Source organism: Ursus arctos, unplaced genomic scaffold, assembly GCF_023065955.2.
Source record: "Ursus arctos isolate Adak ecotype North America unplaced genomic scaffold, UrsArc2.0 scaffold_29, whole genome shotgun sequence".
NCBI classification, from domain to species: domain Eukaryota; kingdom Metazoa; phylum Chordata; class Mammalia; order Carnivora; family Ursidae; genus Ursus; species Ursus arctos.
The window spans coordinates 31029394-31317751 of record NW_026622974.1 but is presented as its reverse complement, the minus strand read 5'-3'; the positions used below and the strand labels follow the sequence as shown (position 1 = coordinate 31317751).

General features: G+C 38.0%; 2 long non-coding RNA genes, 1 other non-coding gene and 3 pseudogenes across 3 annotated transcripts; 4 read left to right on the top strand and 2 right to left on the bottom strand.

Moving 5' to 3' along the window:
• The first annotated feature begins 16422 nt into the window (after nt 1–16422).
• On the top strand, nt 16423–16528 carry LOC113261373 (U6 spliceosomal RNA). Its single transcript, XR_003318358.2, has one exon. It is a non-coding gene; the product is annotated as a U6 spliceosomal RNA (small nuclear RNA).
• Nucleotides 16529–52619: 36091 nt separating this feature from the next.
• Nucleotides 52620–170411, top strand: LOC113261098 (uncharacterized). The gene is made up of 7 exons (XR_007190134.2): nt 52620–52756; nt 53264–53465; nt 95565–95612; nt 100659–100861; nt 104847–105010; nt 108465–108656; nt 169997–170411. It is a non-coding gene; the product is annotated as an uncharacterized LOC113261098 (long non-coding RNA).
• On the top strand, nt 66954–71267 carry LOC113261097 (uncharacterized). The gene is made up of 2 exons (XR_007190133.2): nt 66954–68497; nt 69870–71267. It is a non-coding gene; the product is annotated as an uncharacterized LOC113261097 (long non-coding RNA).
• Nucleotides 118747–119752, bottom strand: LOC113260999 (glyceraldehyde-3-phosphate dehydrogenase-like; annotated as a pseudogene).
• Nucleotides 170412–181179: 10768 nt separating the features above from the next.
• Nucleotides 181180–182165, bottom strand: LOC113261000 (annexin A2-like; annotated as a pseudogene).
• Nucleotides 182166–263808: 81643 nt separating this feature from the next.
• LOC130542002 (prostaglandin E synthase 3-like) lies at nt 263809–267491 on the top strand (annotated as a pseudogene).
• Nucleotides 267492–288358: the final 20867 nt, after the last annotated feature.

Here is a 288358-nt window from a genome sequence, read left to right as displayed (position 1 = left end):
CATTTTATTGCTTGTTTTGTTATTGTTTCTGGAGATTTTCTCCATTCCTTTCTTGTTTTTGTCACTTTTGGTCTTTCCTTTCCACTTAAAGAGTCCCCTTTAATATTTCTTGAAGGGCTGGTTTAGTGGTCATGAACTCCTTTATTTTTTATTTGCCTGGGAAACTCTTTATCTCTCCTATTCTGAGTGATAGCTTTGCTGGATAGAGTATTCTTGGCTGCAGATTTTTCCCATTCATCACTTTGAATATTTCTTGCCATTCTCTTCTGACTTGCCAAGTTTCTGTTGAGAGATCTGCAGCTAGCCTTATGGGTCGTCCCTTGTAAGTTAGGGACTTCTTTTGTCTTGTTTAAGATTTTTTTCTTTGTCACTGTATTTTGCAAATTTAATTACAATATGTCTTGGTGTTGGCCTGCTTTTGTTGATTTTGATGGAAGTTCTCTGTGTCTCCTGGATCTGGATGTCTGTTTCCTTCCCCAGATTAGGGAGTTTTTAGCTATTATCTCCTCAAATAAATTTTCTGCCTCCTTTTCTCTCTTTTTTTCTTCTTCAACTCCTATAATATGAATGTTATTATGTTTGAAGACATCACTGAGTTGGCTAAGTCTATTGTGTTCCATAATTCTTTCTCTCTTTCGTTCAGTTTCATTATTTTCCGTTACTCTTTTGTATCACTTATATGTTCCTCTGATTCTTCCGTCTTTGTGTTCATTGCATCACATCTGTTTCAAATTTGTTATTTTGTTTTTCATTTCTGACTGTTTTTTTCACTCTTTTATCTGCAGTATGAGCCTCCCTGAAGTCTTCTATTCTCTTCTCCAGTCTGCTGAGTATCCTTATGATTGTTGCTTTAAATTCACCATCAGACTTGTTACTTATATCTGTTTTGCTATCTCTGGCTGTGACCTTATGTCATTCTTTCATTTGGGATGAATTCCTTCATCTTGGCACTTTGTCTGTCTTTTTCTTCTTCTGTGTGTTAAAAAGGATTGTTATGTTTCCTGCTTCTGAGAGTAATGATTCTCTCATATAGTCTCCAGGACCTGGCACTTCCAGTAGTGTGTCTGGTGTGTGCTGCATGCACTCTGCTGTTGTGTTCTTTTTTTTTTTTTTTTCAATAATAATATTTTTTTATTATATTATGTTAGTCACCATACAGTACATCCCTAGTTTTTGATGTATGCTGTTGTGTTCTGGCTGCTCTATTCTTCAGGCCAGTCAACTGCAGAAGCTCTCCTTGCCTGCAGTGGGCAATGTTTGATCCTTGACCAGAATGTGGCAAATTTTAATAGGTGTGCTCTGGTCTGCTTGTTAAATGAGACCTGATACTACTTCAGTATAGCTGAGGCCCTGCAGAACTCTCTGGTTGGGGGTCATGATGTGGGCAGGGGTTTCTGCTGGTCTTCTGGGAAAGTGCCCATCATGCTGGGACTAAGACAAACTTGACCAAAAAGGCTGGTCCCACTAGATCACAGTGGTGTTAGACTTGGTGTAAGCAGGTTAGGCAGCTAGTGTTCACGCTGTGCTGTTTATCACAGGTGGCTCCTTTTTTATGCTGGGGGGCAAGGCAGAGAGGGAAATTGCACCAGCCAGCTCCTTTGTCCCAGAGAGGGGTCTCTGTGCTTTCTGCTTTCAGGGAAGCACTCCAAGAAGAGCAAATAGTCTCCCCACTCTGTGTCCCAGGAATTTTTCAGATTGGTGTTTCCACGCTGCCCCTGGATTGCTTGCCTACCTTCTTTCTAGGAGCAATACAGTGCCCTCTGGTCTCTAACCCAGCCAAGCCTGCTGACTTAGAACTCCGGGCTTTAGGGATGTGGTGGGAGCAGGGGCCTGCACTGGTCTTCTGGGGGAGGGTCTCACCATGCTGGGACTGAAGTAGATTTGACCTAGAAGGGCAGTTGTGCCAAAGCGCAGGGGTGTGGGACTTGGTGTAAGTAGGTTAGGCAGCCAGTGTTGGGGCTGAGCTGCTTCCTGTGGGTGGCTCTGCATTTATCCTGGGGAGCGAAATGGTGGCTGTTGGCTCCTTTGTCTCTAGAGAGGTGCCTCTGTGAATGCTACCTCTCAAGGACATGCTCCAAGAAGAGTGAACAGTCTCTTCCTTGTGTATCTCAGGTGTTCTTCAGATCAGTATTTCCACACTATCTGCCCCCAGGTTGTTTGTCTGCCTTCTCTCCAGGAGTAGGGTAGTGCCCTCAGGGCTCTATCCCAGCCACATCCACCGCCTGTAAAACTCCAGTCTTTAAGCCCCACTGGTTGCAGTCCCTTTCATTTTCCCAGCCATTGGCTTCGGGGAAGTGTTCCCCTTTTACATTTCCCTGTGTGTGCCTCTCTCTTTGGACTTTTCCTTGACCACAGCACCTTCCTGTCCTCTGCAGCACCCAGGATCCTTTCTCTCCCAAACCACATCTTTGCACTTCCTACCTTCTTTGATGTGACTTCTTCTCTCCCTTTAATTGTGGAGTTTGTTCTTTTCATCTTCAGGTTGATTTCTGGGGTGTTTGGAATGATTTGATAGTTATCTAATTGTGTTCCAGGGATGAGATGAACCTAGAATCCTACGACACTGTCATCTTAGCTCTTCCTAGCCTTTCTTAACTTTATATTTCTATATATAATGGTTCTTTTTTTTAGCTGCTTCACTGGTTTTCATCAATTTGATAATTATATGTTTCAGTGTGATTTTCTTTGTGTCTTTCTGCCTGAGATTCATTGAGATTCTTGAATCTATGAATGTAGTTTTTATCAAAACTCAAAACGTTTTAGCCATTATTTTTTAAAAAATGTTTTCTGTCTCTTCAACTCAGTGAGACTATGCTCTCTTCAGTTTCTCTTCCTCCCACTCGAGCCTAGACTGTGCCTCAAGGAAGAAAGGTGGGATGGTTATGGGGTATACCTGTTTTCCCCTCTTATTCATGGATCACTGTTTTATGCTGCCCTTTGTCTAAAGTCAGTTGTTTCATATAGTGTATCCAGTTGTGTAGTTGTTTATGATGGAGAGGTAAGGTCGTCCAGACTCTATTACTGTCTTAGCTAGAGAAATGCTTTTTATCTAATTTTTTACTATTTTAGTAATTTTGAATTTTCTTTTCTTTTCTATTTATATACAATATAAATGTATGTCCATCATTTTTCTAAAAATTCAATTCAATTTACTTAACATATAGTATATTATTGGTTTCAGGGGTAGAATTTAGTGATTCATCAGTTGCATATAACACCCAATGCTCATTATATCAAGTGCCCTCCTTAATGCCCATTACCCAATTACCCCAGCCCCCTCTCACCTCTCTTCCAGCAACCTTCCGTTTGTTTTCTAGAGTTAAGAGTCTCTTATGGTTTGTCTCCCTCTCTGATTTCATTTTATATTTTGTCCCTTCCCCTATGTTCATCTGTATTTGTCTTCCTTTGACTGACTAATTTCACTTAGCATAGTACTGTCTAGCTCCATGGTGTTGCAAATGGCAAGATTTTGTTCTTTTTGATGGCTGAGTAATACTCCATCATATATATACCACATCTTTTTTATCCATTCATCTGTCAATGGACATTTGTGCTCTTTCCATAATTTAGCTATTGCTGATAATGCTGCTGTAACATTCGGTGCATGTATCCCTTCAAATTAGTATTTTTGTATCCTTTGGGTAAATACCTAGTAGTGAAATTGCTGGATCATAGGGTAGTTCTATTTTTAACTTTTTGAGGACCCTCCATACTGTTTTCCAGAGTGGCTTCACCAGTTTGCATTCCCACCAACAGTATAAGAGGAATTTGTGAACACTAAACCAGCCCTGCAAGAAATATTAAAGGTGATTCTTTGAGCAGAGAGAGAGCCCAAAAGTAAGAAAGACCAGAAAAGGAAGAGACAATCTGCAGGAACAGCAACTTAACAGGTAATACAATGGCACCAAATTAATATCTTTCAATAATTTTTCTGAATGTAAATGGACTTAATGCCCCAATCAAAAGATGTAGGGTATCAGAATGGATAAAAAAGAAGACCCATCAATATGCTGCTTTTAAGAGACTCATTTTAGACCCAAAGACACCTCCAAATTGACAGTGAGGAAGTGGAGAACCATGTATCATACTAATAGACATTTAAAAAAAGCTGGAGTAGTCATCCTTATATCAGACAAACTAGGTTTTAAACCAAAGACTGTAATAAGAGATAAAGAAGGACACTATATCATAATAAAGGGGCCTATCCAACAAGAAGATCTGTTAATTCTGTAATTTTTACACTTGGCTTATAAGTAGCAGACAACAGTCATGATCACAGAGAATGGTAAATGCCTTTTTCAAATAATGGATAATTTATTTGGTATTTTCTATGGTCTGAATGTTTGGTCCCCCCAAAATGTTGAAATCCTAACCCCCAAAGGTGATGGCATTAAGAGGTGGGGAGTCTTTGGGAGTTGATTAGGTCATGAAGGCAGAGCCCTCATGAATGAGATTAATGTCCTTACAAATGAGACTCTACAGAGCTCCCTAACCCCTTTCACTGTGTGAGGATACAACGAGAAGTCTGTGACCCTGAAGAAGGCCCTTACTCAACCATGTTGACACTCTGTTCTTGGACTCCCAGCCTCCAGTGCTGTAAGAAATGAATTTCTGTTGTTTAGGAACCACTCAGTCTGTGGTACTTTGTTATAGCAGCTGGAAGAGACTAAGACAACTTAGTCTTAATATAAACTAATTACTTATTAATATTGACAAACTAATTACCTATTAAGTTCTCTGAATTTGAAGTTTACCTTCAAAGGAGGACCTGAGTCTTTTCTAGTTCCAAAGGAACTATTAAGGTGCTATTTTTCATTTTCTTAATGCATATCCAGATTTCCTAAATGTTGAAGACCTGAAAATGTTTATGGTGAGTAACTCAGAACACTTTATGATTTATATTCCTTCTTGTATAATAATGATCATTAACTGCATTTCAAAAAATTGGGATGATGATAATTTCTTAGAAAGGGACATTGTGTGAACAAGGAGGGCTAGGTGACTACATCTGGGTTGTGAGGCCAACGTAAAGAGTTGGTTTTGACATAGTTGGTAGGAGAGGTCAGTGAGACCAGACTGGGTCAACAGGTTGAATTTTCTTTAATATGCAATTGGGAAATATTGAATGTTGGGGCAGGGGAATGGTCCAGCATGAAATGAGGGAGAAAGGGTGATATTTAATATTAGCAATTAAAACAGTGAAGCCTGACTGCATTGCTTACTTCATGATTGATTTTAGGCACATTTTTGAGAATGCATTTCACCTGGAACTAATGCAACATATTTCACAGTATTGTTATGAGAACTAAATTAACTTACCCGAAAGTACTTGGAAGTTGAAAAAAATACTGCAAATGAGTTTGTTATTATAGTTGTTATGAGGAGCATATCACAAACAGTATTTTGAGAAGACCATTTTGGTAATGACATGCCAGTTGGAATGGAAGGGAGAGGCTATGGGCTGGGAGACTATAGGATGTTTTCGTCTTTGTCCTAAGAATTCTTCAAACCTCTGTCACAGTTAATGTTTGCTGAGTGGGGGGGGGTGGGGGGGGAGAGGACTTTCAGATCTAGAGTATTACTTCTCACTCTTTAATGTCCATACAAATCACCTGGAAATTTTGTTTAAAGTGCAGATTTTGATTAAGAAGTTTGGGGTAGGGCCTGAGATTCTTCTTTTTTAACAAGCTCCCAGGTAATGGCAATGCTGTTCATCCATTGAACATGCTTTATGTAGCATGGATTCAGAGAAAGATGTAGGGAATGAAGACCCAGAGGTAGTGCAGATTCCAGGTGGCAGCTTGCTTTACTTCCAGTTTTGGTCAATTCCAGATAGTGTAAAAAAATCAAATGTCTCTCACTCTGAAGGGTTTCCAAGCTAAGCACATCAAACAGTAAAAGTTATATTCTGTCTCTTTCATTACCTTGAATTATATTTAAAAGTCTTTTCCAATTATCCTATCCCCTTTCTTTTTCCTTTCTTTCTTTCTTTTTTTTTTAATTAACTGTAATGGTAAGGAGAGAGAGCCCACAACACAGAGATGATGATAAGATAGAGCCAAGGGGAAAAAAAGCCATCTTCCTATGAGAGTAGTGTTAAAATGTAAATTAAATTTCTTCTACCTCCTAGAAATTTAATTATGGGAACACATCCTTAATATTGACAAACTAATTACTTACTAAGTTCTCTGAGTTTGAAGTTTACTTTTTAAAGAAAAAATTGAACTAAATAATGGAGCATAAAAATTGATAGTATTATTTCTCTCTGTAGATTTCAGAACTTGGCTTTGAAAGACTATGTCACTGAAAAGTGAATTATACTGACTTTATAAGTATGAGTGCTTATCCCTTCTTATTTTGCTTTGAATGTAAGTCATCACAAAGTAAATGGCTTGATCGAACACAGACTTGTAACTTGAAGGGTTCAATAGTTAATGTATATGTTGAGCTTAGGGTGACCCAAATATGATAGATATATGAAATAATCATCCACATAGCATCTCTGGAAAATATTAGAAGAGCTCGTTGTAATTATCATGCAACTAAACTAAAACATTTTCTTTGTATTAAACAGCAGTATTTGAAGGAATTAAGGACATGTTCCTGTTTTAGTTTCAGTTCACATTGTTTAATTGGAAGTTTTCTTTTCTCTTTAAAATATTTTGCAGAGTATTTCAAAGTTTTCTTTTCTCTTTAAAATATTTTGCAGAGTATTTCAAAGCTGAAGGTGGCTGGATGAATCTCTTCAGGATAACTTAGCCTATATTTCCAGAGGCTCTATACCACACCACAAGGGGGTAGGTAAGGATTTTGTAGGTTGAAACATTTTGAATAGGTAGATAATCCAAGTGGAAAAGAAGTCTCCCTCGTGATCAGGTTAATTATAAACATTACTCTATCTTAGAGATATACTTAACTACTTAAATAGTTCTTAAATGATAGAAATTTAGGCTATTTTTAGTTTTTTGCTATAACCAACAGTGCTGTACATTGGAACATGCTTTGTTTTGTACACAAGAGAATATTTACAGAATGAATTGCTAGAAATGGTATTGCTGAGTCAAAAAGGATGCATTTCAAATTTTGTCAGCTGTTACCAAGTTGTCTTCCCTATGTTGTACCAATTTTGGTTTACATCAACCTTTGCGAACACAGCATGTCATCAAACTTTCTGATTTTTGCCAATGAGAGAAGTGAAGAGTAGTGACTTTTAACTTCTAATTTGCATTTTATATTATGAGCACTCATGCTGTCAGTGAACAGACACTCAAACTCTACGATGGATTTATTGTTAATTGCCAGGTAGATATAGTTTGGTATGATTAAAATGTCCAAATTGTATTAGGAAAAATGTCAAAAATTATAAAGGGTTAAAGGACTTTCTCCTTTTACAAAAACCTTCAAGAGACAGAAGGTAAGGGGCAACCTTGAATAAGGGAAATCTTCACGCTTTTGTTTTTTCTAGTCTTTAAGCTTCCCATTATCATGTTCCGATTCAGCTGTCCTAATATTTTCCCTTTCAATGTCCTTTCTGATTTTTGCCTGTATTTTCAATAAGATCATGAGTTTTAAAAATTTGAAAAAAGGGGAGATTTTGAAGAAAATAATTATTGGAAAATTTATCCCTCATTTCCTCTGGATCATCTAGAAGGAATGAGACAAGGGGGTAGGTAAGAAACAGTACTGTTTGTTAAGCAACAGTACTATTGAGTTTATTTCCGTATAGAAATGTTATTTCATTTAATCTCCAACATAACTTTCAAGACAGATGAGGTCATCTTCATATTACATATGTAAAACCCGAAGTCAAAGGAGGGGAGCAGTTGGGTAAGGTTACTCAGCTAGGGAATGAAGCTGGAATTGGATCCCTTTTTCATGTCACTGCAAAGCCCCCTTCTTCCATGTGACACATTTTCTCTGCCTATATCATGTTACATAGAAAGGGTTTGTCAGTTTAGTATGGCTGCATTCCGCCTCAACTCAGAAAGGCCCTTTGCTTTTCCTATGGTGGTTTTTCCTATAGTGATACACACATAGACATTCTGAAAATTCAAATGTTGGTGTATATGAAAAAGTGAAGTGTCTTAATTGATTATTTTAAATATGTAAGAAAAAGAGTTTGTAGACACATGTGACTCACTGACAGAAAAACTATTTTGTTGACATTAAAGTTGCAATTGCTTTTTTGCCTAAATTTCTCAGAGGAATTTCAGTAAAAGATATCCACAAGAGTATATTTGAATTCTGTCCTGGCAAAGCAGCCTGTTGATTAATTGAAGTATTTATTTTTTTTCCCATAAGACATTTTAACATTACATGGGGAAGGATGACCCAGCTTCATTTCTCCAGGACATGATTTCCTTAGAATGATAATAAAGGTTGCATGAAAAAGGATGGTATAATTGTACGAATGTGAAAAATGACAAGGTAAAAAAAAAAAGTAGACAGACTGACTTGAGACTTTAATATCCTAACAAACACGGCAGTCTTTGGGGGATTTTGGTATGGTGAGTTTCCCAATCACATTTGACCCAGAACTTCGTTTCATGAGCATCCTGGGGGACTGATGTGCAGGAGGAATCCACTGGGAAACACTGATGTAGAAACAGCTGTTGGTAAATAAGGATAGCTACATAAGTACCAGGATATGGTACTTACCATGACCTTTAGGTTTATTGGTTTCTGAAATCTAGAGTGCCTGATTTATTCCCCAGGTCTTCAGCTCACTAAGATCCACCATTCTCAGCTTTCTTACTGCCGTTAGATGGTCACTATTCTCTCTGCTATCCTTCATGCTATAGAATAGCAAGGCCTGTGATCATCAATTGTTATATTTGCAGGTTGGCCCCTGAAACCCTAACTTGTGGTGGATAAAGGAAAAAATTCCTTCCAAAGGATTGTTATATTTTCACCTGGTAAAGTTACTGAAATGTCACTGTGACAAACGCTGTTTCATCTTAATACACATGCTTTTTTTTCTCAATTCCCATAAAATATTTTATTTTGAAGGACTAAAAGTAAATGGTGGTTGGTTAGCAGTAGGTAGTGAATTGTGCAGCGCACCACCCGTACCTCCCCTCAGGACGAAACACTCATTCTGCAAATTGCCATGTGTGCTTGGTACCAGCTGTCACAGCTGAGTGCCTCCCCAACAATTGCCCTCAGCAACAGGGAGCAGCCTCTCCCAAAGAAGGAACCAGTAATGCAGGATAAAAGGCCAGGCCTCTACCCGAATTTGACTCCAAAAGGCTAGTCCACCGCCAATCTCCCTGTGAATTCAGCTGAGTCCCTTACTGCAAATTCATTGTGATTTAACCTCTCCCTCTGCTCGCTGTGGCTTCCTGAATTCTTCTCAAAGATATTAGTCTCAAGAGCCCTGCTCTATAATCTTCTTGCACATACCTCTGCGTCTCATTCACTGTTTATTGATGGATCTGACTTAGGCCATAATATTTTTGAGAAGAATGTAGGCCTGCATGGTGGCCACAAGCATGGAAAAGAACGGACCTTGTAAAGCTGAGTTTGTACCTACCTGAGTCTATTCAGGCAAATATCTGTAGTCAAAACATGTAAAAGTGATTAATATCCGTCTAAAGTGTGGCAACCAAAATACTTCTGTAGAGGGAATTTACTCCTTGCTGGAAACAAAGAATTTCTACTTCTCTGAGTCTGGGGAGAAACCGGAGAAAATAAAACATTATAATGCACATAGAATCTTGACCTTTTCTAAGGAACTAGACTTGGTTCACATGGCCAGTCTTTTTTTTGTCATTGCACCCCAAATACCTGGCCTAAATCAGATGTGGAGAGGAAGGAGGTGAAGCCAACTTGGTTCTATTAATGTAGACTACATCTCTAAATAAACATAGTTGGACTTCTTAGAATCTACCAAATTCTTAACTACGTATCAGGCTAAGTCAAGAGTGTACAAATACAGAGAGACTCCACTAGTTTTGAGAAACTCTACGATTATGTAGGGAAGGGCCAACCTTGAGGAAAGTAGGTAAATTTAGTGATGGGGAATGAATGAAGATGAGTTGAGGGGAGGGAATGGGATTGCTTGGCCTCAGATAGCGATGGCTACATCATAATAATCATCTCTTTTCCCTCCTCCTTCTCTGCTCTCATTTATTGGGTATGATTATGTGTCAAACTCTGGGTGTATTTTTATCTAGTCCTATGAGGTAGGCATTTTATCCCCATTTTAAAAATGAAAAACTGATGTTAAAAAAAATCAGGTAAACTGCCCAAAGTCTAGCTAGCTCTAAAACCACATTCTTTCCATTATGTTTATAATGGAGAGTATGTTTTGTTTCTCTTTGTAGCAAGAGAATAAATTATTATTTGTACTCAAAAAGTTTCAGTTATTTAATCCAATAGATAGTAAATCATTCTCATTGTACCAGTTAGGTTGAATTTTGCCTAATATATTGATGAGTAGATAATTTCATACTTGGAGCTATAACTAAGAAGAGTAATGGGAAAGGCAATAAAAAGTTCAAAGGGAATTCATACACTAATAAGCATTTTTCCCCCCTTTGGAGTAACTAAATATCTTGGAAAGAAAAATGCAAATACCATTTGTCAAGTTGATAATTGAAGATTAGGTAAATTAAGTTGGCTACTATAGTTGGTGAGCTTGTTATTGGTAATTCTCTTCAGAGTTGAAAAGAAGTTTGGAAAAACTCAGAATTACTCTGAAAACTCTCCTGTTTCTCTGGGGTCAGAATATAATTACCTATGGGAATAGAAAGAAAACTCTATTATTATCTCATCTCTGTATCATTTCTAGGTCTATCTCGAGAGAGAGAGAGTTGTACCTAAAGAGAGAGAATGAGGAAAGTAGAAATATAAGGAATTTAACTTCTGTTCCCTTGGTATCTACAATGAAACCAATCAGGATTTAAGAAAACAGTTTTAAAAATAATTCAGATTCACAAATATCCAGTCTAGGATGATGTTGGAATTGTAAATTAGTTTCTTTACTTTAGGCTGAAGTATTTTATAGAAGTTATGTTAAATATTTAATGTAATGCTATTTGCGAATTAGGTAGTAAACTCGGCAGAATGAAAATCAGGAAAATGAAGACATTTATGATTGAATCTCAATTTTTAAGTGTGAGGTTTATATTACACAGGTTTCCCTCAATTAAAAGTGATGAGATAATCTCAAAAGTGTAAACAGATGTAATAATCCACCAGGATTATTAATATTGTTTATGATATCCATTTTGAAATACGTTGAGGTAAGAGGCATCTTGGCAATATAACAATCTTAATGAAAGCAGACTGGGAAAAATCAGCAAAAAATGTTTTAGTGAGACATGTTCGTCATTTCCACATTTTCAAATGGACACACACAATATATAGGATACAAGTAAACTCATTTTAGAATAGATGCTTCTGAAAATATTAGTCAAAATTGTGTTTATTGTATTTATTTATTTTTTAATTATATTTTAAATGCACTAATGGAGAGGAAACCAATAGTGATCCCTTAGTAAAATAAGAAATTTGAGATGTGAAAATTACTTTCTGAATTTATCTAGTTTGTCTTTTTTAATATACATTAACTTAAAATGAGCCATACTGTTTCATTATGATAATTTATCAAAATTTGAAAAGATTGATGTATGCACAGGTGAGGAAATACTTTATCTTGTACATTAATGTTGCAGTGGCACCTTCTTGCTGAACTAAAACCTGAATTTGAGTGACCATTTAAAGTGGTTTATTTGGTTTTGATGGAAAAAATGTGAAGAAATTACATTATCATATATTTATATACAAACATATAAAAGGTATTTTTTTCTTGGGAATAAGCATTTCATTGTGATAAGGTTTATTTTTCTTGTTTGCTATAGTAACAATGATTGCCCTACAGCTGACATTTTCTGAAACATGCTTATTTCAGCAGTTATACCTTGCGAATGCAGTTGTTTGCCAATATGACTAATTATTTGTTGACTAATGGTTCAAAAAATTTAATGCCTTGGTTTTTAACTATCCCTCATTCAGTTTCAAACTCCTAAAGTCATAGTTAGTCAGTAAATTACTCTCAGATGTAAGCACTAACAAGGAACAAGATGGAGAATTCCATGGCTTGAAAACTTGATGAAAAACTAAAATGAACATTAAATACTACTAATTTTGGCGTATTTTCATTTCTTTATTCTTTAATAGTAAAAATCTATGTCACATTTAAATATGAGTACTTCTTTTATTGTGCTGCATTTTTAAATTTTATTAACTTTAATTTATTATTAATTCATTTGGATAGAATGGCAGAAAAAAAGGAGAAACGCTACTTTTCTCATTTATCAAAATTTATGAGTACTGGCATGGAATTTTATTCCAAAAGAGACAATGGCTCAGAGCATAATATTGAATTTTATATATGTAAATATTTAAACAATACAAATATCTTTCTCAAACAGCTTTCATTTTAAAAGATGATATGTAGATAATGTTTTTTAAGGAAGTAACTAATAAAAATCTACTTTCGTAGCCCATTACAAAAGCAGGTTGTGAGTACTGACTGCAAAAGTTTGTGGCAGCAGGCATGAACTTCTCTCACAAAATCTTTCAAGTGAAGCACAGAGACTTCAGAGAGAAATGGGCTCTTACAGAATGAATAATGTGAAGACTTAGACATATAAAAAATTCTGTCTTTTCTAAATTTTCCCTCTGAAATTTCACATTGTTTCTAGAACAACTCTGTGAGATGGTTAGGGCAGCTTCTTTTAAGCCGATTTTACATATTTCTCTTCCATTTCTAATAATCTTGCCATGTTTATGGCCATAATCTTGGCTCAGGACTATATTACTTAGCACACTGGCTATGGGAATGTGCTCCTTTCTGGAGCCTGTGCCTCTGATCTATCCCCACTGCCAACTGCTACAAAAGTCATCTTAATCCAGGGCACTGAGTATGGCATTCCTTTTCTTCCAAAACATTTACTAATCTCATCCCTATCTGTATTTTTTTTTAATTTATTTATTTGACAGAGATAGAGACAGCCAGCGAGAGAGGGAACACAAGCAGGGGGAGTGGGAGAGGAAGAGGCAGGCTCATAGCAGAGGAGCCTGATGTGGGGCTCGATCCCATAACGCCGGGATCACGCCCTGAGCCGAAGGCAGACGCTTAACCGCTGTGCCACCCAGGCGCCCCCCCATCTGTATTTTTGCAAAGTTCTTTATGTGAGTTACTGGGTTTTATTTTCTAAGTGGTTTAAAATATTCAAAATTCATTAGATCCACTTGGTTGTCTGTGTAAATGACGCCAAGAAAAGAACAATAGGAAAGTAGTAGGGTATTTAAATAAACAAAACATAATGTAATACTTTAAGGAAAAAAACAAATTATAATGAGAACATTTCATATTTGATGAAAAGCTTGCCAGTATACTCCTAGTTAGGGAAATTTAGAAGTAAAATACTCAGTAATGAAATGATTGTGGCTTTCTAGAATGTTGACTGACAGTTTTTGACCTGCTAATGAAATTGGCATAATATTTTAATGAATTGTAACTGATAAAATGAGAATAATGAGACCCAGAGTTAAACTAAATGGAACAGATTACATGGGAGATAGAGTTAAATTTCTCATAAAAGATATCTGATGACAAAATAATTACCAAATACTTATGTAGTAAATTATATTTTTTTATCTCTGCCAGTGGGAAAACTCTCTTTATTTGCTAATTCACTTTAAACTTTGTTAAATAAACTTTCAGTAAAATTAATCAGCCTGTCAAAAACAGATTTCAGAAAAACTTAAATTAATATGATATACTAATATGATATACTAGAAGAATGAGGATGGATTTATTAATCATCCTAATCTACTTTTATGTTTCAACTTCCACCAAGTTACTTTGGTTGCTGACATGATTTTGTAATTTGAGTATATAAGGATATTGACCTGTCAGTGCTATAGCCAAGAATTTTGCATTTCCAAGGCTCAGGAATCTCTCTCTCTGTTTCTCTCTCTGTGTCTCTCATACACACACACACACACACACACACACACACACACATCTTGTACATTAAATAAATTTTTACAAAATTTCAAAATCAGGGAAGAGTGAACCTGACCAAGCCTAATGTTAGGATCAGTGGCTTCAACGATAATGTATATTCCCCAGGATCCTTGCTTACGTTCCTCCTTGTTTTCCCTACTATAGCCACCCTTTAGACATCCATCACTTGATGAATCCAGCTATTCATTTTCTTTGATTCTGTTCCCACCTTCAAAGTGTTGCTGGACAAATCTCCATGCTGAGTCAATAAGGTCCACATAGGTCTTATACTTTTTAGCTCCATCAGAGCTCCCGCATGCTTCTTCATGGTCTCTTCACCGTTTCTTGTCATGTTCTCTGCAACCGACTTTACTGGGTTTTCCAAAAACTTGTTCCTCTTGTCAATGGCATACTTCACCATCCCAGCGCTGCCAAGAAGAAAATATGGCCACCAGACAGGACTAGTTCCCACCTTTGCTTCTGTGCTTCCATATGACATCATACACTCTGGTCTTCTCTCCTGTTAAAAGAAGAAGAGTTGGGGTGCCTGGGTGGCTCAGACGTTAAGCGTCTGCCTTCGGCCCAGGACGTGATCCCGCCATTCTGGGCTCGAGCCCCGCATCAGGCTCCTCTGCTGGGAGCCTGCTTCCTTCTCTCCCATTCCCCCTGCTTGTGTTCCCTCTCTCGCTGGCTATCTCTCTCTGTGTCAAATAAATAAATAAAATGTTAAAAAAAAAAAAAAAAGAAGAAGAAGAAGAGTTGATTGTCCCTTCCTAGTTTAATCATTCCACTCTTACTCAGTGTGATAAACAAAATAATTGTCCCCTCAAAAACTCAACATCTTAATCTCTGGCCCCTGTAAATATTTTCCTTTATGTGGCAAAAGAGACTTTGCAGATGTGATTGAGATAAGGAAATTATCCTGGATTATCTGAGTTGGCCCAATTTCCTCACAAGACCCTTGTAAAAGGGAAATTCAAGGTCAGAGTGAGAGGAGATATGAAGATATATGACAATGGAAGCTGAGATATGAAAGAGAGAGAGGGAGATTGAGAGAGAGATTTGAAGATGCCATAGTATTGGCTTTAAAGATGGAGGATGAGGCCACAAACCAAGGAATGCAGGTAGCCTCTAGAAGCTTGAAAAGGCACACAAATGGATTGTCCCCTATAGCCTCCAGAAAGGAGCACAGACCCACGGACATCCTGATTTTTTAGCCCCGTAAAACCCATTTTGGATTTCTGACCTCCAGAACGTAAGAGACTAATTTTTTTGTTGTAAGCTACCAAACTACAGCATCAGTAGGAAACAAATATACCAGTATCTCAGTTTCCATCATTTATACAGAAATTTTATCCCATTATCTTTTCTATTTTTTCTACCAACAATTTGCCTGTTCTTTTAGCTCTTTCTTTTCAGGTTGTAAAAAAAAAAAAAAAAAGAAGAAGAAGAAGGAGAAGGAGAAGGAGAAGTAGAAGAAGAAGCCCTACATTAACCTTTTGCTCAAACTATTGCACTTATAGGTCTCCTTCCTTTCAGCATCATTCTTATTAAAAAATAGTTTACATCTTCTATGCCTGCCCCTCAAACCTTGGTAATCTACTCTCTAACTCCTGCCCTGCCCTGAATGGCTTTCCCAACCTCCTTGGCAGTTTCTTCTTATTTGAGAAATTTAAGCTTTTTTCTCACCGGAGGGATTTGCAGTTTTTGACAGTAATTGCCTGTTCTCTGATGGCTTCTAGTTATCATTTTGTTTAGCCTATCTGGGATTCTTTACAGTCTTTTTTCCCCTCTATCCTCTGACCGCTATTTATATGTTGGTGGATGACTCAAGGTCTCCTCCTTTCTCATTCATTTTTACTGTCTGTATAAACTTTGAGTGATCTGATCTACTTTCATGGTTTTCATGACCAGATACAAGTGGACAACTTCTAATCAGTGAGTCTAAACTTTACTCTTGAATTCCAGATACATTTATCTACTAGACGTGTCTGCCTATCTGTTTTCCAGGCATCCCAAACATTATTTAAACCCATAAAGATTCTTCTCATGTCAGTGTCTCATAGAAGAAATGAGGACCCACCCTTAACTCCTCCATCCTATAGATTCTTCTTTCTACTCTGCTCAGTTGAGTTTATTTCATTAATATCAAACAATTAACCCTTACACCCTGCAATGCCTCTACCATTTGAAAGTTCATCTCATCTTTTCCCTAAAGTATTTAAAAGCCTCCTAATTGGTCCTTATACCACAAACTTTCCTCACCTCCAAACCTGTTCTCATCCTGCCACCAGCATGACATTCCTAAAGCTAAATCTGATTATGTCTCTGCCTTGTTTAACAATTTCTTCTATGTTTATGTTGCCACAGATAAAGTATAAATTTCTTAACTTTGCCTCTGAGTGCTCACTTCAGCAGCACATATAGTAAAATTGGAACGAGACAGAGAAGATTAGCATGGCCCCTGCTCAAAAATAACACTGCCTCTGAGATCTATTCTAGTCTTCTGGCTAACTTCCCAGCCTTTCTCGTCTCCACATCGATACCCTGTGCTCTAAACACAGAGAGCAGCTCCGTATTCATTAAATCTGCCTGATCCTTTCTTTTTTTTTTTTAAAGATTTTATTTATTCATTCGACAGAGATAGAGACAGCCAACGAGAGAGGGAACACAAGCAGGGGGAGTGGGAGAGGAAGAAGCAGGCTCATAGCAGAGGAGCCTGATGTGGGGCTCGATCCCACAACGCCGGGATCAAGCCCTGAGCCAAAGGCAGACGCTTAACCGCTGTGCCACCCAGGCGCCCCCTGCCTGATCCTTTCTTGATTGCATGTCTTTGCATACATTGTTCCTAAAATTTGCTTATTTGCTTCCTTTTTCTTTATCTGGCAAAATCTGCCAATTTGTTAAGCTCTTTGAATCTTTTCTCAAGTAGCCGGAAACAGTCACTAAATGTATTTCTAGATCATTGTGTTCCTGTCTATGTTTTAGCACTTGCATTGCATTGTAATTATTAGTTTTTGTGTTCTGATTGGTCTTTGAATTCTTTAAGGGCAAGCTGTGTCTTCTTCATATTTGTATATTTAGTACCTAGCACTGTGCTTGACCCATGGGAAACAGTAAGTAAATGTAGCATGGATCAATGACATCATTAATTGGTTGAACAAAAGGTCACATAATGATTTTCTGAAAAACAATACTCAAAAGGTCTTTAAGTAAACCTCCATAGCATGTGAAAGAATTGATTATGAAAGTAAACATATTATGGTTGATGTGGCGGTGGAGATAACAGCTCAGAGATTTGACATTCCTTGGGAAGAATGTCCTTTACTTTGCCATAGCCGTTGCACACAGATGAATAGGATGCCATCTGTGTTCTCAAAAGATTACAGTCTGTAAGGAAAAACAGTCATGTGAACAGTTTGGTGGAATAGGGATTACAGAAGCTATGCTAGATGTGTATACTGGATACTAGCATCGTACAAAGAGAGGGTGGTAAGTTCCTTATAGAGTTAACTAAGGCTTCTTAGAGAAAATAATTAAATCAAACAAAAAGTGCCACATATTTGAGGGAAAAAAGCAAATATTACTACCAGAAATTTTAAAATTTAAAATGGGCAATGCATGAAGGGGAGTGTTGGTTTTTGTGTTCCTCTTGTAAGCCAGTGGAATATCTGTCATGCTCATGTCCATTTATACATATTCAAAAGCTGTATTGATTGAAAATTTTGTTTATTACAAACTGGTATGTATCATTGATTTTATTAAGCAACCATACTGAAATTGTGCCTGGCTAGAGGAGAAATTGAAATCTTTCAGTACAAACTCTGATCCTATTATGGTGGGAAAAGATCAAAGCATTTAGTCAGGTGAAGTGCTAGAGCTCCTGTTGGGCCTGGCATCATATTATAGAAAGTTTAGACTTTGTTCTTATTCCCACATTCTTTTGGAATGTGATCAAAGGCATTTAGATCTCTCAGGCCACACAGTTTGAAACTGACAGTCACCTCAGAGAAAAGATTCTGAAGAGTCTATGGGGACATTATCATAAAACCATCAGTCAATTATTATTATAAATTAAACAAATATCCCCAATAAAAATAATTAAAACTTATGCATATAATTAATTTAATAATTTTACTTTGTAGTTATCGAGTCCCATTAATTTTTATTTTTATTTATTTATTTTTTTAATGATTTTTTATTATATTATGTTCGTCACCATACAGTACATCCCCAGTTTCCGATGTAAGGCTCGATGATTCATTAGTTGTGTATAACACCCAGTGCACCATGCAATACGTGCCCTCCTTACTACCCATCACCGGCCTATCCCATTCCCCCACCCCCTCCCCTCTGAGGCCCTCAGTTTGTTTCTCATAGTCCATAGTCTCTCATGTTTCATTCCCCCTTCTGATTACCCCCCTTTCATCGAGTCCCATTAAAGGAAAATTTATTTACATGCTAACAGTGTATTTTAATAGTTTTTTGTTGTAATTTTGACACACAATAAGGCTAAGATGTCTACATGCATTTGATATTGATTGTTTATCCCAGGATACATCTGCCTAAGGAAAAAAGTAATTATTATACATAATGAAAATCAGGCATTTTTTACTTTGCTATATCTGGATAGGACAAGTTCCCAAAACCTATTTGTCTTCTTTAAGAATGCTTTGGCTGTTCTTAGGTTTTTGTAAATTCAAATTAATTTTATAATCAGTGGGTGAAATTTCTTTGAAACTATGTAAGATTTTTATTGAAATTGCAATTAATCTATAGATTAAGGAGAATTGAAATTTTACGTCAATTGATGAATATAGTATACATCTCTGTTTGGCTCCTATTTGTCTCAATAAGGGTTTAGATTTGTCTACAGAAAGGTATACAATTTTTGTTAAATTTATTCCTTGGCATCTATTTTTATTACTGTTATTGTTATTACTATAAATGGTGTTTTGACCTACTTCACTTCTTCCTTAGTCACATGATCTTAGCCAAAAGGCCAAGCAGCAATCACTTTCACCTTAGAAAAGGCTGCCTAAGGATTCTCCTAGAATCATTATTTTTCATTGCAAGGGTGACTGGAACTTTGTATTTATTGACCAGAAAAAGTATAAATAAATTGTGCTCTATCCATACAATGGAATATGGTACTTAAATTAAATTTGAATGAAATATAGTATATACAATAATAAAAGTAAATCTTAGAATATGCTACTTAAAAAATTCAGGGGGCTATATTAAATATATAGCTTTTATAAGCTCAAAAATAAGCAACTTGAATATAAAATGTTTTAGCGCTACTCACATATATGGTAAAAGTGTTTTAAAAAATAAAATAATCAACTCAAATTAATGATAACGATTACCTTGGGGATGGTAAAAAGGAGAATAGGATTAGGGAAGAATAAAAAACTTCAAATGAAAAGGCAATATTCTAGCTTTTAATTTGGATGGTAGTTCATGTGTGTTTATTTTATTTTTACACTTCATTAGTTACATACATTCTTTTGTATGCATCAAATATTACAGGCTGCTTTTTAAGTAAAGGAATAGCTCAATGACTTTTAAAAATGGTTAAGAATTCACAAATAACAGATCACTAAGAATTACTGTAAATCCTTTACTACTAACTTGTAATCCTCTTATACAAGGCCTGTGAACACCAAATCCTTGGAAAGAAGCTTTTTTAAGCTTTGTATGTATGTAGTCTTAGACATAACAAGAAATATGTTTTCTTAATATATTAAAGTGATTCTGATTGAAAAATATGATAGTCTTTGAAATAAATAAAATATGGCAGTATATCATTATAATATTGGTATTATAAAATTACTTTCTTCAAGTCTTTACAAAACTATCATCTATTCAATGAGGCCTACGCTGACTATCTTATTACTGCAAACTGTTCTCCCCATACCCTAACCCTGGTCTTCTTTTTCTTTCTTCTAATTCTTAGCACTTAGCATCTTTGACCATACCATATACTTTTTTTATGATATTTATTGTTCAATGTCTATTTTTTAACACTGGAAAACAGTATGGGAGCTAGCTTTCAAGATGGCCCCCTACATACCATTCCCCTTAGTGTTTGTGTCTTGATGTGGTACTCACCCACTTTGAATCACGGATGGCCAATGTGAGAAATAAAATACTGTAGGGGTGGTTTTGTATGATTCTAAAAACTAGGTCATAAAAAACATTTCAGTTTCTACTTTGCCCTCTCTCAGATCATTTACCTGGGTAAAGCCATTCGTCATATTACAAGGACGCTCAAGTAGCCTTGTGGAAAGGGACACATGAGAATGAACTGAGGCTCACGGCCAACAACGACAAACAATTTGCCAGCCAAGTGAGTGATCCACCTCAAAAGTAGATTTTCCAACCCCAGTCAAGGCTTCAGGTAACTATCTCTGGCCCCCATTTGACTATAGCCTCATAAGAGACACTTAACCCAAATCACCCAAATTCTCAGAAACTATGAGTGATAATAAATGCTTTTTTTTTAAGCCAGGAAATTATGATTTAAAAACAAATCATAAATGTGATAAATAAATCCTTTGTTGAAACCTCAGAAAGATATAAAGTTGTAACTCAGAGAACTATTCAGTTAAACAATGAGGCTTTGTTCTCGTAGCCTCAGCTTAGCCCAAAGGTAGAAAACATCTTGAAGATGCCTCTGTGTGTGACTTTTACCAAACAAAATGAACCCCGATATGATTTGTAAGGGACCAAAGAAATCTTAAGAGAATTATACAGACAGAAATACTGCTAGCTTGATTAGAAAGGGACAGAAAGAGTGCAGAATAAAAAGAGGAAGTTGGGTCCCCATTTTACATACAGGAAGCAAACTGATAACATTACTCAGCCGTAAATACAGGTTACATTGCCTGACAAAAAAGAAGGACTGGAGGGGCAGAACTAAGGGCCCAGAGTGTAGAGCAAAGAACCACAACCTGGCTTTTAGTCTTAATGAAAGAACTAGCAACATGTGCCTTGTGGGATTTCAGATTTGCTGAGGACCAGTGACTCCTATAAATCTCCCATTGTCTCTCTTTTTCAATAGGAGATTTTATAATCTATACTTTTGTGTATACCAAGCCAACTACTGAGTATTGACTAGGTGTCATATATTATCATATTTAATCCTTACAATCCCATAGCTCCATGCTAAGAAATGGAGGAAAATGGGACATAAAGAACTTTAATTGTACTAGTTACTGTCAGAGACATAATTTGAACTAACACCACAGAGTCCAAAAACTATGTTCAGTGAATATCATCCATTCACTATGCTATCCTGCCTTAGATTTCAAGTCTAACATCCTGATTTTAGATGGATGATCTTTTTTTTTTTTTTTTAAGATTTTATTTATTTGACAGAGAGAGAGAGACAGCCAATGAGAGAGGGAACACAGGCAGGGGGAGTGGGAGAGGAAGAAGCAGGCTCCCAGCAGAGGAGCCCGATGTGGGGCTAGATCCCAGGACTCCGGGATCACGCCCTCAGCCGAAGGCAGACACAATGACTGAGCCACCCAGGCGCCCCTAGATGGATGGTCTTTAAATGCAGTAAAACCAAGAAAGATTTCTGGGGCATACATGCTGACTTATATTCTGAAGATGTCATTGTCCTTGGCATGTTCTGAAGTAGAAATTTTGACTTTTCTTTTTTTTTTTTTTTTAAGATTTTATTTATTTATTTGAGAGAGACAGAGAGAGCATGAGCAGAAAGAGGGAGAAGCAGACTCTCCGCTAAGTAGGGAACCTGATGCGGGGCTTGATCCCAGGACCCTGAGATCATGACCTGAGCCGAAGGAAAACGCCCAACCGACTGAGGCACCCAGGCGCCCCTTGACTTTTCAAGTAGGCCGCACAGCCATTGTGGGGCCCAACATGGGGCTTGAACTCATTACCCTGGGATCAAGACCTGAGCTGAGATCAAGAGTTGGACACTCAACCAACTGAGCCACCCAGGTACCCTAAAATTTTGACTTTTAAATAGAATGCCTTTGTTGAAACCTCAGAAAGGTTTACCTGCTAATACCTACTAATATTTTACAAAAAAAATATGTATTTATTTTAATATTACATATAGTTGATGACAAAAATAATCCTCCTGGGCCAATTAACTACAAATTAATTTCTCATTTTGTATATAAACAATGGAACAAGAACAGGATATCTGTAATAAATCCCACAGGAAAAAAGGAAAACTGGATGGCACGTAGCAGTCACTAGTCTGTAAGTAATTCTGGAATCCCATTGAAAAGACATTTTAAGAACTTTTTTTTTCTAATGTCGTGTTAGTCACCATACTAAGAACTTTTACCCTGAGGGGGCAAAGGTTCCTTGATTAAGTTTCTTGTTCTGCTCTGAAAGACTTCCTGTATCTGTTGTTCTCCCTATTCTTTGGCTAAGCCTTCTGTGATGTTTCTTCTTTTCTATTATACTTGGTTCATCTGAAATAGGAATTGGAAACTATGCTCAATGAAAAGCTTTCTCAACCAATTTTCCCCCATAACTTTGGAGGTCCACAATATTTTCTTGTTTGTTTATTTAAGTCTAGAACAATGCAAGATATTCTATAGTCCAAGCTTATAAGCATTCCTTTGAAAATGCAGTAGACTTCTGATTTATTTGCTTCCAGTCAGTTCCATGAATTATGATTTTGGAGTCTTTACTTTTTTTGTTTTCTTATTCCATGCATCTCCCCCAAATATTGGAAGCTAACTTGAAGTTCTCTGCAACGTATATGTCAGCTATACCTATAATCTGATCTTTTCCCTAATTCTTTTTATTCAGTAGAAAAGGTATACTGGTTTTGGTCTCTCAAAGTCAATTTCATACCATTCGCCTATTGTCAGAATCTGAAAATTCTGTTTTTCCAATCATGCAAGGCCCAAATTTCTGTTTGTAAACTGGCTAATTCTTTCTGCACTGATCACTTTCTCATAATATGTTATGAAACACAGCCAATACCAATTAATATACATCCTTTCCCTGGAACTACTGTTGGTTTGAAAATTGGCCCCTGGTATCCCTAGGGTAAGAAGAGACCAAAGAAAGGCAGATCACTCCAGTTTGGTAGGTGGCAGATTTAATAAGCAAGGAAACTTGCATACAAGGCTTGTCTTCAGTGGCTACAAAATGACCAGATCTCCTCACCTTCTTGGCAGAATCTTAAAAGTTTATTTATAGAGGCCTAAATTGGGTTCAGTCACATACATTATGAAGATGGGTTCAACAACACCTACTGTCAAGGCTATGTCCTTGGAACGACTCCCACTGTGGCAACAGTAGGCAGAATGTATATTCCAAGGACAGGGAAGGGGGTGAGGAGCCTCAGTTGCTCAGGTATAGCTCACAGATCAACTGGAGATCATGTCCTCTCGATGACCTCCTCTAACAATTACAAGTTAAGTAATAATGGTCTTTCTTCTACTTTATTAGCATTAACAAATATAGAGCCTGTACCTAATCACATAATCATATCTCCATCTTTGCTGCTGCTGTTGGTCCCCTTGCTTTGTGACCATAGGTTAATGTCAATATTTTAGGCTTTGTTACACCAGAAGCACATTTCGTGCTGTATCTGTTGGATTAAATGATGTTAACTTCCACGGCAAACAAACCCCAGCATCTCAGTGGTTCAACAGAACAATTTTTTTCTTACTCATACTTATTTTCCAATATGCAAGATGGCAGGAGAAGGCGATCTGCAAGTCACTCAGAGACCCAGGTTGTGTGAGAAACCATGGTTTAGTAGGTCGCTACAGGAAGAGAAGAGAGAGATGGAGGGGGTGCCTTCATCTTAAGAGCTCAGCTGAGAAGTAATGCATCACTTTCATTCATAGTCTACTGACTATAACTAGTCACAGGGCTCCAACCTAAGTACAGGGGAGTCTGGAAAAAATGGAGAACCACATAGAATAATAAGAATGTAGATGAGATCAACTTTTAGGTCCTCTTAACTCCAAATTTTTATGAATCTGTGCTTAATAATCTATGCTTTAACAGTTTCCTTATAGATAATATCTTCAGAATATTAGAGGAAATATGATCTGTCCCATACAGATTACCTATTCCATTTTTTAAAAAGATTTTATTTATTTATTTGAGAGAGAGGACAGAGCAAGAGAGAGAGAGCGTGCACGCACAAGCTGGCGGGGAGGAGGTTGGCTGAGGGAAAGGTAAGAGAGAGGGAGTGCACACATTAAGCAGAGAGTCCAATGAGGGGCTGGATCCCAGGACCCCAGGTTCATGACCTGAGCTTAACCGACTGAGCCACCCAGGCACCCCTACGTATTCCATTTTAGAGCAATGAGTAGTCCTTCTCTCTCCACCACTCCCCTGTCCAAAAAGGTCCACACATTTCTGTTATGTTTCTTGAGCAGTCACTCTTTTTATTAGAAAATATTTAGAAGGCACTTTTGTGTTGCTTCCATGGACAATAAGGCAGGTTAGAGTAAAAGCAAATGAAACAAAATGGCCAGCAATTTTTCCCCATCTAAAAAAAAAAGCTAAGTAACAACTAATATAATAGAGTTTTTATGAATTCAGGGACTAAATTTTCTTCATTCAAACTCTGTGTTGTGTTTATATTTTAATCAAAATTGTTTATTTTGAGGAAACAGTAAGATTATCATTGTTATAACAAAGGCTAATTTAAATCTTTATTTCTATTTTCTAGTGTTATGTTGATATAAAAGAACAGTTTTCGTCACTTAAAATGTGACGTTTTGTGTTTTCTACAGAATGGAAAAATATTTTGTGTTCTCTAGCTGGTGTCTTTAACTGTATTTAGTTTGTATTTCTTATGGTGATAAATTTTTTAATTCCAGTTTAAAAGTGGGATAAAAGAGGCAGAAACAGAAACTTGCCTTTAAATGTTTATGCACTTTATACAGTTTGGGGTCTGAAACAAAGGGGCCAATTTCCAGACTGATTGATTGTGTATGTGTATGTGTGTGTGTCTGTATGTGTCTGTGTGTATAACTGAAATATTACCTACAAGCAAAAAACATTCCATTCTAAATAAACTAGAACAAAATATAAGTGCAATAATTTCTCCTGGGACTCAGACACAATTACTATTATTAATACTATTATTTATTTAGGTAAATATTTTTTAAATATATAAATTTATAAGTGTGTAGTTTGTAAGTTATATGGCAAATTAGGATTACTTTATGAAAGGGAAGGCCCAGGACAGTGTGCTCGTCATCTACAGAATAAAGTCCAGATAACTCAGCAGGACGTGTTCTGGCTTGCCAACTTCTCCAGCTCCCATCTTCAGCTCTCATCGTATCCAGCCTTGTGCGCTAGCATTATTGATTAGCTCGCAGTTCCTCCAAAATGTCATGCTACATAGGAACTCCATGATAATGTCTGCCTGGCATTATTTTCAGGTTTTTTTTTTTTCTTTCTGTCTAAGGAAAATGTTCTTTACGTTAAGGACATTTGCTCAATATATCGATATATATTTATTAGTGTGATTACTTGGCTCAAGACCGTTTCCCCAAGTAGAATGTGGGCTCTGTGTTTTGAAGGACCCACTAAATTTGATTTGATCATCACTGTGTCCCTGTGGCATTGTGCTTGTCACATGGTAGGTACTCAGTAATTGTCAAATGATCAAAGGAATGAACTGTATTGTTATCTATCTTTGAGTATGGAACAATGAAGAGCTAAAAATAAGATTACTATGGGAAAGTATAGTTGCCAGTTTCTGAGGGATCTGTTTTTAGTTTTTAGTTTTCTGCTTTTTAAATAAATAGGAGAGGCGTTACTGTTTATTAAGCATTCATTATATGCAAAGTGTTGAATTGTGTTTGTACAGCTGCAGGAGGATTTACTCTATCTTTTCCTTTGAGGAAATGACAATCCAAATAATGGCCAGGATCAAAAACATGAAAAATACACAAGATAAACATAAGTTTCCAAAAACTGAATTTTATTTTACTGCCAAGGCCCAAACCTGAATAGTCTTTTTCACTGGGTTTTTATTCAGTTTTTGTTTGCCCAAGGGCATTTTATGGTATCTGTTTGGAATGGTCCCTTCTAAAGACTACCTTGGAAATGTAGTTTTATTTCGACCTCATTCAGTGAGAGAGAAATCTAGAACATGTAGTTATGATGCAGAAGGAAAATAAAAAGAAACACCCATTAGGAGAGCTTCATGGTATATTTACTCCTAATTCTAGACGGGCCTCCTGCCATGTCATATCCTCACCATGTATCTCTTGTCCTTCTTACTCTTTACAGGAAGGCAGGTTCAATTTCAGCAGTCACTGTCACCTTAGGGCCATTTTCTGAACCTATTTTGGTTTTATTGACTAAACATTTCTTTAGTAAACGTGAAAGAAATGTGGGCAAATATGGTGAGTAAAGATAAAGAAGACTTTGACCACTTTTCCCCAAGTAAGCCCATAACTGCAATGGGCAAAATTTGACCAAGAATTTACTGACCCTTTCTACTGTATGATTCATTCAACCACAAATATTTTTTGAGTACAACAAATATTTTCCAGTACCAAATACTGGAACTGTTCTAGGGAACAGGGATGTAGCACGGTACGGACGATAATCCCTACCTTCATAGATCTTATGTTGTAGTGGAGGATTTTGCTTTCTAGTGTCTACTCTGTACACGAGACCAGAGCATTGCTGAAAAAATTACTTTTCATGCAAAACCCACTTCTTTTCATGTTTTGAAGCAAGCTTCTCTAATAGCCTAGCAGGCATGCGAAGGCCTATATAATTTGGTCTCTACTTACCTCTTTAACCTTGTGTTAGTTTTCTGAAAACAACATGGATTTATTATCTCACAGTTCTGTAGATCTGAAATCCAGGTTGACTCAATTAGTTTTTCTGCTCTGGGTTTCACAAGATTGAAATAAGTGTTACTTAGCTCTTCTCTGGAGGCTTTGGAAAGAATCCGTTTCCAAGCTCATTCAGGTTGTTAGTTGAAGTCAGATCCATCATGGTTGTAGTAAATGTCAGGATTCCATTCTCTTTTATGGCTGAGTAATATTCCATTTTATTTATATGTCTCTATCTCACAGCTTCTTTACCAGTTCATCTATCAGTGGACACTTGGGCTGCTTCCATAGTTTGGCTACTATAAATAATGCTATAATAAACATAGGGGTGCATGTATCTTTTCAAATTAGTGTTTACATATTACATGGGTAAATACCCAGTAGTAGAATTACTGGATCATATGGTAATTCTATATTTAAATTTTTACAGAATCTCCATACTGTTTTCCACAGCGGCTGCTCTAGTTTGCATTCCTACCCACAGTACACAAGGGTTCCTTTTTTCTCTACGTCCTCACCAATGCTTGTGTCTTGTCATTTTGATTTTAGCTGTTCTGACAGGTGTGAGGTGGTATCTCATTGTGGTTTTGATACGCATTTCCCTAATGATGAGTGATGTTGAGCATCTTTTCATGTGTCTGTTAGCCCTCTGTATGTCTTCTTTGGAGAGATGACTGTTCATGTCTTCTCCCCATTTTTAATTTTTTTTTGTATTGAGTTGTATAAGTTCTTTATTTCGGATTCTAATCCTTTATTGGATATATCATTTGCAAATATCTTCCCTCATTCTGTAGATTGTCTTTTAGTTTTATGTTTCCTTTGCTGTGCAGAAGCTTTTTATTTTGATGTAGTTCCAATAGTTTATTTTTGCTTTTGTTTCCCTTGTGTTAGGGGATATATCTAAAGAAATATTGCTACTGCTGATGTCAGAGAAATTGTTGCCTGTGATACCTTGCAGGATTATTATGGTTTCAGGTCTCATATTTAGGTCTTTAATCCATTTTTAAATTTTTGGGTATAGTGTAAGAAAGTAGTCCAGTGTCATTCTTTTGCATGTAGCTGTCCAGTTTTCCCAACACCATTTGTTGAAGAGATTCTTTTACCCATTATATATTCTTGTCTCCTTTGTCAAAAGTTAATTCACCATAAAAGTGTGGGCTTATTTCTGGACTCTATTCTGTTCTGTTGTTCTACATGTCTACTTTTGTGCCAGTACCATACTGTTTTGATTACTATAGCTTTGTAGTCTTTCTTGAAATCTGGGATTGTGATACCTCCAGTTTTGTTCTTTTTCAAGTTTTGGCTATTCAGGTTCTTTTGTGCTTCCATACAAATTTTAGGATATTTCTGTGAAAAATGCTGTTGGTATTTAATAGGGATTGCTTTAAATCTGTACATTGCTCTGGGTAGTATGGACATTTTAATAATATTTGTTCTTCCAACCCATGAGCATGGAATATCTTTCCATTCGTTTCTGTTATTTTCAATTTCTCTCAATGTTTTATAGCTTTCAGAAAGCAGGTCTTTCACCTCCTTAGTTATATTTATATTTATTCCTATGTATTTTATTATTTCTGGTGCAATTGTAGGTGGTATTCTTTCCTTGATTTCTCTTTATGCTGCTTCATTATAAATATATAGAAATACAAAAGATTTCTGTACATTGATTTTACATCCTGCAACCTTACTGAATTCATTTATCAGTTTAGTAGATTTCTCATGGAGTCTTTAGGGTTTTCTATGAATAGTACCATGTCATTTGCAAATAGTCGAAGTTTTACTTCTTTCTCACCAATTTAGATGCCTTTTATTTTTTGTTGTTGTTGCCTGATTGCTGTTGCTAGGACTTCCTGTACTTTATTAAATAACAGTGGTGAGAATGGAGGAAAAGCTCTCTGTTTTTCCCCATTGAGGATGATATTAGCAATGGGTTTCTCATATATGGCCTTTATTATGTTGAGGTATATTCCATCTAACCCTACTTTGTTGAGGGGTTTTACCATGAATGGATGGTGTACTATGTCAAATGTTTTACCTGCACCTATTAAAATGATCATATGGTTTTATCCTTCCTCTTATTGATATGATGTATCATGTTGACTGAATTGTGAATACTGAACCACCCTTATATCTCAGGAATAAATCCCACTTGATCGTGGTGAATGATTTTTTAAATGTATTGTTGGATTTGGTTTGCTACCATTTTGGTGAGGATTTTGCATCTATGTCTATCAGAGATATTGGCCTGTAGTTCTTTTTTGTAATGTATTTATCTGGCTTTCTTATCAGAGTAGTGCTGGCCTCATAGAATGAATTTGGAAGCTTTCCTCCCTCTTCTACTTTCTGGAATAGTTTGGGAGGAATAGTTATTAACTCTTCTTTAAATGTTTGGTAGAATTTGTCTGTGAAGCCATCTGGTCTTGGACTTTTGTCTGTTGGGACCTATTTGATAACTAATTCAATTTCATTGCTACTACTTGGTCTATTCAAATTTTCTATTTCTTCCTAATTCAATTTTGGGAGGTTATATGTTTCTAGGAATTTATCTGTTTCTTTTAGGTTGTTCAATTTTTTGGTATAAATTTTATAAAATTCCCTTAATAATCCTTTGTATCTCTGTGGTGTTGGTTGTTATTTCTCCTCTTTTATTTCTGATTTTGTTTATTTGAGCCCTCTTTTTGATGAGTCTGGCTAACATTTTATCAGTTGCTGGATAGTGTATTCTTGGCTGGAGGTTTTTTATTTTTGAGCACTTTGAATATATTATGCCACTCTCTTTTGGCTTGCAAAGTTTTGCTGAAAAATCAGCTGATAGCCTTATGGGTTTTTTCCTTGTATATAACTGCTTTCTTTTCTTTTTTCTTGCTGCTTTATCACTACCCTTTGCCATTTAAATTGCTATGTGTCTTGGTATAGACCTTCTTGGGTTGATTTTTTTGGGAGCTCTCTGTGCCATCTGTGATTGGTTCTTTTTATATATTTTCCATCTCTTTCTTGAGTATCTCCCTGAGTTCCTCCATTTTTTTCTCAACTCCAGTGTGTATCTTTATGACCATTATTTTTAATTTTCTTTCTTTTTTTTTTTTTTTTTTTATTTATTTGACAGAGAGAGAGACAGCCAGTGAGAGAGGGAACACAAGCAGGGGGAGTGGGAGAGGAAGAAGCAGGCTCCTAGCGGAGGAGCCTGATGTGGGGCTCGATCCCAGAACGTTGGGATCACGCCTTGAGCCGAAGGCAGACGCTTAACGACTATGCCACCCAGGCGCCCCTATTTTTAATTTTCTATTGGGCATATTAATTATCTCCGTTTCACTTAGGTCTCTTGATGTGATTTTACCATGTTCTTTCATTTGAGATATATTCCTCCATCTCCTCATTTTATCTGATTCTCTGCATCCGTTTCTATGTTTTAGGAAAGTCAGCAGGTATCTTGCTGTTGATAGTAGTGGCCTTAGACGAAGACGTCCTATAGTGTCCTGCAGTGCAATGTCTCCTATTCACCAGAGCCTGGCTTTTCAGAAGTATCTCCTGTATGTGTTGCATGTGCCCTACTCATGCGGCTGAGCCACATTTACCTTCAGTTCAGTCATTTGCAATGATTCTCTTTGCCTATTAAGGGCAGGTTTTGGTCCCTGCCAAAGGGCAGGTTTTGTGCTGTTAAGAGGCCAGTCTGGGCCCACGTTGGGCTTCAGTGCAATCAGACCAGGCATTTGCCAGAACTGTGGTGGCACTGAACTGCAGGATGCTCTCCCTGGATTTTCTCCTTTTTTAAAAGATTTTATTTATTTATTTGACAGAGAGGGAGAGAGAGAGAGAGCACAAATAGGGAGAGTGGGAGAGGGAGAAGCGGGGAGCCTGATGCAGGGCTCAATCCCAGGACCCTGAGGTCATGACCTGAGCCGAAGGCAGTCAGTCACTTAACCAATTGAGCCACCCAGGTGCCCCTCCCTGGGTTGTCTCCCAAGAGGCTTTTTTTGGTGGGTGGGGCTTGCAGTCAGACCACCTGTCTTCCCCTATCCCACTGCTGAGTCACAGTCGAACTGGTGTGTGTGGTTATCTTCCCCTTTCTCCAGAGCAGGTGTCACTTTGGAGTGGTGCTGACCCTTGTTGCGGCTGTTTGCACACTGTCACCCTTATGGTGGTGCTTTGGATGGACTCCACCTGTGGGATGAAGTGGAGAGGGTTGGTCCATAGGAGAGCATGGGAGTAGGAAGTTTTGTTAACAGGCTAGATGGAGAGTGTTTGAGCTGGTTCCTGCAGGTGTCCATGCATCTAAGCGGGGGGGCAGGGGAGGGAAGTGACACCCACCAGTTCTTTTGTTTTTCAAGTCTCCTAAAGATCTCTGCCCCTTCCAGCACATGCTCTGAGATTAGTAAATAAATCTCCTATATACCCCAGGCATTTTTCAAATTGCTTCTTCTATGCTGTATCTCATCAGGGTTGCTCTTATGTTGTCTCATTAAGGGTGGGAATTCAGTTTCCTATTGCCCTCTGGTTCTCCCAGAGCTGAGCTGCTGATTTTTAAATTTCCCAGTGTTGAGCCTCACTGATTGTAAAAATTCACAAGTTAAGCTCCTCTGGTGTTCAAAGCCAACTATTATGGGGGTTTGTCTTCCCAGTGTGGATCTCCTGTGCCTGCAGTACCTGGTGTGAAATCTGCTCCTCTCCCTTTACCATGCTTGTGGTGTCCCTCTCTTCCGTGGACAGTCTCACAGGTCATTTTGTGTCTCTGCCCTTTCTACCATTTCTGACATGGCCTCTTCTCTATGTTTAGCTGTGGAGAGTCTGTTCTGCCAGTCTTCAGGTCATTTTCTGGGTTATTTACACTGATGTGGGTGTTATCTTGGTGTATTTATGGAACAAGGTGAACTTAGGGTCCTCCTGCTCTGCCATCTTTTCCAGAATTCCACCACTGTTGGTTTCCTGAATCAGCCTGTTCAAGGAAGTGATGTTGTCCTAAGTGTCTGCGTCTCTAATGCCGACCACAGTGTTTAACACCTGTAGTGGTTCAATAAAATTTACTGATTAATTGCAGCAAAAAAGAACACTTGCTTTTTCATGGAATAATCAACTAGTAAGTCAACTGTTATCAATTTGTTGATTTTATGTTAATGAATACAATTATAAAGTAAACATTTTGAATGTTTACTTAAAGTTCATGAATTTAAATTCAACTTATCTAGAAGATTTCTAGGCTTAAGCTTCTACTTTATTATTAATTCAACTCTTTGGATTTGGGTATAACTTTTCTCTCCTTAGAGTTAAGTCCATTTCTGTTCATATTTGCTATACTTTCAGTTATTTTTTTCCAAATTTCCATCCTCATTTTCTTACACAAAGTGTTTTAGGTTGGCTGACTTGTTTTATTTATGTTATCGTGTCAAACAATGCATAGTGGATCCATTCAATTATAGAGTTCTGTGCAACCAAACAGCTCACATCTCATGTATATATTTTGTTGTTGTTGGATTACTTTATTTATATATAGAATAAACATTCTGTCGTTCTATTTAAAGTTACCCTTAGCTAATACTTCTTTGTGTTTCAGGTAACATTAATCATAATTATTAAAAGTCACAGATGGATCTGTATTGCCTCTGAATGACTAAACAAATGTAAACTTTGCATAACCAATATTTTTTGTGTCTGTATTGTATCGATTTTGTGAAAATTAGAGAGCCATGTATTATGAATGCTATGTGAACTCTGGATTAATAAAATTATATACAGGTTTCCCCTACTGTCCAAAAGTTCACTTCTTTCCACTCTGCTTTTATGAAAGACCTATCTTGGTACCTGTTTTCACTAAGTGAAAGAAATCTAAAGAGTATTTTCACTTTTATGAAAGTAATTACTTCACTTTACACGATTTTGGCTTGTAAAGTTTTCATAGGAATGCTCTACTTTTGGGTAGTGGAGGAAACCTAAGTAGCATAACTATTTGCTAACTATATAGGATAACAGACTTTGCGTATTTTTAAAAAGTAGTATAATTGTTTCATCTTAATGGCTTTTCCTATTCACCCAAAATTGTATCTTCAGTTCACCCAGATTTAGCAAGAGATTGTTCATACTTTGATACAGACTCTAAAGGTCCTTAGAGATCACTTAGTCCCTTCATTTGTGGCCATTATGTACTCATTGTTTCAGGAAAGGCACACAAGAGCAAAAAGGAAAGGGAAGAAAGTGTCTTTCAGGCTGTTTCACTAGCCAGTGGAAATGGAAATAACTTAAAGAATAAACAAATGAGAAGTAAGCATCATGAGTAAAAAGAGAACTTCCTCAAACCTAACTTAGGCAAAATTTCTCTTTCTGCAGGAGGGGGAAGAATCAGGAAGCACAAATTTTTGTGGCCCTATAGGGAGTTTTCTGTGATCTGCCACCTGGGCCAAGTTCCAAAGAAGGCCAAATGGCAGTTTGAATTTGAGGTTGCTGATAGCAATGAATACCTGATCTCCATTTCTCTGGGTAGAGCTCCCAGAAGCTAGCTATGAGGCATCAACAAGAAAAGGCCTGTATCATGAAACCTCCCAGAGTTCCACTGGCCCAGTGTGGCCTGACAATACAGCAATGATTCCACTCCGGCCTTGAAAGGCATAGAAGTGGCCAGCAGCCTCTGGACTAGAGATAATCTCATGCATACGAACAAGTGAGGTCTTACAGCAAGCTAGGAGGGCTAGTTAACAGAGACGTACATTTAGAAAAGAGTGAGAGTAATTAAAGACAATTTTTGGTCACCTTGCATCAAGATTCTGATGTGTCTGTCTGTTGAATGTTGGTGTCCCTACTGGGTTTGTATTTTGAGTCCTATATCCCCTTGTGATGGTGTTTGGAAGTGGGGCCTTTGGGAGGTGATTAGCTCATGAAGGCAGATCACTCGTGAGTAGGATGAGTGCCCTTGTGAAAGAGACCCAAGAGAGCTTCCATACCCCTTCTGTTATGTCAGAAGACAGCCATGTGTAAACCAGAAAGCAGAATTTCACCAGACACCAAATCTGCTGGAGCCTTGATCTTGGACTTTTCTGCCTTCAGAACCGTGAGAAATAAATTTCTATTATTTGCAAGCCACCCACCCACTCAGGTATTGTGTTGTAGTAGCCCAAATGGACTAAAATATGGCCCCACATCATGCTTTGCCCCAAATCACACATACACACACAGACACAGACAGACAGACAGATAGACACACACACACACACACACACACACACACACACACACACCCCGTGACTGGATCTATGTAAGACTTTTGGAATTTAGGTGCAACCTGGGGGAAATTGAGAGGGAAATATACAAATATATTAAGACTACATTTCTGCTAATCTAGTGAAATAGGAATTAAACTGACTTACAATAAACAAATACATAAAATTATATATATATATATTTTTAAGATATTATTTATTTGACAGAGAGAGAGGCAGTAAGAGAGGGAACAGAAGAAGGGGGAGTGAAAGAGGGAGAAGCAGGCTTCCCGCTGTGCAGGGAGCCCGATGCAATGCGAGGCTTGATCCCAGAATGCTGGGATCATGACCTGAGCTGAAGGCAGACACTTAACAACTGAGCCACCCAGGTGCCCCTAAAATTATATTTCTTAGACACATAAATCCAAGGACTTTGATTCTTACCTATTGCATTAAAAAAGATGTTAGGTAATTAACCAAACGTTATGCTGCAAAAAAGTGAGAGATTCAGGTAAGAACCTAAATTTCTGACTTTTACTTTAATGCTTTTCCCATGACACATCACAGACACGGTTTCAAACCGTGAAGGTAAAGCTAATTTTTAATTGTAACACAGCCATCAGACCTCTTGGGTGACTTTATGTTTCTAGCATTAGGTGCATGAAAGTTTTTCATCTCAGTTTACTTATCTAACACCACGTAGCAAATCTGTGGAACAGCCCATATGAGGATATGGTCAAGAATATCGTCTAAATTTAATATTTACTTTTCTAGAGATAATCAAAGAGGTAAGGTGAACACTTCGATAAAGCTTCTCATTATGTATGTTCATTTCAAAAGTAGAGGTAGCCTTTTAGTTTTTTGCTTCCATTTGTAGTTTGTGGTTTATTTTTTCAGGATTATTTATTGGTCAGTAGAATGTACATGGCTACCAAATAATTTAATGGGAGATCTCATTTTATGAGCTACCTGGGCTTTCGTTGCGTAGGGAAAGCAGAGTTCCAAGTACCCGCTGCAGTGGAGAGGTCCCTGTTTCCAAAGACCTATGTCCTGCCATAACCTTTCTACAATGGTCCCAGAAAGTTAAAATGGAACATATTCCATGTGCTGCAGGCCTGAAGTAATTATATTGGTTTCAGATCGTTTTGATAACTTGAGAAAGGCAGAATGTCAGAAAACATACACTGTTTTCATTTCCATTCAAATACCATGTCCAGTAAGGTTCTCCCTACATTGAAATTCTTACCTGAATGGATTATATTTTGATGTATCTGTCGATAGAAAAGAGTAATTCCACAGAGATCATAGCAGCAAAATAAAAGCTCTAAGCTTCTCAGGACAGCTAATGTGCAACTGTGACCGGAGTTCCCAAAGGAGTTTAAGTCGTCACTTGTACCCATTCATATGGCATTCAGTCTCTGTTCTTTTAAACTCCCGAGGCCCATTGCCTTAGCTCATATTCCTACATTCCTCTCTTCTAATGTATACTTCCTTTGATATCTGACAGAATTAACAGTACAGTGTTACAGGCTATCTCCACACTAGCTTCATTCAAAGGCAAAATTGATCAAATGCTGTGTGTTGAACTTTCTGAGGAAGTGAAAGTAGCAGCCACTTGTCCTGTTGATGTTGTTTTCTGAGTGAAGAGGCAGCAGACCAGTCAGTCCACAGGCTTCTTCCATGTGCTTAGCGCCGTTGTGAGCGAGTGGATGTAGAGGGAGGATTTAAGAAGTGAGAGCCTTAATCCTGTGTTCCTATGACATTTCCAGTCTCCTTGTAGTCACAGGACAATCACACTTAACAAGTATTGTCCTCTTGGACACCATGGACCAGCAGTGAGCTCTGCCTATTTAGAAAGGATTAAAACCAGTCAATACATTTGTAAATATTAAAAGAAATATGTTGAATCACTCATCATCAGGGAAATACAAATCAGAACCACGATGAGATACCACCTCACACCTGTCAGAATGGCTAAATTCACAACACAGGAAATGGCAGATATTGGCGAAGATATGGAGACAGGGGAACCCTTTTACAGTCTTGGTGGGAATGCAAAGTGGTGCAGCCACTCTGGAGGACAGTATGGAGGTTCCTCAAAAAGTTAAAAATAAAACTACCCTATGATCCAGCAATTGCACTACTAGGTATTTACCCAAAGGATACAAAAATACAGATTTGAAGGGATGCATGCACTCTGATGTTTATAGCAGCATTATCAACAATAGCCAAACTATGGAAAGAGCACAAATGTCCATCGACAGATGAATGGATAAAGAAGGTGTGGTATATATGTACAATGGAATATTGCTCAGCCATGAAAAGGAATGGAATCTTGACATTTATGACGATGTGGGTGGAGCTAGAGTGTGTTCTGCTAAGTGACGTAAGTCAGTCAGAAAAAGACAAATACATATGATTTCACTCATGTGGAATTTAAGAATGAACATAGGGGAAGGGAAAAATAAAAAAGAGAGGGAAGCAAACCATAAGAGACTCTTAACTAAGAGAACAAACTGAGGGTTGATGGAGGGAGGTGGGCAGGGGATGGGCTAGACAGGTGATGGGTATTAAGGAGGGCACCTGTTGTGATGAGCACTGGGTGTTGTATTAAGTTATGAATCATTGAATTCTATTGATGAAACCAATATTACCCTGTATGTTAGCTAATTAGAATGTGAATAAAAACTTGAAACAAAAAAAATAATAAAATAAAATAAATGTGTGAAAACTTTTTCCACTTTCTGAAAACATTACATTTTGGGTTAATAGTATGGTTATATATTATCCAAAGAAGCCAATCAACAGTACTTTACCTTTCTTTGTCTTACCACTATGTGAGAAATGCTATGAAAATGTGAGCTATCATTATTCTGGTATTCTTATTAATAACTATAATTAACTTCATGCTTGAACCCATTTAGTGGCTTCCCATGGATTAGAATAAGATCTGACTTTCTTACAGTAGCCCACATGTCTCCCTACATGATCTGGTCTTTGCTTCCTTCTGAAACTGCCTGTTGGGCCAACATGCTTCAACCCTTCTCCCCTTTTAGGTTCTGAAACTAAATTGATTTCACCCTTAGTGCCTTTGCAGCTGCCTATTATTCTGCATGGAAAACTGGACTAGTTATTCCTAAACCCTTTCCAGGGCTGGTTCTGTCTCTTTCTTCAAATCTTAACCTATGGATAGTAAGTAGCTACACTTACAGCGAGCATAGTATAACATAGCATAACAGCACTATGTTGCAATGAAATTCATGTAACATTATGTGTCAACTGTACTTCGGTAAACACACACACACACAATCACACGCACAATCTCAGCCTAAATATCTCATCAGACAGACCTTCACCAAATTATTTAAATTAGAATCCTCATTATTGTCTTAATAGAGCTCTCTGCTTACTTTTATAACGATAATCTAGTATGTAATTATGCTAGCCGTTTGGTCACCTGTGTATCTATAGTACCCTCCTGAATCCAAAGCCCCCGAGAAAGCTGGGACTTGATTTTATGCTATAGGTGACCCAGTGCCTAGGATAGTGTCTGACACACTGTGGGCTTCTAATATTTGTTGAATGACAAAAAAATGAATGAATAAGAAAAAGGAGAAAAAGAAAGATGAGGGAAAGAAAGAAGCTAGGAAAGGAAAGAAGAAAGGAAGAAGGGGGAAAAAAATCCTGCTTCTTTTCCAAGGTATGGCATAAAAGAGAAATGAGGAAGGAGAGGTTTTCACTCCATGAAGCAGGTTCTTTGCCTTTTTTATACTGGTATCTCCAGCACTGTGTCTGGCATTTAGCGAGGGCTTGAAAAAGGTTTGTAGAAAATATGAGTAAATTAATAAATGAAAAACTATGTTGCTATTTAGTCTCTGTCTAAAAGAAATACAATCTGAAAAAAATCAGGCACCTTTCAAGAAGAGACCCTGCAGAATGTACACCATTGTTGGAAGCCGTGAATTTGAAATAACTTCAGTTCCTATGAAAAATAGACAAAGCTGTGTCATATGTGACTTTGGGGGCTGTTTCCATCTGAAGTTAGATTTTCGTTTCTGATTTAATCTGTGTGTGTATAAGCCTGTTATGATTTGGCCCAGATGAAGAAATACACATTTAAATTGCACCCTTTTTGAAAAAAAAAAAAGTAAAACTTTTGAAAAGTTTTTTTTGTCAACTTGAGGGCAATTTCAGGCTTGTATATCTCCAAATAACACTAAAAATATGGAAATAATAAAACAGATGGAAAAATTACTGAGATTGTACTTGACATGTTAGCTTTCGTTCTGACTTGGTCTCTAGATGTTAGCTCAACATCAAAAACTGACTGGCATTTAGACAAGACATCCTTAAGTTCTTTTGGTCCCCGGGGTTACCGTTTCTTCCAGCAGCATAATACTACCAGCTGCATATAAATTGGTGTCAGTTTGTGAGAGAATTCCTGGAGTGGTTTTGCTTTTTATATTAGAGAAAGGAAGTTTTAAAATACGAGTAAAATAACTTCCGAGACATACCTTGCAGACAAACTGGCATTAGAAATGCCCATGGCACCGATAAACAGCCCTGGTTATTTTGTGGGGGTCTTCCTTGTCCCTTAGCCTAACAGTCTTCTCTTGCTACTCTGAGTCTGAGAGAAAGCTCGCCCTTTGATATCCCAGCGGCATGCAAATTCCTCCCCTCACATTGTTAGTGAGGCAGCAGGAGGGTGCTGTGTCCACATTCACCCACCCATGCTAGTAGTTAGGTGGCATACACAAAAATGACACCCACCAGCCTCTCTGCCTCCAGGGAGCTTCAACCGTCCCTGCCCCTCCAGAAGACGTTAGATTATCAAATGAATCTCCTTCACAAGTAGTCCAGGCACTTCTCAAACTGCTGTTTCTTCACTGGTTCTTGGACACGTGAGACGGCCCAAGAGCCCTTTGAAAGAGGAGCCTCGGTTTTCTATAACAGGTTGCATCACTTGCATGTCAGCCCCATTAGTTTTTCAAGCCAGACATTGCAGGGGTTCATCTCTCTGGTACAGATCCCAGGGGTTGGGATGCCCAAGATAGGGCACCAGCCTCTTGCTCCTCCAACAGAGCACCGGACTGGTGAAATCCCTCTCTGTTGTGTGTCAGGGTTGGGGTTTTGGAGCTTTTCTCCATGTGATTTTTATCCTTCTTTGTGGAGGAGCTGTGCATCTAGTTTTCAGAGGGAAGTGATTCATACGTAGCTATAGATTTGGTGTGTCTGTGGGAGGAGGTAATTTCGGGATCTTCCTACACTGCCCTTCTGCAGAAGTCCAGAATGTTAGTTTTTTTTAAAACCTATGATAACCCACAGCAATATTTCCTTACTGCCTTACAAGCTCTGACAAACTTTTATACCCAGGTCCTCCACTGTCCAGTCCTGCATTGTCAAATCAAGTTATCTTCTTCTCATATGTCTGGGAAAATACTTAGCTTTCGTATAGGACTATATATATTATTAGCAAGAGGAGTCTTACTTGGAAGACCCAGGCCTCTATCTACTATTAAAACTTTGATCCACTATTAAGGTCCACAAGAATGCATACTGGTGGTAAACCAAAGCACTGCGTTATGAACAGTTCTGTGCAAAAGATGGGGGTGAAAGGTCTTGTATGGGGTAGAATTGTTACTAAATCAGGTCAGTTCTTTGTTTCTCTTATAAAGAGAATGGCTCTGGTGTTGCTGGCACTGAAAGAAGTCAGAAAGGACACATAGAGACAGCCAATCAACTGTCTCCAGAAAAACACTGCATAAAGAAAAATAGTGCACAATTAGTAAATAACCGTGGATGTTAAAAGAAAGATTCTACATAATAACAAACTTCATTTAATTGCACGCAGAAGCGCACTGCTTTGCAACTTGTTACAAATGATTTAGATAAAAGGAATGACCATTTCAAAAGATAGCGTGGCAAGAATAGGGTCAGGTGTGGGAAGATCAATTGAACAGAAGAATCTAGCCCTGTTTGAATAAGGCAGGCTAACAATTGGTGGTCCTGTACCATATCTCACCCAAAGGTGCGCTTTGTTCGGCTAGCATAGGTTTGAAAACTTGAATATAAATGTTTTAATGTGGCACTAATACTCCCAGTTTATTATGTCACTTTCCACGATCATATATTCATCCCATTTATACACTTACGATGCTTGCATGGCTCCTGTGTGCATTTGAACTTGTGACCCAGGAGGGTATTTTTAGATGTTCCTTGAGAGGAGAAGCGAAATGCTTACATCAAAGCATCGCTGATATGCTTTGTAGTTGTCCTATGTAATTATGCTTTGCCCATCATATTAATAGTGAACGGTGCATTGTTCTTAAATACATTCTTCTGCTATTTTAGATACATTCTTCTGCTATTTTATAAAGTCTCCAGTTAAAAACCCTTTCAGATATTGGTTGTTATATGTATAATATATATGTGTGTGTGTTCATATATATTTATATATAATTCATATATATATGAATTGGGTATACCTTAACGATCATTGCAGTTGAGATGCTTTCAAATAATCCTCAATCGTGAATGCCATCTTAACTATGATTTGTGAAAGGTTCATTATACTGCAGAAAGTAACGCCTGTGGTTCTTCTTTTCTTCCTTTTTTCCCCCATTCTTTTTTGAGTCCAGCTTTCGCTCTGTCACCAGTGTGTTTCCTATTTTTCATCATAACTGAAGTTATTTCAGGGCGCCTGGGTGGCTCAGTGGGTTAAGCATCTGCCTTCGGCTCAGGTCATGATCTCAGGCTCCTGGGATGGGGCCCTATCTCTGGCTCTCTGCTCAGCGGGGAGTCTGCCTCTCTCTCTCACTCTCCTTCTGTGCTCTTTCTCTCTCTCTTTCTCAAATAAATAAATAAATAAATAATCTTAAAAAAACAGAAAACAAAAACCTGAAGTCATTTGTCCCTAACTCTGGCTAACATCCTATCCTTCTCAACAGGGTGAGCATCCCTTCCCCAAGGAAAGATTTATTCAGGGGCTAACAAGTTATTCCAATTTTTTGTTCATTAATTATGTCATGGGTCACTGAACCTTTTTTGTGAAATGCCTCCTAAGAGGATATATACATACACAAACACATCCACAAAGATATATACATAAATATATGTATACATAAATCTATATACATAAATATATATGTGTGTATATGTGTATGTGTGTTTATATTTTATCCTCCATAAGCACCCTTCATCGAGAAAGGTCTTTTGATAAGAGCCTATTTTCCAGGTGATTTATCTGCTCAACACTCACCACAATTCTATCAGCTGGGTATTTTAATTTTTAAAAATAGTATTTATAATTGAGGAACTCGAGGTTGGAACAGTTTCAGTATTTTCCCAGGTCACCTAAGTAGTGACTAGCAGAGCCAGGATGTGAATGTCTAGGTCTATTATGTTTCTATTTCATCCTACTATTTCATGTCGATCACTGCAGCACAGGGTAAGATGGATCAGATTTCACTTCTCTTTACACTAGAAAAACAGAAAACACTCCACTTGGTTATATTGTATATATTTATTTTACTATCTAAACAAAGAAATAAAAACTCTTTCAAGTTTTATTTTGTCATTAATGCAAACAAAGGGTAGCGAGATGTTTTGAATGATTTTTGCTTAGTTTAATAACTAATGAAATTATAATCCGTATCTGCCTAGGAAGAGAAATGACCTTACATTGAGACACTGTGCATCTAGTGTATCTTAGAGTAACAATCCTTGTCGTATCTCTGAGACTTGTCTTGTCAATCATTAGCTGTCAAGAGTTCATCCTGTCACTTTGATTAAAGGTAACAAAACTTGTTTGATGGAAATACTTGACTTCTCTTGAAGAAAAATGATAAAAATGATTTGTCCCTGTAAACAAGAGAAAAATACTTGTCATCATTTATCTTGGCAAAGTATTGAAATATCTTAATTGAAAATAACAAAGGGAAGAGGTTTTTTTTTTTTAATGTTTATGAATTTTGCATGGAGAAGAGAGTCCCTGTGGAGTTATTCTGCTGGATATTCTTTTTGGGCACTTGATTTCTTGAATCCAAAACATAAGTGAAACTGGCATTAATTTACATATGTTTGCTTATTTTTCAAATCAAATATGTTAGAAATTCATAATATTTATGTCCTAGTTCTGTTGATTGATATATATGCAACACATGGATTATGTAAAAGTTTGTTGTAAAATAATTTAATAATATAATTACTTTGTTCCTTATCCTTTATGCCAAGAGAGAAAAGAGAAGAGGAGAGTACACAGTCAAGCATCAGAGCATAATCTTTCCTCTGTTTGTGCTGGAAAAGATAGATTTCCATGATGTCACTGTAAGTATTTTCAATCTGTATCTTTGTGTCATATATAGACAGGGTTATAGATTTATGCTTGTAGCAATTCAGTTAAAAATTTTCCCATTGCAAAACACCAACGGACTGAAAAATTGTGGCACACAACTTTTAAATTACCAGCTTGTGCTTGTAAGAATGGAAGAATATCCTTAGTAAAAAAAGAAGTAGGCAACTATAAAATAGTTTAAAAATCACGAGTGAACACCAGGCTGTCTTGAGGACATTTGGCTATACCAGGAACTTAGATCTTTGGGTTTTAAAGTCTTTGAAGAATGGGGCACCTGCGTACCCTCCAGCTCAGGTCTTGATCTCAGTGTCCTGGGATCCAGCCTGTGTCTGGCTCCCTGCTCAGCAGGGAGTCGGCTTTTCCCTCTCCCTCTCCCTCTGCACCCCTCCAACCCCGTTCATGCTCTTTCTCAAATAAATAAATTAAATCTTAAAAATATAGTCTTTGAAGGGTACATGAAAAAATACACTTTGGCTCAAGCAGAGGAGGGGAAGGGGACACTTACTATATGATGCTTATATCCAAAGTCTACAGCTTAGTGAAACTGAAAAGACATTTGCCAAATAACAAAGGGAGATGCTAATGGAACTTGTCTTTGCCAGCAAACCACATGCTTTCCCTCACGTAACCAAGGCAAAACTTTGTCCTATGTGACCCAGAAAATCGCACTCTGAGAAATAAATTCAGAGTGGTCCTACTTTAGTAAAGCTCTGTTAAGCCTGCCCAAAGCTGACTCAAATTCCCATTGGAGAAATCGACACTCAACTCAGGCCTCTCTTGGTTCTCATACATTGAGGTCATACAAATATCAGTTTTATACTTCAAATTACAAAGCAGATGAGAAATAATACACCATAAGCAAGAGTTAGTAGAAACAATAAATAGCAGAACTGGAAAAAGATAATTTAAATAATTGGGACTTATCAAATTTAAAATATGAAATAACTATGATTAAAATTTAAACAAATAAAAGAGAATTGAAAATACGATTGAGGAGACTGAGGCTAACATAGCTTATCTGGAATTGATTTTAGAGAACGAAATATGTTCAGAAATAAAAATAATGCAAATTAAAAACTGAACGGTATCGAGAAGCAGTAAATTAGACACAAGTAGGACAAAACTAGTGAACTGGATCTTAGATGAAGAAATTCTCAAGAAGCAGAGAAGAGATATGAAGTGGATTAACGTAGAAGAAAGGTTAAGAGACATAGTGGGCAGAATAAAAAGGCCAGTGCTCTGTCTTGTCAGTTACAGGAGAAGTGGGAAAAGCCAATGGTTAAATACATAAATGCTATTATCCAGAATCAATAGAAGATACAGAGTATCAGATTCAGGAAACATTATAAAACCTACAGTGAGATAAATATAAAATAATGGACACGGGCACATGTTTATGTATATCAAAATCAAAGAGATGTTTCATGCAAGTATTTATTTATTTTAAGAAGAAAAAGAGAAAAGACAAATCGGTTACAAAGGAACAACGATTAGGATGACATGAGTTTTAACACTAAAATATGTCACAAAAAGTGGAATAATATAATTGAAGTACTGAGAATAAAAATAACTTGGTCTTAATCCTATACCTAACTGAACTTTCAATAAAGAAAAATTTCAACCTTTAGTGTTTGTGGGCCCTGCTTCTGGGCTCCCAGGGAAGCTATAGTTTAACTTTTGCCAAGATCGGAATGACTTAACCAGACTTCAAAGCGTGGGATCCATTTCTGCCGGGGGCACACATTATATATTGCTTCATTAGCAAATAACCTAAAAGAAACATTTCAAACTAAAGGTAACAATAAAAATCTCCTTAAGTTCCCATACCTCTGAAGCCTGTAACCTTGTAAGTACTAAAAGTATAAGATAAAGTTTGTAATTTTCTGGACTGTCTTCTGTCATGATGATTTGTAACTTTTGATGTAACAAGAAACGTGTGTAACACTCCGTCTCCAGAGCACCCTCTTCTTTGTGAAGAATATGTCTCCCGGCAGCTGTTCTAACTTGAGCTCAAATAAAACTCTTTTCCTTTCTCTTTAAAATTTCAAAAAAGGCTTGTTCATTTTGCATCTACAGTTTCACTTAATAATAAGGATGAAATAAACATATTTCCATAAAAATGTGAAGAGAGTTTGTTTCTACTAGACTCTTGCTGAAGGAACTTTCAAGATTGTACTTCAGGAAAAAGAGAAATCTGAAAGAACTGAGAGCAAGAAGGAATGGTAAACAAAAAACCTGGTAAATATGGTTATTTCTAAATAAATATTTTTGTATAAAAATAATATTGTTGTAAAACATAGGGGATAAAAACTAGAGAACTAAATTATTTGAATAGTAAGGCAATTTGGGAATTAAAGCCCTTGTGTTGCCGAGAAGAAAACTGAGATTTTCATTAACTTTGGGCTTTAGGAAATATGTACATATTAAAAGTCAAGAAATTGCTGAAATAAAAGAAGTAGCGTATAGCATTTCTATTATGGAAGTAAAAAGGGGGAGTGGTAGAAGAATTTAAAAATCCAAAAGCAACGAAGCATTAAAAAAAAGAGCATATGTAGAAAGAGAAGTTTAAATTCATCAGGAATATAAACCATTTATAAACTTCAATGTACCTAATATAGAAAATACAGAAATATATTTTCTCGAAATATAGAAAGCAAAAATTGACAGAACTACTGGGTTGGTAAATCCACCAAGAGTAAGAGATTTCTAAAACAAAATTCTCAGTAACTGATAGATTAATAAGGTAACAATATATAAGGATATAATAGATTTGAACATTTTTTTTGCTTTTTTTCCCTCAGATAATAACTTATCTTGAACTTTCTTCAGTCTCTACCCAAATTGTACCTCCTGAAAGGTGTTATCCAGCATATCTAGTCTTCTTTCCCTATTCCCATCATTCTTTATCCTCATCATTCTTTATTCTCTATCCTAGGTTAATTTAATAGCTTTTTTATTAAATGACCATATGCCAGTATTTATTTGTATATGTTCTTTTCCCTTTACTCCTTATGTTCCATGTGCCTAGACCACAGCCTGTTACATTGTAGGTGTTTAATAAATACTTGTCGAATAAACGGACTCGAGGTCTTGGCAATGTTGTTCTCTCTACGGGTAAACTCCTACTTGTCTTCTTAGCGTTCAGCTTTCAGATTCCTCAAGAAGTCTTGGCTTGCTTTCCCGGTCTAGGTTAGATCCCTCTGTTTTATACTTCTATAACGCTTTATAATGCCCTTTTGTAAATTCACTCAGTCATTCACTCAGCAATTATTTGAGCGCCAGCTATGTTCCAGTCCCTGGTTTAGACCTTAGGGATGCGGTAGTGAACACAACCGGCATCATCTCAGCTCTTGTGGAGTTTACATCTAGTGTGGTGGGGTTGGAGGGCAGACCAGAAGGAAACAGGTAAGTACATAGTACTTCATACAGTTATGAGTAGTGTGAGGAAAAATGAAGCAGGATGAGGGAGATGAGAGGGCCAAGAAAATAGTAGACGTGGCTCTTTTATATACAGGACCAGGTAAATCTTCATGCATTAGATGTTTTAGAAGATAATCTGTAAGTAAACAAAAGGTTAGCTCTGAGCATAAGCAGGGGAAAAGTGACCAGGTCAGAGGAAACAGCAAGTGGGAAGATCTTGAAGCAGTAGTGTTTTTAAAGCGTTCTGGGAACAGCAATGAGCCCAGTGTGGCTGGAGCAGAATGAACAAGGAAAGGGTTAGTAAGAGATGAAATAAAAGAGAGACTTTTTTGGGACTTCTTTGACAAGTGATGTCATTTTAGTTTATAGAGTTCTCAATGGGATGGCGTTGGGGAAGGGAATAGGGAGATACTCATAGGAAATCCAGATTCTGAAGGTGCAGCCTCAAGAACAGCCGCGAGGTGGCGCCAAGCTGCCCAGGCCGCACCTCGATGTTCAGGGCGGGGAGCTGGGAGTCTAGGTGATTCCAGGGAACTCCCTCCCCACAGGGCTGGTGGGGCCGGAAGCCCCCTTCTTCAAAGCCCAGAGGGGTTTGCTCCAATCCAAGGATCCCAGTCCCAGGGGCCGGGCCCTGGCCTTGGTGGCCCCCTTTTATTCCGGGTGCAGTTCGGTGGTCACAGCTCAAGGACTGGGGGCAGCCTATCCAACTTAGCAGGAGGTCACTTAGATCCTTTCTATGCTGCTGGGGGATCTGAGCAGGGGGCCCCCAAGCAGTGAGGTCCCCACGCCAAAGCTCTGCAGCCAGAAGCTGTAACTGCAGCTGCTGAGGGCCGTCTGGGCCACCTTCTGGAAGACCATGTGGACTTTTTTTGTTGAGCCAGACTCAGCACTCCAGGTAGGCACTGCGCTTAGCTAAGGACTAAAGGATGAGGCTAAAACGTGCTATTTTAAGGACTTTGGCTTTCACTCTTAAGATACTACAGCCACAGGAGGGATTTTAGTTTGAATAGGCTCTCTTGTAGGGGGTAAAGTTAGAGGGGAAATTAGTTAGAAAGTAATTAAAAGAATGCAGAGTCAGAAACGATGGTGTTTGGGATCTGAGTAGTAGTAGGAAAGGTAGTGACAAGCGGTCAAATCTGGCATGCATTTGGAAGACTTCGCCAGCAGGATTTGAGGAGAGATTGAATACAGGATGTGAAAGAAAAAGCAGTCAATGATGAATCAGGGTTCTGGCGCAAGTATGGGAAAAGATGAAACTTCACTTTACTGAGACTGGGAAGACTATAGAGGAGCATAGGGAGGGAGGGGGGCTGTGTCCACGCAGAACACAGAGTTTGGACGTATTGAAATATCAGACACCCAAATGAAGAGTTTGTGTTGGAACCTGTATATAAAATTCTGGAATCAAGGGGAAAAGTCCAGGATGGAGATACGAATAGGGGAATTATCAATATAGAGATGGTATTTAAAGCCATCTGCAGGAAGGGGGGGAAAAAACCCAAAACATGAAGTTGGATGACTCAGCTGTGGGTAATTCCAGCATTTAAGAACTGAGATAAGAGGAGGAGGAAGCACTAGCCAGGGAGGAAAACCAAAAGAGAGCAGTGATCAGAAGCCAAGTAAATGAGTGTTTTAAGAAGATGGGAAAAACATATTTTAGGGACCATATGAACAACTTTTTGGAGAATTTTCACTTTTTTTTTTTTTTTTTTTTTTAGAACTCTCAAAGGCAGCAGAGAAATAATATTAGCTGGAAGGAGATAGAATGATCAACCTGCTTGATACTCCTGTTTTTGTAAAAGTGGTAAGGCTCACATGCTGTGGTAACAGTTATGTCTATCCTGTTGACTACTTTTCGCCTAGTACAATGATTGACCCAAAGTAGATAGGCGATTAAATATTTCTTGAGCAAATAAGTACCATTTCTGTTAAAATTATGATCCCCAAATTGTTATGGTTTAACAATAATTTCAATAGATGTTGCCTTTTCCTTTAAATTGGAACAAAAATGCTCATTTTAACTTTGGTAGAAAAATGATTACAGATATGATCATACTACATCTACTCATCCAGTTCCCCAACTGACTTAATTATGCTAAGTAAGCACTACATATTTTTATTTCAGAAAAACTCTGCAGTATGACAAGTTAATTTGCTAAAAATATTAGGTGCAGTTAGCTTTAATTATCTATAGCAGAGTTTTTCAAATCATGGAGAAAGGAAAGTAAATATATTTTTCTTCAGCAAAGTAGACTGATTTAAGTTCAGAGAGCATCGGGGAACCATTAAGTCTTTTTTTTTCCCTGTAAACATTTTTATTTTATTTATTTTTTATTGAGGTGTAATAGACGTATAACATCATATTGGTTTCTGGTGTATAGCGTAATGATTTGATACTTGTATGGATTGGGAAATGATTGCCACAATAAGTCTAGTTATAATCCATCACCACACATAGTTACAGAATTTTTTTTTTGTAATGAGAACTTTTAAGATCTGCTCTCTTAGAACTTAGAACTTTCAAATATGCAGTCCAGTATTGTTAACTATAGTTGCCATGCTTTACATTATTCCCCAAGACTTATTTATTTTATAACTGGAAGTTTGTATCCTTTGACCCCCTTCACCCATTTCACCAGTCCCCTATTCCCTGACTGACAACTATCGATCTGTTTTCTTTATCTATGAGTTTGATTTTTTTTGTAGATTCCACGTATAAGTGAGATCATATGATATTCGCCTTTTTCTGCTTTTATTTTACTTCACATAATGTCCTCAGAGTCCATCCATTTTGTCTCAAATGACAAGATTTCATTCTTTTTTGATGGCTGAATATTATTCTATTATATATAAAAAGAAAATGTGATATCTATATCCATGCATCCATTGATGGACATTTAGATTGTTTCCATAATGTAAATAATGCTGCAGTAAACATAGGGGTGCCTGTATCTTTTTGAGATAGTGTTTTCATTTCCCTTGGTTAAATACCCAAAAGTGGAATTGCTGGATCATATGATAGGTCCTATTTTGAATTTTTTGAGAAACTTCCACACTGTTTTCCATGGAGACTGCACTGATTTACAATCCCACCAACAGTGACAAGAGTTCTCTTTTTCCCACATCCTTGCTAACACATTATTTCTTGTCTTTTTGATAATAGCCATTCTGTTGGGTATGAAGTGATATCTTATTGTGGTTTTGATTTGTATTTCCCTGATGATTAATGATTTTGAACATCTTTTCATGTGCCTTTGGGCCATTTGGATGTCTTCTTTGGAAGAATGTCTGCTCAGTTTCTCTACCCATTTTTTAAATTGGATTGTTTATTATTATTATTATTTGCTATTGAGTTGTATGAATTCCTCATATATTTTGGATATTAATCCTTTATTGAATATGTGGTTTGAAAATAATTTCTCCAATTCAGTACGTTGCCTTTTTATTTGAATAATGGTGTCCTTTGCTGTGCAGAAGCTTTTTAGTTTGGTGTAGCCCTATTTGTTTATTTTTGCTTTTATCACCTTTGCTTCTGGAGTCAAAGCCAAAGAATCATTACCTAGACCAATGTTAAGGAGCTTATCATGCTGTTGTGATTACTGTAGCTTTGAACTATAGTTTGAAATTAGGAGGTGTGGTGCCTCTAAGGTTGTTCTGGCTATTCAGGGTCTTCTGTGGTTTCATACAACTTTCGGGACTGCTTTTTCTATTTTTCTGAAAAGTGCCATTGAATTTTGATAGGAATTGCATTGAATCTGTGGATTGCTTGGGATAGTGTGGACATTTTAACAATATTAATTATTCCAGTCCATGAGCATGTACTATCTTTCCATTTATTTGTGTCTATTAGACATTCCACAATGTCTAATAGTTTTCAGTGTACTAGTCTTTCACTCCTTTGTTAAATTTATTCCTAGTTTCTTCTTTTTTATGCAATTATAAATGGAATTATTTTCTTAATTTCTCTTTCTGATAGTTCAGTGTTAGTGTGTAGAAGTGTGTTCGATTTTGTGTATTGAATTTGTCTCCTGCATCTTTACTGAATTTTTTTTTATTCGTTCTGATTGTTTCTGCTGGCGTCATTAGGGGTTTCTATGTATAGTGTGATGTAATCTGCAAGTAGTGACAGTTTTATTTCTTTTCCAGTTTGGAAGCCTTTTGATCCTGTCTCTTGTCTAATGCTCTCTCTGGGACTTCCAATGTTATGTTGAATAAACGTGGAGAGTGAGCATCTTCATCTTGTTCCTAATCTTAAATGGAAAAGTTTTCAGCTTTTCACCATTCGCTATGTTATGATGTTAGCTGAGGACCTGTCATATATAGACTTTATTATATTGAGGTACATTCCCTCTACAGCTGCTTTGTTGAGAGGTTTATCATAGATGGATGCTGAATTTTGTTAGATGCTCTTTCTGCATCTATTGGATTATATGATTTTTATCCTTCATTTTGTTAATGTGCTGAATCACATTGATTTGTACATGTTCAACCACCCTTGCATCCCTTGAATATATTCCACTTGATCGTGGTGTATGATCCTTTTAATGTATTGTTGAATTTGGCTTGCTAATATTTTGTTGAGAATTTTTGCATGAACAATATTACTAATGCAACCAAAATTAGAGAAAAATACTTTTCTCATGCATACATGAATCATTTATGAAAACTGACTATGAATACTACATAAAACAAATTTCAATGCATTTCAAGAAATGAATTCCAAACAATCAGTTATCACTGATCACAAATCATCTCACTTATAAATAAAAGACAAAAAAACTAAGATTAAAGTATAAATACATTTCTAAATAAATTATAATGTGAACTATGAAATACTCAGAACTGAATGATACAAAAGTACAAATAAAGTTGTAGCATGCATCTACTAAAGCCCTTAATGAATGTATAATAAATTTTAAAAGGGTAAAAACGAGGAATTAAGCTTCCAAAAAGTGAATACTGTTTCTGAAGAAACAAAAGAGAAAACAATAATGATAAGATCAGAAACTCATAAAATATAAATGTACAATAGAAAGAGTCAACAAAGACAAATACTGAGGGTTAGAAAAGACTAACAAAATAGACAAACCTAAGGCAAAATTGATCCCCAAAAGAAGTAACAAATAAATAAATATTGTTATTGTACAAGTGATCATAACAGATATAGCAGATATTAAAAACAAGAGAATACTATAAGTAACTTTATGTCAGCAAATTTGAAAACAGGTAGAATTGACATTTTCCCATAAAAACTAAAATTTATCATCGCTAATTCAAGAAAAATGCAAAACTGTGCAATTCTGTGACAATTAAGGAAATTGTATCAGTGGATTAAAGTCTGCTTACTAAGTCCACTCACTCCAGATGATTCTAATTTTATACAGACTATTCCAGAGGTAAGTAAAGTGAAATACTTTCCAACTCATTTTATGATGCTAGTTATAACCTTGCAAAATCATATGTGAATTTGTATAAAAATTAAAGGTTACAGGTAAATGTTATTTACAATAATAAATGTTGGTATTTTTATAAAATTTTATAAAAATGTTGGTAATCTGAATCATGTAACATGTATCTGAAAAAATACTGGTAACACATTATTGTGGAATGATTTTCTTCAGTAGTACAAGAATATTCTAACATGAAATTCCAAGTTATTTATATTTATATAAAAATGGTGATGTAATACTTAAAATGTATAAAAATGAAAGATATATTTTTTTCCTTACCATCACAGTGGCTCTGGCCAGCATATTGGAAAAAAAAAAGGCAAACAGATCTTATTCAAACACAATATGAGTATTACATAGTAAGCCCAGCACAATATTTGAACTTGACAAAAATTTAAGATATTTGCACATATGAGATCTACATATACATACACACCCACCAACTATGTTCATATATTCCAGCAATAAACGTTTAGGAAATGTAGTTTTAAAAAGTATTTAAAATATCAACGACATAAAAAATTAATTGGAATGCACTTAACCAAAGTTGTGATCTTTATGGAGGAAATGCAAAATTCTATTATAAAAAGATGTAAATGAATAAAAGTTATACCATAATCATGGATAGAAATACTATAGCAAAGCCATCAGTTTTCCATCAATTGATCTATATTTTAACAATTAAAATCAAAATTATGTCAAACAGAATCCTGAAAACGTCTTTAATTTCTATAAGACAATATGGGAACAACAAAAACCAAATAGAAAAATGGGCAATGTATAGAGTAAGAAGCAAAAATGGGCAAAAATATAAGAAAAAAGTTCAATATCACCAATAATTAAGGAACTGTAAGTTGTAGTCACAATGACATACCATTTCAGGCCCATCATGTTAATAATTAGTAAAAATTGAAGTAGGATGATAGTATGTGGTCCACAAAGATGGAGAAGCATTTAGAATTCTTACATATTCCTTGGTTAGTATAAATTAGTTGAGTTGCCTTGGAGAACAATCTAGCTATATCCAGGGAGTTGGTATCATGTGTACCCCACTATTAAGCAGTGCTACTAACGGGAATATGTACAGGGTGCTTATGTGAGCATTGTTTTGCAATAGCAACAAATTAAAAACAATCTAAGTGTAAATATTCATAAACTGGAGAATGAGTAACTTTTAGGATACTCATGTAATTGAATATTATATAGCATCAAAGTATAAATGAAGGAGAGATAAATATATCAATATTGATAAATCTTTCCAATAGAATATGAATGAAAATAAATCTATGAGTTGCAATTCCATTTATAGAAAATTTTAAAATAGGTGGAACAACATTACATATTGTTTAAGGATATATCCGTATTAAATAAGTATATAAAGAAATGCATGGAAATTATAGACAGGAAGTTGACTACACACAGATGTAGGAAGGGAAAGGAAAGCCATCAGGGAGGGGTAATGGGGGGCTTCAACTGTACTGGTAATGTTTTATTGCCTAAGTGGTGTGGTGAGTATATGAATGCTTATTTTATTAGTCTCTATACCATTTTTATATGTCTTAAGTGTGTGTTAATGTGTGTTTATATTATAGGAAAAATGTGTACAGGAGAGAGGAAGAATGTGAAAGAAAGGGAAGGTAGGTTGGAGAGAGGTCACAAAGGGGAAAGAGGAGGGTAGAGAGCCGCGAAGAGCACCAGCTTCATACTTCTGCACAGATTCTGGTGGCAGTGAGACTTGAGTTTGAATCCCAGCTGAAACATGTAGTAGCAGTGTGATCTTGGGCAATTCACTGGACCTCTCTAAGCCTCGCATTCTCATCTGTAAAGTAGGGGAATTACAATATGTACCTCATCAGCTTTCTGTAGTGATGAAATAAATACAAGTAAAGCATTTAGCAGAATTCCTATTAGATATTAAGCACGCAGCAAATCTTAGTAACTATTATTTTTTATTTTTTAAACCACCACTCAAATAATATCTCCTTCCTTCAGCAATACCTTCTTCCATTTGGCAGGTAAAGCAAGGTCTGTAAAGTATTTTGATAGTTACCGATCCATATGGCATCTGGAAACATAGGCAGAAAAGTATCCTGGAAATGAAGTGACTTGTCCACAGTCTCTTTTATGAACTGAACCTTGAACTCACTCTCCACGTTCCCAAACCAGTGTTCTTTCCAGTCCTTCATAGCGGTCACCCTTATAGGTGATGATTTCCAGGTGGGTAGAGTCTATTCCTTATTCTGTTTTGCTTTGTATTCGCTATCGCAATTCCCTTAGAACTGTTCAGAGCGTGTGCCCCACCAAAATAGAAGTGATTGATGAAAATAGCATTAAACGTTTTTATCACGGTGGATTTTGAATGTTCCTCAACTCCCAGTGCTTACCAAGAGTTTTAAAGCAAGAATGAAAACAGGGCAAAACTGTGCAACACTTGTTTGAGGCAAAAGGTTGTGTTATCAGTAGCGGGTAAGGTAAAGAAAGGGCGGGCTCAATAAACTTCAGGGTTACATACGTATGTTTTTATGTCTATTTCTCCCATCTGTGGGGTTTATCTGCTCTTCTAAGTCAGCAAAAATATGTTTGGGAAATATTAGAAGTGAATCAGAGATGTAAGGCAAAGATTAAAATATTGATTTGGGCACTGAGAAGGAGGCTGGCCACAGTGTGAAACACAAGGACAAGACCCATTGCACTTTGAACTGATACAAAAGGCTGCTTTGCCAGTGAAGGAGGAAGGAAAAGACCAGAGCTTCTGGGTATTGCAGGAAATCTCTCACAGAGGAAACAGCCCTCACACAGCCCGACATGAGACCCAGGTGCAGGCTGATGTGTGCTTTCTTCAGTGACTCATTTGTTATTGCAGAAAAAAATGGCTTCCAAAACAACACCCAAATAACCACCGTGTGATGATAAAACCTGAGAAACAGGGGCAGGCAGAAGACTTGAAAGACAAATTACTGTCCCTAAGGCAGCCAACCAAAATGTTCTTTAAATGACAGTGATGGAGATTAAGAGGCTGTGGAACCAGGGCACAAGCAAGGACAAGAACCAATTCACCCTATGGATGCTTTTCCACATAATAGAGTAGAATCTATCTGCAGATGTCTTCTCAGCCCCCAAAATGGGAGTGATACTTAGCAATTTCTTTACTTCAGAAAGAGTATTATTAAAATAGAGTATAAACAAATCATTAAATATATGTTGAAAAATTATTGGTATTTTTCCATTTTATTTTCATAGATGGTGACTGCTAATGGCGACATATAAATGTGGATAACTGAAAAATTTGTAACCAAAATTTTTTAAAGATAATACACATACCGCATACTGTGAATGAACACAAAAATATTATAAAATGTTCAGACTCTAGTCTTCTCTAAAGATTTTCACATATCATTGGCATAGTAATTGGGGTTTCTTATAGACATGATTAAAAATTTAGGGATTTCAGGCTAGAAAAATATTTTTGTTGTACAGAGATTTCTGTTGTAACGGCATATTTTGAAATGGGATTTGACTGGCATGAGAAATAGCTGCTATAAAGTCATACCCTGAATCCAAACACTGAAGAAGAGAATATAATTCTCCCATGTTGAGTAAGAGCAATCATTCATTTTACTTTGCTTTTCACTGTGAAGGGCTCAAATCTCAACTGAATGAGAACTTCCATGGAAACCTGTTTGATAGGGAATCGGGGCTCTTCCGCCATATTAAATGCCTGGTTCCTGAGGGAGATATCTATCTTCTCTGCTTCAGAAATCAGCCGACATCTGTAAGTGGGTCTAGACCTGCTGGCTGGTTCCCAAAGCTTTCATTCATTTTTCACTAAGGAAATGTAATATTAATGTAATTTCAGGCTACATGAAACGAGTGAAATAGAGTACAATAGTGTAGTATGCGTATTATTGGCATTTCTGTTTGGTGATATTTCTTTGCCCTAACTTTAACCTCATCTTCTTACTACTACTCAACAAGATCCAGCACTGTGAGAAGGAAGTATGAATCACCTACCTCCACATTGAAAATATGGAGCTGTTCTTGATGTAATGAAAAAAGTATTGTGGGGAGAATTTTTCTTAGCTAACTGGTAAGGAACTTGAGTTTCAGAATGGCAAAGAGGCTTGCCCACTGTGGAAATTTTGGAAAATGGATTTAATGAGGAAAATCATTCATGGTTCTACCACATGAAGCTAGCTTTCATTAGCATCTTGGACATTTTTTTCAAATTGGGAAATAGCCTCTTGTATTTAACAATAATCTGCGTTTTAATTGAGTTCATAATAAATATTTCCTATTGTTCTTCACAAACATGACTTTAATGGTTTCATAGTGTTCCATTTTATAGATTAACGGTGATTTACCAAATGAGTCACTCTTTGTTGTAAGTTTAGCTTTCTTCCCGCGTTCTACTTTGCAGTAGTAACTGTCTTTTTACCGAAATCTTCTTGAACGTGTCTGAATAAATTTTCTTTGGTTGCCTTAGGATAAATTTTTGAAGTGAGATGACTAGATACAAGGGTACAAACATTTCTAAATATCACCAATACACATTTTGAAACTCTACTGATTTGAAATATTTTTATTACTGTATTTATTCATGTATTTTTTTGTTTCTTTCGACAGACATATATGAGGTCTTTTGATGTACAAGATACTGTGCTCCATTCTAGGAATACATCCCTGAATATGATACTATCTCTTACATGTAGGAGTTCCCATTCTACTGGGAGAGACATAAAAGTAAACAGCCAATTACAATTCAGAAAGATAGCAGCAATGTTAGGGTATCATTACCCATGAGAGCAAGTGGGTAAATATAAATAGTTTTAGGCCCAGTGTTACAAAATCACGAGAAACAGCCTTCATGTGAGGGGAATTATGATCCTCAGGGAAAAGGCAGGTTTTGATTAAAGAGATTAAGAAAACAGAAGTTTTTCTGATAATAAATTATGAATTCCAGGGGGCCCAGTGAAAGAGTTTCAAGATTTGAGGAAAAACAGAAGAAAGGGAGAGATGGTACAGCCTTTTTTGTATAGAGAAGGAGCGATGAGGGTGACTTGAGAGTCTGTGGGTTTTTGTGTAGCAAGATAAAGAGGATCAAAGGGTACAAAGAGGGGCGCCTGGGTGGCACAGCGGTTAAGCGTCTGCCTTGGGCTCAGGGCGTGATCCCAGCGTTATGGGATCGAGCCCCACATCAGGCTCCTCTGCTATGAGCCTGCTTCTTCCTCTCCCACTCCCCTGCTTGTGTTCCCTCTCTCGCTGGCTGTCTCTATCTCTGTCAAATAAATCAATAAATAATCTTTAAAAAACAAAACAAACAAACAAACAAAAAAACAAAACAAAGGGTACAAAGAGATTGGTTCCAGTGGTGAGCATACTGTGATCGTTATGCTTCTGTGGAAGGACTCCCTGCATCTCTGAGGAGAAGGCAGTTTTCTTTAAAGCACATTAAATATCAGAAAAACAAGAATATTTCATGAAAATTTAAAAATTAAAATATTCTTTCCTTTAGGATTCTCTCATCAGTATGACCCCTCTTCCTATGGTGTAGTATCTAATTTTACTGCATTTGGAGGCAGCTTGTTGCTCTGGGTTTAAAAGAGAAAGAGAAAGATGCTGGCTGAGCGTCAGACTTGATTTTGGCTGGGGTCATGATCTCAGAATCATGGGATCAGTCCCCGTGTTGGGCTCTGTGCTCAAGGGAGAGTCTGCTGGAGATTCTCTCTCTCCTTCTCTCTTTGGCTCCCCTCCGCACCTGTGTTGCACTCTCTCCTTCTCTGTCTCAAAATAAATAAATGAGTCTTTTAAAAAAATGAAAGAGAAAAGTTGTTCAGTGGGAGGAGAAACCTCTGCTTCACTTTCACTCTGGGATCCTTGTTCTACCAGAATTGTATAGTGCAAAGATGACTCCCTCTGATGAAGCCCAGACCTGCCCATTTTTCACTCTATCTATCATAAACACAAACAGAGGCAACAGTGGCATGACTGAAGTCCCCAGATGGGATCAACTGTGGTCTATGGCCAAGGAAGGGCAGAGTTTGGCTTATAAAAATATCCAAGAAGTGAGCAAGATTCATACTGATGTAACTGTGTTGTTAATAAAAATTTTTTTTTCAGTAATGAACTTTTTTATACAATTATCAATATACCATCAAAGGTAGGAAAGGGGTACCAAGAGATGTCCAATGAATCATCTTAATGTCAAACATAGTTTTCCCTGTCCCCATTATATAATAATAGCTCTACAACCTCCTCATGATTGGGGTCAATTTTCTATGTCAGGATGTTACCATTCCTTGTATGTTGCCCCCTTGACTGCTGGACTCTGGCTGCCCATGGTAGAAATGTTCCCTTTGGTGAGTCAGGTCCTTCATGGCTGTAGAACATAGAGTTGTGAGGATCGGAGTCCAAATTTTTTAAGTAGGCCGCAGAGAGCGAGGCTAAGCAGGGTCCCTCCAGCCTCCACCTCTTGGATCCTGGACCTTTGTGTTATACCTAATGGTAAAAAAAGAACCAAACCAAACCAAAACCAAAACAGTTGTTGATTCAGGATACATGCTGTATCTTGGAGGGTATTTCGTTATGTTTGCATGGTATCTTCAAGCTGGACCCTCAGCTGTGCCTTTGAAAGGCCATTGCATTACTGTCAGGTGATGTGGCAAGTTATGGGACAAGTTGACCTCATATTCGTATGCCCACTGTGGACCTTTTCTTCTGTAAAGTGATTACTTTGTCAGTGTTAGATGGGATAGAATATCAGATCAAACACTCTCTAAGCCCTGAGACAGTGGAGCTGCCTCAGTGACTATATGGTAATGAATCACTCTCTCTTCCAAAGCGGAAGACATCCAGTGTAATCAAATGGACATCGAGGGGCTATTGACTACTAGAGAGATGGTGCCATTTTGGGAATTCTGTGTTGGTCTCTCCAGATGACAGATTGGACATTTAGCAGTGGCAGCATTTATATACTTCTTGGTGAGTGGAAGTTCATGTTTTGGGGTCCAAGTATATATCCTCCAACCCTACTCTCATGATTATTCCATTGATATTCATTCATAAGTGTTAGAGTGGATGATGCCAGAGGTTAACTAACATCAGATGTTTGAATCATTATGTCCACTTGGTTATTTAGTGGTTTCTCTGGTGGCAGATGTTCTCTAGAGGGAATTACCTATGACACAAAGATCTTCACACCTTGCTCACTCTCATTGCTTATTCACGTGCTTCTTGTCTCCAGTCTTTGAATTTTTTTTTTTCTTCCAGGCCTCTGACTAAAAAGCCAAGCTATTCTCTATTGTCCATAAATCCATATATATATATATATTCTTATCTCAGGCCACTTTTCTATACACAAAATTGATGACCAGATGCACTGCCCAAAGCATTGCCCTTTGGGAGAATTGCCCCCACTCCTGTCTTTCGGGGACACAACTGAATAGGACTATAGTGTGGCAGTACTTAATTTTTGGCAGTACTTAATTTTTGGCCTACAGAATCATTTGTGAGCCAACCTTGCCCTTTTCCCTTCTCCATCAGTTGTGAACTGAGGGAGAGAAGCCATGGAAACAATAGATGACACAGGGGTTACTGCAGTTTACTTGTGCTCTCTGGTCCCAGTATGCCTATTTTCTTTTGTACCATTTCCATTTTATGATGGGTTACTACTGCCCTGCCCAACCATATGACTCGATAGGCCTGAAAAAATTCAATGAATACAGTTCTGGCTGCTTGATCTGTCTACCAGGATCCGATAGTATAGCAGTAATGGTTTATTCAGTGGTGTATAATTTCTGTTGAAGACGGCATGGTCTTGCTCAAGAACCCTTGGGGCCTTAGTTGTGATTCTGCCATTTATTTCCATAAATTCTTTGCAAAATTTTTCACTTCTAGCGTTTATAAGACCATAGGGTCTTCTCATTCATATGGCTCATCAGAAAAGTTTGCTCACATTACAGTTTGGACCTATTGCAGAGTATCTCCTTGCTTTGGGCCCCATTAAAAGTGAGCAGCCTTCCATGTCACTTGGTAAATGTGTTAGAGCCATATCCCCAAGTGTCAATTATGCTGCTTTCACTATGTGAAGAGGCCTACCAGGTCTTCTGGTGGTGGAAGATACCAAATGAGATAATTTGAACTTTACTTTGAGAAGGGCGGTTATGGTATGCCCCTGATGATGGGCCATTAAATATTCATTGATGTGACTGGCATCTGAATCTTTGTAGAATTTATCATTTACCCTGTGGAGTGCATTTATGTTACCAAGGCCTCCAGGATACCTCATTTATTCTTCTTCTTTTCTGATTAAAATGATGTCAGTGTGATGTTCTGGAGAAGGTCCAAGATAGATGGTCTAGGGAACTTTGGACTATTTAATGACAGAGGATAGGAGCATTAACATAGCTTTGGGACAAGACTTCGAATGTATACTGTTGTTTTTTGGGAACTCTGGTTTTCTTTCCTGGTAACTTTGGAAAATAAAGCATATAGAAAAACAAATGCCTCATGTTATACTCCTAAGACTGTGTCAATCTGCTTTAACACAGATACCACATGTGTACAACAGCTGTAGTTGAGGTTACAGTTTGTTTGAGTTTGCAGTAGCTGGCTGGCTCTCACCCTCTGGGATCCATCTGGGTATTGTAGAGGCAAAGAATGGTGAATTAGATGTGATGACTATAGGGCACACCATCCCAGTATCCCTTAAGTGTTTAAGAATGGCGTTAATTTCTGCCATTTCTTCTGAGATATAATATTGTGTTTGATTTAGTACCTTGGCCAAGGGGTGAGCTTTCAGTGGTTTCCACTTGACTTTCCTGCTAACTCTACCTGTTCAGAGTAAGAACCCAATGTGGGAATTTTGCCAATGATTAAGTGTTTTCATTGCAAACATATATTTGGAAATTACAAAAATAACTACCAAGTAGGTCTGTGGACCTAAAAGACCCACCGAGGGCTGGGTCAGTACCAGGAATTCACATGATTTCCATATAAACCCTGTCTGCCCCCTCTTCCACTACTCTAACAAAGGGCCATGGTGGCATTTCAGATCTTTTGGTCAACTTGGACCATATCTCCAATAGTTTTTGAAATGTCTGGGCATTCTCCATTCTACAGCATATGTTCAACCAAGGAAATGTCTATAGTATCATTCGTGGAAGGACTGGAAGAGTTATCATGTAAAATTTCTCTTGTGGTCTAGGGTCCTTTATCCTGAGGACTTGTACTCTCCTTTAGTTAGTGGCTTCCAGGTCTAAAAACTAGCCTGAGTCTAGAAACTGGGCAAGGAACATGACATCTCATTGGAGCAGCTACTCTCAGACTTCCAATTGTTTATTGATTTCCATTCATTGTATAGATTAAGAATTTTCTGGTTGATTGCTTGTTTGCTTTACCCCGGAACACGGTGCTCTGTATACCATCTACCATAGCTTTGAGTGGGTCTGCACCTCCGCTGCTACTCCAGTCTTGCTGCTCATTAAGATAATTGCATCTACCTTGCTTGTAATACTTAAACACACCTAGCTGGCCTCTAATATTTGATGATGTTATCCTCATTGCTATCCAGAAGCATTTTCTTAGATAGCTCTTGATGTGATTCCAATGTGTTGTCCGGTTTAGGAACCATTGATTTGACATATTATATGATTTTGACTTTAGATATGACATTGTGTCTTGCTTGCATATGCCAATGGAAAAGACTGTCTATAAAATTGTACTAATTATTTTAGATCAAGTGTTTTAAAAATAGTCCCTGATTCAAGACTTACCACAGAGTTACCTAGTTACTGATCAGGAATATCTATTTTGGATTATGTTTGAATCATTACACGTTTTTGGTTCAGTTTGTTACAGTAGGTAACTTTATGCTAAATAATACAAATTGCAAACTAAAAAAGAAACATTTTTGGTCTCTTTCATAAGAGCTTTTTTCCTATCAGGTTCTACTCCTTGATGTATGTGTATAATACATATTTTAAATGTAAATAATTTTATGACTTTTGGTTCATTTCCTTCTATCATATTTAGCATTTATTTACCATCTGTTATTGAGATTATATGAAAATATATATTTTGCTATTTTATGTGTTACCTGTTTCTCTCAACTTCGGGTAATATATAAGTTAGGTAAATTCACCTATGCTTTTCTCCATTTTCGTTGATGATACTGTTGAACAGGAAAGGGCCAGGGGCAGAACCCTGCAGTTTACCTCTTTCACAGTGATAAAGATCCATTAATCAATACTTTTGGGCTGTAATTGCTCAACCAGCATGATCCACATAAATTGTTCTGTCATTCAGCTCACATTTATTTTGTCCACAGGGAATCGTAAGAGAGTTTGTCAAACTCACTGCTGAAACAGAGAGATACTATGTGTACAGCATTTTTTTTTTTTTTGGCCGCATTAAAACAATCCTAATAGTTACCCTTTGATAAGGAGCTTGCTGAGCACTTTACTTCAATTATCTCATTTAACCGTCATCACATTTTTAGAAATTAATTACTGCTATTATATTCATTTTATACATGAGGAAACTGGGGGTAAAGAGGTTTAGTGATTTGCCTATCATAGTTCAGCCCCTGGGTCCTTTGGGATCCAATGAATGTTGCCAGAATAACAATTGTATCAAAAAATTAATTGATAAGTAAAAATCTCAAATCATCATTTTGTGCAACTTAAAGTTACCGCTGTCATAGTACCACACCTTTTCTCTATTTTATAGTTCTAAATTTCTGAGGTCGTTTCTAATTTACTTATATTCTTGAGAGCTTTAGAGGGAAAAAATAAAAAGTGGAGGTTCCATTTAGTTAGTGCCAATATTTTAAATAAACCATTCAGAACGACACCACTGGAAAACAATCTTCCAGAGATTCCTGAGACCGACTGGAAATTCCAGTTAGAATGAAATAGACTTATCTTTATAAATATTGCAATACTAACAACACTTCTCTGAATATAGGCACTGCTAACAGATTGATGACATTCCAGTGACTTTGTCTTGTGTATTAAAAATTAAACATTTGTCACCTTCTATGTTATTTTTATTAGGTATTTAAAGGCAATTTTATAATAATTTCCATTGTTTAATTCATTTAACAATTATAGGATAGACTATAGCATTTCTTCCATTTATTTTTATGGAATTGTTAAATCCTGTATTCCTGTTCAATAATATATGTTTAGTCAGCATCTTTTCAAATAGACAAAAAGGATGTGGAGAACTGGGAACAGGTTTAATATGTTTTTGTAGTTCTCGTATCCTATTGTACAATGCTTTGCCATAAGAACAATTAATCGTATGAATTTTGTTTGGGACCACATCTGTTTTTTTGCCATATAAAAGTTTATCTTAACTTAGTAGTTGGAACGCTTTTTAAAAACATAACAATCAGGGCACCAGGGCGGCTTAGTTGGGTAAGTGTCCAACTCTTGATTTCACCTCAGGTCATGATTTTAGGGTGTGAGATTGAGCCCCACATCTGCTCCGGCCTGGGATTAGAGTCAGTTTAAGATTCTTTCTCTCCCTCTCTTTCTGTCCCTCCCCCGGGGGCTTGCGTGTGCCGCATGCACTTGCGCTCTCTCTCTCTCCTAAAAAAAAAAAAGAAAAAGAGTGACATCATTCTGCCTGAATTCAGTATGGGGGGGGGGGCGGCTCCATAGTATTTAAACATTTTTTAAAATTTAACATTGACTGGTAAGAGCAATTTATTCTGTATAGAGTCAGACATAATCCCTAGGTTATCATGAAGTATATTTCATAAAATTGAGAAGACATGTATGCAATTGTAGTGTTAGATATTTTAAAGGGAAAATATAACTAAATAAGGATTCAAAATTTTGTAAACTAACTTCCAAAACTTAAGAAGTCCAGGTATTAGGGGAAACAGGTAAGCTTAAAAAGTCAATTCTCTAATAAATTCATATATAAAGAAAATCGACACGAAATGTGGGCAGGATATTTGCTATAGTATTTCCTATAGCAGTATTCATGAAATTTGGAAGTATATTTATTTTCATGCCTGGGCATTTTAGGACAGGACTTAATGGATCCTTTCATATGCTAATACACAGTGTAACTTTCTCGGAGCAGTATATAGTATGAGGTAATCCTCATATTTATTTGACTTTGGAGATCTTATTCTCAGATAATTTTTACAGATCAGTGGTCCGCTTTGGGGAATGCTGCCTTAGTGTGACCATTCAAGACGACATGAATGTATAAGAATGGTGTCAAGACGGTCACAGCACATACATGTGTAACAACATAACCGGCTTTAATAGATTACACAGACAAGGAATAACAACAATGGAGGAATAGGAGGTTCCGGGGTCAGGCAGTGAATATTAAGTGACATTAATACTCATATTTTATCACTGCTGCTAGTAAGCGGTAATCTTACATACATTACCTACAGGAGGAAATGGAAGATCCAGTAAAATTAAGAAGTTTTTAAAGAACATGGACTTTAAAAGAATTAAATCCTGGGACTTTAAAAGAATTTTGGGATATAGTCTTGGTGCTAGTATTGGAAAGTTTTGAAAAATCATGAAAAATATAAGAGATGAGACGTGGTTGCAAGCAACCAAGTGAATTTAAGAAAATGACATCGTATAAGTCACTTAACCTCTCTTGGCATTAATTCTGAAATGAAGTAATTACTCTAAACGATTTCTAGAGTTTCTTCCAGGACTGACATTCTATGTTGTTATGTTTCTAAAATTTCTGTAAATTCCTGGCAAGAATTATGATAACTTTTTAAACAGATGGAGCCTGTGTTTGTGTGAGTGTGTGCGCACTTAGAAAGGCGTGTGGGTGGGTGATGGGGAATTTCTGGGTTAGTGTGGTGCCAGACTAGACAAGCATGTTCTTCCAAATTTTCGCTAAAATACACATGGAAACACACATAAGGAATATAGCAGCAAGAGAACTTGGAAATTGCATAAAATGAATATTATACACAAAATCCAGGGATAGTCCACTGACTAGATTAGCAATGTAGATGGATTTCAAAACACAATCTTGGACTCCACAAAACATATACTCTTAATCTTTTAACCTAAGTAAGATGAATGACTTGGCAAAAAGTTAAGCAAAATATGAGGCTGTCTACAAATGGCCATATAGCTCAGAGACACAGGTGTTATATTAGGTAGATAATTACCTGGCCATCTTCTAAATCTTCTGATATTACCCTTGCAGCCATCCAGACAGAGTCATGCCACCATCATGCGCTTCTCTCTATGTCTCTTTTAGATTCTTCTTTCACAATACAAGACCTTTAGATGTGGAAGAGGGAAGGAGGGACCTAATTGTATTATAGGATTTTATTTTAGTGAAGGCAAAAGTTAAAAGCAGGAGCAGAGAAAAAAAAAATCATTGTATGCCACAGATGTTTTCACTGGCCTGTGTCATAGATCTTCGAAGGTCTTGCACCCCATGTTTAAGACTTTTAAAGAAACTGAGATCACTTCTTCTATTACTTGAAACCCTCCTCTTTATGCTTTTTATCTTTCACTTAAACAAAACCACCTCAGATATAGTAATTGGGATTAAGTATCATCCCCTTAATGCTTTACCAGGGTTTTGATATTTAACTTTTCTAAGCTCAATACCTGTCAGTTAGAAGAATTAGGAAGAGATTTTTTTTTTCTTTTTTGCTCCAGAAAAGAGAGGAGGGACTAAAGGACTATACATTCAACCCAAAATGAGAATGAAAATTCTATCATAACTTTCTAATAATGGAACAAGTTTATAATGTCTAAGTCCCTATCACTGGGTATTTTTATTTGAGGATGGATGGCTTATCAGGCTGCTAGGGTGATTCCTGCAGTCAATGAGACATTCAACTAAATGATTCCAAGACCATTCTAATTCTAATAGTTCAAGAATCAATAAATGGCCTCATAATTTTGTGTGTCGTTCCTTTATGCTTCAAGAGTGCAGAAGTTGTCTGTTAGAGAGTGTTGTTTGAAGCTAGTTGAGTGTCTGTGGAGAAGACTAAAAACTTACATGGCACAACTGTGACCCATCATTTAAACAAACCTCAAATCTACTTAGTCTGCAGACCTACACCCAGAGTGTACACAACAGTATCCAATCAGTGATATTTCCATTTCAGTGACAATCTAAATATCAGAGATATTTAATTGAGAAGAGAACTACAACAGATCCATCAAGAGCTAAACATTGGATGTTGGAAGACAATTGCAAAAATGGGACGGGCCCAGTCCGTGTACATCAGTCCTGAGTATGATGACCCACAGGCTCTAAAGCCACATGGCACATTCAGTATATGTGGATGCAAACAGGAAAGTAGGCGAAGTATGTTCTTGCCAAGATAACATGGAATAAGGTCATGTTGTTAATGTATTGATTCACAGGACTGTGATAGACAAGTGCTTCTTAGTATCAACGAGGGATAGGTTTTAACAATTTATCCGATTTGATTTTCCAGTGTTAACTGTGACTTTGTAGAGAATATAGGACTGCAGTTCTGGTTCTGTGACAAATCAACTGAAGGTTGGGAGAGTTGGTTAAGCACTGCTGCCTCAGTTTCCTTAATTTTAAACTGAAAGAGATTAAACTTGATCAGTAATTCATTTTCTGCAGAATATTCAAAGTAATATGATCCACTGAAAGGAAAATAAAAGTTTCCATGATTAAATAAGTAAAGAAATTATGTAGTGTATGTAGTGGAAGACTAAGATTTTCTTAGTAAAGAAACATTTTAAATGTTGTTCCTCAGACACATTGACTTATTTGGCAGCTCTCCTTTCTGCTCCCCATTCCTCCTCTTCTTCCGCCTTCTTTTTCTTCTCTTTCCTCACACCCCCTTCTCTTTCTCCTTTTATCTGTATTTTAATTTTCTATTTTCTCTTCTTTATTAACATCCTGTTTTCTTTGAAAAACCTTTTGGGAAATTTGAGAAATTTACAGTTTCAGATATTGGTAGTATGTAGTGTATATTCCAAATCTCTGAAACAAAGCTCCCATGAGCCTAGCTCCATACTGCTGTGATACAGGACAAGATGTAGGACTTGAAGAATTCAGAATTAGTCTTGATATTTGAAATTTACAGTGGGACGGGTGCCTGGGTGACTCAGTCAGTTAAGCATCCGACTCCTGATTTCGTTTCAGATCATGACCTCAGGGTCGTGAGATCGAGTCCCACATCAGGCTCTACACTCAGCATGGAGTCTGCTTGAGATTCTCTCTCCCTCTCCCTCTCTCCCTCCCCCTGCACTCTCTCTCTAAAATAAATAAATAAAATCTTTAATATTTACAGTGGGAGAGTTTGCTGGAGCACTATTGGAAGTAGTGGAGGAAATTCCTGTCCAAGTGCTGCACCTAAATTGTTCCTACAGCGTGGAGACCAGTGAGCAATAAGGGAGTCCCACAGGAATACATCAGGACATAGCTTGTATGGCCACATAGACTGTGAAGTTTTTAATTTTAATGAAGTCCATCTTAACAGTTATTTCTTTTATGGATCATATCTGAGGCCAGGACCTTAATTCAATTCTTTGAGAGTGTTTGGGCCAGAATTTTTCTTATCTCTGGGCAGATTGATGAAGAAATCCTATTCATTTTCCTAATGCTATATTATATTATATTATATTATATTATATTATATTATATTATATTATATTATATTATATATTATGTTATATGATTAATTCCTGCATGCCCCTTTCTCTCTTTGATAAAATGAATTACCATGTATCCCTACTCCCTCAAAAAATAGTCTGAGTAATTGTAGCCAAGACACCAGCTATATGGTTAGCGTAGTTCAGAGAATGGTCCAAAGGGACTAACAAGATCAAGGTTTCCTGTTCCATAGAGCAGAATACAGGAAAAGTAATGCAGGTGTGTTCATGCTCGTCTTTGAGAAAGAAATGCAAGTCAAAAGTTGGAAACTAAATTCAAATGCTAACTTCATCAAAGGAGGTAAGAGCAGGAGCAGCTGATGCAAAAACTCAAGATTTCTCCTGAATAATTGGTTACCGTAATGTCATTTTCTTCCTTCTTCTGGCATGGGAATGGGCCAGGCTACCTTCTGTAGTGAGGACTGGAAGTCATGTATAAAATGTATAGTTGCATGATATGTATTTAAATATACATGACGTATTGGTATGATTATATGAGATGATTGGTAGAAATACATATGGAATGGAGTAAATGTCGAATATATGGATTGTAAAGCCTAGTGTACTAATTTGTTTGAAACAGGAAGTCATAGGACATGAATGCACATTTGGGATTGAAAGGACAGTGTTAGCAAATGCCAATTAAAGGAGGGAAAAGTCAACTGGAACTTGCAGAACAATTTTTTTCTTTGTCTTGGGACTCAGTCTTTGTGATAACTGAAGAACATTAAGGTTTTTTTGAAATATAAAAACATCATGGGTATAATAGTTATACTTTATTATTCAGGATAATGTTTTATTTCTTATAACATAAAAAATAAAATCATTTGAACGGGGCACCTGGGTGGCACAGCGGTTAAGCGTCTGCCTTCGGCTCAGGGCGTGATCCCGGCATTCTGGGATTGAGCCCCACGTCAGGCTCCTCCGCTATGAGCCTGCTTCTTCCTCTCCCACTCCCCCTGCTTGTGTTCCCTTTCTCGCTGGCTGTCTCTATGTCTGTCGAATAAATAAATAAAATCTTTAAAAAAAATCATTTGAACAGTTCTCAGCATGGTATGTTAATTTTGAGCAGGGAATAAACACAGTAGGTAAATACACGCATATGTTATATAATGTAATTCTATAGAAAATTCACGGTTAGATGTATTTGATTATACAAAACAAAGCAAGATAATACCACCCGAGAGCTTCTTATTTAAAAACACAGTAAAAATAACATTCTCATGCATTAAACATTGCAAACTAAAAGTAAAATGAAATAAAATTTGCAAGGGCTACAATCAGTGAAGCAATCTAGAGGAAAAATTCCTGTTAGAATACAAGTCTATCCTGACATGCAGTCAACACATTCATCTACTCTTTCTGCTACAGAAATGATCTGGAATTGGTTCTTTAATCATGATCTATACACAGTGAACACAAATTGTGTTTGTTTATTGCTGAACTGCTGATAATAGCTACGTTAGTTGATTGCTCACTTTGTATCAGCCCTTGCTTTCTGTCGCTATTCACAGTAACCAAATGCAGTGTTTCTTCCTGCGTTACAGATGATAACACTGGGGATTCCACAGGTTCCGCACCTGCCGAAGGTCACAGAGAGTAAGTGTCAAACTTGTCTTGAAACTGGTCTCAATAGAACATTGACTCTTCACATATACTTTGTATTGCTCTACTCTTTCTATTACTCTAGCAGCAGTTTTAAAAATTAAATGAAAAACTGGGGTTCCAATTACAAATATGTGTCTTTATCTTGGTAAGTAGCAAGGAAATTTGTGGGATCCTGATGATCATATCAGAATAATTCAGAGTTTGTCTCATACAGGATAGACCTTATTGCCTCTCTATGACACTGGAAGCAACAATGCATTTTTAGGTTTTTTAACGGTAGTTTAATTTGTTCTCACTGTCTAAATTTCTAGCTTTTGCCGTGACGTCACTGGCATTCCCTTCACGTAGAGTACTATTTTCCTCATCTCTTTGGAAGTATGTCTTACCCTTCCTTCAAAGTCCATTTTATTTTATTTTATTTTATTTTATTTTATTTTATTTTATAAAAGGTTGTATTTATTTGACAGAGAGAGAGAGAGCAAGAGAGGGAGCAAAAGCAGTGGGAGCTGGAGAGGGAGAAGCAGGCTCCCCGCTAAGCAGGGAACCCAATGTGGGACTTGATCCCAGGACCCTGGGATCATGACCCAAGCTGAAGGCAGATGCTTAACTGACTGAGCCACCCAGGCGCCCCCAAGGTCCATTTTAGATACCACTTTCTCCATTCAAAGTCCCCCTTTACCTTAAATAAATGTAAACTTGTCTCTTCCCCAAATATAGAATTAGTACTTCTTTCAGTTTTTTATTTATTTTTTTAAAAAAGATTTAATTTATTTAAGAGAGAGAGAGAACATGAACATTGGGAGAGGGAGAGAGAGAGGGACAAGCAGATTCCCTGCTGAGCACAGAGCCTGACATGGGACTCTGTCCCAGGGCCTTGAGATCATGACCTGAGCTGAAGTCAGATGCTTAACTGACTGAGCCACCCAGGCACCCCTTCCTTTCAGTATTTTAAATTAATTGTCTATACGTGGCAGGCATGTGCTAGAGGCAAAGGATTTTTTTAAAAATTGAAAACATGGTCTCTTCCCTCTAGGAAATTGCGTGTTAGTGGAGAAATAGATACATAAACCAAAAAATGCAATAAAATGGCTTGTACTAAAATTAAGGTGACATTAATTGCCCAATCTGGGTCATTTTTGAGAGTGAAAGGGAAAATGAATAATTATGCTTTGACGACAGGCATGACCTGGGTCTATCCCGGCAAACCCAAATGTATGCTCATGCTATGTTTATGAACCTGTGTTTCCAGTGAAGGTGCTTATACAAAGAGGAATAGCTAAGCCTAGGGAGGGAAGCTTGTGATGTTTATTGCTTTCTGTCTCATATTACTTCCATTATGCATGCACCTTATTTTTACCACCAGACTGCAAGAATTTTGAAGGTGGGCTCCATATCCTATTCATCATCTCACATCCCACTGTGCTCACAGAACACTGCCTTGTAGGTGGTCACTCAATAGGTGTTGAATGGATGCATTAGTCTTCCTGTCGTGTATCAGTGCTCTCTTCCTGCCAGTTTTCGAAATGTGCAGTCATCATTTTCAGGTACATTTCCACTGTTTGTGCATTTTGACCCTCACTTGCTTTTTAAATTCGTTTCTTTATTTGCAAAGTCATTTATTTATAATGTTTATTATTTAGTTCCTTATAAATTCTCTAAGGTCTGTTTGCTGCTGATTAACTGTGTGTGGAAGAAACAGAAGAGAACCAGAATCACAAGTCAACAGATGGTGAAAAAAATAGTCAGATGAGGGGGTCGGAGAATCAATTGTACTTTGTGAGAAGGGGAGAAAGACACTAATGGAAGCTCGAACTCCTAATTTTAAGCTTGAGGGCGAGTGACCACAACAGTGGACATCCCAAGCTCTGTGACAAAATGGGGAGGAATTTGTTTTTCTCATCCTTTCCCTATAGCTTCTGTGGGAACTGCCACCTGTTTGGAACAGCCCACCTTCCCATCTTCCTGGGTGATGAAACCTGCTCCATGTGGAAAGAGATGGAATATGAGATCCGTGCTGGAAAAAGCTGTAAAGATGACCCAGTGCACCTCTTCATTTCCCTGGAGTTTCGTGGGCAGCAGGGGCTGGTAGAATTGGAGTCAGACAGGGGAGGTGACACAGCTAAAATGAAATGTATGGTTTCCAGCAAACAAATCTTGAGAGGAATATTACAGATTTATAAACATATTTTGACAAATTAGTAAAAATATGTGTTGATTTACAATCAGTTTTCTATAAATAATGACTGTAGTTTAAAATCTGAAGAGCATTAATATTCTGTCAGGCATCCTACACCTTTTTGAGCCTGTCTGCGAGCAGAACTCGAGCAGAACTCTATGATACAGAGGATTAAAGTCTGGATCTGGTCCAGCATCTTCAGCCTTGATTCTGGGCTCTGGCAATGAAGGGACGCACCTGCGTTAGTCAGGAAACACCGAGTGTCTGGACTTGGATTCTCATTAAATAATCAAATCCAAGAAGACACACTTGGGCAAGGGCCAGGATCAGGAGAAGGCAACTGAGTAACACATGCAAATGAGCTCTCTATTGTCGTTCTCTAACCAGAGGCAGTGACCAGATGGACAGAAATCGTTGTGGGTAAGAGCCTGGTGTCAGGCTCAGGTAGACTGAATTCAAAGCCTGACTGTGTCAAGTACTTTCTGGAAGCAACCTAACCTCTACACTTTAGTTTTCTCATTTGTAAAACAGCAACAGTATTTGTACTCATAGAGATACTGTAAATATTAAAGTACATAAAATGCCTAGCATATAGTAAGCACTCAATACACACCATGGATATGAACATTATTGCTCTTAATGCTACTACTTGGTGTCCCGGAGAAGTTTTCTAGCATAAAGAAGGAAGGGTAAATCAAAGCAAGGAACATACACAACCTAGGAATTAATAGATCGATTCTCATATCTGTTCTTTGTACTTATTATTTACCAAGTCTTAAAAGAATGCAATAGAATTGTTCCTTAGTATCTTTTCTTGATTGTAAGAAAGACATTATTCTGGCCCTGTTAGTGAAAAGCGGTATCATGAAATAAGAAATGGAAAAGCTGCTTAAAAATGATAGTACATGGAAAAACAATTTTAAAAAGTTAAGCGAGATAAGCTGTCTTTTCGTAATTGTGCTCTTTCATGTCTAGAACTGTCTCCACTTTGGAAGTTACAGATCTCTTATTTTCAGAATCCTGAGGGTTTTTTTTTTAAAAAAACTCTATTCGTCTATGGAATAAAAGGGGTGCAGCAAAATTTGCGTCAATTAATGTTGTCAAATTGTTCATGCTGTAAAGGCAGAAGTAATTGGTGCAATTCTGTAAATCTAGTCCAGTGTCTCGGACAAGTAACCATTCTTCCTTTTGAAGATTAAAGGTTAGCTTCTCAGCAAATTCACTTAGTGGAACCAAGAGGATTAGAGATCAAGTACTATACAACTGGTGTTATTCGCCAAGGCTCACATGGACACTGGGGCCACCACTCTTGGTGTCCCTCCAGGTTAAATCTTGTCAGAGCAAATCCCATTATAACAAAAACATCAGAATAACCAAAAGTCACTGGAGCCAGGTGATGGCGCTGTTACTGCAATCCTACCGACAAAGGAGGAACAGCAAGGGAGTAAGATCTCAGAGTTTGTGGTAAAAGGATTGAGGGATTGAGCTACATCCCACTGCATAATTTAAAATGAAAATGGCGGAGAAGCGACCACGAAATAGCGAAGTGTGACATGGAGGCTGCCATTCCCTTGGCGGCAAGAGAGGAAGTGGCTGCTTTCATGTAGAAGAGCTCAATGGACCAGCTGCTTAATCAGTGTCATTCAGGTACAAATTCTGCAAATACGGGTAAAGGGTTCTGATAACATGACATTGTAAGTCACTGAAATCACAATGGTGTTAAAAATGTATGCTGCTGGCTACAGCCCAACAACTTCAGAAATCAATAGTCTTGAGCAAGCACTTTCCGAGACATGGATAACCTAGCTTTAGGGCAACCCACTTCTAAAATCAAGTGTGTTCATCAAGAGAATAAAGAATAGATTCAAATAGGAGATGAGGGAGCAAGTTAGCAACTTGAAAACATTATGCAATCTACTTGAAAAATTGCTATAGTCACCCTCCACTGGTGATAATTTAGGAGAAAGAAGGAGGAAAAGAAAGTCCAACTGAGAGGATAGAATTGAATATATTTGCTATGATAATGAAAGTGTCTTTTGATAACCCACGGGAAGGGTATTCACATTATCAAATCTAGCATTACCTGAAGTCGTTTCTTGCTGCTTGGCACCTTTCCTGTAACTTCAGTTCTTGGCTGGTGGCCCTAACAGGTGGCTAAGAGCAGAGGGGATGTCACTCAACAGTCCACAGTTCTTAATTAACAGAAGCCCTCTGAGGATACTCAGTCTCTCGCTGACAAGCGGATTAAAAATGAGTTCAGGATGTAAAGCAAAAATGCTGCTTTTTTGGGCTTCAAGTATTTTCCTAAAATACTAGGTCTACTTTTGGGGCAAAAGAATCCTGTGTTAATTCTTGGTGTGCATTTTTTGGTTTTGTTGAGCACAGCCTATTCATAATCAACAGACAGTGTATTCTCATCAATAAGCTTTCATGAGATAACCATTCTGCGCAAGAGGTACAATTAATAATATACTCTAAGCCCTTGCTATTCCGATGGGTCTGCAGATAGCCCATTGGCATCAGCCAGAAGAGAAATGCAAAGAAATGTAAGAAATGCAAAATCTTAGGCCTCAGACTTAGTGAATCAGCATTTTCCAGGACTTCCCTTATCTTGATTGATGCTTATGCACATTAACTGGAGAAGCACTGCTCTGATGTCATTAAGGCTTTTCTCTAATTAATTTATGTACCTTACCAGCTTACTTGTTTAAGATATTCAGGGTTATGCCTCAATGTTTAGAAGTACATTAGAATATTTTTATAGAATTTATTTTTCTGATTTTTACTTAACTTGTAGCTTGAATTATTTACCTTTGAAACTTAGTTCGAATGTATCTTACTATAATTTTAACTTTTTCTTTTTTTTTTTTTTTAAGAGTTTAGTGTTTGATTTGTTTTTTCTTGCTTGGGTGTAGGAAGCATAGGTAATTATACTGAGTAAACACAGAGTGAATTGAGGAAAACCTGAACCAAAAAAAGAGAAAAAGTATGCCAGTCTTTTAAGTGCCGTTGCTTACTCAGCTATTTCAAGGATGTAGGGAAGACCTAATTTCCTCGAATGTTTTCCTACCTAATATTTTAGACTCATGCCTCAAGTTTCTCATTTGTCTTAAGATACTTATATTTGCAAATGTACCCTAGCAGATGCTATAGGCAAATAATTTCCAAAGTATATTCTGAAGTCAGAATGTGTTCTTAGCATCTCACTTTGAAGATCAAGAGTTTAGAGTAGACTCAATTCTAATTCTTTCTTAGAATGGTTCTCTTTGGAATACCTAATCTATTAAGCTTGGAATCTGCTTCTGGGTATGGACTCCTCTTTGCATGCACGTTAGCAATTTAAAGACTCTGGGAAGCATTATATTTTGTTCAGCCCTACATTAACCAAACCACTTATCGTATCATACTATTGAAATCCTATGGATCTCAAATAGAAAAAACTCTGATATATGTTACTATGGATTATTTTTACTTGATTGTTAATGAAGGGTATGAGAGTGAGTTTTGATGAAAGGAAGGGCAGTAGTCACTTGAGCAGAAGGAAGGGATTTGAATTGGTGGGGGTATGAGCACAGACAATATGAAGGTTAGGTAACCAATTTTACAATCTAGAGCCCTGTGCTTTGGCTTTGTATGTAAAATGGAGTTTAAGATAGGTGAATTGTGTGTGTGTGTGTGTGTGTGTGTGTGTGTGTGTGTGTGCCTGTGTGTGTGTATTTCATGTTAAGAGAGATAGATGAGCTAATCAGAGAACCTGCTACTTGGGGTTAGTATTTTGTTTATTTTTACTGACCCAGAGATGAGTGCCTATTTTCCAGAATGTCTGTGAGGACGTAGGTTGGCACAGGAGAAGAATGTCCTGAGAGGAACTGTTTACTTAGTGAGCATGAATTGGGGATTCTGGAAATAAAACGATGTGTATTGGAATCTAATAATCCGAGACCTAGAGTGGTGGGAAGAGCGCCGGCTTCCCTGAGCCAGATCTGGTTTGCATTCTGCATCAACAACGTCTGAACGGCGCTGGACAGGCTTCAATGTCTCCGAGCGTCATTCTGTCATTGGTAAAATGCAGAAAACGTCAGAGTAATGGTGAGGGTTAGAGACCATAAAGATAAACCTCCCGACACATATCAGGTCATATTAGGCGGTCAGTGAATGGTAGCATAATCCTTTGTTCCGCCCGAGCCCAACCAGGGACCTGGGCCAGGAGCCCTGTGTTGTATCTGGGGACTTAGACGTGATGCTGGAGATGTCACTGTGTGCCACTGATAATTTTTCACAGATTACTGAGTTAAAATAATGCAGAGCAATTTCATGTGTGTTCAGATGAATACTTAAAACGCTGTTTCTTTTTCAACCAGAATTGAAAAAAAAACCTTCAGTTCAAAAATCGTATTAGGGCTCAAAGAAATATCTCTATTTATAAAATCCAAATTATTTTCAACCCTTTTACCCTTCCATGTTTTCTTAACTGAGAGCTAAGCTAAAACATTTAACTTGAAATACTAATTTTTTAAATTCTTAAAATTACACAAGCACATCATTGAAAGAATCGAGGAATTCATAAGGTTTACAGTTAACTGTCTCCTTCTCTAGGTCTTAGTCCCTCTTTTCCCCACTAAAAGTTTTTGACTATATTTTCAAAGATGTTTTATGCACGCGTCATCATGTACATTTATTCTGTATACATTCTTTTTTTTAAGATTTTATTTACTTGAGAGTGAGCACAGGCGTGGCACAAGCGGGGGGCGGGGCAGAGGGCGAAGCAGACTTCCTGCTGAGCCAGGAGCCTGACTGTGGGACTCCCCTCCCAAGACCCTGGGATCATGACCTGAGCCAAAGGCAGACACTTAACTGACTGAGCCACCCAGGCGCCCTATTCTGTATACATTCTTAATGCAAAGGTAGTATGCCATCTACCGTAATTTATTTTAATATATGTTGGAGATGCTGTGCTTTTCAATGATGTTAAAATCTCATTGTATGTCCTAACTAGTACCCAGTTAGTCATTGAGATTATTTCCAATCTTCTACTACACTTAACAATGCCACAATAAACATCCTAATAAATACTTCAATTTGCAAATATGCAACTGTAGTGGGAGAGTAAATTTCTTGAAATACAATGGCTAGGACTTGAGTGTGCATTTTTATATTGGTAGTTAGTGCCCAGCTGCTTTCTGAAGAGATCTGTCCATTCTACTAGCAATGTATGAAGTACCTTTTCTCCTACAAAGCATTATCAATTTCCCACCAGATAGGTATGTTATTATAGTTTAAATTTGCTTTTCTTTTATTGTGAGTGAGACGTAACATCTTCGTATGTATTTAAGATATTTCAGATCTTTATGTATTTTCTTTCTGCGAACTGTCCAATCATGCTTTTGCTCATTTTTTCTTATACCGTCCGTTGTTTTGGGAGATTCGTAGCAGGTTAATTAGTCCATTATCTATAATGTAAGTTGTCAATATGTATTTTATAGGTTGACTTTGTTTACACTGCTTTTGTTTTGTGATTGCTTTTTATATTTAGGTAGTCTCATTTGTCTATCTTTTCTTCCACATCTGAGTTTTGTGTCATAGTAAGGTTTTATTCTCTTGTGATTTCTTGTAGCACATTTACAGAATGTTTTCAAATGTTAATTGTTGACTCATCTGGATTTTGTTTTGGTGTAAGGAGTGAGAAGGACCACAGTATTTTTTTTTCCCAAATACCTTTCCAATTTTCTCAACACAAGATTTGACTGGTTCCTTTTTCTCTGCCAGGAGGAACAGCTGGGGTCTAGGCAGGGACACAGAAATCACTCTAGGTATTACAGACCATTTATGTAGGGAATGTGTTACACAGGTGGAGGAAATAGGGGTACCAAATAGAGGGCAGAGATTAGCAACAGCGAGAAGCTGATACCATGCCTGCTATTGTAGTGATAAGGCAAGAAGTTAGTAATCAGAGCCAAGAAGTCAGTGCTCCCATTGAGAGACAGCCATTTCAAGGGATGTTCGTTGGGAACGAGATCATGGAAGTAGCAGCTGTCCCACAGGATCAGGAGCCATGGAGACAGAGTACCTGAGATAAAACTTGGATTTTTCCCCCTTCCTCCCTGCCAACCTTTGCCAGTGCCTTTTGTTGCATGAACCCAGGCAGAAGACTGAGGTCAGAGCACAGAAGACTACATACACAGAGGAGTCTGGGAAATGTAGTTCTATGCCATTCACACACGAGAAAGGCAAATGTGGGGATGTGGGGCTATCAGAACAAAGACTCAGTTCACCAATATGCCATCTATTTTGCTCTACTAATTGTCTACCCATTTAAGTGTCAGAACTACACATTTTTGTGGCAGTTTTATTAAATATTTTTTCCATCTCAGAAGACTAATTCCTCATTATTTTTCTTCAAGTTGAATTTGCCTGATTTTTCCCAAGCTGTTTTTCCAAATGAAATTCACGATCAGCTTGTTTACTTCTAAAAATATCCTCTTGTAATATTATTGTATTCTTATTAAATGCATAGATTAAGGATAATTGATATTTATAGGATGTTAAAAATTCATGTAGAGAAATGGGGTATATCTTTCTATTTATTCAAGACTTGTTTGTGTTTCTTGTTTGGGTTTAAAGTTTTCTTTGTATAGATTCTACATGTTTATTTCTAGGAATCTTCCCCTTTGTGTTTGTTTTATTACTATTGTTTTGGGATATTTTCTTCCATAATATGTTTTTATCTGACTGTTGATGACAATAGGAGGTTTATGTTGTGTATAATCATTTTGTGACTACATCACCTTGAATTGTTGGTAATAGTCTTAGGCTTTTTACATGTCTACTGTTACCAGCTGCAGACAACAGTTTTTTTACTTTCTTTCTAAATTTTATAATTCTTATTTCCCCTTTTGTCAAATTTTGTTTGCTAGTTCCTCCAGAACAATGTTCAAACATTTTGCTGATAGTGGCCATCATTGCCTGGCTCTTTATTTGAATAGGAGTGATTTCTACATATCAAACACATCATCTCTGATGGGTGTTTTTTTCCCATTTCTCTCCACTGGAGCAATTCAGAAATCATCTGAGCTCAAATTCTCAAATATTTTTTTTCCATAATGATGTTGCAAAATAATCCGTATGCAAAACCTTTTGTAGGGTAGGTCCCTGACAAAGTTCTTTTTTTTTTTTCTATGTTAATTAAATAATTTAGAGTTTCTTACATCTTCTGGGAATGATTTTGGTATTTTGTATTTTTTCCTGGAAATCATTTATTTTCATGTATGTTTTGAGGTTCATTTGCATACATTTGATCAATGTGATCTCAGATTACTCTTCTGATTTTCTGTGTCTGACATTATTTACCCGTTGCCATTTCTTATTTTGTGTACTCATTTTCCTCCTTACTTCTATGAGTAAATTAACAGTACTTTCAATAGATACATTTTTTAGACTTTTTTCTTAGTTTCACTTTTTTTTCTAATTTATTAATATCTGCTTCAGCCTTACTTATATCCTTTTCCTATTGATTTTGCTCTCAGAGTGGTCAAAGCTTTAAAAATCGGCTGCTTTGAGATCTGCACTGCCATATACAGTCTCTGGATGACCTTACACCCCATGCATGCGTCCCTGTAACTGGATCCTTTTCTCAAATTCTCTAGTATAGGAGTACATGTGTCTGCTGGATTTGACAAAGATGAAGTTTGTCTCTATTTTATTCTACTTATTACTTTATCTCCTAATTTTGCCAAAATGGCTTGTCTATCTGTTTCTTACTATTCTAATTCTTTTGGTATGATTTACCTTAGTAGAAGGGAGCAGTGAAATTTTTCACTGACACCCTACACCTGGAAGTCTTCCTCTGATGTGTAAATGTTAATGTTTTTGTCTTTGGAACCGCTTAGTTCTAAGTAGTTTTCTTTCACTATTTCAGAACCACCCCTAAGCAACATTTCTGTTAATTAAAAATTTCAGAATTTATTTTTTTTAAATAAAGCTTTACTTTCTTCATGAATTTTTGGAGATGTTTTGAATTTGTAAATAAATAATTTAAAAATGTATAGTGGATCTTATTAGTTCCATCAAATGCTAGGGTTCTGGTCTTAGGGGGAGAATTTAGATGATTAAAATATCATTGGTAACTATTTTATCTTTCTGAAATTTAGGATTTCACCTTGATGAATTTTTTTTCAGGATCAAACCAGACGTTTACTATTTAGTTGAGTGATATTTCCTATAAATATCAAGATAATTTGAATTTTAGAATATTATTTTTTGCTTATGTAATAGTTTTGTGATTGAGCTCAGAAAATGTCCAATTCCATAGGTATTGGCTTTGAGATCTTATCAAAGTTATTTAAATATCCTGGGCTTCAGTTTCTTCACACCCTGATGAAAACTTACGTATCAAAATGTTTGTTCTTCGTTAAATCCTGATAATGAGTTTTGGAAATTTTGTTTAATATTATTTATCTAATATTACTGTGTGCCAGAGACTCCAGTAAATGAAACAAATCGTTTAATCCTCACTCCAACTTTATAAGTAGATATTTATTTTTGACAGCCAGTGGTCATTTATACCTTGAATATCTAGCAACCCCTCAGACTCAGTATATTACAAACTGAATCCCAATCCCTGCCCTTTGGAATCTGCTTTCTTCCCTCTTGTGTTCCTTTTTCCTTCTAATGGTATTACCACACCTCCATAATCGAGGCTCAAAATCTAAAAGTTAATATAAATACCCTCTCTTCCACCACATACAAAGTATATCATATTTATGCTTTTTTTCCTTAATTGTTATCACCATCATTATTCTTCAGCCTCTCCACTTCCTGCAATTATGGTGACAGCCTCAAAGTGTTCTATTCATCCTTTTGGAAGCTCAGTTCTCATCATGGTATTCCTCTGCAAAGAAACTTTCAATGTCTCCACACTTCCTGTAGCATTAATTCAAAATGCCTTAGGAAGGATCTCTGGTCCATCATGACTGGTTCTAGTCTAATTTTCCAACTTAACTTTCTGTCATTTTTCTGGTAAGCATCAGCTACTTTAAAAAAAATAATACTTCTCGAAATCTCAGGGAGGAGCAATCTTATGTAAAGATGGAGATTAAGAAAATTATTATGGAGTTTACAGAAGACAGTCTTTATCCCCAGACTCGGCATGGTGCAATTTTTAACCTTAGCATTTAATTTATTCAAGCCAACACTTCAATCTCAAAGCCTTCCCAGATACCAATTTACCCTAGAATCAAGGCTATTATAAAAAATCTTCCAGAAAATACGCCATCTATATTTTTATATATTAACTTTGCAATGAGAACTTTGTGCTCCCTTGAACAAAACCACTGTGTACATGTATAAAATTCTGTTCATTTTACCTTAAAGCAGATATAATATAGTTGGAGAAGATCCAGGCAAGTCCAACTAATCAAAAAGATTAGATATTTTTCATATGAAGACAGAACAATAAAGCTGGAATTCTTCAATGAGGTAGGGGGAAGGTGGTGAAGTGTTTAGACTGCAGTCTTTAGCCTTCTGAGGGGTGTAGGGAGAATGGACATGAGACTGATTATTGGATATTGGAATGATGTAAATAAAAGTGTCATCTTGAATCAAGAAAGAGGTAATTTTATGGCAAATGCATGCAGTTATTAAATAATGGTGCTCATTAATCCCGGAGGTGGTAAAAGCAGAAACAATAAATAAATTCTAGAGGGATTTTGATCCATTCATTGATGATAATGACAGAATTGATGTATTAAGGTAATCTAGCTTGAGGGACTTATCAACTTCATCATGTAAGAAATATTTTTCAACACCTACTATATAGCAGAGTCTGTGCTAGGCACTGGTAATGAATAGGACAGCCAAGGTTTTTGTTTGGTATATAAAGGAGACAACAATAATACAGTAATACGATGTGATTAGTAAAGGGAAACAGGAGAAATAAAGGGTAAGTAGGTAGAAAGGAGAAATAAAGGGTAGTCAGGAGGCACATAAGAGGGTCCCATTGTCTACACCTACGTCCTCAGAGATTTCCTTTGAAGCTGCATTTGTATGGACTGCAGAAATTTTTACCTAGAATTATGTGTTTTTATGGGAAGTTTAAGAAACTGAAGGAAATGATGAATGTGGTCAAGTGAGTCTAAGATAGCCTCCGATGATCCCTGCCTCCTGGTTTATGATCTTGTGGAATCCCTTCCCCTTGAGTGTGGGCAGGACCTATGGCTTGCATCTAGCCAATAGAATATCTCAAAGATGATGGGATGCCACTTTTGTGAATCTGTTCCTTAAGATTCTGGCCTTCATCTTTTATCAGACTCTATCCTTTGTTGGTTCTGATGCAACAAGCTGCCATGTTGCATGCTGCCTTATGGAGTGGATTGCTTGGAAGGTATGGAGAACAGCCGCTGACTGGCAGTTAGCGAGGATCTAAGGCCCTCCGTCCAACAACTCAAAAGAAATCCTGCCAACAACTGCATGGGCGTGGACACAGATCTTTCCCTCACTGAACTTGCAGATGAAACGTTTTGATTTTAGTTATAAAAGCCTCGGAAGCCTAGAAGTCAGCTAAATCATACCTGATTTTGACTCATACACCCTGTGAGATTACAAATTGTGTTGCTTTAGCTGTGAAGTATGTGAGAATTTGTTAGGCATCAACAGACAGCTAACACAATGAGGATGACAAAGTCCTTCCGCAAAAAGCACCACAGCCAATCTTGTGGTGCCACAGGTTAGAAAACATTTGTGCCATTTTAGATGAGAGATCATTGTAACCAAATGATGGTGGGGTTGTCAAGAGAAGTAGATGTATTTGAGAGAAATTTAAGAGAATTGGGAAGATACATGATGAGAAAGTTGAGAGAAGGGAGATGTTTAAGGTAAAACTCAAGTTTGGCTTCAGGCACTGGTCAAAACAATAGGGCCACTCAGGGACAGAGAAACAAGGCAAGGTCAGTAGCTGGAATTCGAATCAATGTATTCTCTCCTCCAGTGTAATGGTCTTTTTTTTTTTTTAAGTACATCATGTTATATATTAGGAAACTGATACAGAATGGCATTGCTTATATAACTTATATACAAAATATCTATAAAATACAAATCATATTTGGAGAAATAGTGAAAGGACTGTCACCGAATTGGCAAATTCTGAGATCTTGAAAGTGAAACACGAGATAATTGAAAATGTCCAGAAACTGTTGAGGGCACGGTGGCCTTATCTGTAGACCACAGATAGGTATGTATCTTTGCGTGCTTCCAGTCTACACCAAAATGTGGGAATGCACATAACGATTAGGGGAAGCACATATCAGAAATACATGTCATAACTTAATCTTTTTGTTATTATCCTACCAAAATGTGCATTTAAAAAATCATGTACTTGATCTTCATGGAGCTATGTGTTAACACCAGAAAGATAGGATCACATAAACGGAGAGATGGCCAAGGAAATCTCAACTGTTTCCATCATAGTAAGTGAATACAGAGTAGTGTCCTCCTCTGTTACAAGATGAAACCCCAGGAATATGCTCTGTACGGCGCCCTCCGAGCTCATTCTGCCCATGTGCAAACAGTGCAGGCACTGACAAAGACCCATACTTGTGTAGGTCTAAGCATCAGCCACTGTCTTCATGCAGTTCAATATGTTATTAGAAGTCGGTTTTTTGTTTTGCTATTTCCTTGTTGTTTTTTTGCTTGATTGTCTTGACAGGGTGTACGGACAGAGGCAACTAAACATCAGAGCTATGCAACTGGCATGACAGAAGAATAGGTTCAGAGGTTCTGGATTTTATAATTGCACTATTGAAGCTACTTTTAGGTTCTGCATTTATGATAGCAGTAGAGTTTTACCTTCAGGTAAAAAAAGAGCTATTCTTTTTCAAAACCTCTTCATAATAACCTTGAAATATTAAATTCTGAGTGACAAATCTGTTCATTCAGTAGGTCAATTTCTTTTGTGTAACACATTCACTTGATAACAAAGCATAATTACTATGATTGGAGTGAAAATTTGGAGATCCTAAAATACAAATTATGCTTTTATAAAGTAGAATTATCCAATTTTTATACTTTTTTTCCGCCAAATTCGAACATTCTCAGGCCTGTCAGATATATTTATTTTTACAACTTGACACAGCTTCTGGCTAAGGTTGACTTTCACTGGAAACTTCAGAGAGAATAAATAGTCTTAGACAATAACAATCTGTATCACATAGGGTATATTAAAAATGATTTCAAAAGGATGATTATATTCTTTCAAGGGGCATCATGTCAATATGTCCTCAAAGAAAAACACGTCTGAAAATTCCATAGTCAGTTCACTATATAGTCAACACTTGAACTCTGTAGAACTTTTCAATTTATTCTTGCAGGGAATGGCTTTTGCCATAGCTTTCTGCCTCTGTTACAAACAAATTGGACTGGAAAATAGTGTATTCCAGCCATAACTTTTTCTCCTCTAAATCCCAGGCCTATTTCTTCAAGGACAATATCTTCGAGAATAGAATAGTCTTGTAGAAATGTAGAAAGGCAGTATTTATCTAGCTTAGAAGGAGTGGTTCCATTCAGCTCGGTATTACTGAATGTTAAATTTCGGGTCATCCGTTTTAACCAAACAATACAGAAACCAGAGTCTGTCTGTCTGTCTATCTAACATCTGTCATCTATCATCGCCTACTCTTTACCTTCTAGTGATTTGTCAGGAATGCCCTTCCCACCCTGTTGGCCTGGCTCGCTTCTGCTTACCCTTGAACTTTCGGGAGTCTCTAATGTTCCCTGAGCCCACAGACTCTGCTAAGTACTTTACTCTGTATGTCAGCATCATGGGCACGTGCTTGTCCTACTGTAGGAATAGTAGCTGTTTGTGACTTTGTCTCTCCAATTAGGCTACATTCCCTTGATGATAAGGCAATATGTCATCTCAGTAGCCTGTACTAAGAACCAAGCACAGTTCTTGACACCCAGTCAGTAACTGTTTGCTGATCAGATGACTTGAATAACATTATTTGTATATAGCTAAATAGGTTGTAAGAGAAAAAAAAAAGGAAAATGCAGTGAGCAAAGCAAATCACATGCTAGATACACCAATCCCTGCGAGCTATTCAAGAATCTCTCTCCCTGAGAGCTGCTCCCAGTACTTCCCATCAGCTACTCCTTTTTATTGATTAATTGAACGTCTTCATTGATAAAGCAAATGCCTTTTGAGGAGGTTAGCGTGTTTGGATACTCTGAAGAATACATATGAATTTGTTTCTCAGATTTATTGTGCCAAAGGCAAAAACAAAACAAAACAAGAAAACAAAAAACAAAACTTGATGGGAGAGCCAAATTTTGAAGAAGGAAATGGGTTGGCAGAGAGAGAAATCTTGGGCTGGCCACTGCAATAACCAGAGCCAGGGGCGGTGTGAGGGAGGGGCTTAATGATGCACTTTTGTTCAAACTCGTCGGCACAGGAAGCTCCGATAAACCAGGGGACTGACTTTATTGCTCCAGCCAGAGACTCTGTGCATCTGCCTCTGGGCAACAAAGCACATCCCTAGAGCAGCGCCTCTCGGAACCAGCATGGATATTCCCTTGCTCCAGCGCACAGCCCTGATGGTGTGGGTGACAGTGAGCGGCTCCACCTCCAAGTAGAGCTGGTAAGAAACGTGAAAGCTTGTGATAGAGCCAAATGATGTTAGGACATTTACTCTCTTCTTTCCCAGCGTGCCTTCTGTATACGAGCCTGTCTTACCACTATTCAGTGTTTTTTCACTGTCCACCAAAATAATCCGTGACCACACGAGGTCATGAACTAAAACATCCACTTTTAGAGAAGAGAAAAATGGAAGAGACAGAAATCTGACACTCTGATGGATCTGCCTTCCAGGCTGTGCAATTCCAGTCTGGTACAAAAATGCCATGGTCCTCTGCTTTCCCATATATTATACAAGCAGAGTCCAAGCTCCTCTCTAAAGCATCCCTCCACGTATTCACCGAATCACTTTTCACTGCTGGACGTTTCAGCAATTCCTTCCTCTCTCTCATTATTATTTTTTTCTTTTTCTGCCAGATCTTTTCCATAAGTGTAACTGTATTACCATTTCTTTCATATCAAAAATTTGCCTTCCCTTGTGCCCACTTTCTTAAACATCTGCAAAACCTAATTTTCTCATCAACGTCAAACCTTTGCTAGAATATCACCTTCTCGAAGAGGCTTTTCTTCATCGCACTGTTTAAAGTTGCCACTCCCATCACTCATCACATTTATTCCGTACCTATTTTTTCCCATAGCATTTATCATCCTGTAACTATGTGGCACACTTACTTATTTGGCTGCTTTATTTTGTTTGGTTGTATCCTCTTACTTGAATAAAACTGCATAAATAAATAAGTAAAAAAAATTACTTCCTGATATTAGTAGGTGCTCAGTTAATGTAGAATGAACAAATTCATAGATGATGACACATTCATTTAATTTTTTAAAAAAGGTTTTATTTATTTATTTGAGAGAGAGAGAGCACAAGCAGTGGCTGGGGGAGAGGCAAAGGGAGAGGGAGAAGCAGACTCCCTGCTGAGCTCGAAACAGGGCTTCTTCCCAGGATCCTGAGATTATGACCTGAGCCCAAGTCAGAGGCTTAGCCACTAAACCACCCAGGTGCCCTCATTTCATTTTTTGAGAGACTCAGTCTTAAGGTTTTCACTATAAAAATAAAATTTCTTAATTAAGAATCATCCTATTGCTGTTAAAAAAAAAGTTAATTTCATTGCTTATTTGCGTTCACCTTTGCTCCACAGAGCCCGATTCACTCTTGGTTCTAGAATTTCCGTGTTTTCTGGGTTGTGTGCTCTCCCAGGTATTTCAGGGAGAATATGAGAGGCGTCTAGATCAACAAAATTATCTACTCTGGACCTATTATAAGGCAGAAGAAACAGTTCTATGAGGACTTTTAAGAAGGATCTCTTTTGCACCCAGAAGCACTCATTCAGAGATTCCTCCTTTCCAGGTGCTGTGTTCTCCTTTGGACTAGGCATTGATAGAGATCTTAATACAAAGTAATTGTTCATGAAGCTGGCCGTCATGGTTAAAGGAAATTACCAGTGTGGTTTATATTTGACTTGAGTCTGTAGTAGATCTTCACTAATTCTTGGTTAAATTGAATTCAATGCACTAATGAATTTCATTCATTAGCTAACAGGGCAGAAATGCTTGAGACAAGACTAGAAAGAGTTGGTGAAGGACTTGGGGGAAGGTTATCTTAATGTGATGAAAAGCTCCATCTTTTGTAAATTTCTTTAAATGGAATATGGGACTAAAACAGAAATATGAAGGTAGTCTTAGTACACAGTCACTATTTCCATAAACTTCTTCTTTTTAAACCATTTGGTGTATTGCTTTTTAACGACCTGTGCTGACTCTTAATTGCATCTTTCCCCCTCTTATGACAGAAATTATGCTTTACTCTGTTCGATGTATGTCTCCACCTGGCTGTAGAGTTTGAAAAGTCCTCTTTTTACCCATCACTACATGTGTGTGGCTGTGCGTGCTCTTGCGCATACACGCACATGAAAACTTTGGATTTTCCACACATGGCCCTTCCTTCCTGACTTCTGCGAGATTTAAGAGAGAGTTCTTTTAACTTGGAAAATGGGGATGGGTTTCTGTTTTTAAGATATTATGGAAAAATAAGAAATCATACTTTGTTTCCCCCAGACCCTGTTCTCAACCCTGTTTTTACATTAAAACTATCTGAAAAAAATTTTTTTTTTAAATACCAACTCATGGGCTCCATCTCAATCCAATTGAATCATAGTCTTACGAAGTAGAGCCAGGCACTAGTGCTTTTTAACTATCACGATTCCTGTTTAATAAATTCCTCTTATTAATGGACTATGTATTTCACTACTGGTAAGAGTCTGATTTCTGTACCTCTATTACTCACAACTTGCTGGAACGACTTGCTATCATATTGCTTCATCTGTAAATTTTTAAAATTTGCACACTTTCTCAAAGATAAGAGAATATCTTGAGGCATTTATTCTAACCATTATCTTTATTATAATTTTCTTGGAAAAGCGTGGTGGCAAACAAATGTTCCTTGAAATGATATTCAGAATCCTTTTGTGGTTATATTAAACTTGCAATGAGATAGAAGTCTGAAATGCTGTAAGTTATTTATACAAAGAAAAGAAAAAGGTTACATGCTTTCTGTCTTGTTTAAGTAATTGGCTTATCCACTCTATATACCTACTTGCATTGCCAAGCTCAAAATAGAGAAATATAATCTCTTAGGGTATCTACTAATTTCCATGCATCCATGCATTCTTGTGTTATTTTTTTGAATGAATAATCACACTCTCTAAAACTGCATTTAGATTCTAAGAAGATAAGAATGGTAAATCATAAAGCAGTGAAGTACCCAGAAGAAAAACTATGCTTAAAAATTTTGTATTGTCTCTTTTTTAAAGCACGTGATGTGGTGAGCACTGGGTGTTATATGCAACTGATGAATTATTGAACTCTACATCTGAAACTAATGATGTACTATATGTTGGCTAATTGAATTTAAGTAAAAAAATAAAGATAAGCTACCAAGGGAGGGAATATGAAGGTGTGGAAATGCTGTGAAGTTTAAAGTAAGATAAACAAGTTTGAATCTCGTGTTTTTCACTTAAACTCACAGCCAGTGCATTGGCAAGTCTCCCCATCTCCATGGCTACGGCTGTCAGTTGAGGTAGCAACATCAACCACCTGGATTCTTGCAACAGCTCCAGGCCCTCTCCCACCACAGAGTGGAAGTCCTTTCATATTTTGTCGTTTAAACCTTCTCTATGCAGTAGTCAAAGTAATCCTAATTTTTATTGTTGTTGTTTTCAGCTTTATTGAGATCTCATTGACAAATAGAAATTGTATATATTTAAGGAGTACAACTTGATCATTTGATATATTTTATACATTGTGAAATGATCACAATCAAACTAATTAACATATCCATCGTCTCACGTAGTTGCTTGCTTTTTCCTTTCGGTCTGTCTTTCTCTTTCCTTCTTTTCCTTTCTTTTCTTTTTCTTTTCTTTTCTCCCTCCCTCCATCTCTCTCTCTCTCTCTCTCCCTCTTTCTTTCTTTCCTTTCCTTTCCTTTCCTTTCCTTTCCTTTCCTTTCCTTTCCTTTCCTTTTTTTCTTTCTTTTGGTGAGAACACTTAAGATCTACCAACTCAGGAAATTTCAAATATATAAATTGCTATTGTTAACCATAGTCACCGTGCTGAACATTAGATCTCCAGAATTTATGCATCTTGCATAATTCAAAATGTATACCCTTTGATGCTTCTCTTCATTTCCCCCTCCCCGCCGTCCCTAGCAACCACCCTTGTACACTTTGCTTCTGTGAATGTGACTACGTTAGATTCCACAGGTAAGTGAGATCACACAGTATTCGTCTTTCTGTGCCTGGCTTATTTCATTGAACATAATGTCCCACAGATTCATCCATGTGGTCATGAATGAAAGGATTTCCTTCTTTTTTAAGGCTGAAATTCATTTAAAGCGTGAGTCTGACTGCCTAAAACCCTCCTTGCTTCCTGTTGTAATTAGAATAAATTCCACAGTCTTCATTCTGGCTCTAAAGTTCTGATCTCATCTTCCACCCTCTTCCCCTTGCTATGTACACTTCAGTCACACAGTTGTCTCTGGAATTGGCTGAGCTAATTCTTAGGGTCTTACACAGATAATTCTAGAGCAAGGTAGAGATGAAAGCAGGGGCTTATCTCATGCTGTCATCAGGCAATGGCATATTTAATATTTTGCAAATCTGTTACCTCTTCTGTGAAACTTTTTTTCTTTCATGAGATCATGGGAAAGTTGTTGAAAGTGTCAAGAAATGATTGAGCTATACAAGCTAAGAGAGTAGAGCTGTTCATTCTCGACATTGGAAGATTATTAAATAATTGATAATCAAAGATAAGGTGATTGAATTCTTCATCACAACCAAGATTACAACCACTATCAAGCAAATACAATATACCAGACACTGTACTGAATATTGTAGATGATAAAAAGCAGATGAGGATAAAACAGCCGTTGCTCTTAATTGCTTCAACTCTGGAAGTGAGAGTAAGGCAAGCACAATGATAATTCTACTCCTGAGCAGAGTGTGTGTCACTAGAGTCCGACTTTAAGGGGCAGGGGTTTTACCAATGAGGGTATAATAGGTCTGATTCCACTGTAAGAAACAGTGGTTTAATAGTTTGCTTATCTGCTCCCCAATCTGTTAGAATTGCTCTCCTTAATTGAATTGAAAAATAAGATTAGTTAGGTTTGGGGATCAAGAAACTGAGGAAAGCTTAATAAAGGGGTTGGCATTTGAGCTGGACCTGGAAAATGGGGGACATAATAGAATATGTTTTTATTATCTCTTTCTTAATTTGGTCATGATTTTTACCAAGAAAATACAGTGAGCTTTGTGATTTTATAGAAGTATGCTTGCTGAATGTTACTTGTCTACTCTTCCAATATTTTTTAAGCAAAATAGGACTCCAGTCTCTGGAATGAGAAGTAAACTGACCTGAACCTTCCTTCCTTAGCCTGTAAAATGTCCAATTTGTATGACTATTGTAAAACTTGGAATAATGTGAAATATCTGACATATAAGTGCTTAATTAATGCTAGCTTCACTTTTCCTTTTTAATAACTGGAGAAACTGTATATTACAGAAAGTAAGCAGAACTGTGGAATGGTTAAAAGTGTGTACTCTGTATTGACCAGATGGCCTTTGAATTCATTCTGGCTCTTCCACCTCATTTGCTTTGGTCTTGAGTTAAGTAACTTAACCTTGCTTTGCCTCACTTCTTTCATCTGTCAATTGGGGTTAGAGTGTATCCTATCTCAGAGGGCTGTTGTGGGGATATTACATGAGATAATTCATACAAAATGTCTGGTATGCTCAATAAATATGTACTATTTTATAGTAATAATTACTATTTATATCTTTAGTATAGAGTTGTTAATCTGATGATCTCTATCACATGTCTCCACATGCCAGGTGAATTACTTTTTGATGACAGATTATTCTCAAAAAAGCTTTAGCTAATCAGATATACAGGCACAGTGCATTATTTTGAAGAAGTTGCCATTTGTTATTCTCATTTTATTTGACTCTCTCACCAGTAGTTTTTGTTTGTTGGTCGGTTCGTTGGTTTGTTAGGTGTTTTTGTTCTTGTTTCTTTTTACTTATGTTTTTATGACTCACTATTTATCACTGGTATATATATTTTAATGGTAAGAGAGGGTAAATTCAGGAAGTGATGGGAGTTATAGTTCCTGATTTCATAACAGCTATAGAGATGACTACAAAGGAAAAAGTAATCTTGTTAGAAGAGAATGCCTTCAGGGGTTCTGGAGAATTAAGGCTAGAATTTTTCTGTTTTGAGCCAAGCAGAAATAAAGAAGTGAAGACTGGAAAGTGGAGAGATTGTTGCCCATGAGAGGAATTTCTTGCTTGACTGTTTCCTCTTAAACCTCATTATATCAGTTGACTGATTGCTTTTCCCCAAACTCAGATTCAGGTCCTAAGTATAGAAGAGCAATTCTAGTGAAATACTTGCATGTAATCTTTTAGAATAAAACATTTTATTTCTATATGCTTATAATTATTTTCTGGCTTACTTAGAATAGTGTGTAGTTTGAAAATTCCGAAACTGAAATTCATATTCCCTAAGGAAGGATGAAAAAATATTTGGTCCACTTCAATAAGAAATGAGGTTTATTGATTCAGCTTTCCCTCAGCCTGCCTGATGAGCAGAAAGACTGTCACCAGCAGAATTTTGGAAGAGGAAGATGTTACAACTACTCTACCTAGATTTCGTATCTAAATGCAGCATGGCAAAGATCTGCCTGTTTGCTCAAGGGAGGGAAGAGCTACACCGCTCCCTTCAAAGACTCAGATTGGCTTTTTGCTTACCTTACATGCCCGAAGTTACCTCTCTGTCCTTTTCAGGTATTCTGCACTCCAGCCAGATTGAATAACTATCTTGTTGCCTCTGTTATTTCCCAGGAGTTTTGAGTTTGTATACACAGTCACCTCCACCTGCAGGTATCACCCCCATGTCCACATACCCAAATCTAACCCATCATCTAATCTCAGTTGACATACAGCCTGTCCTTTGAAGCCTTTCCAATTTTCAACAAGAAATGATCCTATACTTTACACAAGTCTCCTAGCTCTTCCTCAGGACTTCTAATATGGCATTTTACTCACCACATTTATTGCGTACCTACGATATGCCAAACAGTGTTAGGGATGTGTCAGTGGCTAAAGCAGTCAAAAATCCTTGAAAAGTTAATAAACAAGTTAAAAAATATGTGTTAGTGATTTATGCTAAAAAGAAGAATGTAGAAGATGAGGAAAATAGGAACTGGAAAGACAGTGATTTTATATGGCCAGAAGAGTCCTGACTGCAAAGGAGACACGAGAGTAGAAGACTTGAAGCATGACACGTAGACACGTAGAAAGAGCACTCAGGCAGAGGGAAGAGCAAGCGTGAAGACTCTGGGTGGGATGCAGGGTGTTGTTGGGCTAGGGTTGGAGTGGCCAAGAGGGAAAGGAGTCATAGAGGTGAGCAGTGGGCGTCATAGAGGAGTGTGAGGGAGAACAGGCAGATCGTAGAGGTCCTTACAAGGAATGACTTTTTCTCAGGATTAGATGATTGAACCATAGTAGGGGTCTTGATCACCACAGAGGAATGATAGAACTTTCAACAGGAGCAGCAATGCAGCAGTGAGAGCACGTGGATGCTGGAAATACTCTGAAGATAGAACCTACTGAATTTATTGAAAGATTGACCATCAGGAAAAAGACAGGAGCAAGTGTGACTCAAAGGCCTGGGACCTGAATAATTGGAAATACGGAGCGGAAATGGAGAAAGCTATAAAAGGAACAGGAAAAGGTGTCAGACATTCTGGTTTGAACATGTACAGTTTAAGATTACTGACGTGTCTGTGGTCCGTTGGATATATAAGTTGGAAGTTTCAGGGAGCAATCAGGAGCAATTAAGATCGGTGATACCCATTTGGGAGTTATAAGTATTTATTTTGCTTCTTTTTGTTTTTTTAGTCTTTTTTATTCTTTTGAGAAATTTCCATACTGTTTTCCACAGTGGTCACGCTGATTTATGTTTCCATCAGCAGTGCACAAGGTTTTTCCTTTCTCCACATTCTCACCAGCACTTGGTATTTCTAGTATTTTTGAGAATAGCCATTCTAACAGGTGCGAGGTGATTATCTCTTTGTGATTTTGATTTGCATTTCCCTGATGTTTAACGATGTTGAAAACCTTTCCATATACCTGTTAGCCATTTGTATGTCTATTCAGGAAAAATGTCTATTCGGGTTTCTTGTTCCTTTTTAAAATTGGTTATTTGGGTTTTTTTTGCTATGGAGTTGTATGAGTTCCTTGTGTATTTTTGATAGTCACCCTATTGAATATGTGCATTGCAAATATTTTCTCCCATTCCATAGGTTGCTTTTTCATTTTGTTGATGGTTTGTTTTGCTGTGCAGAAGCTTCTTACTGTGATGTAGTCTCACTTACTATTTTTGCTTTGGTTACATTTGCTTTTGGTGTCAAATCCAAAAATTAATTGCCAAGGCCAATGTCAAGGAGCTTACTGCCTATCTTTTCTTCTAGGAGTTTTACAGTTTCACATCTTAAGTCCATTTTGAGTTGATTTTTGTGTACGATGTAGGATAGGGGTCCCATTTCATTCTTTTGTATGTTAGGGTCCAGTTTTCCCTACACCATTTATTGAAGAGACTGTTCTTTCTTCATTGTATATTGTTGGCCCCTATGTCAGAAGTTAATTGACTATATATGCATGAGTAAGTCTAAGCTCTCTTTTCTGTTGCATTGATCTATCTGATTTCAGTATTTATGCCAATACCGTACTGTTTGATTACTATGGCTTTGTAATACAGTTTGAAATCAGAAGGTGTGGTGCCTCCAGCATTGTTCTTTCTCAAGGTTTCATTGACTATTCAGGGTCTGTTTGGTTTCATACAAATTTTAGGGTTGATTTTTCTATTTCTGTGAAAAATGCCAGTTTTGGTAGGGATTGCATTGAATCTGTAGATTGCTTTGAGTTGTATGGACATTTTACTAATATTAATTTTTCCAATCTATAAACATGGAGTAAGTTTCATTTATTTGTTTCTTCTTCAGATTATTTTATCACTGCCTTATAATTTTCAGTATAGACTTCTTACCTATTTAAGTTGATTCCTAAGTATTTTTTGATGCAATTTTAAATGGAATTGTTTCCTTAATTTCTCTGATAGTTCTGTTGAGTTCTGTTAGTGAATAGAATAAAACTGATTTTTGTATGTTGATTTTATATCTTGCAGCTTTTCTGAATTCATTTATTAGTTCTAACAATTTTTTGATGGAGTCTTTGAGTTTTCTATATAGATCATGGCATCTATAAACAGAGACAATTTTAATTCTTCTTTTCCAATTTGTATGCCTTTCCCTCTTTTTTTGCCTAATTTTTCAGATAAGGACTTCCTTACTATGCTGAATGAAAATGGAGAATGGGCATCTGTCTTTTTACTGATCTTAGAGGAAATACTTTCAGCTTTTTACCATTGAGTATGATTTTACCTATGGGCTTGTCATATATGGCCTTTGTTATGTTGAGTTATGTTCCCTTTGTACCCACTGTGTTGAGAGTTTTTTATCACAAATCAATCTTGAATTTTGTCAGGTGCTTTTTCTGCATCTATTGAGATGATTATATGATTTTAATCCTTCATTTTGTTTATGTGGTGTATCACAATTATGGGTTTGCATATGTGAACTATCCTTGCGTTCCTAGAATAAATCCCACTTGATTCTGGTGTATGATGCTTTTAATATAGTGTTGAATTTGGTTTGTTAATATTTTTTGAGGGTTTTTCCATTTACGTTTGTCAGAGATATTGGCCTATAATTTTCTTTCCTTCTAGTGTCCTTGTCTGGTTTTGGTATCGGAATATTGCTGGCCTTCTAAAATGAATTGGAAAGTATTCCCTCATCTTCTATTTTTTGGAAGAGTTTGAAAGGGACTCATTGTTTTTTTTAGCATTGATAGAATTTACCAATAAAGCCATCTGGCCATAGACTTTTGTTTGTGGGGAAGGTTTTGATTACTGATTCAATCTTCTAGTAATTTGTTTCGATTTTCTATTTCTTCATGTTTTAGTCCTCAATAGGTTGTATGTTTCTAGGAATTTATCCATTTCTCCAAGGTTATCCAAATTATTGATATATAATTGTTCAGAGTAGTTTCTCATGATCCTTATTATTGCTGTATAATCAGTTATAATGTCTCTTCTTTCATTATGATTTTGAGTCTTCTCTCTTTTTTTCTTAGTGTAGCTAAAGTTTGTTAATTTTTTTATCTTTTCAAAAAACAAGCTCTTAGTTTTCTTCTTTTTTAATCTTTTCTGTTGTTGTTTAGTCTCCATTTCATTTATTTCTATTCTGATCTTTCTTATTTCCCTCCTTCTACTGACTCTGGGCTTATTTTGTTCTTTTTCTAGCTCCTTGAAGAGTAGTATCAGATTGCTTACTTGAGTTCTTTTGTCTTAATGTGGGTGTTTATTCCTATAAACTTCCTTCTTAGAACTGCTTTTGCTCTACCCCTTAATTTTGTTATATTGTATTATCATTCAATTTGTCTCAGAATATTTTGGGATTTTTCTTTTGATTTCTTCTTTGACCCATTAATTCTTCAGGAGCATTTTATTTAAGATCCACATATTTGTGAATTTTCTATTTTTCTTGTAATTGATTTCTACTTTCATAGCATTGCAGTTAAAAAAAAATGCTTGATATGGTTTCAGTTTTCTTAAGTTTGTTAAGACTTGTTTTGTTGCCTAACATGTGATGCATCCTGGAAAATGTTCTATGTGCTCTTGAGAAGAATGCGTGTTCTGCTGCTATTTTATGGAATGTTCTGTATGTGTCTATTAGGTCTATCTGGTCTAATGCGAAGTTTAAATCCATCACTTGCTTATTGATTATTATTGTATTGTGCTTTACTTCTTGCTTTAGACCTGTTATTATTTGCTTACTATATTTAGGTTCTCCAGTGTGGGGTGCATAAATATTCATAATTGTTATATCCTTGATGAATTGACCCCTTTATCTTTATATAATAACCTTTTCATCTCTTATAATTTTTGGCTTATGGTCTATTTTGTCTCATATGAGTTTAGCTACCCAGCTTTCTCTTGGTTTCCATTTGCATGGGATATCTTTTTCCACCCTTCACTTTCAGTCTATGTGTGTCCTTAAAGCTGAAGTGAATTTTTTGTAGGCAGCATATAGTTGGGTCTTGTTTTTTATTCATTTAACCATTCTGTCTTTTGATTGTAGAATTTAGTTCATTTACATTTAAAGTAACTAGTGTTAGGTGTGGACTTACTGTTGCCATTTTGTTCATTGTTTTCTGGTTGTTTTGTAGTTCCTTTTTTCCTTTCTTGCTCTCTTTCTTTGAGATTTGATCATTTTCCATGGTGCTATGCTGATTTCCTACTCTTTACCTTTTGTGTATCTGGTATAGGTTTTTGGCTTGTGATTATTATGAGGTTTATGTAAAAAATCTCATAGTTATAACAAGCCATTTTAAACTGAAAACAATGCCAAATGCATATGAAATTTTTACATTTTTGTGTTTTTACACTTCCTCCCAGGGCTCCATGGGAGGAGGGAAATTTAGGGGCCTTTTAGTTAAGGTATATGCTGCCAAGTTTCTTGTTTTCATAACTTAGACCATTTATGTAGAAGTTATTAATAAAAGACAACTGCTACATTGAAATACCAAATATTGAATTATACTCTGAATATATAATTATGTCATATCTTTGAACAATTCTTTGCAGTTCTGAAGAGCTCGTGACACCAGCAATTCATCTGGCAGTATATGCAAAGTGAGTTCATTAAATTTGGCTTAGTGTTGTAAAAGGCACATTTAGTTGTTTTTCCATATCTATTTTATCTTTTATAAGACTACCAGGGATATGTTGTGCTCTAAATTAATGTACTTAATTTTGTAATACAATACTGCAGTGTCATTAATATATTTTAATACATTTTATATTAATTTTAATATTGAAATCATGTTTTCTTTAAAAGGACAGAATTCTCACAAAGATATATGAGAGCATATAATAATCACATAAAAGGGGGTGCCTGGGTGGCTCAGTCGTTAAGCATCTGCCTTTGGCCCAGGGCGTGATCCCGGGGTCCTGGGATCGAGTCCCACATCAGGCTCCTCCGCTAGGAGCCTGCTTCTTCCTCTCCCACTCCCCCTGCTTGTGTTCCTTCTCTTGCTGGCTGCCTCTCTCTCTGTCAAATAAATAAATAAAATCTTTTTAAAAAATCACATAAAATATTTTAGTTGCTTATGCAATACTATATTTAAAAAGAGTGTAAAATATTTAAACGTTTAGCATTATATGACTTTTCTCTTTGGTTCAAAATCAAAACATTTGCACCAAGTTATTTTTTAGTTTTATGATGCTGCAGATGTAAAAAGATAAAATAAAAAATGGATTTATTTTATCTAATATGGAAAGAATGGATGAGGATGGAGGCATTATGACTTTTCTAGAGCATACGTTCACCTAGATTATTTGCGATTAGATGAATAAAATTATATGGCTAAATCTATACACTAAACCCGTTAAGTACATTTTACCTTCATATTTCTAAAGAAGTAGCTTATTCAGTCATTGAATTAAAGAACTTTGAGTTTTGGATCCAAATGATACTTCAATCATCTCTTTGTCAGACAATTTGAATTCTATAATTGGGTATAAAATAGCATTCCTGACAGAGACTCTCATGTGCAAAGCCTTGCGGCAAGAAGTACTGAGGTACTTTTGAAGAACTTTTAAAGAAGTCCTAATGGCAACCATCCTTAAGTGGTGTGGAAATGTGATCATAATATATTGTTACATGACAGGCGAAGGTTATGAAACACACCTATAATATTTTGTTGTTTTTTTGAACATCCATAGCTAACTGCCTTAGTATAATGGTTGAAAGTGTAAAGTCACACTGCTTGGGCTTACCTCCCAGCTCTGCCACATGTTGGCTGCATTACCTTGCACAAGTTACTAATCTAGTATGTGCCTGCATTTTCTAATCTGTCAAATGGAAATACTAATCATATACCTTTCATAGTGCATTTGGGACAATTATATGTAATTATGTGATTAAAGCATTCAGAACTGTGCCGCTATAGCCCTGAGAGTTCAATAAGTGTTAACTATTATCATATTATTTGTAGGACCTGCTAATAGGAAAGACACGTAAACACGTTAATGCTATTTTTTGTGCATTGCAAAATTGAAGTGAATCCTAATTTTATACCCTTTATTACGTGTACTGTATAAAATGTCTACCGTGAATTGTACACTGTGGAGTTCCACCATGAATTCTACCTACGTTTAGAGAATAGATTACTAAAGTAGGTTGTCAGTGTTTGAGTAAACTAGTAGGCATTAACTTTTTATAATTTCAATCTGGAAGAAACATTTGAATTATTCCTTTGGGGGTAGTAATTCTGCTCTTAACTTATTAAGTAAAGTATGAAAAGGATACATTTATTGAATAAAATATGGTCAAAATATTTATGGGTAGATATCATTGATTTTATAATTGTAGAGAAGAACTAAATGTTTGTTAAAAAAACCCATATGATAGGTTTTTGTCACTTTTTTTCCTAGTGATTTGCTGTTTAGTTTGTTCTCAGTGGGTCTCTTCTGTGTGTTCATGGGTGACTTGGCAGCGCGGAGCAGGACTTCACATGGGGATTCTAAGACTGAATGTTCTATGTAGTTCTTCTAAGTTGTGGTAATCTGTGTGACCTTGAGCAAGTCACTTAATATATCGCCAATCCCTCTTCTAAAAACTGAGGAAAGTAGTGTCTGATCTGCTGTAGATTTGCTGTTGCGGGGATCACGGCAGTGCTACATATAAAAAGTACCTTGAAAGCTTTAAGTCCCTAAACCGATGTGAACTCTGCTTAACCTTGCAAGTTTTTAAAGTTTAAAACTTTGCTACTATAATAAATATGATTGGGCATTTCCCAAGGACTTTACTGTTAAGATAAAAGAATACAGACTTGAATTCTGCAATAAAAAGCATGCATTCCTTAACTTCTGTGTCCAGCAAAGGCAGATCAGATTTTTCAGGCCCATCGTCCCAATGGGGACAAAGAGAAACTCTGGAAAAAATTTATATTTAAAAAATTCTGCCTGAAAGCATTGGAGAACCAAAAATACAGTGAAGAATTATATGTCTAAGATCATTTAGAAGAAAGAAATACAGAGAGGGAAACTTGGCACTTGGGGCTGCTTTCACCTTGTATTGTCTGCTAATTTCAGGGGAAGAAAAAAGCCACTTTTTTTTTCCCCATGGAAGCGGATATTTTGCAGGTCTAAGGGGACAAAAAAAAAAAAGTGGAGGAAATGAATGTCCATAAAGAGAAAAATGTAGTGAAGTTTTTATGCTTTGTTCTGAGATCATAATGGGGATAGGAAAAAGAGAAAAGAGGAAATAGGATGGCTCCTAGAAGTTGAAAACTCATATCCTCACAAAAATCCGCACACAGTTGTTTATAGCTGCTTTTGTCATAATTGTTAGAGCTTAGAAGCAACCGAGATGCCCTTCAGCAGGTGAATAGATAAATGAAGTGGGGAACACCCAGACCATGGGGTATTATTCAGCACTAAAAAGAAATGAGCCAGCAAACCATGAAAATATGTAGAAAAAATTAAATGCATATTACTAAGTAAAATAAGCCCAATCTGAAAGGCCACTTACTGTATGATTCCAACTATATGACGTTCTGGAAAAGGCAAAACTGTGAAGACAGTAAAAAGGTTAGCGATTGACAGGAATTAGAGGAAGAGAGAAATGAATAAGCGAAGCACAGACAGTTTTTAGGGCCGTGGAAATAGTCTATATGATATTATAATGATGGATACATGTCATTATATGTTTGCCAGACCCATAGAATGTACCACACTGAGAGGGAATGGTAATGTGAAGGAGGGACTTCGGGTGATGATGATGTGTCAGTGTGGGTTCATCAGTGGTAACAAAGTATCACTGTGGGGGGTGTTGATAATGGAGAAGGCTGTGCACATGTGGGAGCAGGGGCTATCTGGGTAATCTCTGTACTTTCCTCTCAATTTTGTGGTGAACCTAAAACTGCTCTAAAAAAATAGTCTTTTTTTAAAAAATGGGTAGCTGCGGGGCGCCTGGGTGGCTCAGTGGGTTAAGCATCTGCCTTTGGCTCAGGTCATGATCCCAGGGTCCTGGGATTGAGCCCCACGTAAGGGCTTCCTGCTCATCAAGGAGCCTGCTTCTCCCTCTCCCTCTGCCCCTTCCTCTGCTCCTCCCTCTGCTTGTGCCCTTCCTCTGCTTGTGCTCTCTTTCACTCTCTTCCTCTCGTCAATGAATAAATAAAATCTTTAAAAAAATAGGTAGCTGCTTTGCAAAAGACTACTCACGTGATTTTTGAAAGTAAAATAAATCACACATAGAAAGATTTAATCAATGAGGGTGTAATAACACCTAAACATTCTTTATTTTTTTATAGAATTATACTAAGCAGTTAAATTTTCTTATTTAACATGCATAAAAACCTAGGCGCTAGACATTATTAACCTCATTTTGGAAACGGGAAAACCAAGTCTTACGCAGCATAAGTAATTTTTTCAAACATTGGATCTAGGATTTGGAAGTAAGCAGCCTTATCCAGAGTTCATGTTCTTGATATACAAAAGAAGCTGAAACAATTGCATAAAGAAAATTTTCTATTAAAGATTTTCAAATCATGAAAAGTTATAGTAACTGATGTTGAGAAAAACTGACTGTCATATCAGCAAAGAATCATAGAATTTCAGGATTGAAAGGGACCCTACGTACATCCTTCTATTTGAATGCTTTCCATCAAGTGGTAATTACTCTTCCTTTTGGGTACCAATAATGATAATTAGCTCTTCGTTCTAGTAAAGGTACTACCATTAGAAACAAATCGTCTTTTTGTAGAGGTGAAATTTGTGGGGTTTTGTTTTAACTTCCAATCACTGACCCTAAATCTATCCCTATTAGTTCAGAATAAGTAATTCAGATTATACTAAGTAGTTTTGAGATACTTAGATAAATCTATCAGGTTATGGGTAAATTATTTTTCTTCTTTAGGCTAAGTTGGGCATACTTACTTAGTATTCCCCAAAAAAACTGGGAATATATTTTCTTCTTTTTCTCGTATGGCATAATTCCTGATAGCTTTCCTCGGGATATGCTCATTTGTCTGTATCCCTTATTAGTATAATGGGGAAATTTCATAGGATAATTGCAGATAAAGAGAAATAACTTATGTCAATATCTGGGATGTGATAAAATCTTTTTCTTTCAAATTTTCTTGAGGATTCAAAGTGGCGATGTTCTTGGTTTCTCCTGTTTACTAGAATAGGTCCTCTTAGAAACTGCAAAAACTTCATTTGTTTTTAATTTACTAAAATTTCTCTACTCTCCTTTTTGGGCTCAGAAAATTAAGTTATACAGCAGTGCTATCCTTTTTTTTTTTTTTTCTGTTCAATGTAAGATTCATTCTTTCTTTCTTTCTTTCTTTCTTTCTTTCTTTCTTTCTTTCTTTCTTTCTTCTTTCCTTCGAGCCAGTGCGGAAGGGGCAGAGGGAGACAGAGAGAGAATCCCAAGCAGGCTCCACACTCAGTGCAGAGCCCAATGCGGGGCTCCATCCCAGGATGGTGACCTGAGCTGAAATCAAGAGTCAGATGCCTAACCGACTGAGCCACCTAGGTGCCCCTGTAAGATTCCTAGCAGAGGGATTGCTGGACAAGAATTTGTCTTAGGGAGGATAGAGGCTAAGTTGCTGTAACAAGGAAAATTCCAAAATACAAGGGCTTGAATACAATAGAATTTTATTTCTTTCGCAGAAAACAGTCTAACCAGCAGGGCAGCTCTGCCGCATGAAATCTTTTAGAGATGGAAGAAGCCTCCATCTCATTCTTGTTCAGACATTGCCCTCGTCTTCATGACCAAAACTGTGTCACTGATCAAGTCCTTGAAGCCTAAAGGAAGCAGAGCAGCAGTTTAGGACAAGCAGCTTGACTTTTAAATTGGAACCGACCTGGAAATCGTATGTATATGAATTTTGCTCTATTTCCTTAAAGAAAGAGAATGGAGTCCTGTAGCCAAGCTGGTTGCCAGGGGGGCCAGGAAATGTGGTCCCTGTCTGTGAGGCCATGAGCCCAGCTTCAGCAATTTTACCATGAAAAGAACGAGGAATTAAAAATGGTGTATATTCATCTCTGCCACAGAGATTATATACTTTGTTTTTATGAATCTGAAGATATTTTTCAAAATTGTTCTACAAACTGCTCATTAATGGAGTTTATTCAAAATGTAAGTAACCACAGTACTCTGTAACGTAAACAAACAAAAGATTGCAACTACACAAAATCGTTAATCAGATCAACATCAACAGGTCTGGGAAATAATTGACTCAGGAAGCCAGCATCTCCTATTATTGAAACAGAGGGTGTGGGCATAGTACAGATTTGTGTCCTGGCCACAAGCACTTACGGGGTCAGGGGCTTTGGTGAATGTCATCCACGTAAAGGACAGAGAGCGGGACTTCAGCTCGTAGGCTGCTCAGAAGAGTCGTTTCACATCGTTTCTGTCGTACCCCCTTCTCCGTGGCACTTGCTGTTTTGGTCGGAACGCCATCTCACCAAACATCCACTCAAAGCTGTAACCTAGTCATAGTACAGTGATAAAATAATTCACATTCTCACGGGTGCTGATATTTTTCAAATGAATATTGCTTGCACTGGCCAACCATTTGCTAATTTTTCACCGCTTTATCAAAAACAGTGTTTGCGCATACAAGATAAAATGATTAAGTGGAACCCAAAATTGGCATATGTGTAGTAATTTTTGAGGACATCAAAATAGATTGTACCACACATTAATAAAGTAACCAGATGAGATCGGGCATGTTCAGGGTGGCATGGCCGTGGACGTTAATAAAGTAACCAAAACCTCAGTCTGCACTCCTTCAGTTCCAATCATAGGCAAAGGAAGCTTTTGCTATTCATTTCTGACATGCTGGACTCTATTCCCTCTCAACCTATCTTCTGTTCATATTCATCTTTCTAAGTTTGGCTTCAGGACCGTCTCATTGAACTGCACAAATTCTGAGGGGAGAAGACAACACACATAGAATTTCAAATGCGTCTCCACCCTGAAGCTTGAGATGGCCGGTCCACAGCCATTCGCTAGAACTTCCTCTAGGAGAGCTCTGTACTGGATACAGTCCGTGGGAGGGAAAGAGTCTCCAACCTCCAGGATCTTACATGTTAGTTTGTGAAGATAAAATATACTCCAGGAAGCAACCATTTACCAAGCCTAAATTTTAAAATAAGCCTTGACTCATTCCTTCCCCCCACTCCAACATCCAGTTAATCGTAAATTCTCATGTTTTAATTTCTCACCCCCACAGGTACTAGTGTATCATCCTTCCAACAGCATTCTCCCTCGTTCTGCTGACTGCGGTTTGTTTATCCCCCCCCAGTCCACTCTCACTGAGAGAGAGTCCCTCCACTCTTCACCTTGGTGATGGCTCAGTCCACATGCACATAACCCATCTGTGGATCAGTCAGTGCACTATCCTGCCTCCTTTCTGCATGTTCTTATGGAACACACTTATTCTGTGCCCTTCATAAGAGACTGGACACCCAGGGTTGAAGTCTGATTACGTCATCCCCATTCTCAGTTTAGAACCTTTAGCTATGCACTCAATATTCTTAAAGTTGACACCCTCTTTTTTTTTTTTTAAGATTTTATTTATTTATTCGACAGAGATAGAGACAGCCAGTGAGAGAGGGAACACAAGCAGGGGGAGTGGGAGAGGAAGAAGCAGGCTCCCAGCAGAGGAGCCTGATGTGGGGCTCGATCCCAGAACACCGGGATCACGCCCTGAGCCAAAGGCAGACGCTTAACGACTGCGCCACCCAGGCGCCCCAAAGTTGACACCCTCTTACACTGACTCTCGAAATTTTTGATGTGGTGTTGCCTTGCTCTCTGGGTTTATCTCTAATCATTACTCTCCTCACGTTCTGAAAGCTGCCATTTTAAACTAGTTGTCGTTACCACACTTTACACCCTCTCTTGCCTCTAGGCTTTTGTACCTGCTGTTTCTTCCCTGGAAATAATATCCCTTTCACTTTTCTTGTAAATTCCTCCTTTCCTTCCACAGCCCCAGTCTAAGAACTAAGGTTTTCTCTCTTAAATGCTCCCATAAAAAACTGTACCTCTTTTATCATGACCCTGATAGAATTGTATTGTTATTGCCAACTTATTTGTTCGGATTCCCATGGAAACTCAAAGTCCTTGAACACAGGTACTCTATGTATTTGTCCTTTTCTGCCAACTGGCTAGTACAGGATTTAACACATAACAATGTACAATAATTGTTGTTAAATTGAAATTCATAAAGAAACAATGTATGGTATAGATTAAATGTATTTGTGCCAGATTAAGAAAAAAAAAAAAAAAGCTTTACTGTTTGTGAAATACTTACTCTATGCCAGACTTTGGTGATAATGTGGTGAACATGATAAAACTCCTGTCATCCTAGAACTCAGTTTAGTGGTGTAGTTCCTTTTTCTTCTTTTCTCCATAAATCGTACTTAACTGCCGCATTTATTACTATCACCTTTTTAGAAAATACTTGGGAGAACCCCAAATTTTAACCCAAGTCTGCCCTACAAATAATAGAGTTAGAGAAGACTGGAATTTATTATTGAAATAAAATTTCCATGAATCTAGTAGAAGGAAATTGATTGACCTTTCAGGAGAGATACATAGCATGAGAGGGAATGCGGAAAGACTCATTTCACAAAAAAATGACTAAGTGGCTTGGCTGGAGTAAAGACAATCTGAGGGTTAAGTACAAGATAGGAGGTCTGAGGATTGTAAGTGAGATCTGAGTCATAGAAAGGGATTTGGGGAAATGGAGACCTGAATGATTAAGCTTTGTGTGAGTAGGAGTTAACGTTATCCTAGTAGACTGACATACAACACGGGGGCGGGCGGGGCTACGTGGTGATGGGTATTAAGGAGGGCACTTGTGATGAGCACTGGGTGTTGTATGTGAGTGATGGATCACTAAACTCTACTCCTTAAACCAATATTACACTATATGTTAACTAACTAGGATTTAAATAAAAACTTAAAAAAAAGAAGATTGATATACAGCAACAATATAATAGATGATTTACAAATAAGGTATGTAATGAACATTTTTTTAAGCAACTGGGTTATATAGAAATATAAAATGAGAAGCTTTAAATTATAGCGAAAATTTGGAAATGCATTAAAACATCTCCAACAGTCTCTAACAAAGACAGAACATTTCAGGGCCTAGTAATTTTAGTCCTTAAAATATTAGTTAAATGCCCATGCTGGCATGAATAACTTTGGCCTTCAATAGTTTTGTTTAAAAGATTCAAAAATTGTCACAATCTAGAACTTTGTGAGATTGTTATATTTTGAACATGAGAACATTTTAAGATATACATCAGAAGTGTCTTTAGAGGCACCTGGGTGGCTCAGTCAGTTAGCCATCCAATTCTTGATCTCAGCTCAGGTCTTAATCTCAGGGCCCTGAGTTCAAGCCCTGCGTGGGGCTCCATGATGGGTGTGGAACCTACTTGAAAAAAACGTGTCTTTATATATTTGAAAGATATCTGAAGAGGATGGCAACCTCCTCATCTACATCCTCACTGAAAACAGAATGAAAAGAAATGTGCCTTCACTGTGTGAAAATGCATAAAAGAAACCTCACTTAAAATGCAGTGGAGAGGCCGTGGTAGGGGAGCTGTCACACACTAGTTACAGCTTGCACGGTTCCGCGGGACGAAGGAGGATTTCCTCCGAGCCCAGCAACAGCAAGCTGCCCTTGCCTGCAGCCGATGAGAAGACCCACGCTTGGAACTCTCATTCTCCTCCACTGGACTTCTGAACAACCCGTCCCAACTCCCCTTGTTTCTCTGTAAAAGAATGCTCCTTTGTTTTCTAGACTTGCTTATGGTTCACCATAGTTTGCTTGTGGTTGTTAGGAGTGAGAGACAGTCTGTGGTGTGCGAATGGAGGTCGATGTCCTTGGATTCCCTGCGCAAAGACTTTGTGAGGATCCGCCCTCAGAATAAAGACAGCCGGAAGGAAAGTAGCGAGCGCAAAGCAGTGTATTAAAGCGAAGGACACTCCCAAGGTGGGAGAGCGGGTAGGTGCCCCCAGGTTGTTTTGGGATTGGATATTATTGGGTTCTTCTGGGCTGGGAGGAGCTGTGACTACAGTGGGGTGCTCTCTAACGGTGGAGGCTGTTTCCAATCATTTGGGGGACTCCTCCCACAGGTAGGGGGGGGCTTTTGACCCTGCAAGGGTTCTATCAGAACCATTACCGCAGCCTTTCTCCATCCGTGGCTGTTCCTGCAATACAAACGCATTACAATGAATATGAGGGTTACCCTGGGGCAGAGGTGGAAAAGGAGAATGTGTGCTCTGCACCTGTGGCTCTCCGTCTGTCAGGACCAAGGTCTTGGGAGCCACAGCTAAGGATGTAGAGCTCTTGGGTTTATAATAGGCAGGGTTTTTGTTGTTTTGTTTTATTTTGTGTTGATCCCTTTCCTTGCCCCCAGCTCAGGTCTTTCCCATTCCCCTTCAGGGACTTGGGGCTCTGCCTCGGGGTGTTCCTTCCGCTGCTCGTGTCTAGCTTCTTCCTAACATCCTGAACTGCAATTACTCTGCCATTCTTGAATAAACTCATTTTGCTGACACAGTAACTGGCTATTTTATTTTTTAAGTTGACAACTGAAACAGAAGAGAGTTGGGATGGATACAAGAACAACCTTGCACACATTAGACACTGCTAAACACATTTACTTGGACTCTCAAAGAGGAAGTTTTTAAAAATTAATACAAATGTTGCAGTATATAGTTAAAAATGCTACTCCTATTGACGCTGGATCATCGAGCCCAATAGTGAAGAAAGAATTCTTGAGATGCTTTCCAGGGCAAAAGGGTGATTTTATTATGGCAGGGGGACAGGACCTGCCGGCGGAAAGAGCAGCACTGGGACGGTGAGGAGTGACCGATGATGTCCTTTTTAGGTAGTGGGGGTTAGGGAGTAGCTTAAGTCTCTAAGGAATTTGAAAGCAAGGCTTTCAGGACCTTGAGGGGCCAGCTGCTTATGTTAAGGTTACTTTTAGCCTTTGAAGATTTATTTATTTATTTTATTGAGAGCGCACAGGAGCGAGCTGGAGGCGCAGAGGGAGAGGGAGAGAGAAACTCAAGCAGGCTCTGCACTGAGCACGGAGCCAGATGTGGGGCTCGGTTTCACCACCCTGAGATCATGACCTGAGCCAAAACCAAAAGTCGGACACCCAACCGACTGCACCACCCAACTGCCCCAGGTTACTTATAGTCTTTAATAAAACATAAACAGTGGGGCGCCTGGGGGGCTCAGTCAGTTAAGCATCTACCTTTGGCTCAGGTCATGATCCCGGGGTCCTGGGATCGAGCCCTACATCAGGCTCCCTGCTCAGCGGAGAGCCTGCTTCTCCCTCTGCCTGCTGCTCCCCCTCTCTCCCCTGCTTGTGCTCTCTCTGTCAAATAAATAAATCTTTAAAAAATAAAAAGAAATAAAACTTTAACATTAGGACAGTAAGGCAGCCGTGAGTTCCTTGAGGAATGTCAAACTCTGCATGTTTCAGGTATCTGTTGGTGGGCTGCAGGCTATAAGATTTAATTTAAGCTACATTTCTCTTGTCTTTGTTTTCCCCATCACGATCATTTTCAAGAGAGAGTAGTACAAGCAGCTATCATTTTGCAGGAGAAATTATTTAATGTTTATTTCCCATTTGAGAGTTCATCTTAGTCCCTCCAAGAAAACCGAAAGTCTTGGAGTTCGACTAGTAAAGCAACAGATGGTTCGTTAGAGTCATCTTTGAACATTAGCTGTATACAGAGCAGCACGTAACTTTTTAAACTTAAGTTCTACTTAGTTAACACACAGTGCAATATTGGTTTCTGGAGCAGAACTCAGTGACTCATCACTTACATAGAACACCCAGTGCTCCTCACAAGTACCCTCTTTAAAATCCGTCACCATCTAGCCCATCCCCCACCCACCTCCCTCCATCAACCCTCAGTTTGTTCTCTATCATTAAGAGTCTCATGGTTTGTTTCCCTCTCTTTTTTCTTTTCCCCCTTCCCATATGTTCATCTGTTTTCTTTCTTAAATTCCACATATGAGTGAGATCGTATGGTATTTGTCTTTCTCTGACTGACTTATTCTACTTAGCATAATATACTCTAGCTCCATCCATGTCGTTGCAAATGGCAAGATTTCCTTTTTTGATGGCTGAGTAATATTCCAGTGTGTGTGTGTGTGTGTGTGTGTGTGTGTGTGTGTACTTTGGCTATTGTTGATTATGCTCCTGTAAACATTGGGGTGCATGGACCCTTCAAATCTGTATTTTTGTATCCTTTGGGTAAATACCTAGTGGTGCAATTGCTGGATCATAGGGTAGCTCTATTTTTAACTTCTTGAGGAACCTCTATACTGTCCTCCAGAGTGGCTGCACCAGTTTGCATTCCCACCAACAGGGCAAGACATTTCCCCTTTCTCTGCATCTTTTCAACACCTGTTGTTTCTTGTGTTGTTAATTTCAGCCGTTTTGCCAGGTGTGAGGTGGTATCTCATCGTGGTTTTGATTTGCATTTCCCTGATGATGAATGGTGTTGAGAATCTTTTCATGCGTCTGTTAGCCATCTGGATGTCCTCTTTGGAAAAGTGTCTAATCATGTCTTCTGCCCATTTCTTAACTGGATCATTTGGTTTTTGGGTATTGAGTTTGATAAATTCTTTGTAGATTTTGGATACTAGCCCTTTATCAGATATGTTGCTTGCAAATATCTTCTCCCATTCTGTGGGTTGCCTTTTAGTTTTGTTGATTGTTTCCTTCGCTGTGCAGAAGCTTTTTATCTTGATGAAGTCCCAGTAGTTCATTTTTTTCTTCTGTTTTCCTTGCTCCCAGAGACCTATCTCCTAGGAGGTAGAGCACCACTTTAAAACAGTACATACCTGCTTTAGGTAGCTAGTGATAATTTTATGAAGGGTATTTAAAATAGACTTCCCGGTTCCTGAAAATTTTTACTTTGAGACATACATTTTAATTCAGTAGACTGAGAATCTTTCTAAGGACGGTAGGTCAAAGGAAAAAAAATGAGTAGAAATGAAAAAGTCAGAGAATGGATAAAGAAAGAAGAGGAACGGGGAGTGGGTAAAAGTAATAGAGGTAAAATAGGATAACACAAATGTGAAGAGACAGAGGAGATGAAGGAATGCAAAATGTATGTTGTGTACCCGTTACACTGAGACTGGCCAGTGTGACCGACAAGCTATCGTGACTGACAAGAAATCTCAAATTTCTTTGAGACACCCACATCGGCCTCAGTAGTTTTCAAAAGGTCTCCATACCAGAAGCATCAGTAGCACCTGGGAGCTTGTTAGACTTGCAAATTCTTGGGTTCCCGCCCAGAATGCCTGGCTCAGAATTCAGGGGGGAGGGGGCTGCACAACAGTCTGTGTTGTAACAAGCCCCTTGGGGGTGGACTGAAACACCCTCAAATTGAGCACCACTTTTATTTCTTGCTCATGTAACTGTTTGTTGAAGATATTCAGCAGGTGACCTTCAAGAGTTCAAGACTCAGACTCAGTGGGATCCTTCTCTACCTGCCTCTGCACCTGCACAGCCCTTCCTCATCGCTCTGATTAGACCCCGATTCTGCTCTTCTGAGAGGCACTCCCTTGCCTGGCGTTCTGAGAGCGACTTCCATGTTCATCCTCCTCCTTGGCCAAATCTTAAGTAAGTAATGGGAATTACGCTTTGTCTGTTTCATGCTTTTATAGAGTAACAGCCCACGATCTGTTCATGCCGTTTTGGGGGACTGAATGTTATTTAAATATCCACATAGCCAAATTTTGTTTGTTTGTTTTTATCCAGGCTTATGGTTTCATGGGCAATATAATTTCTTCAAAAATTCCTTATGTAGTCTGATTAGATACTCGATTTATTCGGCTTCTAAGCTATCCTATATGCTGTTGTGCCAGTAACTATACCCAAAAATCTTTACTAAGCAGAATTCTTAAGACTGATTACTCTTTTTTTTTTTAAGCCTTCTTCCACATGTGTTTCTCTCTCAAGTTATTAGTGGCTACTTCAGGGCTATCTGATTCAGTGTGTTTAGGTAGAGAAGCCATTAGTCTGAATTTTGCTACATGGCTGATTCTTTATGTGGTTTTGTTGCTAAATCTTTTCTTAGTCTTGTTTTATACTGCCTGAGGTATAAAAGCTGGAGGTGGTTGTTGTTGTTGTTGTTTTTAACTCTGTGAGACCTCATTTCTGAATTGTTTCTTCCTCCCCTCCCCCTCTCCCCCTCCCCTCCCCCCTCCCCCCTCCCCTCCCCCCTCCCCCCTCCCCCCCTCCCCTCCCCCCTCCCCCCCTCCCCTCCCCTCCCCCCTCCCCCCCTCCCCTCCCCTCTCCCCCTCCCCCTCTCCCCCCCTCTCCCCCCCTCTCCCCCTCCCCCTCTCCCCCCTCCTCCTCTCCCCTCCTCCTCTCCCCCTCCTCTCCCCTTTCCTCCCCTCCCCCCTCCCTCTCCCTCTCCCTCTCCCTCTCCCTCTCCCTCCCCTCTCCCTCTCCCTCTCCCTCTTCCTCCCCTCTCCCTTTCCCTCCCCTCTCCCTCTCCCCCTCCCCCTCTCCCCCTCCCCCTCTCCCTCTCCCCCTCCCCCTCCCCCTCCCGTTCCCTCCCCTTCCCTTCCTGCAGACTGCTTCTTGTTTGCCTGGGGTTATCTACTCCTTCTGTACTGCTAATACTAGCCAGTAGAAAACCTAGTGTTGTTTTCCAGCCTCTTTGCTCTAGAGTTACAGGCATAGGGTTTCCTATTATGTTAATGCGGGTGGCATATTTGCCCCATGTTTACCACAGCATAGTGCGGCTCTCCGGCTTTCCCGCTTCCATAGCAGTTTTCTTGCTAATAGCCAGTCCTCACTAAGTCAGTGCAACCACAGCGTCTCAGTTCGATTTCTGCACAAATTAAAGTAACGTGAGGTAATGTAAAAATAATCCCTATTCTTGGTGGCTTTATACAAAAGAACTCTATTTTGATTACAGACAGTTCAATGCTGGTGTTCACAAAGTGTGCGAGGACTCGGGCATCTTTCATCTACGGTTTTGAATCTGCCCTCCCCCTTGTTCTCTGAGTTGTGTGCAGCCAGTGAGTGGAAAGAGAGCAGAGAGTGACATCAAAGCGTCTGTGGGTCAGAGCTGGAAATAGCGCTTTTCACCTCGGTCTGCCTTCCATGGCTGCACCGGACTCCCAGGGGAGTGTGGGGTGCGGTTGAGTTGTGAGCTCACAGGAAATGGGAAGAGTTTTGTTTTGTGGGGGAAGATCTTTCCGGCTCTGCATGTCAGAGAGACATGGCAAGCAACGGTAAAGGAGAGTGTGGAAGAAAACATGTTAACAAATGAATAGAAGACATAAAGAGAACGGGAACTTGGGAATGAGAATTTATCATTTCATCTTTAAGATTGTGAACTGTATGCACTATATGTCTGTATTTCCTTTCTTTATAGATTGAAACAAAACCCAAACTGAGGTTTCAAGAGCCTGATAACTTACCTAATTTCACACAGCCAAGAAAGGTTGTTCTTAAATTCAGATCCAAAGATGTCTGAAAAGAAAGTCCATGATCTTTCCACTGGCAGATACACACATACACGCACACCCATTAATATCCAACAGCAGATTATACCCCACGAAGCCAAATGATATTTAACTTTGTACTCAGAACTTCATTTATTATTCCTGAAGTTTTTCTTTATGAGAAATGTAGCAGCCATAGTATGCTTAATAGTTGTTAATAATTTGATTAGTTAAGGAAATATGATTAACTAATTTAACCTGAGTATATGTTAGTGACAGTACATCACCAATAATCAAGACTTTCATTAAAGATGTAAAATAGTAAAATGCTTTTCAAATGAAGAGCTTTACCCTTTGAATCTACATGCCTAAATGTTCTGACATTGCTCATTCAGTAAAACACACAGCAGTGTATTTAATTACTATCATTTGTGTCCAAAAGCAAATATTTACAAACTACATGAATTCCTCAAATACTCCGTAGCTTTTAATATGAACTGAGAAAGCAAGCTTCAAACTGATGGCTTTTGTTTAAAAAGATCCAAATGTATGAATAAACATAAATGATTAATTTTTATTATTACACTGGAACAGAAATAAATTCTCTTTATTCAAACCATTTTTCTCTGAAACCTTTATCCAAGAGCCACGGGAGATGTGGATGTGAAGCAAGCTGTTTTTGTTTGGTCCTTCAAAGAATGAAAATGTTCCCAAGCCCCACGTAAACAAGGCTTTTATATCAATTGTGTATATTATTGTCATATGTAAAATTGTAAGCCTCCTAACAGGCCATTTATTTTTCCATATAAACAAAAATACAGACTTCTATATTTTTGACATACTATGGTCTTTGGAGAGAAACTCATCTCTTGGATGTAGCCCGCTCAGACTGGACTCTTTTTAGAGGACTGTTCATCAGTCTTCTTATTCTAGAAAATAGAACCTTATTGTAGTTCTATATAGGTCCCTCTTCTTTATGTGCAGAACTCTGAAAATAACCCAAAGGTTCCATTTTAATTTTGGGAGACATTGAAGTGCTAAAAGATAAACCAAGGCATTTAAAAAATTTAAGTTTATTTGAGCGAAAATCAATCTAAATTGGGCAATGCCAAATCAGAAGTTTAGAAGTGGTTCCTCAAGGAGCTGGAGGGAAAGACATGGAGAACGTTCAAAAGCAAGGAAAGGAGATTATTTGATTGGCTACGACTTAAAGCCCAATTAGCTGTTTGTGATTGGTTGTCCCTAGTGTTCTGATTTTGTAAACTTGAGGCATTTATAGGCTTAGATTTTGGTTTGCTTACATAGGCTCCCACAGGCATTAGAGCCACCTCAGTCTGATGGCTTCCTTGTTTAGGTAATTTAGCAATACAATGAAAAGAATTTAGTTGAGGGGCGCCTGGGTGGCTCAGTCAGTGAAGTCTGATTTCAACTCAGGTCATGGTCTCAGGGTTTTGAGATTGAGCACTGGGTCAGGCTCTGCGCTCAGCCTGGAGTCTATTTGTCCCTCTGCCTCTATTCCTTCCCCCACTCTATTTCTCAAATAAATAATAGAATCTTTTTAAAAAAAGTTTAGTTGAGAAGGTTGATGGAATGAATTATTATTATTTATAGATGAATAAGATTAAATGTGTATGTATTATAGACTGTGAGTACTGTTTATGTAAATACACACTCTAAGTGGGGTCCTGCCAGTTCCCATCCTCCCATAAGATTAAATTACATATGTGTGAATTCATCCAGTTGTAAGACTAGACTCTACATAGCCCATAGGCTCCCTGCAGAAATCCATGCTAGATTGACCGCATTGCACAGAGAGAAACACTAGAATTGTCACTTGTCTTAGGTTTTGTATTCTAAAAGCAGAAAATTTTTATTTGCTCCTTCTGCAGATGACCAAACCCCCTGATTCAGAATGAGTCTTCATTCATTATTTTTCTATAGTCTTTTCTATTTCATTTTCTATTAGCCATGACACAGACTGAGTGATGTGGAAACAGGAGGAAGCAGGGACTTTGCTATGATGGTATGTTTTGCAAAGTGCTGTAAAAGTTGCCGGTGAATCCTTTGATAGGTCCTTCTCCCTTATGATCATGTCAGTGAGAGGATTTATTAGAAACTGAAGTATTTGTTGATAGGAAAGTCTTCTAGAACTCTTCTTAGCCTTCACCCACTATTCAACAAAACATTATTTTGTATTCATTTCCTCTGTTACATTAATATTCTTCTCTGTTGAGATAAATTTTTGCCATTTAAAGCCTTTCTTGCTCAGATAGCTGAGTGTTGTTAAAAGATAAACCGAGGCATATTAAGAATGTAAGGGTTTATTTGAGAAAAAAAATTGATTTGAATTGGACAACAGCAAACTAGAAGTGGTTCGGAGCACTCCCTCACAGAGACATTTATAGAGAAAAGACGGATGCAAAGTAAGGAAATTATTGATTGGCTCTTGCTTAAAGCCTAGTTAGCTGTTTGTGATTGGTTGTCCTTATAGCATTTTGGCTTCATAACCCTGAGGCATTTGCAGGACGAGATTTTGGTTTGCTTACGCAGACCACCATGGCATTAGAGCCGCCTCAGTCTGATGGCCTCCTTATTTAATTAACTTCACAGTGTATTGTTAACCTTAAAAATAAAATAGCCAGTTATTTTATTAGCAAAATGGACTATTTAGGGATAACAAAAAATTGCAATTCAGGACATGCAAGCTACGGCAAAACCGTAGCAAGTCTGGAGAACAAAGGAGAGGAATGTTCTCTTATAGAGGAAAGGGAGGAATTGGGAGAGGTTATTACGAACAAAAAAATAATTTGGAGTAAATTGGGAATTCAAAGTGTAGTGGCTTTTCATTGGCTGAGTTGTGAGAGTGTGTCATTGGATGGGCTGTTGCCGGGCAAGGAAGAATTCTTTCTAACTCCATGCTGGAGCGGTAAAGTATAGGCTTCTTGTTGCGAATGCAAGGCACCTGTCTTCCTCTTGGGGTCTGGGACTGATGAATGGTAGTGTGTGAGAGCGCCCCCTCTGGCCTCCTAACTCTGTTTTAAATGAGTTTTCCTTTATTCAGTTTCATGGTGTAATCAAAGATAATTTAAATTTAAAGGGACCTCAAAGACTTTCTTGTTCACTGTCCTTGTTGTGTGGAGGAAGAAAAAAAAATCTCAGAATCATGTGACTTGCCCAAGACTAGTCCACTCTTGAAAGTCAAAGAATGCTCTGGAACACAGACTTGTGGTTCTAATTCCTAATTTTTTCCCCCACTAATTCTTCCTGACTATCCTCTCTTAGGTAAAAGGAGATACTTCAATGTTGTTTCTCTAGACACTTGATTCTACTTAAGAGAATTCAAGGTACACATTGGATAATTAAAAGGGAATTTTATGGCTGTCAAATTTAAACATAGATACCCAATTCCAAAATATAGAGGCCCCAGATGAATGGCAAACAATTATTAAATAATCCTTAGAACAGTCACATTTCATTTCTGGCAGTGCCAATTCTTGCTAGCTATGATATTAACCATCAGGTAATGTAATATAATTGATACTATAAATAACTTTCAGATATCCAGCCTTGTGGATACAGTCAATAGGGTCAGTTTGTGCAATTCATAGGTATATTTGGTAGTTTGTAGGCAAATTTTGATGGAAAGATTGGTTTTATGTTATAAGATTCATGACTGAAGAAGGCAGTCAAAGCAGATCAACACAAGGCACTACGTGAATTTACAGCAACACATATTATCAGGTGCTTGGAATTGGGTTCTTACTGCATTAGAACAAAGAAATATAGTTGAAAGAGTTAAAAACATATTTTAGAAATACTCTGTTTTAAAATAAATACGGAATATAGCATAACTTGAATGAGATAAAATCTTTATAATACTTTTAAAAGAAGGTAGCTGTAAAATGTTCCTAGCCAAGAGGAAAATAAATACATTTTTTTTTAAAGATTTTATTTATGGGATGTCTGGGTGGCTCAGTCAGTTAATTGTCTGCCTTCAGCTCAGGTCATGATCCCAGGGTCCTGGGATCAAGCCCCGTGTTAGGTCCCAACTCAGTGGGGAATTGGCTTCTCCCTCTTCCTCTTCCCTTCCCCCTGCTCGTGCGTGCTCTCTCTCTCCCTGCTCTGTCAAATAAATAAAATCCTTTTAAATAATAAAAATAAAATAAAAGATTTTATTTTTATTTTTTATTTTATTTATTTATTTGAGAGAGCAAGAGAGAGAAAGAGCACGAGGAGAGAGAGAGAAGCAGGGTCCCCACTGGTCAGGGAGCCAGACTTGGGGCTCAATCCTAGGACAAGATTATGACTTCAGCCAAAGGCAGCTGTTTAACTGACTGAGCCACCCAGGTGCCCCTAAACACATTTTAAAGTAAGAACAAAAGAATATAATTTGGGGGATATAAAATGTTAGCTTTTCTCCGAGTGTGAGGAGAAATGAGAAGAAAATCTTCACTATTACATTAAATAATACTCAATTTTTAAAAATGGAATTAGTTAATAGAAAAGATAATTTCCTTGACATTTTAAATATAACTCATAGAACTTTATAGATGCTTTATAGAAAAAAAAATGACCTTTTTCATTGACAGTTAATTATAAAAGTACCAATTTATAAAATAGTGTGTTTTTTGTATTGATTTTGAAAGGAACATGAATATCAGTGTAATGGCTTATTAGTCAATCACTGGTATTAAGAATTAGCTATTAACTGTGAAGTAGATGCTAAACATATTATTCAAATAATTCTCACAATAGAATTTTCATTTGGGGCTCCCAAATGAGGTAACTTTATGTGAATGTCTCAGTACCGACTTAATTATGTTTTGTTCTGGAAATAGTGTCTTCATAAATGTCTATCTACCTTAGATTGAATAATATACTTTAGTGAATATTCCAGTGAAATATTGCTAACTATGTTGTAATATTAAATTCAGTTCAGTGTTCAGTGATTCCTGTTTTTTTAATTCACAGTCATCAAAAAACAATACAAAATCTAAGGCAAAAGTAAATTAGAAAGTTAGAAAGGAAATTGGAGGACAGGTATTTATCACTGTTGAAATATTAGCTAATTTATAACCAAATATAGAATGAGAAAATGAACTAGTTATGATATAAATTAGAAAATAGATGCTTCTGTGAGAAGGCAAAACCAGAACTCTGTTATCAGAGAAGCTGAGTGCCTATGCATGAATGGTAAAGGAGAAAGAATTTTTATATGTTGAGTAAGTAAACAACGTCAAAAACTAATTTTTTTTTTTAGTGGTAGAGAAATATATTTAATTCTTCAACAATCTAAAGGTGCCACTTGTGAGTAAAACACCAAATAAATATTATTTCCTTACAGTTGTGAATATGTACAAAGGTTAAAAAAAAGGGGGGGGGGATTTCCAAGGTGTTTCAGTGGTCTATTCCAGATGTGAACTCACCTGGAGCCTAAAGATGTCAATTAGAATCAATTTTTCAGAAACTGTCCAATTAATCTATTTCCATGTGCTTTTTTCCTTAACATTTGTCTTGTCTTTTCCATTATTAGCAAAAAGGAGAGACAAATGACTTTGGAGTCAAAATTAGTTGATTTTATGTAAAATGCTAACCTGTCAATGGAATATTACTAGACCAAGAAAGGAATGACGTATTGATACATGCTACAGCATCAATAATTCTTGAAAACTTTATGCTAAGTTAAAAAAGCAAGTCGCAAATTGCCCATATTGTATGATTCTCTTTATATATTTTTTAAAGATTTTATTTATTTATGAGTGAGAGAAAATGAGTTGGCGGGGGAGAGGTGGTAGAGGGAGAGAGAGAAGCAGGCTCCCTGCTGACCCTGGGATCATGACCTGAGCTGAAGGCAGATAATTAACCGACTGAGCCACTCAGGCACCCCTGATTCTCTTTATATTAAATATTAAGAATAAACGAATTTATGTAACAAAAAGGAGATTAGTGATTAGTGCTTACCTAGGGCCGGGGTGGGGGGTGGGGTATGACTATTAGTAGGTGGGAGATTTCTTTTGGGAATAATGAAAATATCCTAATGTTGACTGTCGTGATGGTTATATAACATTGTGACTATGCTAAAAACAATTGAATTATATGCTTTAAATGGCTGGATTTTTGATATGTATATTATATTTTAATAAAGATTTTTTTTAAAGAAGAAAATGATATCTCAAATCTTGTAAGAATTCCATTTAGAAAAAGGCAATAAATGGACCGTTACATCTAAAAAGATGAAGGTAACTGGTTCCATTGATAAAAACAATTTTATTGGCTGGTAAGGATGAAAGATATTGTGATTTTTATGGAAGCTTAATTGTGCAGGCATGATCAATTATTAAATCTACTCCCAGTTCCTCTCCCATCTCTGAAGAATGAGGTGTGGAACTGAAAATTATAAGCTTCCAATCATAGCTTGGTCTTTATAGTGACCAGTCCCCATGCAAGAACTACCTCTTTAGAACAAAGACACTGCTATGACCCAAGAAGTTCCAAAAGATTTAGGACCTCTGTGTCAGGACCTGGGGTAAAAGACTAAATTACAGAACAAAAGATTCTCCTAGCACCCCTCTTTACAAGGGGTATTTGGAGCTCCGAGCCAGGAACCAAGCAAGGGTAGAAACCAATATATGTATTTCTCATTCTTTCACACTTACAGAAATTTATTTTCTCACAGTTCTAGAGGCTAAAATGCAAAATCAGGGTGTCTTCAGGGTGGGTTTCTGGTGAATTTCCCTTACTGGCCAGCTTCTTGCTATGTCCTCAATGTGGCCTTTTCTGTACAGAGAGTGCTCTCCTGTGTCTTCCTCTTCTTATGAGGACTTGTGTCCTTACAAGGACTTACTCTTATGACCTAACCTAACCTCACCTCTATTTCCTTCTTATGGGCCCTATCTTCAAATATCGTCATTCTAGGAATTAGGGCTTCAACATATGAAGTAGGGATGGTGGGGGCACAAAGTAGTCCATAAAGCAGGGAAAAGTATATTGTAAAAGGTTTACGGGATTATATGGTGAATGGCGAGTGCCTGTCAGAGGTTCATGATCATAATATTTAAGTGACATCATTCAGCACGATTCTTTTTTCGAATTTCCCCAGCAGTACTGTAAACAAGTAGTCGAACTTAAGAAGTACTGGTGTTTTTCCAGCAATTATTGCTGGAAGATGAGTGAATCAATGTAGAAAATTATTTTAACAAGGGTGTAAATTTCTGAATTTTCCATATCCTCATCAACACTTAATATCATCTGCCCTTTTAGTTATTCTGTGTGTGATGGTTTTGATTTGTATTTTCCTAAATAACCAAAGATGTTGAGAATCACTTCATATTCTTAAGGGCAATTTCTTATGTTTTTCTTTGGAGAAATGTCTATTTAAATTCTTTACTTATTTTTCATTGGTTTATTGTCTTTTTATTATTAAGTATTTAGATTTGTTTATGTATTCCAAATAAAGGTTTCTTCACAGATATATGATTTAAAAAAAGACAAAACAAAGCTAACCTGAATTCTAGGTTCAGTTGGGGATTGAGAAAAATCTCTTAAATAGAGATTGGATAGCCCTTGAAAATTTCACTTCTTCATGTATTTTATGCCTGAACAAACTACTTTCAATCCCTTTGTATACTTATACCTTGCAATAAGAGGTTGTTAAATAATGCCAGAAGTACACTGCAAAAATAAATTTTCTTTTCAAGAAATATGAGTATATAGTGATGGACAAATGATTTTTCTGATACTTTACAAATTAAATTCTTGATTAGCTCTATTGTTAAACAGTAAAGTAAGGTATTTCCAATTCAATTCAGTAAATTGTTACCTGTTAATAGACTTTGGGTTCTGAGGGTTTTTTTTTCCAGATATATTGATTTTATGTAATTCATATCAGAACTACCTTTTTTTTTTCTCTATAGATGACTCTAAATTAGTAGTATTTGAACAGGAATTAAAATGCTGTCCCTAATTTGCTTCCTAATTTTCTAATTTACTGTGTAGGTAAAATTTCATTATATTTATACTTATATTTTTTATTAATTTATTTATTACCTGGGTACAGTATACTTTATTGATGGTACATGACGAGGTATGGCTCCCCAAACTCCTCTCCTTCTTCAGGGGGTCTGTGATGGAAACTGTGTAGAGGTCAAGAGATTCTCAGTGTGTTGGGGGATGAGTTGGAGTGGGGACTTCCCACCAGCTAAGGGCATCTGTCTTCCTCTTGCTCCCCCTGGGGCTGGTGGTCCAGGGAGCTCTTATTCCTTGAAGGCAATGTGGACCATAAGGTCCACCACCTGGTTGCTGTAGCAAAATTCATTGTTATACCAGGAAACAAACTTGACAAAGTGGTCTTTGAGAGGAATGCCAGCCCCCGCGTTGAAAGTGGAAGAGTGTCACTGTTAAAGTTACAGGGAACAACTTGGTCCTCAGTGTAGCCCAGGATGCCCTTGAGGGGCCCTCCAGTGCCTGCTTCATCACCTTCTTAATGTCATTGTATTTGGCAACTTTCTCCAGGTGGCAGGTCATATCCTTGACTGACCTATACTGTTTGTACAATAAACAATAATTTTAAAAGAATAAAAAATATAAATGGTCTGTGTTTCTAACAAAATGGGGGTGAGGACACGGAAGTCCATGCCAGTGAGCTTCCCATTCAGCTGAGGGATGACCTTGCCTTCAGCCTTGGTGGTGCCCGTAGAAGCAGGCAGCCCCTCAACCATTGCACCACAGCTTCCTAGAAGGGCTGTCCACAGGCTTCTGGGTGACAGTGGTGGCATGGACTGTGGTTATGAGTCCCTCCATGATACCAGAATTGTCATGGATGATCTTGGACAGAGAGACCAAACAGTTGGTGGTGCAGGAGGCATTGCTAACTATCTCGAGGGAGTTGTCGTACCTCTCATGGTTCATGCCTATCACAAACATGGGGGCATCATCAGAAGGGACGGAGATGATGACCCATGCCCCCCCCCTTCAAGTGAGTCCCAACCTTTTCCATGGTTGTGAAGACCCCAGTGGACTCCACAACATACTCAGCACCAGTATCACCCGCATTTGATGTTGGCAGGATCTCACTCCTGGAAGACGGAGATGGGCTTTCCATTGATGACAAGTTTTCCGTCTCAACCTTGACCATGCTGTGGAATTTGCCACAGGTGGGGTCATTGACGGTGACAGTATCCACTTTGCCAGAGTCAGAATAGCCCTGGTGACCAGGCACTCAATATGGCCAAATCCCTTTACTCCAACCCTCACCTTCATGTCTCAGGGACACAGCTGTCACTGTACCAGAGGATGTGGCTGTTTGTCAAAAGGAAAGGAGCAGAGAACCATATTTGAAAATATTTTTGTATCAATGACAAGAGGTTGATAGTCTTCCCATCAGTAAGCAATGACTTTGAAAGTAATGGAAGAATATAATGAATATCCACATTAGTAATTATGAAATAAAAATTCAAAGGAGTGATATTAAAATAGATAGCATTTAAACCTTGTCTTTTACTCTGTGTAAACTATTTGATGCTTTCATGGAGTATTAATCATTTATTATGCCAGCATAATGGAAGATCAACGGTCTGGATAAAATAGTGGAAAAGGTAGATTTCAACTTTCCATTTCAGTCATTTTTAAGCAGTGACATGCAGAGTGATCTGCACAGTCATTTTCAAGTGATTGAAATGAGTTTGTACAATAAACAATAATTCTAAAAGAATAAAAATTTTATAAACGGTATGTATTTCTAATAAATTAAAACTTCCATTCAGTTTGATAAGCAATCTAAGATTTTAACACTCCTTTTAATACTTTTGCCCACCTTGGAGTTTACTATTTTTACCCAAATTTTTACTGTATTTAATGTATTTTTTTTTCTGTATTTAATGGGTTAGGCTTCTGCACAAAAAACCATCCAGGCAATCAACCATAGGTGTGATGAGCATTTCAAAGAAGACAAGAGATATGTGCACTTGTGAATTATCTGTTCAAATTCATTGCCCATTTCCCAGAAGGATTAACCTCCTCTTATTTGTTTGTAAGAGATCTGAACAGACCATCAGCCCCTTGATAATATCATGTAATAACTAGACACCTAGGTCTGAGCCTGACAGTGTGAGCTCAGATTCCAACTCTACCATCTATCTGCTAATTCCATGGACCAATTTTATTAACACGTCCTCACTATTCTCATCTATAAAATGAGAATTATTTCTCAGTAATACTACCCACGTTTTATTATTGCTAGCAAAGTTAAAGGTTTAATACGTGTAAAACATTTAGAAACTTTGTTCCTAAATTTCTTCTTGCATGAAATGAGGACAATCATCATGCCATTTCATAGTGCTATTACGAGACTAAACGCTTTTATATATGTAAAGTGATCTGAATGGTGCTTTGGCATTCGGTCACTGCTATGTAACTCCAAGTGCTATTAATATTTTTCCTTTATTATCATGATTATTCTATGTCCAGTGTATAATAACCCCCTGTTATTACTATATAGTGCAAACAATTGGGTTTATAGTGTTTTGTCAAGTTTTGAAATTTTATGCAACAGTAACATTTTATAGACCAATGGATGCTAGTCATGCCATTACATTCTTTACATGGCTGTCTTGATCTGCCTGGGATGCCGTAACAAAATTCCATAGACTGAGTGGCTTAAACAACAGACATTTATTTCTTATAGTTTTGGAGGCTGGGAAGTCCAAGATCAAGGTGCTAGCAGACTCATTTACTGGCGAGGGACTTGTTCCTGACCTTAGATGGCTGTCTTTTGGCTTTGTCAGCACATGGAAGAGAAAGCGGGAGAGCTCTGGGCTCTTTTTGTCTTCTTATAAGGATACTAGTCCCATCGGGGGGGAACCCTACTCTTAGGACTTCATCTAGACCCAGTTCCCTCCCAAAGGCCCCCTGTCCACAAATATCACATTGGAGATATATGAATATGAATTTGAGGGGGTTGGGAACACAAATATTCAGTACATAATGATAATTGTCTCATTTCAATCTCATTGTATCTTACAGGTTTAATGCTTTTATTACCCCATTTTACAGATCAGGAAACTACTCTGCTCCAACCTATATTTGGAAAATTGTTTTAACTTTCATTATTGGACTTCAGATTCATCATTGTTACATTTTATAGGTACATTTATAAATCTCCAGTAACATTTTTGTATATATGTAGTATTCTATTTCTGTAGTTTGAGGGAGAAATGATGATTAAAATAATAAAACAAAGGACATCATATTTATCATGTTTTATTGTCAACAAAAAACATTAGTAAAATAATAAACAGAAAAACCTAAGGATATAGTTAAGGTTCCTCTTACCATTTGTCAGAATAAGCACACACTTTATTTAGTGGAAACTCTCTATTTGAGTGTGTATATAATTCCTATGTCAATCTTCAACCTTAATTTATTTGATCTTTTTCAGTTATTTTGTTATTGAAATGCAACTTACATAAAATATTCCTAGTCTATTAGCATCCAAACATTTTATCGAAATGTTTCATTATAGGAGAATAGTCTCATATATCAAGACATCGTTTTTTTGAAGATATAAACCAGCAGTATGTTTTGCTTTATCTCTGATTTTATTGCAAAAAAAAAAAGAGGGAGGAGTGTTTGGATATAGCTGGTGATGGTTGTGGAACTCAGCACGTATAAACCCTTCCAAGGTGCCCTCTGGAACTGTTGCTCGTCATTAACAAGGTTCTAAGGGCTGAGCTGTGTCTGCAGAATGAAGACTTTTCTGTTTTGTTTTGGTTTCATTTCCAGGCGCCTGTGGCCAGGAAGTGGAGTTGGTTTCTTTTTTTCTTCACATTGGTAATTCCAGATAATTTTTCTTCTACTCTCTCTTGCCAAAACTTCACTATTCTTTTTGATATTCATTGATTTGACTAATCGCTTCCCTTTCTCTGTGAATTTTCCTTCATTCAGTAAATTCTTTAGTTCTTGACTCAAAAATCCCTTTCTCCACCTCAGTCTTACTATCATTTGAGTCCCTCCAGTGGTATTTTATCCCAGTTCCCTTCTGTTACTTGCTAAAATGACTCCTTAGCCATCGCTATTCCTAGAAACTCTGAAAGTGTGACTTAAATATCTTGCTTTCCATCCCAACACCCCCTATCATCCAGTTCCACTGATAGGATTCCTCAGTCTTGAAGCTGCTAGTCCACTAACCCCATAATTTTCTTACTAACCATCTTTCCTCTTTGCACCTCATTCTACTCTTTGCTTAGTTTATATTCCATGGTCCATTTGGCCTTTGCAAAAGCCCTGTCATCTCTGAGCTCTGATGTTCTCCACCAGTGGTGTTCCGACTCCTACGAAATCCAATCACCCAGCTTATTCTCATCTGTACCATAAACAGCTGAATTTTACACAGAAAAATAACATCATTCAGGATGGCTAGTTTAAATATTTGTGTAACACTGGCAGGAAATTCCACAGTGCATTCCTAGTAAGCTTCAAGTCTCTCTCTCCCAGATCTGTGCTCCTTAAAGTGTTTCCCAGAAACTGGTGCTCTTTTATAACTATTTATTAGTGGTCCATGACAAGTGAATTTGCAACCTTTTAGAGCAATTTCAAGGAATAAGTTTAATTCTCCTTCATCTAACGTTAAACAAGTCTTGTTAAATTTTCTGGTATTTCATTTTTATTTTATAAAAGTATTTGTCCATGGTGGATTGGAAATTTAATATAAATGGTCTATTACCTTGGATAATTTGAGAAAACTATCCTGGATGATTATTTCATACCTTCTCCTCTCTCCTAAAACCTCTCTTTACCTTCCTCACTGTCTTGCAGAAGATACAGCTGTCTTCTACTTCAGTGAAAAAGAAATAGAAGCTGTTGTAAGGGAGCTCTCTCACCTTCTCATTACCATGTTGAGGATTGTACCAGCACCTGCCCTGTTGCTGTCCTCCCCTGTTCAGGTGGAAGAGACCCCTTCCTCCCCTGCTCCCTCGCCTTTCACCTGTGTCTCAGAGCCCCTCGTCTTTCTTACCTTCTCAGCGATTTGCTCTGCAGTTTTCCCTTTCCTCACCAGAATTAATCTCTTTCTATGTATAATTTCCACAAATCCTGCAAACATGCTATAGTGTCTCTCATCTGAAAAAGAAAAGAAAATGAAAGAAAAAAGAAAAGGCAGGTATGTGAAGTTCAATATTCCCACAAGGCCCTTCTCCATTTCTCTGCTTGCCCTTCACGGCGGAAGTTCTCAAAAAGACTATGGGAAAGCTGATGACTCTAGTCTAGAGAAACTCCCTAACTCTGGCAAAATCGAGGTGGGGGCACCCCAGATTCCAGTTCCTCGTTGTAATGGTCTGCCTGTCAAGTGGTAATGTGTGAGTTCCACACACATCAAAGGAGAAATTTGGTAATGGTTTATTTGATGGTGCAGATAGATGATAAGCCTCATTGTCCACACTTTTTATTAAGCATGTCACTGAGTTGTCCACAAACCTCTCAAGGGAGCCGACTAGCGCAACTGCTGCAGGGCCTTTGTTAGCTCCTCTGATGGCCCCAACAGAGTGTGAGCCACAGCAAGCGCTTGCTGCTGCGGGGGAGTTCCTCACTTTTCAGGCAGGGTAAGTCTAGTAAGCGTGTTTCTCTGAACACTGCTTGTCTTTACTGATTATTTCGTATTCATCCCTCTAACTCCAGTTGCAACAAGCCTTCATGTATCAAGAACTCAGCAATGTTTCTTGATGAATAAATCCTGCAAAGGAAGATTAATCATAATACATCTATGGGGAAAAAAAGATGTTCATTAGGGGGGCGCCTGGGTGGCACAGCGGTTAAGCGTCTGCCTTCGGCTCAGGGCGTGATCCCAGCGTTCTGGGATCGAGCCCCACATCAGGCTCCTCTGCTAGGAGCCTGCTTCTTCCTCTCCCACTCCCCTGCTGTGTTCCCTCTCTCGCTGGCTGTCTCTGTCTCTGTTGAATAAATAAATAAAATCTTAAAAAAAAAAAAAAAGATGTTCATTAGGTGTCTACTACATTCTAAAATTAAATGTTTGCAAATATGCATAACCAGCAATAGTGAATAATGTGCTGTTTGGTGAGAGGATAACCTAGAGAGCACTGATGAAAATTCTCATGGGGAAATAAATCTCTTTCTGGTTAGGTGAAGGAGAAAAATATTATAGTGTTGTGTAGATAAATACTTTACTCCCTTCCATTAATGATCATTATTAGATATTGTTCAGTGATTTCATTACATTAATATCTTAAGATAATTTGTTTCTCATTGTCCAGAATGAAAGTATATTTTGGCCTTAACAGAAAAATAATTTTGAAGTAAATTAAACATCAGTGAAAATTGTAATATGAATACTGGTTTTTGCTGGCTTTTTATTTAGGTTGGATCATGGTTTTAGTGATCTCCTAAATAGCTATCTATATGAGAGCCCCTTTTTGCTTAACATTACCTTTCCATCAAAGGATATGAATTCTTTATTAAGCTCAATAGTTTTCTTAATAGACAAAATTCTAAGTGATTTTGTTTTATTCATCAATGACTTTATAGCATGAAGACAGAACACTTAAGAAATGCAGCCATTGCACTATATAGTCTTGGGGTGATCTTCTTTCATTCCTGGTTCCTCGAATTACATAATTACAAAACAATGCTACTCGATAATTAAGGAATACATTTTTAGAATACTAAACCAAAGTGAAACTACCATTTTATCATTTGTGTCAATATATAAATGCCGTTTTATTGCCGATTGCAAGTTTTTGTAAGTTCTGACAGTGACCATCTATTATTCGTTGTCAAATACAGCTCTTCTGCACCCCTATTCCAAGTCTAATATGTGCGTGTGAGGGGTGCTGCCGTTAACCTTCTGCAGCCGACCCAGTCATCCTTTGATCAGCAACAAGTGAATACTTAATCTATGGAATGACAGTAAGAGCACTTAATAGAATTTTTAGCCTTGGTGCTAAAGTGAACATCAGCCATTTTCTTGTGGTAACAGAGAAAATGAAGGCAACATAGAGCAAGAAGCAGAGATGAGAATTGGAGTTTGAGTCCAGTTTGCCTTGGATTCTTTGGTTTCAGTGTCTTTGAACTTGATTGCTTTTCTTCCTCCTAAATTAAAGAACCAGTAAATTCTTCCACCTAAGGAGTTTGAAATAAGTTTTGACATTTATAGCTAACTGATCCCTAATTCTGTCTGGATTCTAATTTTATTCTCTAGCAATGTACATCTCAGTGAAGAGAAGTGTGTTTACACTGGTTGGTTAAGTCTTTTTAATCAATACCTTGGTGGCCAAGCTACCCGTCCTTGAAGAGGGGCTGTTCCTTTGAAGTAACCACTGGCAGAAATCTGTTGGGAAGCAACGATGATGATAAACATAGAGCTAGCTCATAAAATATCTGTGAGAAACAGTAAGTCTTAGTGACTTTTACTGTGAAATTTGGAACTCAGTACGAACTGAAGAAAAGATGTCTCCCTTTACAAGGGGCGTGATCATCTGTACAAGTGCTATGAAATTATTGTCAGCAGTCTAAATGTAAAAACTAAGTTGTGGCTGAAAATATCCTTCTTACAGTAAGGACGTATGAAAATTTCAAGTTCTACTCACGGCAGAGAGGAAATAAAGGCATGGTATTGCATTGATCTGTTTTTTACGCTAGACTTATACAGTGAATAATCATAAAACTTGAGATCATACTTTTTTCTTATTCAGAAGGCATATAATTAGATATTAAAGACTATTTCATTTCATGATTAGCAGGACTATTTTTCTGCACAGAAGCTTGAAATGTCGCAATTGCATTGATGAGTTATATGTTCCTATTTCAGAGATCCACCCTTATTCTTCAAAAAGAGCCACAGTAACACACTGACGTAGTCACATGGTATGAACTTAGCACTATACCAGCTCTTTTGGAAGATTTAAAAAAAGATGTGTAAAATGCTCTCACCCTCAAGGATATTTGGTAAGGATTTATAATTAATTCCCAGGGAAATGATAAAGTCCACTAAATGGTGTTTCTTACAAATACAATAAAGTTTTCTATAAGAGATAGGTCAGTTTGGGAATGAAACCTATCACTGGGGATAGGAAGGTTTAATGTTGAGGAAAGTGAAGTTTGGAAGGGATAATAAAGATCACTTTTGTCAGAGAAAAGACTCAAAGTTTTCAAGGTGTACAAGTGGAATGGGCTATTGTGTGGGGGAGGCTGTGTGGATATTAACTTGAGTGAATCTGTTGAGAAATAATTAACTTCCTATCTATCTTGCCACCATGGGAAAACTCCCGTACATATTTTCACCAACTTTGAAAGGTCTATATATGAGGGTGTGATTTAAAATAAAACCTTTTAAAAGTATACACTTTGGAAGTGCTGTGGGAATATGGCAGAGACAACTGTTTGGAGGCAACTCCAAAAGAAAAATAGAAAGGCAACATCATGGATGGATGCAAAGGCTGTCCATTTGGAGGTAGAAAGGGAGAGGCAAGCTTTCTCAAGAGCAACCGAGAAAGGCTGGGGCACCTGAAGACAGATATCTTTGAGAGCCTCTAACACTGCAGTTGAGTGAGAGGCCCACATGGTTACCAACCATGAGAGAAATGCTTTCATAAACAGCTAAAAGGAATGTAGTGGGAAGAATACTTGGCTGCCAATTAGAAGAAAAACACCAAATGTATTAAGATGTCATGGAAGAGGAAAACAGCGATCGCATTATGTAAGCCTCAACTTGATCATGCTGTAGAATCTAATATTGATTTAATAACTAGAATATCTTCCTAAATAAAATTCTGAAATGGGAAGATGAATCTAAAACCATATACTTTTCTTTTTTTTTTTTTTTTAAGATTTTATTTATTCGACAGAGATAGAGACAGCCAGCAAGAGAGGGAACACAAGCAGGGGGAGTGGGAGAGGAAGAAGCAGGCTCCCAGCGGAGGAGCCTGATGTGGGGCTCGATCCCATAACGCCGGGATCACGCGCTGAGCTGAAGGCAGACGCTTAACCGCTGTGCCACCCAGGCGCCCCTAAAACCATATACTTTTCTAATTGTCAGGTATCACTGGAGAAAATCATTAAAATCCCAGAGTTTTTGAGATGGTTACTAATGCTGTAACGGTCAGTATTTAGATGTATTAGACATGTATTTTGAACCAGCAAACTACTGTGCAATCAAATGACATTAGTGATTTTTCTGTACCTTATTTAACTAAACTCTTTTCTCAGAAAAGGTAATGTAACCCTACCAATGCAAACGTTCCTTTGGTTGTCAGCATCCATCCCTGCCGAAACCCGCTGCCGAGGTCTGCTAGACCCCATTCTCCAGTCATTAGACCCCTGCTGTTTATTCCGTGTTATTCTTTTCATAACTGAAAGGCATCTCTAGCCTACCTTACATCAGTGTGCAGTAGGATAAACTTTAGATGCTCTCCTGCACCTTTATAGATCTCTGATAGTTTGGAGAGGAGTGGTATTTCAAGCTGTATGTCTGATTAGAAGTATTTTACCACAATTTCAACTCCACTGACGCTGCACATTTTAGCACTGAGTGTTCCATGAGATTACATCACCTCTGAGTTCCATATAGGAAGTTGGGCATAAACACCCTCTGCTCTCTGAACCCTTAATCTAGCAGTTTCTCTTCGCCTTTAGTATCGAAGTTATATTAAGAATTAACAGGTGATGGGCGCCTGGGTGGCTCAGTCGGTTAAGCATCTGCCTTCAGCTCAGGTCATGGTCCTAGATCCTGGGATCGGGCTCCCTGCTCAACGGGGAGTCTGTTTCTCCCTCTCCCTCCAGCCCCGCCCCCTCCTCATGCCCTCTCTCTCTCAAATAAATGAAATCTTAAAAAAAATAAATAAAAGAATTAACAGGGGTGGGGTTGTTTACTTTTCTAGGAAACAACCACCACTGACTCATTTTGTGGACTTATTTCACAATTCTTCCAGAGAATAGAATTGTCCCCTGAGAAATGGCCATTCACTAGCACCCCTTTTGTCTAACTGGGGCCATGTGACTGATTCTTGCAGAAAAGCAAATGGAAGACATTAATTTTCTTTCCAGACCCTTAAGGCCGTTAAGGGACAAGTGTACCGTCTTAACACTTTCTCCTCCCTCCTCCTGGTCAGATGTCAGTATCCATGGTGATATTCAAAGACCTATGCCTAAAAAATCCAAATCCTCCATCAGCCCAGTATCCATGAATGAACACAGGGACCATAGCTGCACTTCATGTCGCGTTCAGCTACCAACCAGGAACACCCTCGTTGTGCCTTCGTACATTCAAGAAACAAACTTCTGGGGCGCCTGGGTGGCACAGCGGTTAAGCGCCTGCCTTCGGCTCAGGGCGTGATCCTGGCGTTATGGGATCGAGCCCCACATCAGGCTCCTCCGCTAGGAGCCTGCTTCTTCCTCTCCCACTCCCCCTGCTGTGTTCCCTCTCTCGCTGGCTGTCTCTCTCTCTGTCGAATAAATAAATAAAATCTTTAAAAAAAAAAAGAAACAAACTTCTGTGGCCTTAAGCTCTATAAACTTGGAGCTTGTTTGTTACAGCAATTAGTATTACTGAAACTAATACATTTATTTTTCGAGTTCTACCTAAGTTCTGCTTTTAGTATTTTTCTCTTCGTATTTAAAATCAAGTTTCAGAAATGCAACAAAGATGGCGTTTCTGTCTTAACCATCTGGCTTGTATACACTAAATATAGTTTGTCATTTAAGACTATTTTCTTGCCATAACTCTAAAAAGCATAATATTTTAGAACATTAATCCAATATATTTTTCATAACTACCCCAACCCCCCTATGGAATAGATGTCTAGAAAGGTGTTACTTCTTCCTAAATGGTAAAGGAGAAGAATAGTAGGGAAAAAGATATATGGGGGTAGAGTTTGAGAAAGAAGCTTCAGTTAATTAGCTGGTCCTCAGGTATTATAAAATAACATTGAGTACAGTGAGTACATTTTCTGCTGGGAGCTCATGAGTGAGTAGCCTTTCAGTCCCTACACAGCTACATTAGAGTAGACGTGGGCCCGGAACATTTCCTTGCAGAAAGATAAAAAGCCCTTACAGCATAAGCTGGATATTTCTCTTTGTTTGGAATTATCTTTCCCTGTTCCAGGCCTGAGGTGTACTTTTTCTGTTCAGCTTTAAGTATGTGCTGAGATGGTTGCTTTTTTGGTTCTGGTGGGGAGCAAAGGGGCCTTTCACCTGCAGGACAAGAAGGATGCGTGCAGACCTTCTCCCTGTATCAGCTGTGGGATGAGATCTGCTGTCCATGGGGTATCGATGCTCACTATTAAAGTTGGTCTTGCTCTGCCTCTCCTCTGTGTGAGAAAAGTGGTATTCCATCCATTGCCTGTGTGAGTCGTGTCTTCTTGGTGACCCCAACACTAGCAAACCATGCAGTGGGTTGACATCCTGGGACTGTTGCTCCTGATATCCCTCCCTCAACATTTTCAACTGAGGGCACTAAAGCACTCTCTGTTTTCTCCCTGTGATACAACTAATTCTCTAGAACTACCCTTTTTTTTTTTTTCAGATGTTTGCATTTTCTAGCAAGCACCTGTGTCAGCATGATTAATAATAAGTCTCAAGGGCAAATAATGGGATTTCTAGATACTAATATTCACTGGGTTGTTTCTGAGCTGATCAGCTCTCTATATAGCATATGCTGTAGGAATGTGTGGAGAACAGCAATAATTTTTTTGAAATGTGTTCTAGTTAGAAAAAAATTATAAGACATGTAAAACACTTATTTACAGTTCAGAATTATTTCAGTCATTGAAAAGTATTGCAAAGCCAAAATTAATTTGTTCAGTGTTTTTACTTTAATTTTCACCTTGTGCTTGGGACTGAAGATAGGAGAGAGTCAGATTTGGAGTTCTAAATGTTGCCATAATCTTTTGAAAATATCTATTAAATAACTACTTCTGATAAACCTTGCTTCCAGCATATGCCAATTGACAAAGTCAGAGTGGCCAATAGATGCTACTGTGTGCTGAAGAGCAGGGAATAATCAAATCAAAGCAGTGTTTTAGAAATAATGATGTGCCTTTTTCTAATTTAGGCTGTACTCCTGGACTGTGTTCTGTATCAGTAATTTAGCTCCTGAATATAGTTCCTGGATCTTGCACTGAGATGGGTGTCATTTCAGCGGAAGATGGCCACATTTCTAGAAAAAGCATGGTAGCACAACATTGTTAACATTGAGGAAATCTGACTTCATTGAAGAATTGACTGTTCTCTCTCTATATATGTCAATATGCCTATTTGCAAAATCAAGTAACTACAGTCTCCTAGTATCTGTTGTCTCACAGTGTAATTAGGGCTGTAAGTTCTATAAAAGATCAATTGTGTGCAAACAGACATAAAGATCTTTCAGATGACCCTACGAAACTCAAGTAGATCTGATTCACTACAAAAACAAGGATCATAGTTTTTATGGCCCCTTGTCAATTTGCCTATTCAGTGAATTCATTCATTCATTTAAAAAATATATTGAGTCCCCATAATGTGCCAGTGTTTGGCACATAACACTGTTCCCAAAGCTGGGGAAACAGCAATGATAAGACAAATGAGGTACTTGTCCTCCTGGAACTCACATTCTAGTAGAGGCATCGAGACAGAAAATCTACAATAACAATAGCACTAATTAAAATAATTTCAGATTGTTGTAAGAGCTATGAAGAAAGCAAAGGTTATGCAAAAAAGAATGACTGTGGTCCTGGGTGGGGTGGGCGATGGGGGAGACTTCTCTGAGGAGATTACGTTTGAAATCAGAGTTTAATAACAAAGGAACAGCTGTGAGAAAATCTAGTTCAGAGCATTTCTGGTAGAAGGAAGAGGAAGAATTAAGAAACTAAAACAGGATTGAGGTTGGGCACGTCTAGGGAAATCAAAGCTGATAAAGACAACTGTGTCATGTGAATAAGAAGTACAGTGGCGCGGAGGGACATCCGCTGGGGGAGTCAGGATTTAGGTGATAAAGGGCTTGTGAGGCATATTAGAGGATTTGGTTTTTATACAATGCACAAAAGGAAACCATTGGAGGTTTAAGCATGATCTGGTTTATAAGACCGTTTAGGCTGTTGTGTGGGTCATGGATTATAGGGAGGGAGACAGGAAGAAGTTTGGAGATTATCACAGTAGTTCAATAAAGAGATTACGATGGCAAAACTGGGGTATTAACATTGCAAATGAAGAAATTAGACTGATTCAGGATAGATTTTAGATGCAGAATTATAGGATTCTGTAGACTGGATGGATGTTATGAGGAAAACTGAAAAATCAAGGAGGCCTTTTTTTTTTTTTTTTTTTTTTAGAGAGAGAGAGTGAGCACAAGAGTAGGGGGCGGAGCAGAGGGAGAGGGACAAGCAGACTCTGCACTGAGTGTGGAGCCTTATGTGGGGCTCAATCCCATGACCCGGAGATCATGACCTGAGCTGACATCAAGAGTTGGATACTTAACCAACTGAGCCACCCAGGTGCCCCAGGGAGGACCAGTTAGTTCTTGGTTTAAGCCACTGAATGAGTGGTTTTCCATTTACTGAGATACAGCTGACTGGATAGGAATGGGTCTAGGAGATCAATAATTCTAATGTGACCGTGTTTTACATGACGATTAGATCTTGGTGTGGAGAGGTGAAGTATGCGACTGGTGTTAGTAGTCTGGAGCTCAACTGGGCGTCGCGATACACATGTAGAATGAAAGTAATAAAAATGAAATGTAAAGCCATGGGACCAGAGGAGAAGAAAGTTAGAGGTGAGCAGAGATACACTCTAACACTTGTAGCTCAAACGAAGGAGACACAGTGAGCAAAGTGACTAGAATGAGTAGTGAGTGTGACAGATGAGTGCGGTGTCAAAGAAGCAAAAGGGGAGTGTTTCAAGAAAGAGGGCCTGAGCAGCTGGCCAACTATCTTGCAAGCTGTTAAGAGATGGAGTAAGAAAAGGGTAGATCTAGAGGCCCTGGGACTGGTGATGCCTTTTTAGATAAAATGCCAAAAAGCAAGATCCATGAGAAAAAGAATTGATAAACTGGATTTAATTAAAATAAACTGTGAGAGATGGTCAAGAGAATGAAATGGCAAGCTGGAGACTGGGAGAAAATATTTGCAAAAGACATCTGATAAAGGACTATTATTCAAAATATACCACATCTTCAAAGATGTATATATAATGGAATATTACTCAGCCATCAAAAAAATGAAATCTTGACATTTGCAATGACGTGGATGGAACTAGAATGTATTATGCTAAGCTAAATAAGCCAGGGTAAGACAAATACCGTATGATTTCACTCATCTGTGGAATTTAGGAAACAAAACAGAGGAACATAGGGAAGGGAAGGAAAAATAAATTAAGATAAAAACAGAGAGGAAGGTAAACCATCAGAGACTCTAAACAATAGAGAATAAACAGGGTTGATGGAGGGGAGGTGGGTGGAGGGATGGGGTAAAGAGTGAGGGGCATTAAGGAGGACACTTGCTGGGATGAGTACAGGGTGTTATAGGCAAGTGATGAATCACTAAATTCTACTCTGAAACTAATACTACACCATATAGTAACTAACTAGAATTTTCTAGAAGATTTATTTATTTGAGAGAGAGAGTGTATGCAAGTGGGGGGGGGGAGAGGCAGAGGGGGAAGGGAAACAGACTCCCTGCCGATCAGGGAGCCCAGTGCATGCCTCCATCTCAGGACCCTGAGATCATGACCTGAGCCAAAATCAAGAGTCAGACTCTTAACTGACTGAGTCATCCAGGTGCCCCACTAAATAGAATTTAAATAAAAGCTTGAAAGAAAAAAAAAAAGGACCGTTACACAAAATATACAAAAAGCTTTTAAAACCCAGCAATAAGAAAACAATCTGATTTAAGAAAATGGTCCAAAGACCTTGACAGACACCTCACCAAAGACATAAAGATGGCAAATAAACACATGAAAAGATGTTCAACATCGTATCTCATGAGGGGAAGGGAAATTAAACAACAGTGAGATGCCACTAAAACACCTATTAGAATGGCCGGAACCTGGAACAAGGACAACAGGGAAATGCGGTGCTAAAAAGAAATCAACTATCAAGCCATGAAAACACATGGAGAATCTTAAAAGCATATCACCGGCAAACAGAGTCAATCTGAAAAGTCTACATACTGTATGATTCCAACATGCAGTTTGTGATATTCTGGAAAAGGCAAAACTATGGAGACAATAAAGAGATCAGTGGTTGCCAGGGGTTGGGAGGAAAGGGATGACTAGACAGACCTCAGAAGAGTTTTAGCCCAGTGAAATGTGCTCTGTGCTACTGTAAGGATGGATGCGTCGTGATCCATTTCTCCAAACCCACAGAATGTACACCACCAAGAGTGAACCAGAATGTGAACCATGGCTTTTCAGCGATTATGATGTGTCACTGTAGGTTCATCAATCATAAACATACCACTCTGGTGGGAAGATGTTGGTAGTTCGGGAGGTTATACACATGTGGGAGTAGGATGTACATGGGAAACCTCTGCGTGCGCCTCTCAATTTTGTTGTGAACCTAACATTGACTAAACAAGTAAAGTCTAAGGACGCCTGCATGGCTCAGTCAGTTAATCTGCCTTCGGCTCAGGTCATGATCCCAGGGTCCTGGGATTGAGTCCCACACTGGGCTCCCTGCTCAGTGGGGAGCTTGATTTCTCCCTCTGCCTGATTCTCCGCCTGCTTGTGATCTCCCTCTCTCTCTCTCTCTCTCTCTCTCATAAATAAATAAATAAATAAATAAATAAATAAATAAATAAATAAATAAAATCTTTAAAAATAAATTAAAAAAGGTAAAGTCTTAATTTTAAAAATTAATTAGAAAAAGAGGAAGTAGAGAGGTCACTATTGATTTTGATAATAGGGATGTCTCTTGCTTCTGCGGAATGGTGAGGATAAAAGCCTGATTAAAAGGAACTGGGTGCATGACAGGTGAGAAAGAGGAGCTGGTGAATATGAACATCTATTTCAAGAAGTTTTGCTGAATGGGGTGTAAAAAATGCAGTAGGAGCACAAAAGGGCATGATGTTCGGTGAAGTTCATTTCCACTTATAAATTATGAATGGAATAAATTTATAAAACTGGAGTTAAAAGTAGGAATCAGGATGGGAGGAAAATGAGAACATGGGAGAAAAAGGGGAAAATGTAAACGTAATTTACATTTAAAATCTTTTTATTAAATGAAAAACTCAATTTTTAGTTCTTTGAGTTTTGTTTACATAAGTGCAAACAATTTGGTCTATATTACTATAAAAATCTTAATATTTCTGAAGTTTTCGTAAGTTCTGTTTTCTAAATATTTTGGTTATTTGACCTGAAAGTGACAATAAGATGTGCTCTTAATCTCGAAAACTCCAGTTTTAGAGTACTTTCATAAAGATCAGTACAAAACCCTTTTTGTATATTTTCACACATATTTTGGGCATCCCTAATCTACCATTTAATTGCAGAGTAGCAAAAGTAATAGTGTATGGGAGAAATATGAAGGCAAAAAAAATAAACATTTTTAGCCATGATTTATGACTATACACGGAACTAACGAAGTTGAAAGATACAGAAATCTGTTAAGTGGAAGATACGGCAGAGAAAAGGCACACTCGTGTTTATTGAGAGTTCGTGATGGGTATAAGTGAGCCTGAGATATGTGGTGGCCTGGGAGAACACCTCATGGTTACCTGGGAGGTGAGAGACCATGGAAATTATTAGAAATTAATGATGGAATCAGGTTTGACCAAAATAGAACAGACAACACTAAATCTGACTTTCTTGACCCTTGCTTGTCCAGGATGCCAGAATTTATCCTACTGTATTACCAGAAAGTAAGCCACTTAATAGTCAGTCTCATATCCATTTTTGGTCAAAGTTTATGATTTATGTATTTGCTTTTATTGAGTTGTTCTTGCTAAGAGTAACAAAATGTTTCCAATTTGTTTTCAGAAAATTTTATATTCAGGGAACTTAAGTTGTGGCTCCCCCCTCCCATTTAGATATTGAATAATCAATGACTCATTGATCCCTGTAAATAACTTTGGCCACACTGGTAATTGAAAATCAAAGTTTTCTTCATGATGCAAATACCCCGAAGGATCACATCACTTCTAGGAGCTCTCTTGATCTGAAATCTAGCGCAGTATAAATGGCTGGATGGCTGGCTGGACGGACGGACAGAAGAGGACAGTAGCTAGATGGTTCCATACATGTGTACTGCACAACTCCAGACCTCATCCAGAAGGTTTGCTGTACGGAGCACTGGTCTCACGTTTTAGTGTTATTCTACTCATTTGCTTATGAGGTCTCAACGAAGTCATTTAGTCCCCCTGTTTTTGTTTTATCTATTAATTTGGGATGATGCTACCCTTGGGATAAAACATAAAAGGCTTTGAGAACAGTAGAGTGCTAACTATTTAAGTTCATCTACCTGGTTGTGTTCCATTCTTCTGTTTCTGTATCAGTCGAGTGAGAAGACTGGACGAGCTCCTGTCCTTCCCTCTCCCTCAACTCTTAGAACAGTTGCCCTGTCTAATGACAACGATTGGTCTTTTCTCAGCTTCTGAGTTGGAGACACGGCTGTCTGACCTTGTTTCTCTCCTTTATTGTGCCGTTTCGTAGCAGTGACTGCCAAAGCACACATCCACTTGGTTCTGTTTATTTATACTCTCCAGAACAAAATGACATTTCCTCAACTCTGGGTTTTCAGTTGTGGCAGGTAAGCAAAATCTACCAGATTTTCACTCTGCTATGAGAGATGGCTTTTGGAGTCTGGTTTTATTTATAGATATTACTTGTTGAAGAGTCATTAATATTTAAAAGAAAGGCCCTATGTGGCAATTAAGTGAAATTTATGATTTTAAGAGAATTTTAAAAGCCAATTAACATATCAGTAGTTTCCAAAGATTAGAACTCAGTCCCAGGGAGATTATTATGAAGACTTAATAAAAAGGGAAAAAAACCCTCTAAACATTTTATATATGTGCTATATAATAAAAAAAGATATTTTACCAATAAATGAAAAAGAGAGGTGTTGCTATTTAATGCCACTATTGCTGTTAGGTTTTTTTTTGTTTGTTTTTTTTTTTGTTTTACTTCTCTCAGTAATGAAAACATACATTTTTGGGGTTGAAAAACACGTATTGATTTGTTGGCCTTTCTTTTGATTTACGAAAAGATGCAGGAAATGCCTTATTCTTATGTGATTGAAATGAGCTTTAAAACACAGAGTTGACAGCTCTTAAAATGAGTGGATTCATGGGCTTCTTTTCTGTGAATAGTGCGTTCTGAGAATCATCAGGCCCGTCTCCTTGAGTGATACGACAGAAGTGTTCTGACAGTATGATCATTCGATGATGTTTTTGGGTGAATTTTGAAGCTTTCTTTTCACTGAAATTTAGTGATATAGTGTGTGTTGTGTTTCGATCTTTGTGACACTTTTTCCTCTATAATAGTCCTTTTTTTCCCCTTTTCCTTCCTTCATTCCTCCCTCCCCCTCTCTCTCTCCTTTCCAAATATAAAAACAACTTTGGGCTTTAAGAGAACTGTCTTGCACAATACGACTATTGGAAGCAGTGATATCGCATGACTCAAGAGAAAGCTAGATGTCTCCTGTATGCAATGCTTTGTATTTCCAGAAGGATCACCTTCAGCCTCACCTTGGAGAAATGTCCTTTATGTTGCAAATGAAGTGCCTTGGGTTTTGAGCGGGCAGACACCTTCCGAGAGAACAGGAGTCGGGCTCCACGGCAGATCTTAGTCCTCCGTAGCAGGCTGCCCCGTGGTGCCTCCTGTCTTGATTCTTGAAGAATCCCCGCGCATTTTTCTCTACACAGGCAAATAGCCTCTGGCGATGTGTTTTTGAGGATATGGGTAGGTTATAAATAGGCAGACAGGAGCATTCCTCCCCTCATTCCTCTTCTCAGGATATTTTCTGCTTGTACTGAGTCTGACTTTTTTCTTTCTGTTGCCCTCTAACAAACATGCAGACGTGTTGTGGGAAGAGTTTGGGGCGTGTGCCAGGGAGACCTGTATTTGAATTCCCGGCTTTAAATTTATACGCAGTATGAACTCTTCGCTCTTTCATTTTGTCCTGTGTGAAATGGAAAGAATGATGGCACTCTCCTCATAGGGCTGCTGCTAGAGGAAGTAAGGTATCAAACAGGAAGAGCTTAGCATTTCGGAGGCACATGAGAAGCGTGTGATACATATGAACTCATATACTCGTTCTGCCTTCCTCAATCCTTACCTGGTTCTGGATGGAAGAAGATAGATTAATATTTTAAAGCATAAATTCAACCTTGCGAGTGAGCCATCAAGGTTATGTTTCTTTTTCCCCTGTCTAAAATGTCCTCCTCAGCTTTTCCCCATCATTCCCGCATAGATGATGAAAAGCTGAAGCCTCCCCATCCTCGAGGCCTCAGCTTAAATGCCTCTTTATGTTTTGTTTGACTAAGTAAGTTTAGGTCTCCTACTATGGGCCCCCATAATGCTCTATACTTCTTTGTATGCTCATTACAGTGATAATTAATTGGCAATTAGTCCCCTCTACTCTATCAGCTCCTTGGGAACAGGAAACTATCTTTCTCGTTGATCGGTGTATCAGCAGGGCCGAGCACATTATGAATTGGCGATAGGTATTTGTTGAGCCAATGTCCTGAAAAGGACAGTGTCAGGGTCTCTGCTTTTCATTTGTCCATGCAAAGGCTCTAGAGTGGTATCCTGTGGTATAAGGGTGTGTATCCCTTACATCCTCTACCCTCTACCTCATTTCTTCCACCAACTGGAGTGATTCCTCTTTTTATCACCTGGGATAAGTAGATGGGTCTCCAACCCAAGCATGCTTCTATTCTCACTTTGGAAAGGGCTTCCTATGGCCTGCTTGCTAGCAAATTTGTCAAAGTCTGCCTATCCTGGCATCTTTTCATCTCACCATTTCTCCCTAAATTTCTTCCCAAGGCCTCATTTTTTTTTTTTTTTTAAGTTGTCAGTGTAACAGAAAAGGTATTAGGGAAAACAACATGGAGCTAGCTGCCAAAATTCTCTCCATTTCCTCCATATCTGACTCTTAAAAGTGGAAAGGAGCTGACTATGTCTCCACGATCAGTTCTTCCCAACTGTAAGTAACATGTGGTCCCCAAACCCTCTCTGGGTAGACAAAGCCTGTGTTGTTGGACAAGTCTGTTCAACTTGCTTCTACAAATATCCTCAGAGTCACCATGGTTTGCAATCACATGCACATCATTGATCCAGAAAATTAGTTTCTAGATTCTAGATGCTTTCTTAGAAATTGCTTTTTTTTTTTACTCTCAGAATGTGCAGCTCTTTTCCTCCAGAGGCAGAAAAATTTAGAAGTGGTTGGGTGGCAGAGAGGGTGGTAACTTTTAACCACATGTTAAAATCGGTTGCTAAGACTGGTTAATGGTCTTAACTTGATAAGATTGGCGAGCGCTTTCACACGGTGTCCTGCGTTTTGCAAATTACACACTTCTTCATCTTTGCCGTGTCCAAAACCCTCAGCGCTCTCAGACCCAGGGGAAGCGTCCGTGCCATTGACAAACTCAGGCTTTTCACTGAGGTTGAGGAAGGAACTAAGGTTCAGTTACTTCCTGAACTCGATCACTTTCAGTAGAACGGTTCCTTTGTAGGTTTTTACCACCAGGCAGTGAGGAGACTACGTTTTAGAAACTACATTTATATATATTTCCTTTATATATTCTTTATTTATATTTCTCGGTACGATTCTGCCATCTGGGACAAGAGAAGGGTGAAGGACTGGCTAAATTGGGATATGCTTAGGACATAATCAGTTCTCCTATCTCAGCTTTACCAGTTTTTAGCTGTGTGAACTTGCACAGGCTACTTTTCTGTGCCTGTTTCCTAATCTGTAAAATGGGGATAACAGTAGTACCTATTCCATAAGGTTATTCTGGCAATTAGAATTAATAATTAATATTTAGAATACTTAGTGCCCAGTAAATACTAGCTATCGCAATTAATGTCACTGAATTATGAATATGTTTTCTTCCACAAAGGATTTGAGTAGCTGTGTGCTTACTTGGTATTTTCAGCCAAGTGATTACACAACTACAAGGGGATTTCATGGCAGTGTCTAATATACTCCAGCCCCAGAATAGTGATGATTCTTTTATTTAACCACAATTTGTACTAGCAATTTTAAAGCTACCTTATCAAAATGTTAACTGATGTCAATAAGATAACACAAGGTTGTTGTCAAAGTAACAGAACTTATTTTAGCCAACACCTTTATAGTGCTTACAATGTGTCAAGCACTGTTGTATGTTCTTTGAAATAGTAACTCATTTAATTCTCACCATGACACTGAGAGAGCCACTATTATTAGCCCCATTTTCCATACGAGGAAGCTATGTGTTAGAGAAATTAAGTGGCTTTCCAAGGTCATCCAGTTAGTGGCAGAGTTAGACTACCTGGAGCATATTGAGAAGCATGATGGCAGAGTTGTTGGACGATGGACTCAAGTCGCATGACCTGGGTTTGTAGCCCTACCTTTCCCATTGTTGTGGGGAGGTCGACTTATCCTCTCTAAATGAGGGCAATGAGCTATATGATATCAACAGTTCTGGGTTTAGCCTTCTCGAAATAATTATTCTTTTAAAAAGTAATCCTAATTTAAAGAGGAGACGCAGAGTAAAGAAGCTAGGGAAAATTGAGTATACGTGCGTCACTTTAATTTGATAAATCATCTTTGAAAGAACCACAGCAACCATGCAGGTGCTGTATGTTAGATACGCTCAGTATGTCTGCTGGTTACGAGCAGCCGGCCAGTGACATCCGCACCATACGTGCAACCTCGTTACAAAAAGGAGACTCTAAGAATAGCACAAATGGACACGTTCTGTTTTTTGAATCCTATTTATTTTATTAATTGAAGACTGTATCTCAAGGCATACTATCTATCAAGAGAACTCAAGCAATATAAAAATAAAAGAGATCTATAAACTCTGAAAATATTGGCAGAGGAAAGTTGATTCTGTAATCCACGTTCTGCCTGTTGAATGATAATCTTGAATTTTTAGGCACAATATTCATCATTGCAAGTGGGTATCTCTGATTAGTGTATGAAAAAGGACTTTTAATTGAAATTCACTTGTAAAGGTGATATAGGTTTCAAGGGAAAGATTCAAAGTGTATGGCAAATAATATTAAAATTGATATGTGGTGCTATCTCGCCTGTTTAGTTTTATGGTAGGGACACATGGAAATAAGATAGAAAGTGGAAAATTGAATTTTGAGTTCTATGATGACAACGCAGGTATAGACTATAATGGGGTTTCTGACTTTTTGGTGAGAAGAAGCCTTCCCAATGTTTTTAAGTAGAGAACTGGGAGAGTTACCAATAGCCAAAATACTAATAGAGAAAGAAGCTTAGCTACCATGTCATCTCCCCTTCCTGATGAAAAACCCATCGCAAAAGAAGCAGGAGGGTGGTGGTCATCAGCTTGGAGCGGGAAAGGTAAGGCTTACACGTATTCTCAGAAATCTTTGGAATAAAACTAGTGAACTTTTATTTAAGTGTCCAAGTGCTGCAGCTCTCTTTTTACTAAATCCTTTCTCTGTGTTGGGAATTTTGCTAAATATGCACTTAATACCATTATTTCATTAAGTCTGCACAAAAACCATATGAATCAGATGCTTTTTAAAGTCCCCATTTTGAAGATGAGAAACTACACTTAGAATTTAAAGACTATTAATCATAGTTGTTTTAAATTTATTGCCTGATAATTCCAACATTGGGGTTTTTTGCGTTGGATTTGATTTGATTGCTGTATCTTAGTGAATTCTCCTTTCCTTATTTTTTGTGAGTCTCGAATTTTTATTTTTATTGATTCTGGACATCAAGGCAGCACAATACAGACTGAGGTAAATAGCCATTTTTGCATGGAAATGTGTGTGTCTCTTCTGCTAGACTGTTAATGTGGAGACTTGCGTCAATCTAGTCATGAGTGGGATTATGTTGTTGCTCTGATTACCATCAGTGTATCACCACCTTCAAATTCTTCCAACAATACATTAGGGTAGACTGGGTGTCATAGTGTTTTTCTTTAAAGTTTTTTTTAAAAAAATTTGAGTGTATTTGACACACAGGGCTACATTAGTTCAGGCGTACAACTTAGTGATCTGACAGGTTTGTACGTTATGCTGTTTACTGCGAGCGTAGCTCCTGTCTGTCCTGTTACATTGCTATTACAATATTATGGACTATATTCTCTATGCAGTGGCTTTTATTCCCATGACTTATTTGTTCTATAAGTGGAAACTTATATCTTCCACACCCCTTCATCCATCGTGCCCATTGTCCATTATATATATTTTTTATATGCATACATATATTACATATATTACATATATATATGTATATGTATATATTAGTGCTTTTGTTTTCTTTGGGTAAATACCCAGTAGTGGAATCATTGAATTATATGGTATTTCTATTTTTAATTTTTTTGAGGAACCTGCATTCTATTTCCATAGTGGCTGCACCAATTTGTATTCCCACCAATAGTGCACAAGGGTTCCTTTTGCTCATATCCTTGCCAGCACTTGTTATTTATTAAGAGTTTGATTTTAGCCATTCTAGCAGGTGTAAGGTGATATCTCAATGTGGTTTTGATTTGCATTTCCCTGATGATGAGTGATGTTGAGCCTCTTTTCATGGGGCGGCCATCTATATGTCATTTTGGAAAAATGTTTGTTCAGTTCCTCTGCCCATTTTTAAATTGGACTTTTTTTTGATGTTGCATTGTATAAGTTCTTTATATATTTTGGATATCAATCCCTAATCAGATATATCACTTACAAATATTTTCTCCCATTCAGTAGATTGCCTTTTTGTTTCGTTTATGGTTTCTTTTGCAGTGCAGAAGTTTTTTATTTTGATGTAGCCCCAATAGTTTAAGTTCGTTTTTTTTTTTTCCTTTGTTTTAGGAGACATATCTAGAAAAATGCTGCAACAGCCAATCTCAGAGAATCACTGCCTGTGTCCTCTTTTAGGAGTTTCATGGTTTCAGGTCTCACAATTAGATCTTTAATCCATTTAGAGTTTATTTTTGTGTATGGTGTTAGAAAGTGGCTCAGTTTTGTATTTTGCATGTAGCTGTCCAGGTTTCCCAGGACCGTTTATTGAAGAGATTGTCTTTTCCCCATTGTATATTTTTGCCTCTTTAGTCACGGATTAATTGGCCATATAATTGTGGGTTTATTTCTGGGCTCTCTATTCTGTTCCATTGATCTATGTCTCTCTTTATGCCAGCACCATACTGTTTTGTTTACTACAGCTTTCTAGTCTACCTTGAAATCTGGGATTGTGATACCTCCAGCTTTGTTCTTTCTCAGAATTGTTTTGACTGTTTGGAATCTTCTGTGATTCCATAAAAATTTTAGTGGATAAGGAGAATTAACAAAAACAGTCTCTGGTTCAATTCTCCTTATCTTCCTCAGCTTCTAGCCTTCCCTTTTGCTCTTGCACCTGACAGGGGGTCTTCCTATGTCCTTGTTCTCTCTAGTGGTAGATTGGTAGTATTTATCACTTTGTGTTGTGATCCTGGTTTATGGGGCAGGGGGATTTTCTCTTGTTTTGGTCCGGTTTAAAACTTAGGTGAGCTTGGTCTCAAGTTTAGAATTCCCTTAGTAAACCTGCCTTGCTAGCCCTGTAAGCCAAACTCTGCTACAGATCACTAGGAGGTCTTGTGTGAGAGTTTCCTGCCCCTCCCCTAGTGGTAGGAGACCTCTAATGGTCTGGTCCCAAGACAATTTCCTATTCCTACTGCAGAGATAGAAGTTATTATTTTTACCTTTTCCCGGCTTCATCTTTAAGTGTGCCTGGAGTGGTGATTTATGCTGTAACTTCCCAGCAATTTAAGGCTTTTGTTCTAAATGGGAATTGATGCCTTTCCTCTGTGTTGGATACTCTCCTTACCTAAACCTGCCCAATGAGAGGGTCTCTCTTATTCCCAACATGCCCCATTCCCTCTTTGAGCCCTAGCAGAGGTCTGTGGAGGACAGCCTGTGAGTAGTATGAATGTCCCTGTGTCTGTGGCTCCCACGGTTCTATACTCTTATGCTAGCCCATATTCAGATTTTATAAATTCATTTAAAAAATAGCTAAGTTCTTTTTAGCCGTCTGTATGACACCGGCGTCTCTTTTTCTCATGCTTTGCCATGTGTGTTTCAGTGTATGTGTCCTGTCTGCATGGAGCCATCTTTCCTGGGATTCCAAGCTAATTGGTTGCCCTGAGATCTCAGTTCTCTGATGGGTTCAAGAAAAGTCATGATTTTGTAGTTTATCTGGCATTTTCATCTTATTAGTAGTGGGAGCAATGCTCTTTCCAACTTCCCACATCATAGGTATAAGTGAAACTCCAGTTGCTTCTTAAACTAGTATTATATAGTTGTCTTAGGGTAGGTTCCTACAGATGAAGATAATGAGCCAAAGATTCAAATACAGGTGATTCACTAAGGAAGTGCCCCCAGAAAGAACAAGTGGGAATATGGTGGAAACAGGAAAAGGGAGAAGGCCAGAAAGGATACAATTTTGGTGACATCTCAGACTGCTCGATCATTTGGTGAACTCTGTAGCATGAATTGTACTTCAGTGGGCATACTGACTCACAGCAAAGGAGCGGAGTTTTTAATAGTCCAGTAACTAGCTGAAGGCATCCCTGGGGTAGAACATAGACCACCAACCACTTCTGATTCTCTGCAAGAGTTAATTTGCTACCGTGCTCAAAGGCAAGCCACTAAGGAGGGTAGAAATGACTGATCTGCAGCAAAGCAGGCAGACGTTGAAAATGAATGGCTGTTACATATTCTACTGCTTTATTGATACTAATGATTTCTTAAATGCTATTTTATTAATTTTTGTTTTGGTTACTTATTGTTACACTTTTTATATTTTTTATTTTCAACTTTCTTATATACTTGTCTTATTTTTCTTGTGAGTAACAAACACCAGACTGTTGTTCATTTCTTCTAATTTTATAATCTTGATCATACAGTAGATGAATTTAAAATATTTTCATTAATTGTGGTAATTGATATATTTTAATTCTGCCTGAATTTACTGTTTCTCTTTGCTATCATTTCTTTTGCACTTCCCCTCCTTTTCTCCCTTTTATTGAATTCTATAGGCTATATTTCTATGGTAGAATTTTTAATTACTTTATAGTTGACTATTTTCTCTGCTAAATCTAGACTTTCAATAGTTTTCTCCTCTTCGAGGACTTGAAGTCTTTTTCATTGCAGTTAACACATATGTTATATTAGTTTCAAGTATACAACATATTATTTGACAAGTTCATACCTTTTGCTCACCACAAATACAACTACCATCTGTCCCCATACAATGTTATTATAATACCATTGACTATAGTCCCTATGCTGTACCTTTTATTCTCATGAGTAAGGACCTTTAGTCTTTATTTAATAAATACTTGTTAACCCTTCCTATGTTACAAACACCAAAGCTTACATCCCAGAGAGAAACAAAATCAGCATAGGACTTGCGTTCTCGTAGAAATGGCAAAGTTCAGTTATCTTATTTTTAGTTAGTAGTTATTTAAATTAAATGATGTGTTTTATCTATTTCTGTACACAGTGATATTCTTATATTCTATGCCTTTCCTCCATATTAACTTTATATAAAAATTAAATACATGCTTTGCTTGTTTGCTTGGTGATATTCTATGAGTTGTAAACTCTTAACATATGTGTTTCTGCAGTATTTCTTGATTTTGCTTGATTTCCTGGAAGATAGTTTAGTCGAGTATAAAATCCTACACTGAATTATTTTTCTTGAGCATTTTGATGAGACTGCTTCATTATTTTTTGGCACCTGTTGTGGTTGTGAAAAGAGTTTTTGTTGTTTGGATGTTTTTCTATAGGTAACGTGTCTTTTCTTTCTGACCTTTAAAAATGCATTCTCTTTAATACTATGTGCCGTAGTCTCCCTGTAATATGCTCTAGGTTTGGGTTTATTTATATACCCCCTCAGTACACAGAGTGCAGTCTCATGACTTGGTTCTCAAAAGGTATCTCTTTGTATGTTTCTGCTGGGCCATTCCCTTCAGTTTTATCTTCTTCTGGAACCCTTATTAGTCAACTGGGTGCCTCTCTCAAACTGTTTGACCTGTCTTATACTTTTCTCATATTAAAAAGAAAATTATTTATCACTTTGTGTTTTGTACTGAGTGAATGTCCTGTATTGTGTTCCCATTCACTAATTCTCTTTGAGTGCTGGCTAGATTTTAGTTTATCTCATGGTTTCGGGTATCATTAATCCATGGCTTATAATAACTACTCCCCTTGGCCCCCAAACAAACTTAACGATTGAAACCATCATTTACTTCACGATCCTTCAATTTGGCCTGTAGTGCACTGGGTGAGTCTTGCACTAATCGAACCTGGACTCACTCTTGCAGGTTGACTCAGCCCAGCTGGGAAGTGTGTTCCAGATGGTCTCATTGACCTGTCCAGCAGCTTGATGACTGTTGTTGAGTGCCCTGCTCTCCAGCTGTGTAGCCTCTCATCCTCTAGTAGGTTACGTTTGGCTTGTCCATACGATGAAGGAGGCAGTCCAAAAAGTTGAACTCAGACGTTGCAAGGTCTCTTAAGGCCTTGACTTCAAATTTGTACTATTTCATTTCTCCCACAGTTTATTCGTTAAAGAAAGAACAAGATCAGCCCAGAATCGGGGTGGTGGAAAACTAGATTCCACCTGTCAATGGGAGAAGCTACAAAGATATTTCGGGAGAGTGTGGAGAGGGATAGGTGTTATTTGCAGGAGGGAGCATTATGGAAACAGTCTATATAATACCCATCATCTAGACCAAATGGCTCATATTTTCCCACATGCAAAATATACTTAGTTTCTCTCTATAATCCCACAGTTTTATCTGATCATGGCATTATTCTTTGCCAACAGGTTAGGTGATAACTGGGACTCCTCATCTACATAGCTCTTCAGCTAGAGCCACTTATGATCCAGAGACGTATATAATGGAAAAGGCCTAGTTACTCATACACTATACACTCACATACAGTAGTAAGACAAGGACAGAATAATTACAATAGCCATACTCAATCAAGAAAGCCAGAAAGGGGATGAGGCATATAGCAATCTCTAGTCAACAACAATTCTGAAATCCAGCCATACACATGTTGTCAGAGCCTCCTTTTCCAGGGTAAGGACATGAACCCTATTAAGGGTTCAGTTATTTTCTGAAAGGCATTCTTAGCCTATTTCCTGGCCATAGAAATTTGGGATCCCAGAGGCTTCTTTTTATTTTGAACTCTCTCTATTCCCAATAGTTGGGCCTGTTATAACTCCCTTAAAAATATCTTGGACTATTTATAAATCTAATTGAGATGTCCTCAATGTGCCAAAAGCCACACCCATAGTTCTTTAGAAATAGACTTCTGTTTACTTTGAGCTATATGTGAGGTTGTTTTTAGACAATACTCTTGAAATTCTTGGAAAGTCTTTGTCTTCCTATGAAGGTTTACTGGGCACTCCCATAAATCTCTCTGTGCTCTTAACTAAAGGTCTCAAAGCCACAAACTTGATTTGATCTTTAAGACCAGAGCTGGAAAGTCTAGAAATATGAAATGGTTTTATTTGTAATCCACCATGTCTAAATTCTTTATATTTCCTCTAAATTCTGTTTGCCCAATGAATTGTTCTCTCTTTAGCTCTCTCTCATCCTGTATTTATCGTAGACAGACACAGACAGCCACTTGTCAATTTCAGCATTAGGCCTGCATATTTCTTTGGCCAGATCTGTCAGTTCATTGAAGGCTTAAGTTATTGAAGGCTTAAGTTTTGTCTGTGGTTTTGCATCACTGATCCCCATCTTTCCAGACACAATGAATACTTTCTCATTGTTCTTCTATTTAATACCGATAATTTCTTCACTGTCTTAGAGCATCTACCCAACACCCATAATTTTACTTCATGTGGAGTGAATTTATGTTCCAGTTGTGGATTTTCAGTTGCTTTTCTATTGATGTGTTCATCTTTCTTCCAACAACTCAAAATTCTGGTTTATAAGTTCATTCTCTCTCTCTCTTTCTACCTCCCTCCTTCCTTCCATCCTACTATGTGATTTTTCACTAAAGCCATGTTTCATTAAGAATCAGCATCTAGAATCAGGTTTATCATTTTGGTTTTTTTCTACCTTATAGATCTGGTGAACCCAGCTTGTTACAGAGCCAGACCTGGTTTCTTATTTATGAAATGGTGTTTATATCCTCCTATTGCTTCAGCACACATGTTCATATGAGCCCTTGCCATGGGTGGCTGCCAGCAGCAGTTGTTCTTAGCTTCTTTCTTAAATGAGGCCTCAGGCATAGGAAAGGCTCTTCTGGTCCCTGTTAACCCCCTGTAAGTAAGTTTCAGTCTGCTATTACCTTCTCCTCAACCTGAGATTCAGCAAGACTTTGGCTTCATTCTCCTCACTGCTTTGTACTTATAATTCATTTCCAACGTACAAAAAAGTTTATCCTTTACTAGAGTATTATTTGTTCTTTTGCTTTTCTTTTTCAGGTTTTATTTATTGTTACTATGCATATATAATTAAAAGGGCACAAAAAAGCATGGATATACTAGACCAGTTTTGCCCCTTTTGTTCTTCATACCTCCCTAAATTTAGAAAAAAGAAAATACATGTTACACAAGTGTAACCTATTATTTAAATCCTGAACTGGGGCACCTCGGTGGCTTAGTCAGTCGAGTGTCTGACTCTTTGATTTTGGCTCAGGTCATGATCTCAGGAACGTGAGATCAAGCCCCGTGTTGGGCTCTGCACTGAGCGTGGAGCCTGCTTGAGAGTCTTTCTTCCTCTCCCTCTCCCTCTGCCCCTACCCCCCCTTCTCACGCAAACATGCTCTCTTTCTCTCTCTCTAAAAAGAAATCTGAGCTGACATTTTAGTGAAGAATCGAATCGTCTCTTCAGTGATATGTTAAAATAGCACGCATTCAATGCCTAATGGACAAAGCTTATGGCACTATCAGAGTCTTCTAAAAATGTTTCAAACTGAATAATAATTGCATTTACCCTTCTCAGGGATACTCTCATTTTACACAAAATGTCCTATAGTATGTATTTTAACACTGTACCTGGTGAGGGAAGTCCTTAGCGGCACACACAACCCAGATACTGTGTCTAGGGCTTGAGAAATGGAACTGTGGCTACTAAGACTATGAAAGAAAATCCATTCTTTCCAACCACATTCTCCTCTCAGACACTTAAGGCTTGGAAACAATCCAGGCTGGAGGCTGTATTGTATTTATGCAAAGGGACTGTTGTTATGTGTCAATGTGATTATATGGTTGTAATCCTCCATCTGACTTTTTTTATTTTTTTGAAATGAAACAACTCTATGACATCACTAGGAGCCGACTGGGGCGATCACTAAATGGAACTGAACAGAGGAGCTTATGCCCCCAGACATATGAGAGCAGAGCAATGGACAATGTCATGGTTGTTAATCTTAGAAGTCTAGTTACCTTTTGCAATTTACTATTTGTGTTATATTCTTGTAAGTAAACTGACCTTTGGTGTATCATTAGAGTAAGAGAGAAAGTGGCTGTTTTCACTTTCTTTTGGGCTTTTTTCATGTTGTTAGGATGGACTATAGAAGAAAAGCTAGGTTTCCCTAAAATGTGTCCAGGCAAAGTCTGATTTCTATCTTACTGAGATTCATGGCAAAGAAACTGGAGGGATATAAATTTCCTGTTCTCCTGTCTACATTTTAAGAAAGGTTGAGTTAGGAATATTTAGTAACATGATAATACCAACAAATTTGCTGACTTGTGGCTATACACATGTTACTGAAAAGTTATATTAGAAAGTTGTTGTGAAGATATTTGGAAGCTTTAACAAAAATTCCAGGAAATTAGTGCCTTCTGAGCAATCTGACATTTTCTATCCACCTGTATGTCAGATTGACTTTATTTGGTAATGTAACAAAATACTATTTTGCAATTGTGCCAACCCCTAATGCACCAAAAAGGATAGGTTGGGAGAGTAAATAGTCCTTGCATTGAGATTTTTAAAAAAATACAGTAATTACCTATCCTTGATCTTCCCATAGGAACATGTTCAGTGTCAAGTTTGATAAGAGAACATTCTCTACATTGGTCTTGGAATTTCTTTGATTTTCTTTTTTTTTAAGATTTTATGTATTTATTTGAGAGAGAAATAGAGTGAGCGAGAGAGAGAGAGAGAGAGAGAGAGAGAGAGAGAATGCACACAAGTCAGGGGAGGAGCAGAGAAGTGGACTCCCCTCTGAGCAGGGAGCCTGACCTGGGACTCTGGGATCATGCCCTGAGCCAAAGGCAGATGCTTAACCGACTGAGCCACCCAGGCGCCCCTGCTTCCTGGAGTTTCTCAAGCCACTAATAGCCCCTTTTTATATATATGCAGGATTTCCTCCTTTCCTCAGACTTGCTCTTGATTGAGACATTGATACATTTGCTATTTGATTTTCTCATTATGTCTTTCTCTGGGGGGGGGGATACAATGGGTTTATAGATCAGTCCCTTTTGGCAACATTCAGCGTGCCAAATTCTATTACTTGAACAATATAGTTTTTAAAAAATGTATTCTTGAGGATTATACATCTAATTGTGCGATGGAATTTATTCTATTTTCTGTTTGTAATTTTAGAAGTGTGATGCTGTTATCTTCCTTCTGGCTATCTGGTAAATTTCAGAATGAATTGGAGACACTCTGGGGGTTAGAAATCTTATTCTTACATATTCTTACATTAAAAAACTTAAGTCTTGATTCTCTGGTGTCCTCTCATAATGCAAACTCAGTTTGTAATATGATGAGTTTGTACCAGAAGTATGATGTTGAAATAAAGAATTCTAGATGAAGTAAAAGTAGTTTTGAAACTTATATGTTTTTTTCTAACTTTTAAAAGGACTTTTAACATAATCATTGAGAAATACAACATAAAGAACTATAAATTTCAAGTATAAGATATAACCCGTATTAAATACATTTATGGAATTTATCCATAAAAGCTACCTTTTTTTTCTACTTCTGCATGTAACTATCTCAGTATACTGGGTACTCATACTGTGTTTGGAAACTCCTCGAAAGATCTTCAGTTGGGGGTTGTACTTCCATTTAGGACGTAAAAAGCTACAAGGAATGTTACTCCCACCTTAACAAGAAGGAAAGGCTAATCTTCAAAATTATAACCTTTTTTTTTTTTTTTAAGTTATAAGAGCTGAGGTCTCAAGGTAAGCTGGTCGACTAAATTCCAGAGTAGTAGGCCCTTTTGAGGAGAGATGGCACAAATGAACTGTTTCCTCTTTGGCAGAACATAAGAAGAGACAGCCACTATAAAATCAGGTAAGAAGAAAACAGTCACAATTTAATATATTATTAAAGGTTAGGTTGGGGCTAGCACAAAAGTTTAGAACCTTTGGGAACTCCAGCCCCAGTGGGAGTATGCATTCACTTTCCATCTCTTTTTCATAGGCTTCCACTGTCATACCCCTGACTGAACTCAAGATACTCAGGATTAGGGACAGGGCAGGAAAGAGCTACCCTCAGTGATACATGGGCACAAAATCTTGCCCATGTTTTGAGCCTTTCCATTATATGATGCAAAAGCCTCAAGCAGCTTGAGGATATAACCCAGAAAAGATCTGTTATTTGTGGGGGGAAGTTAGAAGCAAGTCATCTGTTCTGGAGGAAGGATAGGAGCAAAACCTGTCTCCTTTTGAGAGATGAAAAGAAAGCCCTATGGCCCACCACAAGCCATGCAGTAAGTAGGAAGAATCAGTAGTCACCAGTTGTGGAAAGACTAAGAAATTCTTCTGAGCAGGGTCTCAGGCAAAGGCCCGTTGCCACCAAGGGGGCAGCAAAAGCTCTGACCCAGAGGACAGAGCTTGGACCGAGAATGTTACCCTGGTAATAACCAGTTCTGCTATGACTGAGGAAGAGATAGAATATTTTGTCTCAAAACCCTGCAAGGAAGCATTTGGATGAAGTGGGGTAGACAACGAGGTTTTTACAACCCAGTACACAGCATCTGACCAAGACTAAGACTGGGCCAGGAGAACTGAGAACTGTCACCCTCTGCTCCCACCATGAGTTTTTTTACCACAGGAGATGTCACGGTAGCTGACCATTGAGGAAGCAAAAGAGTTGTGGAGAAAATCTCTGCGTTTCAGGTACGCAGGTCCAGCTGAAAACTGAAGGTGGAGCAAGAACTCTGAGACATCTTTTGACAACCTAGGTGTGGCACTAAGCACAGACACCAGCAACCCACTGCTGGGACAACTGGGAGCTTGTGGTGTTCTGAAGGAATTTCTAGCAACAATAAATCAACTCAAAATCAACTAATGATTAGGTTGACTCCACCGCCATACTAACGGCTGACATAATTAGATACACAAAAAAGCAAGAATCAACACCCATCGTTAACAGTAAAGACATAGCAGAAGTAGACACAGAGGTCTGTGAATTGAAGATGACTATGACTAATAAGCTAACAGATATAGTAGAAAGGGTGTAAAGTGTGCATACAGATTTCAGTAAACAGAACTCCATGAAAAAGTCCAATAGAAATGCTACAAATCGAAACAAATGATCTCAGAGGTGAATAATTCTTTTGATAGACTTATCAGCATAGTAGCCCTAAGAGAATAAAGAACTAGTAAACTTAAAGGAAAGATTAATAGAAATAATTCAAACTGAAACCAGAAGAACAAAAAGGGCTAAAAAACCAAGCCAAAACAAAAACCACAATTTTCACAACATGGGGAGCGTTATTATGTGGGCTAATACAAGTGTCAATGGCATCTCAGATGGGAACAGAGAAATAATAAGGAAGGAAAAAAAGTATTTGAAAAGAAAATTGCATTTACAAAATTAATGAAAGAGAACAAACCTCAGATGCAAGTTCAGAGAATCCAATCAAATATACTCACAAACAGAGACTCCCCTAGTTACTTCTTAGTAAGACTGCTAAAAAAAAAAAAAAAAAAAAAAAAAAAAAAAAAAAAAGCAAAGATAAAAAGAAAATTATGACAGAAGGAAAAAAAAAGAAATATACACAGATAAGAATTGCAACACACTTCTTGGCTTAAACTATGTAAGACAGAATGAAATGGAGTCGCATCTTTCAAAGTCAGAAAAGAATTTAAAATTCTGTCAACCAAAAAGTTTATATTGAGTAAAAAATATTTCAAAAAATTAAGCTAAAATGAAGAAGTTTCAGGAGAAGAGGAAGGAGCTGAGGGATCTTACCAATAGACTTACACCAGAAAAAATGTTTGAAAACATTTGTTCAATCAGGGGTATGACAATTGAGGGAAACAGATCTAGCGTATAAATAATGAGTGCTAGAAATGGTACAAATAAAAGTACATATAAAGGCATTTCTTTCTTATAGTTAACCTCTTTTAAAAATAATTGTCTAAAAACCAAGTAACAAAATAGATAGTTGGGTTTATAGTATTTGAATAAGTAATGTGTGAAGAAAAGCACATGGATAACCTGGTGTAACTTTTTACATATATTTTGTGGTATGATATTATTTTTGAAGAAGGATGTAACAAGTTAATGATACATCTTGTAAAATTTAGAGAAATTGATAACTTTTTAAGGAAGTGGAGCTACAAAGCCAATAATGGAGATGAAATTAGATTAAAAAATAGTCTTAAAAAATTCAGGAAAGAGGTAGGAGAACAAAAAACAATTGAGAAAAACAGAAAAAATTGTATGCTTAAATCCAACAATGTACAATTCTATCGAAAGCAAATGGTCCACATGGCCCAATTAAAAGACAGAGCTTGTCAGATTTACAAGGAAGATCCAAAGACATGCTGCCTATTAAAAAACAAAAACAAAAAAAACCCAAAAACCAAAAAACAAAAAAACCCAACAACAAAAAACCATATTACACATAATGACAAAAGTGGTCTAAAGTAAAAGGATGAAAAAGATAAACTATGAAATTATGAGAAAACCAAAGCTGGAGGTGCCATATTAATATCAATTAGACGACAGGACAAGGAAGGGATGAAGGGCGGCACTTTATAATGACTAGTGTGTCAACTCAAGAATATATAACAATCCTAAATTTGTCTGTAGCTAACAACAGAGCCTCATCTTAATGGAACCAAAAACGAGAGAAATAAAGATCAAAACAGAAAATTAACAGTTCTGTAGTTATTAAATTAAAGAATCCTGTAGTAATCCAGTAAGCATTGCTGCCCTGGAAGAGTTTATAATCCACTAGGGAAGACAAAACTAATACACATGAAACAATTAATAAATTCCTTAATAGATCCCTTCGGTATCCTAGCACTGGTCTAGGTCGTGGGTTATCAAAATCAAGACCAATAATAACCACCAATTCTTACATGTTACGCATATACACGTACATGTGTATGTCTATTTGTTGGTATGTATGTGTCAATCATTTGCTAGGGCTGATATACAAGATACCACCCCTTAGGTGACGTAAACAACAGAAATTTATTTTCTCACAGTTGCGGAGACTGGAAGTCCAAAATCAAGTTGCCATAAGCAAAGGATTTGTTCTATCACTCTCTCATTTGGCTTGTAGCTGCCCTCTTGCACCTCTTCTCATGGTTGTCCTTCTGCGCACCCAGGCCCCTGTATCTCTTCTTATGTCTAAGTTTCCTATTCTGATAGGTACACCAGTCAGATTGGATTAGACCACCCTAACAACCTCATTTTAATTTAATTTAATTACATCTTTAAAGACCCTGCCTCCAAATATAGCCATCTTCTGAGATACTAAGGGTTCTTCAACATATGAACTCTGAGGGGAGACAATCCAGCCTATAGTAACTATTATAAAACTGTTATTCCTTTTACTATTAAATTAGATCGAATATTATTATAGTCGTTTCACAGATGAGGAAACAGGGGCTTTGAGATATTACGAAAAAACTCACTAATGAATAGTTCTTATAATTACATTTTCAAAAATTATATGTTTTATTTTCACTGATACTTAGTTTTATCCTCCCTTCTGTCACCTTTATCTTTAAGCACAACAGCTAATCTGAACAATTATTTTTCACTTATACTTATTATTAACCAAAGTATATTGTAGATTCAGAAAAGAAGGGAGGGTTAAGGTAATAGGCCATTAAACAAAATAAGAGAGAGAACCTAATAACGTAGCCTGGTTGTTATTTTATGTGTTCTAAGAAGCAGTTACTATATATATATATATATTTTTTTTTTTAATTTATTTGAGAAAGAGAGAGAGAAAAAACAGGAGTGGGGGGGAGGAGCAGAGGGAGAAGGAGAAGCAGATCCCTGCTGAGCAGGGAGGCTGATGCGGGCTCGATCCCAGAACCCTGAGATCATGACCTGAGCCAAAGGCAGACACTTAACCGACTGAGCCACCCACGTGCCCCTAAGAAGCAGTTCTTTGAAAACAGTGTTTCACACAAAATATATCTTGATGTTATAAAAGATAATTTTTAAATGTGTTCAAACCAATGGCCTAAAAACCTAACATTTGCATGGGAGAATTCCACAAGGAATTCTGCTTTATTAACTCAAATTAATTAAACATGTATCTTGACATTTGAGGAAAATAAAAACTCAAATACGCTCTCATTAGCCTCTTTGGCTTTGGAGTCAGTCTCAGTTAGAATCAAAGCTCTGTCTGCTACAAGCTATTTTGGGCAAATCTGTTAACATCTCTAAAGCTTAGTTTCTTAATTTTAGAATGTGGTATTGCTATTTGATACTGCACGGACTGGCTGAGAAGATTAAATGAGCTAATTTACGAAAGCACTTAATTCATTGTATGGCAATAAACATGTGGAAATGTATTAGCTGGCATTATTGCCACCACATCATCAACCATTACTGTTCCCATCATCATCATCACTATTGATGAAAGAAATATTTTGCGTACCATCCGTGTTTAAATTTCTATGAGTATTACATAAGCTGCAATGGCATTCACTTAAAAATTAGATAGCAGTGTGAAATGTAAAGGGTTACATCTAAAATGCGAATTTATTGATATGTGAAACTATAATGTAAATAGTAAACTTTTCTATCATCTATAAAAATGTAAAGCTACTGAGAGATTAAGAAAACCAGATAATTAATTACTAAAAAGAGGTATTATAGAAATTTGCACTAAGTGGGGTGCCTGGGTTGAGCTGAGCGCAGACTCTTGGTTTTGGCTCAGGTTATAATCTCATGGGTTCTGAGATCAAGTCCCGGGTCGTCTGTTCAGTTCCCCCGCTCAGCAAGGAATCTGCTTGATATTCTCTCCCTCTGCCCCTACCCCACTCGGGCACACTCCCTCTTTCTCTCTAAAATAAATAAATAAAATCTTTTGTAAAAAAAGAAATTTTTACTAAGTATGTCCAACTGGCATTTTATTTTCCATCTGAACAACTCCGGAGACTTGTAAGCTTAGGGAATACATTGTCGATAAAACCTAAGGGAGTCATAATTCTACTCTGCTTTACTATAGACCTTTAGGGGAGAGAATTCTCAGACTTGTACAAAGCTCCATGAAAGACAAAACTAGGCTAAAGGGGAACTTCATAAAACCATCATTGTAAATAACATGGATTTTTATGTTCTTATTTAAATGTAACACACTCGTCAGGGGCAACTATGATGATGATGACATATTTATGAGTGACTTTCCAGGGGAGTCTTTTGGTCTCATAAGTTACAAAATATGACTCAGTTACTTCCCTGAGGGCTTTCCATCTGAACTAAGATAAAATAAAATAATCGAGATATTAAAAAAACATAACTAGAAGGTTCTCAAATAGTATCTCCTAAGGTCATCACAATATTATGTTTCCAGGAAAACGATCCTGACTGTTCATGAAATCTTTTCAAATGTTATCTTATTTCTAAAGCTAGAGGCATTGGAAGAGCTGTAAATAGGAATATAAATTCATAGCAAATGCATATTGGGGTTTTATTTTATGAAGCAAATAACTAGTAAGACATATTTCTTATTTTTTATTACCAAGAATATGTTATTGATATTATCTATTGATTCCACTTGAAATAATCCCACAAATACTTTCTAAAAACCAACTAGGTGAATTGACATTGAGTAAGATGCTTGGGAAATAAAAAGATAATTGAAAATTGGCCCTTCCTTCTCTGGATTTACAGTTTAAGAGACATAAACACAAATACATTGCACAGGGGTAAATGCTTACAGAGAATTGAATGTGCTTCATAATTATACAGTATAAAAAAAATCTCAGTTCTGCCTATTGAAAACTGGGTCGACTACATCTATTAGGCAATTTTTAGTGGAGGACATTCAAGGCAAAATGAATGTTTTCCAACAGACAGAAGAGCATCAGAGTATGTTCAGGCAATACTGAGAACAGTAAAGCAAAAGCACTGAAACCCTGGAGGGAGACCTCTAAGAAATACAGTTGGAACTAAGACTAGAATTTAGGGTGGGCTGGAATACAAGGGGTCTTAAATGTCAAACTTTAGCAATCCATCAGAAACAACTCTATAGAGACCTAAAACGATGAGACATTCAAAAAAGTCTTCTCCAGTGAAGTTAGGAAAGGCGGGCTGGGGTTACGATTCATAGTCAGGATTAGGAGGCAATTTTAATAGTCTAGGTTAACATTCCTCACACTTAATTGTATGTTCGTATAAAAAAGACACCCTCCCTCCACCTACCAATACATGGATATGTACATATATTTTCTACTGACCTATGTACATTGTAAAATCATTCACAATTAGGAGATGAGAAAAAATTAAATAGAAATAGAAGTTCTATCCTGTTCTTAGTCCCAATGGATCACGTGATACACCACGGGGATGTGCAATAAGACAATGTGATGATGAAACTTAGAAAGTGGAAAGTGGAAAATGACACGTACACCTGTGATTGTTCCTTCTGTACAAAGGACAACACCTGGGTCAGCCTGCTTCTAATTTCTGGGGCATTGACTGTTTTTATTTCAGATGATCCTTAGATTTAAATGAGAGAAGTTCTCCATCTTTAATTAGTATGACCCTTGATGGTACAGCATGGAAATCTTCTGGGTCTTTTTAGAAATAAAACACCTTCTGTTAGAACTGTATTCGAAGACAGATGGGAGTAGAGAGGTTTATGGCTGGATGGCATCTCCAACGATGTTTAAGTCTTACAGTATGAGATTAAATACCTGTGATCTTTGCTCTTCTCTTGAGCAAACATACCCGGCCAGATCCAGATTGGAAGCCAGAGGTTTTTCTTTTGTTTATGCAAAAAGGTAAGATTTCTGTAAGAAATCTGCTTAATAGCAGATACATCAAAATGTATCATTTCATTGAACACCTGGTGGGCAGGAGAAAATAGTCTTTTCTCCCTAACCAAGCTTACTCTGTAAATTGCTTCCTTGGATAAGAATGGCTATTAGGTCAGCAGGAATGGGCAACGTGCCAGAGCAGTGGGAAACTTCTTTTGTCACGGGTGCAACTCTGTGAACACTCTGTGGAAGGATATATTGAATTTACATGTTATCCAGAGAATCAAAGAGAAATTGGCTACAGTTAAAAATAATTTTTAAAAGTCATTCCCTATGGTTAAACAGAGTAGAGAACAGGAGTGAGTTCCATAAAGTAGAGGTGCACTTTCCAAATGAATGTTCTCTTTCACGTCCCTTCAGGATTTTTCATACCCTCCATTTATGTAACTTCTCTGTATGACCAGTTAGAATCCGTAAGATTCATCAGTACACCTCAAATGTCCCGCATCTTCCTCTTAAAACAATTCATGCAACCTAAAGCACAACAAAAGATGAACATAAACGAAACAGTGATTTTAAGACTTTGATGCCTTTCTCTTCTAGGCATATCCAATGCGAAAACTCTGTTTTACCAACCCAAATAATTGTCTTGCTATTTCAGTTTCTCATGGTGAATCAAGAAATTTTCAGCCCAAATGTTTTTCAAAGATGTTTCTCATTATTGGAAGAAACATTAGGTGCTAAATTTACCAGTTGACTGTTTATTTCTAAGAACTCTCATATGCTTAGACCAGAATAAGCAAAGTATGTTTATAAGAATATATAAATATTGTTAAAATCTTAACTAGAAAACACTTATTTGGCAAAGTCAGATGTTGAAAGCCACATCCTAAGATAAGAGGGATTAGAAGGTAAATACCTGAGGAAGTGGAAGAGAAAAAAACACAATAGAAATCTTCAATTGTAAAATCTGACTTTATTCACTGAGTGTAGTAACTAAATATAAAAGTGTAAAATATAAAGGAGCAGGACCAGAGGTGCCTGGATGGCTCAGTCCGTTAAGCATCCAGCTCTTGATTTCAGCTCAGGTCATGATCTCATCGAGCCCTGTGTCAAGCTCCATGCTCAGCATGGAGTCTGTTTGTCCCTCTCCCTCTGTTCCTCCTCTCTCTCTCTCTCTCAAATAAATAAATAAATAAATAAAGTCTTTTTTTTAAAAAAAGGAAGAGGACCAAATAGTTGCTGTTAATTCAGTGAAGGATGAACAATCTGATTTCAAGAACATCAACAGAGAATCTCCTTAATGTTTTCCTCCCACTGTGTTAATCCACGACTCTTGTACTGATCACTAGCTGTGGTACTTAAGGTCTGGCCAACCATGGGTGTTGAAAGAAATGGACTTTCTTACGAAGGAAACAATGACTGTTGAAGCAAACAGACCCTGGAGTAAAGACCTGTATAATTTGTCTCGTGACCTAAAAATTGCTGCCTGGCCTCTAGTCCATAGTGAGACAGAGGGGCCCAGGTACATATACAAGAGTGCCTCTGTGTGAGTGTGTGTTATTGGGCTCGAAGAAATAGAATATGACTGAGTTCAGAGTGGGGGCAGGGAGATTACGGAGGGCTTTAAGTAAAAAAGGAGCCCTTTGAAAGAAGTAGTTTATGCAAGTACATGTTTTAAGAAGAGTATTTTGAGAAATTCAGTATTGACTGGGCTAAATACAGAACTATTAATTTCAGTAGCAATGGGAACATATCAAACATATAGTATGAAAAGCTGCACTTTGCAATTTTAGAAGTGGAGCAAAATAATTCTACCCAGTAGCAAAAATGCAATATTATAGTCATATAAACATTTTTTCCTAAATTTCTGCTAAAACAATTTTCCTTTTTGAGTGACACAGAAATAATATGAAGATTTTTATATGTTATTATATATATTGCATTTAAAGTATTAAAAAAAAACAGGTAAATGAAAGAAGAATTTGGCTTACATTTTTACTTTCTTCAAAGATGTAACCCTAAAACTTACTGCTCTCAAAGCAGTGATGAAAAAAGAGGAAATTGTACATTGTAAAATTATAAATCAATGAAATATGACATTCTTCTGCTTTTTTCCTATCCTTTCTAGCTACTCATTCTCAAGCCCTTTCAATGCTTTCTGTGAGCTCATCCACACTTAATACCTTAAAAATGGTGTTCTTCAAAGTTCCACTCAGAGATCTTCGTTTAACCCTTATACTTGGTTTATACATCTGCATTTACAAACCATCCATGCTGACTTCCAACCTTGTGTCTGTAGCTAGGATTTCCTTTATAAACTTCAGGCCAGTACTTCTTACTGTTTACCTTCCATCTTTGCCTAGACATCCTATGCACTCAGGATATCTAAAACAAAACTCATTACACCCCAGACTGTTTCTCATATAATCTGTATTTTGATGAATGACCACCACCTATGCCATCCAGATACCTATGCCATTAGCTGACCAGTTATTTTATTTTCCTTCCTTTGTCCTAATTTTTATGTATGATTAATTACTAATTTTAGTTGACTCTACCTCCTTAGCCTCTCCTGTATCTTCTCTTACTTCCTGTCTCTTACCTTTATTGCCTTGGTCAGACATGTTTTATCTATGCCAGGTATTGCAGAAAAATGAAAAATTAGACATGGTTTTATTGATAGAACACACTCATGGAGCTCATTGAATGTAGAATGAAAAAACAAACTACACCACGCTGAAAGTGGAATGATCAGAGTAAAAGTAAACTCTCAATGTTATTATTACTGTAAACCCTCTCTGTTTTCCATCATTTCTACCTGGATATCTCACCAGGATCTCAAATTCATTGTGGTCATTTATGAAAGATATTACCATCCATCCTGTAGCCCAAACAGAAAACTGTGCCATTCTATAAAACCCCCTCTTATTTTAGTGTCATGTGCTATCAAATGCCAAATGATACATCTCCTGCATATTTCACAAATGCTTCTTTTTCTCCTTCTGTACTATCACCATTATGCTAAACAAAGTTATCGTTATTATTAGCTTGAGCAATTGCTGCATAGTTTTATTTATCTCTGTTGAGTAGAGTCAAACCAACCTATTATCAATTTGGTAGAAAGAGTTAGCTCATAAAAATGCTATTATAGGGACATCTGGGGGTGGGTCGTAATAGAATGGCTAGAAACAGAATTGCTCTCCTGCTATTAACATCTATAAAACTATTCAGAATATAAGAAGCAACTAATGAAAGGGATTAAATTAACCCAATAAATGGCTCAGAAACTTGAGGTAAGGGAAGCACACAGCGTTCTTCCTGCGGGGGGTTTCATGCTGTAATGCGGAGAAGCGAAGCCCAAACAGACAGTGTTGATCTCAGTGGATGAAAGAAATAGAAGCTGAGTGGTAGATACCTGGGAAGTTGAGGCTGCAAGTTTGCTGGAATTGGCAGGTCGGGCCACTGGAAGCAGAGAGATGAAGAGAAAGAGCTCTACAAATCTTAGAGTTTTACTCATGTCATTGTCCAGATATTCTGTGGAACACACTTTGGGAAAATCCCTTGTGTAATTTTTTTGGTTTTGTTAACTCCTGGTTTCCGTAGAGAACCTCAGAGAGGGAGAGTAGCTTGCCTAGGATTAAGTGAATAGTGAGTGACGGATACAACCGCGGATCCAGGAACACGTGATGCCTGGAGTCAGAAGTCTCAGGTGTAGACCCAGCACCAGTGCAGTGGCAGGATCACAGTCTGAAAGAGTACGACCAGAGACACATCTCTTGGCATCCCAGATACTGGTGCATGTGACTCGCAAGACTGTATTTCCATTACTTAAAAGTCGGTAGTCTTCGTATGTTCTTCTTCCTTGCCTATATTGCATTATGGATTGGTCTCACGTTTAAATGGAAACACTGAGCAATTGCTTTTGTTAACAAGAGAAAATGCCTTTTAGAGATCCAATGTAGCTTTGACTGGCTGATAGGATACCGATAACCTTAAAGGCGAAGTAAAATACAACAGCGGATATCTTTGTTTTTCCATCCTCTCTAATACATCATCAGGTCTCATTAAATTATTGCAAAGCTGTACAAAATGAATTTGAGAGTTAGATCTGTTTCTAGTACTGAGAAAGTAGTTTTCTCAAATAAAATTTTAATATTAGCCGGAAGTGATTTCTGCTGCTTCAACTCACTGTGGACTGCAGTAGGAGATTCTGGAAAACAGGTGGTTTTTTTGTTTTTGTTTGTTTGTTTGTTTGTTTGTTTTGGTCAAAATGAGAGGCTCAGATTAACCCCTCTTTTTTTTTCCTTTGAAAATGAACGGCATTCTTTCCTAAATGAAATTTCCTCGTATACCATGGTTTATACAAGATGACAGTTAAAATAAAAATACACAATGTTTTATGCACTTGAGATATGTAGATTTAATTTCATTCTATAGTGCTATTTCAGGGAGCTGTTTTAAAGTTCTATTTAAAATATGATTTGGGGTGAATATTTGCCGTGTCCTCACAGTTAATGGTAAATGAAGTAGCTCAATTTTTACATTATTTAACTTATTTTTAAAATTCTCTTCAGGTAACATGTAGACTTTAAGATCATAAGAAACACACACAGGCTCCTGGGTGGCTCAGTCGGTTAAGTGTCTGCCTTCCGCTCAGGTCGTGATCCCAGGGTCCTGAAATTGAGCCCCTCATCAGGATCTTTGCTCAGGGGGAGTCTGCTTCTCCTTCTGCCCCTCCCCCCTGCTCATGCTCTATCTATCTAATAAATAAATAAACTCTTAAAACACACACACACATACAAACATGCAAAACAGGGAGCTTGAAATCAATTATTGCAATAATGGTTTAAGACTCCAAACTAATACTAACCTATGGGTCATCTTTGTTTGGATTAAAAAAGATGGCCTTTCCCAAAGATAGTTACCTCCTTATGTGTTAGGAAAATTGCAGTAAAATTACACATCTACGATACATACATCGTGCACACAGTCTAAGTGCTTGCCGCTGTTGAGCACTGGAGAACCCATACAAGCATGGACAGTTGGAGTTACTTATTTTCTACCCCCTTAAAGCCAAATTTCACACGCTATTTGATTGACTTGTACTCACTTTCTACCTTGTTACAGCTTTGCTTTAAGAGTGTTTTCTTATGTGAAGCAATTTGTGTTTTACTTTTTGGATTGGCCATTGTTCTACCCTCATTATCAAAGGCCAGCAGTCAAATGCCTTTTTTTCATCACAAAGTTAAAACTCTGAATTCCCAGCATTCCAAGTAGTGTCCTAGATAGAGAAGTCTGTAAAACAAAATAAAATTACAATTTTACTTGGAACAAACACAAGAAATCTTAAAGGAAGAGATCCAGATGGTTCTTCCTGGATGTGATCACGCTTTAAGAGACTGTTTCTTTGCTTTGCACACTTTATATTTCAATAGATACATTAAAAAGCCTTTCACAGTTGCCTACAAAATCTAAATATTTCAGAGAGTTACCAAATATGAATAGTCCTTTAGTCACTACTTTCAGGTTAAAAAGAAACAGTGATTGTTATTACGCTATTCTATTACTTATTCCAAAATTATCACGGCTTATAAATCCATCAACAGTTGTCAAGAGCCCCATCAGAAACCACCTGTAATTCGTAAACCTAAATATAAATTTGAAGGCCCCTCGGACATACTCAGTTTGACTGAGCAGTCGTGGAACTGGCTTGACATTCTATCCCACTGAGATACCTCCTTTCACAGTCCCATATGAAACAGAGAAAGAGAATGAACTTTAATAGACATTTTCTGACAAAACCAATGATCTCTTATGTGTGATGGGAAATAAACTGGCAAAAACCACTGAGGTTTTAAATGCATGCAAAATATACTACCACTGGGCTGAAACCTCTTTAAGTCTTCATGCTAAAAATCATGCTAAGTTATTTATTTATTCATTCATTTATTTTTATTTTTTTAAACATTTATTTCAGAGACAGAGTGCGGAAGTGGGAGGGGCAGAGGATGAGAGAGAATCTCAGGTAGACGCTGTGCTGAGCGTGGAGCCTGACGCTGGGCTCGATCTCACAACCACGAGGTCACAGCCTGAGCCAAAACCAAGAGTTGGACACTTAACGTAAAGTTATATCACAAGTGTACAAACTTTTCTGGAAGCAGTTTAATTTAACAAATATGTATATCAGAAGCAAGTTTTAAATGTTGTAGCCTATGAGGGAACAGCTGAGTGACACCGCTAGTCGGCGTGTTCCCTCAAGCAAGCCGTTAACTTGATCTTGGACGAAACTGTTCTCACCTGTAAGAAGAAATCACTAGGCTCGAAATGGCCTACTCTAGCTCTAAGTTTCTATGAATTAAAGTCTTTTGTACTCTCTAGCTAGCAGCTCAATTGGGGGAAAAAACTAGGATGTTTGTGAGGTTTTCTCTTAAGAAGGTACTGGATGGTCATTTCCACTTGACTGGGGCAAATGGCCGCAGAGGCAGATTCACTGAACTGTAGGATTTTATTTTAGGGATCATTAATCCACTGCCTTCATGTTATAGACAAAGAATGAAGGCCAGACTGGCTGGTGGCCTACCTGACTCTTTTAGGATCTCACGTCTCAACTTCCAGGCAACAATTAACTTTAAACGGAGGTGTGTGGGTGATGGCTTTTGCCTAATAAACAAGAATAATCACAAGATTTCCCTCTATAAACGGCATCACCCCAACCTATTTGGTCTGTTTCTCTTTGGATCAAGAAAAAAAATCCCATACTTATATTTCTGTCTCTTTAGGAGATCAGGAAGGAAAATTAAGATCTTGCATTAAATTATATCTAACATCTCCAGTGTGTCAAAAACTTGTAGTATGGGAAAAAGTCACTCTCTCCATGTAGAGTACAAAGAAAAAGCTTTTAAGTTTACCATGTGCAAGGGAGACTGAAACTCTGGACTAGGAACCATGACCTTTAGAATGCCATAAGGGGCACCTGGGTGGCTCAGTTGGTTAAGTGTCTGACTCTCGGTTTCAGCTCAGGTCATAATCTCATGGGTCATGAGATTGAGCCCTGTCTCAGGCTTGGTTCCTAGTGGGATGTCTGCTTGAAGATTCTCTCTCTCTCTCTATCTCTCTCTCTCAAATAAATAAATAAAACTTAAAAAAAAATTAGAATGCCATGGAGATTGATTTTTTCAACGTTCCCAAAGAGATCTCGGGATCCTAACAGTATATTTTAATTTCCTTCCTCCACTTATCCTACCATTTAGGAGTGAGATAAACACAGTATTTCACATCTATTCTTATCTTAGTGTCCAAGATAAAAGTCCCTGGAGCCATTTTTCCCATTCACTAATTCTTTCTCTACTCTGGTAATGGAACTTAATAGAGGCATTCTGTTCTCTTTTCTTCTCATTTGTGTTTTTGATTCAATGTACTCAATGCTCAAGGCCCTATCAATTCTATTATCTTTCTCCAGTATTTTAAATGTTTTATTAATCTACATGGAAATATACTCCACTCTTTCCCATACTACAAAAGGACTTTTCCTTGACCTCGTGCTACTACTCTCTGACTACTGCTCTCATTGACACTAAACTCCTTAGAAGAGTTGTCGCTACTCAGTATTACCTATTCCCAATCTCCGATTCAGACTTTTTCAATTTTCCTATTTTTATCTGGGTAATCTTTAAAAAGACAGAAAATATAGGTTCTAATATAACAAACACCACGTACCAAAAATGAAATCTAACAATTGTTAATTTTTGTTGTTTTCCTCATACGTGTTTTTCCAGAAATTCATTATGGATAGATCTTCTTTATGCTTCTTACTGATTACATTTTCCTTTCTCCCTTATTCAAATATCAGTGTTTATCCTTACCATATGTTTATTTTTGACTCAGTATATATGCATGTATTACTAAATTGTATATGCATGTATATAAATGTATAATTGATTTGCGTATTTGTAACATTTACATAAATAGCATCATACTTTTTATCCATCTGCTTGTGTTTTATTATTCTTGGACATTTCTTCCACTATGGATTTTGGCAACAGCTTATCAATTCTCATGAAAAAAAAAAAAACTCTGGATATTTTTTATTGGAATTATCCTGAATTTATAAATCAATCTGTAGTAAATGAACATCTTTATCAGCTAAATTCCTGAGTACCTTCCTGGTTTTCTTGCCCTTTTTAAAGGGAATGTTTTCTAGGCTTACATTTACGTGGTTGTTGCTGATATATAGAATGCTATTGACTTTTTTACAATGACTCTATATCCAATAATTTTGATTAAAAACATTATTAGCTCTAATTTGCTGTACACTTTCATGGATTTTTCTATATAATTGACCATACTGTGTGCAAATAATAACAATTTTGTTTTTTGTTTACAAGTTCTATATTTCTGTTTTTGGAGATTGATTTTTTAACAGTGATAGAGATGTTTGTATCCATTTTGTAGTCAATTTAAATAACTTTTTTTTCTAGAAAAAGTGTCATTCTTTCTAATTCTATTAAATTTGTTCAGCTTTCTTTCTCTGACTTTTGAGATTAGCACAAAGCTCATTTATTTTTAGTCTTTATTTTCTAACATTTCACATTCTAGGCTGTGCATTTCTCACTAAGTACTTCTGGTTAACAACATCCCATGGATTTTGTAACATAGTGCTTTTGTTGTAGTGCAGTTCTGAACATTTCCTAAATTTCAATTAAAATTTAGTTTCTAGCCCATGAGATAGATATTTATTTTGTTTTGAATGTATGATTTCAACTTTCTTTTTATTATTATTATTATTATTATTATTATTATTATTATTATTATTATTTATGTTAGTCACCATACCGTCCTTCATTAGTTTTTGATGTAGTGTTCCATGATTCATTGTTTGTGTATAACACCCAGTGCTCTTGCAATACGTGCCCTCCTTAATACCCATCACCAGACTAACCCATCCCCCCACCCCCACCCCCTCTGAAACCCTCAGTTTGTTTCCTGGCATCCATAGTCTCTCATGATTTGTCTCCCCCTCTGATTTTCCCCCCCTTCATTTTTCCCTTCCTTCTCCTAATGTCCTCCATGCTATTCCTTATATTCCACATATGAGTGAAACCATATGATAATTGTCTTTCTCTGCTTGACTTATTTCGCTTAGCATAATCCCCTCCAGTTCCATCCATGTCGATGCAAATGGTACGTATTCATCCTTTCTGATGGCTGATTAATATTCCATTTTATATATGGACCACATCTTCTTTATCCATTCACCTGTTGAAGGGCATCTCAGCTCCTTCCACAGTTTGGCTATTGTGGACATTGCTGCTATGAACACTGGGGTGTATGTGCCCCTTCTTTTCACCACATCTGTATCTTTGGGGTAAATACCCGGTAGTGCAATGGCTGGATCATAGGGTTGCTCAATTTTTTAACTTTTTAAGGGACCTCCACACTGTTTTCCAAAGTGGCTGTACCAACTTGCATTCCCACCAACAGTGTAAGAGGGTTCCCCTTTCTCCACAACCTCTCCAACATTTGTTGTTTCCTGCCTTGTTAATTTTTGCTATTCTAACTGGTGTAAGATGGTATCTCAATGTGGTTTTGATTTGAATTTCCCTGATGGCTAATGATTTTGAACATTTTTTCATGTGTCTGTTGGCCATTTGGATGTCTTCTTTGGAGAAGTATCTGTTCACGTCTTCTGCCCATTTTTTGACTTGATTATTTGTTTTTGGGGCATTGAGTATGAGAAGTCCTTTATAGATCTTGGATACCAGCCCTTTGTCTGTAATGTCATTTGCAAATATCTTCTCCCATTCCGTGGGTTGCCTCTTTGTTTTGTCAACTTTCTTCTTAATTTTTGTTTTTATGACAACATGATTATAAAATGAGATTTATATACCAATTCTTAACTATTTGAAACTTCTTTCATGGTAATTTAACAAATGTTTCTTGTGTGCTTCCAAATAATGTGTATTCTGGAATTAGTGGCTGCTAGACTGTACATGTGTCCATTCTGTCATGCTTCTTGTTTGTGCAGTACAGCCTTTTCATATATTTAGTGAGTTTTTTTTTGCCAGCTTAATCTATTTGCTTCCGAGAGGACTGTGTTGAAATTTCCCAATCTGAGTACTAATTTTTCCATTTCTTCTTGTGATTCTGTTTTTGCTTTATGTATGTTAACTGCACACAAGCTTAGGAATGTTAATCCTTCCATGAATTCATCCTTATATTATTAAATAATTAACTCAGAAATGCTCTATTTTGGGCATAGAGCCAGTTTGATTAGGTATTAATAATACTAAACCATATTCTTCCTGCTATTTTTAGTGTTAATGGTTGTGTTTTCTAGTTACTATGCACAGAGGTATATAGGTAAGTGTTTAAAATCTGGTTCTCTGAAACAAAAGCCCTGATTTGTAGCATTTGTGTCTTCCCCTGGTGTAAATACCGTCAACATGGCAGACTGGAAGGCACCACGGTGAGGTCTGCAGTTGAGGGTGTAAAGAGTTGCGTGTGGCCACTGCTGAGAGCTGGTGAGACTGAGCTGGCTCTAGCATACCATTCATAGAGCATCTTCTTTGCCCTTTTTCTTGTTTTAATCGTAGTTCAGTACAGTTGACTCACAATGTGACATTAGTTTCAGGTGTATAATACAGTGATTGGACCAGTTTGAACATTATGCTATGCTCACCACAAGTGTAGTCACCATCTGTCACCAGATGACACTATTACAGTATCCATGGGTATTCCCTATGCTGTGCCTTTCATTCCTGTCTCCCTGTCCCCTCCACCCATTTCACCCATCCCCCCACCCCCTCCCAGGCAACCCAGGCAACCATCAGTTTGTTCTCTGTGTTTATAGGTCTGATTCTGCTTATTGTTTATTTGTTTATTCATTTTTTCTTTTTAAGATTGCACACGAGTTAAGTCATGTGATATTTATCTCTCTCAGTCTGATTTATCTTACTTATCTTTGCTTCTTTTTTGTTTGTTTCCTTCCTTTTATTGAATTAACCAGATTTTCTTATTCTCTTCTTTCCCCTCTCCTGGAATGCAAGTTATATATTTTATGTTGTTAACTTAGTGATTATCCTTGAATTTTTTAACATGCAGATTGATTTAATAAACTAATCAATATGCCTGTCTTCCTCTTGAATAAGCAGTCTTTGGTTACTTTAATTCTGATCCCTTTTCCCCACTTTCATGTCATTTCTGTCTTGTATTTTAGTTCATGCTTTTTAAGCCTTTCCAAATTAGTCAAAACATCATGATTGAAGAATTTTACACTGTATTGTCCAGTGCCTACTTGAGTTGTCATTATCATGTATATGGCAGCGAATTTCAAACTATGTTCTGTGTCCCATTGAGATCATAGAGGTGTCTTGGGGGCTGCTGATATGGGTATGAGAGAGGCCACACAGGCAGTGTGCCATGTTTCCATCTCAACTCTAAATGTCTGCCTCTTTTTGTCTGTGTTTTATTCCTAATAGTCTTTTTTTAAATTTAAGTATAATTAACATATATAATACAAATCAGATTTTTGTATAGAGTTTTGACAAATGTATATACACCCATGTAACCACTACCATGTAAAGGATGAAGCCACCGTTCAATATCTGAAACACACACACACACAACTGAACTTACTGTTTTTTTAAGGTGGGGCAGCTCTGCTGGTCAACCACCGTCTTTCTAAGCAGAGCAGAATATCAGTCTTATATAGCAAGTTTGGGAAGCATGAAGTTCAGTGATAACTTCACTGAAGTTTGGAGACAGGAGTGATTTAACATTACTGTACATAAATGATTATTTGGATAAAGACTGTTGTCGATTGCCCAGCACTTAGAATCATGTTCACGGGCATGTATCTCCTCCTCGTGGGCTGCCTTTCGGAAGGGAAAGCCTTCTGCTGGTTTGGCTTGTATAACTACGTTTACTGAACTGAGTTGACATTGGTTGATTAAGCAAATTTAAAACTGGCTCCGGTGGGGTTTTTTTTTTTTATTTTTGTTTTTGTTTTGGTGTTTTTGTTTTTGGTGACTAGAAGGCTGTCACTTCTTTATTAAGCAAGTTAGAAATGAGTCGTGATTCAACTATCGTTCAATAATAAATTTTTTTAGATGAGTTTTTGTTGCTCTATTACCTTGGCAACAGAAGATCAGTGTTTTTCTAGAGTGTAGGAATTTTTTTTACTCACGGTACCCCTTTTGGTTCTTTCACAGCCACCTGGAGTGAAAACCATCATGACTTGCTCAGATCTTCACCACTGGTGTCGATTCTCCCTGACAACGAGATGCGTTTGCAGATCTTTTACGGTGAGGCTTGTTTGTGGAGGTATGATTGTTGGTGTGACTATTGATCAGTGTGATCACATGTGCTTTTATCTTTGTGCTTTTTGCTGCATCATCTATTAGGGCAGACACTGCATGCAAGCACTTACATTTATGGACAACAGATATCAAATAACTACAAGAAAAACAAAAATAACCGTGGGGCAGAAAGGTACCGTAGAATCAATCCATGGTTTTCCAGGCTTGATTATGAAAGCAGATTCCAGTGACTCCCTAAGTCTACTTTATTTAGATAGCCAAGTTGACTTTCTTTTTCACTTATAGATTCATTTCATGAGTACTTTTAATTCAGATACAATAAGATATGCTAACAATGGCATAAATTTTCTCTGAGTAGCTAAAAGAAAATCCTATATTATCCAATTATTTGTATAAGGAATTTATTTTTTTAAGATTTTATTTATTTATCTGAGAGAGAGAGAGAGAGAGAGGACAAGCAGGGGGAGTGGCCGCAGGGGGAGAAGCAGGCTTCCCCCTGAGCAGGGAGTCCAACATGGGACTCAATCCCAGAACCCTGGGATCATGACCTGAGCTGAAGGCAGATGCTTAAATGACTGAGCCACCCAGGTGCCCCTACATAAGGAATTTCAACTTTTGTGTGATGTCACTGATTAACAGCATTCAAATTATGTACCAAACCTTTTGCCCGTGTTGAGTTACCTAACTCCTCTGTGATCTGTTCCACTAGCTATTATTTTTCCACAAAGGATTTCATACCTTTAGGCTCTTTGTAATACTAAAATTCAACAGGAGATATTGGGGAATCATCTGCTTGGAGTAGCCTAACTGATCGTTGTGCAGGACAAAAGACTTGGCTCTGTGTGAACATTAAAGAGCCTTTATTTTCTCCCGGAACAAAGAACACAAGAGCTTCACGAGAGAACAACTTTTGTGTAGCTGTAAATATGTTGTCTTTAGGATTTTGTTAAGACAGTCAGTTTGGCATACTAAATATATCCCCTTCTTCTAATGCTCTGTGTATTATCTATAAGAAATTCATTATTAATAAAATCAGTGTAACACACACATATACATACATATATACATTTCAAATTGGGTGACTAGCAATAGCTTGGAGGAACTATTAGAGAGTTATGGTGGTGATTGACTCTAGGAAATCTTAAATATAAACAAGTTTGTATTATTATAAGGGAAACAGGATAAATCACAAGTATATAAACTTAAACTTGTAAGGAAAGAAATACAAATAAAAAGGTAATGAACAAAAGTATGCAAAGGAGAGTATAATATTCAGTGATTTGGGGTATTTCGGAGGATTTGCTTCTGATGGTCTTGATGGTAAACTCTATAATCTCTATAGCCATTGCTTATTCTGAGGATCTTGGGTCAGCAGGAGACATACGTGGGGTTTTCTGAAGCTCTCCTGTTTTTCACACTTGATTGGCATAACTTACCCATTCTGTTAAGATCCTTTCTGCACTTCTAGAGGTTTCACCATAATGAAGACAGTGAATGCTTTTAAGCAAGGGACAAGTCCTTGCAGAATTCACGAATACCTGTGCTGATAGAATGAGCCCTTTCTACTGGATGGAACAGTTAGACTGTTTTACATAGTGAATAGGATACTCAGTATCTTTTAGCTACAGTCTGTACCGCGGCTGTTTTAACAAGGGAATGTTCCAACTTTCCAGAAAGTAATCATGCTATTATTTGTAAATATACATCAACCAGAGGGAAGTCATTATATAAAATTCAGTTGAAAATGCTTAAATATGGGGTGCTTGGGTGGCTCAGTTGGTTAAGCATCTGCTTTCAGCTCAGGTCATGATCCTGGGGTCCTGGGATTGAGCCCCATGGCAGGCTCCCAGCCCAGGGGGAAGCTTGCTTCTCCCTCTGCGTCTCCTCCCCCACTCCTATATGCTCTTTCTCTCAAATAAGTAAATTAAATCTTTTAAAAATGCTTAAATATTATTTCGGAGCATGGTTCCAGTCTTGCCTTGCCTTTACACTTTTTTCCAGGATTATTGAAGCTACAGATGAGGCTATATTTTGTTATCCTTATATATTTTATCTACCAGTGTTTAATATTGTAGTCATTTTGTCTTTATTGTGATGGATCATCTCACAGAAGATTTTGACAGCTGTTCAAGTTTTATCAGATCCTACCAGGTGGCCATCCTGGCTTTGCCAGCTCATGGCCATATGGATCTTTCAATACGATGGTTCCCAGTGTTTCTTTTCAGAATTTGGGACACAAATTTAGGATATCTCTGATGGAATTTTGAACCTCTCCGTGGATTTGATTTTATTTTCTATAAGAGGCTCTTATCTAATGACTGCTAAAACATGTCCTCCGTGTCCTGTGTGTGTATGGGGTGGGAATTTTTCCTTTAGGACAGTGTTTTTGTTTTTGTTTTGTTTTTCATAAAAGCCTTTTTGTTTTGGTAGCATTTATTCATAGTGGTTGGCAGCGTATATATTTACCATTATATTTTTAGTGATTTGACACGTCCTGGAGAGGACTGCCACTGGGTTACATGAATGGATTTGACTTCTGGTAAAGAATTGAACCCTACAAGATGGAATAGACTTATTATTGTATGTTCAGCTTGATCTTGTTTTAATTTTAAAAATAAAGCAAACCACCACTAGGACAGCAATAAGAACAAAAACAGCAAACCAGGATTTGATTAGAAAATGTGTCCAAATGATCTGTTCTTGCCATGGAACACCTAGAATTTAGATACTAATCATGAGATTTTCCTTCACTGGGCGGCGTGAAAGAATTGCTGGACTGAGGAAGTTACACCAGTGCAGGTGGTACCATTATATTGAAAGGGGATCAAAGTATGGCGTATGAAGATTTCTTTTACAGACTTAAAGGCCGTAATTTCTCTAAGATTAAAATGTGTCAGAGTTTAAGAAACTAATAACTTAGCCCAGAAAGTATGCAGAGAATGAGTATAAATGCATGTGATTGGAACGATACTCTGTATATATACCTTTCATTGGAAATTACATCCTAGTATGTTTAAAAGAAATTGTAACAGGTCCCCATAGTCTTCTGTTTAGCAAGAATCCCTAGAACATAAAGTAAACAATAACGATACTCAGAATGAGCTCACCAACCTCACAGATATATACAAGTATACAAACATACATAGTGTTTGATAACTGAGAAATTTTTTCTCATTTGCTGTTTGGTTTCTTCAGGAAAGAAACATATTTTCTACTATTAATTCACCTCTCATGAAATTGTAAAGAATTGGGTTTTTTTTTTTTTTAAGATTTTATTTACTTATTTGAGAAAGAGAGAGAGTGAGAGAGCAGGAGAGGCAGGAGGGTCCAGGGGAGAAGCAGACTCCCTGCTGAGCAGGGAGCCCGATGTGGGACTCAATCCTGGGACTCCAGGATCATGACCTGAGCCAAGGGCAGTCGCTTAACCAGCCGAGTCACCCAGGCACTCCAAGAATTGTTCATACTGTGGAGGGATCGCGTGCTCCTGTAGCATTTCACCCACACGTTCGCATGAATCCTTGCTCTCCTTGGGAATATGAATAAACGTACAGACTTTCTAATGAAACTACTGTAAATCTCTGTTCTCTAACTTTAGTAAATTTTATATTTTAAATTGTTAGTCTTAGTTAAGAAAATTACATATATGTATGATAACAGTGTACATTTTCAATATGAGAGGGCTTGAATTTTTTTGATATGCCATATTATTTACCCTGCCCCCCCCAACAAGAACAAAATAAGTGACAACAACAAACACATAAAGACTAAACTGTTAAAGCAGTTTGGGAAAATAATAGCCATTTATCTTTATAGAAAAATTAGAAAAATCATCATAATTTGTAATGCAGGAGTTCTACTTCATAAAGCCTATATTTTTATGACTAGTATATGAATAATTCTAATTCTTCCATTGCAAATATATGCTTCAGAAATCAATAGCAATGATGACTTAATGTCGAAATGTGTTAGTGAAACAATGTCATCTTATCATAAAAGAAAATTTGGGGGGCGCCTGGGTGGTTTAGTCGGTTAAGCGTTTGCCTTAGGCTCAGGTCATGAGCTCAGAGTCCTGGGATGGAGCCCTGTGTCAGGCTGCCTGCTCAGCTGAGAGTCTGATTCTCCCTCTCCTTTTGCCCCTCCCCCTGCTCATGCTCTGTCTCTTGCTTTCTCTCTCTCCCAAATAAATAAATAAAATCTTTAAAAAAAAAAAAAGGAAATTTTTAATATTTTCAGTCATGTAACTCAAGATTTCAGGATGTTTTACCCTGAAATTCTTAGTGTCATGGAGAAAATATGATCTAAAGGCCTGACTGTGCTGCCAGAGGTTGTGGGGGGGGGATGGCAGGCCTCAACAGGGGAGCACAATTTGAAAGACATTGGTCCAAAATGTTCAAGCCTCAGCTAAGAGGAAAATGCTGCAAGGATAAAGTAGTGTTAGCAAAAGTTGCAGTGCTTGGAAATTATTGCTGAGGCATCTATAATTCATTAGGAAAATTTTTAAATTTCAGTAGCTTATGCATATGAGGGAATTGTGATAGAGGAGGGAGACAGAATTTAAAGGAGTGAGTTTTCCTTGGTGCAGACAGAGTTAATTCATCATGAGCCAGTATCAAATTTGCACAGTAAAATTCGTAGACTGAGATCTTCATACCATATCCCAAATCCTGAGTTATGTTAGAGTTCCCGACTCCTCCCGCCACCAAATAAAATTCAACAAGTGATTTAGTATCAGTGATTAGTTCCCTTACTTGAAATTGTTTCTCAGATTACTTGGCACGTTGCCAATTGCTTGGCATAGCACACGTTCGGTAAATTTGGATGTCAGCTCAGATATCAAGGTGAAAAAAATGGCCTACAGGGCATTGATGGCATGTGAGAAGACAGGACAGGGGCGGGGGATGGCAGTGCAGGGGAACATCACAGTGAGAGAGTTCAGGCAGAAAAGAGAAGTCAGCTCAGTAGAGCACAATGGTTACAGCGCAGCGGGGTTCTTGGATTCAAGAAATGTACCTTGGGGGGCGCCTGGGGGGCGCAGTCGTTAAGCGTCTGCCTTCGGCTCAGGGCGTGATCCCGGCGTTCTGGGATCCAGCCCCACATCAGGCTCCTCTGCTGGAGGCCTGCTTCTTCCTCTCCCACTCCCCCTGCTTGTGTTCCCTCTCTCGCTGGCTGTCCCTGTCAAATAAATGAATAAATAAAATCTTTAAAAAAAAAAAAAAAAAGAAAGAAAGAAAGAAATGTACCTTGGGCTATTTCCTACTTGGTTCCTAATGGGTAAAACAAAATGGGGCTAATAACTACAGCAGCCCTGTAGGGTTCTCTTGCGAACACAGAATACAGACAGTGTGAGATAGCACCTCTCTTAAGGCTCTTACCCACAAGGAAGGCAGCAAGACCAACAGGACTTGAGAGCTTTGGAGATAAATCTCACTCACTTTGCAATTTTGTTTGGGCCTGACTCAGTCCCAAAGCAGAAATACTGGAGAATTCTGTTTTCTAATATCACGTGCAGTGGGAGAGGAGGCAGAAGAATGTGGAACTGATCTAGCAAAGTTGGTGGATGATTCTACAACTTGAAGATAATTAGGAAAAGAAAAGACAAGACAAGATCAAGAGTCTGTTCAAAGGAACCAGAAAAAAACTAAGTGCTTTGGTGGAACTGAAGCACCGCCACCGAGATATGCGTACATTTCTATTTCGGAGGACTAATGGTCAGAGCTTTAGATTAGGACCTCAGGATGTGATAAACTCAGTAAACAGTTGCATAGGGCATCAGTCTCCTGAGAACCGTGGCTCCAGGCTTCCGCGTAACCTCTGCAGTAGTGTTTCCAAGTGTCTTTGGTACAGAACCCAGTGCCTGCTTCCTATGACTGCCCTTCAGTAAAATCTCTTAGAAACTCATCATGGATACAGATGTGTTTCCCTCAGAAAACATTTGCATGTTACTTATGAACTCGTGATCTACACTGGGATCAAAGAAATATTTGATAAGTCTGAGATAAGAAGTGTTATGGCACATGGCAATGCCAAGTTCTTCATGGCTTTGTTATTAAGAGATGTCTTAATTTGTTCAATTTAAGAGGTCATCTTACTTAGAAAGTGATTTAAATCAATCCTCATTTCTTCTCTATTCTGAAAAGTCCCCAAAGACACAAAAGGTAAACCTGCTACATGAAAAATTAGCTGTTCAGCTGTAATACTATTTTTTTAAAAAACTTGTATAAGGTTGAGCTAAAAGAAAATATTCAAGCTCATTTCCTCTGGGAAACATGGGCTTGAGCTTAGGTGCAAAGGATTGCAGGAAATGTTTAGACTAATTTTCCCAGCTGGTAGGGTTTACTGGACGCTGGGCACCAGTTTTCTGCCCTCTAAGCCGCTATAAGTCTGCATTGTCAGAAGGAAGCTCTTAGGCAGTGGAAAGTTAGAGAACTGCCTAGCATCCATTCTTTAGTATGACCACACTGATCTCTTTTTTCTCATACACAAAAATCCTCTTGTAAAATAACAACAACCGAGTTCCATTGCAGATTAGGTATATTTAATGTTATCACCAAAATGCTAAAATAATAGCTTTTATTCTAGGAACAAAACTTTGTAAAATTTTGTACATTTAGTGTTATGTTTGGAAAATCACTAAGGGTCTGCACCTTGCTACATTTTCTTTGGGAAATGGTCAACTTCAATGATATTTACATTTGGGGAATCTATGAAGGCGCTTGGGTAAAATGCTCACAAATGCCAGAGTTCTTTTCCTTTTATCTTTAGTATATGTGCTGCTGAGGCAAACACAGATATCCTTGTTTTGAAAACATCAGATATGATGCAGATACAATGGTTTTGTTTCTTGAGAACACAAATATATATCTTGAAGGCACACAACAAAAACCACAAACATAAAAATCAGTATGATCAGTTAAATCAGACTTGTGGTAAGACAATTGAAAATTGTATTACTGTTTAGGAAAACTATTCTGCTTGACAAGAGAGCTGGAAAAAGCTACCATGGGTGGGTAGGGGGCAGGGACTCACAGAGCCATTCACTTTAGATAGTTGACCTAAAAAGAAATACATTCTTAGGGTCATCTTAGGGATTATGGCGGAATGAGTCTACCACATACTTGTTCTGTTCAAAAACACAAAACTTGGATCCTTGCATATTTATTTAAAAACTAGTCACCCTTCATACAGTTAAGTGCTTATACAGGTGGTTCCTTGTGAGCAAGGGTTTTGTCTTGTGTCCTGTAACCTCCCTTATCCTCAGATTTGTACTTGTTGTATACGTACTTACGTACTTTCTGATTTAAGACTTTATGACACCTTTCACCATTACTCTTCTTAACTCAGAGAGATAAAAGTACTGATTCTTCTTTTCCTTCAAGGACATTTTTCCTTTAAATACATCAACTTATTTGTACTATTATGCGTGGCAGAAAATTGATCATTCTCATTGAAGCATCGCTTGTGCCACAAAAATTAAATGAGTTCCCTTAAAGAATCCTAGAACTAGGTATTGATTGACAAATGACAATAAAGAAAAAGCCTCTAGATCAATGAAAGAAATCAAAATGTAAGACTCACAGCTGTCATACTGATTAGAATATATTTTATATGAAAAATGAACTCCAGAGGCTCCCTCAGTAGCACATACAAGTAGCCACCTTGACAAAAGGAATGACCCAGTGGTTTCCAAAGAGATTTCAAAGAAATGAAAGTTTTCAGACATAGTTATTTTATTCAGAAAGAAGGGAAAATAACTTCCTTTTCTACTCCCTGGTGTCATCATAGGTAATTAGAAGAAGGAAGAATGAATATATTAATCTAAGATTGTACATAAATACCTTGCTTCTCCATTCTCTCTCTCTCCTTTCTTCCCTCCCTTAATTAAGGTGGTGTTCTGGAATGAGGGAAGTTAATGACCCTTTAAAAATAAGGTGGGGGGGCGCCTGGGTGGCACAGTCGTTAAGCGTCTGCCTTCGGCTCAGGGCATGATCCCGGCGTTCTGGGATCGAGCCCCACATCAGGCTCCTCCGCTATGAGCCTGCTTCTTCCTCCCCCACTCCCCCTGCTTGTGTTCCCTCTCTCACTGGCTGTCTCTATCAAATAAATAAATAAAATCTTTTAAAAAAAATTTTTTTTAAATAAATTAAAAAATAAAAATAAGGTGGAAGGTATTCAAAGCTTCCCTATTATTTAGGTGCTAGAAGTTTCTTAGGAACAATGATATGAACCATTTTCATAGTCTACCTAAATGGATTGTTTACCATTTAGTGGTCAGGATGCCTTAGTAATTATCCTCCAAATACCTACACTTGTATTGCGACATGAGTGAGAAATAAATTTTACTGTAGTGATTATTTGTGGTTGTTCATTATAGAAGTTAACCTCTTCACACTATTATACATGCCTACTATGTGTGAGTCACTGATCTAGGACCTAAGGATAGATCAGAGAAAAAATACATCCCTCCTTTTATAAAACTTGCAGTCCAAAGTAGAGGGGAAGATAATGAACAAACAAATAAAAACAGGCACCAGATGCAGTTAAATTCTAGAAATAATAATAAAGCAGAGTTAGTGATGTCTAGAAGCAATTTTATATTTGAGCAGAGAACCGAAGAAAGTAAAGAACCATGCATTTATGTGGAAGGCAAGGGGGACGATTCCAAGGTGAATATTAACGACAGATATGCTGGTTTGGAAGTGAGCCTATGTGTTTGAGGAGGAGAAAAGAGATCATGTTACTGAGGGATCTTTTTGGAGAGAGAGATTGACTAGAAATAAAGCCAAAGAATGAGTGATGTGGCCAGGTCCCTTAGAACCTTCTAGCCCATTAGAAGGACTTTATATTTTGCTCTAGTTGAAACTGGAAACCATTGGTCTTCAGGAAAACAATGGCAGGTTCTGCCTTAGGCTTTAGGGAAATCACTCTGGCTGCTTAGTGGAAAACAGAATAAAAGGAAACAACAGTGGAATTGAAAGGTTCCACTAAGAGACACATTCCCCTACATCAGATTTACTCTCCACCCTCTTCTACTTTATTCAATGCCTATGTGCCCTCTACGGATCACATCAAAAGGCTCTATTGACAAATGGCCTCAGTTTGGCCTCAGCCAATGGGGAGCATGAACAAAGAACTGAGATAGAAAAAAAATGAGTAAATTCAGGATATATATTTTTTTAAAGATTTTATTTATTTATTTATTTATTTATTTGACAGAGACACAGCCAGTGAGAGAGGGAACACAAGCAGCGGCAGTGGGAGAGGAAGAAGCAGGCTCTCAGCGGAGGAGCCCAATGCGGGGCTCTATCCCAGAATGCTGGGATCACACCCTGAGCCGAAGGCAGACGCTTAAAAACTGCGCCACCCAGGCGCCCCTAAATTCAGGATATTTATTCCTCAGTCTTCCCTCCCAAGAGTGATTGCCTCCAGCTGGCTGAATTCCTAAGTCAAGGTCGAAATCCTGTCAAGCACCCCTCTTCAATCCTATAACAGCCTCCTTCCTTTCCCTCTTCAGGTTGAGGAACGGATTTGAGCCTCATGTTAGCCATCTCCTGGGTAGCTCTATCCATTGTGTTTCCCTACATTCTTCCAACCTCTTGGTCAATGGCTTGGACTAGGGTTATAGTGATGGACCTAGTGAGACGTCATATTCCTGACATGTTTTGGTGAAAGTATAGTTGGCAAAATATCGGATGAATTGGATATGGTATGTGTGAAAAAGAGAATTGAAAAGGTAGAAAATATTACAAAAGGAAGTTCGTCTATTAAAATATCATTCTCATTACTACAAAAGAAGGGAATTATGGTGGTCTTTAGCATTCAGTGAAATGTTGTTGGGGAGGAAGGCCTTCCCCTGCCCTATGGTCCTTCTAGTTGGACTTAGAACAAAATTGACATGAGACAGATTAACAGGAGACAATAAAATTTAATAGCATACATATAGGGAATCCACACAGACATAAAATTCCAGAGAAGATGAGGCAACATGTAACTCACATGAGCTAAGGAGAGGGAGAGGTTCTGAAGACACAAAGGGGAGGAAGCCATTAGCAGGAAGGTGAAAGGATGTTTTCAAAAACAAAGTTTGCCCAATTATGCAGGTAAGTTTCTTAGGTAAAGTAGAGTCTCTGTTAATAGCTCTCTTCCTGGTACAGGCTCTCCTTACCAATGTAAATTTAGGCAGTTGAAGGACAGCAAGAGAGCTTTTACTGCATCTGCTGGGTTTTGATTACTTTTAACTCAATAAAATGTTCATGCCACAGTGGCCTATTTTGGGGCAGGCTGTCCTTGGTCCCTACATTGTTTGCCTGAAAACAAGCCCAGACAGATTTCATTGATTCATTTGCCTTTTAATGCTATGTTATTAACTCTTAGCTGGCCAGTCATAACTCTTCTGGTCTAGTATTTTATTTAATGTGAACCTCAGAATATTAACGCAATAGCATTTTATTTATTTTTTATTTTTGTAAAGATTTTATTTATTTATTCGACAGAGATAGAGACAGCCAGCGAGAGAGGGAACACAAGTAGGGGGGAGTGGGAGAGGAAGAAGCAGGCTCATAGCAGAGGAGCCTGATGTGGGGCTCGATCCCATAACGCCGGGATCATGCACTGAGCCGAAGGCAGACGCTTAACCGCTGTGCCACCCGGGCGCCCCAACGCAATAGCATTTTAAAATAAATGTTTATTACACACATCTTATATGTGTATACAATTTATTGTATATATAATATACGTATGCATACATGCATGCACATTTTACGTTTATTTTCTTATAAAGTAAAAATCCAGGTTATTCATCTGTTTATGACACAGTACACAAGAGGCAAAGTGTTTCACATCATAGAATGCATTGCCAACTCCTTGAGATGTTCATTTCTTTGGCTAAAAGAAAAGACTAGTTGTGGGAAGCAGGCGTTGCTTAGGCAACCGAAATAAGGATGGGGAGGGGGCAGTGCGAACATCGTCCTCACAGGGAAGGGCACGAGGGGACTGTTAGTCACAAGCTATTTTCTAGAACTGTGAGCTGGAAACAAAGGAGCGCCCCTCCTGGATGCTCATGCTATCGTGGGCCTCAGTCATCCCCACCAGACAGGCAAAAGCAGTGCTTTCTGGTAGTCGCCCTTGGTAGACTTGCTGGATACGGTAGTTCAGGGACTTGTCATACTCTCTCTTGAATTCAGACCTAATTTTTAACATGTCCACTTCACTGCAAGAGACCATGATTCTAATCAGGACTTTACAGCAAGTCTCTTTGCCTTTCATGGAGTTGTACAGTCGGTCAGCAAAATATAGGGACTCTTTCTGAATGCACTGGACTGGTTCAGGAAAGCATCTTCCAAGTCTCCTTTGACCTCCTTCTTGATGCCCTTCAGCATGTCATAAGGGCTGTAGCTCTCATACCTGCCAAATACTTTTTGGAGGTGACACACAGTCTGCTCAGTCATGATGCCAATCGGCTTGGGCACATCAGTTCTTTTCCTCGTCACCCCAGCATCATAGAGATCCCGGGCATCTTGGTCAATCTGTTCATAATCAATGACAGAGCTATCTTCTGCTCTTTTACCCTTTGCGAGGACAAGCATCAGCTGGCAGAAGTCATCAGATATATCAGAAATATGTCCTTCTCCAGATCAGTCTTGTACATGGCCTTGCAGACTCTGTTAATTTCCTGAAGCTCCTGGTTGGCTTTGAGCAGATGATCTCAGGGAGGGAGTCCTCATCAGTCTCCAGCCTCATGGAGGCTTTTAGTTGAGGAGCATTGTACTGAGCAGATGTTTTCAGTAAGCCCAAACTATGGTCTCCAGGTGGCTGGACAAGGCTGACTTCAGTGGTGATGCAAGGTCCTTTTTGGTCTTTCTCTGGTAGGTGAAGGCAATATCCTGTCTCTATTTCTGTGGTGGGTCAAGTGTCGACAATGATGACCTCATCCACATCTTGGCTCTTGATGGCCATTGCAATGTTCAGAGAATCACACTCAGCATTCCAAATTGGTATATGCTTCGACGCACCCGTGTGCACTTGGGCCAAAGAACCTGGGCCAGGTGCTGACAGCTGTGAGCATCCCAGCTGTGGAGCCACACGCATGTTTACTTTTATATGCGTATTATATACATACAACATAGCACACGATGTAGAGTTAGTATATGTACATACATATAGAACACTTATACACTTCATACATCTACGCACACACGTCTGGAAATGTAGAACAAATAGAATGTACACAAAAAATACACATTTCCCAGGAATGAGAAAAAAATGTAGTATTTCTCTATGCAACACCATGGATGTGTCTCCACATTATTGATGCTGGGCATACAGAACACATGTGCCATGCTCCCATTTAAATAGAGTTCAAAGAAGACAAAACTAATCTGACTTCTATCACCACACACTGATGGATGCTATTCCTTTGCATGATTAAACTACAACTTATTTATCCATACCATTATTGATGGATGTTTGGGTTATTTCCAGTTTGAGTTATTACAGAAAATGCTTGTATGAACATCCTTTTACATTTCGTATGGTGATTATGTATAGCCAATTAACTTTCCTAAATGGTTGAGCCAATTTACGCATCTACCAGCAGTGCCTGAGAGTTCCAGGTGTTCCAATTCCTTGCCAATACTCCATCTTATCAGTCTTTTAAATTGTAGCCAGCCTGGTGAGTGTGTATATTTCACTGTAATTTTAATTTGCATTCCTCTGATGGCAAATGAGATTGCGAATGTTTAATATGTATATTGGCTGTTTGGATAAACTGTTTTGGGAAGTGCCAATTCAAGACTTTGCTTTGCAGATCTATAGCTTAGAAGAGAATAAAGGCCCTAGGAATAATTTTATGGAAAATTTTGTGGCTTCTCCTCAATGGATCCTTCACCGGCATTATTCTGTCCCCCAAACTCCACCTATTTCGGCATCCCCAAATCGGATTTCTTTTTCTTCTACCCCGTGATACCACCATTCCACGTGGCCTCTATTTTCCTGGGCCATATTCGGAAATATTTTCAGGGAGAAATCCTGGGTGAATATGAGCTGATATTGTGCTTTCTACCTTTCATAATTCTTAGCCCCGTGTTGGTTGCCATCCATTGCCTGACATAGTTACATATTTTTGTACAGATATAATGGTAGTTTATGGTGAAAGGATGAGTCTGATACTGGTTACTCTATTGTGGCTTCAACCAGTGGTCTTCTAGTATTTTTTATTATTCTATTTGTTCTGATTTTATTTTTATTTTTTATTTTTAGTTTGTATATTTTTTGGCTATTTTCTCAGGTTATCCTGGAGATTCTAACATTAATCCTTAATTTATGAGCATGGAATATAAATTAGTATTTTTCCATTTTATGGCAATGCTTGAGCCTTCAACCTTTAAATTACATTTATTCCTCTCTCATCTTTATGTTATTGTTGCCATGCATTTTCATTCTACATACAGGTTTGACTCCATGAGGTTTAGCAGTACTCTTTAAAAAGTGAATGATCTTTTATACTTGCCCACATATTTATACTTTCTAGTATTATCTTTTTTCCTGCAATTCTACTTTTTGATGTAAGATTATTTTCTTTCTCCTGAAAAAAATCCCCTTTGGTGTTTAATTTTTTTTCAGATTTTGATTGCCTTATTTTTTCACAGGATAGTTTCACAGGGTGTAACCCTTTAGGTTGGCATTGACCTTTCCGCATGTTGAAGGTGACATTCTGTTGTCTACTGGCTTCCATTTCTTCTCTTACCATCGGCCCTGTTTTTGATCTGGTTTCTTGTTATCTGGTGGCTTATAAGATTTTATCTTTTAAAAATTTTTAAACATTTTTACTATAATGTTTCTAATCTTAAACAGGATTTTCTTTTTATTTATCCTACTTAGGGTTCCTAACTCTTCTTGACTCACTGGCCTAACTTCAGGGGAGTTTAACAATGTAACTACTAGACGACTTCTGTCCGTTTTGAAGAAAGCTGATCCACTGTGTCTTCAAAGCTTCTTCTCTGAAACTCTTTCTGCCTCACTTCTGAAATTCCAACTACATGTATGACCTTCTTCTAAAGACCTTTTCATGGTGTCCCATATATCCTTTATTCTCTTTTATATATTTTCCGTTATTTTACTTTGTGTGTGTCAGTCGTAACGTTTTCTGCCCTCGAGTTCACAAATTCTTTTTCTCAGCTGTGATAACTGCATGCATTGATTCTTAAAATCCAGCCAATTTATTTTTAAGTTTTTAGATTTTCTCATTTATTGTGCTTTCTATATTCTAGTTCTCCGGTGCATTATTTCAGCTTATGGTTTTTTTTTAACTTGTTAACCACAGTTATCTCAAAGTCTGTGTCTAGTAACTTCAATAGCTACATTATCTGAATTTATTTCTGTTTCTATTATCTGGCTTTTCTCTTTGTACTGTTCTTTGGTATTACCAGTAATTTTTTTAGATTGAATGTTAGACATTGTGTATTTAAAATGTCCTCGTTGCCTTGAAACCTTCTGAGTGACTTCAAGGAATTTTAGCAATCTCACCATCAGATTCTTGACTCCTAACTTTGCAAATATAGCTTATAAAGGAACACAAATGTCAGCCTCGTTGTGTATGAATGCCTTTCCATTATATATTGCTTTACATGTGCTTCTTAATGCATTATTATTCCGTATTAGCTTTATTTCTGAGCTGGATGACAGAAGTTTTTTCCTTTTATTGAAAGCTGCTTCTGTTCATCCTGTCATTATCATTCCCCTTATGAAGTTTAAGTGCAGCCAAAAAACCAAAGCAAACCAAACCCCAAACAGAATGTAGAACTTGAGAAGTAGGAACTGACACTTGACTTATATCTCTTAGGCTTCACAAACTTATCAGTTTATACTGCAGACCTCTTTTTCCCATTCCCTTTCCTTTAAAGATTATTTTACTGTCCCAGGGCCATGATAAACAGATACAAAGAAAATTAACAGGATCTTTTTACCTTTCATATTCTTCAAAATCTTATAACATTGTGAGTTTGGGCTCCATTGTATGTCTACTGTATTCAGTGAATCAGAAAATTAGACTTTCTCTTCCTGGCTAATGCCAGTCTTATGCCCGTCAGAGAGAACGTATTTTTTTTTTAAAGCCAGATTTCCCACACACACACAAAAAAGGTAGATTGTCTTCGTTGTCAAATGCAACTTGTTAAGATGTATGCCTGAGGAAGTCGTGTTAAGCAACAGTTATGACAGGGATGATGGGTTGTCAGCCTGCTTGGAATAATTTTTTTAAAAAAGAACATTTGATAAACTCTCAAATTAATGTAAACACTGTATGTCTAACCCTCAAAGGGTATTTGCTAAAGATGCTTTGCAGGAGGGCTTGACATCAAAAAACCATCTAAAGAACAGGAAACCAGAAGGATGTGTGCAAGGTGCAAGGTAAGCAGGCCATCCCAGATGTACAGATTCAGGACGTAATTATTTCGATTCAGAATGTTGTAGGGAATCCCGTTCCTCTCTTTGAATTGTCCCCATCTTGACTAGAGCAGATCTAGGGCCAAAATCCTAATAAAGAATTTGCAGCAAAATAGGCCTTCAGAACTGATTTTTCTCCTCGCTGCATTGAATTTCAATGATCTGTCCACCACTGCAGAAGTGTGATTTTCCAACTAGCATTTCACTGAGAATGCCAGGGGACTACAGGGGAAAGAGAAGGATGGAGAGCCATCTTGATCCTTTATCACTTAAAAAAAAAAAAAAAACACAGACAGAGAAAGATGAAAGTAGTTCAACACCTATAATCCCTTGAGAAGACTGAGGACCTGGCTGTCAACTTAAATACCACCTGAGAGCACACAAAATAAATGAAAGGATGTAGGTCCTCCTGTGAAAGTCAGTGTCCCTGGAATTCAAAAGGTACATCAGACATGCTGTCCTTGAAGCATGACACAAAGGCTGGCATTGAGAAAGTCCAGCTCACAAGACAGCAGAGACAAGGTTTGAGACCCTGGGGCATCAAAGAAGATTTAAAATATCTGAATTTCCAGAATTGTTGACTGTGAAGTTGTTAAGGTTCCTTCTGTCTGCAGTGCCCTTTTCTTCTCTTTCTTTGAGAGAAAAAGTATATAGTTTAATCCCTACAGGATCTCTCCTGGCACATTGCTGAGCACATTAAGATGATGAAATGTGAAGTCAGACAGACCTGTGTTCAAGTCCCAGCTCTGCTACTTGCTAGCTCAATGAATTGGGTCAATATGCTCAACCATCAAGAATCAGCTTCCTTAATTGTAAATTCCTACCCTACTGGAATGTTACATCTATTGGCAATGGAACTAAGCGCTGTGGATAAATCTATAGACATTTTAAAGAAATATTTGTAAAATCAACTTTTTGCTTTTGGGACTGAGATTATGAAATATAGGCTGGCTAAAACTGAGCAATCTCTTGCACTCTGCCTTGGCTAGTAAACATCATTTCATTCCATTCGCATGGGTATAGGATGGAAGGCAGCAGATCTGAAGTGGTCCATATAACAAGACACTAGTGTGAACACTGTGAAAGCAAAGCTGTTCCTATGCATTCTTTAATACACAATTATCACCTTCAAGAAAAATTTGTTGGCACCTGCTACATTTAGGGCAATGGGTTGGATGCTGGGAATTCAACCCTCTTCAAGGTCCGCCAAAAGCTAGACATCTGATTAGCACTGAATTACAACTATACCTCCTCCCCGCACACATACACAAGAATTGCCATTACTAAATTATGTTTAGGTGTGATAATATCAGATTTTACTGACAGTGTTATAAGAAAGCTCCATAAGAAATTTGTTGAACTGTGACAATGCTATTTACTAAATCAGAAAATGTTCTCCTTACAAAGCCCCCCCAGCATAAAATTCTGCCTGACTCTGGTTTAAAGACTAGTTGTAATTCTCTTAAGCAATTGATTTATTTTTATCCAGTGGATATTGTGATTCTTAAGTGACAAGGATTCCTTCTTTGCAATTGGTTCTGGAAAATACAACAGTATACTATGGCCCAATCATGGTAAAAATGTAGGTCACAAGATAATATTCATATTAATGCTTTATGATATATGTACTTTTGAAAATCTTCTGAAATATTTTCTGAAACTGAAGGTACAAATAAATACCTAATAAACTGATTCTGAACCATTTTCAAAATATTGCCTGGGAGAAGGATGGCTGGTACTCTGACTGAGCTGAAATGGTATCTACAGATGAGAGTCAGACTGAAGAAAGCATTTTGTGTCCTATCACATTCTTCTGGTTTTTCTTATGCCTCAATGCTGCACCAACATTCCTATGAAAAGAAAAGTAGAATCAAGAGGGAAAATGTGCTGTCGGCCACAGAGTAATTCTGGAAAACCTGTCCATGCTGGGCTTTCAGATGGCAGCTCTGGAATGGGTGTCATTTCATGAGTATCTGCTAGTGGGAGAACCAGAGGTAAGGCAACAGAGGACCTAATCCCATGCTTTGAGGCACAGGCTCTAATTCCTTTCCAGCTGTAAAACTGTGTCCCAGTTATCATTCTCCGAATTGTGTTCGTACATGATAAAGTCAAATTATTTAACACAAAACAATTAGAGGTATAAGCTGCAACAGCACTTTCAAGCTATGTTGGTGTTGGGAACTCCAGACAGCTATGAGCAAAAGAATAAAACTGGACCACTTTCTTACATCACATACAAAAATAAACTCAAAATGGATAAAGGACCTAAATATGAGACCTGAAACCATAAAAATCCGAAAGGACAACATAGACAGTAACCCCTTTGACATTGGCCATAGCAACATCTTTCTAGATATGTCTCCGGAGGCGAGGGAAACAAAAGCAAAAATAAATCATTGGGACTACATCCAATAAAAAGCTTCTGTGCAGCAAAGGAAGCAATCAACGAAACTAAAAGACAACCTGTTGAAATGGGAGAAGATATTTGCAAATATCATTTGCAAATGACGTATCTGATAAAGGGTTAGAATCCAAAATATATAAAGAACTTATATAATGCAACACACACACACACACACACACACACACACACACACACACCAATTAAAAGATGGGCAGAAGAGGTGAGCAAATATTTCTCCAAAGAAGGCATACAGATGGCCAACAGACACATGAAAAGATGTTTAGCATCACTTATCATCAAGGAAATGCAAATCAAAACCATTATGAGATACCACTCCATACCTGTCAGAACGGCTAAAATAAAAAACACAAGAAATAACAAGAGTTGGTGAGGGTGTGAAGAAAAAGGAACCCTTTGCACTGTTGATGGGAATGCAAACTGATGCAGCCACTGTGGAAAACAGTATGGAATTTCCTCAAAGAGTTAAAAAATAGAACCACCTTATGATCCAGTAATCACACTACTGGGTACTTACCCAAAGAATGCGAAAACATTCATTTGAAAGGATGTATGTACTCCTGTGATTATTGCAGCATTATTTATGATAGCCAAATTATGGAAGCAACTATGTAAACATTGAGAGGAGAATGGATAAAGTAGATGTGGTATATCTGTGTACACACACACACACACACACACACACACACGGGACTATTATTCAGCCATAAAAAAGAATAAAATCATAAAATCTTGTCATTTTCAACAACATGGGTGGAGCTAGAGAGTATAATACTAAGTGAAATAAGTCAGAGAAAGACAGATACCATATGAGTTTACTCATATGTGGAATTTAAGAAACAAACACGGGAAAACAAAGAAACAAACCAAAAAAACAGACTTTTAACTATAGAGAATAAACATGGTTACCAGAGGGAGGTTGGTAGGGGGGATGGGTGAAATAGATAAAGGGGATTAAGCGTACACTTGTCTTGATGAACACTGAGTAATACATGGAATTGTTGAATCATTTTATTGTACACCTGAAACTAATGTTACACTGTAACACACTGGAATTAAAATTGTAAAAAAAGACTATGTTTCTGAGATGCATAATTTACATGAGCTGTTAGAGGATAATCCACAAATTAAAAAAAATTATGATCAAATATATTTAAAATACTTTTGGCTGACCAAAGATTTTTTAAATGTTTGTTTTGATGTATAATTTCTCTTAATATACTTTGTAAATATTGAGGGGAGGATATAGTAAAGTAAGTCATTTTCCCAAATTATTTGCCCACAGAACACTTTTCCCTAAGTACACACCATCTCACAGGAATGTAGGGTTCTATGGAATACACTTTTGAAAGTAATTGTTTCTGGTAAGAACAGTAAGGTACTTTGAAGTTTTAGTGAACTACAGAAAATGCATCATTTCTAATAAGAAATTTAAAATGCAACAAGAACTTAAAAACTTTAAAAGGGCTAAACTATACAGTTGGGCTAAATATTTTATGACAAATCCTATTTCATCCTAAATGTAAAAGTTATTTTGAAAGAAATTTTTGTGTGTCTAGCAAAATAATTGGTACCACTTTAATGCGACTTCCTCCTAGAAATATACACAGACCTGCACACGCGCACACACACACACACGCGCGCACGCACACACACACATAGTGTGTCAGCATTCAGACATGTACAGAATACTTTAAAATGCTAAAGATATACAAGAAGACTTAATAAGACTCAGGTTGAAGGGATAGTATTAATCATAAATAAATAGCTTAAGTAAAGTAATTCCATTTATAATAAAGTTTAAATTCAGAGAAGAATCAAAAGGATAATGCAAATGATGGGTACTTTTGAAAATACGAAATACATTCAAAAAAAATTTTTTTTAAAGATTTTATTTATTTATTTGACATGGAGACAGCCAGTGAGAGAGACACAAGCAGGGGGAGTGGGAGAGGAAGAAGCAGGCCCCCAGCAGAGGAGCCTGATGTGGAGCTCAATCCCAGAATGTCGGGATCACGCCCTGAGCTGAAGGCAGATGCCCAACCACTGAGCCACCCAGGCGCCCCATATTCCAAAAATTTTTAAGCATTTCATTTTATTGTCCCTATACTCAATAGCCCATATGACAGTAATTTTTTTCTTTTTTTAAGAGAAAGAAAGTGAGCATGAGCTGGGAGAGGGATTGGGGAGGGCAGAGGGAGAGAGAGAATCTGAAGCAGGCTTCACGCCCTTTGCAGAGCCTGACACAGGGCCACGGGGCTCGATCTCACGACCCTGACATCATAACCTGAGCTGAAACCAAGTTAGGCGCTTAACTGACTGAGCTACCCAGGCACCCCAACAGTGATTTTTAAATGATAATGGACATTACACAATCCTGGGGAAAGACTTCTGATTCAAGATGTCAAACTAAGCTCATCCATTTACCTCTCCTTCCTCCTAAAACTATAGTAAAATAATCATAAATTAATATAGAATGGCATACATACCAACAGAAATGAAGAATATAAAAGGGGAATATCAGCAGACACAGAGTCCAATAAATTTCTAGTAGATGTTTTGTGATCGGCAGAATCATGGCCCACAATGATGTCCATACCACAATCCCCAGACCCTGTGGATATGTTACCTTACACGGCAAAAGGTGCTTTGCTGATAAGATTGAGGTTACACATCTTGAGATGGGATGACTATTCTGGACTATTCAGGTGTACCCAATCTGATAAGTCCTTAAAAGCAAAGAATCTTCCTGGCTTTGGACACATATATATATAGAGAGAGAGAGTAATAGAAGAGAGAGGGAGAGAGAAAGAGGGTAAGATGCAACTTTGCTAGCTTTGAAGATGCAGGAAAGGGTCATGAGCCAACAAAGCTGGAAAAAAACCAAGGAACTGAATTCTCCTCCAGAGCCTCCAGAACTCTATTGACACCTTGATTTTAGTCCTGTGAGACACATGTTGGACTTCCGATCACCAGAAATAATAAATTTCTGCTGTTTTAAGCTACACCATTTGGATAATTTGTTACAAAAGCAATAAAAAATGAATATACAACTATCAGAGGGATACTGGTTGATGAAGCAAGACAGAGAAAGCTACAATCAGCACTTGCCAGCATGGGACAATGGCCAAAGGGGGGGGGGGGACTAAGTTTTAGAGGATCAATAACATGTCCTGATACCAGACTACATGAAGTCCAAAAAAGAGAATATAGGACACAAAAGACAAAAACTATCAAAAGAATGATGTAATGAAGTTTCCAAGATTGAATGAGGATCCAAGTCTTCAGATTAAAAGATCCAGCAATTGCCTAACACGAATGAATGAATGGGAATCCTACCACCCAAAATGGTACTGTGACGTATCCGAGTAATTTCCGAAATGAGAAATGACGCTAAACATCTTAGAGAAGAAAGTAAATGACCTTGAGAAAGTAGAGAAAATAGGGTTGGCAAGGAAAAGCAACATCCGATGTTGAAGGACAACAGGAAAATACACTCAAAGTTTTGAGGGAAATAATTTTCATTCGTGAATTCTGTACAAAGGCCAAATTCTTAATCAAATGTGGGGGCACATAAAGCTTCTCAGACTGACAGGAGCTCCGACAACTTTTCTCGTGGACATTTTCTTAGAAAGTCCAGGAGAATGAAACCGTAAACCAAGAAATACAAGATCTGGAACAGTGGCAGCAACCCAGAAAAGAAAGGCCGTCCCCGGACTACAGTTCAGCCACAGCCTGGCAGAACCACAGACCCACCCCCGAGCCTCAGCTGGAGGAAGGAGACCTCCAAAACGCACGAGTGGAAGGGGCGGGGCAGGAAGGTGGAGGGGGTTTAGATAGGTTAGATCTCCCTCCATCACCGCAAGCAGTGTTTTTTAAAAATGTCCGTGTCTGCGCAAATAATCATGGAACATTGCATCAAAAACTGGGGATGTACTGTATGGTGACTAATATAACAAAATAAAAATTATAAAAAAATGTCCATGTCTGGAGTCAATGCCAACGATTCTGATTTTAGTCCCTGTGAGGTGGAGCGTAGAGATACGCCATTTTTTAAAATAGGTTAAAAACAATCTTGCATCTATTCTTTGTTTCAAATTAATATCAAATAAAATGGACTTTTTGACGAACAGGTCTATGAATTTTGACACGTGTATTGGAGGGGGCGGGGCATGAAAGCGTAGCGCTAGGGTGTGGTTGGGATCCCTGAAACGGTTCTGCGTCCTCGCTGTGGTGGTGGTTACGGAGATACACTATTTCAAGGAGCGCTGCACACATTTTTAGATGGGTGTTCTTCAGGCTGTACTTTGGGCAGCATTATTCTCATAGTTCTTTATTAGGTCTTTTTTATGCCAAATTCCAACGCCGCTGCGCAGTCCATAAGCCCCTCATGACCGAGCGCGCTTGAGCGGCTTACCTCCCTCTCCTGGTACGCAGGGAGGCTCTCCTTGGACCCCGCGATTAGTCCCGCCCCTGAGCCTTTGCGCACGTTGCCTCCCCTCTGCAATGCCCCTTCTTCTTTGCTCTCTCACCAAATTCTCTTCTTCCCGCAGGCCCCAATCCACGTCTTACCTCCACTGTGAATTTTCTCAAAGGAATCCAAACAAACTTAACGTCTTTTCCCATTTCTCAGTCATATTCTGCTGCATTAATTCTCACAGTTCAGTTCTTAATTGTTCTCTGATTAGTTTGTAAGTTTTAATTTTCTCCGCTTAAGGTAAATGGAAAGCTCTGAATGCTTTCCTTGCTCTCCAGACCCTCCTGCAGTGCCTGGCGCAAAGATGTGCACACAGTAAGTGGTCAAAAACTTACTATTGATGGAACAAGGCAGTTCTACTTAAGGTCACGCCTAGGGCACAATACAGCCGAAGGAGCAAAGAGTTCGGAAGGTGCAATGGAAGTGTTGTAACTAGTACAGTGTTCTTTAAGGCAGGCATTTGAAAAAACATTTTTGAAGTCAGAGACCTGGGAATTGATGGAGAGGAATGCATAGTCGAGGAAATGTCTTTTAAATGGTAGCGGATTTCACACAGAATTGGAAAACTTGCAGAACACAGGGTATGTTTTCTGCGCTGGCAGGTTTCCAGTGGCCATCAGGACCCCCTGCGGCATTTGGAAAGACATCTAATAAGAGTTATGGAGCATGGCCTCTCTTCCTGCTATTTTTCAAAAGGTAAAGTAGAGAATAAGAAAGGTTTCTGGAAACGTGGAGAACTGAACATTACCCGTTGATATGGTATGTCACAAAACACAGTCCAAGAAGTGAGATGAAGTGTAGGGAGGGTGACACATAGCTCTGAGACTCTAACGCAAATTGGCTAGGTGACCCCCAGGACCTCTGCTTCCGTCTGCCCTTTGGTACGAGCAGGGAAGAGGGTCAGGTCATGGACAAGCATGCTTTAAACTCTGCCACGATTCTAGCTTCCATCATGTTGATTCTTGGAATTTTTGGCAAAACCATGGGCAGAGTACAAAACAAAACAGTTTCTGTTTCCAGATTGACTTGGGCAGAATATCCACAGCACCTTATATGTTAGCTCTGAGCATGGCATACATTCAGATGAATCCCATCTCTTCACAGAGTAAATCAGTTTTTCATTTCAATCTTGTCGATGGGTGCCTGACTTCATTTAGGAATTAGACTTTATTTCACTCAGTAACATTGTATACGTTGCAGATTATTTCCTTCAGGCCATTTCCAACAGGACATGGGTTCTGTAAAAAAAAAAAAAGCCGCATATTCCTAATTGCCTTGAATCAAGGTTTTATTTGTGTTCTAAGAACACAGGCAGGCAAGAGAAGCACAGCTCACCATTAGACATGGGAGCGAGGACTGAGAGGAGGGGAGAAGGAAGGTTGTCCCTGACGTCAAGGAAGTAGACTAGCCCGCCGGTGTGTTGACTCCGCAGCAGTACGGGGGAGAGAGAAGCTGACACCAAGGCACACGGGGCCCGTCGCCAACTCCGGATGGCACAGCGAGCTCAGTAAAGCAGAGTTGTCGTTAGAAAGCAAGCTTAGGAATCTTATTTGATCTAGAAGGCATTGTAGAGACTTGAGACTTCTTCAAGCCTGTTCACCCGCATGCAGTCGTGGTGCTGTGCACTCACAGGTAGAGCTCTTTATATCTTACTTCTCTCACCCGTGAAAAGAAAGGTTAATTGAATGTAGGTCTGCAAGTAATGAGATCTCAACTTTAGTTACACGAGAAGAGCGTGCAGCACAGACTACTTTTCACTGCATCTGCTACAGGGGACGGACTTGTAGCAAGGCTAAATGAAACACTGTGTCTCTGAATAACACTATATCTTCTGCCATGTTTGCCGTTCATGGAATACCAACAGCTTCTACAGCTTTAAGAATTAACAAAATCGAATTTAGTGCTACAGCATATTATAGTCTCAAGTAAAGTATAGGCAGGTTCCCTTTTGTGCAAACCGACTACTGAATAGTCAAACGTACAGTGAACAAGCGAAGGCATTTTTCACTTTTTTTTTAATGATTATAGTATCAGTTTAATTTTTTTTTGGAAGTTACGAATGCTATTTTTTTACAATAATATTTTTTATTATGTTTTTCACTTTGTGTTAGGATTTTCCAAAAGGCCGAGCAAGGCGAGGCCACCAGATGGGGGCTGGAGCTTGTTCTGTTAGGGCTCAAGGAAGTTCACACCGCGCCTACCTGAGAGGGGTCCTGGTGACGGAAAGTGCTGTCGTGAAGCTAAAGCGCACTTACGGTCCACGCAAAACTCCCCGGTAGCCGCGGAGAGGACCGGGAGAGCCAGGAGTGGCGCCAGAACGCGGCCAGCGCTGCTGAGCGGCTGGTTACAGATGTCCGCTGCTTCTCCTTTTCTTTCTCCCAGCGACGACTTGGGAGAAGGAAGCCCGGAAAGGCGGAGAATGATTCCAGACACCAGATACCTACAGAGACTACAAGATGGTGGAATGAGAGGAGGGGGAAGGAACTGGCCATGCCGCTATAGAGCCCCTGCCCAACCAAGAGCCCGGATCGAAGATGCGGGATCTAGACGCCAGCTCTTGCAACCGCACTGCCACCTCCCTTGCTCAACGGTGTCAAATTCCGCTGAAGATAACGAGATATTTCAATTACTGTTTAAAGCCACCTCAAGAGGGAAGAAGAGGGATAGCCCCTGAGAAAGAGATAATAGGAAGGATTCGGGTAGAAAAGAACAGAGGTCTTAGGGAGAGAATACTGAGGAGGGTATGGCGGACCAGCAGTGCCAGGGTTAAGAATGGGAACTCTGAAATTACACCGCCCAGTTTTGAATCTTCCACTATCAACTGTTTGACACCTCTGTTCCTGAAGCTTCCTCATGTCGTAAAATGGGGCTAAGGTACTAGCCTCCTCCAGAGCTAGCGTGAGGATTTACGGTATTAGTATGCGTAGGGCGCTTAGAACCGCACCAGCCTAGAAGAAGGAATTCAGAAATGCTAACGTCCACTATCATTACCCGCGAGAAGAAAAAAGTAACATCCCAAGAAAGGGAAGAGGCACTTCACACCCTAGACTGAGACCAGGTGGGTGAAATCCATTCACAGGTATACAGGAGAAAATGAGACAGGGGTGGGGAAAAAGCAGGGAGGGCTTTCCATCCGCGGGGCAGATAAAAGAGAAGTACAATCTGCTGCTTTATCTTGGACCAAGCTGAATTGTCGTCTACGCATCAGTGAACAGAAGGAGAGCAAAACACCATATTAAATACGCTAAGTGCTAGTTGGATTGTGATATTTGAAGTCATTTGTCACCTTAAGAAGCTCTTTTCTTTTTTTTTAAATTTCAGTGAGATTCATTTCTGTGAAATGTTTCTCAGATGACTTAGACTAATGGATTAGCAGCTAGTATTTGGCAAAGATGTAAACCTTTGAATTTCAACAAATCATCCCCTCCCTAATTCCACTAAAAAAGGGAGGGTGGTAAAAAGATAACGGAGTCATGAAACACAGGTTTCTTAGGCCTATTGAAGCTGTTTTCTTTTGGGGAAGAATTTGAGCACTGTTGCTGAAGTACCAGATCTTACGCTATTCACTTGTTTGAATAGAGAAGTAACTAAAACTTGGCTCCACCAAGGCTGTAAGTTTAGAGTGAGACTAGCTTCTACCCGAGATGGTTGGGATGGTTGTGGATCATGTCCAGAAACTTTGTCATGTTACATAATCCCGGAAATTAGCTAAGATTCCCTGTCGAAGCTCTTTGAGAAGAATCAAAGAGAAGACTGACTTGGTCTCTCTTAGAGAGCACTTAAAAGACAGGGTTTTCAACATTTGCTGGTGGGAGGGGAGGAACTGATGACTGAATTTTTGTTATTAGTTTTAAAGCTGAGCGGGTATGAAAAGGTTGCCAGATCAAAAAAATCGAGGCATTGAAAAGTGGCATATAAAGGTGGGTCGTCATTAAAATAAACTATGTAAGCTGGTCAAAATATTAATGTAAGGGTTCTAACATGAAATGTGAAGATTATACCCAGAATCACGTTGACTCTCAGAAGCACAGCTCTGTGCATGACTCCCAGGCATGTTTATGAGGACGAAGTACTTTCTGCGGGAAGAAAAAGGGGCACCTCAGTGGAGACAGAGTTCTTCCAGATTCATTTTCCAAACGCTGGTGCCCTAACACTTATCAGTGATACACCGATAAGCAAGGGAAGGTGCATTTCTACATGCAGTGAGACTCTGAGTTTTCACTTACAGAGTCACTTATCTGACTGCTTGGTTCTGGTGAAACCGCAGTTTCACACACAGAAATAACTCTTCTCACATAAACCTCTGGTTTCACAAATGCATATGCAAACTGTATACTTAAAATTTTGTTAGGATGGTAGATCTCATTGTTAAGGGTTTTTACACACACACACACACACACACACACACACACACACACAAAACGCCTAGGAAGGACCACTTTCCTCCCCGAACCCCAGCTCTACCACTTCTCAGGTGTATATTCCCTTCTTTTCAGGGCTCTCTCACTAAACTTTTCCTCTTAAATTTAAAATTATTAAATATTTTTTTACAGCCCAATTATATTTATTTTTATAGTCAGACTTATCAGCTTATAACGTTTGAAAGCGTTCAAGGTCATTTGTCTTATGTTAATTTCCAGGGATAATACTTTGCTATCTGTTGTGTATTTAATTATACATGTGGAAATATTTTATATTCTTGTCACATAGCAAAACCTCAAACATCTTCCTTGTGACTAGAGTCAGTGCTATATTTTTAGTACCCTATTTTTACTTAACTATGAAAATGACATTCAGCTTGGGTCATTTCAAATGGTTGTTATTTAAATATATAAGCATATATATCTGAGTGTGTGTGTGTGTGTGTGTGTGTGTGTGTATGATACAGAAAAAAAGAAATTGATTTCAAAGTAGAATTGTCATGACACTTCCCCCCCTTTTAAGGTGTGTATGGCTGAACTTTTTCTTAATATTAATCAAAAGATCAATGTGCCAGTATTTTATTCCAGACACATCATGCACTGAGGCATTAAAGAAAACAATGTCAGTTTTCTGTCCCCGTCTATACTTCTGACTTAGCTGATTTTGAGATTGTGTATTTCTGTGAGCTCTAGTGCCAATTTTGTTGCTCTGTGAGCTGTTCCGCACAAGAGGTGGGGGAAGAGACAGTTTGGCATGTTAGCTATTCTTCCTCATTTCCTTCCTTTAATAGTAAATGTGGGGTGAGGTGGGGGGTGCTTGACGACGGAGTTGGGCAAATAAGTTCCTTGGAGCCTGAGAGCAGCAGAACTGGGTGTGTGTGGGGGGGCAGCTCTCCCGTCTTCAGGGGTCAGTGGGAAGTGCTAAGGAGATCTAGGGATGCCATTTGTGCCCACCTCCCAAAAGCTTAGCAAGAGGAAGTTTGGGAACATGTAGGCATGGTTTATTTTTCAATTTTTTAAAAAATAAAACCTTAAAAAGAATGTGTTCAGGTGCTTTCTGGACACATTCCTTCTTCTGTTACTGAGGTTGAGATGGGAGGTGAAGACAGGGGAGGTAGTAGCCATTCTCCACAGTGTTCCCAGAAATTCTCATCCCCACACAGGGCACATTAAATGGCACAAGTCCTCTGAGTTCCGCCACAGGGTATCAGGCAGCCAGAAGGCAGTGGGCACATGGGGAACTGAGGGGAAAGACAACAGGACCAACCAAAGGGGGGTTAGGACGAGATGGGCAGTGCCCAAAGATGGATGTAGGGATCCATCTCCTCTCCTTGTTTTTTCACTAAATCTTCCTGTACGCTAAATCTGATTTCTTCATAGAAATATTTGAAAACATTTTAAGGATCTTATCATAGATAGGCACAGAGATGAATCACAAGCTTGCTGCACTTCCAGATTGTATAAAATGGGTTCAAAATGGACAACAAACCATGTGTTTAACACTGAAAGTTAGCAGATTAGGGTGTATCTATGGAAGAGGATATTATGCAAATATTAACATACAGGTTGTGAATATATTTGGCAACATGAAAATATTTACAAAAAACAGTACGTTCAAGTTGATCCCCTTATAATATACAGTGTTCCAGTTTCTACACTGACATGCAAAAAACTTAAAAGTCATCCATTCCACCTTCACAACAAGAAAAAAGCTGAGCAAACTGAAAATCAACAACTTTTCTTAGATCTGCCAGAGAATTGAGGTCACAGAGCAAATTCTCCTCCAAACACTGGAGAGAGGAAAAGATAGCAAGAATCACAGCTTACTAGGAGGAAACCAGTCTTTGGAGCCAGTACTGGTGGGAACACAAACTAATTAACAAGGCTTAGTATGAACAGGTTGAGAGTCAAAAAACCCTGGGGCCCAGTCCTCGGGCACCCCTCCATATTTCGTGAATTTTACCTCCAAGAGTCCTACCAGGCTCTCCTAATGAAGATCAGACAAAATTCCCTTCGTGCTTCTAGCAGGGGGACTGGAAAAGCCACCATTTTGAGACATGCCCCAAGAGCTCTGTTCTCCGTGACAAGGCCTGAACTCAAGCGAAACTATTTTAGCAGCAGCTATCTGATCTGAGAGAAGGGAAATACCCACTTCCATCCCCCTGTAGCCTTTGACATGAAGAGAAATGCCCAATTTCAGTCATGTCTAGCCTTCTTGTCTCCCATAAGGAAGGCAGGAAGCTGAGGAGCACTTCTGAAGTTGACAGCCGGGGAGCAGAGGTTCACTGAAATACTCGGACCTAATCCAAGGTGATCGAATACTTTCCCTTCCTCCACACATTACCACCATATCAATGGGGCTCCCACATTAAGACTGTGGATTGTAGCTAAAATAATTACAAAGCTCAAACCCTATTTTAAGAAGGAGTCTAAGAAAACGAAGAGATGGCAGTGGACACAAAAACAAGGGCATCATATTATCCATTAGTTTAAAAAGTTTCAGGAGGACCTAACAGTTTTCTCTGGGTGCTAAGATGAAAGATTGTTGTCTTTGAAATTCTCCCAGGATAATCTCATTTTGGAGAGGTTTGTTAAGTGTTCATTAAAAAGTAAAATTCAGGGTTGCCTGGGTGGCTCAGTCAGTTAAGTGTCTGCCTTCAGCTCAGGTCATGATCCTGGGGTCCTGGGATGGAGCCCTGAGTCTGGCTCCCTGCTTAATGGGGAGTCTGCTTCTTCCTCTCCCTTTACCCTTCCACCTATTGTGTGCTTTCTCTCTCTCTCTCTCTCAAATAAAGAAATAAAATCTTAAAAAAAAAAACAAATTTAAAGAAATAAAAAGTAAAATTCTCAGGAGTAACACATTACTGACTTTATAGGGATCACTTTGTCAAAAGCCAAAGAAATGCATAACCAGCTAAAAGGTATTTATGTTGGAAATGTGACGCTGAGGCATTGCTGAGTCTTACTAGGCACTAGACTGATGGCAGCCGGTGTGGAGTAGAGGGTGTTCAAGGAACTGGGTCAGAGAATGGACCCACACACATACAAGATGATTTTGAAAGCAGAGAATAATCAGACCATAATTATTCCATAGGGAAATAAACATTCTCATGATTTTTTTTACAGAAATGAGCCACGTCATACGGAGTAAGCTCTCATCAGCCCTTGTCCACGCTCAGCATCTGGATAATAATGGACATGAATTAGATGCTGACGTGCTCCCTGCTCTTAGGTCCTAGGATTCGAGCACTGACTTACAGAGAAGTAGACCACTGACTATTGGTTTTCTATTGCCACCGTAGCAAATTTGGATGTAGACATTTGTGGAGGGTCATTATTCTGCCCACAGTCTATCCTCTAGGTCTGTCCTCCATACAAAACACATTCTCCCATCCCAAACCCCCAAGAGGTCTCCTCCCATTACACCCCAGCTTTGAATCCAGAATCTCATCTAAATCTCATCTGAAGTCCTAGATCTCACTACCTGAATCATCTAGATCAGCTGTGGGTGAGGTTCTGGGCATAATCCATCCCGGGACACAATTTCTCTCCATCTGTAGTCCTGTGAAACTAGAAAACCAGTTATCTGCTCCTAAAGTACAATGGTGGGATAGGCATAAAATAATGGTTATAGACATTATGGTTGGAAAGGGAAGAAAATGGAAGACAAAAAGAAAGAGTCATCAGTTCCAAGCAATTTCGAAATATATCCAAACTTCATTAGGTTTCAAGAGCTGAGAGTAATCCTCTCTGGTACCTGGCTCTGCCCTCTGGGCTCACGCCTCCACCGCTTGGGTCATTCTTCCCTTTCGTGACGGAGAGCATGTGTTTGCTGCTAAGTCAGTTTAGCAGCCTACTTCCTGCCTGTGGAATTTTGAGAGTTCAGTAGCCTCCTTTCACTTAACGCTAACTCTGTCCTAGGTGGTCCAAACTGGCTGTATTTTTGCTGGCTTAAAATTCTCAAGCACCTTGTTTTCCCATGTCTATCTCAGGAATTCATGCCATTAGATATGAGATTTTTCCACGAATTATTCCTAGTCGATCCCATCTCTAATTTTGGCTTTTGCTGAAATGGCTGAGGAAGAATGCCCTTAAAAGTAACTGAGGGTTCTTTGGTTTGATTGAGGGCATCTGTGAGTCATACCTTGAACGCTTCAAAAAAGAGCCTTTTGTGTGAATGAATACATTGTCCTTTCTCATGCTGTCATAACAAATCACTACAGTGTAGGGGCTTAAAACAGCCAAATTTATAGTTCTGTAGGTCAGAAGTCTGATACAGGTTTCACTGAACTTGAAACCAAGGAGTCCACAAGTGGCGTTCCTTCTGGGCTTTAGGAAAGCATATGTTTTGCGTGTCACACAAGTTGTTGGCAGAATTCAGTTCCTTGCAGTTCGGGGACTGAGACTACCATTTTCTTACTGTCTGTAAACTAAGGGCTATTCCCAGCTCCTAGAGTCCATATGTTCCTTCGCTAACTGCCTCTGTATTCATTCTCTAGGACAACCATAACAAAATACCACAGAATGGATGGCCTAAACAACAGAAATTTATTTTCTCACCATTCTGGAGGCTAGAAGTCTGAGAATAAGGTGTTGGCAGGATTGATTTCTTCTGAGGCCTCTCTCCATGGCTCGCAGATGGCCGTCTTCTCTCTGTGTCTTCACATGGTCTTCCCTCTGTGCATGTCTGTGTCCTAATTTGCTCTTAGCGGTGGAGGCGTGAGCCCAGAGGGCAGAGCCAGGCCCCCAGTCATATTGGATTAGGGCCCACCTGAATGACCAGATTTTAACTTAATTGCATCTTGAAAAGCCCCATCTCCAATACAGACATATTCTGAGGTACTGGGGTTAGGACTTCACTATATAAATTTGGAGGAGACATCCTTTAACTCATAACAGCCCCCTTCCTCCATATTCAAAGCTAGCATGGTTGAGTCCTTCTCATGTTGCGTGTGTCCATCTCCCTGTTCTGCCTCCATCTTCTGCTTTTAAGATCTCATATAATTAGGTTGGACCCATTTGGGTAATCTGAAATAATCTCCCTGACATAAAGTAAACTGATTAGCAACTTGAATTTCATTTGCAACCTTAATTCCCTTTTGCCATGTCATGTGACATATTCACAGGTTCTGGGAGTAGGATATATATAGCTTTGGAGCCATAATTCTGTCTACTACACTAACCAAAAACAGAATCCACCCCTACTTTTCAATACATACCCATTTTTTCTAAGGCCACCTGGGGCCAAATTCTTGGGGGAAATTTTCTCCCTCTTCATATTTGTCCTCTTTCCACTGAGAAGAGGACTCTTGCTCCTTCCCCACGTGGGGTATATTCTTCCTCATTCTTCCTTACAGAAGCAATGCTCACCAATCCGACTTGTCTGAATCCAGGACAACCACTGGACAGGTTGGGGAAGGCTGGCGTTACTGTGTCAAGGGCAGAAACTTCATGCTTCCTCTTACCCTTGATGTGGATTAACAGGGAGGCCAGGAACTTTGCCTCTGGTAGAGGCACCTCTTCTCCAACTTTCCTATTTCCCCCTTTATTCACTACATCCCGCTTGACTATCTCCCTTGTCTTTCACGATGAGTAAGTGAAGAAATCAGTTGAGACTTGCCTCTACACGCTTCTGTCTTCTCTTCAGTGCAAGAGAAAAGAGCCGTGCTTTGTCCTCACGTCTCTCACATTCTCCAATCCACTTTTTATCCAGAGTCCTTCTTTGAGATTATTAATTTCGCAAGTGCCCCATAATCTCAAAGCAGGACTCTCTAGACAAAGGGCATTTGTAAAATATTGCCACCCATATTTTCCTTCAAATTCAGCGCATAATTCTCCTGTGATGTCTGTTAGTCAGCCTTTAGAGAGAAGGAAGAATAGCATCTTGAAACTCAAATAAGACCGCCTGTTTACCTCTAGTAACGCTGCTGTGTGGAGCTCAGAGGCTTATTTGAAGTATTCGAGGGTTATCTGTAGGATCATTTGACAAGGAGGCTGCTGCAGAGGATCCCCCACCTGCCCCGACTTTATCCTTAAAAGCTCAGTTTTTATCAGTTTGCGTTTCACGTAAGCTTTTAGTTGAACAAGGTGACCTAGTGCTAAAAGCACTGTGTTAATCCGTCACACTGACTTTGGTAAACGACCCTATCGTGATGTCAGCGAAGGTTGGTACACATTATATAGCAGTCAACTTTTGCTAGTTGCCTGCAAGAGCAGTGCAGAAAATCCTATTAAATTTGAAATAAAAAGAGCTTATAAAAAGTCAAAACTTGATAATACATCAAAATCCTAGTTTGGTAGACATGTTGTTGCAGCTCCTTACCGAGTCTCCCATCTTCTGCTGACAGTACCCTGATTTTTCTCTGCCCCATCACTTTTGCCCCAACTCTAGGCTTCAGGTAAGGCTTTGGGCAATCATAGGGCTCAAGTCTGTCCAATCTGCACATCTAATTCTTCAGCTGTAATGATTGGAGTTAGAATAGATGTGTGATGAAATCAAAGACAATGAGACAATGAGATGCAGTGAGACTTTTTTTTTCTAGAAATATTGGAGGAGAGGTGCTCGATCTTTCCTAGTGTCTTAGACCTGGAAGGATGTAAGCCTGAAGTTCCCAGCAGCCATCTTGCCACCATGAGGAACTGAAGAATGAGGCCACATGGAGGATGGAGAGGCTAGAGACAGGGTCATGATAATATTTCATTTAAACTTCTAAAACCAACCTTGCCTGTAGCTAACCCACCCCTTCAGCTATTCAGTTGGGTAAGCCAATGAAGTTTCTTTATGGTTAAGGCAGTGTAAATTGAGTTTTCTGTCTTTTGAATCAAGAGACCTAATTCTTGACTACTGCCAAGTTTTATGTTCAATAATGACAACTTAAACCCATCTCTGATGAGTTCTAAGTGATTTTCTGAAATACAAATATAACTTTCACTGTCACTTCCACAGATATATAATACAGCAGACAATGTCAAAATGCATAGTTTAAGAAATGATGTGTAAATATGCCAGATTATTAAATATGTGGATTTTTCCCTTAAATATAAAGCTTAATACACATTAGAGTTTCATATTCTCTGAGCAACTCAGTGCTCCCAACAGAATTGGTCCTATGAATATTCTGGTTGTTTTGAGAACTGTAGAAATAGCCTTTCTTTCAATGTAGTATGCTCACAGGTTGCTCTGTTTCTTAAAATGCAGATAAATGACACAACATATTAGAATCAAAGCTTATATTATCCTTTCGCTTTATTCTTGAGGAAATTAAGACTCAAAGAACTAAATAATTTGTGTACAGTCACCTTGTTGTTAATGACAGAGTGGAGCGCAGGTCTCTGGATTTCTGCTCTAGGATGTATCTCTTTTCCTCAGTTCCTGATGCAGGCATGACCATTATTTACTTGCCACTTAAACTTTTCATATCAGAGCAGAAATAATAAATTTGATTGGAATCAAATTAATACCTTCTATATATTTCTATGTTAGCAAACTAGTCTTTTTAGAACAAAGCTAACTACCCGTGAAATTAAGCTTACATAGCATGGCCACAAGTGACCTAAATAGCTTTTTTTTTTTTTTTTTTTAAAGATTTACTTATTCATTTGAGAGAGAGAAAGTGTGTGTGCATGCAAGCGGTGGGGAGAGGGGCGGAGAGGGAGAGAGAAAATCTCAAGCAGACTCCCTGCTGAGTATGGAGCCTGAGGTAGGGCTCCATCTCATGACTCTGAGCTCATGACCTGAGTGGAAATCAAGAGTCGGACACTTAGCCAACGGAGCCACCCCGCTGCCCCCCAAATGGCTTTTCATTCAAATAAGTTCATTTAGTGCCAGAGTTCTATACAATCATACCTGAAAGGCTACTGTTATATGGTGAAAATCAGAGGAGTCTGACGTTTATATGTCATGTAACAAACTCTTCCAAAACTTAATGCCATAAATAAGGCAACAATAATTTTATTTTATCTAGTGATTTTTATGTACCAGGAATGCAGTGCAATTCTTCCGTGCGTGGTATTGACTGAGTCACTGTCTGCTGGCAGGTCTGGAGGGTCCAAAATGTGTTCCTTCACATGCCTTCTGGTGCCTTGGGAGGATGGAAAAAAGGTGAGGCTCTGTCCGTAACATCTCTCTTTAGCTGCTATTAGGGTTCTGTGTGGAAGCACGCCTGCCAACACCTTGACTTTAGACCTCTAGCTTCCAGAACTGAGAGACGTATGTGAGACGAAGAATTTCTGTTTAAGCCACCCTGTCTCTGGTTCTTTGTTACAGAAGCCCAGGCAAACTAACAGAGCTGGGTAGCTGAACTTCTTATAAAGTGGATCGGGACTGTCTCAAGTTGCGGGGAAAAGCTGTCTGAGGTAGGCTGCAGACCTGGCATAGTGTTACTTCTGCTCTACTTTCATGGCCAAAGCAATCACAGCACATCTCAGATTCAGGGGAGGAGAAAGAGACCCCACCTTCCGGTGGAAGGAATGTCAGGGAATTTTCAGTTCTTTTCAGTCTGCCACAATGAGAGGACAGATGAAGATATAATGAGAGCTCTGACTTTAGGGAACTTATGCCAATAAGAGCATCTGTTTTTATTTTGGTAAGAAATTTTAAATTATGTATTGTCTTATTAAGCTTATGATGTTTCAATCCCAGTAAATGCACATCTTCCCACCAATGACTGGCATTCAGATAAAGCAAACCCGCAGACTTGATTCCTTCCCTTAGTCACAGCCTTACAGGCAGTTTCTCCAGTGACGGCCGGTAGCACTGAACCCTGCCTGGAAGGGCTTAGAAAACCTGCTTCTAGGTCCAAGCCAGTTTCTAACAAGCTGAGATGCCTTGGGCAAATTAACCTACTACTTTCTACTTCAGTTTCTTCATTAGAAAAAAGGGAACAAGGCCATCGTGAAGGCCTTTTCCAGCTATGAAATGGTACGACTCTTGGTTAATTTTGTCACTGTATCATAAGGATTTATTATTACTGAAAATTAAGATTTGCATAAAGGCTTTTCACTGAATTTTTCTAAAAGTTTTCATTCACTATTCCTCCAACTCGCCGCAACTTTGAAGAGTTGTAGTATCTTAGCTCACGTTAAATATTTGTCATCTACTTTATCTGCTCTACTGTGCCTGCAAACGAGAATGGCCTCCATCTACTTTAGTTCCAGGCCTCCTTGCTGAGGCTTGAAAACAGGACTATTTGGGGCAAACTGTGCCAGGAACTTGGACCACATGCTACTTGTCCACTAAACTCCCAACAAAAAGCACACATTGACTTCGCGGCTCATGTGTATTGAAGGTGTCTCTGAAATTGCCCTTACCAGGAACTGTGACTCACAGATAAAAAATCCTGTGGGTAGTGAACTCTCCCCAGAGCCATCCCATCACAGAGATAGAGTGCTTTTGTAACACCCACATACCTGATATTTTATGCTACAGATGGCATTTTAAGCTTCCACTTGCAAAGAGTCATTGTCAAGCTCAGAGGTCAGATGCACTGAATAAAACAGGTATCAATTTAATGGGAACTAGTGTTTGAAATACTTTCCTACTTTGGTAAATTCACTGAGCCCTGTAAGAGCCTGTAACAGGTCCAATGGAATGACCTCTTTAAACCACCGAAAGCTCATTTACACGCTCCTTGTAACTGATCCTTTAGTTCGAGAATTCTTTGAGCAACTGCTTTCTTTGTACTAAGCTTCAGAGCATACATTCTATCAAAGCTATTTAAAAGGTCTGACATTTTTGAAGAAAATCAAATGCAGAAATCTCTCTGCTGACCTCATGGTCAATATTCTGCTTCAAAATGGCAGAAGGCTTATCAATGAGATGTGAATGTTCTGCTTCCTTTAGGAGATTAAGGATCAGAGCTCTTTATCCTTATTTTACCGGAGCACCTAGATCCTGTCTATGGATTTCCTGATGACAGAAGGGGAAAGGTTCCATAAAAACAGCACTATGATTCATGATCCTAATTCCACTTCTCCTCCCCTATAGCTCACTAACGAACATGTGTGAACTTCCCTTTCTTCTTCGTCTCATTGGCATTATGTGTTTTCTGGGTGAAGTTTAAAGACTGATGAGATCTCAGCAAGTAAGGGCCTTCTTTTATACATAGAAGTCCTTTTCTGTAAAAGTCTATCCCATCGCCTTTCTATACTAACACTAGACCACAGCCCAGGCACAGTGTTCACTGAGCTCAGGCGAAAGACACTCCAACACAGTCCACAACAGTTTGCCAGCCTTGTACTCCTTTCTGTCCACCTTGCGCTCATTCATTTTTAATTACATGCAGCTCCTGCCAGCTCCTGTCCCCAGGACTTCATTTTTGAGCTTGCTCTCCCTGTGTTTGACACTACATGGTTCTCAGTTGGGCTCAGCTTCATATTTCTGGGAGTTTTTTTCTCAGGACAACATCTTGTAAAACAATTTATTCCAGCTTCAGTCCTCTGGGTTCAAAGTCTTGGTCATGGTTCCTTTGGCCAGCAAATTATATATTCCCAGTGTGTTGAGGGAAGGGATTTAGCAACAGTTTTGCACAGAAGAACATTGTGCCCACGCTTCCAGTCTTTTACACCCCATCTTCGCTTCTTCTGTCGGCCAAATTTAAAGCTACATTGACACACAGAATGATGACAGTCTTTCAAGAGCCCAGGCTTTATCTCTGGGCTGGGGAATCAGAGCAAAGATTGCTTCTGACTGTGATACCTAGTGCTTTATTGTAGTGGATACTGTTGGCTGCCGATAGCTTAGCACTGATTTCCTCTGGGACTTTCCCTCTGGCTGAAGGAAGCTGCCTTATCCAGATTATGCTTCTGCTACAGGGGTGTCCAGAATCCTATAGCTGGTGGATTTGGGGATACAAGATCCAGCCTCTTTGCCTCAACTTAGAACCACTCTTTAGGGCTAGCCCAGCTTCCCACCCCCTTAGTCTCTATTGCTGCTACCTTACATTTCAGCTTCTCCCTCTGCCCCATCCTGTTTCGTTTGCTCCCTGGTAAATATTGTTCCTTCGAGTGAACACTCTGATAAAACCTGGACACACAGCTCTTAATTGGAGTATATTCCTAAGACAGTGGTGATCTTTCCTTGCAATATAATGTTCATTGGGGCTGTTTCTGAAAACAAGCATTTCAACAGGATATGGCATCTTATGTAAATTCATATGTCAGTGTCATAACAATGGAATGAGCAATGCATGTTCATAAGCAAACATGACTGGAAAAGAGCTGTATTTACATGCTTTCTAGAACAGTAACACTACAACAGAATATATAATCAGCCGCCTAGCGCCTTGGATATTGAAATTACTAATATAAATGATTGCATTTTGAATGGGTCTCAATAGGCAACCTCTTAAAACATAAAGAATCCTCAGTTTTCTATAAAAACATGTCAAAAAGAAAATGTTTCCCACTTTGGTAGGTCAAGTGCAAGAAGCAAGACACAAGTCAGGACTCTTACCGCTAAATATAATAAGTAAACTTTTCTTTTTTAAAGTTTAGAACCTGGTTAGAAACTATGAAGAAATTGAGTTTGTATATAGATAAATTCTCTCTAACTTATTTTTAAACTGCACACCATATTTGGAGAATAAGTATGTGCTTTTGGGGCAAGTGTAGGGATTCAGGCATAGAAAAATTTTAAGATAATAGTTGCGTGCTCTCATAGTTTTATAAATTTTAAAATAGAATATAAATATTTCTTAAGCCTACCCCACACAGAGTTAAAATCCCCTTCTAAAAATGTCTATGGATGACTTGTCTCTGTCAGTTTCCCTATCTGTAAAATGAAGAGAACAATATCTACCTTCCTCATAAGTGTGTTGAGATGATGAATTTCCTAATGTGCATAATACGCTTTGAAGATGAAAAGCTTCATAAAAATGTGAAGTGTTATTATTGTGCATAAATTTATGAAGTATCACAGGTGCATAATTCCAAAGAATACATTATAGCTAAAATTCATCATGAATAATCTTTGAGGTTGTACACCTGAATTAAATAGAAAGGAAAAAGGCAACCTTTTAAATGCTCAACACAGATGGTACTGATTTTGTTCAGATTTTCCTTGTACATAGGTTGGTTATACAGTTAGATAAAGAGCTAAATAGGCATAAATTAACTTTTAAAAACAATGTGATGATCAGCTTTCAAAGCTTTGTCCATTCCCAGTAAAATTCTCAATTATAAAAGTTTAATAAAAGAGTGTCTCTTTTCATTTATTTTGTGACTTTGGGAATTGATTGGTACAACATAGGATATCACTCCAACTCATCAACAATAAAATTTTGGCAAAAAGGCGTATGGTTGAATATTCTTGATCCTTAAATGGCTTTCCTCATTGCCAAAAAAGGTATAATTTTATTCAGTATGCTACTTCTGCCTCAGGAAAAATAAATCCTATCTCTATGGTGAAGGCCTTGTTGAAATTCTCTTGGGTTCAAAAGCTAAGTGACTTTTGCACATTTCCTGACTTTCGAATAATGTATTTCAAGGACAGATAAGAGACGCATTTTTGCTTAACTTGTGGCATGTGACATTTTATGCCAGACAGCTATCTGCCTGGATTATTGTCTATTTCTTCTTGGCTGTGTCCACAAATCCAGAGGGACCTGGGCTCAAAAGCCAAAGAATGAGCCCAGCACGAATGTCGGTGGCAGGCACCTGGCCACTTATTCCACCATCTCTGCCCTGGAGCCTCGTCTGCTCAAAGAGAGTTACAGAGGCTCATGAGAAGAAATATTTGTCTTTTTTAAACTTTCAAAGGGGGGAGGTGGGGCAGTCTGTTCTAGACCTAGTGAAGCAATAGTCCACTGAAGACTCCCACAAATCAGCACCCAGACCTCCTCTTGCTTCATTTCACTCTTAAGGAATTGTCATCCGTTATAATCAATCTCTGGTCCAGAGGACATTCAGATCAGTGTCGCATACACCTGACTAACAGCGAAAGGTATTGTTCTCCCTCTTAAGAATAGCGTTAATTTGTTTTAAACGTGAGGGCTGCTAGCTAACACAAGAAGCAAAACCCTTTACCGAAATAGGGTTTCATTGTCGTGAAGGCTAATCCTTGTCTCGAAAGGATGGAATTAACTCCATGCTTACTGGAAACATCAAGTCTGTATTATAAAGTACTTTAAAGAAGTTCAAATGCTAGTAACATGAAAGTTAAAGGTGGGTTTTTTGTTTGTTTGTTTGTTTTTTAGATAAAACATTGGTTTGGCCAGTGGAGAGCATAACTATTTACTTTGAAGGCTGCTTTTTTAGGGCAAGATCAGAGGTGGGTGTTCACTCCCTTATCCATTCAACTGATTTTTATATTGAGTAGGTCTTGTGTGTCAGGACTGTGATCCATGAAGAAGACAATGAAAACTAAAATGAAATCCTTGCTTTTCCAAATATTGTCTAGTAGAAGGAACCAAACAGCTGAGGGGATAAAGAAAGGTTGTGCCTATCAACAGGGCAGGTCATCCTATGTCTTGACCAGAATGGATTATCTGGGAACAGGTAGAGAAAAGGAGGTAAGAAAGAAGAAAGGAAGGGAGGGAACGGGGGTAGGGAAAGGTAACAACAGCAAAACAGCCTAACTTTCCTCATAATACAAAGCAAAATCTCAATAACAACAACAATGAAAGATAATTTTACTGCTAGAAATTCAGGGCAGATGCTGGGGAGTCCCAAGTGTCCACATCTACAGGTTTCTGACTCCTCCCCCCGTTTGCCGGCTGTTTTGGGAGACTCCAGACCTGCTGCTCTGTCCTTATTCACACCTATGATGAGTCAGGGGAAGTTGGTGAGGACCCTATTCTAAGAGAGACTTTCAGACAGATCTAATTTTAAAACGCATATTATTATAGGGCATTTTATTTGCAAATGAAGATACTTTTTTATATAAACATTTCATTTACATGGAGGAAATGAGAACTCATTTAAATAAATCATATATATTTTCTTTTTTTTTTTTCTGAGAGACGGAGTGCGTACACACACGCATGTGAGAGAGGGAGAGGGGGAGGGGGAGACAGAATCTTAAGCAGCCTCCACGCCCAGCACAAGCCAGACAAGGGGCTCAATCTCATGACCCTGAGATCATGACCTGAGCCGAAATGGAGAGTTGAATGCTTAACCAACTGAGCCACCCAGGCGCCCAATCATATGTATTTTCTTTAACCTACTAGGCTAAATGTTTTTCTGGTTTTTTAAAAATATCAAAAGTGAATAGAATAAAACAGATTACCTTGTCAAGTACCTACCAATAAGAAAACCAATTTTAGGAGAAAAACATCTATCAGAGATTACATATTTTTTGGCCTTCCTGTATATTTTCCTTTATTTAAGATGGAAATTCTGAAAGGAAAGGACCATGAATACCTATGATAATTCTCCTTTACAACCTATAAATACCTAGAGCTTGGGTGAAGAAATCATTAAGCACATCTCACCATCCGCCTACTTACATCACCGTGATGGTCAGCTGCTGTCATGTCAAGAGGTCTAGGTTGTCCCTCCCTCCTCTGCCTTCTTCTAGCCATCCACACCCACGCTCCCCGACCACCGCTAGCCCCCCGGCCAAGTTCCAGCCCCGACTGCACCTTAGAATCCTGTGCAGAGCTTTTAGAAAAATCTAATACCCGGGTCCCACCCCAGAGTTTTAAATTTGATTTATCGTGTGTGCGGCCCAGGCAGCGGTGTTACTTTTAATCCCCAGCTGATTCAAAAATGTAGCCAGTGTTGAAATTCACTGTCCTTTTTTTTTTTTTTCTGTTTTCATTGTGGTATTTTATTGCTTCCTACTTCTTTTTTTTTTTTAATGTTCAGTTAGCCACTATATAGTACATCATTAGTTTTTGATGTAGTGTTCAGGGATTCAGTAGTTGTGTATAACACCCAGTGCTCATCACAACACTTAATACCCATCACCCTGCTACCCCATCCCCCTACCCACCCCCAAAACCCTCAGTTTGTTTCCCGGGGTCCATAGTCTCTCATTGTTCGTCTCCTTCTCTGATTTCTCCCCCTTCAGATTTCCCTCCCTTCCCCTGTGGTCCTCCTTGCTATTGCTTACGTTCCACATAGGAGTGAAACCGTATGATCATTGTCTTTCTCTGCTTGACTTACTTCGCTTAGCTTAACCCCTCCAGTTCCAGCCATGTCAATGCAAATGGTAGGTTTTCATCCTTTCTGATGGCTGGGTAATATTCCATTGTATATATGGACCACATCTTCTTTATTCCATTCATCTGTTCAAGGACATCTCAGCTCCTTCCACAGTTTGGCTATTGTGGACATTGCTGCTATGAACATTGGGGTGCACGTGCCCCTTCTTTTCACTGCCTTTGTATCATTGGGGTAAATTGCTGGTAGTGCAATTCCTGGGTCGTAGGGTAGCTCTATTTTTAACATCTTGAGGAACCTCCATACTGTTTTCCAGAGTGGCTGTACCAGCTTGCATTCCCACCAACAGTGTAAGAGGGTTCCCCTCTCTCCACATCCTTGCCAACATTTGTTGTTTCCTGTTTTGTTAATGTTTGCCATTTTAACTGGTGTAAGGTGGCATCTCATTGTGGTTTTGATTTGTATTTCCCTGATGGCTAGTGATGTGGAGCATTTTTTCATGTGTCTGTTAGCCATTTGTATGTCTTCTTTGGAGAAGTGTCTGTTCATGTCTTCTGCCTGTTTTTTGACTAGGTTATTTGTTTTTTGAGTGTTGAGTTTGAGATGTTCTTTATAAATCTTGGATATCAGCCCTTTATCTGTAATGTCATTTGCAAATGTCTTCTCCCATCCTGTGGGCTGCCTCTTAGTTTTGTTGACTGTTTCCTTTGTTGTGCAGAAACTTTTTATCTTGTTGAAGTCCCAAAAGCTCATTTTTGCTTTTGTTTCCCTTGCTTTGGAGACATGTCTTGAAAGAAGTTGCTGTGGCCAATGTCAAAGAGGTTGCTGCCTATGTTCTCCTCTAGGATTTTGATGGATTCCTGTCTCACATTGAGGTCTTTCATCCATTTTGAGTTTATCTTTGTGTATGGTGTAAGGGAATGGTCTAGTTACATTCTTCTATATGTAGCTGTCCAATTTTCCTAGCACCATTTATTGAAGAGACTTTTTTCCATTGGATATTTTTTCCTGATTTGTCAAAGATTAGTTGACCACAGAGTTGAGCGTCCATTTCTGGAGTCTCTGTTCTGTTCCATTGGTCTATGTGTCTGTTTTTGTGCCAATACCATGCTGTCTTGGTGATCACAGCTTTGTAATATAGCTTGAAGTCAGGCAACATGATGCCCCCAGCTTTGTTTTTCTTTTTCAACATTCCTTTTGCGACTTAGGGTCTTTTCTGGTTCCATAAATTTTAAGATTGTTTGTTCCAGCTCCTTGAAAAATGCCAATGATATTTTAGTGGGGATGGCATTGAAAGTGTAGATTGCTCTGGGCAGGATAGACATTTTAACAAGGTTTATTCTTCCAATCTATGAGCATGGAACGTTTTTCCTTCTTTTTGTGTCTTCCTTAATTTCTTTCATACGTGTTCTGTAGTTTCTAGAGTATAGATCCTTTACCTTTTTGGTTAAGTTTATTCCTAGGTATCTTATGGTTTTTGTTGCTGTTGTAAATGGAACTGATTCCTTAATTTCTCTTTCTCCAGTTACATTGTTAGTGTATAGAAAAGCAACTGATTTCTGTGCATTGATTTTGTATCCTGCCACATTGCTGAATTGCTGTATGGGTTCTAGTAATTTGGGGGTGGAGTCTTTTGGGTTCTCCACATAAAGTATCATGTCATCTGTGAAGAGAGAGAGTTTGACTTCTTCTTTGCCAATTTGGATGCCTTTTCTTTCTTTTTGTTGTCTGATTGCTGAGGCTAGGACTTCTAGCACTATGTTGAACAATCGTGGTGAGAGCGCGGACATCCCTGTCATGTTCCTGACCTTAAGGAAAAAGCTATCAGCTTTTCCCCATTGATAATGATATATGCTGTGGGCTTTCGATAGATGGTTTTGAAAATGACTGTCCTAAACTTTGCTTTCTCTGCTCCTTTGGAACTCAGTCTGTTATCATCGGATCCCTTGTGTGCTTACCTATCTCTTTGAAAGTTTCTTTGTTCTTGCTCTGACAGTCACCAGGCTGCTTCCTGACGAGACTGCTTCCTCTGCGGGCTTCTACTCCCTCCTTAAACCTGCAGCATCTCTTCCTCTTACCCTCAGCTGATGACCTTGACTAGATTATTTCTCAGCTGAAAGTAAAAGAGCAACCAGAAGGAAATCTCTCATCTTCCCACCTCCTTGGATCTGGGCCTGTCACTGGTCGCTGCTGGTAAAATGATTAACCTGGCCCTGCCCGCGCCAGCTTCTCCCCTACCCAGGACTTAGATGCTGCAGTTAGCTCCTCTTCCCTCTGTCACTACACTTTCCCTGTCTGTTGGATTCTTCACATCAGCACGGACGATATTTAGTTAATAGCAACGTAAAGCATGAGCACTGCTGACTCCTTATGGGAACTGAACCACCAGTGCTCCCGGTGACTATCATGTTTGCTCATCAAGGAGTTGGTATGTTTCAGTGTCATCCACCTTAATAAACACCTCCCGTTGGTGGCACAGACACTCCAATTACCATCCTCCCCTGCTCCCTTTATTGCAAAACCCCTCACATTGTTGTCTCTACTTACTGTGTTCTCATCCCATTCACTTTTGCACTTTCCCTTCTTAGGCCATCACCTCGCCACCCCAGTAAAACATCTTTCATTAGGATAGCAGTGTTGTCCACACTGCCAGGTCCCAGGCTCCACCTGACTTGCTACCGCAGCAGCACCAGCAATTACTCTCTGTTCCTTGGAAAACCTGCATAATGAAATCATGATGGAATTGATGTTTTTGCACTTATGTAAAATGCCAGTTGATACACCATACTCATTGTTTTGCAGTAACAATTAATATGACTCAAAGCTTAAAAGAAACTATTTGAGGACCCCTGTAAAAATGTCAAACCACGGAATAGTGCTTCCTAATGAAATTATGTTGGTTAAGGCACAACCATTTGCTTTTCATCTTTGAAACAAATAAATGCATCCAAAAAGCTGACTGCGGGACTGAGAGCGTGTAAAACAACTAGAAAATGGTTTATTTTTGTGTTTGGAGAGTCATGAAATGTCTGACTGTCTAGACTGATGAAAATAAAAATTTAAGTATGTCTCGAGTAGAACAAAATATGGAATGAATCTTCCATAATTCAACTTAAGATATGTTAGACTTTTTTTTTTTTTTTTCACGAAAGGGAAATAGTTTGACATTCTAAACCTTAGGGCCAGAACACATGAAAATAATATGAGTTTACCGAGAGAGTATATTATAGAAATCCTGTGTGTTGAAAAGCCTGTGTGAAGTCATGATATTTAAAGTTTGTGCTGTGGCTTACGTGGACAACCTGGTCTTCAATAATAAGGAGATAAACTGAACTTCACGAGACTGCGTAACCCTGACATGATAGGGCCCCATCAGCAGCTTCTGTTCTTTCTCTGCTCGTATCTTAAAGATGGCTGTGCACTTTAAAACAGTTCTAGTACCAGATTCAATTTGATATACATTAAAAGGAAGCAGGTTTGTTTTTTTTTTTCCTCTCTAGAGATTCGGTAAGGATGTGAGGAAAAGAACTCCTTTGAAATGTCTCCCTTGTTTCCCAGAAAGTGGCTCTCTCTCCCTGGCCAGTCACCTCATTTCCTCTCTCTCTCTCCCCCAGCCAAAGTGTTCAAAGCTCTTTGCTGGTTCTCTCTCCCTGAACTTCGAGAACAGCAGTGGCAGCCACACATGAGTTAGCCCCTGGCCCCTAACTATTCCTCACACACATCAAGGCTTCATTGTCGTCCCCCAAGTGGCTCTTCAAAGTATAGAAATGACAATCTACTACTAAGAAAATGAAATTGTCCTATGACATTACACCACCCTAATCATTTGTGCTGAATTGCTAACATTTAAAAAAATAAGAAACGGGGCTTCCTTCAACTAAAAGTCCCAATAAATTAACCCAACTTTTCCATTCACAGTTGTCATGAAAGGGCTCCACACTTGAAGTGTGGAATAAGTTTGTACCGGACCTTATTTGTGCAGAACAATCTGGACTTAAGACTATGTTGTAAGAAAGAGCTAGAAGAGCCATTTCCACTGAAAAGACATTCAGGGTGCAAAATGTAATTTAAAAGGGGTTGAGAGGTATTCTTTCTACTTTTGTGAGGAATGCAGAGTTAATTGCTTCAGAGTCTGGAGGACTCCTGAGAACAAAACATCAGTTTGGCACCTGAGGGCCTCCGGCTCTGGCGGTCGGGTTCCGGAGGGTGCTGGCGGAGCGCCGGGCGCTAAGGAAGCCGCCGCGAGCGCGGCAGTGCCTGCAAGAGTAGGTGAGGCGCAGCGCGGGAGCGCAGTCGGCCTTCTCTAGGCCCTGAACCCGTAAGGAGGCCTTCTCGTAGCTGGGTCCCGTGCTAGGTGCGGGGCACTACCAGAGAACAAGGCCCCAGCCCCTAGCCCTCTCCGACATGGAGTGAAGAAAATGGGCACCCAACAAGTAATCACACAAATGATTACTTAATTCTAATTTCAGTAAATACTCAGAAGTTCAGGGGTTATGAAGAGACATACAGTGGAGAAAACTAATTTACTTTGGAGGATCGAGTATAGAGGCCTTAATGGGAGCCATGTCTCCAAAGAGAGCAGAGCTAGAAGACAGAACAAAACCACCATTCTATTGGTAGATGAGCGGACTTGATTGGGGTTACGTGCGATATTCCCACTGTGAATTGAGGGTTCAGTCTTGCAGTAATAGGAGAGGGAAAAAAACAGTGAATTATGTGTCACTGTATCAGTGATTTTAAATTTAACCTCAAGTGTAGATAGCCTGACAGTGTTCCTTACATGTCCTGTTGAGAGGCATATTTGGGTCCCAGTAATGAGAGATCTTCAACTAGATATAAAATCCTGAGCCTACCAAGTAAAAAGTACAGACCACCCGGGTGTCTTGAACAACTTTAGTAAGTCATATGATGATGGGTATGTTCATCTTTTCATATATTCTTGTGTGCATACTCAGTTTTTTTGAAATTATGATGAGTAAATGCAAACCAACCACAATTTAGATACGATGGTCACTCTAATTTGTATCTGTTCTTTTTTGTCAAATTCAAGATGTTAGAAACAGAAGTGACCTTTGAAATCTGGTTAAACCTCACATTTTGTTGGGAATAGCAACCCAGATAGTTAAATGATTTCACAGTATCAGTAACCAAACTAACATGAGTTTGCAACTTGGTGAGTTATAGAAAGAAACTGCGTCAGGTGGAATCGTCACACAACGGAAACTTTATTTGCAACAAATAAGGAGATCACCAGGAATAACTTCCAAAGCCGTAGCTCCCCAGGCACGGGTGAGTGGGTTCCTTTTATTTAGGGTTAGGATGAATATTTAGATAGGAGAGCCTTGTCATCCTATGGAGAGGTGGGTATAAGGTCACACCAGAGCATTAAGGAAATAGGCGTATACACACATTGTATGTTATGTAAATGAGGTTTGTACTCCTCCTGGAGTGGAGATTTTAGCATTATAATGAGGTAAAAGGAACTGTCCTTAACTTCAGGGTCCAACTGCATAGATGAGAGTTGGGGGTTGAGCTCAAACTGGTCTGGGTGGTCTGAGCCACCAGAGTTCTGCATCAGGGCAGTCATTATTGTTTAAGGGGTCGGTTCGGTTTCCATCACGGGATCCTATGCCCATGGGGTCTGAGTTAAGAGGTAAGCTGGAAAGAAGAGCTTAAGGAAAAAGGTGGGACACAGCTCAGTGGGTACAAACAGGTGAGCAGTAAAGGTCAGGTCTTGGCGTCTTGTTGGTCTGGACAAATCTACGGACCGTAGTTAAAACTCTGCACAAGTCTTGCCTGCTAGGACTTGACTCTGCACTGCTCCATTCCAGAATGTTATTAGCTCGCTTATAGTCTATTTCATTTATTAAAGTGTTCTGGAAAACTATTTTTTAATTTTCTGGTTTCACCACTTTTTTTTTTATCTTCATTCTTTTCTAATTCTTTCTTGTTTTTTTTCACAATTATTTTGCATCTCTTTTTCACCTTCCAGTTTCTGATTTTATCCATTTCACATTTACTTACCGTTATATAAATGAGTGAATGCAAATAAGAGAACAGTTAGGGACAGATTATTATTAAATGTAAATAGTGAGAAACAGCACAAGAAGAGAACTTGAGGAAAGTGAGAAAATACAGAAACTGAAAAGTCCTAAAAATCAACTGCATAAGGATCTTACATCAGGAAGACATGTCCCTATTTATTGTATTATAATCAAAATGATCACATCTTTTGTTCTAAAAATGTTAAAAGAAGTAAAATTGTACTTAAAGTAAAAATTTAAATATAATAATAATGTAAATTAAAGTACATGTTTCAATCTAGAAATTAAAAAAAATTTTTTTTTAAAGATTTTATTTATTTATTTGACAGAGAGAGAGACAGCCAGCGAGAGAGGGAACACAAGCAGGGGGAGTGGGAGAGGAAGAAGCAGGCTCGTAGCAGAGGAGCCTGATGTGGGGCTCGATCCCAGAATGCCGGGATCATGCCCTGAGCCGAAGGCAGACGCTTAACTGCTGTGCCACCCAGGCGCCCCTAGAAATTAAAATTTTTATATATACTTTCAAAAATGTTTTTTCTTATCATATTAAAAATTAAATGGAAAAAAACTTAAGCTTAATAAACACTGAATACTAAAAATTATTTAAATAAGTATTAAAATTTAATTTAAAATTTTATGTTTGGTTAAATATTTTAAAAAAATTATTTTCCAATTCTAATGCTCAATATCCATCTAGTTGCAATAACAAGAATGATGTTAAGACATATTTTATATATACACCTATACTTGTACAAATCTAAGAGAATTTTAATTCTTTAGCGAGCAGAATATTCCTCAGATGCCTTATGCAGTGTGTCAAATACCATGTAATTTGTGAGTACCTCCAGAACTATACTTTGGAACCAAAAGAGAAATAAGAAAATGACTCTTCGCACAACTGGGAAATGAAATATTGTTATGTCAGAAATTGTTGAACTCATGCTAAGTATTTTTTTCCTCTTACCTAAACACTCTGTTGCTTAGATCCCCCTCCCACTCTGAAATAGCACTATTCACAGACATTTGTGACATTTGAGAGTAGCTAGCTGCCTTTTACTTCAAGGATATAGAACAAGAGATATGGAGAAATGTATTCTTAGTGTCTGGATACTGTTAATCAGAAGAGCAATTATTTAGGACAGTGTGCCACATTAAGTGCAGAAGGCTGCATGGCAGAAGTGTATGTATGTCTGTAATAGTATGTGTGTCTATCTGTGGGTCTATCTGCGTCATCTGTGGGGTCCCCTGGAGCATAGGACTCAGAGCAAGGCATTATTTCGCCTTAATCATAGGGTACCACTGCTTAGTTAGTTCATTTCAAAATGAATATTGACCACAAATGTTGGCTGGAGTTGCCTAGTGGAAGTATGCTTATCAATGTTCATGGCATTCTCTTAACATTTAAAAATGTCAACAAAAGACACATATATTGAAAAATAATTCATGACAGAAAGATCTACATATATGAACAAATATATATCTGTGTATATATGCATGAGCAAGTTTTAATAATTAGGATTAGATTTTGGGACACCTGGGTGGCTCACTCCGTTAAGTGTCTGCCTTCGGCTCAGGTCATGATCCCAGGGTTCTGGGATTGAGTTTCTCATTGGACTTCTTGCTCAGTGCGGAGTCTGCTTTTCCCTCTGCCTGCCTTTCTCTTTCTCCCTCTCACTCTAACAAATAAATAAATAAAATCTTTTTAAAAAGTAGGATTCAGTTTGGCTATAAGTAAGAGAAAAGCCAAAATAATAGTGGTCTAAATAAGATGAAATTAATTTATCTCTCACACAAACAAAATCCAGAGGTAACCAGTGATCCAGGACTGATGTGGCACGTATGCTCATGAAGTCTCCAAAAACTCAGGATATTCCCAGTTCGCCACCTTGTCTTCTGTAAAGTGTGGCTCTTGACACCGTGGTCCAAGATGGTGGTATCTGCACTCCAGGGAGCAGAATGATGGAAATTCTGAAAAGGAGACAAAGAGAGGGGCACCAACTGAATCATAAGGAAGTTTACCAATAGCTGTCGCATGACACTTCTGTTTAAATCTCATTGGACGGAATTAGTCACATGGCCACATCTAACTGCAAAGCTTTCTTCTGGGCAGCTAGAATGTGTCCTCACATAGAAGAAAGGAAAAACAACTACTGAAGGATAATTAAATCACTTTTGCCACACTTATTTTACTTACATAGATTATTGATAACGTATAATACATAATACCACAAAACAATTTGTGTCCATAATTGTTTTTCTCCAGGATACTTATAAAAAAATTTCTGCCAAGAATATCTGGAATATCTGGACTATCTTAGTCCCACATGTTTCCTCTCCCATCTGATCATGTACACTCACTGTGTGTAATTTATCTGACAGCATGCCTGTGCCAGTTTATTCTAGATAAGCCAGTTTCTTTATTCAGCACTGATTAATATACTGGTTGTAAAAAACGTAGTGTCTATATTTGCAGCTGTGCTAGGTTTGCTTTTTAAATATCCCAACTGCTTCCTACTGTTCTGTTTCATTTCATTGAAGTATTAAAACTTTGAAAGTATGACACCGCGATGCCTTCTGCAAACAGCATGCCTGCCAGTAGTACTGTCCTGTCATTGTGGTGGCAGAGCATCTGGAGTGCGCTCTGACTTTAGGGCATACGACATAATGTCCGGTCTGATTATTGCCTGAAAGATTTTGACATCACTAGATTCCTTCACCCTGAGATTAGTTCTTGTAATTCATTAATGGACAGTTCCATCTCCAACAAGCACAGCTATAACAGTGAGGGTGAAAATTGTTATTGTTTAATACATATTTTTTGGATTTTACAACTTTTATTAACACTTAGCACATTTCTTTATTTGATTATGTTTGGTGATGGCTGGTGAATCGTATGTCTCTTTCCAGATTCTAAATTACATATCAAAAAAGTATGTGTTTAACACAGTGCTTGGAACATAGAAACTCAAAAATATGTATTTAATTTATTAATTAATGACGTATACTACATGTCCATTAACAACTAAATAGCTTTGATAACATTTGAAAGAACATAAGTTTTTATTTCAAAAATCTTTATCAGTTTTTATCAAATCAGGAAGAATCAAGTAAGGCAAAGTGACAGAAATAAACCACTAACTATATTGGAGATAATCATCCCCATTTGAAACTTGACTCAAAATGTAAGAGAATTGAACAAAAGCAGGGGAAGTATAAGTTTCTAACATATATTTTGGATAAACACTGGAATTTAAATTCAATGGAGAGGAAAAATTATAATTCCTAAAAATCTTTAAGAGAATAATATAAATCAATCATTTTGAAGTACACTTTTTTGCTTTGTAGTATTTCAAGAAGTTAGGAAATCTTTTCCAGCCTTGTGATTCTGCTAAAGGTATCTGGAAGCATAGCCTCTTATCTAGTCCACATCAGGCAGTCGAGATAAAAGGAAATCTTAAATGTCTAGCTTCCGTGGGTTGGCAGGTAACAACTTATGTCAATTACCAAGATCATTTGTTTCCGCTGAGAGGGATATAAACATTTCCACTTAGCAATTCTATTGCCCATTTCATACCCCATCCTATATGTTGTCCTCAAACTCCTCACCCACATTTTCTGCAAGTGCATCTTGGCAAAGAGCAGAGGAAATAACTCTATGCCTCCAAACCTTGAAGTTGCCATATAATTGCCATGCTGAATTGCATCTATACCCAAGGACAAAGTTTGAGGTAGATCTCTATTTTTGCTTCATTTGCTTGGTTTATGAAGCCTGGATTTCCTGTTGTTCAGGTACAAGGAGTTTATGATGATAAGTATGTCTAAAGGAACGTATACATTGAATTTCGACCATAAAATATTAGGATGAGTCAAGGATTTTTCAAATCAACAGCACTTCCACACTTTTACTGCATTGATTTAGGGAATAAATGAAATCAAGTGTGAAAAAGCAGTTTTCTGAACTGCTATAAAATTTTCCCAAAGATAAATATTTATTTTGTTATTCGTTTCCTTGAGAAATTAAGAGTTAGATGGTTAGACTTTCAATCCCTAATTTATCGAACTCAGCATCCCTACAGATTTACTACTTACTCATAGTTATGGTATAAACCAATAGGTCTTAAAGGTTTTTATTAAACATCAATTCTACCCAAACTATCATATTTTTTAGTTATCTAATTATACGTGTCTTATTTTGTAATTAGAGATTTATTTTGTCTGAAATAATGAAAAAGTGATTTGTTTCTCCTTGCTTATAAAAGGCCCTTGGAAAAATTATCTGCAAATGAAAAAGAGGTAGCAGTTTCTAAGAAATGAGTTTTTAATTTTAACAAGGACATCGAACTGTTCAATCTTCAAATGGCTTCAGAGCCTTTGTTGACTAGTATTAGCTTTTGAGGATAATATCTATCAGAGGCAGATGCTGATATATTAGGAATCTATGTTTATTGTATATGGATGACTCATTAAAGGCATTTAAGTTTTTAAATTTTTGATTTATTAATATGGTATATTTAAGACAATTCAAGTGCTTATGATTTAAAATTTTGTCAATTTTAATGTTTTAGTTTAGAGAAATTCTTACTTTAAGTTTCTTAAAATTATGACTTACAGTCTTTCTGGGTTATCTGGTATTCAGTGAGGAAGCTAGAACAAAAAGTGGGTTCAATCATCCTTAAAGTCATATAAGTATTAGAATTGTTATAAAAGCAAAAGTCAATTACAACATGATTGATTGATAACAATGTAACATAAAGCAAGTTGGCTGAAAAGATTAGCATTCAGCTCTTTAAGAGACTTGTTAAAGAGAAATCTCAGGCACACAACTTATAATCAATGTCAAGATTTGTCCAAATCTGTCAGTTGAGTTTTCTGTTATGTTCTCAGAACACTTAAGAAATGTAATTAATAAAAAATAGCAGAAGACTGTTACTGGCTTGCTAATTGGCGACAACTTTGAGTAAAGACTACATGTAGAGAAGATAGAGAAGTACTAACCACTCCACTTGGCGACTTGGTCCCACACAATTACGTGACCATCCTTACCCACACCCACAGGGCCTCTTGTGGAGTCCTTCAGTGAGAGGTTAGAAAGGAGATATTATAGGTTTGGGTTTTGAAGGTAGTAATCTGGGGGGGAGTCTAAAGAAGCAGAACGTCTTTCTGGATTGCATGCTGTCCGGAACCTGGGGTGATTCTATGATTAGGTATCTCAATAAATCTTACGTATAGTAAGTGACAATGCTGTACTGGTGGGGAAGCACCTGTCACTCACAGTAGCTGGAAAAGACAGAGATTCTATATTTTGCTGGTAGCAGAGACTGAAACAGATACTGGTTTTGTCTCACTTGGAGACGATCTCAGAGTCTGAGGTTGGTATTCTGTTCTGTTGTTTATACCCAACATGAGAACCATATGGACTAGTTGTGAATACCAGACAAGTTCTCAGATGTCAGGAGTTGCTTGTTTTTTTAGTTTGGTTTTAGTTTGTTAGTTCATTTTTGTTTTTTCCTTTCTCACCGGTGACATCATATTCTAAGGCATTGCCATCATGTCTGTTTTCACAAGCTTTAATATTTGTCTGAGAGCTTTGACTAAATCTGGACAAAGACTAATTTCCTTGGAAAATAGGTTCCAAAAAAATAAGCAAAAGACATATTGGTCAACCAATTATATTTCTAAAAAGTTCATATTTCTATTGGAAAAATGCCTACCTCTAGTTATTACTGGGGATGATTTCTCTTTCTTATTCAAATATTAGAGATATCCTTTGGGTATTTGCTCTGTCTTTCCCAGCTGAGGGACACAAGCCTCAGTTGGCCTGGCAGAAGTCAGTGCTGTGGGCTAGGAACATACCGAATGTTTCAGTGGGCTGTACCAAAGAGGAAAATACAAGTGAAATAAACCAGACAGCAACAGGGAAAGGATTGTCCCTGCAAAAATGCAGAGCCAGTCAGATCAAAGGTCAAGCGCAGGGAATGGAAATCAAGTCCCAGTGAGGCAGCAGGACCCAGAGATGCTTCAAAACAAGGAACGATAATGAGGTGCCTGGGATCAGGGTCCAAAAAGTGACCTTCACCTAAGGAACTTACTGCCTCTGGGGCATTGTTTGGTTCTTCCTGTCTTGCAGGTGAACCACATCTGCCAAAAGTGGCCATGTCTTTGGGTGGTCACCTGACCCAAAATACGCAAACGAGAGAGAATATAAAAACACATATATACTCAGGAGTAATTTTAACAGAAAACACATGGACCCATTAAAGATGTGCATCTAAAACTGATATGGCTGATAAGGGTTATTTTCAAAAGACCATTTTCCAAAGCCTCAAAAAAAGGAAAAAGAAAAAAAAAAACCCAGAAACAAAACAGAAGATGTGTATTAAGGGCTGAGATGTATGACGTGCTTTGAAGGTGGTGCCTGACATCCAGAAATAAAAGCCTTAATTGCTGGGGAAAAGAAGCTGGCCGTCCAGGCTGGGGCTTTCCCACCCGCATTGCTCTCCAGGGGTCTCTTAGCCTCCCCTCATGTCCATCCTCCACTAAGCAATCGGGATGACTTTTTGCTGAGTAAAAAATGGGTTCATATTGTGTCCCAACTTAAGCCCTATTGTAAACCCTAGGCTCCCTGTTTTGTGTGGGAGAAAAGAATGGTTTTCCGTGGATATTTTTAACAGTTGTTAAAGGGCACTCCATTTTTTAAGGTTCTTTGGGCAGCTAAGTTAGAACACATTGATTCAGGAGTGTTCAAGAGGCTTCTGTACCGCCGGATCCTCAGAGCTGTTACTCAAATACAGCACTCAGGATTCGTGAGCTCCCTCTTGTCACGCTGCACACATGAAAGCCGTGAGGACCTGGTGTGCCACTGTGAGAAATGTTTCTAAGAAATCCAAAATCATGTATCTGGTATTATTATCCAGTCCCCGCCAAGCACACCACTTCTGTCCCCAAACCTGTCTGTTCCACACACACTTCCCGTGACTTCTTCAAGGTAGCTTAATCGCTCTGGCCATTGCCTTTATGCCCCCTGCGTATATGTTCATTTTAGTGCTGTGCGCTTATTTTGACAGCTGTTTTATTATAGGTCTGCCCCCTCCCCCTGGAGGACGAGCTCCTTGAAGATGGGCTTCTGTCATGGGTCACTACCCGTCTATCACAGCGCCTGGCACGTAGTAGGTGCCTAGTCAGTGTTTGGGGAGTGAATTCTACTTTAAATAAAGGGTTTCTCCTTCAAAATACCTGCCTTTTGGTATTGACCTTGCCTGATATTTATTGCATGGAGAGTTGTTTTCAGAAAGAGAAAGGGAAATAGATTTTAAGAAAGTATTCTTTCCTCCTTTATCATGAACCACTCAGCCAGAAATATCACAACACTTTGTGGCAGTTTCTCTCCAAAGACTTATACTTAGTCATTTGGGTTAAAAATGGCCTCACGGATACATGTCTGGCATGCTAAGAGCTTTGTGAGAGAACACAGAAAACGCTGCCAAGACACAGAGACACAGGAACCAAGTTCTATGTATTTTATTATTTATTCATTTAGCTATTGTTCCAAGGTTAAACACTTGACTGATGAAAACCATATAGAATCATGGGATTTCAAGAAGCTTTGAAGCAATTTTAGAGGTCATTTGGCTTATCCCTCTTGAATGCCGATATTTTTGCTACTAAGTCGATGTGGATCTTCTGTTTAGACGTGACAATTCCATTGGTAGGGAATTACACTCAATCTCTCTTCTGATACATCTGACCAGTGTGACAAGTATTTCTATTGATTGGGGAAGAAGTAGAAGAAAAAAAAGATATATGTATATATAGCTCTACCGATAATCCTATTGTTGTCCTAAAAGGCCGCATAGAAAAATTTTCCATCCCTTTGCCACACAGCAACTCCAAATAGTTACTATCACTGTGTCCCCATGCATATACCTTCTCTAAAAATAACCAGCCCAAATCCTTCAACTCCTCTACACATTTCCCCTATTTAGCAGTCCCTTGCTTCCTGTGCTTTCTTATCTCAACAATTACATTATTTTGCAACTTGAGAGACTGGCATACCAAAATGAATCCTGAATTCCTTTTTGTGCCATCACTGGCACTCAACAATTAGAAATACTTTCATCCTAGGTATTATATTCCAATTACTGTTAGTTTTGGACAATGGCATTTATACTCTTGACAATTGTAAGCTTGTGCTGTCATCTAAAACCCCTTTGGCCGTCACTTAATGCACGCAGTTTGCCAAACCATGGGCTCCATTATGCAGTCGTGAATTTTGACCTTTGGAACCATATGTAGAAACTTAATTTTATTCTCCTAAAATTTATCTTTTGAAACATTCCTTCCCTAAACTATTACTAAATTCTATCATGGTTGTTTGATATTAAACGTGTACTGAGCATCTAAAATGTACAGTAAGATCCTGTGTTAGGTGGGAAGGATGCAAAATCTGATGAGACAGATTTCCAGCCTTCCAGATATTAGAACCACTTAAGAGAAGATAGATAAGAATGTCAGTAGTTACAGGATAACATGGAGACACCTTTAGCCAAGTTATTGGCAAAAATATTAAGCTGTCAAGAAGGATCGTAGGAGCATGCCAGTAATAATTTCTCTCCAGAAACACTACCAGTATTCTCTACATACATGTTTACAAATGTATCTTGAAGTCTGCTTTTCTGGCTGCAGCTGAGGGGATGGATGCCCTGAGGCCACTGGTTGCTGTGGACTAAATCACAAGGGAATGTTACCTACCTAGAACAAGCCTGGATAACATAGTAGATGAGATTTTATGTATAGTTACCCCATCCAATTTCTTGTGATTAATTTTAATTCTTCTTGCCTAAGTTTACAGTTATCTTCCTATTAATCAGGAGGAAGTGATCCAAATCTTCTCGAAAATGATGGTCTATGTTTCATTAAATAACCATGTTTTATTATTATTTTCCCAGTAAATGGAACACGTCCGGTTCCATGAACCTTTTTTCAAATACTTTATTTAATGAAACTTGCCATTTTATTTATGACACTAAAAGCAGTTTTCTATTATAATATCAAAATATAATCTCAACATAATACTTTTAATGAGATCTGATAAATGACAAGTGGAGTGGAACAATTCTTTTATTTAGATAAATATGGAATATATTTCTTTTTAACAAGCACACTTAGCTAGACTATTTTCTAGAACTTCTTCCTTGAGGTTTACTCATTGTTACAGTCCTTATTTTTCTTTTCTCATCTACTTCTGTGAACCACCATTGGAAAGGAGCTGGGGGAGGAGGAATCAAGAAAGGCCTTACCATTAGCCTTTCATTATCTCAATTTAACAATTTTAGATCATTTCTTCAATTTATTAAACTAGTCACATTTTCATAATTTTCTCTTCTTTGCTGGAAGTTAAATGAAAGATTTTGCTAAGTTCTATGAACACAAACCTGCAGGATATGTATGGGGTGAATTCTAATTGTTCTAAGTCAAGGAGAGATTAGTCTGACTTTATTCATAACGCTACATTTAGCATCGTGCAATTCAGGTGGTCCTCAAGACTATCCTCAGGTTCAGTAATTCACTAAAACGAATCACAGAATTCAGAAAAGCTATTATACTCACAGTTACAGTTTATTGAAAGCATACAAATTAAAATCAGCAAAGGGAATCAACAAAAAGAGCCTTTGGGCGGAAGTCAGGAGGGAGCAGGTGCGGAGCTTCTGGTTGTCCTCTGCCAGTGCAGCACTTACGTGGACAGCACTTTTTTCTCCTACAAATGATGTTTGACAATATGTATAGAAGTCAGGAGCCAATCAAGTGCTAAATCATTCTTTGGACAAGACTGATCCTTTATATATCCGATATGTACATCTGATATTATACAGCTGATATATCACAGAGAGATTCTGAATTTAGTGTATAGAACAGGTGGAAGAGAATAAATTCATTTTGCCTAAAATTGAAACTTAGAGACTATAATGGTATACTTAAACTTGGCAAAGCTATATAATACCAGAGATTCCTTGGAAGGTACTCAAAGCTTTAGGGAGACAGGATTGATAGAGTAGAATTATCATGTGAAACTCAGTCACCCACTCTCTAACCGTGTTTATTGAGAGGGCTCAGAAAACCTTCTCATAGCTTCCACATATTCATTCTGTTCTTTTATCCATTAATTTATATCTAGGGAATGCAACCATGAGCCAGAAAATATTCCAACACTTGGGATTTACCAGTGGGCAAAACAAAGCTCTATGCTTTCTTACATTCTAGTGGTGATGGAGGGAAGGAGAGACATACTATAAATAATAAACAAACATGACAAATCAGTAAATGCATAATATGACATAAGGTGATAAGTGCTATCTAAAAAGAAAGAAGTGGGCCAGGAAAAGTAGGGTAACAAGTACCATATTAGTACATTTTTCAAATATTAAATGCACATTGGTGAGATAAGCACCGTAATATTTGAAAAGAAATAGATGGGGGATGTTACCATTGAAATGGGCTCTCTGATTTGGTGGAAATAATGAGACATCAGATTATCTGATGCCAAATGACAGCACTTAACCACTCAAGAAAAGATGACAGCAGCAGGGCCAAAGAGATCATCAAAAGGTTTTGACCACAAGGCATCATTAGCAGAGGGCTGTTATTCATGGGGACATTAGAGCTAAAATGAATAGACTCCCTTCAAAGATCCTACCTGATCTTTATAACTGAAAAAACAAAACAAAACAAAAATCTAGTTTTGGCATATAGAGCTCGATTGAGTTAGAGTCATGACCCCTCATTCTTTTCCAGGCCTTAGTCAATAACAGACTCACTGCACCTTTCATAAAGGAAGATACAGGAAGGAGGAACTCTGTTAAAATCTTCCTTTGAATCTTGCCCAGATATACTTGTGGCCATCTTCCAGGATAGCATTATAATGAGGAAAAGGAAATACCAATAGGGTATTGTTTATTGGACTCTCGATCTGAGATAACACTTATTTCTGGGATCCAGACACCCACCACTTGTCCACCAGAGTGGGAGTTTATAAGGGCTGTGTGATTAGGCATAAATGAATTTGGGCAAAGTCTATGTTACAGTATGGTCAGTGAATCAGTAAGTTCTTCTGCCATTATTTTCCTAATTCCTAAGTGTATAATTTGAGAAGATATGTTTAACAACTCTCAGAAACCCTACATTGACTCCCTATTCCATGGAGAGAAGTCCATAGAAGGTCAAATTAATAGAAAATGCTTCCTATGGTGGGTATTAAGGAGGCAATAATTTCCTCATTTCTTTGAAATGCTATTTTTATTAGATAACAAATTCCCATGTTTACGTGAACACCCTTATCCATTGCACCAATATATTTCTATGTACATGTATTTCATTGAATATATATTCATTATATTTAATTGTATCTGTATATATAATTTATTATTATTATTATTATTATGCTTTAAGTACTATAGCTATGTAGCATGTTTTGTCTTCTGGTAAAACATATCTATCTCCCTCTTTTTATTCCTCAAAATTGTCTTGGCTATTCTTACATTCCTTTTATTTTAAAATCAGCACATCAATTTTTGTTTAAAAGTTTTATTGAGGGCCGCCTGGGTGGCACCGCGGTTAAGTGTCTGCCTTCGGCTCAGGGTGTGATCCCGGCGTTCTGGGATCGAGCCCCACATCAGGCTCCTCCGCTGGGAGGCTGCTTCTTCCTCTCCCACTCCCCCTGCTTGTGTTCCCTCTCTCGCTGCCTGTCTCTATCTCTGTCAAATAAAATAAATAAAATCTTTAAAAAAAGAGTTTTATTGAGATTTTAGGGTGTTGTATATAGTTTAAACAATAGTTTGGAAATAACTGCAACTTCACACTTCCCATCCATGAGTATATGTCCACATTTTTTGGCACATCATTTTTATCACGTTTTGATAGTTGTTAGAAAAGGTTTTCCTCATTATCCTACTCTTTCAGCATCACATAAAGGTTGATACACCTGCATAGTTTTAGTTTAGAGAGTGAGGCCATGTCATGAGATGGATTCTTAGATTTAGTCATCTCTGTCCCAGTTGTCTCTATTCCTTTTGGGTCTCACCATATGGGAATAGCTGGCACTACTATGTCTTTCTAATTCAAGTTCCCATGCTCATTGTTTCCATCTACAGGCAGACCCCCCCTTTTGCTTCTTCCTAACCCAAGATTAGCACTACATATGGGAGTTGACTTGCCTGGCTTCTGTAATGGTATCTTTGCTAATCATCCTGTGTGTTGTTCCTAAGTCATTTCCTACTCTGAGGAGCCATCTTCTGCAGGTACAGAACATTCTTTGAACAAAGCACTCCCTTCTTGATTAATACTCTCTTGTTTCCTATTTTATTTTGATTATTTTTTTTAAAGATTTTATTCATTTGTTTGTCAGAGAGAGAGAAAGAGAAAGAGCAAGAGAGCAGAGGGTGGGGGGGGGGCAGCGGGCAGAGGGAGAAGCAGGCTCCCTGCTGAGCAAGGAGCCCAGTGTGGCACTTGATCCCGTGACCCTGGGATCATGACCTGAGCCGAAGGCAGATGCTTAACCTACTGAGCCATCCAGGCTCCCAACAGCCATTTTCTTATTAGAATAAACCGAGACTCAGAGAAGTTAGTTGGCTTCAAGTGTGAAACTATAGGGTCAGGGTAGAATCCGATTAGCAGTATCTATTAGACTAAAAGTTGGTAATTACTCTCTTTGTGTTTTAAGCATAATTAGGTCAGAACTATTTGGGTAATTACTTCCAGGATGCATGCATATTTGTATGTAGATCACAGATGATTATCTATAAGACGCTAGAATATGTCTCACTGTCTATATTCACTATACTATGGATTAGATAACTAGGATATCTACTATTATTTATCTACTGGTTGCCAGTTTATATCTTTAAACATCTATAACATGGTAACCTTCATTTTACTCTGTTTTTATGAGTTTGGCTTCTTTAGATTCTACATATAAGTAATATCATACAGCATTTGTCTTTCTCTGTATGACTTACTTCACTTAGCATAATGTCCTTAAGGTCTATCCGTGTTGCTGTAAGTGACAGGATTTCCTTCATGGCTGAATAATATTCCATTGTGTATGTATACCACATCTTTTTTTAATTCAATTAGCCAGCATATAGTACGTCATTTGTTTCAGATGTAGAGTTCAATAATTCATCAGTTGTGTACAACACCCAGTGCTCATCATATCACGTGCCCTCCTCCCAATCACCATATCTTCTTTATCCAGTCATCTGTTGATGGGCAGTCTTTAATTGAATCCTACTTAATTTTCTTCCCCAAAGGATTCCTTGACCTCCTCTAGCTCATCAAGGGGTTCCACTTTTGTTTCCCCATGTTTTTATAGAGTTTTAAAGTCAATATTATTTAATGAGTTTTCTTTTAATTTTTATGGATATGAGGAAGGAGAAACTGTACTCAGTTTGACCTTTTGAAACAGAAGTCCAAAGCATACTTTTTTTACATACATACTTTTTTTACATACTTCCAAAGGATGCAGCTCTCTGCAACTTAACATTAGGAAGTAGGAAAACAATAATAATTCACTCTTATCTTTTTAAAACAGCAACTATTTCTCTTTATAAAAGTAATATGTGCTCAGTGCAAAAAAAATCTTGAAAAACACATGTCAAAATCAACAATAATCTCACCATGTAAATATTATTATTGTTGTATTCCTTTTTCTCTATATGAATATAAATAAATATATATGGATAGCTATATATAAATATGCTTTATATATAGAGAGGTAGCCAGATATATATGTTTGTATTTTAAATATATAATATTGTCACTGATGAATATAACATACATATTTGTGTAAATATTCTTTATGAGATAATTTGTAATTGTTATATAGTATTCCATTATAAACATACAACATAATCTCCCAAATCCTTGTTATGCTGGGATATATTATTGGAATATAATATTCAATATATATATTGAAGGACATTTAAGTATTTCTAGTTTTTTACAATTATAAATAACATAGCTCTGAACTCTCTCCATGAATCTTTGCATAGGATTTTTATGAATTCCCTAATAAGACATTTTAAGTAGTGGTATTACTAGGTTCCAAAGAATTCACACTGCAAGGTTTAATATATGTTCTCAACACTGTCCTCAAAAAAGGTTGTACCAATTGACCCTCCCCTTAGCATTATAGGAGAGTATGTTTCTAAATATTTCATCAACACTAGGTTTTAATATTCTTCATATTGATAATATAAAAGGGAAAAAAGTTTTCTCATTGTTGCTTAATTTGTGATTATTAGGGGCTTAAACAGTTCTCTTATTATCTGCTTTTTTATTTTGTGAGGAATTGCCTGTTCATCATTTTCTGGTTTGGTAATCTTTCTTTTCCAATTGGTTTTTTTAAATCTTCTAAGAATATCAGCCATATTTTGCCATGTTATAACCATTTTTCACGGTTTGTGTGTTTTGCCTCTTAACTTTATTCACAAAGTTAAATTTTTCTAATCTAATCATAGTTTTGTTATAGTTTCCACTTGTGGAGGCAAAGGAGAAGAGGTAGTCTATACAGGAGATGAGTTTTTTGTTCAGTTGTTCATTCTTCATATTCTGAATTAGTTAACAGTGTAATATAATAAGGTAAGAGAGAGGCAGAAGATCTGAATTCAGATGTCTTAGTCTGGACGGTCCACCCTACTTTAACTTCTTGCATACCGTAAGCCTGCAAAACATGCTGAATGGACGAATGGCTAGGTAGATAGATGGATTAATACTGGGAACTGATCTAGAAGCTGTGGGCAACAATTTCATCATCAGCTATAAACATAACCATATACATTCCATTGTACAATTCCATGGTAATCAACGTCTTGGTAAAATCTGAGAAAGACCATGAGAGAATCTGTAGATGCCGTTCATTAGTAATACCAGAAATGCATACACTTATCTTTATTTAAGAAAATGTAAACAAAGGGAAAACATTTTCTGTGGAATAAGTGACGAAGAATTTCATCCGAATCACTGGCATTATACCCACTAGCCTACAAACATGCTTTAGGAATTCTATCTTCAAATCCTCTTGCATGACCCCTCTTCCACTTCCTTTAACACTTCTCAAAAGTGATGCCATTAACAATACGCCATTTGAAATCCACTCATTCAAACCTCTGAAGTCCAGAATCTGTTCCTACCATTACCTTTGCCAAGGCCAGCGATGATCTGTAGCAAGATCACCATTGCCAAATCCAACAGAAGCATTTCTGTTCTCAATATAGTCAACCTTTTAGAAACATTTACGTTAATCAAAGCAGTCTTCTTGAATCATATACAGCTCTCAGCCATGACCTGCCCTTACAAACTATTGGGGTTATTATTGCATCTTAATTGAATTCCTATATTAGTTTTAGAAAATTGTAGATTTCTAAATTTTTAAAGGATAAGCATTTCTTGTATTAGTGGTTATGATAAATTACACCATTTTTTGTTAGGTCTTCATTATTAAAATATTGAAAGCCTAAGTTAGCACATCGGTTCCTTATTTCAACAATCTAAGGAAAAAAAATGTGTAAATATTGTATATGTGGAAAAAATGCATAACCATGTGGAAAAAGAAAGGTATGAATGGGGAAGAGAAGAGATACTAGGAAACACTAGTTTTCCTTTCTAAGGAAACATCATATAGTTGTTGATATATATTTGCTTTTTAATATGATCTTGCTTTTTAATATCATAAAGAACTCTATATCATGTGCAAATTTTTGGCTGCGTTTATCTTTAAGTAAATAATGATCAAAATTGGATATCAACAATTGATTTTTAGAATTCGAAACTAGAGCAACTATCCCTAATGCTTTGAGATTTTTCTTGTATTTTGATGCAGTACTTAATTTGGTCTTTGCTTTTTCATTCAGATTATCCCCGTAGTGAGAAGACTGTAAAAAGGATCCTCCATATCTTCTTCTTTTTCTAACAGATGAATATAGTTTATTTCTCTTAGGGATCCTAGTTACTTGCTTCTGTTTTCTCTTTGCAGTGGGTAATTTTTTCACATAAAGAAATAAAGCACTAGATTAGTTGATTTATCATATTCCCTAAGCTTGTCTCTGCCAGTTCCAATTTAGGTAGCATGTTTAGATCTTATTACGAAGCTTGGAGCAGCATTTAGTACCCTACTGGTTTTTTACAATAAATAGAAAGGGAAAGTTGGAGCTCTTCTAAGTTTGTTACAATGCCGGTAACAAATTTGAAATTCATTTCCCACATTGTGTTTTCAGCCCTTTTTTTTCAGGTTACCTCATTCTCTATCAGCCCTTTTTCAAGCTCTTCTTCCCCTTTCGTCCTTCAAAGTCTTTTACTCCATGTATCTGTCTTGGGTGTAATTTGCATCTCATTTCAAGCCTCTCTTTTGCAATCTCATTCACTCTGCTATCTCTGATTTGCAGAGTCTACATCAACATTTCAAGTTCCAGTCTCTTTCATTTCAAAATCCCTTCAGCACAACTCTCCCAGCACTGACCAGTCACCTAAGTCAGCATGTTTACAAAGCTAGTATAATCATCCTGTTCCTCCAGATATATTCTTGCGTTCTAGGTTCCCATTAACGATACCACCACTCTTCTGGTTGTTCAAGCTGGAAAACTGAGCGTCATCCAGATCTATTTAGTCTTCTGCTACTCTGATACCCAAGAAATTAGAAGTCTTGTCCAATTTACTTCTGTTCTTTCATTCTCAAATCTGTCCAGCGTTTTCCACCATCACGGTGACTACCAGGATTTAAATAAATATTGTCCCTCTCTTGGATTATTGCGGTGACATCTAAACTGATCTGACTTCCCTCAAATCTATTGCCTATCCCCCCACTTAAAACTATTGTTCAATTCTATGTTGCACTTAAAGTAACCCCATTATCGAGGCTCAACATTTCCTTTATGATGCCCTTTCAGCTCTTGAGGACCTTCCTCTTGCTGTCCCCAGCCTGGCACATTTCGACAGTTTAGACCTAACCACTTAAAAATTTCCAAACAGGCCATGTTTTTTTCTTGACCTCATGGCTTGTCCACATGCTTCTTTATTCTTAGAACATCTTTCCCAGTCTCAGTTTGCACTATAATGCTTCAAGTTTTAGTTATGATATTACTTCTTCAAGTTTTAGTTATGATACTTCCTCTGGAAAACCTTCTATAAACCCACCTCCCACATCACCCTGTTTCGGTTTAATCCAAAGTCTACCATTTAGTGTCCATAGGCAAGATCACTCCTCTGTCCTCAGATTTCTTATCTGTAACATGTGGGAGGGCATTTCTTAGGGTTGTTTTTTGGATCGACTGAGATAGTGTATATAAGTAACAGTACAGAACTTAGAAATCAGCAAGTGTTAATTGCTTTATTATTTTAATGTTTAAAATTACCTTTTCAATGTCTTCTCAATCTTAGCAGAGAATAACATAAATTCGTTATTTATGATTATATGCCTTCCATGTAAAAGCAGGAGCTCAAAAGTATTTGTATATGAATGGATGAAGAGATATGAAATAATGGAGGATAAAAGATTTGGAAAATGTCACTTCATTATACTGGTTTTATTATTTCTACCACGAGAACTCCAAGGTCATGTAGTTAATACAAATTGAGGATAAATTTTACAACTTGAGCCAGATTTTGGATTTAAAAATGTCTTGATGCATCTCTGCTTCTGACTTTTGATATTTGAGATAATCTTTAAATTTTATACCTTAGTTTTATGTCTTAACAAATTATAACTCTTCTGAAAATTATCACTTTTTGAGTGTACCATGAAACATTTAAGTCCTAAATAGCTTAATTCCTCCCTTAGAAGCAACTTCCTTCACCACAGATATTGAGGCACATTAGGCAAAATGTACTAGAATGTTTCTAATCCATAGTCATGGACTCCCTAGGAGTTCCTAGAATCTCCTAGAATCTTGTCTTTTTATCGGATAGTATTTCTGCGCAGGAAAGAGCTATTGCTTTCACCACATTTCAAAGGCTTTCAGAATTAAATGAAAAAAAAAACTCTTAAAAGCTCAATGATGGATTAAAGATCAAATTAGTCTCAGATGAAAAGGTATAAATGAACTGGAGTATAGACCTGAGATCACTGAAATGCAACATGGAGTGGAACGAGGATACAAAATACGGAAACAAGACATATAGATAATGGAGTCAAAATGTCAGACTAAGAAGGAGAAATGAAAAGGAAAGGGGAAGAGGCAATGAATAAGAATTTTCCAGATTTCTGGAAAGACTTTTATATTCAAAATGAAGAAACACACATAATTTGAAACACGATGAATAGAGAAATCTCCAGTGAGACATAGAGACAAAGCGTAGTGAAAACGCAACACACACACATATACACAGAAAATCTTAGAGAAGTCAACTAAATATATTAGGCAGTCCCTGTCTCTGTTCCGTGCGCATGCACGCGTGCATGTGTGCGTGCACGTATGCGTGCGTGTGTGCGTGTGTGTATAGACGTGCTTGCGTACAGGTGTGTATGCCTGTGTCTGTGCCTGTCCCTCCACTGGCCATCAGCTAGAGCTTGAAAAATTAGCACAGCTTGAAAATGTAAGACTTGAGAAGCAAATCATGGAAAGCTCCTGCACTTTACCACACTATGTTGCACACAGAGCCTTTTATTTAAAAATCTCTGATATGATGTATTTACTTTTAAATTTCTTAGAGACCGTGTTTAGTCTTTGGCAACTGGTCTATCTCTGGGCTTCTGTGGAATATATCGACATAGCACACTTTAATGTATTACTGTAAAAAGGGAGATTTTTCTATTTTCCTACATCTGACCTTGCAAAATGTATAGATGTTTTGTTTTGCTCTTCAACCAGCTCATCCCATGCTTGGTGATGACTGGCCCCTCCTGAAATGCTGGTGCTGCTGACCGGCTCCCAGGGCAGGTTAGATTTCACTTGTGATTGGACATATTTTTGTCAGAGGTGAGTAAAGAGTTGCCATAAAATACAGTTCACTCTTTCAGTTCTTAAAAGTTTTTAAAACAAAAATAAAGTATTTGGTCCATCCATTTTGGTTATGAATGATTTTCTTATAAATGAGTGAACACTCATTTAGAACCCGACACTCATCAGATCATGTTATCATTATAAAGAACTTTTATAGTCTATTAAGCAGTAATTCTTCAATAGCAAAGGAATGCTACAGCTCACTTCCATCATGATTTACATTTATTAAATGCTTCACTAATTTTACGCACTGCTCTTGAAAATAAAATGGACTCCATCAGTGCTTTAAACCCCCAACAAGGTAAACATTAAAGTATCAAGTAACTACAAAATAACAGGGTAAGGAGCTCCATGGACTCTCTCTTCAGTGGAACAATTGTATCTGGTAAAAATATTCATCTAGACATCTGGAAATTGTCCTTAGGGAATGCATCAAACCAAGATACATTTATTCAAAGAAATCTACTCAGCACGGAAGACAGTGAGAATCTGTGCCATTTATACCACAACCCAGCTCAACATGACAGAAGCTCCAGTCACAGCAGGTGGCATCCAAGGAGGCGGGGCTCCCTCTCTCCCCTGCTCCCAGTCAAGGAATATAGTATCTGCCCAGAGCAGGGAGGCCAACATTTCCCATCCGCTCTCCCCCCAGCAAGGCTTTGTGTTGCAGAAGATTTGTTCCAGAAACAGCCCCTGAGAGGTCTAGTCTGGGGTTCTCAGGCTCTTCCCAAACCCCACTGATAGAATGGAAACCTTAACCAAGTGTGGGAGTCAAATACTGGGCCCCACTTAACTCTTACTCCAACTCTCCTGTAGGGCAGAGATTCCAGCCTGGGAGGCACCAGCGGAGAAAGCCAGAGGCTTCTGCCCCTACCTGGCACCCTTCTAAGGCAGAGCTATCACTGAGAAAAGTGGGCCATTGCCAGCCCCCAGCTTCTAAGCAGCAGCTCAGAGATTTTGCCCAGGGACAGAGGCAGGCCATCAAAACAGACTGGTCTGAAGCTCTCCTGGAGGGAATTTATTTCAGAGCATGGGGAAGGCCAAGCCTAAGGGCACCCTTGAAAACAATGACATTTTGGTAATAAGTATTTAAGGGGAAGCTGGTAGCTCTAGGAGAGAAACACACTAAGCGACAGACCAGCCACAAGTTCGCCAGAGAGAATCAGGAAAAAGAAACAGGGCAAAGAATGGCTAAGAAGAGCCCTCCTAGGTTTAGAACAAACCTCAAAGACCAGCCTGCAAAAGGACTCAAATTTAATTGGATGATTAGAGAGCAGTTTATGCCCTGGAGCAATGTTAAAAACAATAGAGAAATCAACCAGCAGATCCCCAAGGCTAGCAGCTGCGTGGGGTGCGTCCTGAGGCTGTCAGTTTAACAGAGATGAGGGAAAGAGACAAGGCAAGCCCCCCCCCCCCCCCCCAGTACTGCTGCCAGGGTGACTGGGAATTTACAGAGCAACATCAGAGGCTGCACAGCGCAGAGGAAATAGACTTTAATAAAACATTCCAGCCAAGCCACGAAACAAACAACAAGCAAACAAGTCCCAAAGAGGAGGTGGAGAGGGAAATCAGCATCTTGAGTTGCTACGATGTATTATTTAAAATGTCCAGTTTTCAGGAAAAAAAAAAAAAAATTGAGACATGCAAATAAACCAGAAAGTGTAACCTACACACAGAGGAAAAATGCAAGCAACAGAAATTGGCTTTGAGAAGACTCAGTATTATAAGTATTCAAAGTAGGTATTATAAATGTTTTAAGATTTTATTTATTTATTTGAGCTAGAGCAAGAACGAGAGATAGAGAGAGAGAGAGGGAGAGAGAGCATGAGCCAGGGGAGGGGCAGAGAGAGAGGGAGAAGCAGACTCTCCACTGAGCAGGGAGCCTGACAGGGGGCTGGATGTCAGGACCCTGGGACCATGACCTGAGCTGAAGGCAGACGCTTAATCAACTGAGCCACCCAGGCGCCCCTATAAATGTTTTAAAAACATCAAAGTAGGTATTATAAATGTTTTAAAAATGAAATATCATGATGGGGCGCCTGGGTGGCTCAGTCGGTTAAATGTCCAACTCTTGATTTCAGCTCAGGTCATGATCTCAGGGTCATGAGATCAAGCCCTGTGTGGGGCTCTGTGCTGGGCATGGAGCTTGCTTGAGACTCTCTCTCCCCCTCTCCCCCATCACTCACACATACACGTTCTCTCTCTAAAAAAAATAAATAAATAATAATAAATAATAAATATGATGAGAGAAGGAAAAGGAGGGTATGATGCCAGTGTTTCAAAAGAACATTAATTAAAAGATAGAAATTATAAAAACAGAATCAAATGTAGATATTCTGGAGAAGAAATGTACCATAACTGACACAACAAGAATTTTTCTCTCTTTCCTCTCTATTGCACGAAGGGAAAGTATCATTTTATTTACATAAAATAATTAGCAATAGTTGTTCAATAATTTCTAAATTTATTTTTCCATTTATTCAATTATCTATTCAACCCTAAGTTTACAGTCAGAAGAGCTATCTCGAGCATTATGTATGTATTTTAATAATGCATGTCTGCATATTTATGGTAATTGGAATAGCACCATTTTTCTTTAACTAGAAAGAGCAAAAGTCAAGTAAACCAGGTGGGTAAGCAGAGGATATTGAACGTGGGTAACTCTAAAGTACAGAGCATGAATTCAGTCTTCTATGAAACAGCTTTTTTAGTACATTAAATGCAATATTCTTCAATTTCCTGCATTTCCTACTGAGAGAATTGTTCCATTCCCCTTCTTATATTGAAAACCCAAAGTTAAGAAAAGTGTTTTACAAAGTCACCTGATCAGTGTTAATGTTAGGGGTCAGGACTTTTTTTTTGCCATAAGCATTATTTTCCAAGTGTTTTGTTTTAGTAAGAAAGAATGTGTTTACATTTTAGAAACCAAATTAATTTATCATTTATTGCCTTTGACATTCAGATTATCTTGATTAATTTTCTAGGTAAAATTAATCTTGTTATTAAATGTTTCCAAATTTCCACAATTTTTAAATTTAATGTAAATATGCAGTCTGATACAATAATATTTCTTACTTTTATTATTATGTGATAAGCTTTGTCAGAGAAGCTTCAAATTAAAAAATAAGAGCATTAAACTTTTGAATATATATATTTGGCACCCCGTAATTTAATGGGCAATAAATTCTATCCTTTTCCTCTATAAAGAATAGATCTGGGGGCGCCTGGGTAGCACAGTGGTTAAGCGTCTGCCTTCGGCTCAGGGCGTGATCCCAGCGTTATGGGATCAAGCCCCACATCAGGCTCCTCCACTATGAGCCTGCTTCTTCTTCTCCCACTCCCCCTGCTTGTGTTCCCTCTCTCGCTGGCTGTCTCTATCTCTGTCAAATAAATAAATAAAATCTTTAAAAAAAAAAAAAAAGAATAGATCTGGTTTGAAAAAATATGCAGTGAGGAATATAATTATGCTCACAGAATTATTCTGCAAATGATAAAACAGAAAGAACAGATCCTTACCTCTTAGTATCTGTAAGATCTTATATATAAAGTGGAGATAGTGAAACTTTATCTGAATTACATTCAGCATCCCTTCTTCCTTCACTTTCCAAAGAGCTTTTCCATGTGATTATTCTAGTCAGTTTGAGGTGATTGGCATCTCTATTCTTTTTAAATCTAGTAAGTGTTATATACTTAGAGATGTGTCATACCACCTATAAATTTCTTCAAAGCATTGACCCATTTTATATTGTTCTTTTATTCATGCCTAAAAGTATTTTGTAATGAAATGAATTTCTTCATTGTAGTGGTTAAACACGTGTACTTTGAAGCCAGATTCAAGCCCGGTTTCAAATTTTAACTCTACCTCCTAGTCTTCATGCCTCAGTTTCCTCAACTGTAAAATAGAAAGAATAATAGTCTTGATCTCATAGAATTATTATGAGAACTAATGTGTTAATATTGAAAGTGTTTCAGGCAATTACTGGTGTATTGCTTGCTATTTCTTCCTTAAAACGTAGGTTCGTGCATGATTTTTCAAGTATAAGTGAGTTGAACTTAATTCATGATAATTTAAATGGTTCCTCTGATACAATATTGAGCCATAAAGAGTGACTATATATGAGATATTTGAAAGGAATCTTGTGGTTGGAAGGCATCTTCTTTGTTGATGTACGTGTGCCCTAGTGGTTTCATAACCATCACGGAGGCAACCTATACCCTTTAAATCACAGTCTCTCATTTTTTAAAGACTCTTCAAAATAATTTTGAAACTTTTCAGATCATTTTTATTATGTTAGGTTTTAAATCATGTAAAATGTGAAGTCATTGAAAGGGTAATAAAAAACAATATTTTTGGTTGGCCGATAGCATCTCAAATGGTGTTGAGATAATGCTCTTCCCTTCTTTGTGTGAGTTCATGGGGAAAAGCTAGGAAGGAATTAACCATGGGATCCTTTGGGATTTATTTCAGTACGAGGCAGCTTGCACTATCTTTACATTTATATTAGTTGTATCACAACTAATAATCAAATTACACAATCCTGTAATATCATCTAATATATCATCCCTATATAATTTTAATATAAAATATTTCATGTAGAAAAGTGAAAATGGATGACTGTGCTGAATTTTGGAAGTGAGGAGAGACCAGTTCTGGGGGAAGGGCACCGAGGAGCAGGGGATGCTCTGAGCATCTGGCCACACCCCTTCCCCTTGAGTACAGTCTGCTCCAGGAGAGTGTGATTGTCAGTGCTCAGGACTTTGGGACAGTGGCAAAGGCTAAGTGTCAGGAAGAAACAGAATTGTTATTCAGAGATTTTGTTCAATGATGAGATCGGACTGGCAGGAAACACACGAAGAGGAAAACTCCAGCCTCCTGTGAGGGATCCATGGGTATGAGTTCTCTGAGGACCTATGAAGATAAGAACATCTGTGTACTAGAGCTGGGGACTTCTATACCCCAGGGGAGGAGATTGGTTCTCTCATTGAGAAAGAGGAAAAGTGTAAGGAATTCCGTGGAGAAATCAAAGGCTATTTGTGCAATGGAAGATCTGTTATGTCCAACCAGATCGGGCTCCATTGGTTTTTCAAGAACATAAGAGTAGAAGCCATGCGGCTGGCTGGTATGATTTGCTGACGGAGCAGGAACAAACTTAAAGCATTAAGTCTCTGGTTTTAGTGATAATCTGATTCTGGAGAAATCTTTCTCGGGTTGTTCACCAAATAAGATGACAGTATCAATTACCCACCAGAAAGCAAATTCCTTTACATATGAAAGAAGACACATTTCTCAAATGGTATGTCTTGTGAGGCCAGGATTATACTTGAAGTAAACATATCACAAAAGAACCCAAGTATCTAAAAGGCCAGAAGGACTCAATTCTATTGTGCAGCAGGACACAGCTGACTGCAAAAAGTTCAATGGGAAGACTACAGTGAGGCTCCAATAGAGAGAAAAGTGGTCTACACAAGTTTTTTTTAGATTATCACAAATTTCAGTTTTAAGAAATTATGTCTTCAAATTTTAGATATCAAAAATAAGTTACTCATTTAAGCACAAAGAATCGCATTGTAGAAAGGCTTCAAGAGAGCTTTCTCTTCACAGTTCATGTTTGTCTGATCACTGACACCCTGATTTAGTCGGTCTCCACAGCAACTCGCGTGTGCAGTGTCCGTAGTTATGTGAGACTTCATGGGATGATTGGGTTTTTTTTTTTTTTAAGATTTATTTATTTATTTGAGAGGGAGAGAGAGAGAGAGAGTGCAAGCATGAGCGGGGGGGGGGGGGGGGAGAGGCAGAGGGAGAGGGAGAAGCAGACTCCCCACTGAGCAGGGAGGGCCTGGATCCCAGGACCCCGGGATCATGACCTGAACAGAAGGCAGAGGCTTAACTGAGCCATGCAGGCGCCCCTGTTTATTAAAGATTCTAATATTCAATTCCAAATGTTGGTTGTATAGCTTTGATGGAAAGTACAATATATTAGCATTCTAAAAGATGTGTAAAATATGTGCAACGTTGGAAACTGCAGTGTTTGCAACAGAGATTTAGGTAAACATGGCCAGGGACTGCGGAACCGTTGGTGTCACTGAATACGCCCTGGGGTCATCTTTCACAGATCTTAGTTGAGCTCCTTCTTTTCATGTGCTTAGGAATTCTTATGATTTTAGTTTAATGATTTTATTAGAACCGTGAAATTTTCCTTATTTAAAACATGTGCCGAATGTTTCAAAACAATCCTGAACTGTCATCAAAGAAAGTCGTGTTAGATGAGAGAGCAGAGGAATTGGTTCAAATGAGAGATACTGTCACATTTCAAAAGGTGCTAAAGAAAAATTGATAGCTGACATTTCAAAGCTGGGACATAATTGCATTATCATCAGCAATTCAGTGTCTATGTCTAGGCATTAGATGATGGAAAAGTGAAAATTTGAGTTTTCCTGTTCCTGTGGAGAGTACGTATGGATTTCATTATTCAGCAGTGGTTAGATTGTCGGTAACAACCCCTCACTGCTATATATTCAAAATGCCTGAAACGAATAGAGAAAATGCTGACTTTCCAGAATTGTGAAAGCGTTTTTATTCCAGCAAAATGATGCACGATGCAGGAAGTTAGCTGTGTGTCTGTGCTAAGTCAGTTTTCTCAAAACTACCCCTCATCCCCTTAGTGTCCAGCTGACGATGGACAGAGTGCAGGTAAGTGATCAGGCAGGATTTATGGAACAGATACAATACTGCAAGCATTACACCAAGTGGACGGGAAACATAAACAAGCATAAACTTAATTCTCTCCGAGGAGTTTACCAACTCATTGTAAGATAACTTAAAAATACTTGACTTCTAAGTAACTGTAACTCCCTTATTGAATGACAAGAACTCCACAGAGAATAAATAAGAAAGAACTTTATCTTTCTTCCACTGTGAACTTTAAATATGCAAAAAGGCCAGATCACTTTTTCTTATGTTTGATGACCCTTTACGGTCACTTTGAAGAAACTGAGAACTTTCATTTTCAGGTATGGAAAACTTTAGTTTACTTAGGACACCAAAACTCGTGCATCTTTGCCAAACAGTGATGGTGTAGCTTCTTCAGCTGCTACCTGTGTAGCCTGCCCTAAGTAACCTCTTTCTTCATTTTATACTTTTAATTCCTGAGCACATATGTGGGCTTTTCCTAAAAATTCTTTCATGCTCAGCTCCAGGAAAAGCATAGGCCAGAAGTTTGAATACCTACAGGGTAGCAAACATCTAGCCAGGATAGAAGAAGATACCTGTCTCTCCAATCTTTTGGCTCCCCCTCCAACATGGCTTGGTTGGTGGAAAAGCCCACAGAACTCTCTGGTCCTATAAATTTCATTCAAAACCTCCATAATAAATCTCTAACCTAGTTTGACAAAGGCTAGTTATGGGTATGGGGGAAAATGGTCAAAGGATTACCTGGCTACCTCTTAGTAAATCTCCATGGATATATCTAGGAACTCAATTTGGAATTTACGGTAGTTATCATCCATTGCCCTTAGCTTTGAGGGTTTAGCTACAATTCTGGAATAACACAGATTGCTCCATGGTATATGTTATAATAACAGTAAGGGAACAAAGGATCTAGTTTCCTTAATCTACATCATGGGAGCTGCTTTACTTTGCACTATAATCAAGCATAAGTCTCAGGACAACTCATCTACCTCTGAGGTCCTACGCCTCATTTCGTATTTAGAATTTTGTATTCTTTCTCTTAAAATGCTCCCTTCCAAATGTATAAGCTTCAGGCCCAACAAAACTTGGCTTTACTCCTGAGAGTACATGATTGGTTGAAGAATGTTAAGCTCTTGAACTTGAGAGGTGGCAAAGTCACTAGCTAGAGCTTTCTGGAAGGCTTTATAGAGAAGGAATTTAAAGGTTTCTCATTTTATCGACAGAGAGAACCAACAGTCTTAAAGGTTCCATGGAGATTTTATTAAAGGATTTAGCCCTTTTTCCAGCTCACATAGAGACCCAGAATTTTAGAGAACTCTTGGAAATAGCAGATTATCTAAAGAAAAACCTATCTCTACACTATCATCAGTATAATCTTTACATGAGATTAATGTCTTGCTTCTAGAATAGGACATCATAATTGATTTCCACGGGTCATGAGTAATGCAATAGTGTATATGCTTACTACAAGTTATTCAGGCATTTTATTTAATCTTTAATCCTAAATGTCATTTTAGGAGACTTTTGCAATACACAGAAGCCAAGAGATCCTCTTTTCATACTTAATTTAATCTTGATTCATATGAATCAAATATCTGTGAATCTTTTCCACATATATGTTTTGATATCTCAACTTATAATCTCACTGATACAATACCACCTTATTCTTTAATGAACTAGTTTTTCTTCTAATTATTTTCATTGTTCACCTTCTATTTCACTGTACTAGCCTTATCTTTCTGTGATTGTTCAGAAACGTACTAAGAATTTCAAAAGCCATTTTGGTCTTGGTTTTGCTTTTTAATTTCTTCTTCCTTGGCCATTACTATTTTCAGGTAACTTTCAAGGTGCTTTGAAATGCTTCCTTTTCATGTCAAGCACTTCTTTCTATATCAAGAAATAATAAGTTACCACTCTGTCTTTGGTTAGTCCTGTGTTTGAGAACTATTGTTGCCTGGTAGTAAAATGTGAACCAAATGGGGCTCTTGGGGTATTTTGCATTCACAAGGGACGTAAGAAGCCTTACCGTCATGAAATGGCCAGTCCTGCAGTGTCAGGCTCTCCCCGAGCTGCGTTCACCCAGCACCCAACTCAAAATAAGACAAGCTACATCTTAAATGCACCGATGTTATTTAAGCTATCCAGCTTGTCACTATTTTCTGAGACACTACTCTCTGTTCATGTCAAGGAGATATTGCTTCTGTCTGCTTTTTGTCTCCCAATGCTTTCTAAATGTCTTTTGACCATTTATGTCCTAGAAACATGACTAGCCCCAGTTTGGAGTCTGGAGGCAGCCAAGACTATAAAAAATATGGATAGGTGGAGTTTTAAAAACTAAGACTGTTGGGGCAGCTGGGTGATGCCATTAGTTAAGCATCTGACTCTTGGTTTCAGCTCAGGTCATGATCTCAGGGTCATGAGGTCGAACCCTACATTGCGCTCTGCTCTTGGCTTAGAGTTTGCTTGGATTCTCTCTCTATCCCTCTGCCCTTCCCACCCCCACCCACCCTCTGTCTCTAAAATAAGTAAATCTTTCAAAAAAATGAAGACTGTCATAACTGTCGTTAAAATAGTGTATTATTGTAACTACACATTTGGAGAACCAGAAAGACTCATATAAACAGCTTTGTGGTGGGAAGGTGATCGATCATTCATTAATGTGCATTAAAACATTTCTTGTGGTTTCTCTCTCTAACAAGTCCTGCTTCTGAATAAAGTTTCATGCCTGATATTTTAATAGAATATATATATGTAAATAAACACCTATGTGTAAATATGCTGGTAACAATACAAGAGAGTAGTTATGCATTAAATGAGATTTTCCCCCTTAGATTAAAAAATAAAAACAAAACTAACTGAAATTCCTTGTATCTAATTTCAAGGAACAGACTAGTTCAGAAGCCTGGTATTCAGTCATGTAGGTATCCATTTCATAGTACTCCCTTATGAGGATCTGAGGATATAAAATATATTTTCTTAATTCTAAAATACAGTCACTTTTTCTAGACTCTATTTTATTGTCTCACATCTGAAGAGTATTTTCAGTATCTGAAGGCTGATGCCAAACCCACATCAAAGCAGAGATAATGAAGGTGATATTACTTTCTAAAAGCACATAGGCGACAGCAGACACCTTGGGTGAACTAGTTCTCAAATCTAATGTAGCATTTTAATTTTGCTTCTGCTCCCATTCCAATTCATACAATCACAGTCTATTTTGAAATTCTTAGAGTTCTTTTTCATAGAAAATATCTAAAAACTGATTTTCTAAAGGATTTATTTATTTATTTTGAGAGAAAGTGAGCGAGCATGTGCAGTGGGGAGGGGCAGAGGGAGAGGGGGAGTCTTAAGCAGACTCATGCTGAGCACGGAGCCCAGCGTGGGGCTCCATCTCATGACCCTAAGATCAGGACCTGAGCCAAAACCAAGAGTCATATGCTCAACCAGCTGAGCCACCCAGACACCCCATAAGGCAATTTTAATCATCAATAAACATTTCTTAATTACCTGTCGTGTTTGATGCAGATGAAGTACATAAGACATGATTTCACCATCATTATTTTATAGTAAGTACTTTTAGCTTTTACTTTTCTGAATAAAACACCCTTATATTTTAAATTCACTTTTCTATTTAAGATGATGCTTGAAAGCACATCTTCTGGTGACCAGGAAATCCAAACGGGAAACCCGCTAGGAAATATTCTAGTTTAATTCATTGAAGGAATTAATATAAAAGTATATTATTTAAAAACTGATTTTTTGGGGGCACCTGGGTGGTTCAGTCATTAAGCGTCTGCCTTCGGCTCAGGGCGTGATCCCAGAGTCCTGGGATCGAGCCCCACATCAGGCTCCTCCACTGGGAGCCTGCTTCTTCCTCTCGCACTCCCCCTGCCTATGTTCCCTCTCTTGCTGGCTGTCTCTCTCTCTGTAAAATGAATAAATAAAATCTTTTTTAAAAAAAAATAAAGACTGATTTTTTTTAGAGAGTATAGTACAGTGTTTTTTAATCACAGATTTGTGATGTATTCTCAACATATCGCTTCCCTAATTGAATGCCATAAAATAGCAATTGCAGTGCTCTAAATCTAATTTATTAAAATGACAATAATGAAATTAGAGGATGAATGCACAGATAAAAATCTTTTCTTTAAATGAAGAATAATTATTCATGCTGAAAAATTATCAGAAACAATTTTGGGTTTCTCTAATACCATACCAGATAATTTGTTATATTCAATGTAGTTGCAAATATTTACCACTTACTAATTCCTTTAAAATTTAATAGTGCCTACAAGTAAGATTAGTGAGGGGATATGAATGTTATATTAGAAAATTGTATTAGAGTTTAGAATTGAAATGAACTTAGTGATAATCTAGTCTAATCTTCCTATCTTATTTAGGAGTAAACCAAGTCCCCAAAGAATAAGTAAAAGACTATCTTAATAGTTTGTGGCAGCAGTAGGATGAGAATCTAGTTCACCTAACTTCATATCTAGAGTGCCTTCCATAATTTTATCAAGGACTTATTGCTCAGTCAAAATTGAGAGCAGGGATCGCTCATCTAATAATAACATATAATGCTGCAAGGGGATCAATTTCCCATTCTTCTACGGGGAATAACGTTCTAAAGTCAAGAATATACATGGGGATTTATCAGAGAAATTTTCCACTGGTAAAAAGAACAGTTACGATAATCAGTAGGGGTCCTGGAGTTAAAAGATAACTGGTTGTAGAAAGATAAGAACATGACACACAAAGAGGAATTAAAGGCAAATAACACATATTTTGCCTACCTCAATATTTTCCGTAGGATTTGCCCTGGCTGGCCATGTTCTAACACAGTTGCAAAAAGGGTTGCTTAATTATTAGCAAAATAAACCCACAACTTTCAAGATCTGTATTTAATTTAAAATGAGGCACAGAAATGATTATATTCAATGATAGCTCAAAGATTTTTCCATATTCAATGAGAAAGTTCAGACATTTGTGATCTGCTCTACTTATCCCCCATCCAAGAGTGGCTAATACCATATTCCTGCTTTTCGAGAATGGAATGCTGTCAGATGTGTTGGTTTAACCAACATTTTTAGACACCTACTAATTAGTAAGCATTGTTCTAGGTCCCAGGATACAGCCATGGATACAATAAAATCTCAAAGCTCATTGATAATCACTGTGGAGTTAGAGGAGGGTATGGGAGGATGACAGATGAGCAAAAAATGAATAAAATAATTTCAGATAGCAATAAGTACAAAAATATAGTGAGTTAATGAGATATGAATGACCAGTCTGAGAGGGAAAGAATAATTTAGAGGCATATTTAAGAACTTTTATCTGAGATGTGAAGGATAAGAACAAAAAGACATTTAGAATTCTAGAGAAAGAGCATGCCAACCAGAAGGAACACAGTTGGCAAAATCCCCGAGGAAGAAATTATCTTAATGTGATTTAGAAACAGAAGGAAGGATCTAGAAATAGAGGTAAGGCTAATGTGGACAAGAGGAGAGTGATAGAGAGGTAGACAGCAGTTTAATTGTGTACTTTTTTTAGATTTTTTTTTTTTTTTTTTTAGAGAAGTCTTGGGTTCACAGAAAAATTGAGAGGAAAGTACAGAGGTTTCCCATATACCCTTTGCCTCCACATGTGCTTTACCTTCCCCATTGTCAACATCCCCCACCAGAGTGGTATATTTGTTATAATTGATGAAATCTGCACCGACACATCATAATCATCCAAAATAGTTTATCTTAGGGTTCACTCTTAGCGTTGTACATTCTATGGGTTTGGACAAATATATAATGACATGTATTCATCATTATGGTACCATACATGATGGTAAATCATTTGCAGATATCTTCTCTCATTCAGTAAGTTGCCTTTTTGTTTTGTTGATGGTTTCCTTTTCTGTGTGCCAAGCTTTTAATTTTGGTATAGTCCCAATAGTTTATTTTTGCTTTTATTTCTTTTGCCTGAGGAGACATAGCCATAAATATATTACTAAGGCTGATGTCCAGGAGATTACTCCCTATCTTTTCTTTTAGGAGTTTTATAGTTTCAGGTCTCTCATTTAGGTCTTTAATCTATTTTGAGTTTTTTATGGGTTTTTAGTGTAAGAAAGTGGTCCTGTTTTATTCTTTTGCATGTAGCTATCCAATTTTCCCAACATCATATATTGATGTTGTCTTTTCTCCATTGTATATTCTTGCCTATGAAACTAGAATTCAACCAGAAGAAAAAATCTGGAAAGACCACAAAAACATGGAGGTGAAACAACATGCTATTAAACAATGAATGGGCCAGCCAGAAAATCAAAGAAGAAATCACAAAGTGCATGGAAACAAATGAAAATGAAAACACAATGGTCCAAAACCTTTGGGATGCAGCAAAAGCAGTCCTAAGAGGGATGTATATAGCAATATAGACCTACCTCAAGAAGCAAGAAAAAATCTCAAATAAACAACCTAACCTTATATCTGAAGGAGCTAGCAAAAGAAAAAAAATGACACCAGCAAAAGGAAGGAAATTAGAACAGAAATAAAAAACATAGAAACTAAAAAAACAATAGATCAATGAAATCAGAGCTGATTCTTTGAAAAAAATTAATAAAACTGATAAACCTCTAGCCAGACTTCCCAAAAAGAAAAAAGGACCCAAATAAATAAAATCACAAGTAGGAGAGGAGAAATAACAACCAATACCATAGAAATCAGTTATAATTACAAACATTTATAAGAGAACATTATGAAAAACTATATGCCAACAAACTGGACAACCTGGGAGAAATGGATACATTCCTACAAACATATAAACTCCCAAAAGTGAAACAGGAAGAAATAGAAAACCTGAACAGACCAATAACCAGCAAAAAAATTGAACCAGTAATCAAAAAATACCCAGTAAACAAAAGCCCAAGACCAGATGGATTCACAAGTGATGTCCACCAAACATTTAAAGAAGAGTTAATACCCATTCCTCTCAAACTATTCAAAAAAACAGAAGAGGAAGGAAAACTTCTAAATTTATTCTATGAGGCCAGCATTACCCTGATACCAAAACCAGAAAGAAAAAAAAAAAAACCATCACTAAGAAAGAAAATTAGGCCCATATCCCTAATGAACACAAATGCAAAAATACTCTAAACTACTAGCAAACTGAATCCAACAATACATTTAAAAAAGTCATTCACCATGGTCAAGTGGGATTTATTTCTGAGTTGCAGGAGTGGTTCAATACTGGTAAACCAATCAACATGGTACAGCACATTAATAAAGGAAAGGATAAGAACCATATGATCATTTCAAAAGATGCAGAAAAAACTATTTGACAAAGCACAACATCCATTCTTGATAAAAACTCTCAACAAATTAGGTTTAGAGGGAATATATCTCAACATAATAAAAGCCATATATGAAAAAGCCACAGGTAATATCATCCTCAATGGAGACAAACTGAGAGGGTTCCCTCTACAGTCAGGAATAAGCCAAGGATGTCCTTCCTCATCACTTTTATTCAGCAGCATATCGGAAGTCCTAGCCCCAGCATTCAGACACAAAAAGAAATAAAAAGCATCCAAATCAGCAAGGAAGAAGTAAAACTCTCTCTTTTATTCTTGACGAGTCTGGCTAAAGGTTTATCAATTTTATTTATTTTTCAAAGAATCAGCTCTTAGTTTCATTGATTTTTTTTATTCTCTATATTTTATTTATATTTTATTTTTTTATTCTCTATTTCAGTTCTCACTCTGACCTTTTTATTCCTTTCCTTCTAAATTTGAGGTTTGTTCTTCTTTTTCTAGTTCCTTTGAGTATAAGTTTAGATTGTTTATTTGAGATTTTTCTTGTTGGTTGAAGTATATATGTTATTTTCATCTGGTTTAATGTGTCATTCAAAGACCTTGTTTCCCTATTGATTTTCTGTCTGGATGGTCTATTCATGGATATAAGTAGGTTGTTAACGACCTCTAGATTATTGTATCTATCAATTTCTCCCTTTATGTCTGTTAATATTCACTTTTTGTAGTTAGGTGCTCATATGTTAAGTGCATAGATATTTACAATTGTTATATACTATTATTGGAATGATCCATTTATTATTATATAATGCTCTTGTTTGTCTTTTGATACAGTCTTTGTTTCAAAGTCTATTTGTCTAATATAAGTATTGCTACCCAGGCTTTTTGGGTTTTTTGTTAGTTTTTTTTTTGTTTTGTTTTGCTTCCACTTGTGTAGAATAATGTGTGTGTGTGTGTGTGTGTGTGTGTGTGTGTGTGTGTGTGTAATAGTTTTGTCCATCCCTTTACTTTAAATCTGCATGTGTCTTTAGGTCTGAAGTGAGTCTTTTGTAGGCAGGCTATAGATGGGTTTTGTTTTGTTTTTTGTGTTTGAACCAATTCAGCCATCCTATTTCCTTTGATTGGAGCATTGAGACCATTTACCTTTAAAGTAATTATTGGCTAAGTATGTTCTTTTTGCCATTTGGTCATTGATTTCTGTTTATGTTTGTAGTTATCTATTCTTCTCTTGCCTCTTCACTTGTGATTGATAGCTCTTTTTAGTTCTGTTTGGAGCTCTTTCTCTTTATTTTTTTCTTTGTTTGTTATCTATTATAGGCTATCTATTATAGGTTGCGGTTACCATGAATTTCATATGCAGGATCCTAAGTATACAACAGTCTATATTAAAGTGATGGTTGCTTAAGTTCAAACTCTTTCTAAAAGTACTATATTTTGGGGGCGCCCGGGTGGCTGAGTCGGCTAAGTGTCTGCCTTTGGCTCAGGTCATGATCACAGAATTCATCCATTCTTCTTTCTAGCTCATCTTTATGACCATCACTTTGAACTTTTTATTAAGTAGATTGCTTATCTGTTTCATTTAGTTCTCTTTCTGGAGTTTTGTCTTGTTCTTTTGTTTGGAACGTATTTCTCTGTGTTCTCATTTTGTCTGACTTTCTGTGTTTGTTTTTCTGAATTAGAACAGCTACTTCTGCTAGTCTGGAAGGATTGGCCTAATAGCTATGTCCCCTGTGTAGATTGCATGTGACTGGTGGCTTTGGCTGGCCTGGAGTGCCAGGGCATTCGGTGTCAGAGCCTCCCTGGTGGGGGGCTGGCGCTGAGGTGGGCATGGGCTAGGGCTCCCCAGAGTGCTCCACACACAAGGCACTCTGGCAGGAGGGCTGAAGCTGAAGTGGGCTCAGGCCGTGGGGTTTTAGGGCAGTCCTCACACGGGGCACCCTAGCAGGACAGCCGGAGCTGAAGCAGGCACGGGCAGAGCTGTCCTGATGCACTCTGTGCAGGGGGCTTCCTGGCGGGATGGCAAGAGCTGAAGCCGGGCATGCACCTGGTGGTTCCAGGGCACTCCCTGCAGGCAGTGCCATAGCAGGACAGCCGGAGCTGAAGCAGGCACAGGTTGGGAGGGCCTGGGGTGCTTCAAAGAGGAGGTGCTCTGGTGAGTCACCTGGAGCTGAAGCGGGCCTGGGCCTGTTGTATCCTGCAGCACTCTGGTGAGATGGCTGGGACTTAGCGGGCACTGTCCAAGGGTGTCCTGGTGTGTGCTGCACTGGGGCTGCCTTGGAGGGATGACTGGAGCTCAGGCAGTTGGGGGGAGCCTTGATGAGGGATGGCAGGTGTGGGCTAGGGGTCTAAGGCTTAGTAGGGCAGCCAGCTGGCCTGGGGGCCCATACTCTGCTCCCATCTATGCTGTCTGGGTGCAGGGTGAACATAAACAGTGGCACTTGTCTTCCCCTTCTAGGGTCGTTTCCTTCATATTCTGGTTGTTTTTTAAACCATGGCTTTTGTCTGTGCCCCAGGGCAGCTAGAGCCACTGGCAGGCTGGCCAGGGTGCCTGAACCCTGCTTCCACCCGTGCTGTCAAGGTGGAAGGGGAACATAAACAATAGCACTCACCAGCCTCTCTGACACTGGAGAACATTCATCAAGTCCCCCACCATTTAGCAGACACTCAAGGCCTGGTTCCTTTAAATTCGAGTTGCCCTTTTAAACCACAGCTCTGCACTGGTCCTTCAGTACCCTCCCTCCACCCCCGTTGCAGGTCACAACACCAGGCTGGGGTTCCTGTGGTCACTATGTCTCTATCTTTCCTGCCCTTCTCTATGTAGTCCCTCTATCCTTGGTTGTACAGAAGCTGTTTAGTTAGCCCTCGTTTCTTCTTCAGGAGGAATTACTCTGTAGGTATAAAGAATTGCCCTGTATGTAAGCACTGATTCGGTGCATTCGTGAAGGAGCTGAGTTCAGGGTCTTCCTACGTCGCTATCTCGGACCCAGCCTCTCCCTACAACCCACTTTTACTTCCCATAAACATGAAGCAGAGCCAGGCTCAGTCACCCACTCTGTACTTCCTTTCTTTATGTTTCCCCAAGGGGACCTGCTTGAACACTGAAAGATGAAAGCTCACACCTCATTGGCCAGGCTAGCCTCAGGCCCCCCCTCCAACATCAAGGAGCCAGATTTTTTAATCTTAGGGGATAAATGACGTCTGTATATTATAGCACTCTTCTCTACTACTGAAATGTAAATGATTGACATTGGGAAATTTATCCTAAGTAGGTGAAGTAGAAAGTTGAAATTTATCCACAGATGCACTTGTTACATGAGAAATACAGACAGATAAGATGCCAGAAATGATAAAGAAAATACTGACAAGATAGATGAACATTTTTATCTCTCCCCATAAACTTTAGCTTTTGATTATAAGAAATACTTCCTAAGTTTTTTCAGAGTAACCTATATATTCTGCAAAGGCCAGTTCTTGCATATCCAAAGCAAAAATGAAACGGGGAAGTCTTAATTATCCAAATTGGGTGTCTGCAGTAACTCAAATCACCTTTCTCTTCTAATTTGCCTGAGCATTTCTGGCCATGGGTTGGTGTGGAGCAAAATATAACTATGCCCAAATTAAATCAAGCACAGCAATTTAGGAGTGACTGTTTATTAGTTTATGAGTAGAAACTAGACCTAAAGCAATTTTGTTTCTTACATATCTGAATTTGAAGCAATATGCCTAGTAGTTACAAACATGAGATCTGAAGCTTAACTCCCTGGCTTCACATCCTGGCTTCACATTACCCGAATGACCTTAGGTACTCTGTAACCTCCTCCTGTCTCAATTTGCCCATTAATAACATGGTGGTAATATTAACCCTTGCCTCATAGGGTGTTTGTGGGATCAAGCACATAGAACGTATCTGGAACGTGGCAAACACTTAAAATATTAACTTATTATTAGAAACTATCCGATACTTAAGACCAATGCTAGTCATCAAACAATTGTTGCATCAGTTTTTGTAGACAGCAATCCGTTACCAGTTTGATGGCAGACACCCTGAATCTAAGTTGGAGTCTTAGATCTACAAATTAGAGGCTAGGTGTCCTTGGCAAGCCACCATCTATGGTTTGCTGGCCTAGTAAGTGGACCTAATGCCTGCTATACTTACATCGTTGTGACAATCGACTGTGGTTATGTTGACTGAATGTGGATTGTAAGATCCTCTACAGCTGTGAAGGCCTGCTAGCCACTCACTTAATCAGTTATCCTCAAAATAGTTAAGGCTGCACAACCAGATTCGGCAGCCGGTACTCTACAACCGTGCGCCGAAGAAACACGTTAGAAATATGTATGAGAATATCCAGTTACTTTTGAGTATATGAGGGTTCATTTTCCTTACTTCTCAAGGAGAGGAAACTTACCTGTCCAACGAACTTAGTAGTGAAACTTAACTTTTTAAGAGTCGCCAGACTTCTCCAGAGTTCTCCCTCCATCTTCTCACTTTCACGTTTTTTTCTTCCATGGTCGATTTGCATGAGCTCCAGGAGCAAGCTGTCTAATGTCCCTTCCTTGCCTCCATGGCTCATCAGTCTCTCTCCCCTGCACCTGCCTGGATGGTTTTGCCGTTCTTCCTTTCCTCTTCTGGCTTAGTCTACATCAGGGTAAAACGAGAGATATTCTACACAGAAGATAATGAATATTGATTTTCCAATTTAGCCCCAAACACCTACAGCGGTGGATCGATTTAAAGAACATTCAGGAGTGAGAAAACCTAATAGTCAGACTAAAAACAACAGCCAGCTACGTTTTGATGAAACCATGTCTTCAGCTGTTTGAATGCTGTCCTCTTTCACAGACTTTTAAACTAAAATCATATCATGGCTTTACTGCTTTGGGCTCCATAGATGTTCCTGAAGAGAATAATGTAAACATTTTAAAGTTATAGGGCTTTATTATTAAAACACAATGGAAAAATAAAGCTATGCAGGCAAACTGGAACACTTCGGTATTCTCCTCTGCTTTCATTCAAGTATCAAATTCACATAGGAATTTGAAAGTTTAAAAAAAAATTGAAATATCCAGACAACTACTTTTAAGTTTTCCTATTATTCTCTCACGTGATCTAACTAATTTTTTCAGGACATTTCTTCTAGGCCCCCATATCACCGTCTCCAAAAGCTCTGATAGAGTCTCCAGTGTTTAAAAATTAAACATCATGCAATTTTCAAAAATAAAGGACCAGACTTGTTTCAAAATATATGAAGTGATTGGACAATATCCAGAGAGCGTTTGCCATGAATATGTCTCTCTATTCCTCTGGCTAAACAGCCTTTCCTCCCACACTTTGCTCGGTATACGATGGTCCCATTGATGAAGCCCGCTCATGGTTCCTCCATTGTTTCCTGTACTTTCCCGCACCATCTCTGCACCTGCCTAAAATATAAGCTGTCCTGAAGACACCAGTCAAAGGTGAATTCTTCCATGAAGCCTTTCCTGATTCTCTAGTAGGAATTGATCTTTCCCTTCTTTGATTTTCTGAAAATTTTTAAGCTATTTAGTGCAAATTGTCTTACACGAGTGTAACTACTAAAGCAGATGACAGGTTCTCTCAGGAGGGGGACTGGGTCCATCTTGTCATCCTCTATATTCCCTGATACCATGAATGGCTAGCAGATGGTTGTTAGTAAACATGTGTAGGAATAATTTTAACCAAATCAATTTATTGAGTAAAATGACAACTAGATGAAAGAGTTATACCACTGTTACATTACAAAGGATATGATATCTCATTTCCAGTGATGAAAATGAAATGAAAGTCCCAAGGAGGTAGTACCGAGACAGACAAAAACTTGTCCAAAGATGGGAAAGCAAACTAACTTTCACTGAGCACTGTGTTAGTTTCCTGTGGCTTCCATAACAAACGACAACAAATTGGGTAACTAGAAGCAAAACAGAAAGGTATTCTTTCACAGTTCTGGACACCGGAAATCCAAAATCAGTCTCACTGGGATGGTATCAAGGTATCAGCAGGGCTGCAACTCCCTTTAGAGGCTCCTGGGGAAAATGTATCCTTGCTTCTTCCAGCTTCTGGTGACAGCTGACATTCCTTGGTTTGCGGGCCACATCCCTCTAATCTGCCTCCACGGTCACACTGCCTTCTCCTCTTCTGTGTCAAATCATCCTCTGCTTTTTTTTTTTTTTTTTTTTTTTTGAGGCCACTGGTGGTTGTATTTTGGGGCCCATGCAGATAACCCAGAATAATTTTCCCATCTCAAGAATCTTAACTTGTTCTATAAAGATCCTTTTTCTTTAGAAGTAACATTTACAGTTTCCAGGGATCAAAACCTTCTGTCTATGGGGGCTGTTATTCAGCCTGCAATGAGCAGCAACTAGATGCTCTTCTGCATGGTTTTACTCAGTCTGCATAGCTGGTTTGTGAAGAAATTAATAATGCTCTGATTTGACAGGTGAGACTACTGGAGTCCCAGACTTACCGAAAGTTACATGTAGTCAGTGGTTAAATATTTGATTCAAACCTAGATCTGTCTGGCTCCAACTTGATTTTGTTTTTCTGTTATATCCTAGAAGCTTTTTAAGTCCTAGACACCCAGTAGATTCCTAATAAATGTTTGTTGACACAAAAGAAAACCTTCAGTGAGATTTTGAAGTTCGCTGCTTTATCATTTTGTCACCATTTCTAAAAGTTCATTGATTTTTAAAGCACTTTTATAAATCAGATGTCTCTTCAGAAAGTGTTTTCAAATATGAGTGCAGTGTTGTCTCCAAATGGATCATCACTGAGAATTGGAGGCAGTTTTGTCAATGTAATTCAACATAAGGGATGTGAAGATTTCATGTAGCGAATAAAAAAAGCATCGAAATTTGAGAGGGTGAAAATCGTAGCAAAGTCATTAATCTACAAAGCCTGAAAACACGCAGCCACAATACAATCCAGGGCGATTGGGAATCAGCTAGGTCATCGCTGTGAGGTAATGAGGTTTCTGTAGGTACTGAACATAAGGTGAAAATTCAAAATGTTATGTATTTGCCCCTATTTCCCCCTAAGTCCTAGATCCTTGTGAAACTAATATTGGGCTCTGATAATTCGCTGTATGTTTTCTAGTGAACATTTTAAAAACCTCATTTGGTGAAGCGATTTTTAAAACTTCAGGAAGCACCACTGGGTCACTTCCACTCCACTAGTTTACGCAACCTAATGTAAACACAGTGGTTTTCTTGGCCCATAAGGGCAGGTGTTATTTTTCTGTTGCTAATGCAACAAGTAACCACAGACCCAGCAGCTTAAACAGGAGCCGCTTCTTCTGTCTCAGGTCTGCAAGTCAGGAGCCCGGGCACATTGCTCACCCGGTTCTCTACTCATGATTTCAAAAAGCCAAACATCTTGGCAGGACTGCATTTCTTTCTAGAGACATTGGATTTGAATTTACTTTTAAGCTAGCTCAGGATGTTGTCGGAATTCAGTTTTCTGTGGCCGTCGAACTGAGGTTCCCGCTTCTTTGCTCGCTGCTGACGGGGAGTCTTCCGAGTCTTCTAGCAGCCGCCTGCATTTCTTGGGTCGTAGCCCCCTTCCTCCATCTTCAAAGACGGCAATGGCGGATTGAGTTCTTCTCGTGGTTTGACTGTCTCTGACATCCCTTTTGGCCTCATTGTTCCTTTGCTGTCTTCCACCACATAATTCGACTGACTTTTCTATTTTCCTTTTTAATTTTAAGGGTCTGTGTGATTATATTAAGTCTACCAGGATAAGCTCTCTTTCTTAAGGTGAATTGGTTCATAATCTGAATTTAATCTGCAAAGTCCTGGCAGGGGGAGGAAAAAGCGAGCTCTCCATTGAGCAGGGAGCCCGATGCCAGGCTCAATCCCAGGACCCCGGGATCATGACCTGAGCCGAAGGCAGACGCTTAACCGACTGAGCCCCGCAGGTGCCCCTGGAGAACACTTGTAGAATTATTCCGAAATCAAGGCTTAGAGTCTCAACTAAAGTGTACTTTTATTCTTAATTCTCAATTTCTGGTATTCAAAGATCAGGTTACTCAGTAAGGACTTAACAATACCAGGCACATGGAATTACCTGCCTATTTTCCTGAATAGAGCCGAAGCAGAGAACATTTGAAGGTTCAGACACAGTCATGCAGCTACATTTCCATCTCACGTATGAATTCCAGATGGGGAGCAAAGCTTAGAGGCGATTTTTTTTTAAGTCACTTATTCTCAAAAGCTTCTGTATCTAATGCACCAGTTATAATAAACGTGGACTATGTTCAAACGGAAAGAACAAGTACTTACAAAATCTTTCGGATAAGCATTGACTTGACAAGAACCAAGTGCTTTTTGACAAAGGATAGTAAAATACTTTTCTCTAAGAGGTAGATCACTTCAGCATTATCAAGCGTCTTACCTTGGAGGCATTCCTCGATTCCTTTCAGTTGCTCCATTTGGAGGCATTGTAGCTGGTGATAAGGGAATCTTCTCCAAGAGCCGATTAGACATCGAAAGATAACTCTTAATATGTGATAATTTAAGGCTTTCATTTACTAACATAGGAAAACATTATACCACTCAGGAACCTGATTAGATTACCATATCTCAGTTTTCTGATGCAAATGTTCTTATAAACAGAATAAGAGTGCAAGTGATGTGGGAACAAAGCTTTTTAGGAGCAGGTGATTTTCCTCTTGGCTTAATTTCCCCTTCAGCTGGCTGGACACTGTGGGTTTCAGATAGTGAGGAGGTGTGAGGGGATGCGTGAGCCACAAGAGGAAGGGAGCCTAAGTCCCTGGAGCCCCACGTGAAGAAGGCCTCCTATCAAGCGGGAACACCTGCATTGGATAGTTAGGTGAGCTGGAAATATATTCTGTTGCGTTTAGGCCTTAACACCTTTTGGATCTATTCTTTGCAGCAGCTGGTATTACCCACACTAATACATTTATCTGGCATTTATCTTCCTCTGGAATTCATAGCATAAACTTCAGGTTGCAAATTCTCCACTCCCTGACACTTTAGAGTACATAAATCCTTATCACTCTCAAAATGTTTTCAAGGATATTGTTTATGTTATAAAGGTCAAGAGTGTATTTTGGAACTCAGAGCTGAGAATTTGAAACAAATACTAAAATATATCGTGCATTATTTCCACTGGAACAGAGCACTTTAACCTTGTTTTGTTTTGTTGCTTTAATAATGGAAGGGCTACAGAGCAAAGAGCAAAATTAAGAGTAGCAAAAAAAAGGGGCGCCTGGGTGGCTCAGTCGTTAAGCGTCTGCCTTCGGCTCAGGGCGTGATCCCAGCGTTCTGGGATCGAGCCCCACATCAGGCTCCTCCACTAGGAGCCTGCTTCTTCCTCTCCCACTCCCCCTGCTTGTGTTCCCTCTCTCGCTGGCTGTCTCTATCTCTGTCAAATAAATAAATAAAATCTTAAAAAAAAAAAAAAAAAGAGTAGCAAAAAAAAAAAATACATGGACAAGAATGCTGAAATGTCATTTTATACAATTTTTTTTTTAAGATTTATTTATTTATTAGACAGAGAGAGACAGCCAGCGAGAGAGGGAACACAAGCAGGGGGAGTGGGAGAGGAAGAAGCAGGCTCATAGTGGAGGAGCCTGATGTGGGGCTCGATCCCATAACGCCAGGATCACGCCCTGAGCGGAAGGCAGACGCTTAACCGCTGTGCCACCCAGGCACCCCTATTTTAAACAATTTTAATGCAATAGTACAGAATACTCTTGGCATAAAATTAAATTCAAGATGAAGGAAAGGAAAACACAGAATCTTCTTTTAGGTGGAGAGGGTCTGAATTTATAGATTTATTGTAATGCAGAGTTTAAACATGCTCACATTTGCAATGTTGTCCTTCTTGAAAGTGAAGGAATTTTCTTGGCTCCCAGGAAAGCAGATCAGTGAGCGCTAGTACGTAAGGTCATGCGTCCACGCTGCTTTCATGACTAATTCAGCGAGGTCATTCTTTCTTACAAATTTCTCATTTGAACAAAAGATGTGGGCAATAACAAGAGATAATTTGAAGCTGACCACATATGACAGAGTTATCAAAGGTAAATAACAGAACTGGGCTGACACCTGGGAAGAAAAACGTACAGGCCAACAGGATCAATCACTGTTAGTGATAATTATAGTAACATTCATATTGCTACTGCTTACAGCATCTTTTACACCTGTAATTTCTCAACAAGCATAGATGTGATTATTATTATACATTATAAGTGTATCAGAAAACAAGCGTAGAGAGATTTCCACCAACCAACCAATGTCATATAGCTGCTTTGCTCAAGCTTCAGAATTAGGAATTCTGTCCAACTCCTAACATTATTTTTAAAATGTCTTGAGTAGGAATCTCTGATTCACCATGATAACCATCAACAAAGATTACTGATAAACTACTGTGTCCCGAGAATTTTAGGATACTTTCGTTGCGCCCATTTCCATTAGTGTTTTTACTAATTCTATGTCAATATTCCTAGTCTCAAATAAAAAGGTAACACTACTGTGGACCTGTTTTTTTGAAGATAGAGTTAACTCCTCTGAAAAACGACAAATTCCTATTTTAAAAACAAAACCGTTTGGACATACACAGAACTACATTCTAGGATAAATGTAAAGAATCAGTGTATCAAACTTTTTTCATTTAATAACTGCAATATTCAGATTAAATGGTTTTCCTGATTTAAAGGTGTTTTTTTTAAGTCAGCTAATATACTATTTCTAGTCACTATATTACCTAAAGAGTAAAGATTTTAAGAAAAATATTTTATAAAGAAAACAGAGCAAATGTAATTTGTAACCATAGTCACTTCTTTTTATTTTATTTTTTTAAAGATTTTATTTATTTATTTGACAGAGATAGAGACAGGCAGCGAGAGAGGGAACACAAGCAGGGGGAGTGGGAGAGGAAGAAGCAGGCTCATAGCGGAGGAGCCTGATGTGGGGCTCGATCCCATAACGCGGGGATCACGCCCTGAGCTGAAGGCAGATGCTTAACGACTGCGCCACCCAGGCGCCCCACCATAGTCACTTCTTAATCTAAACTGAGTCTTTTATAAATGATCTTTAGACTTACCATTGTTTACAAAGTCATATAGTTGATTATTTTTAGAAGACAATGAACATTTCTGTAAGTGGAGGCAAATTGTATTGTGTTCACACAACACTGGGTTACATTTAACTACAGAGAGACTGATGAAGGTAGTGGGAACTCAGAGTCAACTAATTAATCAGAATGTTCATTAGGAAAACAGTCTTAAGAATTTGATTACTAAATCACATCATTTAATACTATTTATTCAAGTCACTTAACAATAATTTATTATTGTACAAGAAACAATAGTGATATGTTGCAGGTAAAGGAGGCATGTTGGAGAAAGAAGATGTCTCTGCTCTCCCTGCTTCTCCTCTGCATCTGCCCCTCCCTACTCATGCTCTCTCTTGCTTGCTCTCTCTATCTCTAATTAATAATTAGCTAATTAATTAATTTAAAAAGACAAACAGGAAAGGAAGCAAGAAAAAAAGAGAAAGGAAGTGGGGACAAAGAATTAAAAAATGACTGTCAAAAGTTGACGGAATTAATTGATAAAAAATAATAGAAAAGAAATGTACCAATGTATACTAATGAAAATATAGATTAGTCAGGCTTTCATGGAGGAAAAAGAGCCACTATGAGTATTATGCAATCAGGAATTTATTATCAGAATTAGACATTACAGAGTCGTAGGAGGAACTGAGAAAGTAAGCGTCCACAAAGCGGAGCTGGAAGATTATTAAGTCATTGTGAGTCACTAAGCAGTTCTCCGCAAGCCCTGGCACAGGGGGCCATGTTAAAGTTCACAGGAAATCTGGAAACAAGGAACATCCAGCTGCTGGCGTAAGCTGTACTGGGTGCGGGTATCAAGAAAACTGCGGCCTGTTCTTAGTTACAGCCCCTCCGAATTCACAGCCAAGCCTGCAGTGGGCCTGGAAGGCAATGGTTCAGCAGGGTCAGTGGTCAAAAAGAAGAGAAAAGTTCAAGAGTGAGGGCAAATTGGGACCCACCAGTCCCTCCACAACCGTCTTGCTCTGCCTCCTACTATGATGAGTTTGATGACTTCAGGGAGTTGATAGCCGCAGATTCATTGGTCCAAATCTTATGCAAATTTCTCTTGTGGCCAATGCCAAGCTGGAACTGTACAGTGAAGATGATTCTGAGAAATGTAGTTCCAAATTAGCCAAGCTGATATAATATAAACATTCCCATTAGGATTTTTGGAGTGCACAATTCTCCCCCCCCCTTTTTTAAGATTTTATTTATTTATTTGACAGAGAGAGAGAGAGTGAGCGAGAGAGGGAACACAAGCAGGGGGAGTGGGAGAGGGGGAAGCAGCCTCCCCATGGAATAGGGAGCCTGATGCAGGGCTGGATCCCGGATGCCGGAATCATGACCTGAGCCAAAGGCAGACACTTAACGAGTGACTGAGCCACCTAGGCGCCCCCACAGTTTCACTTTTATCTATGCTACGTGGTAGCTATATTTCCTATTTATAATGTGTTATTTCCAAATAAAGTCATAAGCAAAAGAATTACGTTTGGAAATGATAGTAAAATCAAAGTCAGTAAGTACAGAGCTGTGAAGTTGTAAGATCCGCTTTGAGTCTCCTCTTGGTAATTTTGCACACTGCTCTGCTTATTCATCTAGTGCTCTGCACTTTGCCAAATCATCTCAAATTCTTATGAAATCCTCACAGAGTAGTGGCAATTTGCCAGAGCATTTCTCTCCTGCTTTTCTAAACACACACATACACACACACACACACACACACACACAATTAAGTGAAGTGAGGGCGAAATGCATGCAAATGTCTGTGTTGAGGTGAAGCCCCACAAGATGCTAGCCTGATGACCACTCTACTCACTGGTCTATGCGGTAAGGACACCTTTCTCTGCTGCGGGAAGTTGTAATAGATATCAAGGGGGTGGGATAATATTTACTCTCTTTCCTTAAATGCATGGAATAGACCCATACAGTTCAGATCATTTTTCTAGAGAATGTTGAGGACTGACAACCACATTCAAAACTCTGGTAATCTTCATAGCGTGAAAATAACTCAATGCACACGTTAAACTGAGTGGGCTTACACATGATTTAATAAGTGTGATTTTGTATTTCAATATGAATTAACTTTATTTTACCAATTTTCTGGAGCCCAGCTCCACCATTGATATTATTTCATTCTCTAGTAATCAATAGCAATCCAGAGTTAACTAGTTTGATTTTTTTAACATGATTCATCTATTGCATTTAGATAGTACTTATAATGCAAACAAAGCAATTTAAATTGGAAAAGTATTTGATATTGAAGACAAAGCCTTAAACCTGATGTACAGTTAAAATAAATAGAAATTTTTATATTTCCAAATCCAATATCATCAAAATCTTGTAAGATGATATACATATCAATGGAACACTTTAAGTTGACAGTTGCTCTAAAATTGAAATGGAGAAATGCAGTGTTTGCTTCTAAAGAATTACTACTTTAAGGTCAGACTATTTTTTCCTCTACATCTATCAAGTAGATTGAGAGTGTGTTATTAAAATGAAAGAAACCTATATATATCAAGTTTAGAGATGGATGGGAAAATGCTTTAAGAGGATGTAAATTGCATATCAAAGTAAACAATTTTACTAAAACGTGGAGCTTCAAATAAAGAAGTGCTTTAGCAAACTTACTAGTTAGGTGCTTACTGGTATATTCTTGGGTTAACAGCTGGAAATCATTATTCCTTATGTTAGTATTTAAAAAAAAATGTCTGTATGAGATATTGGCAGTGACCCTCCCTGGAGTAAAAAAAATCTACACAATGGTTGTCTTTGAGTAAAATACTTAGTAAGAAAATGTGTATTTGGAAAAGTGTGATATGGAAACGATCACACCAGAGAGAAGAAAACTGACAATAACCACCTTTGATCTGCTGTTTTTATACGGAACATTTTGTCTCACAATTATAGTTCCGTATTCCACAGTGACAATGACAATGAAGAGGTCGTCATTAATACCAAAGAACACTAAGCTGGATTAATATATTAAACAGCTTTTAAAAACTGCGTTAGATTTAGTTTCTTCATCCATAAATATGGATTAATTCTTTCTTAATTCTAAGAATTGTGAAGACTAAGTGAAATAATGCACGAGAAAATATCAAACATCTATTCATACTTGGTATGTGTACCCTAAATGATTATTTCCTTCCCTTTTTTCTTGAGGTTTACTGATTATGGCACAATTTACAAAGTTAATTTCCTTGCTTCAAAGGATTCACTCCAGTATAAAAAGGGCCATAGAAATTCCGAGAACAAATGTCAGATTGCCTTATATCAACCCACTTTTGTTTCTAGCATACCAACTTCTTTCCTTCCTGGAGCAGAAAAGATTACTGTCACAGGATTAAAAAAAAAAAAAAAAAGTCACTACTCTCTAAGACCTATGTTTCCTAACTCCCAAGAGTAGGCTACCACCTAAAATTATTTGACCAAATAAGGAGCTGTAATCCATTTATCCTGATGTGTTTTCTGAGTCTCTCACCACCTTTTCTACTCACTCTGACAAAGATGGCCTTGACATTCTTCCCAGCTGACTAAATTTTAGGGAGGTTTCTTCCTGACTATAGGCCCTTAACCTCCCTTCTTAGAACATTTACTTTCAATGCTTGTAAGGATAAATTCTTTCTCTGCCCTTTTGAAATGTGGGTAAATCCTATCCCAGCCTCCACCCAATTTTACAACCCAGCAATGTCTTTTTCAAGGACCTGGGAGTCATCTATTTGAAATCTAATCATCAAGAAAGTTAGTACCCCTATCTCCCATTGGAGGACAGAAGCCTAACTTGATAAGTGCCTATTAGCAAAGGCAGGCGCCTTGATCACAAAGAAAAACATTTTCAAACTCAGGAATGATTCAGTGTACTGGACACATGCCACTAACTAACCCCCAGTACTTTTTCACTAACTTACCTCAGCACTTAAATCCTTCTTACCTTTATTTTTTTAAGATTTTTTTTTTCATTTTATTCATTTGAGAGAGAGAGAAAGAGTGCGAGAGCTAGAGCATGCGTGGGGGGAAGAGGCAGAGAGAGAGGGAAAAGCAGACTCCATGCTGAGCAGGGAGCCTCGTGCAAGGCTTGATCCCTGGACCCTGGGATCATGACCTGAGCCAAAGGCAGACACTAAACCAACTGAGCCACCCAGGCGCCCCTCCCTCCTACCTTTTGGTTCAGGGGAGTAGAGTTCAGTTTCTCTCCCTGGTAGCGAGTTAAGGGTCTTCCTTGCCTGCTAAACTCTGGTTCAAGTTTTCTTTGACACTTCCCTTCTTACTGAGTAACTTCTGTGGCTCATCATTAATATAACACCCTTGCCAATATTCTCAACTCATTTTCCCCTCTTTTGCTCAAACCCCAAATCCATATGTAATCAGCCCCTCCAGTGCTTCGTTTGGAGAAAAATACACAGCCAGCTGACTCACCTCACTCTGGCACTGCTGACCTCAAGTTCTACAACACTATAAACAACCTCAAGAAGATACCGATTTATAGAGTTGAGGTCCAATTTTGTTACCGTACAATAAAGAATGCATCTTTCCACTTACCAGGAAGCATGTTTTGCCATATTTAACATCTGATATCTCCTTCACGGACAATCCTCTATAGAGAATAGTGACGCGGAGACGTTCCTCATCTCAAGACCAGAGTTGGTGCTCTCTCCGTGGTGCATTCCGGGGACTCATGGGGAGTCCACCACTGCTGTAGCCTGAGCGAAGCAAGAACAGTTGGAGAGGCCCTGGTCTACCCATTCACCTGTACCCCTGTTGGGTTCACCGCGCAGCCTGCTTCTGCAAAGTGGTATGATCGAGGGGACTACATCTTCGTTAAATTCTGTGTTGAAGACAGTAAAGATGTTAATGGAGATTTTGAAAAATCCACACTTACGTTAGTTGTTTTAGAGGAAGTGATAATTTTAAACATTTACATTAAGTTGATCTTTTTCACTGGATTGATCCAAATGATTCTAAACATAAAAGAATGGACAGATCGATTTTATGTTGTTTACAAAAAAGGTGACTCTGGGCAGTCATGGCCAAGGTTAACCAAAAACAGGGCAAAATCTAGTTGGCTTAGTGTGGACTTTAATATTGGAAGGACTGGGAAGGTGATTCAGATGAAGACACGTTGAATTTTGATCATTTCTCTGAGATGATGAACAACATGGGTGTGATTAGGATGTAGATTTCTCAGAAGTAGAGGGAGCAGACGATGAGTCACAAGACAATGATGGTGCCAGCTCTGGAGTAAGGAATTTTGGGAAAGAAAAATCACCAGATTTTGAGAAAGAAAAATAACTTCTCTGCAAGATTTCGTAATTGAGAGAATTCCTGAGTTGATAGCTCTAAAGGCAGATGCTGTATTTGCCTCTGTTAACCCATTTTTCAACCTGTTTGTTTTTTTAAAGGCTTCACCAAGGGTTGATATGGACCATTGAATGGGGCAATTTTAAGTCAGCTAAGGCAATAACTTTACGCATGAACTTTTCCCAGACTTCCGTGATGCTGCTGAGGCCCCAGGCAGTTGATACAGCCCTTGTGATAAATAAAAGCATTTCTCCTCAGTCTCCTTTACTTCATAATATAGATACTGACATGATAGGAAGCTCTTGGCTTAGAAGAAAGATAACTAAATTTTAGATTTTAGAACATGGACTCAAGTGACTAATGAAACAAATAGTTTGATACCTTAAACTGGTAACTTGTTCCTTCGGTATATCCTCCAGGATTATTCCATTAACATTTTATTTGTCAAAAAATGTACTCCACGTTATTCTAAGTAATCACGTGTCAGTGTTGCAGATGTATCTTAGCTAAAACTAGTGAATGCCCTACCATGGATGGTTTTGAAGCCTCTACGTTTGGTATCGTTTGACCTTAACCTTTACATCTCTTAGCACGGAGGACAAAGGAAGGCTGTACACTGTTGCTCGAGAGTCTACATTTAGATCAATTTCACATTTGGCAGATGAATGAAAAAAATCTTGATACACTATTGGATCTTTTTTCTTTTTTTGATTCAGCTTGTCCCAGGCTGAAAGCTTCAATTTATGTTCAGGAGTGTGGGGATTTTTTTTTTTAATGTCTACATTCTTTCTAATACACTATTGGAATTCCAAAAAAGAAAAGAGAAGAAATGAAAAGAACCATGATGTTAAATTCCTGCACTTAAACTCCTACAACGGTTCCCAGTTACTTCCCAGATTAAGTCCAAAATCCTTATGCAATTACTATTAAATATCTGATCTCAAAATCAACTTAATTTTCTATAATTCAACTTAATTATTGTCTCTATTTTATTGTTGTGGGTGAAACGTCTCAGTTCCTTTAAGGGTCGTCACCACTCCCCATACTCACCTCCCGGGGATCTGTTGTAGTACTAGAGTCTTGTGTAGTGTTAAGGCAAGAAGAGCTGAGGAAAGGAGGACAATGTACTCCTTGGCTTTGCTGCAGTAGTTTGACAAGGAAATACATATCACCCAGTCGGTCGGGCAGCTCCAGGTCCAGTGACTTGAACTATTCTGTGCTGGATGGAACACAGAGTATTTTGGAGAAATTGTCCAGGGCTCCATCTTCCTAGACACACCACACACCTCTTTGTGGTGACTTGCTAGATTGCCTGTGATCTGCCAGAAGGCTGTCCTGTTCATAAGACCCACCAAACACCTCTCTCTCTCTCTCTCTCTCTCCATGTTTTTCTTACTTTTCCCCTTCCTCTCTCTATGCTCTATGCTCTATGTATCTTTCCACCTTCTGTTCTCTCTACAGTTCAGGGGATATCTTTCTATTTGGGGGAGTTATAGATGGGAGCCTCCTGCTTCCCTTGGCTTCCTTCAATATCTATTATTTGTACAAGGAATCCTCTCCCTAATTGATGCATATAGGTTCTGGAAATAAAAATTATAAGGACTTACAGGTCTTGTCCTGTTTTCCTCTCTACCATATCCCACCCCAAAACAATGAGCACAGAGCCCACTAGCTTCTTGAATGGAGAGACAGGCAAAGGTGGAAAAATTATGCCTTAATATCGATACCACAACATTTATAATTGTACTTCCACTGCATCTCCTTACTCATATGCATTTTCCCTACATTTCTATAGCATCGGATGGTTCAGAGCTTCCTGAATGAATTTGCTCATTTGTATTTCTCAATCTTTGGATAGTTGTGTTTGTCCTCTGCTTAGAATGACTCTCCATGTGTAAATAGAAATGTGTGCAATATGATGAAAGAGAAGGGGATACGATGCCTCCGCCATCACCTTCATATGTAGGTCTATCACCCTTCTTCTAGAGGGTGGCAGCTATGTGGCCATGGACCACTTAAGAAGTCCGTGTAAATCTCTGCAGTAAATGGTAGTAAAGGTTACGGGGCACCTGGGTGGCTCAGTCGTTAAGCGTCTGCCTTCAGCTCAGGGAGTGATCCCAGGGGCCTGGGAGGGCCTGGGATCGAGCCCCACATCAGGCTCCTCCGCTGGGAGCCTGCTTCTTCCTCTCCCACTCCCCCTGCTTGTGTTCCCTCTCTCGCTGTCTCTCTCTCTGTCAAATAAATAAATAAAATCTTTTTTAAAAAAGTTAATAATTTTTCCAGATAAAAACAAACGTCTATCTATTTATATACATATATCTTTATATTCATCACATCCAACATGCAGCACCGGGATCTGGAAAGCCATTTCTATGCACCCACAGTTATTCTCCCTCCTTTGTCTGGGTCTCTTTTTTCTCATCTCCAAGAACTTCCTCTGTGACAGCAATTTTTTAAATTTTTATTTTAAATTTTATTTATTTGACAGAGAGCAGACGCAGGGAGACCTGGAGAGGGAGAAGCAGGGAGCCCAATGCAGGGCTCTATCCCAGGACCCTGGGATCATGACCTGAGCTGAAGGCAGACAGTTAATGACTAAGCCACCCAGGTGCCCCTAAATTGTTTTATTATCTGTTTATTTACTGACTTTTCCATAAGATAGTAAATTCTTTTGCATAGTTTAGGCACTTGCAAAGAATAGCCATTCCATAAGTGATAGATTAATAGATTAAAAGATAATAGATAGATTAAAGCATGAATCTCCATTTTCCCTCACTTTTCCTTTTCTCCTAACTTTTTTACATGTAAATATTTTGAAACTTTAAAAGTGAAATTATTTTGAAAAAATCAGAATCTCATAACTGTGATATGCTAATATTTCTAAATACAGCAATAGAAAGATTTTTGCTTTCAGTTTCAAAACTGTTTAATATTGTTGACATTAAAAACAAAATTGCTTTCCTAAATATGTGAGAAAATGAATTAATATGTTGAATAAAACAAAAGTCAGCGCTTTTGGGGCCATTTAATGTTGAACAATTTAAAAATAAGATGCACAATGTAAATTTTTATTTTTCTAAAATTCTCTAATTAAAAAAAATGTTCCTAATATTTTACATTCACTGCAGAGCTGCAACATAATTTTTAAGGCAGGAAGGTTTAAATACTATGCTGTGGTTATTAATTCCCTGAATTAGAACAGTTCTTCAAGGAAAAACAACTAAATTACAGTCAGCATGAAGAAATTGGATTTGGTGATGACTGCTATCTTTAAAGCTGGTGACCTTACATTATTCTGTCATATGCCTAAAGGCATTGGAAGTACTCGAAATTAACTTTAGGACTACACAAAAATGTTTCCTTTAATCACAGAATCCAAGAGCAGTTTGCCCCTGGTGTTCTGCTATCATGTTTTTAATCATCGTAACATGATTCTGCAAACTGTCCAATTTATAGCAAAAATTTGGCAGATTTTTCCAGAACTGTTTTTTTTTAAATCTTAAAAATAAAATGTACCTCTTTGTACCTCCTCCTAATGCTTGTCTGAAATAAGGAAAAAACTGTTTCTTTACGTTGTATGTTCAATCAACCTGTCTTCTCCCAGTGTTTAAAGATGCCTTTAGGATTGCCAATACAGACACACAGTGATGCTCATAGATCTTGAATATCCTTGTGTGTTTTCAAAGTGGCAGAAACTTAATGAGAGTTTAACTTGTGCCAAGCACTTAAATTTTCACAGTAACCCTTTATGTGTCATCACGCACTATGTGGATAGGGAAACTGAGTTTTAGAAAAGTTTAGTAACTTGCCCAAGATCAGTCATGTAGTAATGGAAATATCATTTTAGAGAGCCAAATTTACAGAAGTGTGACATGAACGTAGATGATCATTATCTCTTTGCCTTCCTCCTGCAAACTGAACAAAAATTACCAAAAAAAAATTAAAATGAGCGGGAAAATTACATCAGTCTTAGACACTATGTAAACAATGAATTATTATACCTCCTATGCCAAAGACTTTCTAGATATGATGCAGATATGATAAAAATAGGCCACTGAGGACACACATTATCTCTTGTGGGGAAAGTAGTACCATATCCCTGAAAGCAAAGAGAGGCAATGCTAAAAGCCTGGAAAATACTGGACTGTCTCCTGATGCAGCAGGTTACACCCTGCATAAGAGACGGAGGGACACAGTCCAGGAGATGAAGCCAGCCTGGGCAGAAGACTAGTTATGGGAAACATGTTGTAGGTGCAGAAGTTTTTCTAAAGAGAGAGTGGATTCCAGGTCAAGAGGGATTATATAGCACCATCAGCTCATCACTTTAATCAAGCTAGTGGATCACCTAAATGGAACTGACAGACTGAAGAAAATTAGAAGAGAAAAATATTATCATAACAAAAAGTATTGTATTGGGTATCTCTTTATCTATTTCTTCCATTCTTTCTTGATTAAGATCAAGAGTTGGAGTAAGCTCCAGCATCACTTTTACCTCCATCTCTCCACTGAAATGTCTCTTGTCAGGATCACTAATGACTTCAAAGTTGCTGAGTCAAAGAATCATTTTCGGGTTCTCGCATCACCTGACCCATCAGCAGCATTTGATCCAGCTGATCATCCCTTTCTCCTTAAATTATTTCTTCCCTTGGCTTCCAGCAAATCATGCTCTCCTAATGTTCTTCCTGCCACTTGTTCCCATCTCCGTCTCTACAGCTTGCCCTGTCCTCATGCTTAATTACGCAGCGCTTGTGCTCAAGTCTTCATTCTCTTTGTCAAATACACTCTCTCTCGGTGATCTCATCTAGTCTCATGACTTTAAGTACCATTTAATGACTGATGATTACTCTCAAAAGTATGTTTCTAACCTGAGTTTCTGTGGTGGTCTCCAGACACATGTCCAATTGACTATTCAATCTATTTTCTTGGATATCTTGTAGGAATCTGAAACATAAATATCCAAAGAGGAATTTCTGAACTTTTCCCACAGTCTGCACTACTTAAAGTCTTACCCATTTCGGTTAATGGGAATGCAACTTTTTAATTACTTAGGCCGAAACTAAGAAAATCTGTGATCGAATATTGGATTTTTTGTTTACTTGTACCTAAATACTAATTAGAGTGAATATATAGGAACAGATGCCAAAAGAATAGAGATAAAGATGAGGAGACATTTTATTCTCTACGTTAATTTTGGAATCATATGAATGCATTACCTGTACAAAAGTTAGATGTAAAATTTCATAGGCTGAAGTGAATATGGATATATTACTCTTAAGGACAATGACACACAAGATGGTAAAATATTACCTCCCTGAGAAGAAATAAAAGCTGCACATTCCTATTCTCTTACAAGGAGGAATTAGAATTTTATTATCTGCATAATAATCCATAGGATAAAAATAACACAGTCTTTAGCTTTATCATTTCTACCAATAAACAGTTTATACAGATGAATTACTTTAAAAAATCAGTATTTATTAACCTATTTCTGTGAGTACTTACTGCTTCTTGTGTCACCAGTCAGTAGTATTTATCTGCTAAATAGTCCGTAAAATTTAGATGAGCAATAAAATGAGAAATAAGGACAGCCCTGGTTTTGTTTTATTCCTTGGGTTTTAATTTATGTTCTTAAATTTTAAAACATGACAAACCACACTTTAGTATTTATATTTTGACTGTAATTTCTGCTTTGCAAAAAATGTTTCGGTTATATTTTGAAATGTACAATTGTAGGAAAACTCCCCACCCCTACCACCAAGGGAGAGACTAATAAAATGCTAAGAATTAAAGATATTGAAAATAAATTCGCCATTAATCCCATGGTGTAGGGCAGGGAGAATTTAGAAGAAAAAATATGGAAGCTGTAGGTTTCCCTTTCATTGCAATCCAAACAATCAGTGGTAGAGAAGCTGTGAAGTTCTACTTTCAGCTCTGATGTAGTAAGAGCTTGGAAGTCGTTACTCGCATGACAAACTGAAGACATAAGCCACTTTTCTTGGACCCATTAGAGAATTAGAGTGCAGAGTAAGCCCTGAAATCTGGAGAGAAAGGTTGATATAGAGAATCTCAACTCAGATCAGCTTACCTAGAACAGGAGATATAGCCATAAAGCGATTGGAGTACTTAAATAATTTGGACAAATTGTTGAAGGCTTAGTCTGGACTAAGTAGCATGAGAGTGAGAAACTCCTGGGGGCTGTCGTAAAGAGACCTCCGCACTTTCGTGGGTTTTACCTCCAGGAATCCCATTAGTTTCTCATGGTGAAGATCAGGGACAAATCCCTTCGTGTTTCTGGTGGGGGGTAGGGGAAAGTAACCATTTTGAAATATGTCCAGAGCATGAGAAAGAACTTGTTCCTGAGGGAAACAACTTCAGAACCTTATTTACTTGGGAAAAGGATAATTAGCTAAATCCAGGTCTGGCCTCCCTGTTTTCCCTAAAGAAAAAGAGGGAGAGAGAAAGAAACAGAAAGGGTACAAAACATATATAAGGTCACAGCCCAGAGACACGGGCCCACTAAAAGACTGAGATTTAATTCAGAACATTATAGAACACTTCCTCTTCCTTCACCTAATGTCTTCATCAACAGGACTTCAGAATAAGAGTCGATTAGAGCTGAAAGATCTCTAAGACACAGATTCAATTTAAGGGGTTCTTAGAGATACCCAAAGACAAAAAGGTAGACGAACATAAGGACAGTGGAGCTCAGTGGAACCTGTGGTGCTTATCGTGGGATTTGATGTTGAGGTCCAGGAGCGAACAGTCAAGAAAGAATTCTTGAGATGTTCTCAGTGCAAAAAAGGTGGTTTTATTGAAGTGTGGGGATAGGTCCTGTGGGCAGAAAGAGATGTACTGGGATTGTGAAGACCTATTAATTATATATTTTTAAGGGTGGGTGGGGGGAGTGGGCAGAGATAAAGGAAGTTTCCAAAGGTTTTCATGTTGAAGAAGACTTTTCAGGATCCTGGAAATCTGGCTATTGTCAAGCTAAGGTTGCTTTTTGCCTTTAGCGAAGTGTTAACATTAAGACAGTTGGGAGGTCCTGGAGGAATGTCATACTCTGTTGGTTTCAAGTATCTGTCAGTGGACTGCAAGTTGTAAGGAAATTTAATTTATTGACATTTCCTTTTGTCTTTGTTCTCCACATCATCCCCCCACCCCCAAACAATTTGACCCTTAAATCTTTAAGGTGGTAGACAGTGGAAGGTCTTATCTTCTGTAACTTCTTCTTGTTCAATAGGGCGTAGAGAGGTCCCTACCTATGGGTCAATATTGGTCAGTTGGGAAACATATATATATATATATATATATATATATATATAAGTTTATATATATAAGTGTGTGTACATATATATATATTTGTGTGTGTATATATATATATATATACACTTGTATAACTATATATATAAACATATAAAAATATATATAAGCAAAGGCAGAGGCAGCAGAATCCCAGGTAGACAACCTGTATGAAGCTCCTTGAGTAGAAAGGACCATCTGTTGGCTTGAGGTTATGGAAGTGAAGCTCTCTCAGCACCTGGTGGAGAGACATGGGAGACAACAGCAAAACAAAATTAGAATAACAAGAAGAAAGGGAAACCCAAGTAAGAGTGCTTTGATAGTTAACAAAAATCTCCTGCCAGGAGTTTAACCAATCATTAAAGAGAGAAAGGGATCATTTAAAGTGCCAATTTGAGTACTCATGTCTTCTAGTAAACCTGTCACATTTTTGTGGTAATCTGGACTATATACATAACACTTATTCATTTATTTTTATCTATTTTTTATTTTTTAAATGTATTTGTCGGAGAGAGAGAGAGAGCACAAGCAGGGGGAGTGGCAAGCAGAGGGAGAAGCAGGCTCCCTGCAGAGCAAGGAGCCCAATGCAGGACTCCATCCCAGGCCCCTGGGATCGTGACCTGAGCCGAAGAGAGATGCTTAACCAACTCAGCCACCCAGGTGTCCCTACATAACACTTTTTAAATAAAGCATAGGTTTCTCCTTGAGCCCCAGTCAGGATAACAAAAGCGATTCGGTTTTGGAAAGCCACTTTTGAATTTGTGGGTGGCTGCATATTGGGCTTGGTGGCCGTTGTGTGTTTGGTTAAAATCTCTATTTGCAATTTTACATCAATAGAGGCAGCTCCTGGGACAAATGCAGCTAAGGGATAAAACCATCAAGAAGCCCTCTTTGTTTGATGTCTGGCATTAAAAATAACTTAATTATGAGGAATGTCTGGCAAGTGGGGAAAAAAAAACAACTGTCATCTTCATTATCAGTAGGAGAATTTTTTAAGTCTGATCTGTGTTTAGAATAAACAACATCAATCACTTCTGAACAGCTATATTCCATAGGAGTAGGATGGTCCGGTCCAGGCTTAAGGGCAGTTTTAGTTTGCAATGACTTTTTGTCAAGAGAATGGAAGAAGATTGGAAACCTTAGTTTGGAGAGCAATAGCTAGATATTTGAGGAAACCAGCAGAATTCAGGAAATAGTATTAAAATTTAATATCTACCAGGATGTTACTGAAACATTTTCTCTCTATAATCACCCTCATTTTTAATCAGAGATAGCCAAACCAAGACTAATTCATTTGTAAAACAAGTCCAGTTTTAATAAACTTGACCTAATTATTTAAATCAGCTCAGTAAAAGCAGTGATTGATCATACAGATCTTTTAAAATATGCCTTGCTGGAACTTTTTATAAGGTACTGTAGAATGAACTTTTAGTAGCATCTCTAGGCCAGAAGCAAAGCCAAATACTTGCCATCAAACAAGCCAGTAACACCTGTAGGTTTCAGTGAATTCCTCTTTTTGAGGTCACCAAAATATCCTGCGTTTCCTGCACTTGCCAGGAAGTGAATTCTTGACTCACCTGATAAGGCTCCTGGGAACTCTGTAAGCAGTCAGGCCAACATTTCTAAGGGGCTTTTTGGCTCCATAAAGGCAAGCTTAGTTCTTAAAGCTATCTGGTCATATGTGAGTCTATACATGTTTCTCAAATATGACATTCCAGTCAAAGCTTGGTAAAATAACCAATGTTTCCAATGATATCCTGTTACAAGGAGAACAGATTCTTATAAAACTTATGCTAATAATTGTAATTACCATGAAAGAATTGAGACTTTTCTGAATTTCAGAGTTCCAGTTAGAAAAGTTAAATGCTTCAGTCTGTCCACAAACAAATACTTTATTGCATTTCTGTAAGTCATAGATTAAGAGAAAGTCCCCTTTGTCTGGAATAGCAAACATTAGAGAACCAGCAATTTTTCAAACAAAAGGCACAAAAACTATAATCATCTTCCTCAATTTACTTAGTCCCATGTTATTAATTCTTATTCAGCTTCAATGCAGCCTTTTTAGTTAGTTCTGGATATTCTTATCCGTTTTAGTTTTATGATCTTAGAGATATCAATACCTGTATTTGTCAAAAGCCCTTTTCATGAATCTCCTTGAAGATGAAACACATTTCACAAGAGAATAAGAACAATAACTATAAATGATAAAAGACTCAAAAATGGACATTGTTCAAGATCTGATGAGATTTCATTATAATATAGCTGACAAGGAAATCCAGTTATTTCTGTGACGCGTAACACTTCACAATATCAAGTGATGGCCTTATACCAAAACATATGAAAACTTTTAGGAATTGCGTATAAACTCTAGAATAATTATAGCATTTACCCACACAGCACAACCTTGGGCTTATCATTTGTTCAGCAGTGCTTGTGGAATAATTTAACATACCAAATAAAAAGGCCTAATTAGTCAGAGACTTCTCTTACAATTCAAATTTCAGAGACTTTTGTTAAAAGCCTCAGAAAGTTTTAAAACACATGCCTAAATAGGATTACAGATAATCAAGGACCTGATAAAGACAAAACATAGAAACTTTTTTCTGGTCTGATAAGTTAAACAGAAAAAAACAACAACAACTTTGTTTACATTTTCTTATCAAGAGCAGACAACAATCCAAGAAAATTTTGTTTTAACAGAGACAAAGCAGAATTTCAATCTTAAAGTAGTGTACTTTTTTTTTTTTTAAAGATTTTATTTATTTATTTGACAGAGATAGAGACAGCCAGCGAGAGCGGGAACACAAGCAGGGGGAGTGGGAGAGGAAGAAGCAGGCTCATAGCGGAGGAGCCTGATGTGGGGCTCGATCCCATAACGCGGGGATCACGCCCTGAGCTGAAGGCAGACGCTTAACTGCTGTGCCACCCAGGCGCCCCAAAGGAGTGTACTTTTTAAGCATGTTTTCCAACAGGCTCAAATATCCTTGTTTCTCGTCAAAAGCAGATAAACCTTATGTTTAGTAATCACGGCTTTAGTATTTTATCTTATTTGGAAAGGACTTAGAGGTCCAATGAACCCAATTTATCATCCAAGCAAAACTTTAAAGTTTCAGGTTACCAAAGACTTTGAAAGCGATCTTAACAATTACCCATGAAAACTTTGAGACAAAGTTAACCATCATTTTAAGTGATCTTTTTGCTGACAAATTGCAACAGAAATCATGAGTTTATTTGACCTTAAGTAAACCTTGGTAGAATAACAGTATTTTATATAATGCTGATAACTACAAAGACATGCCTATCTTCATTAAACCAACAAATGAAATTAGTTTAAATACCAAATATGTTCCACCTGGGTCCACTTAAAAGTCAATCCGTTTTTTCCCCATTGTCGATTTTTACCTGGGGCACTGGTGGGGAAATCTGAAGTGGGCAGTGTAAGCCCGAGGATTGACTCCTTGACACTGAGGGTAGGAGGATGAGCCAATGGTGCTGGAGGCACCCAGGACGGTGAAGGAGCCAGTTATGTAGGCCCTACCCAAGGTGGTGCAGAAACAGGAGGAGTGGGAGGGGAAGGCGGAAGAGGGGAGGTGCTGCCAGCAAGGCTAAAGGCAGATAAAAACCCAGAGGGCAGAGAAAGAGGAATCCTGGTCCTAAAGCGTGTCAGCTCCTGGGTGGCATCCTGTGCAGAATATGTCACGGGTTCCTGATGTCAAAGCAGCTAGAGGCATCCCTCAGATGAAGTTGCTGTGATCACCACGCTGCCCTGTAGGAGGGATGCCAGCATCCTCCCCACCAAACTGCTTCTCCAGTGCATTCTAGACTTCAGACGGATGCTGGTGAATAAACCAAAATGTCTTGCTTTGCTGTGCCATGAAGAATCCACAATTTTTAACCCATGGGAAATATTAGAAAAGTTTTACAATGGGAAATTACCCAATCTTGTAACTTAAGAAATTAGAGGAAGTAGGAGTGGATGGAAAACAGTAAAGATAGAAATCCATCATAATCTAAGCAACATTCCAACACATGCGTCTTACAGTCAAGTTCCCTAGGAAACGGTCCCCAGTTGGGTTTTAATTCAGTCTGGTACTGATTTCAGTCAGCTGCAGATGGAGGTCTAGTGGCCAGAAGTGGCAAGACCAGAGATGTGAAAGGGATCCCATTAGACCAATGAGGAGGAAACCTGACATGGGAGTCTTAAGATTGGGAGCTGTCCTAGTGACCCAGAGGCTGTCCTGTACCCAAGAAAGCCAACTTTGTATAAGAATAGGAATAAAGAGAGGGCATTGAGTTTCTGGGTCTTATTACCATTCTAGCCAGGGTAGTAGCTTCCAGACAAAAGGCAGGCTTTTTATTTTTCCCATAGAGTAGTCACAGGCTAGAGTACTGTAGCCTGAGCAATTGACATGAAAGTGTTCCGATCAGACCCTACTCTTGAAAAGTCCCTGAAATGAAAATAAAGGAATAGGAAGTTGGCATCAAGTCTCAGAATCCAGATAGGAACACTCAGTCCCCACATTGGACACCAAAATGATGTGATTTGATCTTGGGGTCCGGGAGTGAATAGTCAAGAAAGAATTATTGAGATGTTTACGGCGGTTTTATTAAAGCACAGGAACAGAACCTGTAGGTAGAAGGAGCTATTGATTGCATACTTTAAAGTTGGGGGAGGCAGAGAAAAAGGAAGTTTCCAAATGGATTTTCAAGTTGAAGCAGACTTACAGGATCCTAGAGGTCTGGCTATCATCGAGTTAAGGTTGCTTTTTGCCTTTAGCAAAGTGTCAACATTAAGACAGTTCAGAGTTCCTGGAGGAATGTCATACTCTCCCGGTTTCAAGTATTTGTCAATGGGCTGCAAGTCGTAAGGAAATATAATTTTATTAACATTTCCTCTTGCCTTTGTTCTCCACATCAGTTATAGCTATAGCAAACATTAAACATAACTCTTAGTAAAATTAACATAAAACCTCACACTATAGCCCTATTTATTTCACTTCATATTATTTAATACATCATTTCCAGCTTTCAGCAAAAAAAAAAAAAATTACGAAGTGTGCTGTGATGGTTAATTTTATGTATTAACTAGACTGGGCTAGGGGGTCATCAGGTATTTAGTCAGGCATTATTCCCGGTACGCTGGTAAGGGTATTTTGTTTTTTGTTTTTGTTTTTTGTTTTTCAAAGATTTTATTTATTTATTTGACAGAGAGAGAGAGACAGCCAGCGAGAGAGGGAACACAGGCAGAGGGAGTGGGAGAGGAAGAAGCAGGCTCCCAGCAGAGGAGCCTGATGTGGGGCTCGATCCCAGGACTCTGGGATCACACCCTGAGCCAAAGGCAGACGTGGACTGAGCCACCCAGGCAACCCTGGTAAGGGTATTTGGATGAAATTAACATTTGAATCAATAGACTAAGTAAGGCAGACGGTCTTCCCTAAGATGAATGGGATTCATCCAATCAACTGAAGGCCTGACTATAGCAAAAAGGCTGAATAAGGGAGAATTCCTTCTGCCTGATCGCCTTAGAGCTAGGGCACCAGTCTCCTCCTGCTTTTAGACTCAACCGAGTCATCACCTCCTCCTGGTCTTGAGACTATGGAATTTCAGGCTGTACATTTTCAACTGTCCTGGTTCTCAGGCTTTTGGACTGGAACTAGAATTATATCATCAGCTTTTCTATGTCTCCAGCTTGCGGACTGCAGATTTTGAAACTGGCCAGTCTCCAGAATCATCTAAGTCAAATCCTTATAATAAATCCTTATAATAAATAAATGGATAGATGACAGGTAGAGAAAAAAAAGAACGAACGAACGAACGAACGAAAGAAAGAAAGAAAAGAAAAGAAAAGAAAAGAAAAGAAAAGAAAAAAGAAAAGAAATAAGATAGCCTATTGATTTGTTTCTTTGGGGGGAACTCTAATACATATCCTAAAATAAAATGAAAAACACAGTCTGAATAGACAAAGCAAATATCAGAAACAGACTCAGATATGACACAAATTTGGAATGATCAGTCAGGGAATTTAAAATAATTATGATTAATATGTTAAGAGTTATAATAATACCAGGGTCAGTGGATAACATGCAAGAACAGATGGGTAATATAGGCTGAGAGAGAGAAATTCAAAGAAAGAATAAAGAAAGAAATTCTAGATATAGGGACACAGAGGCAGAAATGCCTTAATGGACTCATCAGTAGACTTAACACAACTGAGGAAGAAATAAGTGAGCTTGACATGTCAGTAGAAACTCCCCAACCTGAAATGCAAAGAGAAAAATAATTTTTTAAAAAAGAGAATAGGCAATCTTTTGCTTGTAGCTGTCCAGTTTTCCCAGCACCATTTATTGAAAAGGTTGTCTTTTCTCCATTTTATATTCTTGCTTCCTTTGTCATAGATTAATTGACCATATAAGTGTGGGTTTATTTCTGGACTCTCTATGCTGTTCTCTTCATTTAAGTGTCTGTTTTTGTGCCAGTACCATACTGTTTTGATTGTTATAGCTTTGTAGTATATCTTAAAATCTGGAACTGTGAGACCTCCAGCTTTGTTCTTCTTTCTCAAGATAACTGGCTATTTGAGGTCTTTGGTGGTTCTATACAAACTTTAGGATTGTTTGTTCTAGTTCTGTTCTAGTTATGCTAAGTAAAATAAGTCAAACAGAGAAAGACAAATACCACACTATTTCACTTATATGTGGAATCTAAACAAAACAAATGAACAAGCAAAAACAAGCACCTCCCCTACCCCCAGACTCTTAAATGCAGAGAACAAACTGGTGGTTGCCAGAGGGTAGGTCAGTGGGGGGGGGGGGGGATGCGCAAAATAGATAAAGGGGATTAAGACATACAAACATATTTATAAAATAAATAAGACATGGAGATGAAAAGTACAGCATAGAGAATATAGTCAATAATATTTTAATAACTTTGTATGGTGACAGATAGTGACTATACTTATTGCAGTGAGCATTATATGGACTTATCAAATCCATATCTTGTATACCTGAAACTAATATAATATTGCATGTCAGTTATGCTTTAATAATAATTTTTTAAAAACTGAAAAAAACTCACATGATGAAAAAGATAATCTAAATATGTCTATATCCATTAAAGAAATTGAACAAATAATTAAAAACCTTAAATGGACTGCACCAAGATCATATGATCTAAATGGTTAATTCTGCCAAACATTTGTGGAAGAAATTATACCAATTTTTCAAAATCTTTCCCAGAAAAAACAATCAGGGAACACTTGCTAACTCATTATAAGAGTTTAGCATTACCCTAATACCAAAGCCAGGTAAATACATAACAAGAAAGGAAAACTACACGGGGCACCTGGGTGGCTGAGTCGGTAAAGCGCCTGCCTTTGGCTCAGGTCATGATCCCAGCATTCTGGGATAGAGCCCCACATTGGGCTCCCTGCTCAAGGGGAAGCCTGCTTCTCCCTCTCCCACTCCCCCTGCTTGTGTTCCCTCTCTTGCTGCCTCTCTCTCTGTCAAATAAATAAATAAATAAAATCTTTAAAAAAAGAGAGAAAGAGAGAAAAAAAAGGAGAACTACAGACCAATATCTCTGATGAGTATAGATGCAAAAACTCTTAACAAAATTTAGCAAAATTGAATTTAAAAAGTGTATAAAAAGAGTTATACACTACAACTAAGTGATATCTATTCCAGCTGGGCAAGGCTGGTTCAGCATTCAAAATCAATCAAAATCTACCAGATCAAAGGATAAAGAAGAAAAGTCAATGATCATATCAACTGACATGGAAAATGCACTTGGCAAAATCTGGCATACATTTAACATAAAATCTTTCAGCCCACTAGGAATTGGGGGATCGTCCTCAAGTTCATGAAGAATATTGACAAAATACCTATAGCTAACATCATACTTACTGGTGAAGAACTGGATACTTTCCCCACCAGATCACAAACGAGGCAAAAACGCCCCATTTCTCCATGCCTTTTAAACATCCTACTAGGAATCTGAGCAAGTACCATAACACAAGGCAAGGAAACAAGACGTGTACGGATTGGAAAGGAAGAAATAAAACTGTCTTTTCTCACAAATAACATTATTTATGTACACAATCAAAAAGAATCAACACACACACACACACACACACACACACACACACTCCTGGAGCTAACAATCCATTATTAAAAAGCACAGGATACTAAATTTATGTATAAACTCAATTGCTTTCCTATCTACCAGCAATGAACAAGTGGAATTTGAAATTAAAAACAATACCATTTAAATTGGCACCAAAAATTAAATAATTAGATAAAAATATTAAATGGTATGTTCAGGATCTATATCCAGATAACTACAAAACTCTGACTAAAGAAATCGGAGTTGTGACTTAGTGTAATGTGACCATACACAGACTGGCTGCAATGGGTTGCATTATTTTAGAATGTTCTCATTATAAATCTTTTGTAAAGACGAGCATCATCTTCTAGTGAAAATAGAACTCCTTTAAATGTATCCTTTGCTACTTCAAAGTTTTACACTCTTTTAACATGGTACACAGTTATTAGTGGGGCAGGTATAGTGACAGGAAGCAACACGTGCTAACGTTTTATAGGTAAGACTGAGGACAGATATGGGAGAAATAGACCAGAGATCTCACTGAGTCATGAATATGTCCTACAACTTTTAAGAGTCTTGACTGATGATGTAGATTATCTTTTGAGTGATAGTCTGGTACACTGATCATGACCTGATTTGATACTTCATCTTTATCTTCCAAGTTTCAGTTTGTACATCTGTAAAGTGAGACTGGATATATTAGCCTTTTGGGGCTTTGTAAGGGCCAGAGATTATATGCACCTGTTGCCTAGCCTTTACTGAGCGCTTCATTAAGGATGACTTGGATTCTGTCAGTAACAATAGGTTCTGATTATTACAAAGACATTGAGTGTTGTGGTGTCAGTGGGAACTAGGGAGTGGGATCCATATGTTAGAGTAGGGAGGACTATGGGGAAAAGTCTGATAGATCTCGTTCCAGAGATGTTTCTATTTTCAGCTTACAGGACAGTCTGAAAGACAGCTGAGGAATTAAACTCTAGTTTGTCTATGTGGAATAGGAATAATGACCACTCATACATTTTTAGAATTCTTACATTTTTAAATTTTCCTTTTATCTACATCCCTATAGTGACAAAAGATAACAACATATTGGGACTTAGAACACCGAATGTTTATGGGATATATACAGCAGAGCAGATACTGTTTAATGAACTGACGGAACATTAGAAACAGGGTGAAGAGAAGACATTGATTAACTCTGCTGAAGTCCAGTTATGAATAACATGGCAGCTGGTTGAAAATAGCCCCCCACAGATGCTCACACAAGAAATCCTAGCTGAGCGAGAGTTTTGGAAAGTCCATCTAGGAGTCAGAGGCAGGATCAGTGTTACCATCAGCTGAGCCTTGCCAATAAAACCTTCAATAACTAGTATTTATTGAACAGTTAGTGAATCCTATCCCTCTACCACACGTCTATAGGGACCCTCTTGTTGAATCTCTAGAACAAGTTGGTGAGGTAAATTCTTTTATCATCATTTTACAGACATAGAAACTGAGCTTTAAGGAAGCTTGATAATTTGACTTGGTCGCAAAACTAGTAAGAGATGGAACAAGGAGTTGGAACCAGGATTGTCTGACTTCAATCTCAAACTCTTACCCACTACACTTTATTGTTGCTTAAGATAATAGCTCTGAACATCATAGAAAAAATTCATTTCAAGAATAATAATAGCAGCTATCTATTGGGCACTCAGTGTATTCAGCTGTTGCTCTGCTCACATAATTTCAGTTAATTCTTATTAAAACCCTGGGAGGTTTTTATCTAGGTTTCATTTTTTTTTCCCGTTTTACAAAAGAAGACACTGAGACTTATAGAACTTAAGTTATATGTCCAAAGACATAGGCTTATACAAGAGCAGAGACTGGAATCCAGTTCTGTCTCACTCCCAAATTCATGTTTTTTACACTGCGAAAATCAATGGCATTGACATCAGACAAGAAACACATTGCTGGTTTTTGTAGAAGATCCTTATTACACTAACTGTAACAAAACATGAAAACCATGACCATGAGGTAACATGGCAACGTACAGGATCTGCCTTACTACTTTACGGTCACACTTTATAATTATTCAACAAGTATTTATTGAGCTGCTACGATGCACATTGCTCAACAATATACGTAAAATTGATCAGATTAATCCCATGATATCTCCAACTCAAAGACTGATTCAATTCTTTATGGTACTTTCCTTCATGTGGCTGTATTTTTGTCAAGGTTTTTGTCCCTTCTCCTATAGCTTAACTCTGCCCTTGCACCAAAAGAAACAGTTCTCATTATGATTTGGGCTATAAAAGGACAGTGGTGCAACTTTGTTTCATTTTGCAGGTGAGCAATGAGCTTGTTCACAACACTACAGAGGAAAAGAAAATCCTCTTTCTGGCCAAAAAATTCACATGCAACTTCCTCTTCAGTTTTTTAACACAACAGCTGCTCTGAATTTAACTGAAGCAGAGAATATTGTCAGACTGAAAATAGTATTAATTAAGATAGTCTCTTGAGTCCCGGGCCAAATTTGCTATTTTAAGTTAAAGAGAACAGGCTGCTGTGCTGTTTATAAGATGGAAGTAATTTCCTAGGGTTATTTCGAAATCATTAGCAGAGCTTGTCTGTGGTTGTTAGGGTGGACGTCCACAGATAGGGACTCACTTTAGAACATAATTATGACAGCCAGGATAATGTGTGAGCAAGAGAATTTACTTTGATAGATCAAGCTATACAATAAAATTTTGTGTGTTTCACTGATTATTAAAACATTACTGGATGACTGTAGAAGGCTAGAGAAACTCAGGAAAGTATAAAGTGTGAATCACCTTACCCTTGACTCCCAGAGACTACTTCTCAACATCTTTAGTCTTTTTAAATCATATGTAATTTTACATAGTTGAGATCTAAGTGAAAACAGTGTCTTTTTTTAATTTAAATTCAATTAGCCAACATGTAGTACATCGTTGGTTTCAGATGTAGAGTTCAGTTATTCATCAGTTGCGTATAACACCCAGTGCTCATCCCATCACGTGCCCTCCTTAATGCCCGTCACCCAATTACCCCCGAAACAGTGTTTTAACTTAGTACCCAGTTATGAGCTTTTCAGTAGTCTTTTGTAGCCATCATTTATTTTGAATGGATGTTTTATAATTTTGTTATGGTTCCCCGGTGGTAAATCATTTAAAGAAATCCAACTCTAATGTATTTATCTCAAGACCACTTTTGGCATAAAACCTAAATTTAATAATTTATAATAAGCAATATAATTATTTTTCAGTAATATTAATAGTTTCAACCAGTTGGTAAACTCTATCCTCCTCAGGAGAACCAGCCATTGTTCTGATTAAAATTATCACTGCGTACCTTTAATATGAATGCGCAGCCACTGCATTTATCAGCAGGGGCCCTCCCATGGTCAGATCTATGCCTGTGTAAAATATGTGTGCTATATGTGTGTGTGTGTGTGTGTGTGTGTGTGTGTGTGTGTGTGTTTATAAGTTGGGGGAGGGTCTTTAGGGAAAAATCGTATCTGCAATTTTATCCTTTCTGTATTTTTTTAAAATTACACTTAGGTCTGTGAGATTCGTTCACACTCTGAGCTTCTTGTGGAAGAGCCCAAGTCTAAACATTTAGCAACAGGAGGAAATAAAGTCTTTTCTTCCTTCTTGTAGTGGATATATTGTGATTTCTCCACCCCTCCCCAAAAAAAGAAAACAAAAGAAAAAAGATGTAATCACCATAGAATCCTTGCTTACAGCCATTAGGAAAATTGGAGAAAACCCTAAAAAATATCTAGTGTTTACCTATCACACTCTTATCTTCTGCCTATTTTAGTTCTTATCTGCAGTTTCTTGAAAAGAGATATAATCCATGATGATGTAGTTTGAAGTTTTCAAATATGAGAAGCAAAAGAAGTGGGCTATAGATAAAGCACTAAAGAAAATTAGTACGGTATTAATTTAGCTAACTTTGTACTTGCTGAAAGTAGTTAGAGCAACTCACTTATTAATTGATAAATTAAGCATATTCAGGTTTATTAGAAAGTATGTGTATTTAAGGGAGAGGCTTCGCTTTGCCTATATATAATTTCTGTTGGAAAAATACCAATTGGAATTTACTTGACGGCTAATGAGCCCAGGGGGGAAAAAAAAGTAAGACACCTGAATAGTATTTATATGTCAACCACAAAGGACTATATTTTTCGTCTTAGCACAATGAACCTTATGTGACAAGTTCTTATCCTTTCAAAGCTTTCTGTGGCATAATTTTGCCAGTTATAAACATGTTATTTTTTATACCTATTTATACCATGTCACATAAAGTACTACCAAAGTATCACAATAGAGTCATTATGTAAACTGAGCTCCCCTTCAAATTTCCTTCTGCTCCTCTCTAGGTGAGAATCCATTTTAAAATTGTACACAACATTCCTGCAGCTCCTGTCCTAGTGTCTTGTATGTTTAAAAAAAAAAATTCTCCCTTACTTTGTGTATTTCTTCCTGGTGAGTAATATTTGGCTTTTATCGCTTCCATGAAAATGCTCAGCTAATGATGTCAAGATTATCACCATTAATTAAAAGGCAACTGTTGGTGAGGGATGAGTTCAGTTTTCATTTGGGATATACTCAGATGATTTGTGGCTTTTTAAACCTATTTCCCACATATTATACTTTTGATGTACAATTTTATTATAAATTTACTATTCTGAAAAATAGAGCTTTAAGTAAATTAAATAATATACTAGTAGCCCAAGCAGTGCATTTATAAAAGAAAGATGAGATAACAATGCAGTGCATTAAGTCATTCAAGATATAAGATTGTTTACTCCTTCACTTTAGGTAATTGAGAATATAATTAAATAGGAATAGCTAACCAAAGATCTCTTCACTCATATAGTGACTAGAGTAGGGACTGTTGTGTCCTCTCGGACTGTTCTTCATCTTGACTTTTGTATATAGACATAATGGATCTTAACTACAGACATAATGGATCTGAACTACTTAGAGCAAAATTTCATCATAATTAGATAGAAAATACAATGATTACAAGGAAATTTGCTAAATGAAATTCAAAATTATTCTGCTACAAAGTTTTAAAGCACCAGAGCCTGTCTTAATTTCAAAATACCAATTAGAAGGAATAGAAGGATATAAAGACAATATATTTTAATTTCCCTATAAAATGTTATATATTTTTAAATATAAGATATAAATACATAATCACATATAATTATATCATAATCAAATTCAAAAGATAAATATTGACCGGGAGAAAATAATTGCAATTCACAAACCAGACAAATGGTTAAAATTTGTTGACAGTTTATTTGATATTTCTCTTGGATTTCTTTTCTTTTTTTTTTTTTAAGATTTATTTATTTATTTATTTGACAGAGATAGAGACAGCCAGTGAGAGAGGGAACACAAGCAGGGGGAGTGGGAGAGGAAGAAGCAGGCTCATAGCGGAGGAGCCTGACGTGGGGCTCGATCCCATAACGCCGGGATCACGCCCTGAGCCGAAGGCAGACGCTTAACCGCTGTGCCACCCAGGCGCCCCCTCCCTTGGATTTCTAATAAGTATCTTCAGTTTAACATACATGAACCTGTAACTT